The 288358-nt window shown below is 47.8% G+C and overlaps 1 pseudogene; it reads left to right on the top strand.

Annotated features, from left to right (window-relative positions):
* The first annotated feature begins 54172 nt into the window (after nucleotides 1-54172).
* On the top strand, nucleotides 54173-62711 carry LOC125756579 (uncharacterized; annotated as a pseudogene).
* The last annotated feature ends 225647 nt before the right edge of the window (nucleotides 62712-288358 follow it).

The raw sequence follows: 288358 nt of genomic DNA, 5'->3' as shown, positions 1-288358 counted from the left end.
TAGAGACCGCTGGAGGGTCGCGCCTTACATAGCGCTCGCTCTTGGCGCGCTTCCTTTCTCTTTCGCCGGATGTACTCAGTGCACTACGCTACCGCTGCTCAATCATGAACCCGAAGAAGCCAAGGCAGCAGCGCGGATGGCTCGCATGCAGCAGCAGCGTGGGCTCGCCGCCTAGACCTGCGGTGAGAGCTCGCGAATTTATGTAAGTTGTGTATATAGTGCATCGATATGTAACCAACATTGTGTCTATAATGTGTATACAATCACACCAATAACTCGTGTCACTTCTTGATATATATTTTTGAGCATGGTACTAGGGGTACGGTGGGGGGCTTGTTGTAAGACATCGAAAACATAGAACTGCGCCTACATACAGGACACAAGAAGAAAGAAAGAGTGACGGGACCAGCACAGTCCTGTCCCTTCCTTCTTCTTGTGTCCTGAATGTAGGCGCAGTTTATTTTTTCGTGTACAGATGATTCACGGTTTACCTAATTAACCTGTGGAGCAAGCTCCCAGGGTAAATTTTATTTCGCTTCGTGGATATCTGTGAGCTTTTGTACATGTAACCGCGCGCGTAAGGCAGATTATCCTCGTGAAACAAAAATTGCGCTATGCGAAGCTACCCGCAAAACCTACACTAATTATCACGCAATGCATGTGGAATGAGAACTTTTGACAAAATGTTGAGCGCAACTTGAAATATGCGCAACAAAACATCGTTCACTCTTTCACGAGCGGCACTGCAATTACGACTCACATGCACTATGGAGAGAAGGCTTTGTTTTTCAACAAATGTAACAGCCTACGTACTTGACGAGGTTGCTTCCGGAGCCTGCTCAGCACGTACTGTATAACAATGCTGCACGGCTTGCTTGATGAAGGTGCTCTTGATGTTTCCAATAAGACAGCAAAAAATGTCCAGGCTAGAAAAAAAAACGCGAAAAACGCTCTCCGGTGGACTGAATTTCAGAAGTTTCGAGTTTGCTCTGTTGGAGCGTCTGCTGGCATGGCAGTCCGGGACTTGCTCGTCGAGCTTGCGATAGATGGCGCGACGCGCGATGCACATATGAGCGCTACGCATGGAATTCGCTGTGGTCTATAGAGAGAGTGTTCGCGCGATACACTTACCTTTAAATTCCGTCAAGTGATATTCTTCCAGTGGTATCTTGCCGTGTTTTCCAGTATTTGTGCACTATGCTATATCTTTGCGGTTCGGTTATCTTTATCTGCACATATAATGTGTCAATGCATATTAACATATGGCCGCTCCGCTTCAAACTCCAGAACTTCGACGACTGATATTTCATGCACGGAAGATCTAAACTTATGAGATGATAATAGGGCCTCGACTCTCATGTAGTTCACATCATTGCGCAATGTGTAAATATAACTTTTATGCTCAACCATGACAAGAAATTAAAAGCGTAATATGACACTTGTCAGTGCTATGTAATACCGCATTCCTCACCTCACTTTACCTCCAATGTTGTTGCCGTGTCTTCCAGTATTTTGTGCACTATGAATACATCTTTGCATCGAACACTGTGCACGTATCCTTTACTGCACATATATTGTGCAAATGAATATTAACATATGGCGGCTTCAAACCCAAAGCTTCGCGACTCATACTTAGTGCAGGGAAAATCTAAAGCTTACGATATGAGAATGGGCCTGTACTCTCATGTATTGACATCTTGTTGCAAACGAATAAAAATATATTTTATGCCCAACCATGCAATAAATAAAGCGTGATTATGACCCTTGCCAGTGTTATGCAGTCTGCACGTCCACGTCCTCACTTTACCTTTAGTGTACTCTTGCCATGTTTTCCAGTATTTGTGAATATGAATATCTTTGCATCCAACACTGTGCGGTACGGTTTATCCTTTTTCGCCACATATTGTGCCAGTGCAGATTGACATATGGCCGGTTCAAACCAAGAGCTTGGACGACTCATATTTCCTGCACGGAAAATCCAAAGCTTATGATAGGAGAATAGGGCAGTGTTGTACACGTTCTTCTAAAACAGGAACGGCAGCTCATTCCTCGTTCCTTCCCAATTTTGAAACGCGTTCCCGTGACAAGTTCTCCTAACGCGAAGGAACGCGTTCCAGTTAAAATTAAAAAATTGGAAAGTGTCATTACATTAACGGCACATTTGACGTTTTAATCGAGATACAGTGTCGGATAATCCTGAGGTGAAATAAAGTTAGCAACATGTAGCTCACATCAAGGTACATATATAGTACGAATTTGACATCGCCGGAAGCAGCTTATAATATATATATATATATATATATATATATATATATTGTAGAGAAGCATTGGAACACTGTAATGGGGCCGTCCTCTCGAGCACCTTCTAGTGGTCGACCTCTTCGCCTCTTGTCGGGGAGCACGCCCCTCGTGCTCGAGCTCGTGAGAGTCTGCGAGGTTGCGCTCCGTTGTGACTGTCGTCGCTGTGCATCGTCACCGTCAATCGCGCCGTCAATAAACACCTTTACAAAGTGGTGGAGAGTGCTGTACCGTCACCACAACTTCGGTCTCCATTCGATGCCCCTGGAGCTACGATCCCGTACCGTACCATCTACCATGCCGCAAAGACGCCGCTCAGCAAACGTCGCCTCCTGCCCCGACCGCTTGTCCCCGGTGCCCTCGCATCCGTCGACCCTCCTATCTTCACCGGCGCGGATGGCACCGACGTGGAGGACTGGCTCGCGATTTACGAACGGGTGAGTGTTCCGAATAAATGGGACGAAGCAGGCAAGCTCAGCAACTTGGTTTTCTACCTCGCGGGTGTGGCAGGCATGTGGTACAACAACCATGCATCCGATTTCCCGACGTGGTCCGATTTCAAGACCGCCATCGTCGACGTGTTTGGCCGCCCTGCCGTTCGGAAGCTCCAAGCCGAACACCGTTTACGTGAACGAGCTCAGCAGGCAGGTGAGTCGTTCACGAGCTATATTGAAGACATCCTTGACCTGTGCAAGAAAGCCGACGCGAGCATGTCGGAGTCTGACCGAATCAGGAATATATGAAGGGTATCGACGACGATGCCTTCACGATGCTGCTGGCCAAAAACCCTCGCACAGTGGCAGAGGTCATTACGCTGTGCCAAAGCTACGAGGAGCTGCGCCGGCAGCGCTTGATGACCCGTCGACCGCCATCACGCGATGCTGATCTCGCGGGCTTGTCCGCCATTGCTGACCACTCCACCTTGCTCGCCGAAATCAAGTCGTTCGTGCGTGAGGAAATTGCCCGCCAGGTCTCTCTACTGGCTTTCGCTCCACCGCAGCATGTTGACCAGCCGCCAACTACACTTTTGCCTCCCCTCCGCCGGGCGATTCAGCAAGAATCGCGGAGGTCATTCCTGAATACCACCAGCCGCCTCCAGTGCCTGCGCCACTAAGCTACGCGTAAGCTGTAGCCAGGCCGCCCCCAGCGATTCCTGCGACTGACCCGCGAAGTTACGCCGAAGCCGTCGTCAGGACCCAGGCCTTCGACGCGGCTGTGCCTCCTACATACGTCGACGTAGTCCCCAGGCCCCGACTGCTGCCCACAATGCACCCATATCAGCAGCCGCCTCGTCCATCCCGTTCTGCGGACATGGATGGGACCCGCGAACCGCTGGCGCACTTTCCGACAACCGCCCCATCTGTTTTGCGTGCGGTTGCGCCGGTCACGTCGCACGCTACTGCAATCGCGTACAGCCGCCTCGGGTCGCGTCAACGCTCACCAGCCCATCAAGCCACCCTTATTATGACCAAGCGCCGCCTATGTCGCCGACGTCCCGCCCTGCACCATCTACCCGCCGTTCACCGTCTCCACGACGTCGCTCACTGTCGCCGATGCGGCCACGTCCGGTCTCACGCGACCAGGAAAACTAGTCGTCGCAGTCCACGAGGCAAGGGCTGCGACGCTATCGAACTGCGAAAGCCCTCAGCGAAGCCCCTCGAACGTGATAGACGTGGTTGTGGACGGTGTTCGCGCATCTGCCCTTATCGACACTGGAGCCGCCGTATCCGTTATGGACGCCAAATTTAGCCGATTACTGCGAAAAGTGACGACGCCGCTTTCTGGGCTCTCCCTCCGTACAGCAACGCCCAAAGTATTAACCCTACAGCGGTGTGCACAGCCCGCGTCATTATTCAAGATGCTCTGTACGCCGTCGAATTGATCATAATTCCTGCCTGCTCTCACGGACGTCATCCTAGGATGGGATTTTCTCTCCCGCCACGACGCCGTCATTCATTGCGCACCAGCCGAAATAGAGCTCTCACCATTCGCTGATTTGACGCCGGCAGACGGTCCGTCGGCTGCGCGCAAGGTCCTTGTCAAAGACGACACCAAGGTGCCTGCAGACTCGTCAACGGCGGTGTCAGTGTACTGCGCCAGTCTCTCCGACGCCGTTGCACTTCTCTCACCATCTGACCGTGTTTGCACGAGAAAAGGCTTGCTGGTGCCTTTCGCGACCGTGCAGGTCACTCAGGGCAGTACGTCAATTTTTGTTATCAACCCATCTCCGTACAGTGTTATGTTGCTGCGAGGGGAATGTCTCGGCAGCCTGGAACCCCTCGAAGACGCACAAGTCATGGACGAACCAGAAGAAATGCACTGCCACAGTTCCAGTACGCTCGGCGCTGTTCTCGACGTCTGGTTCATCACCCGCTGATGTATTTGGTTCCTCCATTGCTGACGACCTACGCCGGTCCAGCGTTCCCAGCTTCTGGGCCTGTTGAAGAATTTCGCTCTTCTTTCGATGTCGCTCAAAGTTCTCTCGGCCGCACGTCCGCCGTTACGCATCGCATCGACACTGGCGCCCAGCCGCCACTGCGGCAACGTCCATATCGCGTATCTCCCACAGAACGCCGTGTATTCAACGAGCAAGTTGACGACATGCTTCGACGCGACGTTATTCGACATTCTAACCGCCCCTGGCGTCTCCTGTCGTTCTTGTTGCGAAGAAGGACGGTTCCGTGCGGTTCTGTGTGGACTACCGACCGAGCTCAACAAGATCACTCGTAAGGACGTGTATCCACTACCGCGAATAGACGACGCAATTGACAGCCTGCAAGGAGCCGAATTCTTTTCATCTCTCGATTTGCGCTCAGGGTACTGGCAAGTACCTATGGCTGATGACGCTCGACCGAAGACCGCCTTTGTCACGCCCGACGGCTTGTACGAATTCAACGTCATGCCATTTGGGCTGTGTAATGCGCCCGCGACCTTTGAGCGCATGATGGATACCGTTCTGCGCAACCTGAAATGGCACACATGTTTGTGCTACCTCGACGACGTCGTTGTTTTCGCTCCGGACTTCTCCACGCATCTTCAACGCCTGCGGCATGTTTTGACGCATTTGAGCGACGCCGGTCTACAACTGAATCTAAAAAGTGCCGATTTGCAGCACGGCAGCTGACCATACTCGGTTACGTCGTGTCCAAGGACGGCATTCTCCCTGATCCAGCCAAGCTTCGGGCCGTGACCGAGTTCCCCAAACCTACGTCCGTCAAAGAACTGCGCAGTTTCGTAGGACTGTGTTCCTACTTTCGGCGCTTCATTCGAAATTTCGCGACTATCATATCGCCACTGACGAAGCTCCTCAGAAGTAACGGGCCCCTCAATTCGTGGTCGTCAGAGTGCGACGACGCTTTCGCGAAGCTCCGTCGTTTGTTGACGTCGCCTCCCATACTACGCCACTACGACCCTACGGCCCCTACAGAGGTACACACAGACGCCAGCGGTGTTGGCCTTGGCGCTGTCCTTGCGCAGCGCAAACCAGGGTTCCCTGAATATGTCGTGGCATATGCAAGTCGTACGCTCACCAAAGCCGAGACCAATTACACCGTCACCGAAAAGGAATGCCTGGCGATCATCTGGGCCCTTACGAAGTTCCGACCTTATTTGTATGGTCGCCCATTTGATGTCATCACCGACCACCATGCACTCTGCTGGTTGTCATCATTGAAGGATCCATCAGGGCCGCCTCGCCCGCTGGGCACTTCGCCTACAGGACTACGATATCCGCGTGCTGTACCGCAACGGACGCCAGCATGCTGACGCCGACGCACTCTCGCGCTCCCCCTTGCCTGACGATACCCACAGCTCAATGTCTCACAATGCCGTTTGTTCCATCGACGTTCACACTATTGCTACCGAACAGCGGAAGGATGAATGGATCGCTTCACTGATAGACTTGCTCACTGATCCATCGGCAACACCATCCACTCGCGCGTTGCGTCGTCAAGCCCACCATTTCGCCATTCGCGACGACCTCCTTCACCGACGCAATTACAACGCCGACGGCCGCCAGTGGCTACTAGTAATACCCCGCAGTCTGCGTTCTGACATATGCGAATCGTTCCACGCTGATCCGCAGTGTGCGCACTCTGGTGTATCGAAAACATACCACCGCATTCGCCAACGGTACTTCTGGCGAGGCATGTACCGCTACGTGCAGAAGTTCGTTCGCTCCTGCATCGATTGTCAGCGCCGCAAAACTTCAACGCACCTGTCGCCGGTGGGTCTGCAACCTCTACCTTGCCCTGACCGACCGTTTGGGCGCGTTGGCATCGATTTGTATGGGCCACTTCCTCTGACGTCGGCTCGTAACCGTTGGGCCATCGTCGCTGTAGACCACCTTACGCGATACGCCGAAAACTGCCGCCCTCCCAGCGGCTACAGCGCGCGATGTGGCCTCCTTCCTGCTCCACCGATTCATGCTGCGCCACGGTCCACCCCAGGAGCTGCTGAGCGATCGAGGCCGTGTCTTCCTGTCGGAAGTCGTCGAAGCCATCCTCAGAGTGCAACGTTGTTCACCGCAAAACTACTACTTACCACCCGCAGACGAATGGGCTCACGGAAACGCTTTAACCGCACGCTCGGCGACATGCTCTCGATGTACGTCGCCGCCGATCACACAAATTGGGATTCCATCTGCCTTTCGTCACCTACGCCTACAATACCGCACCTCAAAGCACCACTGGTTCTCACCATTTTTCTTATTGTATGGCAGGCACCCGTCGCACACCATCGACACAATCCTTCCATACAAGCCGGATCGATCTGAGTGTGCGCCTATTTCTGCCACAGCCAGACTTGCTGAGGAGTGTCGCGAGCTTGCCAGAACCTTTACTACGCATGACCAAGAGCGGCAGAAGAGCATCCGCGGTGAGACCAACACTTCTGCACCCACGTTCCTACCTGGAGCGCTCGTATGGCTCTCGGTCCCTACCATTGCAACTGGCCTCTCTTCCAAACTACAGCCCAAATACGAAGGCCCCCTACCGTGTCGTCGAACGCACATCCCCGGTCAACTACCTGATTGAACCCATGAACCATCTTCGGACATGCGCCGTCGAGGGCGCGACATTGTCAACGTGGAGCGCCTCAAGCCCTACCATTGACCCGCTCATAGTGACCAACTGTTAGGTCGCCAGAGGACTCCCTTTTTCGTACCCGGGGTAATTGTAGAGAAGCATTGGAACACTGTAATGGGCCGTCCTCTCGAGCACCTTCTAGTGGGTCGACCTCTTCGCCTCTTGTCGGGGAGCACGCCCCTCGTGCTCGAGCTCGTGAGAGTCTGCGAGGTTGCGCTCCGTTGTGACTGTCGTCGCTGTGCATCGTCACCGTCAATCGCGCCGTCAATAAACACCTTACAATATATATATATATATCTATATATATATATATATATATATATATATATGTATATATATATATATATATATATATATATATATATATATAAGGAATCTAAAGAAACGCTCCCAGATGAATACTTAGAGACCCACCAGCCATACTGCACACAGTGTAAGTGCAACTTTCGTGCTCGTCTATAAATGTGCAACACATGTGGCACATTCCACGTATAGGTCAACAAGTGCGCAGTTAGTATACTGCGCTTGAGATATTAAATAGAAATTTCCACACATACACTAACATAATTAATTTCTTGCGCGGGAAACCTCATCAACAGGGGCAATGTACAGGCGTTTATTGAGTTTGATTCAATATTGGCAGCGTGAGTAGAAAATAATGTCCACCATAAGTATTCACAACTTTGTAAGGTCTCTCGTTCGCACTCAGCAACAGTTGCATCTCGGTGTTGGTATCCGTCAGACGGATACCAACATCTCGTCAGCACTTCGTTGGTGATTTTGAACAGCTGTTCTATGAAAATTATTGAGGGTACTGCCGTGTTGTACACAAATCAAAAGAAAGTCAACCGAAATCGTAGGGGCGAAGGCAGGCTCAGCGGGCGCAACAACAATATAGCGCTGGATGTACGCGTATTGTTTATTGCATGATAGAGGACGTTGCCAGTGCGACGGCTATCGAACTAAACTTTAATAATATTGTACACCAATAGCGGCGGGGATAACTCGAATGTTGAAGGAATACCTTCAACAGGAATTTAAACTGCGCGAAGAAGACCGGACGAAAACAGGAACACATACGCACACACAAGCGCACAACTTCCCACTGAATATTTGCGGAAAGCATGTCATTTATGCGTTCTACAAAATAACAAAAGATAATAGCAAGGAGCAATCGCACAATGACAATGTAAAGAAAAATAACAAGAACGCGTGCGCATCACGTACGCGGGAGTGACCCGATGTGTCCATCGAAGGATTCTATATCATCTCTTAATGGTCATATGGAAGGAGAGCTGACCCAGCTATCGCGCCTTTTGGCGATGTAGAACGCATTGATGACTTCCCTTTCAGCTCTATACTCCAGATCAGGCAAACAGCTTTACTGTCGCATTTCTTGCAATGCACCTTGGCCAGATTGCTGTCCGTGCCAGCGCGCAAGGACCAGTTGTGCTCCTGTGCACCCTCATTGAAACATCGGCCTGTTGGGTCTATGTAAGACCGGACTGCCACGAAAAGGGCACCTCTATATAACGTTAAAAACGCAACTGGTGAACCTCGTATTGATTCTTGCATGACAAACCTTTTGTTTTTGTGTTGTCAGAGGTGGGCGCTCTTTTTTAGTTTTCAAGGCGCCAAGCGGACGATGCGAATCGTTTACAATTTGTGTCATTTTTAAACATTGTGGGACGCAGTTGCTCCCGTAGTACATGGTCGGCCTCGGCGTCGAGCGTTTCCCTGCGCTCGGCGAGGGCCTTTAAAGTGAACACCAGGACGCGTCATAGTCACGGGACAGGCGAGAGGTATATTTTCGCACCTCACAGTGTCGCCCATCTTCTGCACGATACGCAGCATACGTGTGCATGTTCAATGCAGTGGAACGGTTGCAGAAGAAACGCGTTCCCTCTGCCGTTTCCTCGCAAAGGCAACGATGTTACCGTTACAGTTCCACCCAATCGTAATGAAACGGTGGCGTTCCTCCGTTCCTCCTAAAAGGAACTAGTTCCTGGAACGTCGTTCCTTGGAACGCCGTTCCGTACAACACTGGATAGGGCCCTGGACTCTCATGTAGTTGATATCATTGTCACAACGTGTAAAAAGAGATTTATGCTCAACCCTAACAAGAAATAAAAAGCGTAATTATGACACTTGCCAGTGCTATGCAATACTGCAGTCCACATGTCACTTTACCTGACGATAGTCATAACTTGTAAATTGTTTACGAACGCACTAGCACCTTATCCTGCCCAACGGATTAACATCACAACTTTGTGGCTACGGTTGCTAGTGATGCAGAACTATCGATGGTACTATCGATACTATCGATAGCTGAGTCACTATCGAACTATCGATAGTGAACAATACTATCGATAGCGCTATCGATAGTAAGAAATTCGATGGTACTATCGATAGTATAAATCAACTGCGCCGACTCACTCGCAGAATAAACTTGGTTTTCTGCGCGCGTGGGTACATAGTGGAGCCGGAGGAGCAGGCTGAAGGGCAAGAAAGTTGACATCATTGCGTTCTTCACCAGAGTGCTTTGCTGACACATGATCATAAAGTCAAACGGTTTCAGCTGTAGCGGAAAAGGAAGCCTTTAAATGGGGTAGGACTGCACGGCTTCAAAGTGATATTGCATTTTATGATTTCAAAATAAAAAAAAATACCAGTAAGTTAATTGTAGGGTGTAACTGGTTGCTTTGGATACGAATTTATTGATGGACATATTCCGCCATTTTGACGGCTGAAATAATTATTTCTCTGCCAAAAATTCCTCATAATTAAGCCAAGCTGGTAGTAGGCTATCGCAAATATTTTGGCAATATGGCCGACCAGCAACCGCATCATTATTCACACCACTATCTGATAGTATTGTCACGTGCTTGTGACGGTGAAGAATGCTGCAGGAAGACTGGGAAATACGGAGCTCTTTATTTGGGCGAACTCAGGGTGTCCAGAAAATCAAAACTCCAAAATACAAACGATACATACTGCGCATTGATAGCGGCGGGAGCAGTCGTGAGATCATCGGTGGAACGTGTCGTCCTTTATACATCGTCATCAAACCTTCCAGCGTTATCGCTAGTGCTCTCGTATGTTCTCAAATAAACTTTGACTATTCGCGTCCGGCGCGTAATCTTAACAGAATGATCTCAAACAATTGTGAAGGTTCTCACACATTACGGCGCGGTCTGTGTCAAACGTTGCTAAACAGTCTTTGTGGGGAATTCCAATACGTGAAAACAAACCAATAAACACGCGTGGCAGTAATAAGTAATAGCGCTATAGTAAATATTAACGATGGTACTACCGATAGCACTATCGATAGTTTCAAAAAAACTGTCGATACTATCGATAGTCAATTTACCGATAGTTCTGCATCACTAGGCAATACTCGTTAAGGAAAGCTACATTTCATGGTCGCGGGTAACTTCAAGACAAGAGCGCGGACAAAATTCAGGAGGCATGCAGCTATGAACGTCTCATTGTCCTAGTTGGTACACATGAATGAACAGAACAGATAATCATGCGGTCCAAATGAAACAAACAACTCGATATTCGCCCATAATTGCAGCATTATTAGGAATTGAGTGACAGTGTTCTGTGAGGTAAGCGGGCTGTCATCAAGGAATTGACTGTATCTGTTGAGGACACTATGCTTTCGACGGAGAAGTCAGCCAGATGGCGTTTCGCTGGTTAGGGTTTAAAAGCGAGGCATTTCTTAGCGAAATAATAATATCTGGGGTTAACGTCCCGTTTCTTAGCGAAATCAATGCACCTGAAGTCTATCTATCTATCTATCTATCTATCTATCTATCTATCTATCTATCTATCTATCTATCTATCTATCTATCTATCTATCTATCTATCTATCTATCTATCTATTCTACATCCATCATCTATCTATCTATCTATCTATCTATCCTATCTATCTATCTATCTATCTATCTATCTATCTATCCGTGTTCACGTGCCCGTTTTCTTTAGTTTCATACTTGAAGGTAGCGCTAGTAGACACGGACTAGAGGAAGACACACGGACACACAGACGGAAAGCGCGCTAGCAACTGGTTTTTTCTTGAAAAAAATCCACCCTACAGATATACAATCGCTTTTATGGCCACGTAACATTTCAGCGCAGTGACGATTGAGGAACATAAATTCTTTTTTCTGACAACACTATCGACGGTGTGGCTGACACATTTCGCCCCTTCTTTGATTATGGTCTTTGCTTCGATGATTTCTCGAGTGCACTATCTTTTGTGGCGGCTGATTATGATACAATTTGAATAAACAGGGGAACAACCACAATCACTGCACTGCTGTTCACCTGTTTATTCAAATTGTATCATAATCAGCCGCCACAAAGATAAGTGCACTCGAGAAATCAGCGAAGCAAAGACCATAATCAAAGAAGGGGCGAGAAGTGCCAGGCACACCGTCGATAGTGTTGTCAGAAAAGAAATTATGTTCCTCAATTCGTCACTGCGCTGAAATTGTCACGTGGCCATAAAAGCGATGTATATATGTAGGGTGGATTTTTCAATAAAAAACAGTTGCTAGAGCGCTTCCGTCTGGTGTGTCCGTGGTGTTCCTCTAGTCGTGTCTACTAGCGCTACCCTTCCAAGTATGAATTTCGAACTCGCCAAGAAACAGCACTCCTTTAGTTTCACATACACCGAAATTTGTATGGGATGACACGTGTGTAATGTGACCATTAAAACAGGGTCGTAAAAATTGTGATATAGATATGATGGACGTCATGATTTACAATACGCCATGTAGGAGTTGTGCGAGCAGTTTCATAATTTCAACTATACCAAAACTTGTCCAGCGTGACGCGAGTCTGCCTTCTGGCAGACTGATGCCTTCAGGTAGTACGCCAGGAACTATGGGTCAGCTGCCAGCTCGCAAAAAATGATCGCGTGCTTCGTGACATCAGAGGCAGGAAAAAAGAGTATTCCCCCATTGATGTTTTCGCTACTAGTGGGGCTGTATAACGATGCCAGGTATAAATGAATTGTAAAGACGTGTGTTAACGGGCACTCGGTGACGATACACTACAGCGGCAGTCAAGGAGGGGCCGACTCTCAGGACGAGCTGCGCTCTGGCCGAAAGGAGCCGAAGAGGGCGCTGTAGCCGCTGGGAGGGCGGCAGTTGCAGCGTATCGCCTGAGGTGGTCTACAGCGACGATGGCCCAGCGGTTACCAGCGATGTCAGGAAAATGGCCCATACAAATCGACGCCACCGCGCCCAAACGGTCGGTCAGGGCAGGTAGAGTTTTGCGCGCTGACAATCGATGCAGGCGCAAACGAACCTCGACACGTAGCGGTACATCTCTCGCCAAAAGCACCGTTGGAGAATGCGGTGGTAGGTTTTGATACTCCAGAGTGCACACTGCAGATCAGAGTGGAACGACTCAAATATATGAGAACGCAGACTGCTGGCTATTACTAGTAGCCACTGGCAGCCGTCGCCTTCGTAATTGCGTCGGTGGAGGAGGTTGTCGCGACGGTCAGTGGTGAACTTGACGACCACAACGCGCGAGTGGATGGTGTAGCCGATGGACCAGTCAGCAAGTCTATCAGTGACACAAGCCATTGATCCTTGCGTTGTTCGGTGGCGATGGTGTGAATGCGATGGCAAAACGGCAAAGTTCGATACTGAGCTGTGGGCATTGTCATGACGAATATGCGCGAAAGGGCGTTGGCGTCAGCATGCTGGCGTCAGTGGCGGTGCAGCAGGGATGTCGTAGCCTTGCAGGCAATGTGCTACCGCGCGAGACGGTCTGAAGATTCTTCAATGAAGATAACCAGCACAGAGCAAGTGAGGTCGGTGACGACATCAAATGGGCTGCCACACAATTAAGGGCGGAATTTCGTAAGGGTCCCGTGATTGCCAGGCATTATTCTTCCGTAGCGGTGGAGCTGGTCTCCGCTTTAGTAAGGCATACGACTTGCCTATGCCACGATATATTCCTGGAAGGATGGCTTGCGCTGCGCAAGGACAGCGGCGAGGCGAACACCGCTGGCGTGCGTGTGTACCTCTGTTGGGGCCGTAGGTCATAGTGGCTTAGCATGGGAGGACGTCAACACACGGCGGAGCTTTGCGAAAGCATCGCCGCACTCTGATGACCACGATTGGGGGGCCCGTTGGTGCCAAGGAGCTTAGTCAGCGGCAGTATGATAGTCGCGAAGTTTCGGATGAAGGGCCTAAAGTAGGAGCATAGTCCTACGAAACTGCGCATTTCATGACGGACATAGGTTTCGGGAATTCTGTCATGGCCGAAAGCTTGGCTGAACCAGGGAGAATTCCGACGTAGCCTAGTATTTTCAGCTGCCGTGCTGCAAATCAGCACTTCTTTAGATAAGTTGTTGCCCGGCGTTGCTCAAACGCGTCCAAACATGCCGCAGGCGTTGAAGATGCGTGGAGAAGTCCGGTGCGAAAACGCCAACGTCGTCGAGGTAGCACAGGCACGTCGCTATTTTATGTTGATCGGAACGTATCCATCATGCCCCTTAAAGGTTGCGGGCGCATTACACAGCCCCAAAGGCATGACGTTCAATTCGTACAAGCCGTCCGGCTTGACAAAGGCCGTCTTCGGTCGAGTGTCATCAGCCATGGGGACTTGCCAAGACCGAGTGCAATCGAGCTACGAAAACAATTCTGCTCCTTGCAGACTGTGAACGGTTTCGTCTATTCGAGTTAGGGTACACGTCCTTACCGTTGATCTTATTCAGTCATCGATAGTCCACACAGACCCGCACAGAGCCGTCCTTCTTCGCAACGAGAACGACAGCAGACACCCACGGGCTGTTCGAAGGCCGAATAACGCGCCGCAGCATGTCTTCGACTTGCTCGTGAATTACGCGAAGCTCTGCTGGAGATACGCGATATGGACGATGCCGCAGTGGTGGTTGGGCGCCAGTGTCGGTGCATACCGTGATATCAGATGTTCGGCTGGGAAATTTGCGAGACATCGAAAAATGAACGAAATTCTTCCAACGTGCATAGCAGCTGGGAACGCTCGACCGGCCTAAGGTTGTCAGCAATCCAGGAACGAAATACATCAGCAATGACGAATCAGATGTGGAAACGCACAGCGTACAGGAGCTGCCGCAGTGCGTGTCACCTGGTGTGTCCATAACTTGTGGGTCTTCGAGGGTTCCACTCTGCCGAGACATTCCCCTCGCACCAACGTAACAATGAACGGGGATGGGTTGGTAACTAAAATATCGGTGTCGTCCTGAGTGACTTATGGTGTCGCAGAGAGCGGTGCAATAGACTGGCACAGCCGTTGACGAGTTTGCAGGAACTGTGGTGCCCTCTATGACGAGTACCTTGGTCGCAATCGATGGACTGTCTGCCGGCGTCAAATCTGACAATGGTGAGAGCTCTCTTTCGGCTGGTGCGCAATGAATACGGCGTCGTGGCGGGCGAGAAATTCCCATCCCAGGATGTTCGTCCTGAGAGCATAAAGAAATTAGAATGAATTGGACGGCGTACAGAGTATCCTGAATGACGACGCGGGCTGTGCATACAGCCATCGGGTCAATACTTTGGGCGCTGGCTGTACGGAGAGGGAGCCCGAAATGTGGCGTCGAAACGTTTCGTAGTAGTCAGCTAACTTTAGCGTCCACAACGGCTACGGCGGCTCCAGTGTCGATAAGGGCAGATGCGCGAACACCGTCCACAAAAACGTCTATCATGTTCGGTGGGCTTCCCTGAGGGCTTTCGCAGTTCGATAACGTCGCAGCCCTTGCCTCGTGGACTGCGGCGACTAGTGTTTGTGGTCGTGTGGTCGCGGCGACTAGTGTTTGTGGTCGTGTCGCATCGGCGACAGTGAGCGGCGTCGTGATGATGGTGAACGGTTTCATAATGGTAATTTTGCGCACACAGCACGAAAACACAGACTAAAATTCGCAAGGACCAGCGCAGACTGTCAGCTGACCTATACTCAAAAGAAACTACTATATACACTCGCTACAAGTACCTCATGATCACTGCGCATGAGTAGAATGGCATAGTGTATTCAATCACAAAAACAAAACAAAGCCTTTAATAGACCCGCTGCAGTATCACATCTTGTTTAGCAAGTCAATTTCGTTCTCATGCAGCGCTCGGGATGGCTGACTGGCACACATGTCTTGAAGTCTACAGATGTGCCAAGCTTCTAAAATCTCTTGTTTTCTGATTAGGAGACTATACAAAACATCAGTTTGGTTACACAAAAGACTACACGAACCCAAAGAACAACTCGCACAATGCATTGCTAAATGTGTTTCCGGCCTTCCCTTCAAATTGGTCAAGTGCTCTTTTAACCTAACATTCAAGCATCGGCCAGTTTGACCGACATAGCACCGGTCACATTTGAACGTTACCTTTAAACTACATCTCTTGCAATCAACCGCCCGGTGATCAGCACGCTTGGAGCATTTATTAGTGATATCTCTAGGCCTGTCTTCATACAGATTATTTACAGCAGGACAACACAGCCCCTACTTTCGTCTTTGCTGAGAAAACTACCTTGACACTATACTTAGCCGCCACCTTCTTAATTTTATGGGAAAAGCCATGCATGTAAGGGATGATGGGATGTTTTCTTAGCATCCTGGTCTCTTTGCACCTCTTTTTGTTTGCGCAAAATTACCCTAATGCAGCCAAACCAACTATCCCGTCTTTCCGTTTTATTGCAGTTCATTTCCAGTTTCTCGGGATTTTTTTCTATGTACCCACAATTGGACGTAAGAAATCCCTCATACTCGTGCCCATGATCGCTGTGGCGAATGTAAAGCGCGCATTTTAGGCTGGCACATGAGACATAGGACTTCGCCCAATGAACTAAGGTTTGCGACTGGGTGGCTCCCAATGTGAGTGGGCCATTGCCCGATGGTTTGCAAGATTCTCGGGTCTGAGTGCTGGAGACAAAGCCGTTTCCTCAAGGACTGTCTTCATGCGGCATGTTCCTCGTCTGTAGAGGACAGGATTGACTGGAGATCGTATCGTACGTGGGGCGATTGTGCTACGAACTTGACAGACGTTCTGTGGCGTCACGTTTGGGCGCTTTTGCCTAAGAAAGAGAACAAAACGACTGAACCAGGGAAGTTGCTCGTTCTCGAAGACACGCCCGTGGACGAAGAACAAAGAATTTGCTCAAGTCAGGACCCAAGTTCTGCGTGGAACCTTCACTACGGATACCCGACAGACTTGCTCTGGCGAGAGACATTTCAAGGAATGTGAATGATGAAGAAAAGAATTCTTGCGTTAGAGAATGTGTAGAAGTTGCTGCGAGTACAAGGCACAACTGTAGACAACGTCCTATTGTGGGGAAGCTTGCTCGCTATTTTTACGAAAAGGAATTGAGGGTAGTAGAATTGGACAAAGAAGGTTATCTTGTCGTATTGCCAGGTAACATGTATTCTAGTAAGGTTTGGGATGTTATGCACAAATGCTTCTAGGAAGTAAAATAAAGCCACAGGAACTAAAGAAACGGAACTGGGATTGTTGAGCTAGATAAGATGGCTTCGCTCGTGAAAAAGGAAAAGGTTACACACTGGAAGGGTTCTTTGCGGCAAAGACGCACAAGCTAGAAGTTTCGTTCAGAGAAATAGTGTCGGAACACAATTCGTGGCAGTTAATTGTGCCTGGGTTCCTCCAAAAGATACACGCGTCCTTGTCACCTAAAGACCCCTTTTTCATCAAGAATTCTGAGGAAGTGGTACGTTATGTATCTGGTGTTAAAAAGGCAGCTATAAAGGTTTCAGTGTTGACACTAAAGATTTACTATTCTTAGCCACAAGATGTTCTACTACAGTCTGTAAAAGAGTGCATTGAACGGCATAACGATGAAATGTCTTTCCGTTATAGCAGTGGAATATCGCTGGAGATGTTTCTAGAAATACTCTGTGTGCATCTGGAAAACACGGTTGTACATTTTAAAGATTGAGTGTTCCGTCAAAAAAATGGGATGTGCATAGGATCCAAAGTAGCCCCTGTACTAAGTACAATTTTTATGAGCTATGTAGCGGCATCGTCATCCCTCACGATCGTCGTCATCATTGTTGTACCACTTACGCGCCGCGCCTCTCGTGCAGCTGATGCTCAGAGCTTGAGGCGCGAGCAGTGGAACGTGCTCATGCTCCTGGGGGCTAGACACCATCAGCCGGTGCCGCTCTGCTTGTACTAGGGCCTTCAAATAAAGTGGCATGACTTCGGCACGACCACGTCGGCCGCCTTCACGTCTCTCTCTCTCGCTACAGCTACATTGACAGATTTGTGACTACCGATACGGAAATCAAAGTTTTAAAAATATAAATGTATGTTGATTATATGATTTTGGGCGTTAGCACGGAATGGGATGCGTTCACCTCAAGTGTGATGGAAACGTTCCGAAATAGAGGCAAAGGCCTAAATTTCACATACGAAGAGCGCGTTGGTAACTGCTTACAGTTTCTGGACGTTAAACTTATTTTTGAAAAAGACCATTTGTGCTGGAAGTATTCCCCGAGAACGGAGAAGCCTTTATTACAGTTTGCTTCTGGCCATTCAAGAATAGTAAAAAACACTTAGTAAACGTCCTTGCATAGTATGGCATCCCCGAAATAAAGCAAAAGTATTTCATTATCGTATTGCTGCCTGTATTCCGGAATACTTTTTCGCCTTTTACAAAAGTGCTTACGAAATATCACTTTACACCAAGGCAAATGTATCTCAGTATTTGTATTTAGGCTTCCAACTTGTGTATTTCGACTTTTGTATTCCGGAATACTTTTACCGAGTATATATGCCCAGCCTTGCGTCGAACCAACCTACCATCACATAGCTAAAGCATAGCGAAATCTTGATGAAGTATAGAATCCTGCATCACCTAGTTAAGGCCTAGGAACAACCTAGAAGCAACCATCCCAGGCAGCCCAGCATATTAGGCCAATATTCTTTATACGTTGTCAAACGATGGCCCAATGAAGGCCCGTTCCAGCCACCACAAAAGCAATGGTGGCAAAGCCAGCCTATAGGGATGCCAACAGTGGTCCATTGCAGCCAGCCAAAATATAACATTGTTACCGCCATCGTACAAAATTGGCAGCGCTATCATATAAAACCGGCAAAAGAAGCCCATCATTCCCAGCCAACATACAAAAATGGCAGCGCCACCGTATGACGACGGCAAAAACGGCCCGTCATTCCCAGCCAACATACCACATTGGCAGCACCTTCCTGTAAGGACGGCAATAAAGGCCCATCAATCCCAGCTAACATACAATATTGGCAGCGCCATCGTATAGGGACGGCAAAAAATGCCCATCATTCCCAGCCAACGTACAATATTGGTAGTGCTATCGTAAAAGGACGGCAAAAAAGGTCCGTCATTCCCAGCGAACACACAATATTGGCACAGCCAACCTGTAAGGACGGCAACAATGGACTACCGTTGTCATCCAACGTACAATATTGGCAGCGTCATTGTATGAAGATGGCAAAAACAGTCCATTGTTGCCAGTCAACAAAAAAAACTGGAACTTCTATTCTTTAAGTAAGGGAAGAATGGCACATACAGGGTCTTGATTTTAAGTTGGCATTTAGTGTGGCACAAAATATATGCTAAATAGTTGGACAAAATTTCTTTTACAGATGTTTAGCAATGTAAAATAAGTACCAAGTTGTCAACTGACTATTGTGCGCTGTTGGGAATATTACTATGTGAAACGAAAGAAAAAATCTAATTTTGCAATGATTATTAAAAGTTAACTTTAATCGTGTGATACAACCAGCATATCGTAACTCTATAAAAACAAAAAAACCATTCCTTTACACAGATTGTAGCAATGAGTTACTGGAGTAGAAAAAATTCTAGTCTGCTTCGCCATGAGCCTCTGCGCTGGTGCGGCTTTTGCGCAAGCGCACCGAAATTATTCTGACTGCTTTATTAGCGGCGACCAATCAAAATTTCATGTGACTTCAACCACACCACGTGTTTTTGTGTTTGCTACACGACCGGTTGGATTACAGGAATATAGTTTTTTTTCTGTGCGAGCAACAGCGATGTGCTGTCCAAGAGTGCTGTATCATCCGTGGAATCTCCAAATGACTGATCAGTTATGTTCGCACTCCGAACGCTTCAAGGAAGCAGACGTGTTGTCTTTGAATAAATGTTCTCGGTGCTCGGGAGACCGGAGAATCAGCGCAACCCCACGTTTTAAATGCGAAGCATTTCTTAGCGAACTTCTGCGACTTTAAGCGTATCTATCTATCTATCTATCTATCTATCTATCTATCTATCTATCTATCTATCTATCTATCTATCTATCTATCTATCTATCTATCTATCTATCTATCTATCATCTATCTATCCGCCTACGACTTTGTGGTCTCCTGGCCGTTTTCTTAATGGTATGTATACCAAAATTGGTATGGCATAACATGACAGTACGACGAACATAAATGACAGGTCATAACATGAGAATCATGGCATGCATGTCATGAGTGGCATGATTTTCATGCCACGGTGTTGGTGCTCTTGCGGCCGTTTCGTTAATTTGTTATATACCGAAATTGGTATGACGTGACAAGAGTGCATGATAAACATAGTGACAGGGACGTTTGGCGAACAGAAATGTATGGCGAACATAAATGCCATGTGGCATCATGAAAATCATGACGTATGTCATTCACTCCATGACATACATGTCCCGCTCATGGTGGCTTCCGGCGGTTTCGCTATCTTGACATGTACCAAATTTGGTATTCCACGACGTGACTGTATGAAGAACATAAATCACAGGTGGTAACAGGAAGACCATGACATGCATGTCATGTACAGCATGATTTACATACCATGCTCATGGTCCGCTCGCGGCCGTTTCGCTAGCTTGATCTACACAAAAATTGATAGTGCGTGGCGTGCCTGCAGGACGAACATAAATGACAGGTGGCAACATGACAGTCAATACATGAATGTCATGTAGAATTTACAAACCGCGCTCATGGTGCCCTAGCGGCCGGTTCGCTAGCTTGGTGTACCCCAAAATTGATATTTCGTGACGTGACTGCATGATGAACGTAAATTGCAGGTGGCAACATGACAATCATGACAATAATGTCATGTCGATCATGATTTACAAACCACACTCATGGTGCGCTAGCGGCCGGTTGGCTGCCTTGCTATGCACCAAAACTGGTATTGCGTGGCGTGACTGTACGAAGAACATAAATGACAGGTGGTAACATCACAATCATGGCATGCATGTCGTGTAGGACATGATTTACGCGCCACGCTCATCGTACGCTAACGGCAGGTTCGGTAGCTTGGTAAACCCTAAAAGTGGTATTTCGTGACGTGGCTATATCACGAACATAAATGGCAGTAAGTAACATGAAGATAGATATGCATGTCATGTAGACCCTGATTTACATGTCATGCTCATGGTGCGCTCGCTGTTTAGCTGGCTTGATATACACCAAATTGGTATTGCATGACGTGTCTGTACGACGAACATAAATGACTGGTGGTAACATGCAAAACGTGACATCATGTCATGTAGGGCATGATTTAAATGACATACTCATTGTGCGCTTGCGGCCGGTTCGCTAGCTTGGTATACCCTAAAATTGGTATTTCGTGACGTGACTGTGTGACGAACATAATTGATAGTCGATAACGTGAAAATTATGATATGCATGTCGCGGAGGCCTTGATTTACATACCACGCAACTACGTGACGTAAGTGTACGACGAGTATAAATGACAGGTCATGCATTGTATATACCGTATTTACCCGAATCTAGGCCCGCCCCGATTCTAAGCCGACCCCCGAAATTCACAAGGCCACAAAAAGAAGAAAACTTAATCATTGTACTCGAATCTAAGCCGACCCCCGCATTCGCACATCGTTTTTTCGAAAAAAAAACATCGTCTTACATTCGAATCAATACGGTACCAGAATAGACGTTTCATTATAAAAAATTGTACATACATGCATGCGTGACGAACATGGGATATATAGTGAACTAGATGGCGTGACGTGAATGACTAAATTTACTGAGAGAACAAGACGATGCATGAGGCCTCTGTTGGCTGCTACGCATTACATCAATTCCCACAGTGCGTGGGATCTGCCGGATTTTTCTCAGGAATATTACATCGGCTCCTCCCGGCATTGGGGTAGTGCGCTGGTTGCTGGCCAATAAACACTTGTCACTTGACAGCTGCTCCGCGCACGACGGATGAACGACTGCTCCATGTTTTGAATGCCTATGGCAACGTGGGTGCGGGGGCGGATGGCGGAAGACGATGAACCTCGCAAGATGCGTACGCGTTGCGGCTCCTTCTGGCCGGCGGCAAAGCTTTGTCAGTCAGTGGCGGTTACTTCCCCTACTGCGAAACCCAGCGCCGTTCCAGTACCCCCAGCGTGATACCAGTACTTTTTTGGCACTGGATCGCACTGGCAACACTGGTATACGCTCGCATTCACTGGGACTCCGGTGAACGCACTGGGAAATAGCTGGGTCGCACTGGTAGGCTGACTGGCTTTGCCGCTGTGATGCTGGCGCTTCCTGGGAAGCGCTCGATATGCTGGAATTTTTACTGGAATGCGCTGGCCAGTGGGCAGTATCGCGATACAAGAGTATCGCGATAGTATTTCAGAGATACTTTTGAGTATCTGTATTTCTGCATCGAGATACATTTGAAAAATGTATTTGTATCTCAGTAGTGAAATACATTTACGATGTATCGCCTGTATCGCGATACTATGCAGGACGCGGGTATCTTGCTACATTGCTTTTTGTGTCGGAAATGAGTTGAGGCGTGTTTCCAATGGGGGAATGGCGTTTTTTTTCGTTTTTGTGCCAAGACAAGCAAAGGCGCACCGCCGGTCGCCGACAGATAGGGCGGCGATCGTTTCCCCTCAAGCATAGAATGGTCCATGTGGTAAGCGCGCGACGCCGCAGACGGCAGAATCGCAGGGGCAGTGTTGTCGGCCTCTGCCGAGGAAAGTCGCTGTTTCTCAAAGTCAGTGCAGCACGCCTAATTTTTTTCGGGTGGCAGCAATTACTTCGCGACCCCCCACGCGGATACCGCCTTGGAACAGGCTTTGCAATGCTTCGCGTGCGTTCAGTTATCAAAGCGGCGGCCCTTCCAAAAGCAGTTCCCGTAGTCGCGGCGGAAGTGACTAGAAGATGGCTATCTTTGACGCGCTTTCAGCTACCTCTCCATGTCAGGGTGCGTTCCTAATTGATTACATGCGTGAAACGGTCTTTTGTGCTAGCAGGCTCCCCCAACGCCGGAGCCGACTTCGCCTATTGCGCTTTCTGAAATGGGTGCTGGTAGCGTCGGTGGTGGTGACAGCTTCATTGAAGCCGACAGGGTTGACGGCTGAGGATTCCGAAGGAGTCGCTCGGAGGATTTCAGACGGACGTGTCCCGCGATGCCCTGTTCGCCCGTTTAGGACGTACTCGTGCCACTCGCCGTCGACGGTCCGTGGCGGTTGCCTCGTCCGCTATGCCGTGCGCCTCTCACCGACCGGGGCTTCGCCGCTCCGTCACCGATGTGCACCGTGCCTCTAGCCGATCGTGGTCCCGTCCCTGAACTCTTGTGACCGGCTCCCACCCCATCTTTCCTATCTCTTTCTTCTCCGTCGCTGTGCCCTTACTACTATCCTTTTTCTTTCTACTTTTCTTTTATCCCCGTCCCCCCACCCCTATCAGGCACTGCGCCGTGTCGCTTCAAGGCAGACAGAAATTAGGTACTTTTTTCCTTTCCACTGAACCACTGAAGAAGAAGATTCCGAAGATGGGGACAGACTTCCGATTCTCAACGGTCAGAACAACCCAAGTGAGGGCGGAAGTGTTTCGGTATCTAGATGACCCGAGAAGAGATATCGCCACGCTGCAGAGCAATCCGGCTATGAAGGTGATATTTATTCACTATAACACGAATTTGTGCTCGCAGCGGTAGACAGACTTTATTTCCTTCGTGGGCTTTGTGCTGAGGCTGAACCGACGCTGTTAAAAGACAGCCCATTTGAGAAGCCTACACAGCAACCTTCTCAGTAAAGCAGATCTTCAAAATAAATGTGTGCTTTTTCTCAATTCACTGGTGTTCATTAGTGATTCGAATGATTTGCTTAAAGTCTGCTATTTCTAGCATAGCCTAGTTTGTTCGCCAAGTATGTCGATTTCGGTGTCCAATCCTTGTTACTGCTGCTGTGAAATAGTGTATTTTTATTGCAATTGATAGTTGTAATTATGTCATTATTACTAATTATCTACTTTGTCCACCCCCCGCCCATGCAATGTCTTAACGGCGTTGAGGGTACTGTAATAAATAAATAAATGAACTGAACTTTTCGATGCGCTGTAACTTTAATTACAACATTATGCTGCACTAACAAGTGTCTTTGCGTAGTAGAGCATCCTTGAAATAAAAAAAAGTATTCCAGTATCTGTATCGCTGTAACTGTATTCCAGAATACCTTTTTCGTCTTATTGCAGAAGTATCTCCGAAATATTCCGTTACGTTAAAGGCAAATGTATCTCAGTATCTGTATTTTAGGCTTCCAGTTCATGTATTTCGATATCTGTATTTCGGAATACTTTTCTCAGTATCTCTGCCCAGCCCTGGCGCTGGCACATACTGAAGCCTGTACTGTGTCTGCCAGCGCCACGCGCTTCTTTCAGTATTGCGCGCAGCAGAATGCTTCGGTATCGTTGAATATCGATATTTGATTCGATGGCATCGATAGGCTATCCTAACATGACCCAAACATGTGTCACAAATTCTAGCTTGGCAGAGAAAGACGACGAGATGCGCAATATTTTCGTGATGTACGTGATATGAAATCACGGTCACTTTTTATATTTCTCTGTCTAATGTGGAGAAAATGTTGATAACTCGAAGCAGGCAAAAACTGATCATTTTGCTTTCTATCACGCTTTTTTATTCATGCAGCGGAATAACGCCGGTAATTCTTGCGGAGCACGTAGCAGCATTGATTACACATTTTGGGCATGCCGCGCATATATACAAGTTTTGCATCCGTGAGGTATTGCGCTAATGACTCCCATTGTAATGTTTATAAGTCTGGAGACGTCGGTCTCAACATACAGAGCAAATCGTTACATCGCCATGCAGTTGGCAAGAGGTAAATGCGCTCTGGCTTCGCGACCTCTCCCTATGAAGGCCAAGAAAACAGCCGTCGTTCGATATCGTCACAACCCGAAACGTATCTCGTACAATTCTTGCACTTCGACTTACCTCGCTATACGTTTAGGTAACAGATCAAAAGGTTTCGATGCCAAAATGCAGAAAGTTCAACCATCGCAACTCATCTCCGCTAAGATCCGTCCTAACTCCCAGCGAGCGTTAGGCCTAAGTGCCGGCCGAGTCAGTCTACATACCACCGGCGTTCCGTTGTTTAATTACACGCAATTCTAACGTGTATGAATGACTGTAAAGTACAGTTTTGACATTCGTTAACCTAAATTAACCATTTTTTCTTGTGTACGGTGTCTGCAGAGGAGCGATGACCATCGATAGGACGCGCTTTCAGCAATGGACGCAGGCTCACCGAAAGCAGCCGTCCGCAATCGCTGGTACTTCTCTGACTCATACGCCAGAACATATACCTGTCAACTGGTACGCGTTAGTGAACTAACACACCGGCATATTTCCTCAGCGAATTGTATTCGTTCTTGCTGAGCGGTTTTATAGTTGTACGTATCGATAGAACTGCAAATCAGTACACAGGCACGCCCGCCCCACAGTCGCTCACGCGAGAAAACTTTGAGTATGCATTCATGTACGCACCTGTTTATCGAACGAGTGATCATCATGCTTCTGTACACGTTGATCATTAGCAAGGGCGAGAAAAGGCTAATAAAATCGGTAGTAACAGCCGTCAAACTGTACCATGCTACTCGATCCATTTGATAGCTTCCGGAGTTAAGATCGGAATTCTTAAAGAAAGTTGGCTCTCTTTTTATTTTAGGCATTTATTCCGTTGCCGGCAACCCTTTATTTCTCTCTAATAAAGAAGCAAGCTTGATTTGGAAGGAAGAGCGCGTCTTCCTTGAGTATGCGACATCAAAATATGAAACGAAACGATGTGTGACTACATTCACGAGGCGCTTTCACAGCGGCTTCAACATGCTTCAGCGTGGCGCAGTGTTTGAGTACTAGTGTTACTAACAGCGCAAAAAAGGACGAAGGACCAGGAAGAAACACAGACAAGCGCTGACTTACAACTGAAGTTTATTTCCGAAACGAGACAGAATAGGAAACGGCACGTGGACAAAAAAGATTGCAAAGCACTTATTATTTTTTTTTTTTTGCAAATAAGTGCTTTGCAATCTTTTTTGTCCACGTGCCGTTTCCTTATATTCTGTCTCGTTTCGGAAATAAACTTCAGTTGTAAGTCAGCGCTTGTCTGTGTTTCTTCCTGGTCCTTCGTCCTTTTTTGCGCTGTTAGTAACATTATGGATCACCAACTTGCCCAACGAATCGCTCTCTTGAGTACAGGTTGGGTCCGAGAGGTGGAGTTCGAATGAACTCCACCTCTCGGACCCAACCTAGTGACCCAACCGGTGGAGTTCGAGTGGTTGTGAATGTCAAGTGTATCGACTGTCTGTTCAAGGTAAATGTTCATTTATTTGATTTCTCTGTCTCTCAATATTTAAGTTAAGCGCTGACAGAGTGAGATTTTGGCTCTTGTGTGTTTGTGAGTGCTGTATTTTCCGCGATTCATAGTATAAGAGCGTTATTCAAAATAATTAGTGTAGGTTTTATGCAGTTGTTACCTGCAAGCAAGCGGTTAGCAGAACAAAGTGCGAAAAGCAAAATTCTTTTCAAAACCTGTAGTGCCTTTACCATATTCATACATGCGGAATAAACTTGTGCTTACTCTCAACTTTTGTACTCTGATTATCCCTGCTGCTTGCCTAAAAGCAAAGCGTGGGGCACATCCATTTATTTACATGCACAGAATTCTACCTCATGTTAAAATACACAATCAGTTGAAAACAGCGTAAAGATATTGGCATAGACAAAGAAAACGCTTGCAAGAACCGGCGTTAAATGCGTGAAAAGAAAGAACGATGGCACAGCCAGCAATAAAGGCTGGCAAAAATAATTAGGCTGCCATTATTTATACAATGTTGGCGACCCGTACGATGAGCAATGTTGGCCACAGCCATTTTTGCCACTATTGGCGAAATGTTGGACGGACAATATTGGCTAGAGCCATCTTTGCAAACATTGGACCATCACTGGCTTCCAATATTGGACCAATGCACATTTAGGCGTAGCAAAACCCCAAAAGCCAACGTATGACCAAAATTTCTGGCAATGTTTGCCAACCTTGGGCCGAGATCGGTCCGATTCCGGCATGCTGCCTGGCATTGTAGTCTTCAGAATCATCCAGTTTTGCTGTACCATGCCTTGCGCGGCTCACCATTTCTTTCGTGTCGTTATTTTCTATCTCTGTCTATGTTTTTCTCTGTCTCTCAATGTTTTTATGTCTTTATTCCGTTTAGGAGCTGGCTTGCCAGCTTCTTAAGCTGGGGAGAAGTCCCGCGCCATAACATGCATCCAATGCTCTCGCTAGCTTGGGTCAGCGCACGCTCGCGCGAAATAAAATTCTTCCGCTTGTTCTTCGAGCGTCTTGATGTGATATTAACGCAGGGAAGACCTTATATAGCATAGCCAACTGCAGCATGCGGTGCTCGCTCCTCTCCAGCGCTTGTTCCGGTTTGATAGGAGACCGCTAGAGAGCCAGAACTGCGCGCTTCCTCTTTCATTCGACAGTCGTCAGTCAGTGCGCTTCGATACTAATAACATCAACGAATAAGACAAGGCAGTTGCAGCGTGGGTTCGCATGACGACCGTCGCATGATGTTGCATGACGACCGTCGCGGACGAGACTGCGGCTGTCATTGTGCTCATTGTCTTCGCCGCCTTGGCTTACGTGTTAGCAAGCAGGAGTCTGTATGCCGGAGGCAATCTTTGCTGCCTGCAGCTCACCCAATGACTCGGCAGGGCTTTGTTATGTTCTTCTCGTTGTGTGCTTAGTTAACGCTTTTTGGTGGGCGTCCGCGGTATGAAGGAACCAGAACATCCGCGAAGACGACGTTCGGTCAGCGAAGATGGTGCGCGGGTTATGTAAATTTATGTAAATTTAGTAGTTGCCGGTATGTTGAAGGCTTGCCACGTGCGTCAACTATACTGGACTTAAATTGTTGCTCATTATCCATTTGGAGGTCGGAGGCTACTTTAGAGCACGGTCGTCAGTTTTATCAAAGAGAAGTGCACACTACGGTTAAACATACGCGTATCATAAGTAGTGGTAGCTGGTATTACTTTCTGGGCTTCAGAGATGCGTCACTACAGCTTTCCGAGTCATAAGTACATAAGTATTGTTTATTACATTGTTATAGCATAGTACAACAAAGCACTGTGCCACAATTGATATTGCCCCAACATACTGCCCCCAGATGCACGGATCTAGTCAAGCCTTTTCAGGCTTTTTGTCCGTGCACCAAACATCTGTCAGATGTTGAATAAAAATTGAATTGAATTGAATTGAATGAAGACTGTTTAGTGTCTTTCTCCCAAGCAGATATACATTGTTCTTTCTCTGTGGTAGAAGAAATGGCTGCACCTCATAACTAGAGGCCAGATTTTTAGGCACTAAAAAAAGCTCGTTTTAGGCGCCATAAATAGGCAGGCAAAACAGCGTTTTAGGCTTCCAAAATCGTAAATATAGGCACAATAAATTTCGACATAATTGCAAATTATTTCAAACGAAGACGTTCGCGACCTCTGTCTACGACAATAAACAAACATGTTATCGCTTAACATGGCACAAAGGCGCCAACAGTTGAACATAGCCGTGCAATTATGCTTTGTCTCGCACGGTTCCCAGAACACGGTCTTTCCTGTGTTCTGCATGGCGAGTCAAGAGTCCACTGTCGAATGAACACACTCCTGGGTGTCTTTTCGGCGTGACTGGGAAGGGCAGATGAGGATCAGATATCCAGATCGCTAAAAGACCACAAGGGAAGCATTCCTCCTAATGGCCGAGTCGGATCGCATATAGCCCCTGCCAGGGAACCACTGGCGTAGCCAGGGGATTGGGGGTGTCTTCAGGGGTTCAAGCCTCCCCCCTCCCCCCGAAACTTTTCAGTTTTGCATGTTATACATGCACGCACACATACAAACGCACGCACGAGCATACAATGTATGGATGAACCCCCCTCCCCCCTTCCGAGAAACATTTCTGCCTAAGCTACTGCAGTGAACACCTGACGTAGTAAATTACAAACAAATCAAAAGCCGCGTGCACATCCCATTTTTCTTTTTTTTGCTCTTCACACTCCTTTCTACTGACGGCCCTCCGCGGTCTCCCGTTCGCCACCACTCACGCCGTGTCAGTGCGGCGGCGAATGCTCGCCGGCTTGTCCCACTTCACTGCTGCTAGCGGTTGTTTCCTGGAGTTGGTTGAACTAGAGGACCTAGGTTCAACCCCATAGTTCCGAATAGTCATTGTTGCGCGGTAACATGAATAACGCACTCAAACTGCAGCCAGGAGCGAAACTTGAGGCTAAATAGTGCTCATATGAGCGCCAATTTTGAAAATAGGCATTTATAGCGATTTGTAAGCATTTAGGCAGAAACGCCAAAAATAGGCATTTATAGGCACTATAGAACACTATAAAAGTACTCCTTAGCCTCAAATTCATGCTCATATATCAGAATGGCGCGATGAGAGCGCAAGGAGCAAAATAGCCATTTGCCTAAAATCTCGTCTCTACTGAAAACGCTTCGCTTCCGATCCGGCCTGCAGCTTTTTGAGTTGTTTGCGTTTAACGGTATTTTTCGCTTACCGACAAAGACGCCGACGTCGCCACCGCAATTTTTCTCAGCCGGGCTCCTTGACACTATCGTGTTGAGATTTTCAAACACTACTGTCGCATTTGTCTGTTTGATGTAGACTGTGAAACACGTGTTGCACAAACCCGCATTCCATGGGCCGTAGCGCCTAGAGGCAGAGAATACTATCGCCCAGGCCAACTTCTTGGACTTTCTGTAAATAAATGTCTCTATCTCTCTCTTTCGTGGTCAGCTTGGTAGATAAATACACCAAAATGGCCATGATCCTTTAGTCTGCAGAGAAATGCTTTGCATTTAGTCAACATCCGCACAGTGTAGTGATATATGTAAAACGTAGCATTGCAGGCTTCATCGTATTTCTAATGTTTACGTCGGTGTTCTGTTCCAGAGTGCTGGGGATACTACACAATCTATGCGAACTATCCGCCTTCGGGTGATTGGCCCTACAATTTTCGCACCCTTATGTATTACGACAATCCTAACTGTTCTGAGAATGGGGGAAAAACAATGAAGCTTCTGTATAATATCACTGAGAGGCCACGTGGGCCTTTACAACTCCACCACCTTGAGGCTGACATACCTGATTTATTGAGAATGTATCCGCCTGAAAAGTGCTGCTTTGGTGTATTTGAATAATTACAACTGTTGTTTTTACGTAGCATTTGCTAATAAACATGATAAGTAACTCTACGGAAAAAGTCCGTGGTGAGTAACTTATTTCTGAGCGTAAACTTTGAAGCTAAAGGTAGCTGATAACACGTAAATAAGTTTTAGACTATCAGCATCTAAGCGTTCATTTATGGTATCCACTATTGGGGCACCGGGTCCTGCAGGTCTAATTATGGGTAACTGGTCCCAATCGTAAGATCCATCGTCCAACAATTCGGACAGTAGAGGAGCTCGTAGGAACGACATGGATTTATATACATGGTAAGTTGGCAAGAAATGATCAAGTGATGAAGAGACACAATATAGAAACGTCTGTGGCTTTTCATAGCACCGCGTTGCCAACCCTGGGCGCATTGTCCGCATCTTCAGCCAATACGGTGTCCGGTGGTATCGGCGTTCCGCCCACGAGGAAGGGGAAAGACACCACACAAAACACGTTAACAGGGCACAATCTAAAATGAGGCCCAAATATGGTCACGAAATCTAAAACGATGCCCAAATATAGTCACAAAAACACAGTACCAAGATTTTGTACACTGCAGGTTACAGAACTCTCCCGGCGAAGGGGAAGAGCCTGAAAGGGGAGATGGGGAGGGTCCTCAACCTCGAAGAGACCTGCTCCTTGGAACACGTGCCAAACTTGCATGTCGGCGTCCGAGCTATGGTTTTACCGGTTTCTCTTCAAAAGGGCCACCTCATGCAGCAAGTACTACGAAGAGGGGGGGGCGACTAATTCCTCGTCGTTACCAGTTTTTAAGAAGTGCAAATTTCCCTTCACGGTGGTTTTCGTCGCGGAGAACTGGTCCGTTGACATCTTTGTTCTCGCTTAGCTGCGAGGCCGTCTCAAGTGCATGCTGCTCTTCCTTGGAATGCGTCGGCGACCTAGTTGTTGGGTTCGTAACCGCCGGAAGAAATCCAATGCTGGTGACGGTCATACGTCTCTCGCGTGGGGGTAAAGATCTCGATGGGCTAAGGTTTGCAGCCACAGTCCGGAGAGATCAGCGCCGCCATTCAGTTTGGTGAAGACCTTTCTGATGAAGTAGAGTGCACAACCTGCCTCATTTTGGGCTACGTAGACATCACATCGGCACATGAAAACACAACCACTCAGCCGGTGAACGCCGAACAATTCCGCCAAACTCCCCAGGCAATTTCCTTTTTTACTCACATTTAAAGGAAGTACACAATTTATGCAAAAATTTACTCATACGTTAAGGCAAAAAGAACAACTGGAAGCACTCCATACATGAAACCCTGGATAGCAGTGTCTTCAGTGTTTTCAAACGAGTTCAGTCGGACCCCAAAAGTACAAAAAACAATCAATGGCCCTTGTATACGTCTAGAACAAATATCCGAGAAATCTCGAGACAGCCTCTCGCGTTAGGGGCCTCGACTCAGGCCTTCAGCCCTGCCAAGAACTATACCCTTTTGGTATCGTGCCTCAATGTACTTTTTGGCAAAACGAGGCTTCAACGCCGCAAGCGGCCGTTCTCAGCGGACATAATCGGTACCCCTGTGAGAGGGCGATGACCTAACTCCACAATGAACTTGCTTCTAGCTATTCAACAAGCCAGTTTCTGAACTGCGCTCACTAGGCTTTCCTTACTTCCGCCTTCAGAGAACACATGCGAAAAGAACAATAAACAAAGAAAACCAACTTTCGCGTGGCTCTGCCAAAACTCGCACAAAGTATAGCTCTGCCTATTTTCCCTCAAGCTCCCAGCTTAACATCAACGTTTCCGCGATCCAACACGTGACACACCATGACGTAATATATCCTTGTGCCTACACATGAGACGGCACGAAATGCCCCACTCTGTGAAGTGAGCTGTCTTAACCCTATTCAGGGCACTCATCCCTTAACTCGCTCTGATGCGAGTCACTAACCATCGATAGCTAACTGCACAATGCATATCGGCTAACATAGAAACCATAGAAAGCAAAAGGAAACAATATATAATACTAGTTACCTAAACCATCAACAGTCGCGGAAACCACAAGAAAAACTAATTCCTAACAAAATCAACTATCAAAATTCATTTCAACAAATCCTGAGTCGATATTCCATGAAAGGCTTACAGCTGTCCTCAACAACTTTTCACGCACTCGCGGTGGTCGCGTCCAGAAGGCTTTTCTCGTCAGGCGGGTTGTACGACACGCATGATGTTTAATCACCCCTTTCGAACCTCACTACGTTCCTCGAAGCGGACATGCCTTTGTCTCCTCCTGATACCTCACTAAACGCACGGACATTGGGATCTCGCAGCTGATCCAACACTCCGCGAAAAAAACAGCCTGGAAGTGCTTTGCCCTCCCACCTCTTCCCCGAACCATGGGGTTCTCTTTTCTTTTTCGTTCGGTGGCTCGGACGCATGCGGTAGAAACCTGTCAGTCATGACAATAGCACGTCTCTCGCAATTTCGCGCCCACGTGTGAAGCCCTTTCTGAAGCGTCGCGATTTTTGCCGCATTTTTGTCATCGGACGCTTTCTCCCTTTCAAACGCTTCTTGCTGCTGACTTTGGAGCCTTTCGTCCGCCTCAGAATCTCATCACAGCATGATCATGCTCGTGAGCTGTCTCGCGCCTACGGTCTTCATTGTTGCCTATCAATTCATCCTCCGACCGCTTCCGCGTACAATGCACTGCTCATTTATTTTAGACTCATTTATTTCTGACGCATGCGATACAGACCTGTCAAAGATGACAACGGCACTTTCTCGCTATTTTGCTCCGACGTTTGAACCTTTCCCCAAACGGGTCACGATCTGTGTTGTTTTTTTGTCTTTAGGGCGCTTCCTCTTTTTGGCACGCTTTTGGTGCCGACTTTGGAGCCTATCGTCCGCCTCTCACACTCATCGACATCGTCACAACCCTCGCCAGCTGTCTCGCGCTGACCGTGTTGATGATTGCCTAACAATTATCTCTCCTTCAGTCGCTAGACTGGCGGACAGCTCAATGCTCTGATGAACAATGCCGTTGCTTACTCCTGTACAAGGCAGCTCGCATACCAGTGAGATTTCCGTAATTGCATTGTCTTCTCCACACAGATCCGCCGTTAGCCCTTGAAGCTTTTGGTTTCTCAGAGGGCATCTCTTTCATTCTCGGCAATCAGAACGTAGGACTTACGTCTAAGAGCCCTCCTGCGCAATCCGCTTCGCGAGATACCCGAGCCCTCTGAACTCCCGACTCCTTCCTCAGCTGTCGCGCCTTCCCTGGTATGTCTATAGGCCGGTAGGTTCATTTTCGGTGGAACACTTGTTTAACCCTGATTCCACCACCACGGAACCCTCACACCCTGACTTGCCGCGAGCTCTCTTTCTGTGGAACGGGTTAGGTCCATACTATTCTCTCACCTGCCTAGCCTTTCTTCGGCTGTAAACAGCACCGCCGCTACATCGCGCCGTTCATGCGCTGCCTCTACAGATGCCTGACCGCTCGGTTGCACTGCATTACGTTTACGAATCCTTTCGATCTCTCTCGTCTATTGCTCGCATTTCAGCCTCGCGTCTACGCATCTTTTCTTGTTGTGCCTTTTTCTCGGCTTCTGCCGCTTCCTTTGGCCTCTGCCTTTCTCGCGCTTTTCGTCTCCGCCTCTTTCCTCACCGAATCTGCTCGACACATTCTGAAAGCCCGTCATCCTCCGCTCCCTATTCGAGAATCAACTCTATCAGCTTTGGCTTTCTGAGGGAGCCCGACACATCCAGAACAAACTCCCTTGCAAGCAGTAACAGCATGCACTTTCGCAGGGATTTCGAATACACGCCTACTTCCAGCGCCGCTTTCTCTGTTCCACAAAGATTCCCGCCTTGTAACTAGTCAATCCTGACAACAACGACAGCTAAGCTTTACAAATCTACCGCAAGCTTTCAAAAGACTTAAACCGCATTGATTCCACTCCTGCGCAAACTGCGCCAAAGTGCGCCAAATTGTATTTACTGCGCCAACCTGATAATATCGACGAAAATTGCGCCAAACTGCGCCAAAGTCTCGGGTTTGGGGGCGTCTATCACCGGCAGTCGCAAGGCCGGCGCACGGCCGGCGCGTCAGAACATGTGCAGCTTGATCTTGTGGCTGCCAAAGTCGCAACCATGGACCATGAATTTTAAATCCCAATAAGCCACGATGCCATGCACGGTGCCGACACAGCTTCTGTTCTGCAAGTCGGCTCGACAGCAAAACGCGCTCTCCGCAGAGGCTCGTGACGTCTAGGCCTCTCGGTAGCGAGAAAGTGCGACGGTGATTCATCGGCAGACGTCGTCTGTTCTAGAAACGCTGCTGATAGCTCGTTTCAAGCGTCTCACGGCACGTAAGGAAAGCAATGTTCAGTAATAACTACATGTGTGCTGCTAAAATGTCTGTCACTTCTGTTTCCGTACATCGCGGAATGAAATCTGGGATCGCTAGCAGCATGCAGTATATGGAACAATATGGAATTTTCCTTGCTTCGCGTTTATGGAAGAGCACGCGAACAGTGGAAACGCGTTCAAACTATTCCTCGGATACTTTATCCATGGATCTTCATTCGGAAGAACTTTTTCGTAATTACTTATACCAGCACGTCCGAGTTTAATCACTCAGCGGTAAATACCCTAAAAGGCCCTGCTCTTTGGAGCTCACGTGCTAGGGTTCCAATTCGAATTTTTTGCTTGCTTTTTAAAAATGTCATCTCATTAAAAAAGCATATATCCTGGTCGGAGCAGCCGCAAATAGGCAGCTGTCAGTTACGGGCCCGTCGCTGACGGCCCACAGTGAAGCGGCTACCCCATGTTACACGTCCGCCCCTCGCTTTCGGGGTCAATAGCTGACGGGTAAAAAACCTCAGTTTCGCTTAAGGGAGAAGCAATGAATGCGATACCAACAAATTGTATTGTTAAACGAAGTAAGGCTAGCAGCTAACTCTTTGGATTGGATCTCGCGTAACTCAACAAAACACTGATTTAACGGAATATGGCCGCTCAGGAACCGAAGCGTTTTCTTGCTCTGAGATCTCTATACACGAAGGAAGCGTTGAGAGCACAGCAAGTTCACGAGCCGTGTCCTGATGCCTCGAGATGGCTCGCGCGCAAGCGACTGCGCCCTTCGAACGATGCGGTTCCCTCCCCCCCCCCGCTCCTCTGGCGTCCTTTCATGCTTCTTACGAAAGACGGGCGGGGCGTTTCCTCTCTGTTTGATGAGCAATCGACGGCAGGCGCGCACGCGGGAAGATGTTATCTCATGCAGACGGCCGGCTATAGCTTAATCTCCGCTTCAGCCGCGTTCGTCGCCAGCGCTCGCGAGCTTTTACCCGCGGCTAGAATGCGCGTGGTGATGTTAATAATTTGGTCTTTATACAGAAAATTACGGCAATGGCGACGGCAGAAATCCGCGGAGAGCGTCCATATAATTGTTATCACAATAAACATTTTAAAAAAGTTGAGGAGCCATTTCACTCTGTGAAGTGGATGATAAGCGAAGCTGTTTCGCACATGGCGAGGAGGTGACCTGGTGAAGGACAGTTTGGTATGTAAGGCCAGGTTGTTAACGTTCAATAACGCAATATTAATGCGAAAGCATCAGATGCTTTATCAAACACGAAAATTGACCGTCGGCGGCGTCAATCGATTGATGCAAAAAATAATCATCTGATTTCATCATCATCAAGTCATAGATCGTCAAAACTTGTGACGTCATCATGGCATCAATATCGTGACGTCACGTGATGACGCCATCACGACATCGTCGCTTTACACTGCTTCCGTAATCGGTGCGCCGATCATGGAGCTAGCGCAGATAGCTTGCAGAGAAGGAGGGGGAGGATCAACCCGTCTATCGAGAAAAAAAAGAACCTGGCTTTCGCCTTGGAGTTTTCTTAGGGAAATGCATTAGGGACAGTGTGGCTCTTCGGCATTGAGGCACTGCTGTACATCACGGCGTTTGTCTACAATGTCTGCTGATAAGCACATAGATGTATTTAGAGTGTTATTTCATAGAGGCAATTTTATTGATCTGGTATTCTGTTATTTTCTAGTGTCGAAAATAATCGCCGAAGAGGTTAATTCAGAACACTCAACTGCATGAGCCCTTATTTTTCCAATAGCGAGTGAACTATGGAGTTCTCCTGAGATGATTTTTTCCATGAAATTTACAATGAATCGAAATATTTCTAGCCTTCAGAAGAGCCCCATAGTAATATTCCTGTGCTTGAATGTTATTGCAATATGCTTCTGTAGTGCACTCCAGGATGTAAAATTCGCTGCTCCTGAGTGCTCCCAGATGCAAAATTATCTGCTCCAAAGTGCTCCAAGATGAAAATTTTGCTGCTCCAAAGTGCTCCAAAACGGAAATTTTGCTGCTCCAAAAATTGGTCCAAATCAGAAGTCCTCGATAGCATCACTGTACACGGAATCCTGTCCCGTCACTGTTAACCTTGATGCCACCGACAGAAAGAGCTTAGCTTAACCAAGCTATCACACCATTTTCTGCCGGATGCAAGTTACCTGTTAACCCAGTGACCCAAGACAGCCACTCTCTACCAGCTTTTACTTAACACATAGAGTAGATGCCTGGCAAAATTTAGCAGAGAAAGTCGGCACTCACCCGGCTAACAGTCATGCCTCCAGCGCCGTCCATCTCAGAAGGACCGTGCAGTTGCCTCTCGAAGTTGATGAGCTCGTGTCATCCTTCCGCGGTCGTCCCGTTGTTGGAACTCGGAGTTAACTCGAGTCCAACCGTTTCCATCCAGTGGTTGGGATTTGGTGTCAACTCCATCGAACCGCTCCCGTCCAGTAGTTGGGACTCGGGGTCCACTCCGTTCAACCGCTTCCGTCCAGTGGTTGATCTCAGTGTTAACGGTATCCCGCCACTGCGACCAGTTATTGGGACTCCGGGTCCTGCCGGTGTCATTATTGGTAGCTGGCCCCAGTCGTAGGATCCATCGTCCAACAATTCAGAGTAGAGGCGCTCGTATGAACGACAGAGATTTTTTTAGATGGTAAGTTGGGAAGAAATGATCAAGTGATCAAGAGACAATATACAAAACGTATTTGGCTTTTTATAGCGCCTCGTTGGCAACCCTGGGCGCATTGTCCGCATCTTCCACCAATACAGTGTCCGGTGGTATCGGCGCTCCACTCACGTAGTAGGGGAGACAGACAGACATAGAACTTTATTGGGTCCTGAGAAACGCTACTCTTAGAGCAACGCCGCGGGCCGCTCCCACGTGGGGACGCGGAGGCCTAGCCTCGCCGCCGGATCATGGGCTCTCTCGACAGCCCGTAGTTGTGGTAAAAACTCTGAACTTCGTAAGGCAAAATCCCAATCCTGTTCTGTGAGCCGACTTAGGCCCCTTAACGAGGGGTACCGCCAGAGCATATGTTCAACATTGCTGATCTCCCCGCAGTCAGGGCAGCTAGACTCGAAAGCCTCTGAAGAGATGATGCTGAGGAAAGATAGACTAGGATAAGACCTATCTCTAGCATTCTAAACGTGATGGCCTGAGGTCTAGACAACTTGCGGTGCGGAGGAGGAAAAGACCGCCTACTGGTAGCGACGTTGACTTCGCCCAATATGTCGCCCCTATACACTCTCCATTGCCTCATGTGCTTTTCCGGGCAGCAGAAGACGAGGCCGTTTCATAGATTCCATAATTGCTTCAGCGAATGAGGACCCCCATGCAAGTTTTCTTGTAATTCCCACCTAGTCCTTTAGAGAAACATTATTTCCGGCCAAGGCCCTCGCCTGCGTCCGGCAGTTCCACGCACTCTGCGTGCTCACCTTTTTTAATTCTTCCATGATGACTCTCTACTTGCGGACCCATGGGCATCGCCAGAGCCATTCTGAAAGGGCATTCTACAAGGGCATTTTACAAGATGCCAGCGCCACGCCTACCGTCACTGCCAGTACCGCCGGTGAGCGGCCACGCGACATCGCGGACAACTTGGCCAACACTGAATGGGAACCTCGACGTACGTTGCGTTCGCCGTCACCAGGACGCTATTGGTCTCCCCATCGACGGCAGCAATACAACGGTCCTAACCGGGGCTGTTCTACGAGGCCATATCCGGAGAACTAAGCGCAGCAACCGATGTAAGTGGGGTTGCTGTAAGACGAACTACCAGAGATCCTGCGCTGCCGAAGACGACACCTTCAGAACACGACGCGAACCAGACATTGTCACGACGATGAAACCTCGCGAACCGAAGATGACCTGAAGGCGCAACATGGAAGCAGCGGAACGTACTGACGCAGCCGTGAGCCGACGCCACGACCTAACAGCAACGCAATATGATGAACTAGCGACCTAGACGTTCTCGTCGACGGCCACAGCGTCACAGCTCATCGATACTGGAGCCTACTATTCCGTTGTCAGTGGGCCGTTCGCCGCTAAGTTGGCGAACGTTAAGACAGCTTGGGAATCCCCTAAGTCCTTGCCGCTGGAGGCCATCAAATAATGCCGGCTAGACTCTGCACAGCAAGATTCTCCTTGAATAATCGCACTCACCCTGCGATCTTCGTAATCTTGCAATACTGCTGCAGGGATGTCGCACTTGACATGGAGTTTTAAATCATCATGGCACCGTCATCGACTTAAGAACAAAGTCGATAACTGTATCGTCGGATAAATATCGTCGAATTCGAACCCATGTCAACGTGTCCTGAACGTACTCGTGGATCAAGTCACCATTCCGTCACGCTCCAGCTTCATAATTCCATTCGGCATTGAAAAAGCGGAAGACATCGAAGGTGTCATCGAGAGCGATCAGCGTTTGCTGCTAGACCGTGACATTTGCGTCGCTAGCGGCATTCCTCGGTCGCATGAAGGAAAATGAAGCGTGATGCTAACGAACTTCAGCGAAGAATACAGAGATCTGAGCAGGGGAACGACGACGGCATACGTCGAAGAAATCTTGGCCGTCAGCGATGCGTTATCTTTTTTAGATACTAACGAAGCTACAAAGACGACCCCAATACCTGAGCCACCCTTCCACGTAAATCCAAGTCTTCTCACTTGCCCACAGCAACAGCTCCGATGCCTTCCGCAGGAATAGAATGACTGTTTCTTCTCGTCATTGAGGTTCAGACAAAGGACCGTTGCTAAGCACCGCATCAAAACAGAAGCAAATGTTCGACCACCCCGTCAGATTCCGTACCGGGTTTCGGCGCGGGAGCGGGAGGCGGTTATGAAACAAGTTGACGAAAAGCTATGCGATGACATCATACAGCCTTGCAAGAATCCGTGGTCATCTCCCGGGACGTTAGTGAAGGAGGGTGGGACCACGTTTCTGCGTTGATTATCGTCGCCTCAACAAACCACCAACAAGGATGTGTACCCTCGCACACGGATACCCAACGCCCTAGATCGACTCGACAACGCGAAGTGCTTTTCTTCGACGGACCACAAGACCGGCTACAGGATTCTCAAACTTGAACCGAAGAAAGTCTGCCTTAATAACACCAGACGGCGAGTTCAAGGTCACGCATATTGCTTTTTGCTCGACAGGGAGGACTTTCCAATGCCTTATGCATACAGTACTGGCTGGCTTGAAGCGGCAGACGTGTCTCGTGCACTTGCACGATGTCGTTGTGTTTGCCTCAAATTCGACGAACACGTCCTGCGTCTCGAAGCTGTACTTCAAAGTGTCAAGAGCTCCGAACTCACCCTGAAGCCAGAAAAGTGCCGTGTCGAGTACGAGGAGCTCTTGTTCTTGGGCCACGTCATTAGCAATTATGGAGTTGTCCCCGACCCACAGAAAAGAGCTGCCATCGCTGCCTTGCCGCCCCTCACCGACAAGAAGGCGGTACGCCGATTTCTCGGTTTTTGCGCCTACTACAGACGCTTCGTCAAGAAATTTTCACGGACCGCCGAACCAATCACTCTCCTCCCGAATAACGACGTGGAATTCAAGTGGGAAGCGGTGCAAGTCGAGGCATTCCAAGAATTGAAACAATGCCTGCAGACGCTTCCAATACTCGCGCATTTCGACGAATATGCCAATACGGAAATCTACACCGACGCAAGCAGCGTCCTTGTGCAGAGGGCCAACGGACTGGAAAGCGTTATCAGCTATGATGGCTGGTCGCTATCCAAGGCGGAAGCCAACTACTCTACGACAAAAAAAAATGGGTGTTCATGATGGTTAGCGCAAAAGAAACACGGACGGAGAGAAGAAAACGACGGGAAATCGCGGAGGCATTTGAAATGATCAAAAGAAAAGGCACGTGCTTGAGCTGCCCTTCTATAACTTTGATTGATGAGGAAGTGTCTTTCCTGGAAAGTGCATAGTTTGTCAGTATACACATAATTTTTTATCTGTCAGTTATCTCTGGCGCGTGTGCGGGTGTACTTTTTATCTCTTAAACATATATATTTGCGATTTTTCCAATAAACATTCAGTTGATAGATAGCGCTTGTGTCGTCGTTTCCTTCTCTCCGTCCGTGTTCCGTTTGCGCTAACCATCATGAGCAATTTCCAACTCGCCCAATTCGCTACCCTCTTATAAAAGGAGTGCCTTGTCATCATCTGGGCTACATCCCAGGGTGGCCCCTACCTCTACGGCAGGTCCTTCAAAGTTGTGAGCAACCACCACGCCTCGAGCTGACAAGCCATCTTGAAGGACCATTAAGGTCGCCCCGTACTACACGAATTCGACATTACCATCGTTTACAAGTCCGGTAGAAAACACTTCGACACTGACTGCCTGTCTCGTGCCCTCGTAGGCCATCCAGCGCAGGACGACCAGGATAATGACTGCCTCTTGGGAAACATAAGTGTCAACAGCTTGGGTGAACGAAGGCAAAACGACCTGGAACTCAGGGGCCATGTGGAATACCTCGAGGACAGGACCAGCGTTGTTCCGAACGTATTCAGGCGAGGCTTGGCGTCATTTTTCTTGAAAAACGACGTCCTCATAAACAAGAACTTCTCTCCAGCCCGGGCCAACTACCTTATCTTTGTACCTTCGACATTGCGACGAGACGTTCTACAGGCCCGCACGAAGAGCTGACGGCCGGCCACCTCGGCTGCCCACCTCGGCGTTTCCCGCACTCTGTCAAGGATAGAAGGAAAGCACTACTGGCCACGCCTTACCATCGTCGTCGCTCGTTACGTGATGACATGCCGGGGCTGTCAGCCACGCAAGACACCGCCGACAAGGCCAGTGGAACTTGTGCAGCTCATTGAACCATCGCTGACCATTCCAGCAAATTGGTAAGGACTTACTGGGGCCGTTCCCAAAATCGACCGTCGGAAACAAGTGGATCGTCGTAGCTACCGACTACCTCACCCGCTACGCCGAAACAAAGGCCCTGCCCAAAGGCAGCACTACCGAGATAGCGAAGTTATTCGTTAAGAACATCGTACGGCGTCATGGTGCCCCAGAATCATCATCACCGACTGAGGTACGGTTTCACTGGTGACCTTCCTCAGCCGATCTTGAAATACAGCCAAGCAAGCCACTGCCGGAGCACAGCCTATCACCCACGGACCAATGCCCTGCTCGAGCGTATAAGACCATCGTCGACACGCTGGCCATGCACTTCCACGTCGAACAGAAGACGTTGGATGCCGTCCTTCCGTACGCTGCAGAATAACGGAAAGGTGGGCGAGTTGGTTAGGGTTCATAGTGTAGTGTATGGGGCAGCGCTAGAACGAATACAAGGACGAGTCCAGTCCAAGGACGAGAATTCCAGCCCGGCGACTATGCCTGGGTATGAACGCTGAAAAGCACATCAACGTGGACTCAGACAAGGATGTCCTGTCTTTTCTCGTCCTTGTATTCGTTCTAGCGCTGCCCCATACATTACACTATGAACTTCCGTACGCTATTCGCATACAACACCGCCATGCGAGAATCAACGCAGATTACGCCATACAAGTTGGTCTACGGAATGAGCCCGGCGAAGACGCTCGACGCCATGTTACCCATCGTCACGGATGAAGACAACCTCGGTGTCACAGTCTACCTTGAGCGCCCCGAAGAATCCAGACAACACGCCCGTCTGCGCATCAAGAGCCAGTAAAAGACCGACAGCTGTGATTACAACCTTCGACGAAGCCTTGTAGAATTCCAGCCCGGCGACCATGTCTGGGTATGGACGCTGAAAAGCACATCGACGTGGACTCAGTGAAAAAGTCTTTTCGCGACACTTTGGTCCATACAAGGTTCGTCGACGTCTCGGCGCTCAAGACTGCGAGGTTATCCCGGATGACATTGCGAACTCTCAGCGCCGCAGCGAACGTCCTGATATCGTTAATGTCGTGCGCCCTAAGCCTTTCTATACGCGTTAAGGACACTCAGGAATTTTGCTTTCCTTGCTTTATTATTTGTGCTTTCGTAGCACATGCTTCTTTATTTATTTGAGAATACCTCACATGCCCGTAAGAGGCATACGGTGAGGGGGCATACAGTACAATTCAATACATTGTACATGAAGATTTCCACAGAGTACAAATAATTTGAATCGAATGTTTGTTTGAAGCATCTGGGCGATGCTTTTTTTCAGAGGGCGCATTGCCACGTGTGTTATTTCGATGTATTGCGATATCGCCCGCAAAGATTCTTTGGAGCGCTCGACACAGATCGCGCCACAATGTTTGAGAAGCTTCCTGATTGTTTATGATCATTCCGTTATGTTTGCGGACACTACGAGAATAGTCTAGTGTGTTAGAGAGCTTACGCGGCCACTAGCGATAACGCTGGAATCTTCGATAGCACGTATATAAACGCCGAGATGCTTTACCGCTTGTCAGATTATCGACGGCCGATGCTCTGTTCGCCGCAATCATACATCGTGCATTGCTTGATTGCAATTGGACTATCCGTTTGCCGGCCACAATTAGGCCAAATAAAGAGTTAAGTGCATCCGAGTTCGGCTGGAGTATTCGTCACTGTCACGACCACGCGACAATATTGACGTCTGCATACAGTCCCAGGTACATAGGTTCACACTAACATGTACTAACACTCATACGTGCTCGCTCACGTTCAACCACATTACACTCACTCACTCGCTGGCATTCTTACACCTACTCACGCTCACATGCACTCGTCTTTATACTGTCACGTGGTCGTGACGTCGACGAAGACAACAGTCAGCACGTCCGAGATGAAACTGTTTATTTGGCCGAACTTGTGGCCGAGAAACTGAGAACTAGAACTACAGCAATACACGCTGTACAATGATAGCGGCGAACAGGGCGTCATCCGTCGATCAACTGACAAGCGGTCAAGCGCGTCCGCTTTTATACAGGCGCTATGGAACTTTCCAGCAATATCGCTGGTGGTGGCGTTATCTCTCGACAAAGCTGGAACATTCGCGTGCGGCGCGCAATCTTAACAACACGATCTACTAAGATCGTGAAGCTTCTCGAACACTGCTTCGCGGCCAGCGTCGAGCGTTGATAACCGTCCTTGCTGGTCAAACTCGAGCACATCAAAATAAAAGAAGATGCGGGCGTGGCATTGCCCCCTCTGAAAAAATTGGCCGCGTATCTGCGTGCTTCGCTGCAAATGTCGTGTAAAGACGATAGAAGAGGCGCTGTGTGAGATATGGACGCCATCTGGCAATACGTCGGGAAACATGAGTGCTGTGTTGCGTGCTGGTAGTCCCGGCGCAGGAGCAGGCGAAGACCGGCGGTGACCAACGCGACCGCCGGGGACGCCAGCCAGCCCGAAAACGCGGTTTGGCGCGAAGCGCTGAAGCAGAGAAACGTCCGCACTCAACGAGTACTCTCCACACACTCCTTTATTTACACATCGGCTGGGTAAAACAGGAACGCCAGAGCGGCACCCACAACCGGCAGCCTGAAGGCCGCCCACAACGCTGCTTTTTCATTTTTAAATATTTTTTTCACCTTCTTGGCCTTCTCAAAACTAAAGTTTTTGAACACCAACCCATGGCATTCGTACAGTGCAACAGAACCCAAACCGAAACACAACAATGAGCTCGTGCGAAGGGCACGGAGGAAGGCAAATTTCAGCGCAGTCGCATTTTCAGCTTTGTTGAAACAGCGCTCACTAGACGACGACAAAGTAAAAGAAGGCACAGGACGGGCGCTGCCTGTCCTGTGCCTTCTTTTACTTCGTCGTCGTCTAGTGAGCGCTGTTTCAACAAAGATGAACGCATACCAACTCGCTCAAGCTTCCATTCTTATGCATTTTCAGCGCAGCTTAAGAAACTAGGGTCCTTAAAATTACGTATGTATGCATTTTCTATTAAAGGAACACGCCACCTAATACTTACCTAGTGATGTTGCACCTCAGATATGCATGATATTTACTTTTTGATCGATAACGTTCACAAGTATGAACAGCCGTACCAGTTCAAGACGGCTGGCCCTTGGGCAAGTGGTTCAACTTTGGCCGAGTGGCTGAATCGAGGGACGTGCCGAAAACAGAAAGACAGACAGAAAGACAGACAGACCAAAATTTCTGCGTCTAAGTTCCCCAAGAAAGACTATCGTCTTTAAAAGCATCGTCCCGATGCTTGCAACAGAACATGGAACGGAAAAAAAGCAAGTTCATACAAGAATAAATTACAATACCAAAGGAAAAAGTAGAGTCCACAGGTTCGCTAACGCGCAAAAAACGGCTTAAGGCGCACGACATGGACGACTTCAGGTCGTGCGTGGCGTCGCTGGGAGTTCGTAATGCCGTCCGGGACTACCTCGTAGTCAAGAGCGCCGTGACGTCGAAGCACCTTGTATGGGCCGAAGTATCGCCGAAGAAGTTTTTCACTGAGCCCACGTCGGCGTATCAGCGTCCAGACCCACACACGGTCACCGGGTTGGTACTCCATGTGTCGTCGTCGAAGATTATAGTGACGGCTGTCGACCCTCTGCTGGTTCTTGATGCGCAGGCGGGCGAGCTGTCGAGCTTCTTCGGCGCGTTGCAAATAGGCGGCAACGTCGAGATCGTCTTCGTCGGTGGCGGTTGGTAGTATTGCGTCGAGCGTCGTTGCCGGGCTCCTTCCGTAGACCAGCTTGTACGGCGTCACTTGCGTCGTTTCTTGCATGACCGTGTTGTATTCGAAGGTCACATACGGAAGGATGGCATCCCACGTCTTGTGTTCGACGTCGACATACATGGCCAGCATGTCGGCGATGGTCTTGTTTAGCCGCTCGGTGAGGCCATTGGTCTCTGGGTGGTACGCTGTGGTCCGGCGGTGGCTTGTTTGGCTGTATCTTAGTATTGCCTGAGTTAGGTCAGCAGTACACGCCGTACCTCTGTCGGTGATGAGGACCTCTGGGGCGCCATGACGCAGGAGGATGTTCTCAACGAAGAACTTCGCTACCTCGGCGGCACTGCCTCTGGGTAGGGCCCTTGTCTCGGCGTAGCGGGTGAGGTAGTCGGTAGCTACGACGATCCATTTGTTTCCGGTATTGGACGTCGGGAACGGCCCCAGTAAGTCCATCCCAATTTGCTGGAACGGCCGTCGAGGTGGCTCGATAGGCTGTAGAAGTCCGGCTGGCCTAGTCGGCGGTGTCGTGCGTCGCTGACAGTCCGGCAGGTCTTGACGTAGCGAGTTACGTCGGCGACAAGGTGCGGTCAGTAGTACTTTTCCTGTATTCTTGCGAGTGTGCGAGAAGCACTCAGGTGTCCAGCGTCGGGTCGTCATGCAGAGCCTGGATGACCTCTGGTCGCAATGTCGAGGGCACTACAAGAAGGGAATCGGCTCGAAGCGGCGAGAAGTTCTTCTTAAGGAGAACACCGTTGCGCAAGAAAAACGACGTCAGTCCTCGCGTGAATACCTTGGGAACAACGGTGGTCCTGCCCTCGAGGTATTCCACAAGGCCCCTGAGTTCTGGGTCCGCTCGCTGTCGTTCGGCGATGTCTTCGGCACTTATGGTTCCCAAGAACCAGTCATCCTCCATGTCGTCCTGCGGCGGTGGGTCGACGGGGGGCGGGACAGGCAGTCAGCGTCGGAGTGTTTTCTTCCGGACTTGTAAACGACGGTTATGTCAAATTCTTGAAGTCGTAGGCTCCACCGTGCGAGGCGACCTGAAGGGTCCTTCAAGTTAGCTAGCCAACACAAGGCGTGGTGGTCGCTCACAACATTGAAGGGCCGGCCGTAGAGGTAGGGGCGAAACTTCGATGTAGCCCAGATGATGGCCAGGCACTCCTTTTCTGTTGTGGAGTAGTTGATTTCTGCCTTTGATAGCGACCGGCTAGCATAACTGATGACCCTTTCGAATCCGTCGGTCTTTTGCACAAGGACGGCGCCGAGTCCGCTGCTTGCGTCGGTGTAGATTTCCGTATCGGCGTACTCGTCGAAATGCGCAAGTATGAGAGGCGTCTGCAGGCGTCGTTTCAATTCTTGAAATGCTTGAACTTGCGACGTTTCCCACCTGAATCGACGTCGGCCTTCGTGAGTTGCGTCAGTGGCTCGGGATCCGTGAAAATTCCTTGACGAAACGTCTGTTGGCGCACAAGCCGAGAAAACGGCGTACAGCCTTCTTGTCTGTGGGCGTCGGGAAGTCAGCGATGGCAGCAGTTTTCCGTGGGTCAGGGCGAACACCATCCTTGCTGATCACGTGACCCAAGAACAGCTCCTCGTACGCGAAGCGCACTTTTCAGGCTTCAATGTGAGTCCGGAGGTCTTGATTGCTTGAAGTACAACTTCAAGGCGCCGAAGGTGTTCGTCGAAGTTTGAGGAAACACAACGACGTCGTCCAAGTACACGAGGTACGTCTGCCACTTCAAGCCGGCCAGTACTGTGTCCATAACTCATTGAAAGGTCGCAGGTGCCGAGAAAGACCAAATGACATGACCTTGAACTCGAACAGGCCGTCTGGTGTTATAAAAGCAGTCTTTTCTCGGTCTCTCTCGTCGACTTCTATTTGCCAGTAACCGGTCTTGAGGTCCATCGACGAAAAGTACTTTGCGTTGTGTAATCGATCCAGGGTGTCGTCTATCCGGGGAAGGGGATACACGTCCTTTTTCGTGAATTTGTTCAGGCGACGATAATCGACGCAAAAACGCAGAGTCCCATCCTTCTTCTTCACTAGCACCACCGGGGATGCCCACGGACTCTTCGACGGCTGGATGATGTCGTCGCGTAGCATTTCGTCGACCTGTGTCTTCACGGCCTCGCGTTCTCGCGTCGAAACTCTGTACGGGCTCTGACGGAGTGGTCTGGCGCTTTCCTCTGTTATGATGCGATGTCTTGCCACGGGAGTCTGCCTAATTCGTGACGACGACGAAAAGCTGTCCTTGTATTGCAAGAGCAGGGTTTTGAGCTGTTCTTGCTTGTGCTTCTGAAGGCTGGGATTGATGTCGAAAGCTGGTTGCGGCGCTTTATTCGTCGGAGTAGGCTCGGGAGAATCGGTGAGGCCGAAAGCATTGCTGGCTTCTACGATTTCTTCTATGTAGGCGACCGTCGCCTTTGCTCACGTGCTTGTACTCGTTGCTGAAATTCGTGAGCGTAACTGTTGCTTTCCCTGCCCGCAGCTTTACTCCTCTTGCGACGCAAATCTTGCGGTTAATCAAGTCGTCCTGGTCGCCTTCAACAACGCCTTCCAGGTCTGCTGATTTCTGAGTGCCGACGGAAATGATGACGCTGGAGCGAGGGGGAATGGTGACGTGGTCTTCCAACGCATTCAAGGCGTGCTTTCTTGGCGGAGTGTGCGGCGGTAGTGCCTTTTCCGTGGACAGTGTTATTGACTTAGACCTCAGGTCGATGATTGCACCATGAAGGCTAAGAAGTCCATACCAAGGATGACATCTCTCGAGCAACGCGGCAGGATTACGAAGTTCGCGGGATAAATCCGGTTGTTAATGGTGAGTCTCGCTGTGCAGATTCCCTCCGGCGTTACGAGGTGACCTCCAGCTGTCCGGATTTCGGGGCCTTCCCAGGCTGTCCTAACTTTCCACTCATTACAGAATAGTCGGCTCCGGTGTCGACGAGGGCTGTGACGCTGTGGCCGTCGATAAGAACGTCGAGGTCGCTATTTCGTCGTCTTGCGTTGCAGATAGGTCGTGGCGTCGGGTCACGGCTACGTCGGTTTGTTCCGCTGCTTCCACGTTGTGTCGTCAGGTCTTCCGGTCCGCGAGGTTTCGTCGTCAGGGGTTCGCGTCGTGTCCTGAAGCCTTCGTCGTGGCGGCGGCGTCGGCGGCGGAGGGTCTTCGGTATTTCGTCGTACAGCAACCGCACCTCCATCGGTTGCTGCCCTTAGTTTTCCGGATGCGGGCTAGGTGACCGGCCCCGGGTTGGGCCAGTGTATGGTCGGCGTTAGGGAGAGGCGTAGCGGCCTGGCGACGGCGATCGGGAAGGTCCTCGGGGGTCCACTGCGCTCCTGCCAGATAGTCGGCGATGTCACGTGGTCGTTCACCCTGCTGTGGACGCGGCGCGTGTACGGCGAACCCACGCAGTACCATCTGTCGATAATGGCAGCGGCGGTAGGTGTGGCCGTCTTCTCCGCAGTGGTTACAGAGTGGACGATGATCGGGGCGCGCCAAACGTCGGTCTTCCTCGGCGTGTATCGCTGGCCGGCTGGCGGGCGGTATGACGTCGATGGTGGCGGCGGTGGTGCCTGGCGGCGGAACTGCTGGTGCGGCGCGGCGTCTTGACGTGGGCGAGGAGGGGGGCGATGCGTCGGGCTGCAGCAGCATAGCTCATTGCTTGCAGCTGCGGCGGTGCCGGCTGAGGAATACCCAGTGACTGTTGGATTTCCTCGCGTACAACGTCCGCAATCGACGTCACTTCGGGCTGTGCAAAAGGTGCGAGATTTCGCAGCTCCTCTCGCACGATGGCTCGGATCGTTTCGCGCAAGTCGTCGGAGCCGAAGTCATGAACTGCTGCGCTGTCTTGGAATGCGCGGCGATTGTACTGCCGGTTTCGCATTTCCAGCGTCTTCTCGATGGTTGTGGCTTCGGAAACAAATTCCTGGACTGTCTTGGGTGGGTTCCGCATGAGCCCAGCGAAGAGCTCCTGCTTAACTCCTCGCATGAGGGGCGAACTTTTTTTTCTTCGGGCATGGTAGGGTCTGCGTGGCGAAACAGCCTGGTCATCTCTTCCGTGAAAAGCGCCACGTTTTCGTTCGGCATCTGCACGCGGGTCTCGAGCAGAGCCTCAGCCCTCTCTTTGCGGACGACGCTCGTGAATGTGGCGAGAAACCTGCGCGAAAAATGTCCCACGTTGCCAGGCTTCGCTCTTGGTTCTCGAACGAGGTCCGAGCGGCGTCTTCCAAAGCGAAATACACATGCCGTAGCTTGTGTTCGCTGGTCCAGGCATTAAAAACGGCTACTCGGTCGTAGGCTTCGAGCCAGCTTTCCGGATCTTCGAACGACGATCCGCGGAAGGTTGGCGGCTTCTTGGGCGTCCGCAGAAGGATCGGTGCGGGCGGCACAGCGTCTGTCATCGTCGCTGAGGTCGAGGTCAGGATCTTTGTTTGCCGGGTCTTTTGAGGTAGAGGCCCGTGCACTGGCGATAGACCTTGTTGCCTGCGGCTTGCTCGACGATCCGGGTTTTCTTTGCCGTCGTCCTCCTCGCGGCTTGGGCTTGGGTCAGCGCTTCGCGGGGGCGTCCGGATCATGGAAGAAGCAGCACCTCCACCAGATGTCACGTGGTCGTGACGTCGACGAAGACAACAGTCAGCACGTCCGAGATGAAACTGTTTATTTGGCCGAACTTGTGGCCGAGAAACTGGGAACTAGAACTACAGCAATACACGCTGTACAGTGATAGCGGCGAACAGGGCGTCGTCCGTCGATCAACTGACAAGCGGTCAAGCGCGTCGGCTTTTATACAGGCGCTATGGAACTTTCCAGCAATATCGCTGGTGGCAGCGTTATCTCTCGACAAAGCTGGAACATTCGCGTGCGGCGCGCAATCCTAACAAAACGATCTACTAAAATCGTGAAGCTTCTCGAACACTGCTTCGCGGCCAGCGTCGAGCGTTGATAACCGTCCTTGCTGGTCAAACTCGAACACATCAAAATAAAAGAAGCGGGCGTGGCAATACTCACGCACTTTGATCGCGCTCATTGCCATACCTCCTCACGCTCATGGTACTCGCTTGCGTTGACCCTTGTTTTCTAGCACTTGTTCCTCACGTTCATTCATGTCACTCGCACTAACCGTCGATTACAACTCTCTCACGCTCATATTTTCATCTACTCCTCGCAGGTGCTCACACACTTAATACACGTCTTCATCATAGGAAACAGTGCAGGCACACGGGACTAGAAAGAGGCAGCACTTTGCGCCCGTGTGCCCGCGCTGTTTCCTATGATGAAGCCATGCCAGCGAGCTCAAGTTCATACCCTCTTAATACACGTGTTCACCTCACCCCTACTAACCATCCGGTACTCACTGACGCTCGTATTCACTGGCGTGTACAAACACTCACAGGCACTTGCGTTCATACCAAATGTGACTGCCATCCGCAAGTACACAAGTTCAAGTGTCCACTCAATCCCTTCAATTCAAAACTCACATCAACCTAGTTTGAATGGCTCACGGTCATAGGCGTGCATCGCAGCGCCCCCTCCCTCCTAATTCAATGTACGGGCAGACTTCGCCCCCCCCCTCTTAAATGACTAGGCGGAAGAGCCACCCACCCCCGTGCTCACTCCTATGCTCGCGATCACATCTGTGCTCACTCTTATTTGCATTCGCAGGCATTCACACAAGTTCACAGTCGCGTCGACTTACACCGGCCGGATTTCACTGCCGTCCTATTGGAACAAAAAATAATAAGATATGGTCGTTACATCTGAACGTGCCAATTCGCAATGAATCGTCCTGTGGAAAGCGCTGACTAACATCTGCTTCATTCTTTCATACGCCACTGCATGTAAGCCCAAGGCAACCTTACCGCACGTAAGGCCGTTCCCAACGTCGACTAATGGAAATAAATGGATCTTCGTGGCTACCGACTACCTCACCCGCTACGCCGAAACAAAAGCCCTACCCAAAGACAGTGCCGCTGAGGTAGCCAAGTTCTTCTTTGAGAGCATCGTCCTTCGACACGGCGCCCCAGAGGACACGGCGCCCCAGAGTGAATCTGAGGACTGTAATTTTGCTTTATTATTGTACCTTCTTGCTTGTGCTTATTGTTTATTGTACTTTCTTGCATTGTTGTTATTTATTGTGCATACATAGCCCCCCCCACCCCTGTTATCTTTTAAGCATCGGGACGATGCTTTTGCAGAGGGGGGCATTGCCACGTGCGTTTCTTTTTGTCACTTTTGCTGTATTCTGTTATCGCCCACAAAGACTGTCAGCAACGCTCAGCGCGAACCGCGCCTCATTGTTAGAGAGGCTTTGCGATTATTCGGGATCGTTTTGTTAGGATTGCGCGCAAGATACGCACAATCGAGCTTATTCTAGAACTTGCGCGACAACCAGCGATAACGCTGGAATATTCGACGGCACATGTATAAATGCCGACGTGCTTCACCGCTTGTCAGTTGATCGACGGTCGACACTCTGTTCGCCGCTATCAGTGTATGCTGTAGTTTGACTTTCAGTATCTTGGCCACAAGTTCGGCCAAATAAAGAGTTTTATTACGGACGTGCTGACTACTGCTTTCGTCGACGTCACGAACGTGACACTATAAAACCAACCGTGCGAACTCATCGAAGCATAAACTTGGTTCTCCGAGTAGGTGGTCTATGGCGGGATAGCCATGACATGATTGACAAGGCAGCGCTATCGCTCGAGATAATTTACTACAACTGAAGTGACCCGCGCCACCAGTATTTCTTTGTGTACTCCTTATGCAGTTTCGGGCCTACTGGACCTTTCCACGGATAGGCAAACCAAGCAAATCACGGTAGAAATTTTGGACGGAACTGCTATATCCGTCGCGAATTCGAAACAAAACGGAGTCCGCCCTCGCCAGCCTAGAAAAACGAGAGGCCAAAACAACGTCGGTAGCTCATATCACGTTGCAATTCTTCGTTCTTTCGAGCGAGGAACTGCGTTTTCGACGCAAAACGAAACTTTCAAGCAACCCCGCTCGCAAGCACGTGCTCGCATGTAATGTGAGATGTTCAATACGTTCCTCGGCCTACCTGTCCTCGATGTAGACTGCGCAAGGAATTCTGAACACATCGTTTGGGAACTGATTCGAAGCACGTTTGTGTCGTGAAGCGAACTGGCACTGTGGCACCCGACCACTCTGTGATGTATGACAGCAATTGTTTGCTTGCATGCACTTCTTTGTTCGAGTACTTTATTCACGTGCGTGACATCCTAGGGCGTCGTTTATTATATTTTGCTGAACATTGTTAACAATGCCGCTTTTTTATTTTGTGAAGCTTCGATCAGCTGTTCCGTATTCGGTGTAGTGTGACCTCGCGTTTTACATGTGCTTTCTTTTAGTATAATCCTCTTAAGTTAGCGAATCTCGACTTCCTTAGTGACTTTTAGGGACGGAACGTGTCAAGCGGGCCGTAGTTGCACATTCGTTTGCCCCTCCGAGCGGTGACGAGTCACCGCTTCGTTTGTAATACATATGCACAAAAACGTCAAGGCCCTCTCGTATATGTTGTGGCAAAGACCGTGAGTTGTCAATTGTGGACAGATTTCGTCCGTAAACGTGTTGAACGGTGCCGTGGATAGATCGTTTTTTAGGTACCGATTTTCTAGAGACCCATCCCTCATTGGGTGCGCAAGCAGTCAAGAAACGAATGCAGAAGATGGAACAAGCGCTGTGTCTTGCCTGCTTGTGTGCTACTCAACGAGGGATAGGATCCAACTCGCCCACCTTTAAGTTATAGTACAGTTCATAGAGACGTTCCATGCATTTCTGAGTAGATTCTGAGCCATCTACACGTGTTTCGATTACTGCATCTGTATGAACGGCGCCTACAGTAAAAAAAAACGTGGTATATTTCGTAAGTGCGAGGTGCCTGTTGCGTTATTCGAAGAAACTAATGCGCAACCGGAACGATGGACATAAGAATAAGAATATAATATTCTGCAAAACCCATTCGGTAGAATGACCTTTTTTCTCAGCGCATAAGCATACAATTCCCTTTGAACCGGTCATTCATTTCGCTTTCCAGCTCATAGGATTCTGAAGGCTAAAGCGGCGGTTTGGGATTACTTCGCCAAAGATGCAAAGTCTTGAAATGCCAAGTGCAGATTGTGCAGGAAGGAATGTAAAACCAGCGGGAATACCTCTAATTTAAGGTACCACATAAGCGGTGCCACGCAAATGTTCTCTTTCACGAGGATCGATTACAGTGCGAAGAAGTACAGGATGCCTGCACGGATGCGGCTGGCCGCTCAAAACCGAAGCGAAAAAAGTTGCATTTCTTTATTACTGAAAGGAGCTATGTATGGCAACCAGACCGAAAGCAAAAATAATCTGGACAAGGAATTAGCCCTGATGACAGCAAGGGACATGTAGCCATTTTCGGTGGTTACTGACAAAGTATTTTAAAATTTCTGCTACGCGTAAGATCCACGATAAAACTGAGCAGAACGCAACTTTCTTATGCTATTTTGTCGAAATTATAAGACAATGCAACGGCGAAATGGCGTGGTACACAGAGGCCAACCAGCTGTTGTGCCATTACAGCAGACATTTGGACTCATGCACGGCTGAGAACTACATGACAGTCACGTGCCATTTTCTGGAATACACAACTACAGTAAACTATCACTTGTACGAACGTCGGTTTAACGAATATTCAGAATAACGAACTTTAGAAAATCTCCGGCGATTTTCTTATGCATTCTATGCAAAAACATTTCAGTTAAACGAATTTCAGAATAGTGAATTTTTCAGTTGAACGAACTTGATCCTCGGACCCAGGCTCATTTTTAAAATCAATTCAACGAAGTTTTGTGCACTGCAGCACTGGCATAGCCGATGCGAGCCGTCACTAAATCACCCATCCATCGGCGGCGGCGCGACATCGCTTGTGCATGCAGCGCCGCCGAGGAAAAGCGGCCATGCGGGTGACGAAAACGAGCCACGTGCGCATCAGTTCGCCCCTTCTTTTTTTGTCCGTCTCATCGGCATCATCGGTATTGTGCGGCCATCTTCATGTGCCAGAGGCAGTGCACAGAAACGTACTCTCTGGAAAGCTTTGTCTCTTCTTGCGCTTTAAGGGCACCAGTTCAAATTAAAATTACAGATTCCTTTTCAAAATAAATTGCATTTCACACTTTTGACTCTAATGTCTGCAGTACACAAAGCTGTTCCATATTCTAGTGAATATTCAGTTTAGTGAACTTTCAGTTGAGTGAACTATTTCCTTGGGTCCCTTGAAGTTTACTCAATTGAGAGTTCACTGTATGTGGTCTGCGGTGCTCTCAACAGCAGTTTTCCAGGGAGCACACACGGCGCAAAGCGACACCGATGCCATTGGAGGTGTGCTTGAACACAGGGATATTCGTCAGGCAATTGTTGATTTTGTCACAGACAACGGTAACAGGATGGCCCTTGCAGCCGGACTGCTGGGTTTCGAGCACCTACCATGCTTCGCTCATACGCTCAACATCACTGTTAAGGGTGAAAAAAAGCAGTGAAGAACAAGCAGCCGTGCTGGTGCAAGAACATTGTGCGCTACGTGAGGTCGAGCCGCCAAGCTCCGAGAAGAGCAAGATCATGTCGGTATGGCACCACCGTTAAAACTGAAACAGGAGACACCGACACGGTGGAACAGCATCTTATATGCTAAAAAGGATCTTGGAGGTGGAGCAAGGTGTGTGACCGGGCTAGTTGGTATTCCATATTGACGTGAACAGCGCGACGAAGAAATGACGAGGACTAGCGCTGACTTCCAACTGAAATTTATTAACACAACCATAGAAAAACGAGAACAAGTAGGCACACGTGATCGCCGCTCATTTGAATTGCGCATGACGGCAGGCATGGAGAGGGAACCAAGAACCATGAAGAATTAATAAGCAAAAACCACAAAACCACGAAAAGACCGGAGTAAGTCTAGGTTATCTGGCCGGATGAACTTAGGTAATCTATTTCTTTTTCAGTGAGGGCGATTGAAGGTTTGCTGATACAATTGCCTTTAGCGATGGCAGCAGCTTCAATGATTATACGCGATTATGAGCTGAGTGTCAGGACCAACCCTGTTAAACGGGATGAAAGCGCATGCAAATTAACCACAAGAAAAAATTCGTCCACTGCTCTAGTAGCGTTGTTTATAGCATTCCACTCTCATGCGGACAGACTTATATCGGCCAGACGGGCAGGTGCCTTAACGTACGTTTGCAAGAGCATAACCAAAAGGTACGCAGAGGGACAGAAGGTTTTCTTGCAATGCACTGTTCACAATGCGGGTGCGCTCCAGCATTTGATAACACACAGATTTTAGCTAGGCATCGCCAGGATAGCACGCGTATAATCATTGAAGCTGCTGCCATCGCTAAAGGCAATTGTATCAGCAAACCTTCAATCGCCCTCACTGAAAAAGAATAGATTACCTAAGTTCATCCGGCCAGATAACCTAGACTTACTCCGGTCTTTTCGCGGTTTTGTGGTTTTTGCTTATTAATTCTTCATGGTTCTTGGTTCCCTCTCCATGCCTGCCGTCATGCGCAATTCAAATGAGCGTTGATCACGTGTGCCTACTTGTTCTCGTTGTTCTATGGTTGTGTTAATAAATTTCAGTTGGAAGTCAGCGCTAGTCCTCGTCATTTCTTCGTCCTTGTGTATCACACGCGCTGTTCACGTCAAACTTGGAGGTGGGACAGTTGCTGACCTTAAAGCTATCGAACTTGCCCCGGGCAACCAGGCCGCTACCAGCAGAGGACACAACGCACATTCAGGATGTTGCGGAAGTATTGGAACCATTCGAGGAAGCCACGAAATTAGTGTCTGAAGATGAGTACACTACCGTTTCGTTGGCAATTCCTGTGGCCTGCGGAACCGCACGAGAGCTGGATGAGCGTATCGAAACAAACCTGAAAACTGAAGTTGGTAAAGAAGTTTTTTTTTCTAGAGTGCATCTCCTCCTTGCAATATAGAATGGACAGTTGAAGAAATGCAGCTAACATCTCTGGCAACACTGTTGGACCCGCGACTAAAGGAGATAGCGTTTTCGATTCGAACAAACGCACATCGCGTCAAAGCTTTTTGATTGGTGAACTAAGTCAGCAAATGTCGGAAAAACTAGTTGGTGTTGCGGCTGAATCAACTAGACAGCAGGCGGTTCCTAACGAAGTTGCGGCAGGAAGCCGAATTCTGCGTTCCCTTGAGAGGCAGCAACACGAGTCCTCAACCGCCACCTCGAACGCAGAACTGATGGTTCGCCAGTGCCTAGTGTTTCCTCTAGAGGAATGGAAGAGCAACCCTTAAAAATTTTGGCAATCTTTGCAATGCTGCACAACACCGCTCTCTCAAATGGCTAGGAAGAACTTGGAAGATTGGTTAGGAATCCCAGTACCTGTAGAACGCGTGTTCTCCGGGCTGGACAGATCATTTCCGATAAAGTTGGCAGGCTGAAGGGCAAGAAAGTAGATATGTTTGTGTTCCTTCACCAGAGTGCTTGGCTGGCAAATGAATAAATTGAGTGGTTCAGCGTTAGCGGAAAGGAAGCCGTTACAAGTGACGGAACTTCAAGACTTCGAATTTATGTTGCATTTTGCTATTTAAAATTAAAAAAAATCATGCACTAACTTTTGTTTGTAAAATGTGACTGCTAGTTTTTAAGAATGAATGTCTCAATGGATATATTCCGGCATTTTAACTGCGGTGACTTCATTAGATGAAAAATTCCTCACAAACAAAACGAGCTGAGTATTGCGAATGTTCTGGCAATATCGCTGACCGACAGCAGCATTATTTGTAAAATTAATAAATAATTAATTAATACTAAACTACTAGAATAGTAATACTATCAATTGTACTATCGATAGTCTATCGATAGTAGCATTATCAATAGTTTCAAACAAACTATCCATGTTATCTAGTGTCAATTTACCGATAGTTCTGAATCACTACGAGGCGACGTAAAGGCTCGTTGAATAAACAACTGTGACAGTTAATGCTCGTGCTATGTATACCTGTGCGTTCTTTTCGTGCATCCTTCTTTTAAAGACGATAGTCTTTCTTGAAGAACTTAAACGCAGAAATTTTGGTCTGTCTGTCTTTCTGTCTGTCTTTCTGTTTGTCGGCACGTCCCTCCATTCAGCCACTCGGCCAAAGTTGAACCACTTGCCCAAGGGCCAGCCGTCTTGAACTGTGAACGTTGTCGATACTTGTGAACGTTGTCGATCAAAAAGTAAATATCATGCATATCTGAGGTGCAACATCACTAGGTAAGTATTAGGGGCGTGTTCCTTTAATAGAAAATACATACATACGTAATTTTAAGGACCCTAGTCCTGTGCCTTCTTTTACGTCGTCGTCTAGTGAGCGCTGTTTCAACAAAGCTGAAAATGCGACTGCGCTGAAATTTGCCTTCCTCCGTGCCCTTCGCACGAGCTCATTGTTGTGTTTCGGTTTCGGTTCTGTTGCACTGTACGAATGCCATGGGTTGGTGTTGAAAAACTTTAGTTTGAGAAGGCAAGAAGGTGAAAAAAAATATTTAAAAAATGAAAAAGCAGCGTTGTGGGCGGCCTTCAGGCTGCCGGTTGTGGGCGCCGCTCTGGCGTTCCTGTTTTACCCAGCCGATGTGTAAAAAAGAGTGTGTGGAGAGTACTCGTTGAGTGCGGACGTTTCTCTGCTTCAGCGCTTCGCGCCAAACCGCGTTTTCGGGCTGGCTGGCGTCCCCGCCGGTCGCGTTGGTCACCGCCGGTCTTCGCCTGCTGCTGCCGGGACTACCAGCACGCAACACAGCACTCATGTTTCCCGACGTATTGCCAAATGGCGTCCATATCTCACACAGCGCCTCTTCTATCGTCTTTACACGACATTTGCAGCGAAGCACGCAGATACGCGGCCAATTTTTTCTTTGAGCAGCGCGCTGCAAGTGTGTTTTGGTTTCCTGCGATCTTTGGGCTTGAGCGGCGCGCAGCATGTTTCTAGCTGCTTGCCATTCTTCCTGTGACATTCCAAATGCTTGCTATCACATCCATTGCACCGCCCTTGAGGCGAATCTGTGACTTCTTCTCTAATAATTAGGGGTGTGCGAATATTCGAAAGTTTCGAATATTTGTCGAATATTACATTCGAAATATTCGTATTCGATTCGAAAATCATGTATTCGAAAAGTTCCGAATATTCCATAACTTCGAATATTCGAAAAATTCGAATATGTGATTCGATTATAATGCATAAATAACTCTTCTTCCGCATTTCTGCTGCGTTCGTATAGCTAAAAACGTTGACGAGAGGAGCTATAAACATCGTAAGTACACAGAGGCACGATATCTGCCTGCGACGAGCGCCCCAATGCGTATGATTTATTGTTGGTGCATCTCCGACGTGCAGCGCTGTTATCGATCATGTAACCGTACATTTTCAATATTATGCGGCCGTAACGTGTCGCACCACTCGTTCACTATGCGGGACCACTTCTGAAGAAAGGCACCTTCAGATACCTCAGTCTGGCAAAGCTTTGCCCCATGTACCTCCCTATACCAGCCACTTCTGTTCCAAGCGAGCATGCCTTTCATTTTTCGTTGTTAGACACGATATAAAAAGAACTGACTGACAGTCATGCCAACGAATGTATAGGGCATCTTATTTGTAGTTGTATAAACGTGCAGAAAGTAAAGTGGCGAAAAGATAACTTGCCGCGTTCAGGTACCAATCCTGCGACCTTCGAATAACGCGTCCGATGCTCTACCACTGGGCTACGGCGACGGACATCCTCCCGTCTACTATATGGGGTATATATTGCAGGGTATTGAAGAGGAGAAACACAAACACTCGTTTATTGTAGGCGAACTTGTGCCCAGATAACTAGGTGCAAAATCAAGGACTCTGCTATGGCGTGCGACACATAAAAGTGTCCGTTCGACGAAAGCACTTCTTCTCAAAGTTCGCAGGTAAGCCCACTGTCTCGTGACCGTGCGCGACAGGCATGTGTGGTGCGGCCACAGGAAGCACGAGCAGGCGCGAGACATTGCGGACGCTAACCCAGCGGCCCGCTGGCTTCTCGGTAGAGAAAAAATTGCCGGCGGTCTCTGCGGCATTAGCCCCCTGCGAAATACGCATCGTCCCGATGCGCGATGGAGGGAAGTAGACAAGAAGGGAGCGTTTTCATTGTCTCTTGTAATAGGGTTTCATGCGCACTACGTGTACGACCTCCGCAGTGTTTTGCCGTTTTGAGCGCTCGTGTCCATCGGCGATGACTTAGTAGTTTAGGTCACTTAGTCGTCGGAGAACCTTATAGGGACCAAAGTACCGACGGAGGAGCTTTTATGAGAGCCCGCGGCGTCTTATTGGTGTCCATATCCACACTTTATCGCCTGGATGGTACTGAACATATCTGCGGCGCAATTTGCAGTAGCTTGCGTCCTTGCCTTGTTGTTGAACTATTCGGTGTCGTGCAAACTGGCGAGCTTCTTCAGCGCGTTGTAGAAAGTCGTCAACTTTGGATGGCTCGTAATTGTCGTTGTCTACTGGTAACATGGCGTCGAGTGTCGCAGTGACAGTTCGGCCGTAGACCAGCTAAAATGGTGGGATGCGGGTAGTCTCCTGTAGGGCCTTATTGTACGCGAAAGTTGCGTATGGCAGGATTTCGTTCCGCGTCTTATGCTCAATGTCAACGTACATCGATAGCATGTAAGCAGTGGTGCGGTTTAGGCGTTCTATCAACCCGTTCGTTTTTGGGAGGTATGCAGTGCTTTTTCTACGACCGGTGTTAGTCGTCATCATCAAAAAATTGGCAGCGTATCTGCGTGCTTCGCTGAAAATGTCGCCGAAAGACGATAGACTAGAGCTGCGTGAGATAAGGGCGCCATCTGGCAATACGTCGGGAAACATGTTTGTGCAAATGGCCTCCGACTGAGGGCGCGCGGCGGGTTTCGCGCCCGCCATCTCGGAGGCCATAGACGACTGGACGACTGTTTCCAGTCAGATTTTAAGGCTGCTTGCAGCCGGCTTCCTTCGGTGGTCTTCACCAGTGTGTTAGAATCTTTGCTCTGGAAGTTGAAAACATGAAGCAGGCAGCCTGAGGTTGTGCAAAAAATAGGGTTCTCCCTTACATGCACGATTTTGACCCACAATTCCGAAAAACATTGCAAACAGGCATGATGTTCCAGTGGTTCTCTCGGCACCCAACAAGCTGTCAAAGCTTTGTGTCCGTATTTCTTCACAAAAAGTGAAGCTTTGTGCCCGTGTTTCTTCACAAAAAGTCAACGCATACCTGTCCACCAGGCCAGGTCTCCGTTGCATGATGGGCGCCGTTTGCGAAATGCCATTGAGCTGTGCCAAGTGGAACGCAGGCTATAGCGGCCGCAGCATTATTACTCGCTTAAGTAACCATGTATTATCAATTAAGAATGGTGTGGGTTTACACCTACCTTGCATTGTGGTTTGTGTGGCTGCGCACCGCTGTTTGGAGAAATACATTTAATAGCAAGAAGCAGGGAAACGATAGCACGTGAAGGGCTTGACGGCATCTTCATTAAAAAAAAGATTACACCATCCCTATGGTAAATGGAACCATGTGTGTATGCGAATCAGCGCGACGATGGCTCGCTTGAGCGGGAGATGGTGTAATGTTTTTAGGAGCTGGCTCGCCAGGTTCTTAAGCTGTGGCAAAGTCCCGTGCCGTAAGCTGCATCCATCCATTCAAAGTGCCGTGGAACGCGAAGATGAACGATACGCTCGTCGTGTCTTTCCTCTAGCCTGGCCGTTAGTCCTCGCAGGGTGAGAGGGGAACGCGGTCGACAGGCGCGCGAGAGCGGGGAGCGTAGAGGAGGAGAGAGAGGGCAGGAGACGCGCATGCGCTGGCGCTCGTCGCGGCGCTGTGAAGTAGAGAGCGAGGGCGCGAGCGGGGGGAAGGTAGGAGGGCGCTCATCGCAGCGTTGCACAGGAGAGAATGATGCGCGTGCAAGGGGGAAGCGTAGGAGAGTAGAGGAGACAGAATAGGAGCATGCGTAGTGTAGCGCGGGCGCCACCGCCGGACGTAGCCCCGAGCAAAAGCTGCTTCGCATCTCAAAAATTAGACCATCTCCTGCTAAAAGGAACCATGTGTGAAGCGAAGCAGCGGGGACATGGTTCGCTTGAGCGGGAGATGGTGTAATTTTTTCGCTTGTGTTAACGAGCCTGTGCCATCCTCTGGCGTAGAATCAGCACTGTGTTCCAGTGTCGATCCAGCTCCCGCTGTGCATGGATAAACGCCCAGTTACCGTCCTGCGCGATACTGGCTGCGATACGGCCCTAGTGCGAGAGGCATTAGTGACAAAGGAAAAATGACCGGTACGTATCGCCCGCTACTGTTCCTTGACCGCGCAGTTTGTTGCCTGCGCGAAGCTGTGGTCTTCCTGGATACCCCAGTTTTTAAGGGAGGGGCTCGTGCTCACTGCCCGCGAGACTCACTATATCATGTTGCCCTTGGCAACATCAAAGGAGCCGTGTAAGTGGACACCACGGGAGTGATGGAAAGCCGGAGCGTCAATCACAATGGCAGCACGGACATTGAGGAAATGACGGTAAAAACATCTACAATTCTTCGGGGGAGGCGACAAAACCAGGTCGCGTCGCGTCGCGTCGCGTCGCGAACCGACTACGTACACTTAGGTCTGAACCCAGTGACAGCAGTCTGTCTGCAGCAAACCGAGATACCCAAACGGCATGCGCGAAGAGATGGCAAGCAACGGCCAGTCCATCTGGATCGTCGCAGCTATCGACCTCGCCATGGCCGAATTCGCGACAGCATGCGACGCCTTACCGCGGTAAACCTACCCCACGAGATGAGGCATGGTTGCCTCTGGAGAGGACGCCCAGGGTACCACCGCGCCGACGAGCCAGGCAACACTCCTACTTCGAGCAACGCAATACCGGCCGCCTAATTCAATCTCGTCCGGGGTTTTTGACGCTCCGCAGCGATGGCACGGAGAGCCTCAGTGCACAGATGCATCAGACGCCATCATCGCCGAAGCCGCCGCTTCAGCCACCGCGTTCTCAGTCACTGTCAACGCCACAGGACTAAGATATGCAAGTGACATGGCAACAACATTCATTGACTATGACTATCGGGAGCATGGTGTAATGTCGTCGCTGCACAAAAAGGACCAGGTGAAGACAACTAGACACCTACGGTGTGAATCGTGCGTTGTGTGTGCCGCGCGTCGGCGCGTGTTCAATCACCATAGTAGGCAGTTTGTGCGCGCCTAGTTGTACGTATACTATGTATACGGGTGTGTGAAACAGCATATGCCCCCGCCGACTATATAAAACGTGCGACGAACGCGTTTTACTTTCCGTGCCCGAGTGTGCCGAGCAAGTGTTCAATAGTTTTGGCGTAGTGACAGGAGGCTTGTAATCTTGACACTATTTGCATACGCTCGTTGATTGCATTTGCTGCGTTCCGTTGTTTCGCATCCATACTAACGCTATCCGCGGCACTACCTACTGAAAGTTGGGGCAAATGTTAAGGTATTTATCCACAACCTAAGCAGAAAACAGAACTGAAGAAGACGAAGGAGTGCGTGAGAGACGGGGATGAACGTGAAGCGCGTGAGCTTCGAAACGTCGACGGGCTGAGCAAGAACGCGGCCAGCTGGCTATAGAGCATTACGTTCGGCCTGAGGGACCTAAACGGACCGAGCTGGTGCCGTCAGATCAGCCGGGATGAGCTCGGCGCGTCCCTGAGACGAATTGGTGCTCCGGACCATTCCTGTGGTGGACTAGCATGCGGGCCAAGGCGAGCAGCTGAGTCTGTTCCAGATTCGGGCCTGGCACAACCAGTTGCTGTGATCGTGGTCATGTTGCGACGTCAGAGCGGGTCCGGCACAACCAGTTGATGAGGACGTGAACTTAGTGCTACGTCGGGCGCAACGTGGGCCTTCGCATTCCTGAGCGAGCTGTGCCTAGTCTACTCATGCACTCTCGCACAACATTCGTTTACCTTTCTTGACTGCGTCGTTGCCCCTTCGGCGTTAACCTGAGTGACGTCCGACTGTGAGGACGCACCGACAACTCGCGTGAGCATAGTTGAAGGACTGTAACGTTTAGGAATTGAGCAAGAGCTATTGTATTGTTTGGTCAGTGAAAGTGAATGTAATTGTTACTTTGTGACGTCCATAAATGTTTTTCTTGCCCTTGACATCGCTGTTTGTGTCTGAGGGCCCAAGAACCACTACAACAGGGCTATTTCAGGGGGAAAACAATATATGAAAACATAACAATCATTCTAGAATCACAACATAATTAACATGTACAATAATAAATTACAGCTAAAGGGTCAAAATGAATAAACCAAGAAACGCAACCAGATAGTAAATTTAAATGCAATACATCACGTACAGACAAAAAAGCTTTGTTAGCTACAAATGAGAATATGAGCTATGTGTTTTAAGCGAGTAAATCTGCGGATGAACATGAAGCGGCTTCTTAGGTCAAGGAATTCCATTCGCTGATAGCTCGTGGGAAGAAGCTGTACTTGTAACAATCAGTGTAAACCGCAGGATCACGAATAAAATTGAAGGGCGATGTCTGCAAGTTTCACTACGAAGAATATCAAAATAGTCAGCATACCTTATATGAACATGGTGACTAATAAGCGGGTAAATATATTAAGTCTTTCCAATTTACCTCGAGCCAAAATTGTGGGTAGCTCCGCTAGTGCACACAGTTGAGATGGTGAATCCGTCCACCGATATTAACTGATTTTAACTGAGTATGAACCGGACCGCTAGACGCTGAACTTTTCCAATTTTCGAGATGTTTGTAACAGATAATACATCCAAGACAATTTTAGCATATTATATCATTGGTCTAATAGGCGTTTTGTAGGCCACACATTTTGTTTCTTGTGTAGCAAACAGCAAATTGCGCTTAAGACACCAGAGAGATTTGTTGGCCTTTGCACACATATAATCCACGTGATGATTCCAGCAAAGATCTCTTGCAAAAATCACTCCGATGGACTTATGTTGCTCAACTCTTTAATGTTTATGATTATTTTAATACGTATAGTTAAAATAATTTAGAGGGTTGCTTTAGAGTTTTTAGAGGTTTAGCACCATTTGCCATTCATCACAACATTTTTAGATTTTCTGTAAGTTTTCTTGAAATTCTACCTGAACTTACTGTGTGTATTTTTGTATATGATGCAATCGTCTGCGAAGAACCTGACAGAAACGTCTATTTCATTCGAGAGATCATTTATAAATAAAAGGAACAGAAGTTGTCCCAGAACACTACATTGGAGTACTCCCGACTTTACAGCTCAAACTGAAGACACAGTGCCGCAGATTTCATATAGCTCACGAGAATGAAATAATATGAAAACCAGTTTGTAATGGTAGGACTTTGGAACGTAACATAAATTTTCTGAGTAATTTACCGCGAGGCACTTTGTGAAAGCCTTTCGCGAAGTTCATGAAAATCATATCCGTGCGTGCACAAGAGTTAATTGTTTTCGAAAGACCATGAAGAAATTCGATGAGCTGGGATATTCTAGATAAACCTTGTCAAAAACCATGTTGCCAGTTGGATAATAAATAGTGTTCATTTTAATAGCTTAATAGGTGTTTCGAAACTATTTTCAAGCAGCTTTGAACAAGTGCTAGTAATTGAAACAGGCCGATTTAATACATTGTCATTACTGCCGCTTTTAGTAATGGGCATCACTTTAACTTTCTTCCACTCCTTGGGTAAGGAACGACACGGAAGTGGAGACCAAAAGATTGATGCGAGATATTTCGAATACCATTCAGCGTGTCGGTATAGAAACTCATTAGGTATGTTATCGGGCCCAGGGCTTTTTTTACGTTGAAATTGAGCCAAAGGTTGAGGAATCCCGGCTGACAAATTTCGACGTCAGTCATAGGTGACCTGTCTAATGGTAATTCAATGATCGGAAAAATACCGTTATCGTCAGTGAACACTGATGCAAAATATTCAATAAAACTCTCAGCGGTAGGATCCCCCGTAGACTGAGTCAATGAGCGAGCTTTCATTGATGGATTAACATATCTGCAAAACTTATCCGAGGCCTACCTTAAAATTGTTGGTACTGTGAGGCCAAAGAACCTTGTTTGGATTCCTTCACAAGTCCTTTAATATCCTTACCAAGTTGTCGAATGGCCAATTGATTCTGAGCACTATGATCATTTTTATAAGTCTTACGTTTTCGTTTTAATTGTCTTTTTTAAGTGTATTATTTCTCTTGTTATCCAAGGGTTTCTATTACTTCTTTTCTTAAAACGCTTTGGTACAAAAAGTTCTATATAAGACATGACCAAGAAAAAACTAATATCCCCAGAGATAATCCGGTTGTGGTTATGCTTATAATACTCTCAAAACGCTCATAGGAGCCCTCTAACAATTCTTGAACTGGAACATCGTCAGCTCTTGCAAAGTTTAAAACATATTTTGTGAATGGTTGACAACAGGGGAGAAAGGCTTAAAGACAGCACTACGTTTATGATCATAGATACCATCGCTGGTCTCACAGGCCAGGAGGAAAGGCAGCAATTGATTAGATCTAAACAAGGTCGAGGATACATGAAGTACGCGTACATACTCTTGTATTGTCACTCACCACCTGGCTTAAACCAAAACCAAAAGAAGTTCAAGGAGCTCTCACAATTAGAAATATCTGCTGCTCCAGGCGAGTAGTCGTTCCAGTATATTACAGGTAGGTTGAAGTCACCCAAAAGGTAATATCACCACCATTTTGCATATTGCGACCAATGAAGCACCGGTGACTGGAAAGAACTTGGACTGGTGAAGTTGGTGGTCTATATATACCACCTATATGGACGGCGCAATTCTTAAAGAGTGCCCTAATCCACACTTGCACACTGTCATAAGTAATAGATAGCACATTAAACTCAATATTGTCAGTAATTAGCAATGCAACTCCCCACCTCAACCATTACGTCTTTCCTAATTATGAGATAAGATTTGTGAGTTATCTCGCTATCCAATAATCTTTATGAAGCCATGTCTCGTTATCATGTTATAAAGTTAGCGCTTGGACATCGTATAATTTATTTACATGCTTCTGGCATTTACGTTCATATCTTTAAAGGCCAACTCCGGCGATTTTTCGAGGTCGATGGATCTCAATAAATCTCAACGTTCCTTTCCACGTTTCCGTCAAAGTCAAAATTACAGGCTTGAGACATGCGCAGATTATTCGCAAATGAATTTTAAAGATTGTCTCCAAACCCCTCTGGCTTCCCACAATTATTGGCAACATTGCGTCTTTGACGTCAGTATTGGGAAGGCGGCGGAAGTGACGCAGCCGAGGGCACCGCTAACTTCGGCCGCTACAGCGAGCGTCTGCTGTGCTGGCCCAGATACTGTGAGTATCAGACGCGGCACTGTAAGTTGCAGGACATTACAGCTGATGCGCGGCGTGCTCACCTCTCCACTGCGCGCCTGCTCGTCCCGGCTGTCACAGTTTTTATACTTCGCACCGGCGTGACCGGCATGCCTTGCACGACTTTCGGTTCGTTCGTAACAACGCCTACGTCGTACGTAGACAGTGTACTCTGTTGGATTTCGGTTTCGGTGTAGCGCTTTTTGCTTATTAGATGTGAAGCATTTTAGAGCGGAGTTCAATCCTGTGGTGGTTGGGTGCGGCGTGGCCACCCGTACTGCGCATGCGCAAACCCTCTCCGCTCCCCCTCTCATTTCCCCTCTACACTTTCCATCGCCACTCCTCATCTCCCCTCCCCTCTCTCCTTCCCTCCCCTTCTACCCTCCCCCTCTCCACATCACCTCTCCCCTTCCCTTCCCTCTTCCCTTTCCCCTCCCCCTCTCCTTTCCCCCTCTCCACTTCGAATCTCCACTCTCGTCTCCTCTCCCCTTCCCCTCTCTACCCTCTCCAAATCACCTCTCCCCTTCCCTTTCCCCCTCACCACTCCACCTCTCAGACACGGGCTCTACATGCCGAAACACTGCTCAGCGTCGCCGCATGGTCCCTTTAGCGGGAGATGGTGTGATTTTTTTGTAGTAAACGTGACTCGGAGCCAGACGCTCAGCAACAGAACAAAATGTTTATTGCGCGTTCCGATAAATAGCGGCTAACAGATGACGTCATTTGCACGTGGCTCACGTGCGTCTAAACACAGAGAGCGGCGTTTGGTGCCTCGTCCTAAATTCCTCCCTTTTAAGTTTAAATATATCACAATGTCTCTAACAGTGGAGCCAAACGAACGACTGGTCTACGAGTTCGTGTAGATCTCAGCTCGGGTCCCTCGGGCGTGTAGAGAGGACTTGGGCTGGTGAGTGCCAGCTCCACGTCGACAGGCGATTGTACCGGAGGAAGCCGGAAGTGGTAGTCAGGTAGTGGCTCTGAAGGCTTTTTCGTCGGCCATGCGCGCCTCACTTGTTTGCGATGCCTATGGTGCGTGTCTCCATTTGTCATTCGAACTAGATAGGAGGACAGGACCCTTCACTTTGATTACTTCAGCCAACTTCCATCGCGGTCCCGCAGCGAAGCATGGGCGTAGACCGAATCTCCTACACCAAATCCTTTCACAGTGATGTCAGAGGTGGAGTGCTGATGGACTGGGTGCAGCTTGTCTAATGCTGAACGTAATTTTCTGCCTATCACCATCTCCGCCGGGCTCTTTCCAGTCTCTGAATGTGGGTTGGTATGTTGTTTATATAGGAAGCGAGATATCTTGTACTGGGTGTCGTTTTCCGACTGTTTCTTCACGCTTCTTTTACTTCCCTCACCATTCTTTCGGCCCTTCCATTACTAGAAGGGTGATAAGGTGCTGTTAACACTGAGCGGATGCCGTTAAGCTTGAGAAACGCTTGCATCCTCGCTCGTGAATGCGGTTCCGTTGTCGGAAACGATAACATCTGGAACTCCGTGAGTGGCAAAGAGTGCACGTAGAGCTGAGATTACTGCCGAAGATTTCATGGAAGGCATGATCTTCACTTCAGCCCAGTTGGAGAATGCGTCCACCACGACGAGAAAAACATCGCCTTGTACTGGTCCGGCAAAGTCAGTGTGCAAACGGATCCAAGGTTGATCTGGCTTAACCCAGAAGTGAACTGGTTCTTTTGGATCGCTTTGACGGTTCATTTGGCAACTTTCACAGTGACGCACAAACTACTCAATTTCTTTGTCCATTTTCGGCCACCATATTAGCGATCTTGCTTGACTCTTCATAGCTGTCATGCCAGGATGATTTGCGTGCAACAAACGAAGAACATTATCTCTTGCTGCTGAGGTATGACCTCGATTTCCCCAGGATGCAATCCCGATGCAGAGATAACTCATTCTTTCTGTTGCAAAAGCCGCAAGATCGTTGACAAACTTTTTCGGCCAACCAGAGAGAATGTAATTCTTCATCGTGGGCAATATGTGGTCCCCTTAGTGAGTTCGGCGATGTCAGATGCTTGTAAGGGTGGATACTCCACAGCGTCCAACAGCAACACGTCACAAGGTGGTTGCGTCTCGTCTTCGCGTCCCGGTACTGGAAGACGGCTTAATGCGTCAGCGTTGCTGTTGCGGGGACCTGGTCGCTATTCCAACGTGTAGTCATATGCAGCCAAAAGAAGACTCCAGCGAAGCATTCTTGGGGAAACAACTTCCGGAATGCGTTTCTCTCTGTTAAACAATCCCAGCAGAGGCTGGTGATCGGTCGTAACAATGAAGTTACGTCCGCCAAATATTGATGGAACTTCTTTACGCCATACACAATGGCTAAGCCTCCTTCTCAATCTGCGCATAATTTCGCTCGCTCGATCCAAGCGTTTTAGAAGGGTATGCTATTGGGCTTTCTGTGCCATCTTGTTCCCGATGAGCCAACACGGCTCCAATTCCAACAGGTGATGCATCGCACCAGAGCACAATTGTTTGCTTCGGGTCATACGAAATAAGAACGCTTCTGACGATAACAAGTTCTTCAGCGCAACAAAGGCTCGGTCGTTCTGGCTATTCCAGCTCCAAGCACTGGCTTTGTCCAACAAGCGGTGAAGTGGTTCCGCGACTTCTGCTTTTCCTTTTAGGAATCGCTATAAAATTAATTAGCCCAAGGAATGATTGCAGTTCTTGCTTTGATGACGGCGTCGGTGCGTTCAGATCGCGTCCACTTTGCTTGTAGAAGGATGAGTGCCCGTAGCATCAATCACATGACCCAGAAACTCAATGCTCGACTTGCGGAATTCGTATTTATCTTTGTTCACCCGCAGACTCGCGTTCTGTAGCCGGGTGAGCACTGCCTCTAGGCGTTTCTGTGTGCTGTTCTGGCGTCTCTCCTGAATTAAGATGTCATCGAGATAGCATTTGACTCCGATACTCCTGCCAACAGCGTGTCCATGGTGCGCTGGAACAACCACGGCGCTACGGTAATGCCAAAAGGCAGTCTGCGCAATTTAAATGAGTCCTTCATAGTGTTTACAGTAGGACCATCAGCTGATGAGTCGTCCACAACAAGCTGTTGATAGGCCTGAGCCAAATCCGGCTTCATGAAAATTTGGTTGTCCCTAGCGTTGCTAGCATTTCATCATTGTGGGCAGGCTGGGCAAAAATACTTTGAAATGTATCGCGATACGATAAAAGATACGCAGGCAAGAAGTATTTGCGATGCAGATACAAGATACTACAACATTGATGTATCCGATACGATACATTACAATTGTATCTTAGATACTTCGATACATTCGCAAATTTGTTACTATATATTCATAGAATGTAGCACTAAAGGCCTATACCCAACAATTCTCGCTCGAAAATTTATTAACCGCGAGCAATTTGTTTCATTTGAATGAAATGTCTGTTGGTATCTCTTTAAGTTTTGTACTTATAGCTCAAGCTATGTCCGCTTCACTCCGAACAAGTTATGGCGTTTCTATAGCGACCTAACACAATAGCTTTTATACACTTCGCTTATAGCGGTTTTCGCTGGTCGCTTTTGTAATTGATGGAAGTCGCTGCCCTGCTTGCCGTCCAGCAAGCAGGCTGCCATCTACATACAAGAACGTTAATAATAAACCCTTCACGATTGTGCAAATACCCGCTGTGGAGTTCTACATTGCCCGTAACGTATTGCGGTGTTCACCATAGCGATAGCCGAACAGGTGTACGTGCCTAGAACATGTGCAGCCCAGAAACCTTTCAGACGTATTGTACAGTTGTACAAGCGCCGCAAGACGCCGCCGCTATTCCACTATTGGCACTTATAGCTCCGATTACCTCGTGTTTGGTAACAGTATACAAAAGAATTTAGGGAAGATTAAACAAAAAAACAAATATATCTAGGTAAAATAGGAAAGCGGTTCCGTATCAAACACGTCAAACACGCAAGTGGTATAGAAACACAATACAGACGGCTACCCCAAGAAATAGTGATATATTTAAGAGCTAATAATATGATTAGGAATAATTGTTGCGTTTTGCGTCGCAAAACCACGATATGATCGTGAGAGACTCTGTAATGATGCGCTCCGGGAACTTCAACTTCCTGGGGTTCTAAAACTCAATATAAGCGCAAGGGCCTCGAGCATTTCCCTGCATCGAAATGGGACCGTGGCACCATAACAAGCCCATAAGCACAGACCATCGCGGCGAGTGACCGTAATAGCTATGACATTTAGGCATTTAAGGTAAGACCATAGAATTCAGTGCCCATAGGAAAATGCGTAAAACGGCTCGTCGGGACGCTCATGAGAAAAACGGAGCATTTCGTTTCTCGAATCCCCTTGCTAACAACTTAAGGATGCTTATTATAATGAAAACTCAATTTCGCTCATTTTCTTAGCAGTAAGCAGATCTTGTTACTGTATACTCTAGGCACGCACGGATAATTATTATTCGTTCTCAACATCGCCTTTACGTGACAGTACATTCAAGTGGAATATAAGTATGTAAACAGTAGCACAAATGACGCAGACAGTTGAAAGGTAAGAATAAAGCAAACAGCTTACCTTGGCAGCACGTTAAAGACATATTGCAGTAATCAGACCGAAGAAAAAACGACATAGAGGCGTAGGTAATGTATATGGAATGGAAAGAACGAAAAGAAGGACAGCTAAGAAAGAACTTGAGCTCATGATTTGAAACAGATTATTATGCTTTTTGTGCTTATGATTTCGTGCTAATGTTTTTTTTTATTTTGTGCTTATGATTTTAGTTATGCTTTTAAAAACTCTTTGAATAAAAGAAGAGACGTACTCCACGATAGCTTCAGTTAGGCGGATGCCTGTTCTGTTAGATCGAGCACCGGTACCGCTGTTAGAATGGTATTTGCATATAGTCAATCGCATTGCATGTAAGCCAAATTACACCCGCCAAATCTTTCAAATCGCCAATCTATGAAAGCCACGATATACAAAGCAACCCCCAGTCTAGCATCATTCACAACGCGTAACAGTGGCGTAGCCAGGGGGTGCACACCGATCCCATGCCCCCCCCCCCCCTCGAAAATTTTTTGCCATGGCATACACAGCACAGAATGACACTCGTCCACATATTGCTGCTTTGGCCCCACTTCAGATCATGGAGGTGCCCCCCCCCGAAAAAAATCACAGCATATCCCCGGAGTGAATGATGATGATGGGCGAAGCTGCGGAGGTTCATCGGTAAACCATGAATCTTCCGTTAATTCTGCCCAGTACATCATCACCGACGTGAGATCGGCCGCATTTATAATAAAGGTTCGATGAGAGTTATGACGACTTGCAGCTCACTTTAATTTTACATGTACGCTGTGAATTTTCATTGTTTAATCACGCACAGGAGAAATCACACACACGCACTACCTTGGAGGTCAAAATCCAGCGCCTATATATACGGGGTGGTCAGTGAACGGTTGTGCAGCGCGAGCGGTCGGTTTTTTTCAATCAAGACGCTGCCGCGACGCTGCCTCGCGACGCTGCCTGCGTCGGCGCCGCTGCGCCGCGAGGCAAGATGGGGGGGGACCGTAGGAGAGGAGAGAGAGGGGGAAGTGTAGGAGAGGAGAGGCGATACATATCACGCACTGTCGCAGCGCATTGTCTTTAGGGAGCCTTCGTGTGCACGCCCCCTCCGTTTTTAAGACTGGTTACACACTACTACGACGGGGACGAACGGGTGCCGCTATAAGGAGCTTCGCCCCTAAAAAGTTTCGGCCTACGCCCCTGCTTCGTGACGAAGCACGACGCAAGAGAACTTTGACAACGACACTACAGCGGCATCAGGAGGTGCGCGAAAGACGCCGCAAGCATTGGAGTACACGTAACAGAAGGGCGAAGTGCCAAGCGTCATGGCACTGACAGAACTAAAGAGAAAACTTAAAGTGATGAAAAAAAATATCGGCTAGTCATAGACGTTCGCGTGCTTGTCTGCCGAGACGATGCGAGCTCCACCACCACGTGACTCTGCTCCACCAAAAGGGACGCTCAGAGCTCTTCGCCTGTCCTCGCTGGAAAATTCTGGCGTAAAGGTAAAACAATATGTCACTGCCTCTAGTTTTACTGTGGTGACAGTGGCAGCAGTACCAGCTTGGAAAGTGGCATCGAGAGACACCACCCACAACTCTGTGAGTCGATTCGTCACGGTTCTACTATTCTTGAAGTAGCAAACGGCGCTTGCCGAGCTAGGCCTACCGAGGTTCACGAAACTTCTTCTTTTCCCGAGGCCACACGCCTCGCGCCTTGCGCCTCTTGCTCGCGCCCGCGCTACGAGACGGACTTTTGTAATTCGTGATCCGCACTCGCCGCGCGCTGGTATGGCTGAGCATATGCATGCAACAACCGAAGAGACTGATAATACAGAGAACGAGCAGGAGAAGACGAAATGACTGTGGAAGCACCTTTCGACACAAACAGTGGAAGAACGATCGAGACTCAGAGTGTCTGGCGGCAGGTAGGAAGAGGAAAAAAACCGCAACAGCAGGAATGCACCGGGGCACGTACAAGCCAGACAGACATTGAACGACCTGGAAGTGAGACAGAAAAAAGTGACGTGCAAGACTCACGGAAACACGCTACTGACGTACCAAGAAACACTACACACCACCACCACCGGAAGATGACCGAAAAGTCATCTATCGACCACAGCCGGCCTGCAACTCTCAAAGTGGTCAACAGTAGCAATCACCTATGCGTCAGCAAGGGCTAGCAAGATGGACCCTGAAGCATTCGGGACAAAAGTCACAACTCAAGTGCAATGGAGCCAAAATCTTATCATAGCAAAACTCCGGACAACGATGTTGCCTTCGAAATCCTACCAAACATTAAAACCATACAGTTGGACGGAACCGACTACAGCTTGATACCATACATCAAAACCCTGGCGGAAGTGTCAATGGGCGTCATACACGGTCTAATACCAGGAATGACAGCGGAACAACTAATGGAAATGGTGAGGGCAGATGGCTACGAAATCGTCAGCGCTAGATGCTTGGAAGATCAACCTCGGCCATCATCTATTTTCACGGACCGCATGTTCCATTCTATGTAAAAGTGGAGAGAGCTCAATCAGATGCCGACCATACTGGAAGACAGTACAGTATTGTAAAACCTGTGGAGCCCTAGGACACCGGCAGGACATCTGTCCGCAACCAAAACCAAACTTTTGCTTTAAGTGCTGCCAGTCCAACCAACCACCTGAACATCAATGCATATGATGTGCAAGATCTGCAACCTCCCTCACGAAACTGCGGGAAAAGACTGCAAGCGAAAGCTGAAAGCAGCTCCACCTCCTTTCCATGTGCGGAATCAACGCTTGAAACTACAGCAGCAGCAAAGGTCGAAGCTGTCTTGGTCAGTCGACTCAGACTCGGGCTTCCCACACATTCTTTCGGGCACTACAAGTGACAGCGTCTCTTGCACACAAAGAAGGAGATCGACATCGAGGGATAGGTCCCGCTCCCGATCTAGGTCAAGGTCAAGGTCAAAAAAGGCAGTGAGTTATGCAGAAGCTGCCAAAAACAGCTCCACCTCCTTCTCCGAAGCACCCATAACACAAGTGCCCGAGGAACACGAAATTGCAAGGCTCCGTAAGGAAATTGAAAACTTAAAGCAAGTGAACCATGAATTGCTTAGAAGATGCAACGACCAGCAGACTTTCACCAAGCAGCTTGAAAACATGGAAAAGAGACTAGAAGAAAACAGGATGCCAAGCTCCAAGCAGCCCTAACACCTATCCTGCAGCAACAGCAACAGCAACAACAAGCCATTCAGACACTCACGACTACAGTAAACCCTTAAAACAACACTTCACGGGTTTATCGCCCATGTTGACAAAACCTTTGCCGAAATTGGAGCACGAATTGCAACTCTGAAGAAGACATCCGAACAAAACAGAAAGAAGCCAAAGTAGCCAGTCAGAGAAGCACGTATGACTGACACCATGGAAGGTCAAGATGGATAGCACATCCAAGGATAACACACGAGACAAGCACACAAGACTCAAGATATGGCAGAGGAATTGTAGATCCATCAAATCCAATAGGCAGAGTTTATCACAACTAACAACTCGAGAGAATCCAGACGTTATAGCCCTGCAAGAAACCCAATCAGGCACAATCAAGATCAGAGGATACGAAACTTATATAGCGGTGGGAAGGACACGCACGGCAATTCTAATACAGAAACTGCTTGTTGCACAACAGCATCCTATTGACATCTGCATCGAACACACCTTTGTGGAGATTCTTCCTAGCAAGAAAACGAATCAGAGCCTTTTCATTCTCAACATTTATAGTCCCCCGAGGGAATCTCGCAAGCTTCGATGCACTTCTGAGAGAATTGAAGTAGTATGCAAAAGGACACAAGCTCGTGGTGGTGGGTGATTTCAATGCGTACCACACGGCTTGGGGTTATCACAAAACGGACAAGAAAGGAACCAATGTCCGCGACACAGCACAACACCACCAGTTAACATTGTGGATGGACCCGCACACCCGTACAAGAATCGGAAACAGTGTATCAAGAGACACCAACCCGGATCTCACCTTCAAAGCGGGGATATCCCAAGTGGAATGGAGGAGACTCGAAGAAACTCTGGGAAGTAACCACACTTGGTGCAAACGGAAATAATCTACAAAAGGGCACCCCTCAAGATTGGTAAAGCAAAATCACGAACTGGACTGCTTTCCGAAAAGAAGAGCTCACACAAAGTATTGAAGACCTTGAGGAGTGGACCAAACTAACGACAGAAAAAGCACAGAAGTACACGAAAGAAATTCAACTGACTGTTGAAAAACCAGCTGCGGATCCTCACCTGCTCCACCTGTGGGAAGCTCGTAGAAGCCTTATCCGTCGATGGAAGAAACAGAAACGGAACAGGGTCCTAAAAACGCATAGCGGAGCTAACCAGGCAAGCCGACAAATACGCCGATGAATTAGCAAGGCAAAACTGGAACCAGATGTGTGACAGACTCCAAGGAACATTAAGTACCCGTAAACCTGGAACATCCTCAAGTCAATGTTGAGCACTAAGGAATCAAAAACAAATTTCAGAAAGAATCTCGCAAAACTCATTCACAATTACGGGGGCTCGGAAAGTGAAATCATGCAAGAATTAAGGAAGAAGCTGACGGGAGGTGCCCAAGCTGCAGCGATTCCTGCTTTGCACCTAGATTACACAGGAAAACCAAATGATGAACTCGATCGCCCGTTCACTCTGGAGAAATGGCAGCGGCACTGGCAAAACTTACTCGAACACAACCCCAGGTAAAGACCGCGTAAATAACAATACTCCGCAACCTAGGCAAGAAAGAGGAAGACTATCTCCTAAAAACTATCAACGACAGCTGAGAAAGTGGGACCGTTCCAGCAATCTGGAAACATGCTGACATCTTCATGATTCTGAAGCCGAACAAACCACTGACAATAGGAAATATGCGACCTATATCCCTGACATCCTGCGCCGGTAAGCTGTACATATGGTCCTTAACAGACTAAGTCCATACTTGGAAGAAAACCGCTACTTGCCTGACACCATGTATGGATTCCGCCACTATTTATCAGCGCAAGACATTTTATTACAGCTGAAGGAGGATGTCATCGATCGTCTAGGCAAGCACAGCAAGAGCGCAGTCTTGGCATTGGATGTGAAAGGAGCCTTTGACAATGTCTCTCATGGGGCGGTACTGAGGAACCTTCAGGACACGCACTGTGGCGAAAGAACGTACCGCTACGTACGAAACTTTCACCGGCAGAACAGCAACAGTGCGCCTTGGCAGTCTGAAATCGGACCGGCTTGAAATGGCCAACAAAGGAAGGATTCAAGGCTCCGTTATCTCGCCACTCCTTTTTAACATTGCCATGATGAAACTGCCGAACATATTGAAAGAAAGAGGGGATAATACACGCCCTATATGCAGATGACCTAACCATCTGGACAACCGGTGGCTCTCCAGGAATGCAACAGGACGCACATCAAGAGGCATGGATCGAACAGAAAACTACCTCAATACTTGTGGGCTCACATGCGCTCCAGAAAATCCGAGCTTCTTATACTAAAAGCAAGAACAAGAGGACGACCACCAATAGGTGAAGTCCCAAGAAACAGAGTTTGGATGAATGGAGTACAAATACCTAAAGTAGACTAGCTTAGAGTCCTTGGTCTGCACATCCACAAAGACGGATCGGGCGTAGCCACCTTACCAAAACTGCAAGCAACCGTCACGCAAGTCGCCCACTTGGTACGACGGGTATCCAACAAAAGGCATGGCTTGAAAGAAGACACAATCAAAATCATCCAAGCGCTCATCATTAGTAGAATTGCTTATGGGACCCCTTATTTAGACCTCAAGAATGCAGAAATTGAAAAACTGAATACCCTCATACGAAAGGCCATCAAGACTGCCCTAGGGCTGAACGTGCTTCCACACAGCGACTCTACGCTTAGGTCTCCAAAACCCTGGAGGAGCTCGTGGAATACACAAAGTGAACCAACTCGAGCCACTTAGACTTACTGAAACAGGACGGGCTACACTTCGAAGATTAGGCTATCCTGAAGCCATACAACAATGCGATGAGAAAAGACCTATCCCAGCAACAATTCGACAGTACATCTCAGTAATCCGCATCCCACGAAATATGCATCCTACCTACCATCTAGGAAGAAGAAATCCAGAATAGAGAAACTGCGACAAGACTACGGCCGAAATCCGGACACAAGATACACTGATGCAGCAAAATATTCAGGAATCCCAGCCCATGCCGTGAGCGTAGTCGACAGTAAAGGAAAAGAAAGAACGGCAGCTAGCATCTTACTACGGAATCGATACGGCTGAAGAAACAGCCATAGCCCTGGCCATCTCAACCTGTGCTGAGGAAGCAATCATACTAACCGATGCACAAGCAGCTTGTCGAAATTTTCAGAAAGGAAGAATTTCCAGGCAAGCCTTACAATACTCACAGCTACAGCAAAGAAGAACCTACCAGAAACGTACATCGTTTGGACTCCGGGTCACGAGTCCCTGATGGGAAATGAGGCAGCCGATGCTTCCGCCCGAGCTCATGTTCACCAGGCCTTCCCACAGGACTCGATGTGAGAATGGCAACTGGGCTTGTTGGTTACACATATTTGAAGTTTTAAGGCGCGAATAAGACACGGACGAAGAATTCCTATTCTTCGTCCGTGTCTTATTCGCGCCTTAAAACTTCAAACACAGGACTCACTTAGGAGAAAGATGTACCCAAAAAGTACAGCGACATCTTACAGCACTACAGGCTAGGCCGAAGAACTTATCCGCCAGCTCACCCCAGTCTAACTAGGGAAGAGGCAGTAACCCTCAGGAAGCTGCAACAAACACTTACGTTCACGGTAAATTACTTCACCGTATCTCACCGACTCAGCACTCGTACATCTGCAAGTACGGTGATGTCCCCGACACTCTATGCCATATGCTATGGGGATGCAAACAAAACCCTAGCACCGCTACACTGACCGAAGAGCAGTGGGACGCCAAGTTAGCGGACCCAGACCTGAAGAATCAGCGAGGCCTGGTTCAACGGGCACGAGAGATGGCGAAGGCCCGCGGCTACCTGGAATAAGGAGGCCGCCCACCTTGGGCGCAGAGCGCGCTTGCTCAAAATAAACGTTTATTCTCTCTCTCCCAGCTTGAGAAGCGGAGTTCAGCCAACGTTTTTGTTTCGCCTGGTGGTGGTGCGATCGCAGTATCTTGTATCTTAAGGTACACGATACATTCTTCAATGTATCGGAAATACAGATACTGATACACGCCTTGCAAGACGCACGCGATACAGATAAAAGATACCCAAAGGGTATTTGATAGTATCTGAGATACATGTATCTTCGATACTGCCCAGCACTGGTTGTGGGCAAGGGATAGACTCTACATTGAAGGGCCTTGTTCACCGTGCTGCGATAATCACCACACAAGCGTACGGAACCATTTCGCTTTCTGAGGACTACGATGGGGGTTGCCCATGTAGAGGACTGTACTGGCTCCCACACGCCTTGCTTAACAAGCCTGTCTATCTCTGCTGCCACGTCATCTCGAAGGGCAAACGGTAGTGCTCTGCTCTTGAAAAACACCAGCTGTGCTTCATTGTTTAGATCAATGTGCACTGGTTGTTGATGCATCCTGGAAGATCATTCGCAAAGACCTCTTGAAACCGCTGAAGCTTTCTGACTCATCAGATATTTTCTTTATTCCTTGAATTTTAATTCCTAAAGCCTTAAACCAACTTCTTCCAAGAAGACTACTGCCTTCCTTGTTCACCACTAGTAAAGGCAACTTTGCACATTTTTCTTTGAAACACGCTTCGACTATTGCTTTTCCCAGCATCTCAAGTGGCTCTTTCGTCCAAGTCACAAACTGCGTTCCGGTACGGACTAGCGGCATTTTGCCTGCGCGTCCTTCAATTGCTCGCCACGTTTCTTGACTAACCAGCGAGTGAGACGCTCCTGAGTCTACTTCCATCTGCACCTCTTTTCCTTGGATCAGCACAGTGGTAATAAATTTTTCTGACTCGCGAACTTCGTAAACAGAGTAAAGCTCTTCCACTTCATGCAACGGTCTACTTGCCTGACTTCGCTACCGTGCCGGATTTTAGGGGCGAAGCTCCTTAAGGCGCACCCGTTCGTCCCCTCGTAGTCGTAGTAGTCGTAGTGCGTAACCAGTCGTAACGCTAGTACCAGATCTTGACCTCCAAGGTGGTGCCGGTGGGAGATTTTTCCTGTGCGTTGTTGAACAATAAAAAATTCGCAGCGTGCGCGTTAACTAAAAGCCGAATTCTTCTGTCTCCCATTCCCCATTAGCAGCCATTGGCATGTTCCAGAAGGAAACGTTAGTAGAAGTAGAAGTGTAAGTGTTAGCTAAAAGCCGACTTCTTCTGTCTCTCATCCCATTAGCAGCCATTGTTTACCTCCAAGGTAGTGTCTGGTGAGATTTCTCCTGTGCGTGATTAAACAATAAATTTTGTTCAAAACGCCGTTGAATGATGAAATAACCAACGAAAGACGCCAGATGTTTCCTAAAAGCAAAACGAAAGAACGCCAGATGTTTCTAAAGCAAACGAAAAGACGCCAGCTGCCTAACGAAAGACGCCAGAACTTTTAAAGCAATGGTTTTCTAAACAATGAAAATTCACAGCCTACATGTAAAATTAAAGTGAGCTGCAAGTAGGCATAACCCTCATCGAACCTTTAGTATAAACGCGCCCGATCTCACGTCGGTGATGACGTACTGGGCAGAATTCACGGAAGATTCACGGTTTACCGATGACCTCCGCAGCTTCGCCCACTCATCATCATTCACTCCGTGTATATGCTGTGATTTTTTTCCCTGGCTTCTGTGCCGCATTTGATTATGGCTTGACGGCGATTCTTTTTTGAAGCGACAAGCTCTAGCGATATGGCCTCTTTATTGCAATAGTGACAAGCTTCATAACAAAATTTACAAGTTTTAGAACTGTGCTTACCGTTGCAGCGGTAACAGACGCCATCTCTGGACGCAGCTGGCTCCTTTGGGCGCGTTTCGTGGACGGCCGCCTCGCCTGTGCAGTTCGCGTCGCTGAGGCTCTGTGTCCTGATTTCTCGTCGCTGTCGTTGGGTTGCTTCCGCTGTCACGGCCATGTCGTACGCAACAGTGCCGCAAAGGATTTCAACGGTCCTCGATCCTAACGCTGCCACCAACAAGGCCCTTTTCTTCGCGTCGTCCGTCACTTCGTTTGCTTCGAAGTAGACGTCAATCTTAACGAGATACGCTTGCCACTTATCTGTCTCCTCTGCAAAATCCGCAAGCTTGAGGGCCATGGCTGCGGCGGGCTGATGGGTGTCTTCGTCTCGGTCTCGCAGCTGGCGCCCGCCTTGCGCGTATCGGTGGTATTCTCGTGGCCTGTGTTAGTTCAGAGGCGGGCACGCCACTTCACCAGTAAACGAGACAGTCGGACCATGCCAACAGAAAAAAAGCGCAGGTTTTATTCCCACTCGTGAATATATTAGGAAAGTAAAGACTAGAGGGAAGGGGATAAAGATTGCGCACATGCGCACTTAGGAGCTTGGGCCGCGTCGTTGAATGGGTTACCGCACACGTAATTACACATTTTAGAGGTGCGAATATTCGAAGTTTCCAATAGTGCTTGCTATTCGATTCGCACTTGATGTTCGATTCGATTCACACCGGAATTTTACTGTTTAAAATATTCGAACTTCCGTGTGATTAATGCAGTTAACGTTCGCTTTTCCGACTCCCTAGGGACCGCTACATGGTCCGAAAATCTTGCTTTTTTATTCCGCTCAACGGACACATCGCCCGAGTCACTTCAAAAAATATCCTAAATGCCTCCACGTACACTTTTTTCGGTAGGTACCCAGGCTCTCGTCAATGCTCGAACCACGCTCACCTGTGTGCCAACCGCCAGTTGCAAGTTTTCGTCTCGTGATGAGCGCCGCTGATACCAGCAAAGCGCGGAACTGATTACTGCTCTCTAGCATGCAGCCGTTTGGAAAGGACTGCGTGGAACACAAAGGCTGTGTACGAAAAGCGGACGTCTCCTGTGGCTTTCCCCGATGCGTGGGCGCATGTTAACGATGCGCACACGCATCGCCAATACCCGCTGATACGCAATATTTGCGGCCGCGTGAAGGCGATTGTTCCTAGTTTTGTTCAGCACATCGCCAACAAATCTGACGCCCTCACTGCCAGAGCGCTTGCTGTACTGTGCGCAGACATCTGTCATGAAAGTGTTCGTGATGCCCACACCGTCCCTTACCGCCCACGGTGGGGGGGGGGGGGCGATGGCGAGCAGCTTACGTTCATGAAGGCAACGTGTCTGTGCGGTGCACTTAGCGGCCTCGCGCAAAAGATGCAGCTTGAACGACGACTTCTTCTACATGCACTATAGTTGGATACAACTTTAGAAGCCAGCGGCATTTACTTCTCAAAGGCAGATGAACACAAGCCTGCACCAATGGCGCGCATTCAGGACTGATGTCATGAGCGCAACGGCTGGTGGCTCCGCCTTCGGAGAAGATCGGCGCGTGCATGAGGGGACTATTTCTTTAGTCTAGGAGGGGATTGGCTGCGGCTCTTCGGTCGTCTGGGCGGGGCCTCTCCTGACCTGTTGTGTCCGACCATAGGTAGAGAGAGAGAGAGTGAACTTTATTAAAGCACCGGCGGAGGTAGCAGGGTGCCACGCAGGGCCCTCTTGCTACCCGACTATATGCAGTCAAAAGTTGCGTCTCGACGCTTACGCCGGGGAACCCAACGCTCTCCACGAAGCTGTCGCCCCTGGGTCCCGTCAGGTGCGCCCCGGCGCGTTTGACGAGCGAGAGCTGTCTCGATCCACTGGACCGCCTGTAAATGTTGCCCTAAGTCCTGAGCCGTTACGGCACTGGCAATGTCCGTTGGCAGTCTGCCTGGGTAGGCCGCTGCCTCTTCTGGATTCAAAAGAACTTGTTGTTGGGCTAGTTGGTAGATCATTTTCAAAACTTAATTAGAGCGCAACCACACGACACATTCACACACCCACGCACCCAGACATCAACCACGCACAGCGCTCACTTCCAACTGATTTATTGATCGCACGGGCTTGAATATATACATGTGGCACATGCGCGCATTAACATCAGATAAGGCCAACACACACACCATCAAGACACATACATTTCCTTCCTGCTCCTTCCATCTCACAGTCTAGATCTGATGAAGTGAAATTCACTGGGAAACAGCGATAGCGACGGGGTGCTTACACCGCGGTCCTTGTCTTTTTCTATGGAAAATGCCTCTGGAAAATGATGTCTGGGTGTGTGGGTGTGAATGTGTCGTGTGGTTGCGCTCTAATTCAGTTTTGAAAATCTTCTGGATTCAGTTTACAATCCCCAACACGTGAGTTAGCGTGGCGGTCGCACTGTTACACCACTACACTTTGCACTCTCGTAGACGTCGGGGCACATGAAGCGCGTGAGCGCAGGCGTGAGCACCGAGTTCGTTTGCAGCTGTCTGTAGAGTACCGCCTGTTCTCTGGTGTGCTGCGGGTGTGGGTCCGGCATGGAGCGACGTGCGCTCCGGTACCATTCCAGCACATCCGCGTAGCTCGTTACCAGTTCGGCTTCTTCTTCGTCGTCTTCATCGTCGGTGGCTGCTCCCTCCGCTAAGACGAGGGACGCTGGTGCCACCACGTGGCGAGTAAGACCTCGCGCAGCGGCGTTCGCCGTCTCATTGCGGTTTGGGGAGTTGCTCCCGAAGGAGTAGCCTTGATGCGCCGGGAACCATCGGATACGAGTCCGCAGTCCGTCGGTGCACTGTCTGTCACTGCACTTCACCACGCGCACCACACTGGCACACACATTATTTCTGCCGTAGTTCCGGACCGCTGTGCGCGAGTCGCTCAGGATCGTTGTACACTTGTTGTCGGCGAGGGCCAGCGCGATGGCAGCTTCGTCCGCCTGATGCGCTTGCTTCGCACGGACGCTGCAAGCACTGTACATTTCGCCCGTTGTGGCGCGTAATGCTACGGCCGCGTGTCTTCTTTGTCTTTGTATTTTGCGGCATCCACGTATAAGGCGCCGTTATCGTTGGCATGTGCTTCAGTGAGGGCCTTGGCTCGCGCGCCTCGTCGGCCTTGGCTGTGCTCCGGGTGCATGTTCTTTAGTAGGGGCGCCACCACCGGACGGCGGAGGGCCCTTTCCGGGAGGGTGTGATGTCTCTTCGCTTCGTTGTCAGTAGTGTTCGTGCCTTGGCCTAGTCTGGCCAGGATGCTTCGCCCCGTTCGTGTGGTTTGGAGTCTCTCGCGCTGAGATTTCTTTGCGATTCTGCGATTTCTTCGAGGGTGTTGTGCACCCCAGCTCGAGCAGCTTGGCTGTGCTCGTGCAGTTGAAAAGCCGATAGCAGCCTTGTATGTCCTTCTGATGGCCGCATTTATCCGGTCGCGCTCCTGTACTTTCCAGTAGTGGAACGCACCTACGTAGGCAGCGTGGCTGATGGCGAAGGATTGCACCAGGCGTAGTAGGCTGGCCTCCTTCATCTCTCTGTGCCAAGTCGCAACTCGCTTGATGAGTCGCGTGGCGATACCCATCTTAGTGATGATCTTGTCGACGGTGACGTCGTTGCTCCTACTGGATTTGAGCACCATGCCTAGGACACGGAGCTTAGAGACTTTCGGAATGACGATGCCGTCTCTGGTTCGGAGCACGATCTTCTCCGAGTCTTCAGTGGCTTCCTATATCGCCCGGGTGGTGGGACGATCAGGAGTTCGGACTTTTGTGGTGAGCATACCATAGGTACTGAGCAGTTAGCTGAAATGCTAATCAGAAGGGTAGGCAGTGATTGCGCCGTACTGGTGCGTTTGCCGCCTACCGCCATCCCACCTCCGTGCACTTCCGGTGCTGATACGAAAGACATCGTCGCACCGGCGGCGCTGCGCCGTGACAGTGGGTCATTCTGATTTTTTATGCGCTTCACCCCACGACAAACTGGCTTTGCCCAAAAATGCCTTCAAGAATACGCTATTACCGTAAACAGATCGACTCGCGAATACGCTGGTTCCAACCTACGACATGATAGACGTGGTAGATTTGGGGGATTTAATTAACGCAGTTTCTTACCTGAAGTTTGGGCAGAAAGCCCGAAAATATGACACCTATTTTTCCGCGTGCGAAATTTCAGGTGTTCTTGTGCATTGACGTCTATGCGACAGATTGGGAACTGCGGACTCGAAGACAGCGCCCCTGTCATACACGTCATTTGGGTCTCCATGTTAGTTGCAGGATGAGGAGAGGCGAACAAACCGTCTTTTCCTTTCCATCGTAAACTGTTGTCGATATAACGTCGCACCAAATCATGTAAAAAAATACAATTTGGCCTCTGCATCGCCGCATCCCTGATACGTCAACTAGGGAACACCACCCATCCAGCGCTTCACCGACCTAGCCAAAAAAACGCTTTGATGTTGCAATCTCATACGTATCTGCATAGGGATCCTCTGTAACATTTATTTATTTATGTATTTTCACTTCGAGGTTTCGATAAATATTTGAGAACCATTGGAAAAATATTTCATTCGATTCGCACTCAAACATTAATATTCTCATTCGCTTCGCACCCAAAATTTTGCTATTCGCAGTTCCAGACATTTCTCAAAAACAGTTTACTTCTGTCCACAACCTTCAAACAACAGTTCTTCAGTCTTCATTAGGCATACATTAAAAAATAGGTTTTCTTTGCAACATTAATTATGTTGTTTTATTTCGCCGCGAACTTTTCTGAACCTTCTAGCATAATTGTGGTTTGAGCAAGTTGTTACTGCGTCATAACTGAGGATACTTTTGGCGCAAATCGAACGAGGACACACCACAAAAGAACAGGATGGGCGCCGAACTTCCAACTAATTTTATTTCACAGCGGAAATACGATTTTATAGCACAAGCCGAACCACCTGATAAGTGCGCGCGCATCACTTTTCTTTCTTTTTCTTTCTTTTGAGTCGTGTGTCCTTGTTCGATTTGCGCCAAAAGTATCCTAAGTTTTCTGAATGACATGTGATGAAATTGGCACCTCTCTACTGCATCAGATCGATATAATAATTCTTTTAAATTATGCAGTTGCTAAGACAAACTAAGTTCAATTGGGGGCTACTGGGTGGTATGTGAACAAAGTACAAAATATTCAATACACTTTAAACGATCAATTTTGGGGCCCGTGTCGATCTCTCGTACAATACCCTAAAGGCAATGAATCTATAGGGGACGTTCATTGTACCGATTTATCTACAATCCATTAATTTTCATATAGATGTCAAGAAGTATATGTGACGAAAAGACAACTTGTCGCCAGCACAGACCGAATCCAGAACCTTCGTATGACGCACACGATGATCTTAGCAATTCAGCTAAGGCGGCGGTCGCCCTCCCGTCCACTTATGGGTATTTACATAAGTGCACGCACCCTGGGAGTGTTGGTCAGCGCCGCTCGTTCTTGTTGTCAGATGGCATCACATAGCACCGATAAGTGGACGAGGGGACGACCGCCGCCGTAGTAAATCGATAAGAGCGTCGGACGCGTAATTCGGGGTTGCAGGTTCGATCCCTGCCAGCAAGTTGCGTTTTCTTCTTTTTTACTTTTGTCACATTTGCATCACAATTACAATACAGCTAAAATATACAATCCACGTCCCCTATGCCTTCCTCGGGTGCATTACCTGCCGGTTTTCATTAAGATTGTGTCAAACAGAGAGAAGTGTCCTCAAAATTATTTTCCATCATACAATATAGAAGTGTGTAAAGCAGTCACATACGATCTCTTCATTGCTATTCACCGCGCCCTTACAGGAGGTTTTCAGGGACTGAGATGCGGAAGAGATAGGGATACGAGTTAATTGCGAGTCTCTAATACCCCTGTCACACGACCACCATCGAAGTCCGTTAAACGCCGGCTATATAAACCACCATTAGGGTTCGACGGAGATGGAGCTGCGCCTATGTCACACGCAATTTACGAGCTTTCTAAAGAAGCCGCAAGGGCCAATTAGGCGCTGCTACACTTAGGTCTACTTGCAATATTTGAGCCTAATGACGCTGTCACATTCTCAATCGTACATGTTATTAAAACAATACTTTACTCACATTGACACGGAAAACATGTTTCGGCATTTCTCACAGAAGCGTGCACCTGCAAGCATCTGGCAGTGATGTTCACAGGAGTGCTGGCAACAGTGCACGTTTGTTTTGGTACGCGTTTTCTCTACGTGCGCTGATTGTCAAACACACTGGAAATTGTTGTACCTCTTTGAAGTTGTACTACACCTAGATCACATTGCCCTTTCCAATATCGGATGAGCAGAATCTCGCGTTCATTCCACGAAACCTTTGAAGGGATGGGATACAGAGCAGTTCGCAAGTACTTCAGCAGTACTGCCGGTGCGAAGAAAAGCCGTGTCTCTCACTCCTATGATTATTGGTACTGTTGAAGTATAATAAAAAGCACCACTAGAAGAACGGAGAGATGCACAGACGTAAATGCAATAGTTGGCGCGGACTCGGAAGCACTGTTCAAAACGGCGACCTGAAGGCTTTTCGCGACGCATAGTGTACAGATTGCGCCATTGTAAGCGTATTTTCTTTTTTTTTCCTCAAACCACTTTATGAAGGGATTAGCAGTAAAGAACTTGTAATTTGTTAAAATTCATTGTTATGTCACTGCGGCTGATTTCTGTTTGCAGTTTTCCCGTAACTACAGATTCGTGGGGACGAGAGTAGTCCATTGTGTCGGTAAGGGATATCCACGAACCACTTGCGAAACACTCCGTTTAGCATCCTTGGCTTAAGGGAGAATGTGCGACATCGACCGCATCTCCGATGGCGTAATGACGAGACAGTTAAACGGATTCGCGGGTGCCCGTGTGACAGGCGCATTATTACCCTGCGATTCACAAATAAGATTGCATTGATGAGTTACAAAGGGGATGATTTGAACTCATAATTACTGAATTGGACAAGGAAGCAGGACGGTAGGTCCGAAATATTGTGCAGAAAACGAATGCAACGAGCAACAATCTCGGAAAGAACAGCGCTCTGCGACAGATAGCGAGGGACTGGAAGTTGCAAAGGGATACGTATACTTAGGACATGTAGTAACAATACAGTCGAACGATGAGAATGAAGTAACTAGAACATGAATTGAGTGGAGCACATTTGGCAAGCACTCTCAAATCAGAATGGTAGTTTCCATCTATCCATCAAGAGAAATGTATAGTACATATGCATCTTCCGGTACACACCTACCAGCAGAAATGTGGATGCTTACAAGAGGGCTCAACATGGATTGAGGATGCCGCAGTGAGCAATGGAAGGAAAAAGATGGGTGTGACTTTACGGGAGAAGAAGAGATAGTGGGTCAGGGAAGAAACGGATGTCAAGAATATCTTAGTCGAAATCAAGAAGTGGCATGTGCAGGGGATAGTGCGCTAGCAAGATAAGCCCTCGTCAGTAAGTGTTACAGGCTGACCAACAGGTGACAATGCTCAGCTTTAGAATCGGGTACTCAAAGATGACCTTCGTTGCGTACGTACGCTATTGCCTTCCTTATTGTGGGTAACCAAGTGCATAGCGTACACGCATGGAATGTGGCGAGAAACGCCAACGCAACACTTTTCCTATCCTTTTTTGAGAACTCTATAATCTCGTGAAGGTGTCGACAAAAGCGATCACTTGCCAAGTGTCCTTGCTGGCACTACATTTATTTACCGGCTGTGACACTGCAAGGGTTGGATAAGCATTCCGTGCTGCTCGGGGAAAACCGAACCAGCAACGTTGCACAGTCTTTCAAACCTAATGATTGACAAATCATTGTGTCCACTATAGTTTCAACGTTTTTCCTGTTTCTCGGGGCTGCGTTTCCCGAATCTCACGTTTATTTCTAACGGTTCCTTCAAAAATGTATCTGCAGGGTTCTACTATATTACTTACCCTCGAACACATTGCCCAAACGCCTTTGCGTAATGTGCAAAGTTAACTCAATAATAAAATGAGCATTGACGCCCTCAGAATAAATATTTGGCAAACATCACCCTGACGACATTGTGCCAAGTTTGGAAGGCTAATACTTCAGCAAACCTTTTCTCTCCCAAATTTTCTGACATTAACTTTTTCAATGCAACAAATGAGCACAGTTTTTTGTCACATTTTCAATTGCCACCAAACGGGCTCGAACGTTTGGCTTCGAATGACCAATAACATTTCCGTGTTCAGTTAAACAAAAGATTAAAATCACCCTTTCCAAACTTATGCATAGTATACCAACAAAAGTTGGAACAGAAATATTACGACATATTTTACTTCTAACGCCACATTGCAAAATTAGCCCAATGCGGATCGAAGTGCATTTTCTCTCAATTTGGCCTTAATTTTGTCATGTTTGGGCTTATTCGTCCCCGCAGTATTTTTAACCATCTCTTATGTGAAACTAACGACCACACATTGTGAAAATATTTCTCGCGGAAAAAATCTGCACTTTTCCTAATAACCAAAGGTCAACATGCAGAATTTGTGACCTCTCCTATAGCCGAACATAATTTAAGCAAAAATAACATCCCTTATACTCGCGGAGGGCCGGCGTCTTTGCGTTAATACAAAATTATCCTAGTCATGACACCAGCAGTAGCATAGCGCGACACACATTCACTCGCGGGCTTCGCTGCAAATGTCGACGAAAGACGGTAGTCTTCTGCCATTTATGTTTTGCCTTTTCTGAGACAGCGCCTCCTCTATGTTGAATCTGCCGCGTTGGCTGGCATGATAAAATAAAGAAGGCGCTGCATTATATGGACGCTATCTGGCAGTGGCATCGGGAACAAGAGCTTGTAGGACCCGGGCCACTGCCAGGCGACAGCACCATATCGTCGGGAGAGGGACTTTTCGTGCATCGTCGCATTTTCAGTGCATCCTAAGAACACTGGCTGAGGGCTTTTTTGTGCATAGCGTCGCGTTTTCAGCACAGGCTTAGAACACTAGGGTCTTTAAATTACGTATCTATTTTTCTAGTAAGGAATACACCATCTAATATTTACGTAATGATGTCGCGCCTGTGATATGCGTAATATTTACTTTTTGATCGACAATGTTCCAAGTATGAATGTAGTTACCAGTTCAAGATGGCTGGGCGTTGAGCAAGTGCCTAAACTCTGAAGCAAGGTCTGGCCGGTTGGCTGAATCGTGTGACAGACAGAATACAGAAAGACAGACAGACAAAAATTTATGCGCTCAAATATCTAAGAAGACTATCGTATTTAAAAAGCTATTACTGACTAAGAACTTGACATGTGGATTAGATCACATGTTCCATTAGTTTTACAACAAACATTAGTAGTGAAATGGGGCTATAATGCTAACAGAGATGAACTGCCGTTTTTTAGGGACTGGAACAATCTTGCCACTCTTCAGTTCCTGTCGGCGCCACTCCCAGATGATAGTGACTTTGAACAAATGGCAAAGTGTTGTACTACAATTGATTTCCGTTTATGACATTTTCGCGTTGATGCCGCCGTGCCACATAAAGATGCGAGTTTAATGATCGGTTAGCTTGCAATGACGTTTGCTCAAAATTGACGCAGGCATCACTGTATGGTCGATATTTGGAATGGAGGTAAGTTGGCGACAGTTTCCACTAAACGGGGAAGCGAAAAAGCCGTTAAGCTGTTCGGCGGCCTCTTATCAGGAATTGCATGGTTTTTATTGTCGTACAGTGTTAATAGTTGGGAGTTATTGGGGTTTTGGATTGTTTTGGATTGTTTTGGATTGGGGTTGGGACTGTTTTGGATTATTTCTTAATAGCGGCTAATGCCTGAAAAGGTTTTCTTTGTTAGCAAGTGTTTTGAATTCTTTTTCTGTGGCGTTGTGGCTGTTCCAGTCGGATACTTTATTAACCACTTTTGATAAAAAGAGTATTTTCTTTTCAATAAGTCGTTTCAATGTGACGTTTAACCACGCGGATGATTTTTTTCTCGGTTACGGTAAATTTGGGCACATGTTTAGCGAATAGATCTAGTATTTAGTTTTTGAAGAGCAGCCAGTTTGCTTCGACTAAATGCTTTGAAAGGTCAGTTAGAAGGAAAGCAGCAAAGTGCTCGAGCTCTAAGTTTATAACGGTGTAATTGCTTTTATCGCAGAGTGTTATTGTTTTAGTTATTTTTCTTAGATGGGACGGTTGACTGGAGTAGAGTGCATGAATTACGGAGTGGTCACTAGGCCTGGCAAAAACGTTATCTGAGATACTGTTTTTGGAAGCTACAAATGCTAGGTTTGTCCAAGATATCGCCGGAAAATTAAAGTCCCCGAAATACAGTATAGGAAAAGGTCGAAAAGACTCAGTTAAGGAGCGAAAAGCCTCGTGGAATTCGGGTGCAAAAAGGCGGTCACTACCAGGAAGACGATAACAAGCACCGATTATTGTGGGAAGATAGAAAGCCTTGTAAAGAACGAAGGTGATGTCTTATTTTGTCTCATTGAAGATCTTTATGATAACCTATTTGGACGCCACCACCACGTTTGTTAGTACGATTGCGTCGAAGATATCGAAATCTGAGAAGAGTTGTAGATACTCGGTGTCGGTGATAGAAGGGTTGAACCATGTTTCTGTTCTCGCAGGCAAATCTGATTCCGTTGTATTAATTAGGTTCTGCAGAGCGTCTGCTTCAGGCAGGAATGTGTAAGGAAAGAAAACGACTTTATTCTCTTATTAGTGTTGCTGTGGCCTACGCGTTTAAAGGGTGATCTACAACTTTATAAGTTGTGTTCGTAAGTATAGGTACTACTGCCAATTATTAGTTTGTCATGTAAAAGTTTAAATGATTGGTGTTCGGCCCTACCGAATTCAGTAAGATGCTTTCTTGCTTTAGGTGTTCGGGGAGTAATCTTCGGAAATTCAGTATTTGGAATGCTTCAGTTTACAGGCGCATGACAGACCTTTCTCTTCAGTCTTAAAATGAGTGAATCTAACGAAGATTGGGGGATTTTGTTTGATCTGTATTTTGGATGCCTATGGGCTCTGTCTATGTCCATTGGTTCAATGGTGGCATTTAGCTCTTTGCTGCAAAACTGCAGCACTTAAGCCTCCGATTCTACTCATGCTTCACGCTCGTGATCCAGAAAACAAAAACAGCCCGCGAAGCAGGTGCCTGTACATGCGAGTCCCGCGCGTCTGGCGAAATGCAGCAGGATCTATTCGGAGACGAGCGACGCCCGAGTGCGCAGGCAGCCGTCGGCTGCGTCGACGGTCAGACGGCGCCGGACTATAGACGGTTGCTTTTTGCTGACGTAACGTCGCCGTGACGCGCGCACGCGCGCGTCGACGTTACGCTGGAGTATATTTTTTAACCTATAACAATGGATTTGTTCAGAGTAGTCAATGTCTAGAAAGCACGGAATGCTGCAATATCCGTGTTGCACCACCTATGGCCTCTTTTTGCGTTCGAAATAAGAAGGAAAAATTAGGTAGCTAGCAGCCGCTTTTGCGACGTACAAAATATTTCTCATCATATAGTGGATGGCCGACATATATACAACGATCAGAAAGGGTCATTGTTTTGGAGTACTGCGTACAAATAACGATACAAGGACATTCAAAGGCTTATTAGAATAATGAATCGAGTTTGTAATGATAAAAAATACAATATCCATTTGTGCATACATGTGAGGAGTACAATACAGAACCCGTTCCGTCACGCGGCTGCCTCATGGACATGAAGGCCGAAAGTAGGAATATAGGAGAGCACCAGTGCAAATATGCAGTCGCCATCACTGTGTTAAATATTTCGCGGTGTCGCAGTACCACAATGAGTTTTCATATCAGCTGGTGCTCCAGCGTGTTCTTTACTGAAGGTACTGCATGGCGGTGACGATATGATTGAACTTTATTGCTGTATGCGTAAGGACCACTCCAACTGCGTGCGACCATGATCAAAATAAGGCGCGGAAAATAATGACGATTTGAATCTGCGTAAATCGTGGCGCTTGTTTTATCTGCGCAATTCGTTTGAATATGCACTTCAACACTTCAGTTTGGTGCTTATAATCATCTCAAGGCTGATGCGGTACTGCGCGGCATAAGAATGTCGCGGTCAACTTGTGGAATCACGTGGATTTCTTTGCAACTTGGAAAGCAATCACCGGCACCTTTTGCGGCCCAGCCGACGACCTTCGACGTTTTCAGCTGCCCACCAGGGAAGCATCCGGCGCTGGCGTCGCGAGCGCAAAATTTAGGTTGCCTCGTCTATACAAGGTACTTCGACTAGTCGGTGCACTGGACTATGAGGTTACGCTCGACGGCAATACGAACTCTCAGCGGCGCCGTGCGCAAGAAGTCGTCCACGTATTCCGTCGTATTCCACGTAGTCGTCCACCTTACTATTCGCAGCGAGATCGATTTATACGTGGCAGCACCGTCACCCCGCTAGTGTGGATACTGGTTTCGTGTGGTGTGTGTAGAAGTGCACGGGGCTTGTGTTTTCACATCGTGATTTTGTGTTCCGTACCCACAGAAAACTCTTCGTTATCGATGGTGAGGTTTTGTTCGGTGCCACAATGCCGCATATACTGCACAGAGCCAGGGATAAGCTTCCATTTTTATCCCACCGACACGGAGCGTCGCCGACTGTGGCTCGTTAGGCTTCGTAACGGCAGGACGCCTTCCAAGTACGCAATGGTGTGCAGCAAGCACTTCGACGACGGTGCATTCGCATTCGCAGACGAGAAAGAATGGTGAGTAGTCAGCGATAACTTCGCTAATGTGTGCATTTAATGTGTGCACTACGAGCGTGAAGACGGTCGCAGTAAGTGAACGCTCGGGGAAGCTTCCCTGTGCTTTGATCGAGCAAGAAGAAAATTAATTGATGGAATTTATTTTTTGTCATTCATGTATCGTCTGCGCTATGAATGGAAAGTTTGTTCGCGCTTGGCTATGAGTCTATTTAAACGAGGATCCCCGAGCCCTTTTGTAGTTCGCGCATGTTTCATTGGTTTACACGGCCGCGAGAACAGTTCTCAGTATTCCGCAGGGCAAGTACGTGCACCGAAACGCGGCAAGTGTGTATGCATGATCTGGTGCATAGTAAAGGGTATCGTTTTTGAGTCCTCACACGCCACGTAAGCGATGAAAATGCGCGAGCGAGTTTATCGCCACTGCTTGTCTGGATGAAAAAACTTTTCTCGATCGCTCTCTTTTTTAAGGGTTTACACGGAAAAGATTGAGGCCTGACGCACTTCCGACGTTGAACTTGCCACAGCACAAATTTGACAGGCATTAGCTACCTCGCAAGTACACGGGTGTCTTTGTGTACATTTCGCCACAAGTTATAATTGCGCAAGGCAACTCAGTTTTGCGATTTCCGTGTCATTCCATTTTCTGTTCTGTTTAGTGGACAATTTAGGTACCGAAGTGTCAGACGTGGCTTGACAGAAAAATTTCTCTGCAGTGGGACCAGGACCGTACACAGCTAAAGCTCGTCGCGTAACCTATAAACGACAGTCCCGAAGTTATACACCTAACCAAAACGCGCAAGTGCATGAGAGCCTTTCTTTTTAACCACCTGGCCGCCAAAAGGCTATATTCACATGAGATTTAATACTTCTCATCTTTAGGACAACACCAAGTGCACTTTGCAATGCGCTTGAAGCACAGAGCGGCACCTACACTGATATGAGTCTCTTGAACGGACGGTACGACGACCACACATAGCACTCTCGACAAGTGCACTAACTGATCCTATTAGAGTATATGCAGCCGATCAATGCCAAATGCTTCTTTACATGTTTTAGGCATACGTACGAGCGGGTCAAGTGCACCAGCGCAACGGAACAACCGCCTTTAGAGGCCCTGCGACGTACGCGCACATGCAAACACAACGCGGCTAGCAGACGACGCATGGAGCAATCCACACTAGGCGCGCTTCAGCCAGTAGCCGCCAGGCGGCGACTCCGCTCGATCGCGCGGCCAATAGGCGCTGACTCTGTGCAAAAATTTATTTCGAACTTAATTGTAATTTCTTTTGCAAGTGTATTACCACTTACATGTTCATTTTTAGCATCAGGGCGATGCTCTTTCATAGGGCGGCACACCACGCGCCCTTCATTCCTTATTTTGATGGGATCGGGATCCCCTCAGAAGCGCTATTAGCACCACTGGGCGCAGGCTGTGCTGCTATGTTTAGCAATCTGCGCGATGGTCTAGGCTGTTCTGTTAAGATTACGCGCAGGACGCCAAGAGCCAAGCTTACCCGGAAGCTTTCTTGAGCACCCGCGATAACTCTCGCTGATGCCTAAACATTAAGGCAGCTTAGCACTAGCGGCGCCAAGCCTGAAGAAAGTGCGCAGCTGGGCAGCCTTCTTTGTTTTGCTTCATTTCTCTTTCTCTCTCTCTCTTTCTTTTCACTTGTCTTTTTGTTTTTCTTTTTATCTCTTTCTTCTGTTTGTTTATTTCTGTTTTTTTATTACTCTATGAATTTCTGTGCCTTTCTCGCTGTTTCTTTCTATTTTATCTCCATCAGAAATTTCTATGTCTATCTTTCTATGGTCTCCCCAGTTCCTTTTTTACTGTTCCCGTCTTGCTCTCTATGCTTTCGAGCTCTTCTTAAAGCGAAAGTCGTTATGAGATCATTTCACCGACCGTTTTGGCACCGTAGTTGTCCGCCGCCGCCACCGCCGCCGGTGTCCGTAACCACTATCAAACGAATAAGAAACATGAATGAGAAAAATATTCAGGATAGAAAGCGTTGTTTGTAGCTTGTAGACGGAAAGAAAAATGTCTAAACTTGCGATATTTTATAAAAATTCCTTTATTTGGCTTTTCTTTCCCTCACGCCAATTGAGCTAGCGTTTCGAAACTTTACGGTCTCTGAGGGCATATTGTGTTCAGTATTTCGATTTATATGGTTGCTGTATCAAAAACACATACTTTCATAACTGACCCGTTAACTTCGAAATTTGACGGAAGGTACCGTATCGCTTCAAAACACGTTGTGGGCTAGATGGTGATACTACGTAACTTAAACTATTGTCGCGCTATATTTGACGAGGACAGGAGAAGTGAAGTCATGACAGGGGCAGCGCCCGTCCTGTGCTGCACTTCTCTATCAGGTCCTCATCAAATCTAGCGTTACAATATTTTAAACCGATCGAGAAATGTATCAAAAACATACCACTTAGATTCTTCTTGCACTAACGGACCCTCGAAGACCATGAAACATGTTGCCATATTTTGTGTGCAGCGAAAATATTGTGGGTACAATTCACACAGCTTTTCGAGGGATCACTGTTCCAAAAGAACATGAGAAGTTCGGATACAAGATTGGGGACAAGCTGCTGACTCCTTTGAACGTCAAATTTTTTGCAGAACAGAGGCAGTCTTGCTAAATTACAATGACCGTTTCAGCACGAAGTTAAACTGGCTTAATTTTGCGCTTTTAAATCCACACTAATCACTGCAATTCATTGTCGCCTCAATCACTAACGCTCTCGATGAGTGCAGGTGTGACAGTCTTCTGTTGTCTACGTTTTGGATCAGTACACCTAAATGGGAATATGTACGCGAAGGGAATAACCGAAGCATAACTAACATTGAAAATTATATACGCTCATGCGGCCAACTTAAACAGAACAACACGGTTTCGCGTTTGCTCCCGCCGGTGGTGTGCTCAACAAATTAGTCCACGTCCTATCTCGGAGGGCATACTTCAGATCATTGGGTTTCAAATAGAAAGAATGGTAAGCCGTCTGTAATGTTAACGACAAATACTTTAATGAAGCCTGGTAAAGCACAAAACCTCGATGTAAAAACTAAGAGCGGCAAGATTTGCAGTGATTAAACCAGCATGTAAACTGGTGGCGCGGCTGGCCGTTAAGCTGCACAAGGTCACACTGCTTATACAATACAGACGATCTAGAGACATTTCACGGTTTTTAAGAAGAACTGGTGGAAACTGTTGTCACGTGCTGGAGGCACGTGTTCTTTGCACATTTTGCTAGGGCACTGACTACGGTGACGGGCCCGTCAGCGCAGTACCGTCGTAAAAGTGACGAGGCCCGTCACCGTAGTGTAAATTGTATAGTGACGGACTCGTCATAATAGCGACGTACTTATAGTGACGGCCCCCGTCATCGAAAGCCGTGACTACGGTGACGGGGCCCGTGAGCGCAGTACCGTCGTAAAAGTGACGGGGCCCTTGAACGTAGATTTTTGGTCGTTTTAGACGCCCTTGTCGTGGTGTTCGGGCATAGTTGTAGATGTTGGAGGAAGGTCGGCAAGTGAATACTTAAGGATAGCCTTAACAGATTTGTGGAAGAGCAGAAGTCTCAACCCAACGTAGCGGAATGGTTGCCGCAATTAGAATTGTTGTTGATTCAGCGCTATTTTTAGTACCACGTTCTCTAATACCAGGAACGTTTTTAACTATTCACCCTTTGTTTATTATTGTATCGTCAACCAATCTGTATGTACTGAAACTGGAAATAAAAGAAGTGCTAACCTCTGTGTAGGCAAGGTAGCGGAGCATGCGATCCTCAATAGTATCTCGAACTACATAGAACGCAAGAAACTATTCTCGCGCAACATGATCGGCTTCAGGCCCGGCCTTCCACACAAATGTAATGCTACTTCTTAAGAGCACATTTTCGATAACAGCCCTCGGTATGTTAGGAGGATATTAGCCCTTGGCCTCACCAAGGCATTTGACACCGTATCTCATCGCTTTGTCTTGCAGGCCACGGCCAACATAGGTCTGGAAGCAATGTTTCAGGCCTCTGTTAGATCATTTCTGATGAACACAACGGCTACCATAAGGATTGCTCAACACAAGTAAGATGAATTCGCCTTAGGAGCCACAGGCACTCCCAAGGAGCGGTCATCTCCCCCTTGTTATTCAATATAGTCATGAAGGGCTTATCGGAGAGGCTCAGATCCCTGCCCAATACAGGCCACTCGCTTTACGCGGACTATATCACGATCTGGTGCCCGGGAGGATCACTCACAGAAGTAGAAAACGCGCTGCAATCAGCCCTAGACGAAACGGAGTCCTACCTAGAGGGCACAGGCCTCCAACTCTCTCCAAAAAAATTAGAACTGTTACTGTACAGGACAGACAGGCAAGGCGTTAGGAGACTTCCACACCTGGATCGAATTCCCATCGCCCTTTTGCAAGAAATGGACAGCGTATTCCACGAGTAGATTCAATTAGAGTCCTAGGACTACTGATTTACGCGAGAGCATGTAACGCCAAAACCCTGACGTCCATCACGGCCAAAACCGAAAGCATGCTGAGACTGGTTGCTAGTGTATCAGTACGCAGAAAGTGACTGGGTGAAGCCAACCTACTTGGGATCCATCATGCCTTCCTAATGAGCCACATTAACTATGTAGCATCAGCCCTTAACTGGACAAGAACGGAAAAAATAAGCTAAACACTCTCATCCATAAGAGCATTAAAAAGGTACTGGGGTTACCAGTAACCACATGCTCTGACAAATTAAGACAACTCGGCATGCACAACGACATTGATGAAGTGATCGAAGCGCAGGTCACCGCCCAGGTGGTCAGGCTGTCGTCAACCAGGGCAGGGAAACCCATCCTAGACGAGGCTGGCATGGCTCCCAGAATGCTTGCTGAACGGGAAATTACCTTATCCTGGGAGGTCTGGGAAACCTTTGGGTCAGCCCGTTCCCTCGGAATATGCACCGCAATGCAATGTAGGGAGGCGAAAAGCCCGAGCACGGGTGATATTACAGAACGCCGCCGCGAAATCGACTGTCTTTGTCGATGCGGCTCGGTACGGCAAGTCTAGCACCTTCGCGCTGGCAGTCATTGACGGCAACGGGGAATTACGCTCCTCAGCCTCGGTCAGGTTCGCTACGAGCGCACTTGCAGAACAGGTCGCCATAGCCCTGGCCATGACCAACCGCTCGCGCACCAATGTGTTCACAGACTCACGAGCGGCCATCAAAGATTTTGAATCGGATAACCTAGCGCGAGAGGGCTGCCCATTCTAGAAAAAGAACAGACCCTGGCACTCACTTCATCTCTTGGTTTCCCGCCTAATACAGGTGGGCGTCATCAGCACGTACAAACGAGCTTGCCCATGACCGTGCGCGAGATCTAACGCGCCGCGGCGGCATGGATGCTTTATGGGGTCAGAATGAAATCCAGCATAACGATCCGCTCCTTACGTTTCTTGAAATCACCTGTCACTATCGGCTTAGTAGAAGGGCCCATCCTCTCTTACCGAAGTTAGATAGGTCTCAGTCAATTAAACTTAGCATGCTCCAGACGGGCTCGTTCCCCTCGCGCGGCTTTCTCAGTCGTATCTCCACAGACGTTGACTCAAGCTGTCCGCACTGCAATGAGCGTTATTGTTCCTTAGCGCACATGCTTTGGTGATGCCCCGCGTTACCTAACGGCCCTCTATCCAGCGAAGCCGACTGGGAAGACGCACTTCGGAGCCCATCGCTCCAGGCACAAATCAAGGCAATCCAAAGGGCCCAAGAAAGGGAGGAACATCACGGTGTCCCAGCCCCGACTGGACGCGGCCAGAGGCTTTCGCGGGTCCCCGATAGGGGTTCCCGCTAAAGCTCCTCAGAATCAAATAAAGTTCATTGTCTCTGTTTCGTGGCGTAGTTGGTTGGCACGCTCTCCATGGAGTGTTAGGGCTGCAGGTCGTCAGTTCGATTCCTCCCGGGTTTTTTTTATCAGGTTATGCATCAACGTCAACGTGCTGCTTTGACGGAGTCGTAAATTTTTCGTTCATCTCTGCGGAGTCTGCGGTGGTTAGACAGCCCTAGCGTTGGGATGATGCGTTGTTCCTATACGACCTCGGTTCTAATCGCGCTGAATAAAAAACTTTTTCCGTTCTTTTTCTTTTTCAGTATTGTTTCACAATACCGTCCCGAGCTTCCGGTTAGACAACAATAGTTATCATTGGTGGTAGCACGGCTCAGCGTGGGAGAGCGGAGCCCCTTAATGAGCATGTCGCTGCGCCGCTGACGCTGTATATCAGCATGTCGCCAATGTCGCTACGTCGCTGCTCACCTCCCCTGCGAAATGTTTTCGCACTGTCGTGCACCGCCGACCAAAACAGCCACCTGCGCCTGAAGTCTTCCTGGATTTTTTCTAGAATTGCTTTCCATGGTCGAAAGACATCTCGGAGGGAACATTGCTTATGTGACTGGCTGTCCTTGCTGCGCCCATGGTGTCCCTGTAACTGGCTGCGCAGCGCATGACCGTCAGCGGCGCAGCGACATGCTGATTAACGGGCTCCGCTCTCCCACGCTGAGCCGTGGTACCACGAATGAGTAATTGTTGACTACCCGGAAGCTCGGGACGGTATTGTGAAACAATACTGAAAAAAGAAAAAAAATTAAATATTTTCTTATTCAGCGCGATTAGAACCGAGGTCGCATAAGAACAACGCATCATCCAAACGCTAGGGCTGTCTAGGCGCCGTAGACATACGACAAAGTTACGACCATGTCAGAGCAGTAACGTTGACGTTGATGCATTACCCGAAAAAAGGAAAAAAAAAACAGGAGGAATCGAACTGACGACCTGCAGCCCTAACACTCCATGGAGAGCGCGCCAACCAACTACGCCATGAACGCTTTTTTTCTTTATTGCCTCACAGAAGTAACTACTACGCCACGATCGCCAGACGACGAGGGCGTCTAAAAAGACCAAAAATCTACGGTAAAGGGGCCCCGTCACTGGATAGGTCTCTTCGTATACCTCCCTTGTGACGCGTAATTCAAACGTTCTGCGACGCTTGCGCAGAGAGCGCCAAGAAAGCTGTTGAGTTACGGCCCTGGCGAGTGGCGGCGCTGTAATGGCGGCGATGACGCAGCGGTTACGTAACGATTGCGTTTTTACGTCGTCAGGGCAGCAGTAACAACAGCCGCTCGCTTTTCTCGCGCCCCCTTCTCCCCTCTCCCTTCCTCCAACCTCATGCCCTTCTTTTTTTCTTTTTGTCGAGCGCGCTTGCTCGTTTTCCTCTCTCATGTCAGGCGCCGTCTTTTTTTGCCTTTTTTTCTTGGCACCTCCTTTTTCTCCTTTCATGCCGCGCGCCGTTTTTTTTTTCGTGTGCGCGCGTGCTGTGCTTGGTAGCGCATTCGTTTTTCTGTGCGCTCGTGGGCGCAGTGCGCTTGAATGCACGCAGCCTGCATGATCCAGAGCGTAATGGATGACTTCCACCACAACCTATCTGTGACTTCGTTTATTGCTCCGTTTCCAAAACTCAAGATTCGCACATAATGGGGCATGATGCAAGTTCCGGAGAAGAAGAGAAGGAAAGAATGCACAGTGTGTCCATGAATAAACTGCACAACAGTTCATTGTAAAGTTCAGAAATTGGAAATTAAAAAATCGAACACACTGAAAATGTAGGCCCTTTGACGTATACACATATAAGTAACACGATTTTTTTAGTACAAAACTGACCAAAGTGCACAAGAGCTTCTGATGTGACAGAGTCATGAAATTTAAGAAATGTAGGCGAAATGTCAGTGCATGGCAAAAAACAATAAAGATGCGCAAAATACCTAAATATGGAATAATATTACAATGAACTACCTATTAACCGCTGTACTAATACGAAACTCAAAACAACTAATATATATATATATATATATATACATACATAATATATAATATATATATATATATATATATATATAGATATATATATATATATATATATATGCATGCTCAGATGTTGCACAAATATACTATATTGCTGGATACCTTGACTACTGATAAACAAGATGAAAAAGCAGATTTGCCAGAGTAAGAGTACTCAACACTAAAAAGGGAAATACACATTATTTGGCACTTGACCACTTTTGAAAGTTAGGAGGCGGCAACGGCATGAAGGCGACGGTCTGTTTATGCAGCAGCACATACATCATTCGAAGAAACGGGTATTACCGAATACAATGCATATCTTAAGATAACGTCACTGAAGTAAGAATGTGATGCCATGTACGTACACTGAGCACTCATTGAGATAAACGCAAACAATAAAATTCTGCACATAGGACACTTGCAGTACTCAAGGCTCACCAGAAAAAACAACTCTCATGTCTACACATGAAGGTTCTTCGAACGCTTTTCTATAGGTAATTACAGAGGTAATCCATAAACACAAGTGTACTTTTTCAGCTGTAAGTACATATAATGAACATTCACGCACCGAAAGAAAGCACTGGGGGCAGAGTAGAAAGCTGGTGCACTTGAAGTTGCGGATCGAGACTGCGCAGGAGAGCAGATTCTATAGTTATCAACCCTTCCTTGGGCCATATGAGAAACGTTTACGTCCTGCAGAAAAGCAGTTGCAAACTGAACTCAAACGAGAAAAATTACGCAGTCATATCACGCAAACGTAGTTTCGTCGTCGCCTCGGTATAATGCAAGTTGAGATCACAGAGACTCAGAAACGCGTATTTAAACGAAGGCATTTGATAAACAGGCCAAAAAATGCAAAAAAGCACTTCCAAGGACGCAGTCATGTCAGAAAAGCAAAAGTTACACTATGAGTCTAGGCAGTGTCGATCTCCCGGCAGCCGGAAGAATTTCTGAAAGAAATTTCCCCCGCAGTCGCCTCCCATTGGCTCTGCGAATTCACGCGACAAAGCTACCGGGAAAACTGCCGGTGAGAAGCGCGAAGCGGCTCGTGGTTTTCCACAAGCCTGAGTAGATTAGTTTCCTGTTGCTCATTGAAGGCCCTCTGCGCCCTTCGGGCGCGGAAAACTAATCGTGGCTTCGCCCTCGCTTCGCGAGTGCGGCCATTTCGCTAACTCTCAATGGCCGCTTGGCAGGGTCTCCGTCACGCGCTACTGGCCGCTGTCGCGGCCACGCGCTGTTTAGCCCATGCGCCTGCCCCATCGGGGCAGGCGTGCGTCTGGGTCAGCGTCAGGGTGTCGGAACGAAATGTTTTCGTTTCGGTTTTACTTTCGTTCCACCGCAAAAAGTTCCGTTCCGTTTCTGTTCCGGAACGAAAAAAAAAAATGTTCCGTAACGGTTCGTAACGTTTTTTTATGGAAAAGTTGAAGCTAAAATCATAAAAAACATTTGCTTTGTGATGTAGTTACTTGCCTTCCTCCTATGAAAGCGGGACAAGGGTAAAACACGTTCTTCAGAGGAGCGGAAGTAACTGTACGATGAATTCCTACCAACTAGCACAAACCAGTATACCCTTCAAAGTCATAGTATTGTAGCGAAGCGTTGGAAGTTTGTAATGGGTCGCCCTCTCGAGCGCTTTCTAGTGGGTCGTCCCTTCGGCTCTTGTCTGACAGCACGCTCCTCGCGCTCGGAGTCCGCGCTCTGTCTTGACTGTCGCCGTTGTGCTTCGTCGACTAGTGCCGTCAATAAACGCCTTTATTTGGTGGAGGTGCTGGGTATCGATCCCAGTACCTCTCGCCCTGGAGCACTCGTATGGCTCTCAGTCCCTACCACTGCACCTGGCCTCTCTTCCAAACTACTGCCCAAGTACGACGGCCCCTACCGTGTCGTCGAACGCACATCCCCGGTCAACTACGTGATCGAGCCCATTGAACCATCTTCGGACATGCGCCGTCGAGGGCGCGTCATTGTCAACGTGGAGCGCCTGAAGCCCTATCATGACCCGCTCATAGTGACAAGCAGTTAGGTCGCCAGGCGGCTCCCTTTTTCGTACCCGGGGTGATTGTAGCGAAGCGTTGGAAGTTTGTAATGGGTCGCCCTCTCGAGCGCTTTCTAGTGGGTCGTCCCCTTCGGCTCTTGTCTGACAGCACGCTCCTCGCGCTCGGAGTCCGCGCTCTGTCTTGACTGTCGCCGTTGTGCTTCGTCGACTAGTGCCGTCAATAAACGCCTTTATAGTATTTATTTCTTCCAAATTCAATCACGATTTTTAGTGGGCTCAGTGCTTTGTGTCAAGGGAGTGAGCACGATCTCAGAAGCAGCACGTCACTGAGCGCACTGTGTGATGTGCGAGACCGCTGTTTTGATAAAAAGATTGCCAGGCCTGCGCGGAATGTGCAGCACAGTCACAGCGAAAGTTGGAAGCGCGGACTTTGTAGAGCCCGTTGTAGAGTCTCTTGGGGCAGCTGATACAAGTACACATGCAGGGTACCCACTACGCCATAACTCATCGTAATTTTTCTCAAGTACCGAAGTTCCCACTATGTCAATTTTCGTGATTCTTCGGAGAATCGTGGTAGCCGCTACACATCTGTAAGGCATTATGTGCGCTTTGTGCTGTGGGTGATGACGATGAATTATGGCTGAGCATTTTGCAGTGGGTGGGAAGCATTCAACCGCACACTCTTTACGGAATTAGCATTGTGTGTTGGCTGGTTGTCGTTTTACTCTTCTGCCACGCTGTATTATGTTTAACACGATTCCTTGCCCGACACGACGCCTTTATAGAGCATTTTTGCGAAGGAGTTATAAGCACCAGCGTGGCACTGTGGTGGAAGACTCGACTGCCACGCAGGGGGCGGGGGTTAAAATCACATACGATCCTATATATTTGTTTCTCATTTTATTTTTCTTACTTACGGACATGGGCGGCGGCGGACAACTATGGCGCCAAAATCAGCTGTTCTGATCTCATAAGAGCCTTCGCTGTAACAAACTTCAGCGCCGACAATGCCCTCTCCACTTTGGTCTGCGTGACAGGCCCGCAAAAGTCCACTTGCTCTAATATCAACATCTCTGGTTGCCACTGTTTTCGTTTTTCGCACAATTTCAACATATCTTTGCTTTGGAATTGCTGCCTGAGTACGCGTTAATACTCTACCCTGAGATATGCTCGCATTGCATGAGCTCAGTTGTTCCGGACTGCGAAGGTTTCTCGTGAACCGAAAAACGATTGAAAAAAATTTTGGTTTCACTCCGGAACGAAATTATAGATAAAGTTTCGGTTACGTTTTCGTTCCGGTCAAAAATATCGTTTTTTTCGTTTTTCGTTTTCGGTTTTCGTTCTGTTCCGACACCCTGGTCAGCGTCCGTGGTGTGCCCGTGTCACTGCTGTGCACGTAACCCACGAGCTGCCCCGCGCTTCTCACCGGCAGTTTTCCCGGTAGTTTTGTCACGTCAGTTCGCAGAGCCAATGGGAGGCGACTGCCGGTAGAAATTTTTTCACCAATTCTCCCTGCTGCCAGGAAAATATACACTGCCATGAGTCTAAAGTGCTTTATTTTCGTTGCTTCTTGGTAGAACGATGCAAAATCGTGATCTTCACGATACAGCCATGTTTAAAAACAACTGTTGTCAAACTGCAATGAAACTATATATGTGTGGCTGCGAATGCAAACCGCATACTAACCTATAGTTTTTGCATCACGGAAGAATCTTGCGGAACTCGGTCTTGAATTATCCGTGCACCGCTGCATGATGTAAGAATGGTGTGTGCCGTTAACACTCACGGCGGCAAGAGAGCACAACACGCAAACACCACAAAACCAGCACACGCCGGCCAAAGGTCGCTTCATGTAACGGAACATCACGAAACTTCACATCAAGGCCGGCGGTTACGACGGCCTCTGATGTGGCGGCGGCGGAGCACGGCTGATCATAACGACCGCTCCAATAAGTCTCAAAAGCGAAGCATGATCCGCCAACCTCAACAGGAGACTTGCAGGTGTGCCCCAAGAAATAGCCTGCCTGCACAAACAGCCTGGTGCCCGCGCTCAACGCTCGGTTCATGCTACAACGGAACATTCGAGGAATTCAAAACTAGCGTTGCGGCGCGCGCGCGGCTTCCGCGGCCGGCGCGGGGCGCACGGCTTTGCCGGCACCGCGGCAGGCTGCCATTGGCTGCTTTCACTTTGACTCGCCATCGACTCTAGCGCCAATTTCGCCTTCAGTTATCGCACTTCTGGCTGGCGGCTCATTTTCAAGATGGTACCGTTGACGTCACGATGACGTAATTCCTTGGGACGCTTGAGCGGCAGTATTTCCGACCGTTGGTCCCGTCACCTTTACGATGGTACTACACTGACGGGCCCCGTCACCGTAGTCACTGCTTTACGATGACGGGGCCCGTCACTATAAGTACGTCGCTGCATTCTAAAGTAATTCACAGTGTGTGAAGGAAAAATCAGTGTCGGTTGTGTGCTACCTGTATTTATAGTAGATAATGACCTTCCACACTTTGCCCAGTTCGCGTTGATTGTGGCTTGTGACCAAAATATTTTGTTTTCACTTCATACTGTGAGACAAAATATTGTGATGACCACATGCATGCATTTGTAGTGGAAAGGATAGCTTACAATATCATAGTTCAACACTTTGGACATCTGTTTTTCGGCCCGTTAAGCCTGTACAAAGTAAGGGGCAACAACTATGTCACCCCTCACTATGCTTTTTTCACCAGTGCAGGCTGTGACTTCTAACGAGACCAACAGAGTAATTAAATAGGCATGTACTTTGAAAATAAACGGTCTCAAGGGTAACACAACCAGGTGGCAAACAGTGTTTGCCACCTGTTACCCTTTAGACCAAAGAGCAAACAGATGGCAAACAGGTGGGAGGCCGGCTCCCCCTGTATTTTGACGGCGGTCTCACCCTGCCCTCGGCAGGTCAACTGTAGCACTAGAGCACTCATTTGAAAAGTGGTGGAGTTGATTGTTTGGCAGTAGAGCCTCATGCAGGGAAATTCTGAACCATGAATTTTCCGAATAATGATTGAATTATGATTACTAGGTTGATATGGTGTGAGCAAAACAGGAAAACGTGTATTGTTGTACTCCTGCATGCATTTTACTTGAGATGCTACACACAATGGGTCACCACATTGTTAGACTAAGCTTCATGGCACAACTGCTGAAACAGTATGCCATAGCATACAGTTTTATGAGGCACCTGAGCGTGAGGCTACCTGCTTGTGAATTAATGAAAGCTCACCTTGGTCTCTTTACGTTACCAGTAAATTTTCTTTATTTAGTAGTGCAAGGCGAGTCTGATGTCATACTGAAGAAGCACCATTTTCACGTCTTTTATAGGAGAGCGTAAGCAAAAATAATATATAGCATTGTCGCCAGGAGCGTAACCAGAAATTTTTTTCGGCGGTGACACCGCCTTGATCTGAAGTGGAGGTCAGGCAGGCAAATGTGATCGAGCGTCATTGTGAGCTCTGTATGCCATGGCAAAACAAAATTTCGGGGGGGGGGGTGCTGGGCACGGGCTCGGTGTGCCCGGGTATGCCACCGATTGTCGTTCCTGAGGTTGCCGGTGCAGTGAGTAAATCAATGTTCTGCGTTGCAGCTGTAGTTATTTCTTTCGAGCTTGCATATCTATAGCCCTTTACATCCCAAGTTATTTTTAAAAAAATGGCTTCCAAAGTCTTAATTTTTTAGTGCTCGATTCGAAATGCCCAGAGCACACTCTGAATATTATATTTCTTTGTACAAAATTCATAAGCATTTCTTCACTTCTACAGACAAGTGGCTTTACTCGACCGCGATTGTCCCTGGAACTGTGTGCGCATCTCCGCCCCACCCCCTCCGATCAAGGATATTTTAAGCCCTGTGTGACGGGGGAAATGATATTTTACTTCTGCAACAAGCAGTCGCCTACAATCTGTTAATAACACTGAGCCACTGAGTGCGTGGGAGTCATCTTTAGGAATAGCCAGCCAACAGCACATAAATGGAGCCGCCACAACCGCAGTGCATTTTTGCTTCTTGAGCTCTCCAGTACTGCTGAAGGGTGCAAAGCTTACTTATTGCTGTCTTTTTTGCATTACACGATACATATGAATAGAATTCTTTTATGGAGTCACAATGCAAACCATTCATGCATTTTAATTTAAGGGCACGCTATGCAACACCAAACTAAAATTCAACAGTAAAGATCTGCAGCATCCCTCCAAGTCCACGGTTGCTTTGGAGAGTTAAATCTAATCAATCAATAGACATGCAAATAAACATGACAACATATTGGTAGTCATATTCATGGAGTAAACAAAAACTCAGTAACAAAGCGTTTATTGTACGCTAAAGTGGATGCAAACCCTTACAGGCTCGCACGTGTTGGTGGTTCTCGGACACAGATTTAGGTGTCTTAAATGATGACGCACTTCTCTATTAAAATGCACCGATATATAAAAGGCTTCCCACTTTGCATGCAGGGCGAAGTTTGAGCTCTTAAAGTGGTTTTCAAAGACAATGATGGGAATTGCGTATCTGTATTTAAATATTACTGTTTGACAGCTGTTGCACAAACATATTGAACAAACACTAGCAAACGAAAGGAAACTACATATTGCTTTATCTCTAAAGACATATATTGCATATGGGCATGACAATGTCAACTAATTATTTACATCTTTAGGATACCTTTAAATATTGCTGCATTGATCACTTGTGTGACAAAGTGCACAGAACTTCACAAAAATTGCACATCATTTCAGTTGCAATGCTTCAGGGCATGCATTTCCAATATGTAAATGAGATCATCATTAGTTAAAGGTTTTCATAACTAGTAGATGTGTTTTTCGCCAGCAAGGCACTCAAGAATAAATCGCAGTGTTTATACAGACGAACATTTACTTTCTATAAAACTTGGGTGTGGGCTGGATGGTGTTGATTATTCCTTCAAGTTCGGGAGGATAGCATTAAAAAACGCCGACAAAGAGTGGACATGTAATAAGACGGCTGTGTGATAACGTCTACTGCGTGACGTTCCACTTCGTCATGAGCTGCGCTTTATAGCCAGTTATCAACCCAATTTGCGGCGAAAAACAGCCTCGAAATTCTTCAATATTCATCACATCTAATCTTGCTCTACGGCTCGATCTTCTAGCCAGTTCAATTTAAATTTCCTCACCAGTTGCGGCCAAGCAGACATGGCAACTCTCGTCCAGCACCGTCCACTATCAACACAGGTATTGTTATCATTTGAGCACCGTGCTCTACGCGCACGTTCACTGATCCTATAAACCGCACTAGTTCCCGTGTATGTCCTTAAAGAACAGTTGCTTTCTTGATAGACAGTTCAGGAACTCGCGCCGAAAAAACGGATTTCGGCATGACGGGACGGAAGCCCCTGTATTGATCTGCATTTGAAGGTTCGTCCTTCAATCTTGACAGTGGCATAGTAGGCAGACTTATTGATTTTTAAAGTGTATATTTTCCTGCTCTTCGTCCGTATCCTCTGCCTGACATCGACTGCATTCAGTGCCGTTGTTCTGCCAGGGCGCTGCCGGCACATTGTTCGCAAGTGACCTTGCTCCCGCAAATATGGCACTTATACTTGCGGTACCGGCAACTTCCGAAGTATGGCGTTTAACGCAACGGAACACTCTGGGCTCTCAGTTCTGCCCCGAAAGCTGTCCCTGCTACCACTGCTTTGCCTGAGAACATCCACATCTAGTCAGGAGCGCTTATGTGAACTACCTTGGTGCTCTTCTAAGACATTTGCCCGATCTGTGTGGAGGCTCGCTCACGGTTTAAAGCAATTTTGCACGCCTCTTCGAATGTCTATTTTTCAGCTACGAAAAGATCGCGTTGTGTATCGGTGCAGCGTAGCCCGGCGACAGTCTATTTCTAAGCACTTCGTCGAGAAAATTCCAAACTCGCAACTTCCGACTGCTTTAGCTGTAGTCATGCCGTATGTGCACCGCATGTCCCATGGTCTGAAAAGCGTGCGAAAAGGTACGGCATCGACGTGTTGTTTTCGGGCGCCTAACAAAATGGGTGATATCTGCGCTTCTCTACAGAGTAAATTGGGGAACAAAAAGGGGGCTTCCAGCGTGTGCGGCGTCAAGCATAGGGCTGCGTTTGTTCCATGCAAAATGGGGGTCGTATTGATTTGCGATCATCATGTGCGAAGAGGTATATAGGGCAGACGGGGCGCTGCGTTAATGTGCGCCTAAAAAACATGAAAGAGCAAGCCGGTCCGATAGATTGTCGCACATCGGGGCGCATTGCAATGCATGTGGTTGAGAGCCATGCTTTAAAGATGTACAATCATTCACCGTCATAAGAATCAACTCATCAGGGAAATCATCGAAGCGTATCACATTTGTAAACAGGAAGCTTCGCGCATTAGCCATCCTTCAGTGTAATTATCACAAAGAGAACAGAGCTATCTGCGGTCATCATTTGGGGACTAGACGTTTCTCTGGCGCATGTTGGCGGCGTCCAGTGGCATATACATTCTTTTGTTTGGCTTTACTCCAGTTCTCAGTTGTGTCACGTGTCTTTCTGTTCTTAAGTATCTGTTTTTTCGAATAAACTTCTCAGTTGCGAGTCAGCGCCCCTCCTGTTGTATTTCTGTCCTCGTGTTGCTGCGCTGTTTTAATAATGAATGCAAACCAACTTGCCCTAATTTCCGTTCTATTATGCTTTAGCTGCACTACGAATTCGACCACAGTCTCTTGTTCCAACCGCACCATTCAGTTAAATCGGCACCTTTCGGCTATCACGGCCTTTCGGGACTGTAGTGACCTTTCAACAGAGTCGTTACCTCGCCAACGTTTTGCTGGCTGGCGAGTGTGGTATTAAGGTTCTTCAGTAGCTCATACACTCGAGGGCCTAAACTGTCAACAATACAGCTAGCTTCTTGCCTTCAGTCACATCATTTGCCGAGACGTAAAGCTAAAATATTTCCAGGTAGGACTCGAATCTCACTCCCTTCATAAAAAATGTCACTTTTTCCCACCTTCGTCATAGCAGTGACGCCCACGCAGCCGTCTCTCACTTCACTTCAGCAGCAACAGAAGAAGCACGTGGAAAGCCGACCGGGCCCTATCTTCGTCGTCCAGTTGTAGAGTTAGGCAGCCAAGCTGCCATACTCAAGGAAACAACAGTGTAAGTTGCGGAGCAAGGAATAATCAGTGTTTATTCTTGGGCCACGCTTTTATAGGCATGCGGTTGCTTATCCGCTGCCACATCAGCGCAGCTGATAACAAAGTGGAACGTCACGCAGGAGACGTTATCACAGGCTGCATAACTTTTACTATACGCAGTCGCATTTACAAAAAAAAAATGAAAATAGGTTTACCTGCAGTCTGTGACTGCTCCCTGCAGGTTGCATTGCAACAATGCAAAGTCATTTTTATGCAAATCCTTAATCTGTGACGGACCTAGCCACTCGTTTTAGAGAGGGCGGTCACTTGAAGTAAAACCGGTGGTGGGGAGGGGGCGAGGTCCTGACTTTTTTGTTTTAGTAGTTATTGTCATCACAAGAACCCCATCACGGCATAAATACTGTTTTTCTGCTCACAGTGGTCCCACTCATTTGTCGTAATCAGTGATGAGGTCGGCAACAGGCAGTGAAGGAGGGGGCGAAGTAGCTACACAGGCCTTGGGGGGGCGATCGCCCCTACCGCCCTCCCTCTGGATCTGCCACTGGCCTTAATTGTACTCTTTGTCTCATATTCTAATGAAATCAATAGACAGTGACTCTGAGGAAGGTATAGATGACATTAATTGTATATTTTAACCATATATATATATATTTCATAGTATTTATGACATACATGGAAAGAAATTAGTCTATGAAAAATCGACCTTCCGCACGTAAGGCCTGAACCTACAACCTTTGAATAACGCGTTCGAGGTTCTATCAATTGAGCTACAGCTGTGGTCGCTTTCCTAACACTGTACTTCAGTGGCGTAGTCATGAGGGGGTGCACACCGGTCCCGTGACCGCCTCCCCCCCCCCCGAAATTGTTTTTCCCATGGGACACAGATCACAAAAGGCCACTCAACCTCATATCTGCGCAGACCTAATTGTCGAACAGGAGGTGCCACCCCCTCCCCCCCCACTGATGTATTTGGTATTTGTGTTCGTGTAATCCTGGAGGCGCTGCCAGCTGGCGTGACATCGCATTTCAACTTATCACCAGCTAGAAGCTGACCAACAACCCTAGCACACTACCTAAGGCACCAAGTCTTCCGGAATGAGACCCTCCTTACCAGCTAGTTGATGTTTTATCCATAATTCCTTTCAATTTATGTAATAATTACACCACTACAGTTAAACATACAATTACTGTCCCTTAGCCCTTCCTTAGCTTATTTGAACACGTCCTTGCCTCCCTTGTACTGTGACCTCTGGTCATGTGTAATTACAGCAGGAAATGTATTTCTTGAATAGCGATCCTCAGTACTTGCATTTTGCACTCGAAGTACCATCTATTTGTTGCTTAGTTTCATCATGTGGGGCCTTTACCACTTTCAGCGAAGAAAACTTTTATTTGCTGTTTATATGCATGTATCATAACATCAGTTGCTTTTAAGGTTGATCTGCATGTACTTGAGGACGTGTATACCCATTTCTCGTCATTTAGCGGGAATATTGCATGAGGAGGGGGGTGTACGCGTTTCGTCTGCACCTACTTGGGCCGGTATTTCGTGGCGATGCTTCGGGGCTATGCTCGAGGAGTATTGGAGGAGTGCACCGCTGATGGCCGCTTGATCACGTGGCGGATCACCGATTTAACCACTGGCTAAGCGCGAAAAAACAAGCGCCGCTGCAAGATATCGTCTCGAAGGATAACCGCGTAAAACCAACATTTCTCGGGGGTCTGCTACATGCATGTAGTACTTCGAATGCAACTGCTGAAGCAAACAAGCAATAACCTAGATACCTGCATCGAATTTTCGCAACGCGCCGCTCTAGTTTATTTCTTAAACAATGTTACGCACGTGTCTCGGGTCTGAGTGTATGCCACACAGTCTTTTTTACCGATCGCCACAGACATATAGGTTAAACGCGCCCACATTAGCTAATGCCAGTATCGACACGATAGCGCACTCAGACTGTTCGTCAGTCCAACGACTCTCGCAGGAATAGTTCGAACACTGGTCGCGGAAGTGCGCCTAACTCACACAAAGTATCCTTTGATGCGGCTTGACAGGGCCACTGCTGGGCCACGGTAGATGAAATGCACTTCACTCGGCAGCCTGCTGCACTGCGCGATCCGTCGCCGTCATTCGTCATCGCCACTTTTCATCGTCACATTTCGTCACTCTGGGTCTGCATGTATGCCACAGTCTTTTTTTAACGATCGCCACAGACATATGGGTTAAACGCGCCCACATTAGCTAATGCCAGCATCGACACGATAGCGCACTCAGACTGTTCGTCGTCGCACGACTCTCGCAGGAATAGTTCGATCACTGGTCACGGAAGTGCGCTTAACTCACACAAAGTATACTTTGATGCGGCTTGACAGGGCTACTGCTGGGCCGCGGTAGATGAAATGCACTTCCTCGGTAGCCTGCAGCACGATCCGCGTCGTCATTCGTCACTCGTAACCAGCACTTTTCTGTTGATCCACTGCACCGATATTTGTACTTCATCAAAAATTCGTAGTGGCATCCTGATCAGTTCAACACATCAACGATGCCTAAAAAAATAAGTTCTTCAACTTCCGCAGGCGAACCGCCATGTTGATTTGTTGAAGGCGGAGTTCTCACCGATCGCCGGCCGCGCGTACACGGGCCTTGATCGCATCTCTGGCGCGTTATTGCATCGTCCGTAAATTCGAAACCAAACCGACAGCGTCCGGCAACGAGCGTCCAATACTGAGCCGTTATGTCGGTTTTTCGCCGAGTAGGTCCCCTAATACGCAAAAGACATTTGTACAGACAACAACAACATAAGGGGTTTTTGTGAGACAGGCGAGCAAGGGTGTATTTTGACCCCCTTTGTGGCTTGCGTGCCGTCTCTTCTTTTGGTACGCCCATTTCACTATGGAATGAAATCAGGTGATGCCACGTTAGTACTCCCTTATTTTGAACGCAGCCGTGACCCCACGCCACGACCTAACTGCAACGCGAGACGACGAACTAGCGACCTAGACGTTCTTATCGACGGCCACAGCGTCACAGCTCTCGTCGACACCGAAGCCGACTATTCGTCTTCAGTGGACCGTTCGCCACCAAGCTGAAGAAAGTGAAGACCGCTTGGAGTGGACCCGAAATCCGGACAGCTGGAGGCCACCTGATAACGCCGATTGGTGTCTGCACGGCGAGAGTCACCATCAATAACCGGACTTATCCTGCGAGCTTTGTAATCCTACAAAATTGCTCTAGGGATGTGATACTTGGAATGGACTTCCTAAGTGATCACGGCACCGTCATCGACCTGAGGTCTGAGTCGATAACGCTAACCTCAGACAAAGCGCTCCCGCCCCACGCGACGCCAGGGAAGCATGCATTGAACGTGATAGAAGAGCAGGTGACCGTCCCGCCGCGCTCCAGCGTCATTATTTCCGTTGGCACCGAAAAACCTGCGAACATTGAAGGCGTCATCGAGGCCGATCAGCAACTACTCTTGAATCGTCAAATTTGCGTCGCAAGAGGTATAGCCGAACTGCGTGACGGTAAAGCAAAGGTAGTGCTGACAAATTTCAGCCACGAATATAGGCACCTCAACATTGGTACGACGGTCGCCTACATCGACGAATGTGTGGCCGCCAGCAATGCTTTCGCCCTCTTCGATGCTGCCGAACCTGCTTCAACGAATCGAGGTCCCGAACCAGATTTCAACGTCAACCGGAGCCTCCCGAAGGTCAAGCAGACCAGCTGAAAACCCTGCTTCTGCAATACAAGGACTGCTTCTCGTCGTCATCACGAATTCGACAAAGTCCGGTGGCGAAACACCGAATTATAACGGAGGAAAGTGCGAGGCCCCTCCGTCAGAGCCCCGACAGAGTTTCGACTCGAGAGCGCGACGCGATAAAGAAACAAGTCGACGAGATGCTACGCGACAACATCATCCAGCCGTCCAAGAGTCCGTGGGCGTCACCCGTGGTGTTAGTGAAGAAGAAGGACGGGACACTGCGCTTCTGCGTTGATTATCGGCGTCTGAACAAAATCACGAAGGACGTGTACCCCCTCCCACGAATAGACGACACCCTGGATCGACTTCACAACGCGACGTACTTTTCGTCGATGGACCTCAAGACCGGCTACTGGCAAATCGAAGTCGTCGAGAGAGACCGAGAAAAGACTGCCTTTATAACACCCGACGGCCTCTTTGAGTTCAAGGTCATGCCTTTCGGTCTTTGCTCGGCACCTGCGACGTTCCAGCGTGTCATGGACACCGTACTGGCCAGATTGAAGTGGCAGACGTGCCTTGTGTATTTGGACGACGTCGTCGTGTTTTCCTCGACCTTCGACGAGCATCTCCGGCGGCTTGAGGCAGTACTTCAAGCAATCAAGGCCTCTGGACTGACCCTGAAGCCAGAAAAGTGCCGATTCGCGTACGAAGAGCTCTTGTTCCTGGGTCATGTGATCAGCAAGTCTGGAGTGCGCCCAGACCCGCGGAAAACAGCTGCCATCGCCGACTTCGCGCCACCCACCGACAAGAAGGCCGTGCGCCGATTTCTCGGCTTATGCGCCTATTACAGACGCTTCGTCAAAAACTTTTCACATATCGCCGAACCACTGACGCTTCTCACGAAGAATAACGTGGAATTCAGGTGGGAAACTGCGCAAGTGCAAGCCTTTCAAGAACTTAAACGACGCCTGCAGACGCCACCCATACTTGCGCATTTCGACGATTGCGCCGATACGGAAATACACACCGACGCAAGCAGCGTAGGACTCGGTGCCGTCCTTGTACAAAAGACTGACGGGCTTGAAAGGGTTATCAGTTATGCTAGCCGGTCACTATCCAAGGCAGAAGCAAACTATTCCACAACAGAAAAGGAATGCCTTGCCATCCTCTGGGCTACATCAAAGTTTCGCCCCTACCTCTATGGCAGGCTCTTCAAAGTTGTCAGTGACCATCACGCCTTATGTTGGCTAGCTAACTTGAAGGACCCTTCAGGTCGTCTGGCACGATGGAGTCTGAGGCTTCAAGAATTCGACATTACCGTCGTGTACAAGTCCGGACGAAAACACTCTGACGCCGACTGCCTGTCTCGTGCCCCCGTCGACGCGCCGCCGCAAGACGACGACGATGACTGCTTCCTCGGAAGTATAAGTGCTGACTACTTCGCCGAAAGGCAACGGGCCGACGCGGAACTGGGGGGCCTTATTGAGTACCTCGAGTGCAAGACCGCCGTTGTTCCGAGGATATTCAAGCGAGGACTGCCGTCGTTTTTCTTACGGAACGGCGTTCTCCTGAAAAAGAACTTCTCGCCACTGCGAACGGACTACCTTCTTGTCGTGCCCTCATCACTGCGACCAGAAGTCCTCCAGGCCCTACACGACGACCCGACGGCTGGACACCTCGGTGTTTCCCGCACGCTCGCCAGAATACAGGAAAAATACTACTGGCCACGCCTTTCTGCCGACGTCGCCCACTACGTCAAGACTTGCCGAGATTGCCAGCGACGGAAGACACCGCCGACTAAGCCAGCGGGACGTCTGCAGCCATTGAACCACCGCACCGGCCGTTCCAGCAAATCGGGATGGACCTACTGGGGCCGTTCCCGACGTCGACTTCCGGCAACAAGTGGATTGTCGTAGCGACTGACTACCTCACCCGCTACGCCGAGACAAAGGCCTTGCCCAAAGAAAGTGCCTCCGAGGTAGCCAAGTTCTTCGTGGAGAACATCGTCTTGCGTCATGGCGCCCCAGAGGTCCTTATCACAGACAGAGGTACCGCCTTTACTGCGGACCTAACTCAGGCGATCTTGAAGTACAGCGAGACGAGCCACCGCACCACCGCCTACCACCCGCAGACCAATGGCCTCACCGAGCGTCTAAATAAGACCATCGCCGACATGCTCGCCATGTACGTCGACGTTGAGCACAAGACGTGGGACGCCGTCCTTCCGTACGTGACCTTTGCTTACAACACGGCCGTCCAAGAAACGACGCAGATGACGCCGTACAAGTTGGTCTACGGAAGGAGCCCGGCGACGACGCTCGACGCCATGTTACCCAACGTCACCGACGAAGAAAATGTCGACGCCGCCGCTTACTTACAACGTGCCGAAGAAGCTCGACAGCTGGCTCGCCTGCGCATCAAGACCCAGCAGCACACCGACAGCCGTCGCTACAATCTTCGACGACGCTTCGTCGAGTACCAGCCCGGCGAACGTGTCTGGGTCTGGACGCCAATACGACGACGCGGACTGAGCGAGAAGCTTCTTCGACGATACTTCGGACCGTACAGGGTACTTCGACGTCTCGGCGCACTCGACTACGAGGTTGTCCCCGACGGCATCACGAACTCCCAGAGGCGCCGAGCTCGACCCGAGGTCGTGCATGTGGTGCGCCTTAAACCGTACTATGCTCGTTAGCGCACCTGAAGACTCTAATGTTTGCTTTCCTTATTAGTTTTCTTTAGTATTGCATGTATTCATGTTCTGTTTTTAAGCATCGGGACGATGCTTTTTCAGAGGGGGGCATTGCCGCGAGTTGTATTTCATGAGTGTAAGCTCCACCCACAAAGACTGTGGGCAACGCGCTGCGCAGGCCTCGCCGTGATGTGTAGGAAGCTTCGCGATTGTTTTGGAACAATCTGTTAAGATTGCGCGCCGCACGAGAATGTTCCAGCTTTGTCGAGAGATAACGCCGCCACCAGCGATATCGCTGGAAAGTTCGATAGCACCTGTATAAAAGCCGACGCGCTTGACTGCTTGTCAGTTGATCGACGGACGACGCCCTGTTCGCCGCTATCATTGTACAGCGTGTATTGCTGTAGTTCTAGTTCTCATTTTCCGGCCACAAGTTCGGCCAAATAAACAGTTTCATTCTGCAAGCGCCGACTGCTGTCTTCGTCGACGTCACGACCACGTGACAATATTTGCCTTCCGAAGTGCCAACCACGACGCAGCCTCGCTAACCTTAACGGGCTAACCCTAACTCCGGCGAGCCAAGGTGAGTAGGCCTAGGCCTAACCTGCAAGCTTCCCCCGTTCACCATGGAAATCGTTCACGGCGAAGCAATTTCGCCTGAAGAAGCGAATAGCCCGGACTGGATTACGGCCTGCAACCGTAAACCAAGCAAGAGCAAAGCTAAGCAACCCCATGACGCAAGACCGACAAGTACACTTGGTAGACGAAGAGACGGCGGCTCCGTCACGCCGGCCGCTCCGGCCTCTCCGTCACGCCGGCAGCGAGACGTCGCAGCGCCCTCCACTGACGCTCCCGCTACAGACGACGCTCCCACTCCCACCAGGCCGGGTTGACATGGGCGGATCGAGCCGAAGGGAAGCAACAATCGCTACGGAGCCAACCACCAACTAACCAGGTAACGCGGCCCTCATTGGCAGAGCATGAAAGCGAGATAGTCACAACACTACGCCAAGAACTAGCTGGCCTTCGGGCAACCATACAACAGCGGGCTACGCAACCAAATGAGGCGAGACAACAGATACAAACTCTCACAGATCCTAAACGTCTACCCTCACCCTAGGGAGACGTTAGCAAACCTAAGCGCAGAGCCCCTCACTCTCACAAACGGACTGTGGTGACAGCGACACACCACAAGACACTCGAACGAAATCCTACCTCTCACACGAGAAAACCACAACAGTATCCACACCCTGCGACGCCGGGTGGAAGCTCTAGAGCAAAAAGCCACTATAAAAGCTAAACACAAAGCCAAACAACGCACTTCCCACGGATCCGACGGCACACCTGCCTGGGCCAGCTAATCCAGCCTAATCACCATGGGTTCCACAACCCAAGACACCCTAGAAATTGGCAGTGGAATTGCGCTAGCTACTCGAAACGCAATACTCCACTGCAGCAGTACATTGAAGCGCAACCAAAAAGCCTCCCGTAATGCTAGTGCAGTAAACCCTATGTGACAAACTCACACGATCGGGTTCCCACCCTATCTCACAACGACGGGAGGCCAAGACAGGTATAGCCACATCATCAGTAAGAAATTCGCTCACATAGAACACGACGTGTTACAAACCTCAGCGCCTAGAGGCGATAACTCATGGAACTCATACCAAACTGATTAATAAAGCAGCGCGTTTTCGTCCTCATGTTTGCAGCTCCCCGTCGGATCATCGGCAGTCCTTCCACGCGTTCTTAACAAAAGCCACAACCCTCACGCGAAACTCTCCGCTCATCATAGCAGGAGACTTCATTGCCCCCCACCCGTCATGGGGTTACCCCAGGCAACGGCCAAGGGCACTAACCTCACGCGAGCAATAGACAACATGTCCGTCACACTCATAACAGATAACCTATTCCCTACGAGACTAGGCACATCGGTACGCCGCGACACTACACCTGACTTAGTACTGACGACCGCCAAACAAAAGAAACCACAGTCATGCAAAGCACCGCCTTCATCACTCGCAAAAAAGACCGAGAAATGGAGACATCAGTCCTTGAGGAAATCGCCAAGCGACACCTTCCCCTGCACACCGCACATCCCACCGACTACACCCAAATAGAATGTGAAACAATACGGACTCAATGGCCCCTTCACGGAGTCTGAAATTTGGGAAGCCTTGCACAACCTCAACAGTAGATCGGCCCCTGGTCCCGACAGGGTAACCAACCGCCTGCTATGAAACTTAGATCACCAAGTCATCACACTGCTCACGAAAGATGTAAATCACATGTGGGAAAGCGGCCACGTGCCTGAACAATGGAGCACAGCCACGATGGTCTCCCTCCCAATGCCAGGCAAACCACTCAACTTTCACAATATACCCCCCCCCCTATCTCCAAAACCTCACCTATAGGAAAAGCAGCTGAGCATGCAATCCTGAATCGCGTATCACGTTACATAGAGAACTGCGAACTATTTCCATTAAACATGGTAGGGTTCCAATCACACCTCTAAACACAAGACGGCATGTTATTACTAAAGAAGCAGATCTTCGACTCAAACACGAGCGATGTCCGCGGCATCCTCGCCTAGACCTCATCAAAGCTCGAAGTATACTGCGTGGTAGACAACACGGACAACAACGCGGTAGACAACAGGGACGGTCCCCGTCCTCTTGTTGCCCGTGTGCATGTCCTACCGCGCAGTATACTTCGATCATGAATCACCAACTGGCCAATCTTCCACTTTGCTCACCAAAGCATTCGACACCGTTTCCCACCGCTTCATACTAGAATCCAGTACCAGCCGCGGCCTTGGCACAAGATTCCAGGTATACGTACATTCTTTCCTGCAAGACAGAAAAGCCCAAGTACGAGATAGCAACTCAAATCCGACCATACACATTAGGTCCTAACGGGACCCCACAAGGGAAGTTATTTCTCCAGTCCTTTTCAACATAGAAATGAAGGGACTGTCCGACATACTCCGCGACATCCGTAACATAAATTATGCTCTTTACGCGGAGGACATCACCATCTGGTGCCCGGGAGGCTCCCTGGCGGAAGTAGAGCAAGCCCTTCAAGCCGCTCTCGATATCACAGAAGCCTACCTACAAAACACCGGTGACTGCTACTGTCACCCACGAAATCAGAATTGCTACTGTAGCGGCAAACTCGCCAAGGCGTTCGTAATATAACCCCTCTACACGAGCTTCCCATAGCACTACAAGCCAACTACGGGCAACGAATACCCCGCGTTGACTCCATACGCATTCTCGGCCTTACAGTCGAGGCCACCGGGTGCCACGCACGTACTATTACACACATCAGAACTATATCATCGATAGCGCACTGCCACGTTTCTGCTCTTTCCGGACTTTGCGAAATGCGCAAAGTATGGGAAGCGTATGCTGGCGGATCGTCGAAATGCGCAAGTATGGGTGGCGAATGCTCGCGTCGTTTAAGTTCTTGAAATACTTGCACTTGCGCCGCTTCTCACCTGAATGCCACGTTAGTCTTCGTGGAAGTGTCATTGGTTCGGCGATCCGTGAAAAGTTTTTGACTGAGCGTCTGTAATAGGCGCATAAGCCGAGAAATCGGCGCACGGCCTTCTTGTCGGTGGGCGGCGCAAAGTCGGCGATGGCAGCTGTTTTCCACGGATCTGCGCGCACTCCAGACTTGCTGATCATATAACCCAGAAGCAAGATCTCGTCGTACGCCAATCGGCACTTTTCTGGCTTCAGGGTCAGTCCAGAGGTCTTGATTGCTTGAAGTACTGCCTCAAGCCATCGGAGATGCTCGTCGAAAGTTGACGAAGACACGATGACGTCGTTCGAATACACACGGGACTGTCTGCACTTCAATCCGGCCAGCACGGTGTCCATGAGGCGCAGGAACGTCGCAGCTGCTGAGCAAAGACCGAAGACACGACCTTGAACTGAAATAAGCCGTCGGGTGTTATAAAAGCGGTCTTTTCTCGGTCTCTTTCGTCTACCTCGATCTACCAATAGCCTGTCTTGAGGTCCATCGACGAAAGGTACGTCGCGTTGTGAAGTCGATCCAGGGTGTCGTCTATCCGTGGGAGGGGGCAGACGTCCTTCTTCGTGATTTTGTTCACGTGCCGATGATCAACGCAGAAGCGCAGTGTCCCGTACTTTTCACTAACACCACGGGTGACGCCCACGGACTCTTGGACGACTGGATGATGTTGTCGCGTAGCATCTCGTCGACTTGTTTCTTTATCGCGTTGCGTTTTCGAAACAAAACTGTCTAGGGGCTCTGACAGAAGGGCCTCGCACTTTCCTGCGTTATAATTCGGTGTTTCGCCACCGGACTTTTTCGAATTCGTGATGACGACGAGAAGCAGTCCTTGTATCGGAGCAGGGATTTCATCTGTTCCTTCTTGCGCTGGGGAATACTTGGGTTGATGTCAAAAGCACGTTCCGGCCCTGGCGTTTTGCGGAAGCTTCGGTTAAATCTGTGAGGGTGAAGGTATGCGGCTTCCACAATTTCTTCAATGAATGCGACTGTCACCCTGTTCACGTATTTGTATTCATAGCCGAAATTCGTGAACATCACCCTTGTTTTTCCTTTACGAAGCTCGGCTATTCCTCTTGCGACGCAAATGACTTGATTGACCAACAGGTCCTGGATACCCTCGATGAGGCCTCCCAAGTGTGGCTCTTTTGTGCAGACGGGAATAATGACGCTAATAAAGACGGAAATAAGAGGTGGTATGGTGACCTCTCGTCCACACACCTAAGCGTTTCTGGCGTTGTGGGGGGTGGCAGAGCTTCTTCTGAGGATAGCGTTATGAACTCAGATCTCACGTCTATTCCATGTTCACTAAGGAAATTCATCGCAAGTATCACGTCCCTGGAACAGTGCTGCAGGATACGAAAGCTCGCAGAATAAGTTCGGTCACAAATGGTGACTCTTGCTGTGCAGCCTCCAGCGGGTGTTATCAAATGCGGATTTCAGGTCCTTCCTAAGCAGTATTAACTTTCTTGAACTTCGCGGCGGATCACCCACTGACGACAAAATAGTCGGCCCCAGTGTCGACGAGACCGGTAACGTTGTGTCCGTCGAATAGTAAGTCGATGTCGCTAGTCCGCCGTCTTGCATTGCGGTTATGTCGCGGCGTCGGGTCACGCCTACGTCGGTTTGCACCGCTGTTTCCGCGTTGCGTGGTTAGGTCTTCTTCCGGTCGCAATGTTTCATCTTCAGGACGTCGTTCTGCTGCGGCGGGGGCTCGGAACATCATCGCGGCGTCGTCGTTGACGGCGGAGAATCTTCACCACTTCGTCGTTCAGCAACCGCACCTATATCGGTTGCTGCTCTTAATTTTCCGGGTGGGGCTAGGCGACTGGCCCCGGGAGGGGCTGATGTGCTGCTGGCGATGCGGCGAGCTGTAGCGACCGGGCGACGGTGATCGGGAAGGCCGCGGCGTCCACTGAGCTCTGTGAGGTAGTCGGCGATGTCGCGTGGTCTCACTCTGCTGGACATGGTGCGTCGACGGCGAAATCACGTAGCCCCACCTGTCGGTAGTGGCAGCGGCAGTACATGTGGCCTCCTTCCCCGCAGTGGCAGCAGAGACATGTCTGGGGCGCGCCAAACGTCGGTTTTTCTCGACGCATAGTACTGGCCAGCAGGCTGATGGTAGGGCGGCGGCATTTGGCGGCGCATTTGGCGGGTTCACGGCCTGGCGGGAGCGACCGGAACATAAGCGAAGCGGCACACCTCCATCAGATGTCACGTGGTCGTGACGTGGACGAAGGCAGATGTCAGCACGATAAGAACGAGTCTTTTATTTTGCGAACTTTGCCAGGAAACGAAATAGTCACTTAACAAGCGATGCACAATGAGCACGGATTGCGGCGAACAAAGCGGCGTCCGTCGATGAACTCACAAGCGGTCAAGCACGTCGGCTTTTATACATGCGCTATCGAACTATCCAGCGATATCGCTGGTGGCGGCGTTACCTCTCGACAAAGCTGAGACTTTTCGCGTGAGGCGCGCAATCTTAACGGAACGACCTAAACAATCCCGAAGCTTCTTACACATCGCGGCGCGGCCTGCGCCGCGTTGCCCACAGTCTTTGTGGTGAAGCATCAACTCAGGAAAAATAAGACGCTCAGCAATGCACACAGTAAACAGTCTGCCCCTGCATGCGCGGTGACACACATCAAATCTACTCAAAGACGATGGAAGCATGTTTTAAGTCGTGATTACAACCTCCCTAATCGCAAGCCTAATGAGCGCCTTTCTAGGTACAAAATTTCTCTTTTTCTTAGATATATAGACGCCATGCTGACTTTTTTGCGGTTGGCGAATGTTTCGTCAATCACAGGCAGGCTTTCTTGATGATGCCTGCTCAAAACACTACATGCGCGAAACGTCTGGTGAGCATGCATAAGCTACACGGTGAAGAGCGAAATTCCTCCCCAGCTGGCGAAGATTGTTTTCGTGTTTACAGAGATTCGTGTTGGGGCATCGACCGGTCTGGCCGATGTATGTCTTCTTCTAGGACAACGTAGCCTCGTACACGACACCCACTTACAGTTCACAAACTGGGGAAGCCAGCGTCGATTAGTGGTCCTATTTGAGTGTTGAAAATCGAGTCACCCATGTGATAGCATGGTATCAATGGGGTGTTCTTGAGGGCAGCGGACCCTATTGCTGGCTTGATGAGTTTGGAGTTGGCGGAACTAGTCGAAGCCTAACCGACGCTGGCTTCGCATCACGCTTTTAAAAAGACAGCGGAGGCGCTGACGAACTCCTTCCGGAAGTGAACGCAACCTACGCAGGATCCATGTGACTGGATCAAAACAAGTGTTATCCCATACGTAGACGGCGTATCACACGGGGTCAACAACGTTTCAGTGCGCGTTGGAGTACCTGTAGCGTTCTCAGCACCTAACAGGTTAGGCCGAACCTGCAGACTTGTAAATAACGAAGGACCCAAAAACGCCCTGTGCAGCACAAAACATGAACGTCAGTTTATGAAGTGTACTGAGGGTGTCGTGTATGAGGTTTCGTTGTCCTGCAAAAAAACGTACATTGGCCAGACTGGTCCGTGCCTTAACACTAGGCTTGTGCGAATAGTAAATTTTAGGTCCGAAGCGAATTCGAAGCGAATAGTCACTTTGTCGAAGGAATTTCGAAGCGAATTCGAATAGTTTATATCAGTATTTGTCATGACTCAACTAACCAGCGCAATATTTTAAAAGTTGAAACAACGCATCTGCGTATGTCATTCTTTTGGTTCAAAGGGAAGTGGAAGCAACTTTGAGTAATAGCAGGATTTGACTTTCGGTAGAATGCAAGTGATAACCTGTAAAATATGTTACGTTTTAAAATTTACTATACTTATAGCATATAGGCCGGTAAAGCAAGCTTTTAAACTTAAAAAATGATAAATCGATGTGAAGGTAATACAGTAAAACCTCATTATTTCGAACTCTGTTATTTTAAAATCCTGCATAATTAGAAGGACTTCCTTGGCCCCGTATTTTGAAATGTAAATTTGAGTGGATAACTTGAAGCGGCGGTCAGTACAAGCCCGGTTAGTTCGAAAACTTTGGGAGCCATGTGCCAATTCCCCGATCCCGATTTAGCCGCAAATCCGCAGAAACGATGGCCCTTAGGAGCCACAAGGCAATGCAGTATAAGGATACTAATGAGTGACAAGTGAAGCATCCCAGCCTCGCTGCTGCCAGTGCAAGAAAAAATTACACCATCTCCCGCTAAAGGAGACCATGAGGCGATGCGAAGCCGGAGCACTTGCACAATAGCGTTCCGTTGACTTTCGTTGGGCATGCTAGCGACCTCGCGTCGTGGAACGCGAAGAGGAACGCTACGCGCGTCGTGTCTTCCCTCTAGCAAAGCCGTTAATTCTCACAGGGCGAGTGGGGAACGCGGCCGTCAGGCGCGCGAGGGGGGAGGTAGGAGTGGAGAGAGAGGGGAGGGGACGCGCATTGACCAAGAGACCGTTTTTTTTTCTCTTGTTTTTTTTTGTTGCGCTGGCAACAGCGAGGCCCGCCGTTTCCTCGGTTTAGCGGCAAAATTGGGACCAGGTATTGCTGAAAGACAACCCTTGTAGCCGCGAACTAGCAGAAACAGCAAACGACCACTTTGATTTTTTCCAGTAATTCAAAGTTCATTGCATCCCGCTTTTTGTATGTTTCGTTAATTCGAAAACCCGCTTAATTTGATTTTGCAGAGACCCAGTGACTGAATTAACGAGGTTTTACTGTATGTTCATTTAAACTTGTAGTGCGGCTTCGCGGCAGTGCCGATTTCTCTTGGAAAGGTGTATTCACGGTATAGCACACCTCCACAGCTGTGAAACCACCTTTACAGGGTGTTACATGCGGTTTATATGTCTACTCGTTCATATCGAATACTTCGAAATTTCTAGAATTTAAATTCGTTTCGAAGCGAATTCGAATACTGTAATATTCGTTCGAATATTCGAAGCAACGTTTATAGAACTAGGTAAGTTGCAAAACTCCCCGCGCCAGCCAACCTGTCGCGCGGCGCCGGGACAGTTTCCGGTTTGGTGGCGCTGGCGGCGCAACAAGCTTCCGCTAGCAGACGAAAGCGCGCGTAGTCTGCGTGGCAAACGCCGGGGCAGCCGTTCAGAAAGGGCTCGGTTGTTTACTCGCCGACTGTATATTATCGTGATTTTCGCTGCGCTGCCGCTGCAATGTAAAACTGAGTAATACTTAGCAGCGGTAAGGCAAAGTCAGTAAAGCTATGGCTTTCAAGAGTGTCCAAGATAACTGACGCTTGATAGCATAGCATACGAGTCTGTCCATTACCCTATAAGAAATTAAATATATGGCGCATTCTCGTAGTAGCGTAATTATTTAGCTAAAGCGGATGCTTGGGCGTGTTGGTACTTATATCTTTTCGTTTTGGACTGTGCAAGTATTGCGTGGTGTTAACGAATAAATCTTTGTTGTAAGTCAGCGCTGTTGTTTGTGTAATCATTTTTCTGGTGCTCCGTAGTTTTTCGCGCTATTTTTTTCGATAATTCTTCACTTTCACTTTTTTGAAGTGAGGAGTTTTCACTCTGTACCGCGGCTGTCGGTACTTGTAATTATTGAGTGGTAAATCGCCGTGTGTGTACTGCACGCCGCAATTTCAGTCCTGCTACAGAAAGAAAAATTGCATTTATTTTTCGCACGCAATGTCGAGAAACAATTTTTCAGATATTGCATGTATGGTGTGATGCACACAAACGGCACAACTTATTTACAGTCTCGGGCATTAAACCTTATCAAGACAGCTCTAATTAACTGTAAAAATTATTTACAGCACAATTTTTAGAATCACTCAAATCAAGGCAAGTTCGGGAATATCTTTGTGACGTAATCTTCGACGAGGCTCCTTTCCGCTGGCAATTTCAACCTTAATTCTTATCGTTGACCGTGTGAGTGAATGTCTTCAGGATGTCTTCCTCATAAATGTGCATATCACATACAAGTGATATGTCGGACAGTTTCTTGTCCATACGAGGAATGGCGCGATCCCACGTCGCTCGCTGGTCATGGTCACGCGGGGCACAAATAGGTTACCAACCGTCTCGTATTTCGCGGGTCTGTCCCGACTTTTTATACAGCGTTGCCGGATTTATTCCGTACCGTCCAGTTATAACTTGTTATGTGATCCGACGCACGCCCGACAATGCGCGTCACTCTCCAGAACACAAAGTTCTCACGAATAGCACACACGAAGCAATGTTGCGGTGGCTAGCGGTGGCTGCGAAGGGCTTCAGTTACTTGTCTGAACTTCTGTGCGAAACGCGACAAACTTTTACGGATACGTTCTCCAGCAAGAGGAAGTGTTGCGAGCTGCACGTAGCCAGCTGAAGAGGGCGAAACAATGGACACCCCCCCCCCTCCCCCACCCGTCCCGACTCCCTTCATGAAGAGTTGGTAACCCTAGGCACAAAGAAATGTCGGGGTGTCTCGGAACAGAACATGTCGGCATGGTGAAGACACACAGTATATCCGAAGCACAACAGAAAACGCCTAGCTGTTCGCGCAGAAAGCAGCCTCCACGGATACTGACGCGACGCGCCGCAACGCCGGCTGAAGAGAGCGGAGTGAGTGAATCCTGTTGCGACAGCAGCGCCACATCTGTCGCTGATGGCGGCGGCGCCGCGCAACACCGCTCAGTTTTGCAACTGACCTGGTTCTATAAACGTTGATTCGAAGTGCTCGAATATTCGCACAAGCCTACAACTCGCCTCCGTGAACACGAGAGCAATCTTTGCCATAAGCAGGGGAGTAATTTCGCTCTTCGCAGTGCAGCTTGTGGGTGCTCACCAGGCTTACGTGGATGCAGTGTATTGAGCAGGCATCGTCAGGAAAGTGTGCGTCTGATGAGGAAGCATTGCCATTCAAAAAAACTTCTTGTGCCAGCATGGCGTCTATAACGCTAAGGAATAGAGAAATTACGTACCTAAAAGGCTCTCTTCAGGATTCCGATTAGAAAGGTTGTAATCACGACTGAAAAGTTGCTTGCATTGTTTTTATGTAGATTTGATTGTGTGGTTCCGCGCATGCGGGGCAGGTGCTTTTGTGTGTTGTAACGACGTGGCTCAACGAGGACACGAGAATGACAAACAAACACGCTTTATCAATCAGACAAAACACTGCAACGTTTTCTTCGTTCCGCGCTGGGCCAAGAACACTCGCGCTGCTTCGTTGCCGTCTGCCCTGGCACATACGCGCGGCATTATTCCCCCTTTAAAATGAAAGATCGCTCCGATGTTAAACGTTAAACAAAAAACAGCAAGGTAAAAAAACTGCGCAGTTAGACACTGCAAGTATGGCTTCATCTGAAGATTGTGAACAATTTCTGGCAAATGTTTTTGGCGCTTTGAACACTAATAACCGTCCGGAACAACCTCGCAGTTAACCTCGCTGATGCGTCGCAGAATGCTCACGGTCCGAAGCATCTTCGCAATAGCTTTTCGGAGAGCCCACGCCGACGAATAGGTGTCCAGACCCACGCTTTGTCGCCCACGTTGCATGTGAGGGTTCTGTGTCGGAGATTGTACTGTCTGAAGCCATAGCCTTGTTGTTCGTTGATTCGCAACCGGGCAAGTTGTCTAGCTTCTTCTGCTCGCTGTGTAAAATCTTCAACGTCCGCCTCATTGCCATAATTTTCATGAGGGAGCATTGCGTCTAATGTCGTAACTTCACGGCCGTAAAGGAGACTGAAGGGTGTCTTCGAGTGGTCTCCTGACGAGCCGTGCTGTACGCGAATGTGACGTAGGGTAGAATGCCGTCCCAGTTTTTGTGCTCTACGTCTACGTGCATGCTTATCATGTCAGCCAGGGTCGTTTTAAAACGTTCACTTAACCTGTTAGTCTGGGGATGATAGGCCGTTGTTTTACTCTGAGCGGTACCACTTAGTCGAAAAACGGTGTCCAAAAGCTCGGCCATGAACGTAGTACCTCAGTCGGTGATAACTACTGCAGGAGCACCGTGCCTTAAAACGATGGCTTCGATAAAAAATCGCGCCGCTTCATGTGCTCTTGCCCGTCGCAAAGCGCCCGTCTCGGAGTATCGGGTGAGGTAATCTTTGGCGACGATTATCCACCTAATTCGGTAGCAGACGTTGGGAAGGGGCCCAGAAAATCCATGCCGATTTGTGCAAATGGTGTTGTCGGCACTTTGACAGGCTGCAACAGACCGGCTGACTTGATGGGGGGTTTGCGACGCTGGCAATCGAGACATGTCTCCACGTAAATTTTTGCGATCGCAGCAAGTCTCGGCCAGTTGTAGTTCTGCCTAATCCTCGCCAATGACCGGGAGTAGCCCAATTGACCAGCGGTCCGTTCGTTGTGACAGGCGTGTAGGTCGTCACGTCGAAGCGACGAGGGAACGACGAGTGAGTAGCTGCTGCCGGTAGGATAGAAGTTCTTGTAAAGGACGTCATTGCACAAGCGGTACGACGCCACTCCCTTGCGAATAATTTCGGCATGCTGTTGGTTCGTTCTTCTAGGTAATGAATTAAGGGTAGCTGTTCAGCATCGTCCCGCTGCAGTCGTGAAAAAAGCGGCAGCGTCAGCGACTCCCCAAAAGGCCGTGTCGTCGTCGTCTTGGGCTGCTGTCTCAACAGGAGACCGAAAAAGACAACGGCATCGACGTGTCTTTTCCCGAAATTTAGGCAACAGTGAAGTCGAACTCTTGGAGCTGAAGACTCCATTGTGCGAGACGGCTGGTGAATCTTTGAAATTAATTAGCCAACAGAGTGAATGGTGATGGCTGAGAACGGTGAACGAGCGACCAAACAAATACGGACGAACTTTCAGAACTGTTCATAACATGGCGAGGTATTCTTTCTCGGTCGTAGCGTAGTTGGCTTCTGCTCGGGACAGCGTCTTACGGGCGTAAGTGATCACCTTTTCGCTGTTGATTGCCATTGCACGAGCACTGTTCCAAGACCCACATTACTAGCGTCTGTGTGCGATATCGTCGGCGCGTCTTCATCGAAGTGGGCGGGCACGGGAGGCGTTTGCATGCATTGACAAAGCACGTGAAATGCCCGCTGCTGGTCATTTCCCCATGCGAAGGGGACATCTTCGCTGGTGAGCTGTGTCAATTACCATGCGATGCGCGAAACATTGGCAATAAACCGCCGACAGTAGGCACATAGTCTCAAAAAACGTCGCACTGAATTTTGTCTGATGGGGTAAGGAAATTCGCCACGTCAGCAATTTATCCGGATCGGGTCGGATCCCGTAGTTGCTGACGACATGACCAAGCAATTGAAGTTCGTGAGAGCAAAAGTGGCACTTTTCAGCTTTCAATGTAAGACTGGGTACACGTATCGCTTCAAAACCTGCTTCCAGTCTCCTAAAATGTTCCTCGAACGTAGCAGAAAAGACAATCACGTCATCGAGCTACACCAGGCAGGTTTGCGACTTGAGTCTTCATACTACAGTGTCATTAGACTCTGAAACGTGCTGGCGCCGAGCACAAACCGAAAGGAAGGACCTGAAATTCATAAAGTCCGCCGGGCGTGTGAAAGGCGGTCTTTTCACGGTTCGTCTCATCCACTTCAATTTTCCAGTAGCCGCTTTTCAAGTCCATTGACGAAAAGTAGCGTGGATTTCGCAGCCTATCTAGGGAATCATCAACATGCGGCAGCGGATAAACATCATTCTTTGTGATCTGGCTGAGATTTCGATAGTCGACGCAGAAACGCATGCGGGCCGTCTTTTGACGAGTACTACAGGCGTTGCCCAAGGACTGTTAGATGGCCGAATAATGCGATCTTCCAGCAACATTTTCAGTTGTTTTTTTAATGCCTCACGCTCCTTCGGGGCAGCAGGAGAAGGGCTTTGCCTGATGGGTCTGACGCCAGGATCTGTGATGATGCGGTGCTTTGTGACCAACTTTTGAAGTGGATGAAAAGCAGCCGTGGAACTTGTTGATCAGCACAAGGAGCTGTCTCGCTCGACCGTCGACAACGTCGGACTAACGCCAACACGTCGGTGTAGTGATAGGAGATGCTGCACCTCTCCACTAGATGGCAATCTTAAATTTGCGCGAGTTCGTCGAACTAGGCAATGACAGTGCCTCTAACAATGTGTTGGCGTTCTTTGCTGAAATTCTTCAACAGGAGTTCAGCGCGTCCATCGATCACATGATGACAGCCTTGGCAAAAGAAACTCCGCTAGTGAATGCTCGTTCATTGATGCGTTCAGTGAACTCAGTGCCGCACTTCAAGCTGTCGCAGTGCACGGGTACGAGAGAGCAACGCCGCGGCAGCAGTATGACGTCGTAGCCGGCGATACGTGATTGAGGTCGCTGGTTTTCCCATTATTAGCAGTGCCCAAATTTGTAGTAAACGTTACGCTCCTGTCGCGCAGTTAATCACAGCCCCGTATTCGCGCAAGAAATTCATTACCAATAACAGCTTTTTACAGCACTCATGAAGATTGACGAGGGTGGCGACGAAGGTGGAACCAGCGATTGAGAATCGGGACGTGCATTTTAAAACAGGTGTCATCAACTGACCTCCGCCCATTTTTATATGTTCCGCACGATGGCATCTTTACCTCCTTAGGTCTGTCGGCTAGCTGTAGGCTTGTTTTGAAAAGTGGGAGCCAGTGTCAATAAGAGCCGTCACTTGATGGTCGTCAATGTGAACGGACGAGCACAGCGCGACGAACGTCGGTTACATCGGCAGTTGCAGTCGTCGTATTCATCGGTGTGCTAATCGTCTTCGGCTCCGGTGACTTCGAGTTGTTCGTCTGTATGGGGCTGTTCGAATTTTCGATGATTGGCAACCCACCCGCGGTGTTTGCTGCGTCTAGTATCCTCGTCGCGGGCTAGAGGACCTGCCTCTAATGACGTCGGCCAAAGCTCCGACGATTCGGTGGACGGTAAACGCGCAGTGATCGGGGCGTCTTTGGATTTTGTGGCGGTATGTCCAGAGGAGCGTCGTTGTACGTGCGTCGACTGTCATGCGTAGCGTAATTATGGTGGAGAGGAATCTCGAGTATAAAGCGTCGCGATAAAGGCAAAACTCGATAGACGTGCTGCAATAGAAAGCACACCGCTCGTCGGTCAGCGGTACGCCACAAATCGTTTTTTTTTTGCGATGGTGGTAGTTCAGTTTCGATTCTTCATTGAACCACGTTGCAGTGTTTGGATGTCGACCATACAGCATTCTTCGTGTCGGCGAGATCGGCGAGGTTGGGAGAGTCGCCGGCGGTGAGATCGGCTGTGGGTGGGTGGCGGTCTAGGGTTGGAGCCGGCGGCGTCCAAGGTACGATGACTGGGCGTCGGGTAGCATCAACGTATGTAAGATGCCGTGGCAGATCACAATATCCCGCGAAGACATAGCCTGGCGGACTCATCGCGGACAACATCAGCCACAAAGAGAATGCCGGCGTGGTTCTGTTGGTGGAACGAAACCGAGCTTCCGAAGCTCCTCTCGCAGATATCCTGGATGACTTAACGCAGAGGCTTCTAGTGCTCATAGTCATAACAAAAGTACTCGCTACAGAGTTGATCATGTGTCATGATGGCGGTACCGTTGCTGTTGCATCGACCTCCGGCGGCGAAAGTGCCGACTAGGCGCTTGTTGCAGGTGGTGGCAAAAGGTACGGCTTCAGGCGAGCGACGTGGACGACGTTTGAAGACATAGAGGCCGCCATAGTATTTCGGCCACGCCAACATGCCGAGACGGGGACACACAGGAGAATAGGTTACCCGGATTGAAGCGAAAACGTTTTGGTGGCAACTGTCGTATGTATGTTTTGCGGACGGAGTTGCTAGGCCGAAATCTGTTGATGGGCAATCTGACGGGCCTCTTCGGCTGTAATGATAGCGCGGCGAGCATATCGGTGGAAGATGTGCAGGGGTGGGTACGAGCGTGTCGAACGGCAAGGTCGGTTCTCCTCAATACAAAAGGAAAAAGGAAGGAATATCCAGCAGTGTCGTGGCGCGAGCTGTTGTAAGAAAGAGTGACAAAAGGTAGCGCAATGTCCGTCGCGATGATCAGTCGAGGCATACATTTCGAGCATGTCAATGATCGTGCGATTCAAACGTTCTGTGAGTCCGTTCGTTGGGGATGATAAGCTGTCGCGTAAGCTTGTGGTGGGTTGCACAAGAGCAAGTAGGTCCTCGATTACTTGGATAAAAGGTATCGACATCGGTCCGTGATAAGGTTGACGAGGAGCGCCGTGATGAAAGATTAGACGTCTTGTATCAAAAAGTCGGCGACATTGTAGCGCAGTGCTCGGGAGAGGTCTCGTAATGGCAAAACGGGTTCGATAATCCGTAGCGACGGCGACCGATCTGTGCCGTTATTAGAAAAAAGGAAAGGTCCCAGATGGCCGAGGCCGACACAAAAAATAGCTCAGCGGGTATGTCGATAGGTTGAAGGAGCCCGGCGGAGTGCACAGCTGGCCTTTTTCGGCGTGTCACGAATCGCAAGAAGCGACCATACGATGTATGGAGCGGTAGAGGGCCGGGCCAGAAAAAGCGTCGTCGGAAAACGGTCGTACGTTCTAGCAACACCAAGGTGGCAGCCTTGGTACATAATGTAGTTGCTGTAGTACGGTCGACCGGGATCAGTGGGTACAACAACTCGTAGTTCCTGTCCCACTGGGCGCATGTTCCGGCAGTATAAGATGCCGTCTATGATGACGAACACTGCGAACCTAAATGTCCGTCGAGTCAGTATCAGGCGGGCGATTAGATCGCGTAGGGACGCATCACGCTGTGGCTCGTCACCAATGTTGCCGAAAGCGGAGAGCGAGGAAATACTGATGGACGTGTCATCCGTTACGAGTGTCGGATGGTCGACTGGGTATCGAGAAGGCAGTCGGCGTCTTGTGTTTTTCTTGATTGCGACTGGACTTGTAGACCTCTGTGTACGTGAATGTCCTAGAGGCACAGTGCCCAACGAGTAGGCGCCTTGTGTTAATCTTTGAGAGCGAAAGCAGCAGAACGTGGTGGTCTGTGGTAACGGTGAATGTAAAGGTCGACATATAAATAGGGGCGGAATTGACCAACTGCCCATACAGCACAGGAACTCGCGCTCAGTAATAGAGTAATTGATTCGGCAGGGGAAAGGAGCCGGTGCAATACGCAAAGAAACTCTGTGATGACCGGATTGACGTGGGCTAAGAAAGCGTCATTGCCGTAACCACTAACGTCGGTGCGGACCTCGGTTGGAGCGGACGCGTCGAAGGGGGCGATGATCGGCGATGTGGGGAGCAGCGTAATGAGGCGATTTAAAAAAGCACTGGCTTGGTCAGGACCACCACCAAAAATGGCACATCTTTCTTGAGAAGATCAGTGTAGGGGGCAGGCAATATCTGCGAAGTTTAGGACAGAATCGTCCGGAAAATATGGAGCTAGGCCCACAAAACTTTGAAACGCCTTTGGCGCTGTCCTCGATTTTCCCGTACCAACTTGGTACGGGAAAATCGAGGACAGCGCGAACTTTGTCGGTTCGGGTCGGATGCAGGTGAGTCAACGACATGCCCTAGAATAGCATCTTGCGATAGCCAAAGGGGCATTTCGATTTAATGGGGGTTGTAGCCAGCCGGACGAAACACTGAAAAGAATGGACGAAAGTCGGTCGGAGGTGTAACTCAAAGGTTGGGTAAATACATTGACGTCGTCCAGGTCACAGAGGCGGATAGACCATGTAAAGCTGCACAAAAAGCGTATCCATAATCCGCTCGACCGTGGCCGCCGCTTGCCCAAGCTGAACGGCATGACTGAATTGGTAGAGACTGTCAGGCGTTACAAAGGCGGTCTTTCGCGCGTCGAGCGAGGCAGTCCCACGGCGTTTGCAGTACCCGAGCGTAGGTCTCTCGAAGAAAATAGGTAGCACCATGAAGGCAGTCCGGGCATCGATACCAGGAAGGGGGTAGACATCATTTTTGGTGTGTTGTTAAATGATGATAATCCACGCATGAACGCCAGGTGTTGTCGTTTTTTTTAACTAAGACACAGGGGAGGAAGACCAATGGACTGAAAAAGGCTCAGTATTTCTTTGTGAGCATCTTGTAGACTCTCTGTTGATTAACTGGCGTTTAGATGGTGAAACTCGGTAAGGACGCCTGTGAACTGGAGCTGCACCACCGAAATCTATGGGTACTGACTTTCAAGATTTGACCTGAGGGCCCTACTATCGAAGTCAAATATGTCAGAGTAGGTCCTAAGGAGATCACTGCGGTCTTTACTGAGAGGGCAAAATGTCTACGGCAATCATCTTGGTTATGTTGTTGTGCAGTGTAGGAGGGGTGACTGCTTCGACTACTAGGCGGGTTCGAGAGAGGACAGGGGCAGTTCAGGAGACACCGGGGGAATCCGGCACTCTGCGACGCTGAACGGAGTCGTAGCGACAGCACTGCCTTGTGGTAGAACTTGAGGGCTCTGAATCCGAAGTCAGAAGAGGAAGGCCACGTCTTGTTCGCTGTAACAGTTACAACTGTGTACGGACAGGAGACGTTGGGGCCAGTAGAAACACTGGGAGATGGAGTGATAACGTAATCCCCTCCGGTGCTTTAGAATAGGGTTCAATAGCGACGCACGTTAGGGCTTCTGCTGGCGACGAACAGCCCAGCACACGAAAGTTTGGTCTTAACCACCTCCGAACGTCGGCCAGACGCAGGCAAGTAAATTTTGCACACCACGGCCGAGCAGTCAATGACAGGAGAGTGCTCAGACAAGGAACGAGTCCGATGTGTTCTGTTCTCGCTCATGAGGGCAATGAGCTCAGAACATGAAACAGAACGGACGTCTGGCGGTCGGAGACCTCACAGGTGCCGTGCACATTCCGAGTACAGCCGGAGTTCCTCCACTAGCGATATGTACAAATTGATTGATTGATTTGATTTTATTGATTCATCACAATACATGTGATCGGAGGCGAAGGGAAAAGCCATTTGAATGGCTTGAGGGAGTCCTTCGCCCCCGTACAAAGACAACAGCTCAGTTACAAGCATGTTCTTGACACTGTTAACACAAAAATTGTATTGAATCATGTTCAGCAAAAATGAATGGAAACGAACCACCAAAAATACATCCATTGTTTGTTACCCTTTACAGAACGTCCTGCATTTTTATACATCCTGTTTATATCTGCGTGACGGAACAACACAACACTTGATCACTACTATACTATTGCATTAGTGACAGTTTAAGTGCTTATTTATATAAAGTCAAACAATTTTAGACGAAGGGCGTTAAGTTAAGAAAAAATCATACAATTCAGAGAATTTTACATCGCGAATATGAATTTGTTTATTCTTGCAATCATTTAATAAACGCGGATGCTTATTACGAGCCATTTGCCGACCGTAACCAGTTCGACAATGCGGAACATTCCATGTCCCGGTTGTTAGTATATTATATGATGGTTCTTTCGAACGCAACTTTACTAATCCCATGAAAAGAGAATCCTGGTGCTCGCAATGTATTCTATATTCAAGGAGCATCTGTACACGTATATGTCTAGTGTTTTATTATTTTGAATCTTCTAAATAGCTCTTCAGAAGGATGCACAGTTGGTACATTTGCAATATTGTCAAAAATTTTTTGCATAAGTAATAGCTGCATGAGGTTCGATTCAGTAGTAGTCCCCCAAACTAAATGAGTAGTTTAAATACGACGCGAAAAGGGCATTATAAATCAACAATTTCGCTGGTTTGAGATTAGATAGCTTATTCGACTCACATACCAGTTATCGCACCTAACATTTGTAATACTGCATTTACGTGCTCATCCCACTGCAGTGATTTTGAGAAATGCACACCAAGTGCCCTAATGGATAATAATAGATAGCGTTAGGGGAAGCCCACGAATGCCATAGTGATCGAGTTTACGAAACAAAATTTCATGATTTAGGTAGTCAAAGGCTTGCGTGAAATCGACGAAAATACCGAGGACAAATTGTTTTTTGTCAAATTTCTCTAGTATGTACTCCTTCTGGTCGAGAAGAGCAAGTTCTGTTGAGCGGTGTTTTAAAAATCCATACTGACATTTCGTTATGACGTACTTGTTACAAAAGGGATAGTCGATTATAAATATTTTTCGATACCTTTAGAAAATATCGGCAATATTGATACTGGCCTATATTAGAAACGTCTGTTTTATGTCCTTTCTTATATAACGCCACTACACGAGCAACTTGCATTTTGGATGAGAAAACGACCGTTGAAATACATAAGGTAAATATAAATGTCAGCATGAAGGAATTTTCTCTATTACGTATTTGACAGTTCTTACTTGCAGGCCATGCGCATCACAACTGCGACTGTTTTAAGGCCCAGGAAAACTGCACGAACTCATGTTCTACCTCTGCTTCTAAAAAGAGTGTCCTTACATTATCAAGATCTAGACTTGTGTAAGGTGCACGTGGTCAGGTGTCAAAGTCCCGGTAGACAAAATAGTCGTTAAAGACATTTACCATGCGATCGCCACTAATAATTTCCCCAACATGTGAAATTTCCGTCACCAACTCTTTCCCTTGTTCCGCTGAATAAGTGAGTTCAGTTTCTTCCATAATACATTGGTTTGTTTAAAGGAGAAAGAAAACAGATTAAACTAATACATGTCTCTCGTCTTTTGAACTTCTTTATCCAGGGTATTTCTAAACCGTTTAAATGTAACCAGGTCTGTTTCATTACACACGCATAAATTTCCTAAGTAAACTCTTTCTTGTCGATTTTCCGCAAAAGCTCGCGTCATCCATGGCTTTCGACAACCTGTCCTCCTTTCCGAATGCTTGTGAATGAAGTGCTTTTTGTACTGCCGTGAAACAACTCAGAAAAGCATCATAGGCAGCGTTTGCATCAGTCGAATGATAAACATGGTCCCAACGTACATTGTTGATATCCGAATAAAAGGCATGCAGAGCTTTTTGTGAGACACACTGAAAACCAGGAGCAACATCAGTGGGTACACTAGGACTATTAGGCCTAGTACCCTAGGCCTATGGTCACTGATAGGGTACGAAAGAACTCTTGTTGTAACCAAAGACGCACTAAATGCGTAATAAACAAATATATGATAGTCTGCGAAATAAGGACTCAGGCGGCGTAAGGACCTTATTTAGAATGTGCACGGAGATCAGAGCTCATAATAGAAATATGTGCGCCGGTATCAATGAGGGACGTAGCAGGGCTATCCACTTCCACAGCAAGCAGAATATGGTGCGTAGTGAGGGTCAGCAGAGGGTTTTCAGGTCGGGGGTCGAATGTAAAGTCCCTCCGGGAGCTGCATTGCTCAGTTTTCCGTGTATGGGCCTCCAGTAGGGCGGGGCGTCTATACTAAGCATATCTCTGGAATCGTTATGCTTCCAATTCCACTGCAGCATCGTCAGCTTGGATGCGCAGTCACTGAGCCAATGCAAAACTGTCAGCTGCCTCCGATATACCGCTAGTGCAAATGCAGGTTAGGTGCAAAGGGATTTCAATGGGTGGCTGAGAGGAAACGGAAGATGGCAAACGCCTTCGATTCGACTTAAGTGAATGCATAAGGGAGCCTGTGAATTATGTGCAGTAAGCTTCTGCTAATGTGAGCTTCTGCCTAATGAACAATTCGCATCCGGCAGCGTTCCGCACCAATAACAAGTGGGACGAAAATTTTTGTATCAGTACCTCTTAAAGCAAAAATAATCACTAGCCACAGCCTTCAACTGTCTTAATGTCAAGGCCCTCATCGGTCGTCCCTGTTTGGCCTCCTGGGGCACAAAACATGGAGAAGGCGCTAATGTGGGGCTCTTGCTCTGAAGCTCAGGGATACTCCACTATTGCTTGTGGCCTCCGACAAAATAAGGAGTCCTAGGGCCTCAACAACAGCCAAGCGCACTCCTTCTTCATGAATATCGCGCCACTCAGGAGGTCCAGCATTGCAAGAATGTCTTTGCGATCGTTTGTGTTTTTTGTGTGAGTTAACTATGTTGCACTCATTCTGACAGTGTTGCAAATATAGCTACAATTCATTTGCGTAACTGCCTTGTAGCATCATCATCAATAATGAAATTATCCTTCCAAGAGGTCTCACAAATTTGATTTCAAACAGATGAATATAGGAGCTCAGAGAAAATATGTGTGCAGCTCTAGGTAGTGCAGGACTTACATAGAACAATCTAAGTAATGGACGTGTGTAGAGACACATTCCACTGACTACTAAAATATAGGGCAAGGACATGAAGGTAAACAATAAGCTTCAAGAGAACATGACTACCCAACTACACGAGGGACAAAATGACAGTCGTAACATCAAGCATATGACCATACATTATATAATCTATACTATTAGATCGAGGAAGATCAGAAATCCATTTTTTCCATCACATCAATGTAAAGCAAATCTGATTGGCCATCATGGTGGCAATGGCCTTGAGTCAATTTTGTGCCACTTCAGCAGCTTATTGAAAGCAATTGTGAAATATGCAGGAAAGTGGTATAAACTATAATTTTCAGTTTACTAGTTTTCTTCTGAATGTTAAATTACCTAAAGCTTCAGCTTTGTTGCAACTGACAAGAAATAAATTTCTCTCGTGGCAAACATTTTTTTTCGTACAAGTGGTTATTGGTAACGCCTTGCAATCGCCACAGAGTGTCAATAGCCCTTCAGCTAATACATATCGCGTTACATTAGCGTCCAACATGACCACCTCCTTCTTTGGTCCCCAACTCTGCCACTGTTTTATTATCAAGCAGTGCATACATTATGTAGCTTATAATTGCTACAAAGAATTCTGCCCTATAGTGATTTGGCGCTCGAAAGCTACACAGTTCGCAGCACCACGCAGGCAGCCAAGCAGATGCAGGTTAATCATTTCTGCGGCCGAAACTACAAGTGACATTTGAGTGCGACTTGTTAAGGTACAACCCATGCCCCCTACTTTTGTACAGCTTGTCACCTATTCCGCCTTCGTGAAACTCCATACCAGCTGTGATGGGATGTAAGTTTCAAACACGTTTTGCCAGGAGCCTGTTTCGACGGCCCCACTGTGCAAACACTCGGCCGTGTGAAGAATTTGCATGCCTGGAAGCAAGTGCACAGGATCCTATCTCTCCATATGCCGTAAAGACAACAGAAATGTATTTCCTGTCTGCTGGCTCCTTTGTGTGAGCATCACTTGGACTGATTCCTGTTCCGAATGTTCAGCGAAAGAGCGGAATCGAAAGTGAAACTTTCAGCCTTTATTGAGTACCAAGGTGTTGGCACTCGGCAGCAGAAAAGAAAGGTACCTCTTAAGTTCGTTGTTCTTTCCCAATTTCAATTTCCTGTCTCATCGCTCATGCTAAGTTATTCTCTCGGGCACCTTACATTTTCAGATAAACCGTTTATATAAAGCGTACGTGATGGCAAATAAAGCGGAATTGCACATTCTCAATTCCGTTGCTTCTTTTGCTTTTTCTTTCCAATTTTACCGAAGTACACAATGTGCTTTTCTTGAATCTTACAAGCGGCCCTTCACTTTTTGAGCATGGTCAGAATATGCTGCCCCTCGTAGTCGAGGCTCGATGTAGCTTTTGCTAGAAATTGCTTCCTCTTTCCTCGAAAAATGATGCCATATACCCAAATGACCGCGCCATAGGTGATACGAAATGACTGGTTCCCCAGACGGCAAGAGAGACGTCCGTTTACAATACTCAAGGCGACTGCACCAGCCACGTGTGCGTGCCCCGATGCCTCTTCGGTTTTCTTTTCGTCGATAGAGTCTGGCACGCTCCAATTGATCCGTTCTGTACTATTTTGCAACATCCTCCCAGGAGGCCACGATGAAACGCACCCATCGAGGTTGCAGCTTGAGTGGTGATATCGTGGCCGCAACAGAAATAGTTAGGCTCACTGGCGTCATTTCCGCAGTTCAGTTCATAGGCGCTGGCGATGGCGCGCCTTGTGTTGCAATGGAAGTGCATTCGTGAGCCCCGAGGTGGAACGTTGGAGCAGCGTGATGTGTCGACTTGCTAGTAGAAAATGGGACGGGATCAATGGCTGGACCTCGTCGAGCTTGCTCTCGAGACGTCTTTGTAGACTAATGCTCCTCCAACTGAGCCGGCGGTAGCGGATGATTTAAGCGGTCTGTCGGTGATCATGAGACCTATGTTGTTGAGGTCGTTGATTAACTGCGGCAGGCTGATGTATGAGGAGTTCATGGCGTTCTCAGCAACCACATTCTCATTGTTCCTGTAAACGTGTACGATGTTCGTGTCCATGCCTATCTCGCAGTTCATGTTGGGAAGTACTTGGCAGTTCCCCGGTTCTGTCAGCTTAGGTAAGATATGGAACGGTTGGCTCACTGAGTCGAACATATTTTCAGAGATCCCAACTTCCTCTAAGGGCATTCGCTTTCGTTCGCTGATACTTTCCGTGGTTTTCACGAATGATTGTTGCAAAGGTTCCATGCACGTCTCTTCCAGTCCGAGCGTTGAAACGATAAGCTGATAAGCCTCAAGTGACTCCTCAGCGAAACCACTGATGTGCCCTCTCCGCTGATTGACAGAAACTCGGAGACGCAGGTAGTCCAGATCATTGATTTGCGCCAAGTTATCCTCCATCGCGTTGACGGTGCCATCGAAAGAACTGTTACGCTCCTTGCGTTCCATCTGTGCTGGGAGGTCGAAACGCTCTTGAGCGGGCTTTCGCAATCGGCAGACAGCACGCGAATTTCTGTGCACCGCTCGCTTTGCTTCCGGCAGTGCCTGTTCACTGCGGTCATTGATTAGCGGCTGTCGCACCCCTTTCCGTCCGTGCGACCGACTCTTATGGCGTGCAGGGCGTCCTTGACGTGCTTGATGACGCTGCACTCGGCGTGTGAAATATCGAAGACGCGATCCTCGTCGTGGTGCTCGCACAAAAAGTAGCTGATCCGAGAAAAGTTGCGCAAGTGCGGCGTCACCCCCATTCTGCCACCACCCATTCCGACAAGAAAGCGTCGACATGCTCGCCTGGCGTCTCACCATCTACCATCTTCCTGCCGCTGTTGACGGCGTTGTCAACTGGATGATTCTTGTTTCACTTGCAAATGCCTAGCTCCAATTCAAACGGATGGTGGTTGCCCTCTAAGGTTCGTCGAGGTCAACGGTACGTCGAGGTCCGCTGCAGAAGAATTACTGCTCGAGACGAACAGTGCACTTAATGGGAAGTGGATGTTGGACTGGATAGGGCCTTGCACCATCACTCCAAAGGATGTGTCGATCGCTGTTAGCCTCTCGTTGATGCGATCAGTTTTTTTTTCCGGTTGTCATTCTCCAATAGGCGTCAGTTCCTATGAGCACGGTTATGTCGCCTTCTTTCCAAGTATCCGCTTGACATGCATCAGCCAACTTTTTTCCTTGGCGATGAGCGCCTGAAATATATTGTTCTCCAGCGGTGGACTCATTACGGAGCATATCTCTGGGATTGGTATTGCTTCCATTTACACTGCATCATCGTCAAATTGGCTGCGCAGTCGCACAGAGACACGCTCGGCGCATAGTCGCCTCTGAGATTTGGAGCTTCAAAAAGTGATGAGGGAATGCTCTTCCCTTCCAACGACGCAACACTGAAGTTTTCTGGCCGCGTCTGCGCGAATGTAGCTACGCTAGCTACCGCTGCCTAAAAGCACTCGAACGAAAAGTCGTCGGTTACCGCACTCTGCCCATATGCGGCCTGTCTGCAACAATACAGCCGTGGATCCGATGTGAGTGCTTTGGGCGGTGCCACGGTTCAAAGGCTTGGCGAAGAGGGTCTTCTCAATGCAACGGATTCAGCAGTAGGCGATAGACCCTCGACTGGTCTCGATAGCTTCCACAGAATAGTCAGGTGGCGGCAACGGCAGGTACCACAGATAAGACTGTAGGACTTTTTGGAGAGCCGTGCGATGTGGTTGCGTGTACCACAGCGAAAACAGCAGTTAACGTCCCGTAGTCACTTGCTTGTCCGCTGACAGAGTGGCATTGCAGGAAATTGTGCTATGCCCGCTGCTGTTGCAAAGTGGGCACACTTGAAGTCGAGAGTTTGGCGGAAACCCGCCTGGCCGGGGAAAGACATAGACGAAGGAAACACAGCGCCGACCAAGGTAAAATATATTCTTAAAAAGACGTTTCGGCTCCCACACGGGAGCCTTGTTCATTTTAATTTTTGTCGGCGCTGTGTTTCCTTCGTCTATGGGCATAGGCGTGCGCAGGGGGGGGCAAGGGGGCGAGAAGGGGGGGGGCGAAGTCAGCCCTATACATTGTTGGGGGGCGAGAAGAGGGGCGCAAAGGCAGCCGCATACATTGACATAATAGGGAGGGGGGCGCTGCGACGAACCTTCTCCCCCCCCCCTGAACGGGAACCTTGCGCACGCTTATGTCTATGGGCACCCTTGGTTGACCACCACGGTTGATCTTGTAAGAGCTGCTGCCGATGGAATGTGTTCAGCGCCGCCGGTGCTCTGTGTCGCCGTGCTCATATCTTCACTTTCATATGGACGGCGACGAAGCTGTAAGCGACCTTCCTTCCGCACTTCTACTTGGATGCGATGGAAGGCTAGAAGGTCCTTCGCTCGACGCATTCGGTCTTCGGGAGTCTCAGTACCACTTGTTGCGTGGTTATCTTCTTTTATCTTGTCGATACATAATAGCCAGGCGCCTGGCAAACAGCGCATCATGACGCGATTCAACACCACGATGTACTGATCCGGTGATAATCCGATGCCTTCTAATGCGCTCACTCGGAACTGCACATTGTCGTGGAGTGTACGAAGTTTGGCGACATCTGACGAGCTCTTCGCGGGAATCAACGCCAAAAGATGATCCACGTGTACATTATTTCGAAGATCTCGCGTCCGAACCGATCCGTAAGCTTTTTATTTACGAAGTCGTAGTTCTGTTCGGCTAACCGGATGCCTTCAATGGACCGCTTCACGCTGCCGGTCAGGTACGTGAGTAAATACTTGAACTTTTCGATGTGAGGTTTTTCGTTATTTTGGTGGATCATGGCATCGTAATGATCCCAAAAGAGCTGCCATTCACACAGGTTGCTGTCGAATGTAGGTATTCTATGCAGCACAACCGATCACTGACGCTGCTTCCTCACCTGGTCCGGAGATTCGACGCAATTAGGAAGCTCTAAGTTGCTCTATCCGGATCCAGAAACTTGAGCATGGTCCTATTAGCCTGATCACGTTCTTGCAGTCAGTGCTTGGCGCGCGCTATAGCGTAGCTGACCTTGTCGCTATATTCCTGTGCCGTTTCAACTTTGCGGCGGAGGTTCTCTTCATCTGTAAATGCAAGAATTGCGTCGTCCACCGTCGATAATGCTGATTCCCTGTCCTTGAGGTAGTCGAGTTGCACGCTAACTTCCGAAAGGTCGGGATCCGTTTGCTGTAGCAGGTGCGTTAACTGTGTAAGAGCTCGTGTGACGCCAGCCCTGAGTGCACCACGCTTCCTGCGCAGCTGTTCCGAGTTCGCCATGGCAGTGACGTGAAGGCGTCTCTCGAGGGACAGTCCCGGGTTTCGCAGCACCAAATGATACGAAATGACTGGTTCCCCAGAAGTGAAGGAGAGACGTCCGTTTAATGGCAATACTAAAGGCGAACTGCTGCACTGGCCACGTGCGCGTGCCCTCGATGCCACCTCGGTTTTATCTTGTTCGATAAAGTCTGACACGCTCCAAGTTGCTCCGTTCTCACTATTTTGCAACAATAGGCACAAAGTCGACGCTCGCCGCGGGAGGCTGCCACGTGCCCGAGCGTGCGCTCGCAATAACAGTGAAAGTAAGGCCCGCGTTCGGAGAGAAAAAAAGGAAAGAAAGCGCTCAAGGTCATGACGCGCGCTGACCAATTTGCCTCCCTTCCGAACCATTCGTCCCAAAACTTCACGAGCTGTAAGAATCACACCTCTAACTCAGAGTCAAGTATGAAAAATATTACTAGAGCAGCTTCGCACAAGTGATGCCAAGCCCGAAGGAAGTGCCGAGCTGGGCAGCCATACTTGTTTCTCTTCGGTTTTCTCTACCTTTCTCTTCTCTTTCTTTTTCGATTTTCTTGTTCTTTTCTCTTTTTCTCTCTGTATTTTTATTTATATTTTTAGTCCTTCTTTCCCCTTTTTTTCTCGATCTTTCTATTTCTCGCTTGCTTCCTTTGTTCCAGTGCTTTCGCGGTTTTCCCTGCGTTACGCCAAGCGACGACAGCGTACGACAGCACGGACCGCTAAAGTGCTTCGCACTTGATATCATCACCAAGGCGCTGAAAGAACAAGAGGATGAAAACTTCTCCTTTGCGTTAGCGCACCCTCAATGCGCCAAGAATCACAAATGACAATGTTATATGGGGTTTTGCGAGCGTCACGCCAAGCAAATACAAAGACTACAGCATACAAAGCGTACGACAGCCCGGGCCCCTAAAGTGCTTCGTAATAAAAAAAGGTGTATTCATTATGCGAGCAAGTACAGTAGACAACATTCACACAACACAGTTAACTGCAAGCACAGAGCAAGCAGCAACAGCAGCAGTGTATATGTATTCAGCCGATATGTTAAAAGTAGTAGAACTGATAATGATGAGTACTAATGTGTCAACAGTGAACATATATCACCAAAAACAACACAGCTGCCTACTTCCTTATATCAGGGTCAACACTCAAGCGGCAGTTCACCACGGGTGCCTGCATCCTTAAAAGTGAAAAATGGGATGGTTTAATTAGCCACAAAACAAGGTGATTCAGTAATGCATGCCAGCATAGCTGACAGAGACAAGCGCTTAATCCACATTCGAAAGCAGCGCATCAAATCTAAGCAGAATCCCCCTTAGTCAAATCACAGCATCCACCAAGCCAGCGAGTACACGATGCCAACAACGGCCACTTCAAACCACATTCCTTCACCCCCTCCAGAGAAGTCACCCTGCCGCCCACAATCATGGTTTGCATCAAACGCTGGTGCAAAAGGTAAAAAATTGAGATCTCCAGACACATTGCCAAATAGAGCGAGGCCACTACCGTTGCCGTAACTACCGTCACCCCCTCCGGAGAAGTCACCCTGCCGCCCACAATCATGGTTCGCATCAAACGCTAGTGCAAAAGGTAGAAAATTTAGATCTCCACACAAATTGCCAATGAGAGCGAGGCCACTACCGTCGGGGTGACGAACGTGTAAGAAGGAACCCGCTCTTTCCAAGGCCTTCGCTGTGCTATGCATGGACGAGTCATAAATGTTTTCCGAATTTGGGTGAAACTGAATATAAGCGCGCCAAGACAGGGGAAATGCAGGAGTGGTTCAGTCGGTGAGAAAGTGTGTTATGATATAGTAGAGTGGTTGGGTCGGCAAGAGAAGATGTGAGCAGACAAGACCTCCACGTGGAGGAAGTGGGCGAGCGGTGAATATAAATTACTTTAAGTATTTCTTTAAGTGCCCAAGCTTCTATTTGAGAGCAATTCGATTAATTTTCCCCACTATTGTTAAACCCATCTGAGTTGTATTGCGATTTAACCAGCCAAGTCTACATGTATGTGAGGTGTTTGTTCATCCCTAATTTAGAATATATTAAGCTAATAGCAATTATATAAACATTACCGGCAACAGCGAACTTTGAACATAAGGCCACCGTTGCGAGCACTGGCACGCGCTATCTCGATAAACATCGCTAGACGGCTCGACTACATGGTGTGCTCACACGGCACACAATGTAGTCAGCACGAAAACCGCATCTCTCACTGGAGCACCCGTATTCGCTTTCCCAACTTCAAAATTGGATAGCCCGAAATCGAACATGACTAAGAAGCAACAGAGACGCACAGGACATATTGTCACGTGGTCGTGACGTCGAAGAAGGCAGCAGTCAGCACGTCTGAGATGAAACTCTTGATTTGGTCGAACTTGTGGCCGAGAAACTGAAAGTCAAACTACAGCAATACACTGATAGCGGCGAACAGAGCGTCGACCGTCGATCAACTGACAAGCGGTCAAGTGCGTCGGCTTTCATGCAGGTGCTATCGAAATTTCCAGCGATATCGCTGCTGGGGGCGTTATCTCTCGATAAAGCTGGAACATTCGCGTGCGGCGCGAAATCTTAAAAAACGATCTACTACAATCGAGAAGCATCTCGAACAATGCTTCGCGGACAGCCTCGAGCGTTGATAACCGTCCTTGCTGGTCAACCCAAAAAAACATCAAAATAAAACAAGAAGTGGGCGTGGCATTGCCCCCCTCTGAAAAAGCATCGTCCCGATGCTTGTGAAAGAACAAGAGAAAAAAAAACAAGTGCATACTTAAATAAATTACAATAACAAACGTAAAAGTAGAGTCCCCAGGTTCGCTAACGAGCAAAAAACGGCTTAAGGCGCACGACATGGACGACTTCAGGTCGTGCGCGGCGTCGCTGGGAGTTCGTAATGCCGTCCGGGATGACCTCGTAGTCAAGAGAGCCGAGACCTCCAAGAACCTTGTATGGTCCGAATTATCGCCGAAGGAGTTTTTTCGCTAAGCCCACGTCGGCGTCCAGACCCAGACATGGTCGCCGGGCTGGTATTCCACGAAGCGTCGTCGAAGATTGTAGCGACGGCTGTCGGTGCTGCTGGGTCTTGATGCGCAGGCGGGCGAGCTGTCGAGCTTCCTCGGCACCTTGGAAGTAAGCGGCGGCGTCGAGGTTTTCTTCGTCGGTGACGTTCGGTAGCAAGGCGTCGAGCGTCGTCGCCGGGCTCCTTCCGTAGACCAACTTGTACAACGTCATCTGCGTTGTTTCTTGGACGGCCGCGTTGTAAGCGAAGGTCACGTACGGAAGGACGGCGTCCCACGTCTTGTCGGCGATGGTCTTATTTAGACGCTCGGTGAGGCCATTGCTCTGCGGGTGGTAGGCGGTGGTGCGGCGGTGGCTCGTCTCGCTCTATTTTGCGATCGCCTTAGTTAGGTCTGCAGTCAAGGCGGTACCTCTCTTGTGATGAGGACCTCTGGGGTCCCATGACGCAAGACGATGTTCTCCACGAAGAACTTGGCTACCTCGGCGGGACTTCCTTTGGGCAGCCTTTGTCTCGGCGTAGCGGGCGAGGTAGTCAGTTGCTACGACGATCCACTTGTTGCCGGAAGTCGACGTCGGGAACGGCCCCCGTAGATCCATCCCGATTTGCTGGGACGGCCGGTGAGGTGGTTCGATTGGCTGCAGAAGTCCCGCGGGCCTAGTCGGTGGTGTCTTCCGTCGCTGGCAATCTCGGCAAGTCTTAACGTAGTGGGCGACGTCGGCAGGAAGGCGTGGCCAATAATATTTTTCCTGTATCCTCGCGAGCGTGCGGGAAACACGGAGGTGTCCAGCCGTCGGGTCGTCGTGCAGGGCGTGGAGGACCTATGGTCGCAATGATGAGGGCACGACAAGAAGATAGTCGGTTCGAAGTGGCGAAAAGTTATTCATGAGAACGCCGTTCCGTAAGAAAAACGGCGGAACAACGGCCTTCGGAACAACGGCGGTCTTGCACTCAAGGTACTTCATAAGGCCCCCCAGTTCCGCGTCGTCTCGTTGCCTTTCGGCGAATTCGTCGGCACTAATAGTTTAGTGTAAGCAGTCGTCGTCGTCCTCTCACGGCGGTGCGTCGACGGGGGCTCGGGACAGGTCGGCGTCAGAGTGTTTTCTTCCGGACTTGTACACGACGGTAATGTCGAATTCTTGAAGCCTCAGACTCCATCGTGTGAGACGACCTGAAGGGTCCATCAAGTTAGCTGGCCAACATAAGGCGTGATGTCACTGACAACTTTGAAGGGCCTGCCATAGAGGTAGGGCGAAACTTTGACGTAGCCCAGATGATGGCAAGGCATTCCCTTACTGTTTTGGAATAGTTGGCTTCGACCTTGGATAGTGACCGGCTAGCATAGCTGATAACCCTTTCAAGCCCGCCAGTCTTTTGCACAAGGACGGCAGCGAGTCCTACGCTGCTTGCTTCGGTGTGTATTTCCGTATCGGCGCAATCGTCGAAATGCGCAAGTATGGGTAGCATCTGCAGGCGTCGTTTAAGTTCTTGCAATGCTTGCATTTGCGCCGTTTCCCACCTGAATTCCACGTTAGTCTTCGTGAGAAGCGTCAGTCGTTCGGTCATCCGTGAATAGTTCTTGACGAAGCGTCTGTAATAGGCGCAAAAGCCGAGAAATCGGCGCACGGCCTTCTTGTCTGTGGGTGGCGCGAAGTCGGCGATTGCACCTGTTTTCCGCGGGTCTGGGCGCACTCCAGACTTGCTGATCACATGACCCAGAAACAGGAGCTGGTCGTATGCGAATCGCACTTTTCTGGCTTCAGGGTCAGTCCAGAGGTTTTGATTGCTTGAAGTACTGCCTCAAGCCGCCGGAGATGCTCGTCGAAGGTCGGCAAAAACACGACGGCGTCGTCCAAATACACAGGCACGTCTGTCACTTCAATCCGGCCAGTACGGTGTCCATGACTCGCTGGAACGTCGCAGGTGCCGAGCAAAGACCAAAAGCCATGACCTTGAACTCAAAGAGGTCGTCGGGTGTTATAAAAGCGGTCTTTTCTCGGTCTCTTTCGTCTACTCCGATCTGCCAATAGCCGGCCTTGAGGTCCATCGACGAAAAGTACGTCGCGTTCTGAAGTCGATCCAGCGTGTCGTCTATCCGTGGGAGGGGGTGCACGTCCTTCTTCGTGGTTTTTTCAGGCGCCGATAATCAACGCAGAAGCGCAGTGTTCCGTCCGTCTGCTTCAGTGACACCACGGGTGATGCCCACGGACTCTTTGAAGGCTGGATGATGTCGTCGCGTAGCATTTTGTCGACTTGTTTCTTCATGGCCTCGCGTTCTCGCGTCCAAACTCTGTAGGGGCTTATAGGAGTGGTCGAGAATTTTCTTCTGCTATAATGCGGTGCTTAGCAAGGGGCGTTTGTCGGAGCCGCGATGACGACGAGAAACAGTCCTTTTAATGCAGGCAGGATTTGAGCTGGTCTTGCTTTACCTTCGGAAGGCTCGGGTTGACATCGAAATCCGGTTCGGGACCTCTATTCGTCGAAGCAGGTTTGGCAGCATCGAGAGGGCGAAAGCATCGCTGGCGGCTACACATTCGTCGATGTAGGCAACCGTCGTGCCCATGTTGAGGTATTTATATTCGTGGCTGAAGTTTGTCAGCAGTACCTTTGCTTTACCGCCATGCAGCTCGGCGATACCTCTTGCGACGCAAATTCCGTCGCCTGCGCTTCTATCGCATTCAGTGGATGGTTCCCTGGCGTCGCGTGGGGCGGGCGCTTTGTCTGAGCTTAGTGTGATCGACTCAAACCTCAGGTCGATAACGGCGCCGTGGTCACTTAGGAAGTCCATTCCGAGTATCACATCCCTTGAGCAGTTTTTTAGGATTACAAAGCTCGCAGGATAAGTCCGGTTATTGATGGTGACTCTCGCCGTGCACACACCATCGGCGTTATCAGGTGGCCTGCAGCTGTCCGCATTTCGGGTCCACTCCAAGCGGTCTTTGCTTTCTTCAGCTTGATGGCGAATGGCCCACTGACGACGGAATAGTTGGCTCCGTGTCGACGAGAGCTGACGCTGTGGCCGTCGATAAGCACATCGAGGGCGCTAGTTCGTCGTCTTGCGTTGCGGTTAGGTCGTGGGGTCGGATCACGGCTTCGTCGATTTGTCCCGCTATTTCGACGTGGCGTCGTCAGGTTTTTTTCGGGCCGCGAAATTTCGTCGTGAGGGCTCCGTCCGGTTTGCGTCGTGTTCTCAAGGTCTCGTCGCGTTGTCGTCGTCGGCGGCCGCGGAGGATCTTCGGCATTTCGTCGTACAGCAACCGCACCTCCATCGGTTGCAGGCCTTAGTTTCCCGGATACGCGCTAGGCGACCGGCCCCGGTTTCGGCTTGTGTACTGCCGCCGGTGCGATGACATGTAGCGGCCGGTGACGGCGAGTGGTAAGGTCGTAATTCTTGCCACTGTGTTCCGGTGAGGTAGTCGTCAATGTCGCTAGGCCATTCGCCTGGCTGCGGGCGCGGCACCTCTTGGCGAATCCGCGTAGCCCCATCTGTCGGTATTGGCAGCAGCGGTACGTGTGGCCGGCCTCCCTGCAGTGGTAGCAGAGCGGGCGGTTGTCGCGGGCACGCCAAACGTCGGTCTTTCGGGGGGCGCATCCTTGACCTGTAGGCGGCCGGTATGGCGTCGGTGGTGGTGGCGGCGGTGCCTGACGGCGGAACTGCTGCGGCGATGAGGGGGTGGGGGGTTGCCTCGGGCTGCAGCCAAGGTATATGTAAACTGGTAGCGTAACTTCCGTAGAAGCCCCGCGTGTCAGCTGGTGGCTAGTTGTTTGAACAGTCGCCAACAGGCGCGAAATTATGAAATTTTCTGACAGGGCGCTGCTTCTTACTTTTTTTTATAGCTGCACGTTCTTTTTTCTTATCACCATGATGGCTCCATAATGCAAGCCTGCAAGATAACGGGAAGACGAAAAAGACAGATTTGATAAATAAGGTGTATTTTATTGGCGAAATGTTGCAGTTGAACGGGGTATTACCCCAAAAATATAACACAGAAACCAGAAGTAGCATAACAATTCAACGTGCACACAAACCTTGCACACGTGTTGCTCTTGCATCCGTAGACAGCGCAGCGTTTCTTCGCGTAGCGTGGCGGACTCATCGTCCCGAAGGGCGACAGCACGCCGGCCGTGCGCTGGCAAAACACAGTCACTGAAACGGTTCCCGATGGCTGCGATGGGCTATAGTACCTTCTGCCAAGTACCATGACTAGAAAACAACGCTTATGCGAGGAAATCACCTACGGACGACAGGCACAAACCTACTGCGCAAAAACGAGCGACGCCATTTGCATCTGAAAATGCGCAACATCGTTGACCCATCTCACCAGACTGCCTGCATGTGCCTGCTGTTTCTGAAAAAACGAAAAAAAATTGACCACTCAACCACATAGCGAACACTAAAGTTTGATTAAAGTAATCTACTAATTTAATTCGTGACAAATAAAATTAAAACTAATGAAAATAAACGTTTAATTATCTTTTTTGTTTTCATTATTTGTCCCCCCCCCTCACCTAGTAGCGCTTTAATCGTCACGCGGGTGTTGATGTTTGTCGCAATAGGTTTCCGACCACTTTTCGTTCCGACTTTCGCGACCTATTTAGATTGACCTTGCTGCAGCAGCATAGCTCATGGCTTCCGGCTGAGCCTGCGGTGCTTCGGGAATTCCATGCGGAACAGCTGGAACATTCGCGTGCGGCGCGAAATCTTAACAAAGCGATGTGCTACAATCGAGAAGCTTCTCGAACACTGCTTCGCGGACAGCCTCGAGCGTTGACAACCGTCCTTGCTTGTGAACTCCAAAAAACATCAAATAAAACACGAAGTGGGTGTGGCAATATACATATGCAGAGACACATGCACATACACAGATACGCAGATGCACAAGACATGCCCTGGGCATCTGTGTTCCTTCTTAGTCCTGTTCTATTTCGCGCTATACAGTTTTGAAGATTATCAACCAGCTATGATTAACTTATTTTCTTAAGCTTTAATCAGCCTTTCGTATGAGTTACGCGAGATCGGATCCAAGAGCGTTAGCTGCTAACATTACTTGGTCTAAATTCCAATTTTTTGCTATCATATTCATTACTTTGCCCTTGCGGCGAAACTTTGGTTTATGTGTCAGTGTTATCAAATCTTGACTCGAATCTTGACTCGAACTCGACCTTCGCACCACAACCGGCGTTGCTTGCCGTCATCTGGGCTACATCAAAGTTTCGCCCCTATCTCTGCGGCAGCCTTTCAAAGTTGCTAGCGACCGCCACGCCTTCTGTTGGCTAGCTAACTTGAAGGACCCTTCAGGTCGCCTCGCGCGGTGGAGTCCTTGACTTCAGAAATTCGACATTACTCTCGTTTACAAGTCCGGATGAATGCACTCTTGCGCCGACTGCCTGTCCCGTTCCCCTGTTGACCCCCACCGCAGGACGACCAGGATGGCGGCTACTTCTTGGGAACGTTAAGTGCCGATGACTTCGCCGAATGACAGCGAGCAGACCCAGAATTCATGGGCCTTGTAGATTACTTCGGGGGCGAGGGCAGCATTGTTACAAGAGAGCATGTCAGTCATCAATAATTGTTTTGATGACCTTACATCAGCTCATACCACACTTGTCCCCGAAGATAAAGAACTGCGGAAACAGAATGAGGTACTTTCTCAGCAAATACAAAAATTGGATCAGTATTCCTGCCTAAATACCCATGTGATGCGAAGCGTCCCTAAAACTCAAGGCGAAGACTGCCTCCAAATAATTCAGAAAATGGGCGACAGGATTCGAAGCTCTGTAAACGTGGAGGACATTGATGTTCTCCGAGTTTTTACGCGAGATGATGGAAAGAAGAACGTTATTGTTCCCTTCTGCTCCCGTGCTAAGTGAATAGACTTTCTTTGAAAAGCCTGTAGGTGCGTTTGACAACAGGGGGGGCTTCGCTTCTCTGGCAGCAATGACAATACAATATATGGTAATAAACATCGGACACCGTTAAAGAAAAAATTGTTTATTTTATCACTGGAGCAGAAAAAGCAAACTAGATGGCTTTACCTATGGAAAGAAAACTACGTGATGAAAGCGAGAAAGAACGCGGATGGCAGGGTATTCGGAATTCGTAGCGAAAGTGACTTGTGTGTATTTCATGACAATTGAATGATTGCATCATATATTAGTTCTCTTCACAAGGGTTATCCGGAAAACTCGGTTTTCGCGAACTTCCTTCAGCTATTCATGTTAATGCCCGTAGCTTAAAAAACATTTTGATGACATTAATTCATTGTTGCATTACACTGATCATCACTTCAAACTCATTTGTGTAACAGAAACAACATGGCCTTCATCTGGGGACGAAACCTTGTACTGTCATGGTGTGGCTATCTTCGCATCCAAAACTATATGTTATAAAAGGTGTGCCGATCTGTCTATCAATGCTCCGAAATGCGAATCCGTATGGCTCGAAATAGGAAGCTTGTTACCTCCCTTTTAGGGAAAAAACAATCTATGGCATGGTTTACCACTCACCGGCTTCATCGTTAAAATAACTTGTGCGGGATTACTGGAAAGGCGACAAAAAATTTTACCAGAATATAAGAGTGCGCTCATTTTAGGTACGTGAACGTCGATAATTAGACAATAAAAACCTTGCTTTTGTAGACTTTAGTTGCTGTTTTTCGGGCTTCGGCTTTGAGTCATTGATTAAATCCCGAACCCTATGTTAAAAGCAACGTGCTCATTCATCAATTGATAATGTAATTTCCAATCTCGACATGTACCCTCAAAAAGGAATTCTACAGGAAGATATTACAGATAACTAACCAAATTTTATTTATTTTGATTTACCTAGAAGTCTTCCGAAAAGGCCACTACATGGGACGAAATTCAATCTGTCCGACTATGTTAAGCTATTAGACCGTACTGATTTCTCTAGCACCCTGTGCTTTTCTGATGCTGAACTAGCGTTGCGTGAGTTCGCCCTCATAACTTTGAATGCGGTAAAAGTTTACACTACTGATGTACTTTTTACCAAGCCATATGACGTACAACGTTATCCGTGAGTGTCTACGGGTCTCTTCCTTCCGCAAGAAACATAATCTATATCGAGAAACAAAAATGCAACCGTTCAATATCCATTTAAAGAGCCTTGCGATACTGTTTCTGCACAGTTAGACGGTGCCCTAAAGCAATCGAAAAAAGAAGATATTTTTAAGGAAAAATTGGCGCGTGCACAAACGCTAAACAGAAATGGAATATCATTAATTCCTTCGTAAATCATGATAACAAGGCAGCTACCATCAAGATTATTGCTATCAAAGAGAGAATAGTACAAAATCGCGAACAGGTAAGCAACAGGCCGGCAGCGTTTCACGTGATGGTAGCCCTTGAAATAAACGCCAGGCCTGCGCTGAAACCGCAGCACAGTCACAGCGAAAGCTGGAAGAGCAGCGTTTCTAGAGCCCGTTAAGCTCTCTTGGGGCTACAAAACAAGTACACTAGAAAGGTACCCTACGCCATAAATCAGCATTTTTTGTGAAGTTGGGAAGCACCTACTAAGCCATTATTCGTCATTCTGCGGAGAAGCGAGGCACCAGCTACGCGTCAGTAAGGCATCATGTCACTTTGTTGACGCGACGACTGATGACGATGAGAATTATGGCTCAGCCCTTTGTAATGGGTTGGAATCTTTAAACGGCTCACCAGTTATGTAATTTGCATTGGGTGACGCCCGGTCACTATTTACCTCTCCCGTCATGCTGTATAACATACGTTGACGTGGGAGAGAGACGGGGGGGGGCGAAGAACATTACTGAGACCCCGAGGTTATGGATCATGCGCTTATGGGCTTTCTTGGCAACCAATACAAGTGCACTTGCGAGGAACCCACTACGCTATAAATCAGTGTAATTTTACTGAGACCCCGAGGAAGTGGATCATGCGCTTATGGGCTTCCTTGGCAACCAATACAAGTGCACTTGTGAGGAACCCACTACGCTATAAATCATTGTAATTTTTGAGAAGGCACTGTGCCATTTTTCGTCATTCTACGGAGAGCGTTGGTACCTGCTATACGCATGTAAGGCATTATGCGCACTTTGTTGATGCTGTGCCTGATGACGATGAAGAATTATGGCGGAGTCCTTTGTAATGGGTTGGAAGCATTCAACAACCTACTCGTTGCGCAATTCGCATTGTGTGACGCCTGGTTACAGAATTCGCGTTGTGGGACGCTTGGTGCTTATTTTACTCTTCTACCACGCTATATGCATATGCTAATGTGGTTCCTTTCCGACATGAAGCCTGTATAGGACCTTTTTGCAAAGCAGTTTCAAGCACCGGCATGGCTCAGAGGTTGAATACTGGGCTCCCACGCAGAGGGCCCAGGTTCGAACCTCGTTCCATCCTGGAGTTTTTTTCTTATTTCGTTTTTTTCTTATTTCGATCGATACTGGTTACGGACACCGGCGGCGGCGGCGGCGGCGGCGGCGGCGGACAACTACGGCGCCAAAAACGGCCGGTGAAATGATCTCATAACAGCTTTCGCTGTAATAACTGAAGCTCTAGAGTGCCACAGGTGGAAAGGCAACCTAAATCTTGCTTTTTACGCTCTTGTACATCTGACGATGTGCTAACGGTCATTAAACAACTAAAGAATACAGGAGCTGGCCTAGACAAAATACACTCAATACTATTAAATCGGTGAAACACGTTACGGCTAAAGCTATCTGCCGTATAGTCAACTTGATTTTTACCACAGGAATGTTTTCTTAGCAAGTGTAGATTCCTAAAGTAGTTCGTATATAAAAGAAGGGCGATTCGACATTGGTAACTATTACATGCCAATTTCTATACTCCCATTTTTGAGCAAAATATAAGAAAAGTTGAAATTCTTATCGCTAGCTACTTCACAAAATTTAACATACTGTCCTTGTCGCTATTTGGGTTCCGCGTGGGTGTTCCAACAGAACACGCTTTATTGACTGTATTCGAGCGCATTTGGACAGGGGAATAATTGATTTTAACAAAGCCTTTGACAATATTAACCATGAAGATTTGTTTTCTAAGTTCGAAACTTATGGCATTACTGGTTCGTTTTGGTATTTTTAAAGATTACTTTTGAAGCAGATATCAGTGTCTACATCAATGACGTTTTTCGCTATCACAGGCTCATCACCGAAGGTGTACGCAATCGACCAATTCTCGGTCCACTCTTATTTTAACACGAAAGTGTTTTATGCCGGGGTCCGCCAAGTACATCCGTCACGGATATGACGTTGATAAAATGGACGCCAACGGGTGAGAAAGAAAAAAACCAAGAAAAGATAACACGCTGGGAATCGAACCCACGACGTTGCGGCCGCGACGGCAAGCGCCCGGCGCCCTATCGACTAAGCTAACTCGGGAGATGCGAGATGCGGTGCGAACGGTGCCGCCCGTCTGTGAGATGTGAAAAGAAGTAATGCTTCACGATCGACACTTACTAGCGTACTCCGAGATTGCACGTAATATCGGAGGTCATGGTTACAGCGTCTCGATATCAGAGAGGTAGACTGGCCGCGCTGGCGTCGCCGAGTCACCCTTGACGCAGTTACGTTGGTTAAGGTGTTTCTTTGCCTTTCACTTCGTGTTAGCGTGCGTCGGATCATCGGAGTAGTGCAGCTTCCACGTGCACGAACGCGATTTCTCCGCCGCCGACTGCTTCAATTGCGAGAGCACCGGCTAACAAAACTGCTGCAATCCGCGTTGCAGAAAGGACGCGATTTCGACGGGCGAATGTCGTGCCTTGGTGGAGCGAGAGCAGCGCCTGCGAGACAGAAACCAGCGGGACGCACGCGTTTGCGGCTCAGGCTACGAACCTCTACCTCCGTGTTGCTGAAGCGCAGTGTGTGTAATGTATGCATGAACACAGGCGTCGGCTACCCAATACTAGAAAGCGCACACCGTGCCGTTCTCCTTAATTGACGCTTTGAAGTGCATACCGGGTACCAGTGTTGATTATGAGCTTGTTGATATCATCCTTACGCGGGATTCACGATTCGCTGTGTCCAAATATATGTTCACACCGTCAGCTACCACAACGGTTTATCTTAATCATGGATGTTAGTCGTCGAGTAGAGACATGCTGTCAACATGGGTGCACCCACGTCAAAAGGTGATATAGCTGCCAAACACGAATAGACATTGTACAAGGTCTCCTATATCACTACACAATAAGCACTACTTCTGCGAAGACACGTTTCACTTTCGTGTTATACCGATTCCTATGACGGAGGGATCAGCCATGTTTTGTTGTTTATTGACGATCTGGCGATACTTATATAATTGCAAGTGTTTCTTGTACGCCGAAGATATGCGATCGCATCTTCTGCCTCTTACCCCACTGAGCTTTCAGCTTGAAGACTGCTCTCTTAAGAAAAACATAAGTATAAACGCTGTAAAGGCTCAGTTTGTAGTTTTTCATTCTCCTTATAAACTAATGACACCTGTCTTACACAAACGAATTAGCAATGGAGAAAGTAAACAAATAAGCTATGCAAAGTGCATAGGAGTAATTGTTGATTTCAATCTAAAATGTGACACGATCGTTGATTCGGTGTTCAAAAGGCATTCGAGATAAATGCATTATTAAAACCCGTTCAAGCTTCAGCATTAATACAATTGTCTCACTTTGTCACGGCTTCACCATATACATCAAATATTGTAATACCACATGGAGAAATACTTATTATACTCATCGTTGGTTAATATCTAGAAAGGCGCGCTAAATTTATTACATTTACATCCCCCCGTTCAACATCGAAACCCTATTCTTAATATGAGTGTACCACCTGTTGTTTGCACATACAATGCTAGTATGTGGACATTGCTGCATAAATTCATCAAACGCCAAGTTTCTGTTGAGGCCTTTCGAATTATTAAATAATTAATAAGAATACGACCAGGGCTGCTGTGTAAATAATTTGCTGCTACCGAAACTCGCCTGGAATTGTGGCAAACAAATTGCTTGTTTCAGCCCAATTATGTTCGGAAACTTTAAAACCTGATTTAAAAACGTATCACTAAAACATTTTCGATCATCTTTCCAAACATACTTGCTCTCGTCACTTTAATTAGTATACCATTCCGTTTTAGCGCTGCCTTTATTCATGTTTTTCCTTTCTTTTTACGCTGTTTCTGACATACGTGCTCTCATCACTTTAACTAGATGTAAGATTCCGTTCGCTTTTGCATTGTCTTTATTGATTAATTAGTCTCTCAAATAGTTTTTTGTTGCCCATATTCAGCTTTTTTAATATTTTTATTATATTTGTGAACGTATATTCAATTATTTCCTGTGCATAGAGTTCTAATATGACGCTCCCCAGTTCTTACTTTTGGACCTCTTCAGAAAAATGTTGCACCCATCATATATGCATTGCATTCTGCCTTTCATTTAATAAACTTGAAAATATTCAAGCGAGAATTGGCGTCGTTTTTCTTGCGTAACGTCGCTCTCCTAAAGAAGGACTTCTCACTACTTCGGGCTACCTACCTTCTCGTAGTACCTTCAGCATTACGTCCAGATGGTCTGGACGCTTTGCATGAAGACCCAATCGCATGAAGACCCAAGAAAAGTACTACTGACTTCGCCTCCCTGCCAACATCACCCACTACGTAAAGACTTGCCAAGACTGTCATAGACACCGCCGAATACTCCAGCCAGACTTATGCAGCCCATCGGGCCACCTCGCTGGCCGTTCGACCAATCGGGATGGACTTACTGGGGCCGTTCTCTACGTCGAACTCTGGAAACAAATGGATCGTCATAGCTTCCAACTCCCTCACCCGCTACGCCGAGTCAAGGGCCCTGCCCAAAGCCAGTGCCGTCGAAATAGTAGATTTCTTCGTTGAGGTCATCGTCCTGCCTCATGGCGCCCCAGAGGTCCTCTGTAATTACTGACAGAGGTACGGTCCTTACCGCGACCTAACTCAGCCCATCTTTCTACAGCCAGACATGCCACCGCGGGACCAATGCCTACCATCCACAGACTAATGGCCTCACCGAGCGTCTAAATAGGACTATCGCTGATCTGCTGGCCATGTATGTCCACGTCGAACACAAGATGTGGGATGCCGTTTTTACCGTACGTGACCTTTGAATACACACGCTGCGCAAGAAACGGCGGAAATGACGCCATACAAGATTGTATGCAAAAGGAACCCGGAAACGACGCCCCACGCCATAGTAGACAAAAAAGTCTGCGCCCGAGCAAATGACAAACCAACTGGTCTGATATGAGCAGGAAATTTATGTCGCCGTAAACTATTTCGTACCCTTCTTGGCAGAGGCGGAGCAACTTTCTAACATCCTGTTCTCCGGGCTGACCCCCGTGAGTGTCATTGACCGCAGAACTTTTCTGAGTCAACGAATACAACAAACCGTCTACGGCAGTGTAATTGGCTTGCGTCTTGATGCGTAGTCAAGAAGGAGGAGCCAGCCTGAAGTGATAGTGACGGTGCTAGCGAGACAAGACGTGCTGGGCCTTCGGTTAATAAGCTCATTAATTCGCCGTCGCTGAACTCTTACTTTTCACTATATAAATACGTGTACAAATAGTGCCACTACACTTGTTTGTTTTCGTTTTCCAACTTTCGAACACCACTTCTCAACCCACAGACTCAGTCAGGCTAAAACGTAGTCCGGGTCTGGTGAAACCGTAACGTCGCAGAACCTATGATCAGCGCTGGACCTGAAGCTGCAGGCGGCAACGGTCGGCCTACAGGAGAGCAGCTGTGTCGAGACATCGATCACGAGTGAGTGAGTGTTTTCCTTTTCTTCTGACGTGAACCAGGTTCTAAAACAGAGTTAGATTTCTGAAATGGTAGATAACTTTGCCGAAAAACTCGAGGTTATCTACTTTCGGGTAGTTTGTTTCGGAAGCAGCAAGCACTCAGAACGATGATGGACTTACAGAAGCTGCAGGAGCCGGACTGTTTGTGCGGTAATTGGGGATCGACGCAAAGGTGTGGCACGAAAACTCATAATCACAGACATCAATGATTAGGAGGCGTGATGAGGTCTCAGAGAACCATGGGACCTCATCATTCAAATTAAGAAAGAGAAGGAAAAGGGGCGTGATCGTGAAAGAGAGAGTGCTGCCTGAAATGCGAGAACGAAGCGAAAAGACAGGAGCGACTGAAAGAAAGCAACGCCGCCTAGAAGCGAGGAGGCGTATGCGTCAAGTGAGTTTGAAAAGAAAACACGGATGGGGGGTTCGAGATGGAGCTCGGTAAACTAGAACTCGAGTTGGCACAACAGGAGTTGAGTAAGAGTACGGGCAATTGCCCCAGCAAGTAGTATCTCTCCCTATCAAGGAGGCAGAGTTCAAGACGTCAAGCTACATGTAGCCATATGTGGTATCGGGGGATATAGGCCTGTATCTCAGAACTTTGAACACAAATGCGAAGAACTGTCATTTGAGCGAGAATCTTGGTCTCAGAGGCTATTGATGGTTATATACCCTGTGATGCAGCGGAGGTTGTTGTGCGACTCAGTGAGCCCGACGTGGGTAACTACGAGGTATTAAGGCAGCTGTATTCCGGAGCTCAGTGTTTCAGTTAGGTGAAAGGAAAGCAAGAGTACCATGCTGACGGATCCTTTTCTTCATAATGAACGCCAGGCCTGCGCGAATCGCGCAGCGCAGTCAGCGAAAGCTGGAAGAGATGCAGATGTCCACTTACTCCACAAATCATAAATTTTGTGAACTAGGGCACACTATGCCATTTTCTTCTTTCTGCGGATAAGCGAGGTATACGCTACACTCTCTGACGCATAATGCGCACTTTGTTGATGCTTCATGTGCCTGATGACGATGAAGAATTATCGTTGAACAATTTTTATGGGTGCGAAGCTTTATTACACACTCGTTGCGCAATTAGCATGTGTGACGCCTGGTTGTTATTTGACTCTTCTGTCACGCTATACAACATGTTGACGCACTCATTGCCCGACATGACGCCTGTATAAGGTGCTTTTGCAAAGGAGTTTCAAACACCAGCGTGACTCTGTCGTGGGATATTTGACTGCCACGCAGAGGGCCCGACTTCAATTCTCGTCCGATCCTGCATATTTCTTTCATTTTTTGTTATTTCGTGCGATAGTGATTACGGACAGCGGCGGCGGCGGCGGCGGCGGACAACTGCCCCACTGCCGTTGTGATCTTATAACAGCTTTCGGTGTAAAACGAGCAAAGGGTCGCCGTTTGTGAGATCGCGACAGTGAATGGCACGCGTTGTGAAGAGTGCATAAAGGTAGAGCATGTCGAGAATGAGGCCTTGGCCGATCAGGATTCGGCAATTTCAAAAGACTTCCTTGCACGGACGAGCTTGGGCAGCAGCTCTAATGGTGTCAGTGAAAGCTGGAAATCTTCCTCGTGCTTCCAAAGGACCTTTATGGATCGTCAAACATAGACACAATTAGCCGGGCCGCTGACCATAGCAAGGACGCGATGTTTCATGGGTTCAACGATACTGTCGGGGAGCTTCATATACCAGTAGTAACACAGATAAATTGGCTCGACAGTCCGAAGAATGTCCGATAGTCCGGAGAACGACAAAAGTGGCCCAATATGGCCGCTAAAAGCCAACGGATCAGCCCACATAAGCTGACGACTGGCAGAACCAACCCAATATTTGATGATGAAAGTCATTGGCTCAGTCGATATTGGCGGGATGGCGGCAAACGGGACTAATATTGCCGATGAAAGCCCAATATCGGGTGAACGAGGGCAAAACCGGCAAAATATTGAATGCCAATTCAACGCTTCAGCCAATACACGTTCACTGCCGGCAGAATTGGGCCGAGATGGGGCCTCGTAAAGCCGCCGTGATAACAATATCGGCCGGATTCCGTCTGGTACCTGTGTAAGTGGCGCAGTGGGCCTGCAGGTCGAACGGACAAGCGGAGATGCCTACTGGGCATGAGCGGCACGCTGGAACACCAGCAACAAGATGGCGGCCACCAACGCAAGCGGCAGCTGCATGCCGTCGGCGATGCCTGACAATGCCGCGCTCACTTGGCTCCAGGCGAAAAAATTACAGCATATCCACGGGGTGAATGACGATGAGCGGGGCGAAGCTCCGGAGTGAATCATCGGTAAACCGTCAATACGAGTAACTCGCCCCACTAAAGAAAACACGTGAGAAATGTTAAACATCAAACTTTTATTGTTTGTTTCCGTTGTCCCTTCATTATCACCGCTTTGTGATCGTGAAATGCAGGGAAACGGTTCCTGTATGGGTGTTACCTTGACGTTGGCAAACTACATCAATGCATCGGTTCGGGTGGTCAAACGATATGTATCTGAGTCCATCTGATTGCCATGTGTGCATCACCAGTGCTTATTTGCGTCTGCAACGTCAACGTTGAAATCGCCGACGAGTAGAAACGGTCTGTTCCTGTCTTATTTACACATTGCCTCGCGATGAACGCTTGACGTCTCCAGTGGAGAGACTGTTTTCAAGGTATACTGTCATAATGACGACTCTGAGTGCGCACCCAGAGCGAGTGCCTTTTATGCTCGCAGGCGTCGAATGAGGTGCCATATATGACATCATTCATATTTTTATAACATCAAATATTTCATCATTTCATCAACTACAATTATAGTTTTATAACATCTCGCATCTCGCATCGGCTGCTCAACAGCCACCTGTGAAGCGCCGGCGGTGGCCATTTCTCCTTATGTAGGGTTGACTGGAGAAATTCCAGAGGGATGGCCTCGGGACTAAGGCCTCGCAGTCGGCGACTGTAGCGGTGGACAGGAGTATCCACTGCAGGAACGGTTTGCGGGATCGGACTGGCAGAACCGCTTCGTGAAGCGGTGGTGAGCATCAGCGTTGAATCCGAAGAACCGAAAACCCGAACATCGTATTCCTCCAAGAAATCGTGGTTGCTGCTCGAGCTTCCCACTTCGTCGTCCTCAGTTATCTAGGCGCTTGGCGTGTTTTCATCACATACAACTACCGCCATCTAGCGGACACTCCACGAACTAAACGAGAGTGGCTACTACATACAGCCGGGACGCACGACCACGGCTTAAGGAGCTTCGCCCCTAAAAGTCCCCGCGGTGCTTTTTAACAAATGAAGACCACTGAAGAACACCCTGAAGATGAGTCCATTTCGGGGTGACCTAAAATGGGCTCGAATCATCAAAATCTTAAGACGGGCTCCAGGCCCCGAGCCGACACTCCTAAATGATCGTGTTGATATTTTAATTGGATTTTGAGGGAAGACGTCACCAGAAACTTTAGAAAGTACGTGCTACTTTGACTTCTTGTGCTTACGGATTAAATTTGATGGCGTGTTCACAGACGTGGCGAGAAATGCATATATTTCGCGTTTTTGGCCAGCACGCGTTATCGGGACACAATCATCATGGCTGCAAAACGAAGGCGAAACCAAGTGGACGCATCGTCGCACACAGCGGAGCGCGAGGGGCTTTCTTCGTTGCGCTGGAACGTAGAATGCCTCTTCCCTTCCTATTGCGCTCTGCGCTAGTCCGCTGGGCCAGCTGGCCCGCTGAGGCGCTAGCTATTATTCAGTACTGATGGAACGTAAAAAAAACGTAGAAAAAAAATGGCACATCTAGTACCATGGGAGTCGATGTAATGCGAAACATGCAGCGGAAATGAGGCTGTGGTGTAATTTTTTGCTTTGGGCGAGAAGATATGCAATAACGCTAAACATAGATGCAAGTCACGCACACACATATGTTGAAGAGTCGCACGTTTTTTATATACCTGTTGTTTACTGTTGCGTAAAGATGCGAACATATGCATTATCAACACCTGACGTGGTAAGCCGATATGTAGTGCTTTTGCATGTATGTTATGAGAGAACGCACGCACGTTTCAAGAACTCGTGTGTGGTGGGAGGGAAGGGGTTCTTCACAATTCTCTAGTGAACGGCGGCGAGCGCAATGCGTTCGTTATTGTGATTGATGTGCGCAACGCAGATATCGTCGATTCCGCTGCTTGTCAGTATACTTATGTTCGGCATCTGGCGGTCAACAAAGTGGGTTGCGGCCTACGTTGAAGAGGCGCATCACCGTGGTCTAATATCTGCCCATGCCGCCACATCTGCAATTGAGCTGCTTGCCGTGGACGACCCATTGGAATGCCATCATTGCAGTGGGCTCATACCTGTAGGTTTCGAAAAGTGCTAACGTGCCAAGTAAGTGCTGACGTGTCGGAAAGTGTTAACGTGGCAACGCGCCGAATGCGACGGTCGCAGCAACAGCGCGTTTTTTTTTCGAGCCTGATGGCACACATGTCACCACCCCGTCATAAAGGGGACGCTCATAGCATCCATCCATCCATCCATCCATCCATGCAAGATCACTATGAGAGTAAAGGGTGAATTGTAAGAGGCGAGTTCTTCTAGTCCCCGTTACGTGTTTGGCGGTAGCTCAGTGGGCTAAACGCTCGGAAATACGTTATGGAAATCTTGGTGGACCCCGGCATAAAATACTTTCGTGTTAATAAATAACCAGTGTGCGAGCAAACATACGTAATCGAACCTAATATTGTTTTTTTTATTTTATGCAGGTAACACATAAAAATAAATAACAGTACATATATATAGGAAAAACAAAGGAAAATGCCTCAGTTTAGGCCGGGAATTGCTGAAGGTTCGCGCTGTGAACCTTCAGCGTCAGCGTGTTACGCTAACCTGCTACACCACCCGCACACTGCTCTAATTTAATAGATAAAAGTGTTGGGACGCTACCTGCGAGATTTTTCACAGAAGGTGCGGTATGCGATCGTATTTTTTGCGACCGTATCTACGCCGCTCACTTTTCGCGTACCTTTGCAGAATTAGTTTCGTTCGCTCACGTATAAAAGACGGACTTTTATGCGAATGTATTTGACTCCAGTGTCGCCTTGACACACGCTTGAGCAATTGAAATTTGTTCCCCAAGGCTCTCTTTCAATTTTCAGCGATCGCGCGACATCGGAGTGATGGGTCGTTAACCCCTGCGTCTAGCAATGTTCCTCTCAGTCGCTATCTTGCTAGATCACAAATTAAACTCGTGATTTCTGTCCCTCTTATGCAGCGGTCACATCAGCTGTCACGCCGGCTTGCTTCCCTTTGCTGCAACGCAACTAAATTCCGCGCCTTGAAAGATTACATACTGCATTACGTAAAAGCGTTACTGTTTTGCAGTGATCATGGGATTCATTGGGAACGTACATACAATTATTGTAGAGTTTTGCTTCGGCTACAAGAATCGGACGTAAAGCTGCTCTGCTACGTCCGCGGTAGAAGCACAAGAAACATGACGTCTCCGAGAACAAAAAAACATAGAAGTAAATGTCCTGAAAGAGTATTTGGCTTGTATCGTATAACTTCCTGTTCAAGATGAGCCATATATTTAGGTTTTAAACTATTTTGCCAAATACCATGCATTGTCTCTCAATTTCACTGCACGACGTCTATTTTTTTATTTTTTACAAAGAACAATTCAAGACCAATCCACCCAATGCTAAAGTCAGATGGTGTTTCACTTTATTATGAGCGTCTCTCGTGTGTTCTCCTTGCATCCACACGAAGATTCAAGGAAAAATCATTAAATTTACATGAGGAAGCGCGGTTCCTCGTTTGTGAATTGTGTACAGATTGTGCGTAATCCCCGCGCTTCTTGGAGTGCCGATTAAGTGGGAGTCGTTCAAGGATTCGACGAAATGTGGGTGTTCGTAGGACTCCGAGGTGATGGGTGACGCCCATGGCCACCAACTACACGACTTGTGTAAGAAACGAAAGGTATGTGGGACACGTTGCGTTACCGCACTCCGATGAGGCGCCGTAAAGAGGCAGCCTTACACACTTTAGCGAGCGACGGACATTGTGCGCGTTACCTAATTGCTTTGACTACGCTGATATAGGCGCGTCAATGGGGCATCGCCACGGCCTTACGGGAAGAAATTTGCCACGACTGCCAGAACATACGTGTGCATGATGATCGATTTCTTTTTCCTATGCATATTTAGTGAGCAGACGGAAGCGGCTCTTGCTTTGTTGTTATTAAAGCAAACTTGCAAAGTCATTACCGGCTGGGCAGCGTTGTGCTGTCCTTCGTTGGTGATATAATCTGTAGCTTGGCTCAGTTCACCTAACCAACCACCTAACTGGTGATGACAATCGTACATTCATAGTTAAATGTTTATTACGTACTTGAACGCCGGCTCGAATTAGTCAAGCTTAATTGTGAGTTTTCCTAGTGTAGGTAGTGGTGTTCATGCAATATGTGTGTGTGTGCAGGCACGTCGCCTTTGCTTGTCAGTAATATTTGCCAGTCAGAATTCAGGTTGGACATCTGAGGGATATGACACTTGCACGCACAATTTGTGACTTCATATTCTGCCTGACGTTCGCTTTCTATACATTAATCTCCTGCTAGCATGTAGCAAAATACGTTACGCTGCTACGTGGTAGAGGTGTCATTATCCCAGTGCCGTGTGGTTGCTGGTGCAAGCATCCATAGTAATGATGCAGGAGAATTTGTCATCGCGCATGTAAATGTTTTAGCGCAAACAGGACAAGGCCAGGAGAGATACATGTAATGACGCGACCAGCGTGCAATTACGCGAACCCTTTCTGTGCGCACCTTGTTTGCACTACAACACCTATGCTTGTACAATTATAGCAACAGGCGTTTCTGTGAATCTTTCCTTGCCCAATTTACTCTACTGTACAGTCGTCAGCAATAGGAGAGAGAACACCTAAATTGGTATTAAAAGTCATAGCGACTAATTGTACACTGATCAACCGCACGAAGCCAGAACGACAGACAAAGGAACAACAACACGGGACGAGCGCTGAATATCAACTGTAAAATTTATTGTGGAAAACCGTGCGTAATATTCACCGCACACGATTGCGTACACATGAGGGTCCGGTTAGAAAAAAACAAATTACACAATGAGCAATACACTAGCCACCCACCGTGTTAACATGGGGGTCCGGTTAAAAAAAACAAATGTCAAATTACGAACTTAGCAAATTACGATTGCTTAGAAATTTTAATTTAATATACTAAGCAGTAAAACTGAGAGCTGGGCGAGTTGGTATGAATTCATGTTGAAACTTTTTTTAGCGCGCACGAAAGACGGAGGACACAGAAAGAAGGTACAAACGAGCGCTTACTCACAACTGATTTGTTTTTTGAAAGGGACTAAGCATATAAGCACAAATAATCATCACAAAGCATGCGCGGAGCAAGCCATGAGGCATATTAGCAGATTACAACAACCTAACCACAGTTCAAAAAAGACATTTCTTTATCAGTAAGCGCGACCGATGGTTCACTGAATTTGTGCGTGCTAAAACAGTTTCAGCATGAATTATTATAATGATTTTTTTTCTAACCGGACGTTCATGTGCACGTGGTGTGCGGCTAATGTTATTTAGACAAGGTTTGGCACAATAAATAGTACAGTTGACAGTCAGCGCTCATCCCGCGTTCTTCTTACTTTTGTCTCTCGTTTTTACTTCGTGCTGTTCCTTACTATGTATCCATACCACCTAGCCCAGCTTACCAATATTTCGGACTAAATGCAGTCGGCATGCGCAATGGTGTTGATAACACTAAATCTTTACACGAAAACGTATGCCTTGCTACGCAGTAATTCAAATTCATATCTGTACATTACAAGTAATTCTTGATTTAACTTAAATTTGGTGTTCTTTCTCATTCTGCTCACGACTAGACATATCAAAATAGATGGTGGAGATATAAACACGTTTTTTTAGCAAAGGAAACTCCATGCTGTTAGATTGAACAACTGACAAAATTGGAGCGGTCGAGGGATTCTCGCCCTTCCTCTGGCGCAGTATGCGCCAGCTGACAAGGATCTTCGAAATTCCCTTCTCTAATTCATTCATAGTGAAGGTCTCGTTCCGGCAGACTCGCTGCATTTAGGTAGTATGCGAGAGCTTATTGACGAGCTGTGGACTCTTCAGAAACGTCATAAGCTAAGTGATCCTGTGAGCAAGGTTAAAGCACATGAAATCGCCACAGTAGACCACTGTACGATATCCCAGAGAGAATAAACTCCGAAAAGCTTCCAACTCCGTCGGCCAAGACACATACTCTAGATGAATAGCACCTACTTGCGCCCGAGTGAATAGTACGGTTTTGTATTTTTCTGTAGGCTAATTTTTCAGGTACATGCTTCCATCAGCATAGTAATGATATCTGGTGTTCAACGTCCCAAAACCACGATATGATTATAAGGGACGCCCAAGTGGAGGGATCCGGAAACATCGACCACCTGGGGTTCTTTAACGTGCACCTAAGTCTAAGTACACCGGCCTCAAACGTTTTCACCTCCATCAAAAATGCAGCCGCTGCGGCCGAGATTCGATCCCGCGACCTTCGTGTTGATGATGTTTGCGGACGGGCTGCAAGGAGAGAAAAGGCAGAGAATGGAAGAAAGAGGAAATTGGCAAGAGCAGTGGAATAAAAAGATGGAGTTCTTGGTCTAGGGATCGGGTCTTCGTTACGCGACATTCTTTCTGCTGCCCAAACCCCCCGGTCATCGCCCTTCCAAGACTTCTCGCTCCGATGGCATCAGTGGAGCGGCTGCGCAAGAACGACGGCGTCGTCAGAGCCAGCTTCACGCGAACACTTACGCTCCTGACCGACGAACTGCAGGCCTCCTTTAGCGACGCCGCTCAAGTGAAATCTCACGTTGCCTACCTGATTCAAAAGAATGTCGAGCTCGTCAACCCCAACAAGGACACGTTCGACGCCACTGACGACGACGCCTACGAGGAAGAACTCGCTGCCGCGGAAGCTTACGACCGAAAGGTGTCTTACGCCGTGTCCCGACTGCGGTTCTTTCTTCGAGATGCTGCAAACAAAGCGACGGCAACGAGTACTTCAAGGCCGGAGGCTACGTTACCGAACGCCGACGCCGGTGGTCAAGAGACACACTTCAGCGCACAACGAGGTCAGTGACTCTTCACCTCGAGTAACAGAGATAACTCTCAGCCAAGGAACTGTGCCACGCCATCGCAGTGGTCCTGCTGAAACTACAGATCCGTGCGTTTTCCGTCGTGCTTCGCGATGTGTAGTCCTTCTGGGGCCAAAGTTTCCCATCCACCACTATTCCAAAAGTTTACCGATACACGTTGTGATTTCCCAGGGAAGCGTAATAGGACTAATATTGTTTGCAATTTATAACAATTTAGAGAATATAAATATCAAGGCGTTTTTGTCACAAGACTAGCAAGTCGAGCTCTCGTGTAGGTTAGTGTAATAGCGGATGACGTCCTCGTAATCAAGGAAGGAGACGAGACCGCTTGTACACATACACAAAACTAGTCAATATATTTACAAGACTAAGAATATGACATATAAAAACAGCACTGTACCTGCAAAGCAAAGCTACATAAAAACCTCGTGGGTATTTAGCGAAGTGGGGCGAACGGGATTGTAAACATTTCACCATTCATGATTAATGGCATGGCCACCATCGGCAATACACGCCAGCGTCGGAGACAGATTAGGTGGTGGCGACACTCAACCATCAGTGAAGGTGCTGATGTACTCGCCCGGCGAGTCGGGCGCAACGGCTGGTCACCCTTTCGGCATTCGCCAGCCGTAGACTGCGGTAGACACGAGAGACCCCGGTTTTTTCTAGCCAACGCCAGGCGGCGGGAAGCTTGGTTCTGACCAAGGCCAGACGCTTGGGAGAAGGTTGGGTACCCACCAAGGTGGGAGCCCGCACCAGCCTTCGCACGGATATTCCGCCGGCCCCACTTCTTCTTCACTCTGACGTGGCATCTTCTTCACTCTGCCACGTCACGTTGCCATCGCCCTCCTCATATTTGAAGGTGCGGCTTCGCCTTCATCAGATTCGCGCACTTTTTTAGAACGCGCACCCATCATTTATGACACCGATGATAGCAGTTTATTTATGCAGTCAAGAAACGCTGCAGAGCTACTCAGTACTGTCAATAATATACTACAGTAATAAATAAGTGGAGCTGAATTAACTCACTAGCTATGGATGCTACCAAAACAAAAGACGTGCTTTCCCAGCCGAGAACAAATTACAGGTCTACTGATATCATCAAAGAGCAACTTCCGTGATAGAGAAAGTACCTTCGGTTGCATGTTGAGGTGTCATTTTCCAGGAAAACATGTTGTGGAATCAACATATTAGCATTATACCAATAACTTTGCTCCAGTTACAGCAATACGCTTACGCCTCCTGCTACCATTGATGATGAAGATCTTGCTTAATATTACCTTTTTCTATTCCATATTTACTACAGTCATCTCGCACGGCGCAACAGAACCAGCTCAAACGTCATCACTCATTCATGTTGTAAAATAAAGCCGTTCTTGCAATTCTAAATGCTCCATTCAACGCACATGCTTATCGCACTTTGTCCAGTTAGATATTATGCCAATAAGTTCATTGAACAAAGCATTTTTCCTAAAGCGCTTTTTCACACCAAGAAAAAATAGCATGAGCTCTCTGAAACACATATCGAGAAGTTTGCCCTAGCTGCGGCACTCGTCAGCTTTCGCTGGTACCAATAGCCAGGCAACCACCACCGCTAGCGAATATTCTTTGCTAGCGAACATTCGTCAGGTGATACAAGAACGAGTCTGCGTGACACCCCTGTTTTCTGTGCTGATGTTAATGCGCCTATAACCCTTTAATGCCTGAATTAGGAAAGCGCCGAAGAAAAAAATTTGTTTTTCATTTTCAGCTTTAAATAGCTACCTTAACTTAAATCAGCAGTTGTATTACCCAAAATGCAAAGTTAATGCATACTTTGAGGTATGTCGCGAATTCGCGACAACCGGCACTTAAGCCAATAGTAGCTCAATATGTTCAATGCAACGCAAGTATGGCATCACCGCATCAATGAAGCGGATCTCTTCAGGGCGACGTAACTTGGCATCGTCATTGTTGTTAAATGCAAGTTTGACTTTATTGCCTCCTACCAATCACGTGACATCGTGTCGGCCACCCTGTGTGCCCTAGACTCCGTCGCCCAGTATAGCCGACTTCTTGGGAGCCGACAGAATGACATAAAGGTGACGGCACCGAGAAATAGATCTAGCTCAGCACTAAAGGGAGCCAGTCCTTTGTTCGGATTTTTCTGCGTCGCAAACAGATTGCTCTGCTGAACGATGTGTTCCATGAAGGTGTCACGAAAATTCCTTGAAATATTGAATAGGAGCTCGGACAGCGTCACAGTGACGATGAGAGGTTTTCCTGTGTGGCACTTCCCGCTGTTCTTGACAGTCTTTTTTTTCACCGCACTGCATGTTTAAGAGAGGCACTAGCTTGGCTGGTCTACCACATCTTCGTCTTCATCCTCACTGCTCGATGAAGACACTCGAGCTTGTGCATGAGGATCGACATCGTCGTCTTCACTGTCATTGAGACAGCTGTCGTCACTTTTATCTTCAAGTGGAAAACGCATGCGAAGCCGTATTTTCTCATATAATGAGTGGAAGTCCATCATGAACTTGTCGTACCGACAGTCATCACTGACTGACTCAAATGCCGGATATCGCGAATTCGCGACATACCACAGAAGCGAGGATCGCGCAGGAAATAACGTACTTGAAAAAACGTGACATGTCATGTGCAACCTCTTGTATGCGCGCACATCGAAAAAATTTTACAGGAGATGGAACTTACGTCCCTCGCGCAGAAAACAACGAAGTAGTGAGAGCTGTTGCACGTGCTTCGCGCCCTCCGGCAACTGATACATAACATGGGTTCCAGCTAGCAATACCTTACATGCAATGGCGCTAGATGTCTCGTGCTGAACGCTACGTTCGCCGCAAATACGTGACAGCCGCGGTGAAGGCATCAACGCTTTCGTGTGTTATTAATCAGCGTCTTTCGGTATGTCGCGAATTCGCGACAACCGGCAGTAAAGGGATAAGCATATGCCGAAGTTACTGCACGACCACCTCCTCAGAGCTTTGCGCCATTACCATTAACCACGCCAGTGCGACCAACTCTCCGCTTCGATCAGGCAAGGTAACAACAAATAGTGGACATGGCGCACTGTCTACGACCGGCCGCTATGTTTTGCGTGCGGCCTGCCTGGCCACGTCGCGCGATATTTCCTCGTGCCATGCTGTTCTTCGCAGCTGCCAGCGTCGAGCTTCAACTGTCGCGTCATTTAGATATGCTAGAGCGGATTGCGATTAAATTACCATGGACCCATAGTATCAGAGAGTGTGGGATGTTGTTTGGTGGAACGCCAGCCGTACATAGGCACGCTGCTCTGCTTTTTAATAGTGTTCTCTTTGTGTTTCTATGCGGGAGCCACAAGTCCGCCTCCATAATAATAAAACTTGTCTGCCGCACCCTCGTATTCTGTGGTTTCCTCTGACAACGACGCCCGTCACATCTGGTGAGGTGCTCGATATGTCCAGTCCCCCTCGTGCAGCCGTGACACCAGTCATCACCAAGCATAGGAAGACGACCAGGGAAGAAGCCGCCGACAGCTAGGACCTCCCCCCGGGAACGACCTCCTTGAAAAAGCACCCGCTACAAAAGAAGCCGGCCTGTCAAGATGACTGAAGCCCAGTTTGCCAACAGCCTTCGTACTACAGCGACCCCGTGAACCCCGTAAATTTCGCGGAACGCAGTGCGCGACGTGGCGGCCAGCAACATGTTGAATGACGAAGCGAAGTTGCAGTGGCCTACTTTACACTGGATTCCTTATCAGGAGTGCAGCAAGAAATTTTCGCTGGCTTAATGGGCAATCCACCGCAAACTGTCTCCCATTGTAACGGAAGCTGCCACCATGAAAATTTCTCAATGTACGGCGGAGACAGTAAGACGCCCTCTGGTAAGTTACGGCCGGCCGAGTTAATGCCGTAACCCTCAGCAACCTTCGTGACACCATAAATGCTGTTGTGCAAGAGGAACTGCGGAAGGTGTTCCCGAATTCTGGTCCTCAAGTCGCGACGTTAGGCGATGTCGTCAGAGAAGAAGTTCAGCAGGCGCTGGGCACGAGACCAATAGTCCCACCAAGCCAGGAACTTGAGTGGGCTCCACGAGGACCGCAATGATGCCGTACCCAACCGGCGCGCCCCGCCCAACCGATTTACGTGCCACCGCCACGCCCACGACCAAACAAGCCGACCACCTGCCAATCACCCGCTCTGTTTCCACTACGACGAACCTGCCCAGTTTACCGTAACTGTTTTATAGGAACTTCTGTAGACGTGGATTTCCCGTCGGCGCTTCACGTCCGCAACCTGGTCGAAGGCCAATTTAAGACTATTTGCAATGACAAAATTTGCCAGCCGGCCGCTACAGGTCATCATCGCCTTCGCCTCGCCGTTACCCTTTACCACGCCCTGCCAACATAGCGCACCACGGGAAGGCTCCTGACTTGGCAACTGAAGACGGGAACCACATGGACGTGTGGTTGTTGCCCGGCACACCCTGAAGACTCTCCCGGCCCGAAAATCTTAGTGAGCAACACTTCCTGCAGCGTGGTTAGAGAAATCAGCGACATATTGCACCAAGTTCCCCCGAAGCCGCAACAGCACACCACGACAAACCTGCAACACCATGGTAAAATCGACGGATTTCGCAGGGAAAATCGACAACCGGTGCCTAATTGCGTTGGTTCATACCGATGCTTACATCTCCGTCATGAGGCGTGTTCGCCGATCAGCTGAAAAGGTGCTGACTTCGTGCCCGTAGATACGAACAGCAGGCGGTCACGTCTAACACCAAAGGGAAGATGCACAGCTCGTGTAGATGTGGAATGGCATCCGTACCCTAACTGTGTTTCGTCGTCCTGGCGACGTCCTCTCCGAACGTCATTCTCTGTGCGGACTTCCTTTCGGCGAAACAAAACTGTCATAAATCTTCGAGCGCAAACCGTCACCCTGCCACCAGATACGGGCGTCACGTGAAATCCAAGTCCTGCATTATATGCTGCACTAATGGTTCTCGATGAGCACGTCACATTGTTACCATGCTAGGCTGTTTCCCCTTGGGCGGTAGCTACATCTCCGCGGAAGGGCTGGTCGAGGTAAACCTGCTGTTTGAAAAAGCTTTGGCTATCGCCCGAGGATTCGTTCACATCGTTGAAAGAACCATCAGTGTACTGATCACTAATTTCTGCTCGGAATATCGCCACCTCGCAAAATGCACCACTGTGGCACTCTTCAAGACCATCCCGGACATAAGCAATGTACTCACGATCAACAAGTACCCCATCCTCGAACACTGACGTGTTCTTTGACGTGAATCCTGCGTTGCTCCTGGAAAGACAAAAGGCTGCGGAAACTGCTATATCGCTACAAGGATTGTTTCGCCACGTAATCAAAGATCCGCCAGACAAAGCTTGTGAAACATCGCAACGTAACTGATGAAAACGTGCAACAATGTCACCATTCGCCATACCGGTGTCCGTGAAGAGATTGAAGTTTGAAGTTTGAAGTTTATTTTTCTCTTTCTTTCTGGTACAGAAAGAGGATAAGAGCTAAAGGCCATATTGCCTGACAGAGGCTCTTACTCCTATGCGCACTGGGCATGCATGTACACGTTTTCGAAGCGAGTACAACAATGGAGCAAAAATGCATGTGCATCATTATCACATCAAATAAAGCATACACGTAGACATCATACATGAAAACACTTCATGATACTTCATGAAAACAAACATATCATACAAACACTTCACGAACATATACATATACGCATTAAATTGTGAACTTTCAAATTTCAACTCAGACCGAAAAAAACATGTTTATTGATAAGTTATCGTGGAATGTAACAGGAAGTTTTTTACAAATTGTTTAAAACGGGGGGCATGAAAATCTATGTGATTCTCAACAATGTTTAATAGACGGGTATTGATACTCAAGGTCCTGACGCCCGTAGTTAGTTCGCATGAGTGGTGGCATTCTCATTTGGTGGCGTAATTTATATCGAGGGGAAGAAATGGGTAGTTACTACATGGAGCCTGTGCTTTTTTATATGCAAAAGTAATCTATAATAGTAAATTTGATTTGCTCTGATTAATGAGTGTTTATCAAAAAGATTGTGTGTGGGTAAGTCTCGCGCTCTACCATGATAGTTTGATAGCTCTACCATGATGAGCGCGAGGAAATCCGGCAACAGGTACAACAAATGCGTCATGACAACATCATTGAGCCTTCCCAAAGCCCGTGGAGTCCCCCGGTCGTGATCGTCAAAAACGGACGGCACTCGAAGATTCTGCGTCGACTATCGCCGACTCAACATAAGAAACCGAAAGGACGTTTATCTGGTCCCTCGAATTGATGGCGGCCTCGATCGGTTCTGCCATGCTAGATATTTTTCATCTATGGATCTAAGACTGGCTACCTGCAGGTGGGTATTGACGAAAGGAATCGCGAAAAGACGGCGTTCATTACACCGAACGACTATACCAGTTGAAAATCATGCCAGTTGGACTTTGCACTGCCCATGCGAATTTCGAAAGGGTAATGAACACCGTATTGGCTGGCGTGAAGTGGAAAACTTGTTTGGTGTATCTGGACGACGTCATAGTCTTCCCTACAGTTTCGAGGAGCACATCAATACGTTAAAAGTGGTTCTTGGTGAACATAGGGCTCCAGGACTTACCTTAAAGCCTGAAAAATGCCGTTTTGCCTACGAGCCGCTGAATTTCCTTGGTCACGTCGTCAGGTCTGCCGACGTTCTACGCGACTCAAAAAAGACAGCTGCAGTTCGAGATTTCCCCCAGCCCCGCAAAAAGAAAACCCTCCGAAGCTTCCACGGATTTGGCGCGTACTATAGGCGCTTCGTCAAGAACTTCTCGCAGGTCCCTGAGCCGCTGACACGCCTGACGAAAGCAAGCAAGTGAAGCAAGCGACGGATGCCCGGCACTACAAACTGGAACACCGGTGTTAGGAATACACACCCGGCGAACAATTTTAGCTGTGGGCTGCACTTCGCCGACGAGGCATCAGCATAGATTCTGCGTCGTTATTTTGGCCGCTACAAAACTGTTCGACGCGTAGCACCACTGAACTCCCAGCGTCGACGTGTGCGGTCTGAAATTGTTCACGTCGTGCGTTTGAAATGTTAATATGCGCTAGTAGACATTATGTGCCCTTGTTCCTCTATATTTGTTGAAAGTTAGTGCCTTATGACTTCAGTGCTTATGTTCAACTTCGAGGCGATGTTTTTGAAGCGGGAGCAATGGCACGTGCCATGCCATTCTTCGCACCTGCCACCGTCAGCGACAGCTGTCGCGTCATTTGAATAGGCTAGAACGAAGTGCAAATAACTTCCGATGGGCCCGTCGTATCAGACAGTGCATATCTGATGATAGGTGTGCGCATTTTCTGTGTCGTTTTCTCAGCGCTTATAACTGGCAGCACGTAATCTGTGGCTTGTACTTTAGTGGAACGGCAGCCGTGCATGGGCACGCCGCTCTGATTCTGTACTGTTCTCTTTGTGTTTCCTATGCGGGAGGCACAAGTCCCCTCTTAATAATAAAGCTTGATCCGCACAATTGTCGTTTTGTATTCCAGTGACGACGACACCCGTGACAATATTGCTGCCGCCCATATCTCCCTACCCCAGAACCTGACCCGTATTTCTTCCGGCGCCCATCGTTGCACCTTGAAATCACGGCCAGATATCTTCATACACCGACCAACACCCTCCCGTTAACCTGCGTTTGCCATCGCCTCGTGCCGGTCTCTTTCATCGATGCGAAGTCGTTCTTCTAGGCTGGATTTAGAAAACTAATTCTCGCAGTTCCAGAGGTAGGAACTGGGCCCCCGCGACGTGACCAAGCCTCCTTCTTCACCGACTAATTTTATTGACGTATACGTGGGCAGCGTCGCTGCATTCGCGCTTGTTGACATTGGTGCCACGTTTTAGTTATAGTGCCAAACTATGCTGCTTGTTCAAAAAGTTATCATGCCTCCATGTAACATATCGCTTCGTACCTCCAGCGGAGACCGCAGCACGCCGACGGCTGCGTGTGCTGCTCGCGTTGCGATTTAAGCCATTTTCTACGTCATCAAATGTTTCACTAGAGCTGTTCAGGTTGAGGTTGGCCATGTGCACTAGATAGAAAAGTATCATCATCATGAGCAAGCGCACACCATCTTCATTCTCTTGTTCATCGCCTTTCTCTTCTGCTTGATGGGCGAGAAAACGAGCACAGAGAAAAGAAAGAAAAACTTTCTCGCCGAAGATATTTTTTTGCTGAGGTGAGATTCGTACTCGCGTACCCAGGATCCGAAGGCGAGCGTCCTAACCACTCGGCTCTACAGACATGCTGGTAGGGCAGAGCGAAGCAGAGCCCTGCATAGTATACTACAGCGAGGTGGTGCCAAAGGAAAGTTAGGGTGAGGAGATGAAAGGATGATGGATAAAGTAGCGCACAGTATATATATAATATATTATAATTATATATATATAGAATGAAATCGAATCAGAAAATAGCTAGAAGAAAGGGGAGAAGCAGAAAAAGCATAGAAGACGAGACTGACTACATGGGGATTGAAGTGCGGAGAGAAACTTCAAATGAAAGCAACATACAACACATACAAAAACGGCAGAAAGAGAAAGCATACCATTTTGTATTGTACAGCACAGAAAGTTGTTTCCCCTTCGTGTACTGGCAAACGCTCACTTCGTCATTTCCTTCATCTACGGCCTTTTCTTCCTCTTCTGTTTCACTCCCAGCACACGTGCGCCGATTTGCCCACCACCTGTTTACGCGCTTTGCTGTGACCCAGCCTTTGGAACTTTTGCAAACTGCGCTAATTTTAAAGACGACAGCCTTTCTTGCGATATGCCTTTGTACTCTGCCACGTCAATACGTAGCAGCTATGCACCGCTGGAAGCGGGCAGAGAGACAAACTGAACGCACGGCTTAGGAAAGTCACCATCGAGTTCTTGGAATACCGAGTTTTGCTCACACAGAGCGTTTACTTCACTGCGACATTCACAACACCCTAGACGAGATCGCGGAAACTCAGGAACGCGCACGACTAGCTCGTTCACCACCACCAAAGCTGGTAGATGCATCCTACAGGATCTCGGTCATTGCCCAGATGCGATCGTTGGCAACTTTTCCAACATTCCTCATTCTGTTCGCGAAAACATTACTGTGACGTCTATCCCTTGAAACATGGACCCCGATCATAACCATGTAGAAGAAAAGCAAGAGCTGCTACCATACTTAAGCAAATATACGGTGATTAGTGACAGCTCAGCTATGTGAACGCTGCCTTCTATAGAGGACGACAAACCTTCTAAGTTGTAACCATCAATTCTAAACAACAAATTGCCAATGCTGAGAGCAGCATTTCGGACTATTTAGTGATCCATGGCGTCAAAGAAATGCACGATGAAAACGCGGACAGAAGACAAGTACAAACACAGCGCTGTGTTTCTACTTGTCTTCTGTCCATGTTTTCGTCGCGCAATTTCTTTGACGCCATGCCAATGCTGCCTCGGTTCGGGCCAGGAACTCAGAAATTGCGGAACAAATGGCAATTGCACTAGCCTTGCTTGATGAAACGCGAGACACTATTTATAGCGACTCGAGGTCAGCAGTTAAGTATTTGAAAAAGGAGTTATTTCTAAGCAGGCTCGCCGGCTCCTCGAGGGTAGGGAAATTGCACACCACTTCATTAGTTGGCTTCCCGCACATCTGGTCATAGAGGGTGTTTCCCCCCCACAGTGAGTTGGATCATGGGGGGGGCTGCGCGCGACCTAACCTACCGCGCAACCCCCGGACAGCTTGGAGACGACTCCACCGAGAATATGGACACTCAATCTACCTACAACGAGATTACAAAATATTTCTACCTCGCTGGCAGAACTTGCTCTCTTCAACATCCGCGGTTAAAGAGAGCTCAGGCCCTTGCACTTCGGCTTTTGCAAACGAATACATATCCTAAACCGTGTCTTTTACACGATCTATCCCGATATTTATACCGACAGTTCTTGTGCCTCATGCGGAGAGATATCCACGTCAGACCCACACACTCGACAGTCGATACAACTCGGGCAGGTGGGATGCGGCCCTCCGTAGCTACCTTCTGGCCGACCACTCTGGGCTGTCCAGCAGCCCTCGATACGGCCGAGAGGCTTGTCCTTCCAGTCCCTACGTGGGAGCGGCCCGCTGCGTGTTGAGAGACACCCTGCAGGACCTCAATAAAGTTTACCATACCATACCATACATGAACGCATAAATTTTGTTCTGTGGCCCTGTCTTTCTCTCTGTCTGTCTGTCTGTCTGTCTGTCACACAATTCAGCCCCCGGCCAAAATTGAAGCACTTGCTGAACGCCCAGCCATCTTGAACAGGTATCTGCGTCTATATTTGTGAACACTGTCGATCAAAAAGCAGATGTTACGCATATTGAGGCGCAGAATCAATACGTATGATTAGGTGGTGTTTCCTTTACTAGAAAATACATAGATACGTAATTTTAAAGAGCGTCAAACAGCCCTCTGCCGACGATATGGTGCTCCACCTGCCAGTGGCCCTGGGTGCTGCACAAGGTCATGTTCCCGACGCCATCGCCAGGTGGCTTCCTATGTCACGCCGCGTAAAGTCACTGGAACGGGAAAAGTACCGAGACCGTCCTGCCCGCCACCATATTTGGTCCAGCGCGGCCGAAGCTGCGGCGGCGCAGTGTTGATTTCACGCGGAATAACGCATGTTTTGCGCATTGCGTGCGCTTTTGCCGCCCCGAATGAAGCATACCGTTGTTCTGAAACCGATTAGGAATGAAGTAGCGGCAATGTTGAATTGCCTACCCGCGCGCGCCCACGTACTAACGCGACGGAGTAACACGAACTGCGCGGCATTTACGCGCTGGGGTGTCGGCATTTATTAAAGGCGACGTATTTGTTGCCGAACTTCTCAGGCTTTGAACGTATCTATCTATCTATCTATCTATCTATCTATCTATCATCTATCTATCTATCTATCTATCTATCTATCTATCTATTATCTATCTATCTACTCTATCTATCTATCTAGGTGTCTGTCTGCCTGCCTGTCTAGCCAACCACGACAGGTGAGAACATGAAAATAATGAACGCATGCCATACACGGCATGATTGACATGCCACGCTCATAGTGCGCTCGCGGCAGCTACGCTAGCTTGATACACACCAAAATTGATATGGCGTGACAAGCGTGTATGACGAATATAAGTTGCTGGTTAAAAAGTGCAAATCATGAGACATGCCATGTAAAATATATTATTCATGACATGGTCTCGAGGCGCTCGCGGTCGTTTATTGAAATTCATACATAAGAAAATTGATATGACCAGATTAGATGCGAAGCATCTTTTCCTCGGGGCTCTGTCCGTCGTTGGTGGTGGCGTCCGCGCTCCACTGCGCGTACGCGTACTCTCTCGCCCACTCTCCTCCTTTACGCATGTGCTCGGTCGCCTTCTCGCCTCTTCTCCCCCGCGCTGCAGCCGCGGCGCAGCCTCTCCTCCTACGTGATGCAGCCGCGCCGCAGCCAAATACAGCCTGTAACCCACTCTCTGCTCTCCCCATTTCATGTGTATATAAGCGCGTGTGCTCGGTCGGCTTTCGTCATTCTCGCTTCGCTCCTGTTCAGGTGAGTTGTAACGTCAACGTCGGCACCACTGGTTCACTCGGCGCTAACGGAAAGCAACGCACAAACACAACGTAATGATAACAGAAACACTGAATACAAATTTCACACACTAACAGAAACGCCGCTTTGGCTGCCACCCCACCACTCGCACTATCTTGACAGATTCGCGCTCAGCCTGTTTTCGTTATATCCAGGGTTCCATCACTCCATTAGCTGCTAGTCTCCTTCAAGCCGCCTGCTGGCGCTTAAGCCCTCACTCAGTAAGAATTAACTGGACTCCAGGCCATACCGGACTTCCGGGCAACGAGGCAGCGAATGCCACTTGCCTTCCATGTCCTGTGTCGGATCTGGAAACTGGAGTCTCACTCGCTACCGTGATATTCTGGATTAATCTCGCACTTCGCGCCGATTTTACCCTGGCCCTTCTCGGAGTCTGGCGAAAGCGGGCGAACAAATACTACACCGCCTTCAGACGAATACTTTCCTTAGTCCTGCGGTCGCCCGGCTCTTCATCTCAGAAATCTCTGGCACGTGCCCGATTTGTCAGGTCCTCGCCGACCCTTTCACGACATCGCTTCGTGTTCTGCAACTCCTCTCTCTTTCTCATCCCCCTTCCCCATCCCAACTAGAGAGGCTTGGGTGGAGTACCTGCTCGGCTGCTCTACCTTGGATGCGCAACGCTCCTTGGTGGCGCGCCCCTCGGCAGCGGCCATCTCCAATGGCGTCCCGGCCATGATGCTGCCACTAAGGAACACAGTAGCTGTCGTGCGAGTTCTTGAATACAATGTTTACCACCACACAACTGCGTGAACGTAAAGGAAAGTTGGTGTGCCCCCAATGCTGCTTCACATCCCCTCATGGTTCCCGTGAATGGGAGATGGCGTAATTTCTTCCGTATGACGAACGTTAGTGACAAGTGGTAGCATGTAAATCATGCCTTACATGACATGTGTGCCATTATTTTCATGTTACCACCTGTTGTTCATATTCGTCATACAGTCACGTCACGCACAACCGATTTTGGGGCATAGCAAACCGGCCTTAAAGGCCAACTCCGGCGATTTTTTGGCCATGTCAAAGTAATGGTGCTTTTATGTTCCTGAGACGCTCCTGTTACGGGCCCGATAGCAGAAATACTCGGCAAATTGGAGAATAATTTTAAATAAGCAAAAAAGCGCAACACCGAAACCGAAACCCAACCGATGTACTGTCTACGTATGACGTAGACGTTGTTTACGAACGAACCGGAAGTCGTGCAAGGCATGCCGTTGACGCCGGCGCGGAGTATGAAAACTGTGACAGCCGGGACGACCAGCGAAGCGCTGGCCAAACCAACGCTGTCTGTCGCCTTGTGCACAGCAGACGCTCGCTGTAGCGGCCGAAGCGCCGAAGTTAGCGGGGCCCTCGGCTGCGTCACTTCCGCCGCCTTACCAATACTGACGCCACAGACGCAATGTTGTCAATAATTGTGGGAAGCCAGGAGGGCGTTTGCAGACTTCTTTAAAATTCATTTGCAAACGATCTGCGCATGTCTCAAGCCTGTAATTTGGCATAAATGACGGAAACGTGCAAAGGAACGTACCCAGCGAATTTCATTGAGATCCATCGACCTCGAAAAATCGCCGGAGTTGGCCTTTAAGTGCACCATGAGCGTGGCATGTAAATCATGCCTTAAATGTCATGCGTGTCATTACTTTCATGTTACCACATGTTATTTATGTTCGTCATACAGGCACGTCACGCAATACTGATTCTGGTGCATATCAAGCCAGCGAAGTGGCCGCGACAGCATCATGAGCATGGTATGTAAATCATGCCTTACGTGACATGCGTGCCATTATTTTCATGATACCACCCGTTTATATGTTCGTCATACAGTCACGTGACACTATATCAGTCTGTAGCAGTATCTGTAGCAGTCAGTTTTCATGGCGCTGATCGTTATATGTGAGCCCAAACATACATTTTACGCCAAACGTAATTAAGAGTGGCCGGCAATGCTATTGTGCATGAACCTTCTGCGGCAACCACGTGAAGCAAGCTGCACTAAAGCGGAGAGGCAAACATTCCCCGAAACAACATTCGCGAATTCTCAATTAAAGGTTTACCTCACAAAGGCAGGTGTCAGTCGTGGGAACAAATTTTTCCCGCCGCATTCTGTGCAGTCACACAGCCTGTCACTTGGGATATTTTTCCCGCTGGGAATAGTAAAGAAAGCTTTGCCCGCTTTTCGCCGGTTGCTGCGCCCAAAACCGCAGCACCCAGGCATTCTTCGATGCCTCGACAGGCTTACTTGTGCAAATTGTGCCACTAGTGGACACTCAAGGGATGACTGCAAGACTGAGGCTGAGGCCAATTGCGCGAATTTGCCATGTTGCCCACCCCGCATATTCCAGATCATGCCATGTACGACCATGTCCAACATTCACAGTGAGAACATAAGGTTCCGCGATGCACAATAACGCGTCTCATGAGCTTTCCGAAGCAAACCTTCATTCGCCGATGTACTGCAACAGGAGGCAGCACTACAACAGTCGCAGGCCATCGCCCATGACACGGGAAGTGTGCTTTGGCGACGACCGCCCACCCCTAAGGTAGGAGCAGCCAGGATTGCCCTGCCTCCTGCCAACACGGCTACAACAGCCTCCGCTGCAAGCTCTGGCAACTGCCAGGTCAGCCCACCAGCTAAAGAAGTCCCCTCGACCTCTGGCGTGGTGGGGTCGAAGGCTTCGTCCGCCGTGACGAAGCCTACTTTCTGGCGCCTCTCCAGAGGAGGTGGACACTACTGGCCCGGCGGCACAGAGTGCGCCAAAGGAGCGGCGAGAATACCTCGACCGCTTAAGAAAGACAAAACCCCACTCACAGGGCCTACCAAAGGCTTTGTAAAATACGTTACTTACCTCCTTCCAACATGGACACAATATCACAACGCAACGTTAGAGGACTTTTACAGAACCTAGGCGACATACAAGAACTCCTTAGTAAATGTGCCCAAAGAGACACATATCAATCCGAAACACAGATTTGCTCCGTCAGTATGTTGTTTTTTCGGAAAAACCGCCAGGATCCTCTAGCATCATCGCCCATTCTTTCCGTCTCGTCTGACTTAAACACGGTGTAAGAAGTGGCGCTCGCCCATCATAGGCCCTACGGCTATCGGACTAGCCCGGAAACGAGGACGCCGGCGACCCTCTAATCAGTGTCACGAGACGAACAAGCCACCAGGTACCTTAAAAGCAAGACTAAGTGAGATGGCATTGTATCACATTGCTCCACCCGAGCCCTTCAGCTTCGCAACACCCGACTCGCCTCCCTGGAAACAGCGATTTCTTTGCTTCTGAACGGCATCTGCACTGGACACGAAACCAGAAAAAGTCAAGTAGATGCATAGATCTATTTATTGGGGCCTCAGGCCGAGGGCATATTCAAAATGTTCAAACTTGAGCCTAACAATAAGGAGAAATTTGAAGCCGTTCTGAAGGACGACAAGGCCTACTCTGTAGCTCGACGGGACATCATTTATGAAAGATGAAGTTTAAAACCTGGAACAACAAGACGGGGAATCCACGGGGAATTTGTCACCGCACAGCGCGCGCTTGCATCTGCGTGCGACAAAGGGCAGCTGCGTGAAGACTTATTTGAGATCATCTCGTGGAGGGTACACATGACCACAGATGTCGAGAGCATTGGAACTCGAACCGGACCTAAAACTACCGAAAGCATTGTTGGTGGCACGCCAGTACGAGACCATGAACCATCAACAAGAAGGGCTTCACCGCGAGCGATAACAGGACGTCCACTACATACAGTCCTAGAAAAGTGCGCGACAAGTGGGCGCTTCTTTTTCACAGGCAACAAGAAAAAGGACCCTTTATTATCAGAAAGCAGGGGCTTTTCGACCGCACCAATCACTCCACTGCGTCGCTATAACTGCTGACGCTGACCTTGATGGCTACCTATTATCACACACGGTGTAACAATCCGACTCGAAATAACCTAGCATGCCAGCACCATCTACTCCGAGCGGCCAGCCATTCGAGCCATACTTGCAAATAAACTCATTACTCTGCTCACTTTATATGCCCCCACATTACAAGCTCCACAAACACGAAATCTAATCATTTACGAGTTCCCAGAGGCCTACTTTTCTCTCAGTGATTTCAACGCGAACAGCATCCTGTGGGGCGACTCTAGGACTGTTGCGCAGGGCCAGCTGATTGGGAATTTTATTTTTTCCACTGGCGAGTGTCTGCTAAACAACAAAGAAACCAGTTTTTCAGCCAAGCAAAACAACACAATCATTATACATGGATCTTGGCATCATCTCTCCATTCATTTTACTATTGTACCTGGGAAGTGGTTGAATACCTCTATGGAGTGATCACTTCCAAATACTTCTTGAAACACTCAATAAAATGTATCTACCCCAGGCTACTCGGTGATGCTCGACTCTAAACCGATTGAAGGAAGTTCCTTGACTGGCTAGTATATCGGGGTGGACAAGTCTTCTTTTGTATTGACGCTGCAGTCTAGTATTTTACTGCTTTTATAATGAAGCTGCTTCTAAATGCATACGGTGACGAGCAAAGGTGGCGTCCCGTGGTCGAACGACAATGCCGGAACGCTCGAAAAAAAACAAAATAAAGCGTGCGGCCTACTTCGCGATCTTCCCACAGAGATTCTTGTAAGTTTCAAACAAGCAAAATCCGAAGGTAGGAGAATGCACCGGCAGGCTAGGAGAGGAAGGTGGCAGAAGTTTCTGTCAGGAGTAAACTCCTACACCGAAGAAGGTAGATCTTTGGACCGCATTAATAGAATAAGGCAATAAACTTTTCACTTCCTTTCGTAAGGTATAGGGCGACACCTTGGAACACCACGCAATTATCCTCGGTGCGCACTTCTAACATGTTTCCAGGTTGATCCCACTAGGGCTGGGTAGATACTTTGAAATTGTATCGCGATACAATACAACATACTCAGGCAAGAAGTATTTGAGATAAAGATACAAGATACAACACTGATTGTATTCGATACGATACATTCCAATTGTATCTTAAGATACTTCGGCATATTCGCAAAATTTTATATATCTGTATATGTAGCAATAAACTCCTATGCCAAAAATATTCGCCAGAAAATTTATATAAATGCTACCAACTTGGTTTTCTTTGAATGACCTGCCTGTTAGTATCTCAAATTTATTGTACTTCTTGCTCAAGGTATGTTAGTTTCATGCCGAGACAACTTATTGGCGTTGTTTAGCTGCTTCACATGACAGTTCTTCATAGACTTAGGGTACAGTGGTTTTGCTTGTCGCTGTTGTAATTGATGGAGTCCCCTGACCAGCTAGCAGGTTGTCATCTAATCAAAAGAAATCACATGAGGCATGCGCATGATGGTGCCAGATACCGCTGTGGAGTTCTACCTTGCGCGTAAACGTACGTGTATACGGTTTTCGCAATAACGGATCACCGGACAGGTGTACGCCACCAAGAACATGCGCAGCCCAGAACCGTTTCAGACGTATTGTGCAGTTCCACAAAGCACAGCAGGACACAGCCGCTATTCACACTATTACCACTTATAGTTCGATACTTGGTGATTAGTATAACAGCAAAAGAATTTAGGGAAGCTAAAAAGGAAAACAAATATATCTGAGTAAAAGAGAGAAGCGATTCCGTATGAAACACAGCGAATAAGTATAGAACACCATACATGCGGTACCCCCAGGCTAATAAAATATTGGTGTGTGTTACGTCCAAAACAAGGAATATAAGTATGAGATGCTATAATTGAGGGCTCCAGAAATTTGGACCACCTGGTCCTAAAACCTAAATATCAACCCACGAGACCTCTTGCATTTTCTCTCCATCGAACTGTGGCCGCTAAACCTTCGGGTCGCTAGCAGTCAAGCACCATAACCACTGATCGCCGCGGCGGGTAGCCCCTAATAGCTATGACAATTCAATCAGTTGCCTAAGGAAAGTAGCCTAAACGGCTTGTTGTGGCGCAAGAGAGAACGGAGCGTTTGGTATAACAATGTCTCAAGAGTACATTTGCTAACAAATTATTTTATAGGGCTCCTAGTAATTATGTTATTAATGAGCATTCAATTTACCTATTTTACTTAGCAGTAAGCACAATTTTGTAACTTTAGACACCAGGCGCTCCCGGTTTATTATTTAATTGTTCTTATATAATTGTTCTTAACATCGCCTTTTCATGACTGAAACTCAACTGAATATAGGTATGTAAACAGTAGCCAGGAATGACACAGACAGTTAAAAGTAAGAAAAAAGCAAGAGATCTAACTTGGCAGCACGTTAGAGACATATTGCAGTAAGCAGTACTGCAAGTTGGTGCATTATGAGTAAGCAGACCGGAAAAAAACTACATAGAGGCATAGGTAATGTATGGGATGGCAAAAAAAAGGACAGCTTAGAAAGAACTTGTACTAACATCAAGTTAGGATGTTAAAAACTGTTTGAATAAAGAAAAGATGCGTACGCGAAGATAGCGCCTGTTAGGTGAATGCTTGTTCTGTTAGATCAAGCATCCGTACTGGTAGTGCTATAGCTGTTCGAATCTGATTTGCAATAGTCAATCTCATTGCATTTAAGTCAAACTTAAATCCACGAGACTAAATCACCGATGTGTGTGAAAGCCACGAGTCGCAAAGCAATCCCTCTCCCCTTCTGCATTCTTCAGACTTCGAACGAAGCACCATGCCAGAGAAACTCGATAATGACACTACAGCGGCATCAGAATGTGTGCGATAGACGCCGCAAATTGGAGTACGCGTCACAGGACAGTGGCTAAGTGCCAAGGTCATGGCAATCACACAAATAAAAAGGAAGAAAAAACCAAACCGAGAAAAAATATCGGCTGGGTGTAGACGAGGGTAGCGAGTGGATTACGGCGCGAGCGCCACCATGCGACTGTGTCACCAACGGGACGATCAGAGCTCAACGGTGATCCTGGCCGGAAAAACTCTGGCGGAAAGATAAAATAATGTCACTGCCTTAGTTTACTCTGGTGACTTAGAGGACGCAGTATACCAGCTTGAGAAGCGGAGTTCAGCAAAGTGTTATTTCGCACGGTGGTGCTGCGATCTGAGTACTGTATCTTAAGATACACGATACATTTTGTCCATAATCAGAAATACAGATAGTGATACACGTTTTGCGAGACGTATCGTGATACGGATACAAGATACTCAAGGAGTATCTAAGATAGTATTTAAGATACATGTATCTTCGATACTGCCCAGCACTGATCCCACTATTCCTAAGCTTTCCAACCGTACAAAACACCAGCCTAGAATCAGAAACTAATGCGCAGATGCTCAAAACACGAGGCATACAACGAACGTTTTTCCTTAGCTAAGCTACAGGCACGACTAAACAGCTGCAATAAATCCACACAAGGCTTCGACCGGTCAGTATATCAAACACCTCCCCTCTGAAATATAAAAAAAGCCCTCCTTTCCCTCCAACGCTGTCTGGGTGTCCGGCGAGACTCCATCTGCCTGAAAGGAAGCCATTATCATTTCAATTCTAAAACAGGGCAAAGACCCACCGTCAGTTGCCAATTACAGCCCCATAGCTTAAGAAGCTTTCTCTGCAAGGTTATCGAAAAGATGATAAACAGGCGACTGGTACACTTCCTTCACACAATCTACTTTACCCATACCCGTGCGGCCTTCGAGATGGAAGATCCACCACCACCACCTGTTACGTATCGAGGCACATATTTGTGAATATTTTGCCCACAAGCAATTCTTTGTTTTTGTGTTCCTCTATATTCAAAATGCCTATGACCCCACACGGCGCTTTTAGTATACATCGAGACCTTTCACATTCAGGTGTAAGGCTGCCAGGTATGGCTACTTTGCGTCAATTTGGCTACTTTTGAGCCGTTTGCAGCAGAAAAAAACGCGTTGGATATTGGGCTAGTTTCTCCTTCGCTAGATTTTCATCGAAATTTTAATCTCTTGCGACGTCTTAGGCGTTGCCGTTCGAATATGCGGTGTTACTTGCATTACACATGCGAAGATTTTGGACGCGTGGCAGGCTGGAGGGAAAAATTTTGCATGGGACCTGAATTTGCAGAAAAGCTATATACGGAAGTTTAAGATGGGATTGATGTAAATAGGAAAATCTAAAGCGCTCTGAATCCAGTCTGCTCTGCACTCATTTACATTAGAAATCAAAGATTTCAAGAACTCCTTGTGCCAATTTATCATGTTAGGACAGACTGCAGCTCACGAATATAAAATGCTCGAACTTCGGCGTCACTAAAAAAAATGATTGCCAAAGTTACAAACATTATGCATTAAACACCGCATCTGTCACTTTGAGCCCATTTATGCCCTACGCATTCTTATTCTCGCCACATCGCTGTTACTTCCAGTCCGTTTAGGAAAAGTCACGCAGGACACGCTAAGGGTCATTTTTGCAACAGCGCGAGAAACATCGTCATGTTGTACAAAATGACCGCTGGAGTGAAGAATTTAGCTTGAATTATTGCTTCAATTTATGCTCCGCGCCATGGAAATTGTACCGTGTCCGCGCCCTTACGGGGGTTGGGAAACATGACAACTGCGGCAGGAACCACAAACTAAAGTTTGTAGGATACAAAACGCCGGTGGTCTATGAGGCCCCGTTGAGCTGTGGCAGCCTCTCAGTGGGCCAAACGGGAAGATGCTTGAGTTATTGCCTGTTGGAGCATTTGTATGCTGCAAGTTCAGGTGGTGGTTTACACTTGGCGGTACATTGTAGGTTGTTCCAAGCGGTAGTTGCAAGCCTTTGAGGAAACAAAACTGTTGTGGCGTGTCAGAGGGAAAGGACACGTGAAGACATAGTTGATGCGGCCGTATCCACGCAAAAGCAGGTTGGACCCTTTCATTTCTTTTCCCTACTAGACTTCATTGCCTAATGCTATTATTACCGGACTCTTAGTAACGTGATTCACTGGAGTCTGAACTGCCCTATGTATATTGGCACTCTTAAACATGTTAATATGTTCATTGAGAGAGCTCCTTGGATGTTCATGTTTGACAAGAGAAATTAAGCAATATAGTTGCACGCGCTCTGAAGACTCGTTTACTAAACACATTTTATCTTAAAATTCTATTACCATGTCATCAGACGTAGCTTACACAAGCCGTAACCAGATTACCATATATAGGCATAGTGCACTTTAAAGAGCATTTTCATAGCAGTTTTAGCAGATGAACTGAAAAGAAGCGGTGCATACTTTAGGCACATGATTGTCACACTATGAGCACTTCTTTTTCACCTTGCATCACTCGCTGCCATCCTGGGGACCTTGCGTTGTCTGTCTGCTTCATCACAAAATAGAGGATGTGTAACTGATGCATATAACAAAAACTGTCAATATGATCCAGTTAGGACAGCTTCCCTTTCAGCCCGATTTTTTGCATTCTGATCGCCCTCTGCACTCGCTGACCTACACAATAAACTGGCCTTTACTACACATATATTGTACTACAGCTAACTTCTGAAGTGAAACGTAGCTTTCCACATTTGCAGTTTTCATGTTTAATAGATTGTTGTTGCCGTTCTGCTTCGCTGTTTGCAGGTGTTGCACAGGGCGGCAACTCAACTATATCTGACGGCTCGTCCAAGACAGCGGCAACATAGCTGTCGTCCTCCAGCTGGCCCTCCTCTGCGATACCTCTGCTGCAGTTCGTTGTTGGCCCAGGATTATCCACATTTGATGTTCTGTGTGAAACGTCATGAGAAAAGATTACCTTGTGTGAAAGAATTCTTATGTGCAAATTATTTTCATAATGTTATGATGTAATATTCGTCTTAAACAAGCACTGAACGTTACCTTTGAGCAGCCGCTTATATATAAATAGCATTTGTTGTGGTACAATTGTATGTTTTGAGACGTGCTGAAAACAAGATATGGCGAATCTGAGTAGACCCACTTCCGAAGAGAAAGACCTTGAGGTGCCTGTGAACCAAAATTGCAAGCTAACATGTGTCCTGTGAAGCTGACAGGTATTACAAATTGGAGGAATGTTTTTGTACACTACACTTTCTGACCATGTATTTATGCCAAAAAGTGAATATGGTGGTTGTAGAGCTCACTTTATAAAATGTGCGGGTAATTTTGGACTTGATACAGGTGACGCGGTATTACGTTAAACCCCCTGTTTTGCTTCAGTAAAAAAAGCGTTTTCCTAAGCAACTTCACCCTCCTCAACATATTCTTTCACATACTCATGTGATCACTAGCGTGCACGCAAAAACTGACTTTCTGTGTAATATTTCAAATCCTTTTGCACCTTCATGCAAGGGTTACCTCGTATTTTTAGGGCTAAAATTGCTGTGAAATATTTGTTGCTACTCACCGTTCGGCACATGTGAACCCTATATATGTGGTAATGCTGGAAAGCATCATTGAAATTTGTGAGTACCAGAGCTGGGTGTCAAGATCGAACACGAGGTCCCGGTCACTATTCCCGATTTGATGAAATTTACTCTAGGTCTAGGCATTACACACAGAACAATGGTTATGCAGTTAGTTCTGCGAAACAAAAATTGTTCGCCCGAAAATAATTATACAAATTCTGGCTGCAAAAAAAAACGCTTTTCCGTCAATTTCGCGGTTTGTGAAGTTTGAGCGCACCTACGGAAAAAGCGGCGCACTTCTTCGTCACAATATTTATTCCCCTTAAAGAACAAGTAAAATACAGTCTTATGGGTCTGTTTGTCGAAGAACTTGCTTGTCGAAGAACTTTTGAAGAAAAAAATCACAAACTTGACAAATTCCACGAAATACCTGTATTTCTGGAATTTATTGCTGCAAGCAAGTTAAAGTGAGAATAATAAAAATCGGTACATAATAACTTTGATACCTTCGCTCTCTTTTTATTAATTTGCGCGGTTTTATCGCGTTCTGTTTTACTCGATAAGTGGGCTGAAACGTAAGTGATTTACCAGAAACGCCGAACTTTGAATATGATTTTCTCAGAAAGGCCATTCTTAATTTTTTTTTTAAATCCCTCTGATTGAATTCAAAGACGTCGCCTACCATTCTGCTGAAAAAAACCTTGCATTATTTTGGTTGCTAACAAGTTAGAGTGCGTCAAGTGACCATGCCAGCCTAGCGGCCCCGTCGTTCCTTATGTGCTGACACTCGGATATAACTCGCTAAATATACTTGTACGTGACATAAACAAAATCCGCAGCTCCATACCAACAAATGCGGAGCCAGATGTCATGGTTCAGCAAGCTTTGTCTTGCGATCAGAAGCTTGACAAACCCACAGCAGCGGCCGCTCGATGCTGCGGGCCCTCACATTATATGAGTGCCGCTTCGACTGCGGATGAGCTCCGCTTGCGCGCCAAACTACACTCAGAGGACAAACGAGAGAAGCAATGCATCACTGTGAAAGTTGAACGCCTTTAAGTGTCAACAACAAATGTCATAATATGCAACGAAAACTCTGCCGGCAATATCCTGATGAGCACCTTCAATACAACACGCATGTATTTTTTTCTCTGCTGTTTTGCCCGAAGCCGCAAAATGTCGTGTAAACTTAAGTAAGACTTATTGCTGGACGAGTTGGTTGAAATCTATGGGGTACATTTTAGCGCAAACTGTGAAAGAAAGCACGGGAAAGAGTAGAGTAAGGCAGAAAGGTCGAGCGCTAAGGTTTAGCGCTCGACCTTTCTGCTTTCCTCTACTCTTTTTCCGTGCTTTCTTTCACAGTTTGCGCTAAAATGTACCCCAAATATCGTGTAAACGTTCGACTTGCGTTGAATATTCTATCTGCGGACGCACAACAATACAGTATTCTAAAAGCGGTTCTGTAATGAAGCAAATGACTTGGACACGCTTCTTTTCACAGCCGACTGAGACAAGTGTTCTGGCACTAGAAGAACAACTGCAGTTTCAGTTGTTCCACCATCGGAAACACGTATGACAGCTTTCTTTAGATGTCAATGGCTTTCTTTGTGTCTATGTTGCTCATAGAATGAAGCTAATTATCTTTAGGCCATCAGAAGAGAGAAAGCAACACATGAGCGCACTACTGGAGGTTTTCACTGGAAAATTGCCCGCAGAGTTTTCGTTGCATAGTGTGACATTTGTTAGCATTTAACAGCCTTTAATTTTCACAGTGATGTATTCCTCCTCTCGTTTGTCCTCTGAGCGTAGTTTGGCGCGCAAGCGGAGCTCATCCGCAGTCGAAGCGGCACTCATGTAATGTGAGTGCCCGCAGCATCGAGCGGCCGATGCTGCGAGTTTGTCAAGCGGCTGATCGCAAGACAAAGCTTGCTGAACCATGACACCCCGCTGCGTATTTGTTGGTGTGGAGCTGCTGATTTGTGATTATGTCATGTACAAGTTTTTAACAACGTATATCCGAGTTTCAGCCTATAACGAAGGACGCGGCCGCTAGGCTGGTATGGTCACATTTGTCGCAATATAACTTGTCAGCAACCAAAATAATGCAACGTTTTTTTTTCTGAGTAATGGTAGATGACGTCCTTGACTTCAATCAGAGGGATTTAACAAAATTAAAAATGACCTTTTTGAGAAAATCATTTTCAAAATTCGGCGTTTTTGGTAAATTACTTAGGTTTCAGCCCACTTATCTAGTAAAACGGAGCGCGATAAAACCACGCAAATCATTTTAAAAGACAGCAGAAGTATCCAAGTTAATATGTACCGATTTTATTGTTCAGAGTTTAACTTGCTTGCAGCAATAAATTCCTGAAATACAGGTATTTTGTGGAATTTGTCAAGTTTGTAATTTTTTTCTTCAAAAGTGCTCGGACAAGCAAGGAAAATAACACTCATAAGATTGTATTTCACTTGTTCTTTAAGGGGAATAATATTGTGTTGAAGAAGTGCGCCGTTTTTTCTTAGGTGCGCTCAGAATTCAGAAATCGCGAAATTGACGGAAAAGCGTTTTTTTGCAGCCACAATTTTGTATTTTTTTTCTGTCGAACAAATTTTTTTTTCGCAAAACTAACTGCGAAACCATTGTTCTGCGTGTAATGCCTACACTTACAGTAAATTTTATCAAAATCGGGAATGGTGACCAGGACCTCGTGTTCTATCTTATCTGGACACACCCAGCTATAGTGTATCCGACCTTTCCATGCACAAGTGATAAAGTACAGTAAACTTGTTTCATGCACAAGATTTTCTAATGAAATATGTAAATATATCTGGTTCCTTTTTGTTATGATTTAGTGATTGTTCATGCTTGGGCGATGTGCATGTCATCTGGTGGAATTTTCGCCTGCGTCCATTGTTCCTCTTGGTGTGATGATTTCAGTGTGATGCCTAGGTGATATGTGAACAAGTAATGTGGTCAGCATATCAATATTTATGAAAAATTTAGTTTGGGCACTGCATTGCGCGTGTGTTTGCCGATTTGTAGCTCTGAACCTCACCGAACGACAATAGGATGTGGTAACTGAGAAGTTTTATAATCATCTCCTGCGTTTTCTCCATCGTCGTTGCGGAAGTCCGCAGAATTTGTGCACCCTTCCGCCGTCTCATCATGGTCACAATTTATTCCATGCCAAAGTAACTCAGCACCATTTATGGGCTGCTGTTGTGTTTTGAAGTAGAGGCATTAATTTTTTCTTGAATTGCAGCATGTAAGTAAGCTAAGTTGTGTACTTTGCTAGCAATGTATGGAAATGTAGTAGTAGAGGCGTAATTATTTTCTTGACTTGCTGCGTGTAAGTAAATGTAGTTGTGTTCTTTGCTAGCAGTGGGTATTCAAGTGATTTTTTTATTTACAGATAGTGCACACCTCCTCAGACCTATGCAGGAGTGAAATACAAACAATACAACCAGACAATAAAAAGAAATACAATGGATAGCTTGGTATAATTGAAAGAATACATAATATAACGAGTACTCACCTGGAAAGTCATATCAATTTCAGTGCATATATATTTTGTTACACAACAGAACTGCACTTAACTAAAAGTATTTTCAATATAAGTAAGCCAGTTGAATTTTCAATATACATCATTTACATCAGGAAAACTGATACTTTCAATGCGTTTCGTAAATGAAGCCATCGAGGCAGCATTCACTGCTTCCGCAGATCACACATTCCAATGAAAAATTGCGCGAGGAAAGAGAGCGAACTTTTGGACATTATTGCGACTAGGTGGCTGCCTAAAAGTTTTATTGGGATTCATCCTGGCTGAAAATTTTGAAGGCTGCTGAAGATAACGTTCCCGTGATAATTGGAAGTCCCCATGATAAAGTTAGTAGAAGAATTTTAATCTCGATACTATCCTGCGCTGCTCATGTATTTGTAGGCTTGCCCTATTACGTAGATTTGTTACACTATAACGTCGGGAGTAAGCGGAATATATAAAGCGCAAAGCTAAATTTTGGACTCTTTCGTATTTTATTCAAATATTTTTGCCAACGGCTATAAATGTTGTCGGCATACTCCAATTTTGGTAGCACTAGTTCTTCATATGCTTTCAGTTTTACCGCTGGAAGAGTATTACGCAGTTCTCTCTTCTAAAAGGTCAATTTCTTCCGTGCACCCGTACACTCGTTTTCAAGATGAATTTCCCAGCTAAGGTTACTGGTAAGTGCGACTCCTAGATATTTAACACGATCAGCTCTCGTGATGGTGTCATTTCCTAAAGACAATGTAAAGTGAAGGGGCATCGTTTTGTTAGGAAAATTTTAGAATTTGCATTTTTTTAAGGATTTATTTTTAGTCCCCACCTTGCACACCATTCATTAATTGCATGAATGTAGTATGAATGTAGTAGTACAAGTATTTTAATAGTAGTTGTATGAAGTAGTAGTTGTAGTTGTTTTTGTAGTAGTTGTAGTTTTTTTTTAGTAGTAGCTGTATGAATGTAATACAGGCAATATATTTTTCTTGAATTGCTGCGTGTAAGTAAATGTAGTTGTGAACTTTTCTAGCATTGTGAATGCAAATGTAGTGAGTACATTTGTATACTGGAGACCATTATATGTGTTTGTTTTTCTTTGTAATTATTTCCACTCTCACGTAGTTGATAGAAATTGAAAAATAATAAAAATTCATGACAGTCTGCCTATATTGGTTATTTCAATACCGGAACCACCAGAGACATCATGGCTTAAAAATGTACCCCTTTCACAGTTAGAATATCCACAGCCCCTGCACTAATCCTCATGGAGTCGTTGATCTTGTTTCTGTGCTTAGTAAATGTGTCCTTCAAGTTCTTAAACTTTGAGCTTGCATCCCAGCAAAACATTAGAGTATTTGAAAAAAAAACATCCATGTAAAGGTTCAGCTGCATGCACATGTCAGCAAAGTAAATGAAGCTCATCCGAATGTCAACAATAAAGTTTTTTGCTTAGGGCTCACTCGTACTCAGGCTCGCCAAAAATTTCCTTCAACGGACACTTCCAGACTCACACTCACCAAAAGTTTCTTCAACCAGACGTACTCGGCCTCTGTTTCACGAATATTTTAGTGAAGTGCACTCACTCGAACTGAGGCTCGTGAATACTTTCGTCAGCCTCACTCATTTGCACTCAGACTCGCCACAATTTTCCTAAAGCGCACTCACTCCCCGAAATATAACTCAGCCGGGCTCACTCGGACTCGTGGCAAACTCAGAATGTGAGTGAGTTTGTCGCCATTTCCTTGTGTGCAAGATTATAAATACTGATTTACAGCTGATATCATAAAGGTTAATTGCACTGACGCAATAAGGACCTTATCCACTTTTTCACATCCTAAATCATTCAATGTCAACATAATGTGAATGTGGCTATGGAACAATGCTTCTTAATGATGTACGCGTTCACCAAAGAGTACATTGCTTGCATATTATTTGAAAACAAAAAGCATCAAACAATAATGCATTACACCAAAGAGTACATTGCTTGCATATTATTTGAAAACAAAAAGCATCAAACAATAATGCATTACACGTTCACGCGTTCACCAAAGAGTACATTGCTTGCATATTATTTAAAAACAAAAAGCATCAAACAATAATGCATTACACGCTGCGTGTGAGTGCAAAACTTGAGTGCGATATATTTATATAGCAGTATGACTCATTTGTCGAATGCACGCACTTGTAACGCGCCGCTACGCGTCAAAGTACAAACGGGAGATGCGTAATTGTGAACAGACATACACAGGGCCCGCGCACGGTGCCAGCTCCGCCGTTTATGTCGCAGAAAGCACTTCATGCATCGCAAAACTTCTCGTGAACAGAACACGATGTTTCGCCTTTGAGGTGTTTACGACACAGAACGCAGCACTCTTGGCGCATGACGCAAAAAAAGAACGCGCTCGTCTCAACGCTCTTTGCACCTAGGGCGTTCAAGGCAGCTACATCGCAATGATCAAACCGGTGCTCGCTATATCAGAAACATAGCAACATAGACGGCAGAACTAGTACTTACAAGTCAATCCAAGCTCTTTGCCAATTTTATTTCACAAATAGTCCTTCAGCAAACTGTCATTGTGCTTCGGGTGCCATCTGTCTTAAAGGACGGCGTAGTTCCGCACCATTTCTATTAGCCTTCCCGCTATGTGGATGTTTTTCGACTGCGACGTGACGAGCGACACGGACTTGGCCCATTTTTTTTTTTCAAATTCATTTACTAGCGTTCCTTTTGGTCCGCGGCGAGCGGATCCGGCGGCAGTTGCCACAAAAATCAATCCGGGAGCGATCGGCGCCGAGAGGGACGATTCGGCGATTCTCGCCACCGTCGAACCGTATTCTGCGGCTATCCGGTCACCGGAATGCTCCGTGTCAACAAGCCGTTAGGACTGTGAGGTCAATAGAGACGCGTGCCCATGGCTTGCGTGTGCTGCAGGAGCTCATGCCTGACGCTACGGCCACGTTGAAGATGTGCGGTTCAACAAAACTTGCAGCGAGACTGTCCTTCGAGGGAGAGTGCCACAGTTCAGCGGCAGCAACGGGTTCAAGTATCTGCGGAAGCCTGTACCCCTCCGTCGCTTAAACGAGGTAGAGGAGCGTGTGGTTTCTACACGGCAGGCTGCAGGTTTCATGTCGTGCGCCGAGCCGGCACCCGAACTACACGATGTAAAGCGACATGTGCTCAGGCACTGACCGGTATGTGCGACATGTGCTCAGGCACTGACAGGTATATGCGGTGGACCGCCAAGCTCTAGCCAAGTTCAACCTCATTACAGCCATGTTCTGCCTAGATACAGCAATAAATAAGCGTGGGACCGATCAGCTTCGCTGGTTATGCAGTTTTGCGCAGCTTGGTGCAAGGTTTTTTAGGGGCGAAGCTCCCTATGCCGTGGGTCTGTCCATCCTCCGTTTGTTTGTAGCGTTGTAGTAGCCACCTCTACCTCGTGAGAAGCGCGCGTTCTGGTATGCAGTAGAAGAAGAAGACGACGTTGACGAGTGAGACTCTCGTGCGTGTTCCCCCTGTGTGGCATTCTTTCTTATTTACTGCGCGCGTTCTGGTATGGTGTGCAGTAGAAGAAGAAGATGACGTTGTCGAGTAACGGGTGGCACGGAAGGCGGCGGCTGCGCGCGCTCGCAGACAGATTGCTGAGGTGAAAGCCCGCGAGGCCGAAGCTGCACGTCAACGCCGCGAAGCAGATTCCGTCGTTGGAGCCCGCGAAGCCGAAGCTGCTCGACAAGCTGCGCGGCTGCGGCGAGAAGAACCCGCCGTTCGAGCCCGCTAGGCCTGCTGCTCGACAAGCTGCACGGCTGCGGCGAGTAGAACCCGCCGTTCGAGCCCGCGATGCCGAAGGTGCTCGACAAGCTGCACGGCTGCGGCGCGAAGACCCCGCCGTTCGAGCCCGCGAGGCCGAAGTTGCACGGCTGCGGCGCGAATCGGATCTTCAAAATGTGAAGGACCGTGAAGCGGCGAGAAAGCGCGCGTACCGACAGGCAGAGCCCGAGGCTGTGCGAGCACGTGAAGTGGCTGCAAAACGCATCAGGCGGGCTCCAGCGGGACGCCGACGCGCGCTTCCAGCGGGACTTCCTTGATAACAGTTTCGGTCATAGTTGCGGTGTGTGCAACAGATTGTGGTCCTCAAACAATCTAGTGACAATATCTTCCATTAAGAAGGAACACGCTCGCGCCAATGCCATCGCCGTGCTGCAGCGCGAGTTCGCTTCGCCCCACTCATTATCATTCACCACGTGGATACGCTGTGATTTTTTTTCAAAGCAGCTGCTTTCGTTGCCGTGCCATTCGTCTGCCGGGCCACCTCCGCCAACCCATTCACCATTCTTCTCACCGCCCATCACGTTCTCTGCCTGCCCCTCTTATTCCTAAGCATTATTCTTTTGGACGTCTACTTCGAGCCACTTTCAGTGTCTACCGCTGGCTCGCCGCTGACGACTTCATCATTCGCAGTATCGTCGTCTTTGCCCGCGGCGTCGCCTTCCGTACTACTTCCCCGTTACCAGGATCTTCACCTGCTGAGTTCTTGTTTCTATCCCCCATGACCTCCTCTTCGCCATACCAGGGCTCCCCGGTTTCTTCTTCGCCATGCTACAACTCCGCGACCCCCGCTTCGCAGTGTCGAGCTTACCGGCGTCTTCTGCGCCGTCGTGCAAGTCTCCGGCCTCACCATAGACCATATGCTCATCTACTTCAGCCACATCCGCGCATCCCTCGTCGCCCACGTTCTCCGTCCCCGGGTCGTCACCGCACTCCTCGTCGTCCGCTGGTGCTGTCTCGTCTCACACGTCCTTCGCACCATCCACATTGTCAAAATGCTCCACGGAAATCTCGGCAGGCATGGAATCTCCCTTAGCAGTGATTTCCTGGTTCTCGCGCTCCGTCCCCTGTTCGCCACTAGGTGCTGGCTTGGGGTGCTGCCTACTGACCGGGACCCTCTGGCCTCGAAGGAACCGACGCTCGTGGCGTCAAGCCTTTTGAGTAGATCGAGCACCCCGAGAATACCACGTTGGCCGCCAGTATTGGAGGGCACCAAAACTCAGGCGCAGCGAGAGTAGGAAACACCATCAATGAACAATCTACGGGCCCCAATCGACGACTGTTCCGCCGAGCGCGAGGGCAAGAATCTCGAGTGCCACCACCTTGTCTTCTCCACCCACGCCGGCGCCAGCTCCCGGCCAATGTAGATAATTTATCATATACCATAATTGTTGCTAACAAGCCGAAAGAAGAAGGAATAAATAGAAGAAAGTCGTGCATAATGATAAATCGGCAGACGAAGCACTACAGCCAAAGCATTCATTTAGACATAAGTATGTGTGGCAGTTTAAAGGCTGAGGTTGAAACAAACTGGTATTGCCCTACTTAAAAGGCATTCAGAAGTCAAATAGTAATTGTTGTGTATCAGTGGAATAAATCTAGAAATGAAAAAGTCACAGTCTGGCCTCAAGTGCGAAGCAATGAACGCGATAGTAAGAAATTGCAATGTCACAGCAAGAATGGCAAGCAGCTAGAAACTTGCTGCGCGCTGCTCTCAAGCACAAAGGACGCAGGAAAAGAAAACACATAACGCAAGTGCAATCTAACAACTGTCACAGCTCGACACTTGTAGCGCGCTGCTCAAACACAAAGAAGGAGGCATGAAAAGAACGCACGGGTATACGAGGACGAGCGCGAACTGCCACAGTTGTTACTTCAACTAATCCCTACTTTGGCTCTTCTAAGCTAGCAGATCACTCCGTTCTCAAGCGCGGTCGCTGCAGCGAGCAATGGACCTTCATGTGGTCTATAGCTCCAACGCAAACTGCGGTGAAAGCACAAGACGTACAAAACTCCCCCTCAAGAGATAATCACTGGATCACAGTGGACCACGCCTGTATGTGAAAGTACAAGTCGAAGGCGCACATCCCAACTCTGGCGAAACACTCGACGGATTTTAATTGGGAACCCATGAATTTTGCGAGCCGCCTGGATGCATGCGCAGAACGCAAGCCATTCTCGGACTCTTGCGCCCGCGTTGTCCCAAGACCATGCAGCGCCATTGTTTGGGTGACAAACAAATCCGCAGAACGCACGACCTCAAGAAAAGAAAATAAAGACGGCGCTCGGTAGTGGTACTTGAAGCCACGGCTCGCTTTCCGTGTGGGCGTCAATTCTGGTCGCTAAGATAAATCTTCATTTGGCTCTAGTTCGTACATATTCCTGGGGCTAAATTACAGCTCAAACTCACTTCTTTGTCTTTCTTACTTTTCTTTACCCTTTTGTACCTGCACCACTGGGAGTATAATTTCATGTCTTCGCGTATCTAACACGCTATCATCCTTGTTACACGTTTTGGTTGACAGCTCATGCTCCTCATGCTCGTACTGTCACCTGCGCAGGAAATCACTGACTCAAGCCCATCTGCCTTCATGGAGGCTATCACATCCCTATATATCATGTAACAAAGTGTTCACCATACTGTATATCTTGCAAGCCAACCCTTATGTAATACGCCGTAGTGGAGTCTTTAGGGAAATAATCAATGCATGAATGAAGAACTATTGTTGTGTGCGCATGTGCGGTAAGTTTGGGTTGGCCCGAGTCTGCCTGGGGCCTATATATGCATTGGCGCATGAAGGAAGAAAGCAATTGTTAGTCACCGCTTGTGTCGCACGTTTCTTGTTTCTTCGTGGCTGGCTTGTGCGTTTGCGCTATAATTTTAGCTTCGGGATTCCGCTCGCGGTGTAACATATACACTGTGATTCTCGTTCAGGCGTCTTCTTTCTTCCCTCTTAACGCATGAGCCTACAAGGGCCAAACCGTTCGCACTAGCTCGCGCCGCCACGAGTGGCGTGGCGCTACAACCCCAGTATGGAAACTAGCGTGGGTCGCCAGCGATACAACGCAAACGCAGCACGGGCAGCGATGTAGCATGGCCCGCGTCTCACATAATATTTATTTATCCACGTGTGGCGTTCCGTGCATACCCCCCAACACCGCGTGCGTTTGTATTCTGCCGTTAGTATCCCGGAGAACTAATGGGGCGTGGCGTGATTGTCTAAGGCAGCCAGCTGCGGAGCGAGGGGTCGCAGGTTCGACACCCCGGTCGAGCGCTTCCGAATTTTTTCCTCTGCATTATTGTCATTTGTGGTTTTTATTATATGAAAATACATATACATATCCGCGACATGACATGGAAGGCGAAAATCCGCCGAAAGTTTCCATATAATAGCTACCACAATAATAACATCATGCAGTAAAGTTAAATATGGCAATAAATCTGCTCCGGTCTAACTATTTCTTTCCATAAGCAAAAAACGCTGGCTGTACGTTTCGCTCGTGACACTGGTGGAAGGTATGGACTCAAGGGCTCCCTCTGAAGCATTCCTGCATTTAACGAAACTTTTCAGCAAGTCGTTTCTTGTCCGGCGCACCAAAAACATTCGGTTGGCTATGCGCCTCGGGAATTAGGAAGGCCCACTATTGAGTAACAACGATAGTCAATTTATTGCGAAGAGACTTTGTCTATGCATCAAATCGTGCAGCCTGCCATCTCGCTATATCTACTGGCTAACTGAACGCAGCTTGTCGGTTGGGCTGAAGCGCACGCACTGACCGCCCAGCGGATGCGCCATTCATAGCGAGAGTGAGCGGTTAAGCGCCGGTGAAATAGATCTTATAGGACCTATACACCACCTACAAATGCTCGCGTGATCCTACCTCTGCTTGCCCCCCATTGACCATAGAGACAGAATATTTCCTAATAATCGATGTGATACGCAATAAGAACCTGTTTTTCTAATAGTAGCCGCGAGTGCTACCTTCACGCTCCACTCAAACAGTGTGACGCAGCGCTTCGAAAGGCAGGGAGCCAAGCCGACTAACGCAGCGCAGTAAATAAAGAGAGAAAGTAGTAAGGGCCGTGTATGGAGTGATCAAACCAACATAATTTCGCTAACGTACGCTGTAGATTCTTCCACAACTAGAACTCCGCGACTACATTTTGACCTTTGAGTCGTTTACGGTCGCCATTTAAACTTCAGCCTGGCCACGTGGTACCGCAGTGGCGCGCCTCTGAGCGAGCACAGCTGCGAGACCTCTCCGCTATAGATCACGTGGCGTGACATCATGTAAGCCATACTTGCGCTTTTCTCATTCGCACTCTGACGGGTAGCGGTCGTCCAGACGCGATCAATGACTTTGCGAGGCACGGGGCTAATAGAGCTTTCGCTTTAGAGCCTTCGCAGGAGAGGTTCTGCAGCAGCAACTGAATTCATCGCAAAAGGCAGCTACGAGTAACACTAAACTCTGCATCCCTAATAGAACCATGTCGTATGTTGCAAGGTTTCACAGAGATAGGCTCAAGAGACTGGGTTCTTCGTGCCGATGTCATCGGCTTATATTCTGACTTCACGCTGCCGGCACAGTCCCTACTGATATTCTTGTATTTGCAGTTGTAGGGACACTGAAAAGAGAAATTTAGTGTCGTTGCTGCCATAACTATTGAGATTGGGGCCTGAATGAGCTATGAGCTATACGAAGGTATTATGCTCTGCCCACTGCAGTCTGTGAACGTTAGAAAAATCTTGCGAGAAAAGGGCCCGTGGTCGGCTCCCGGGAAAGGTAAGAGTGCCGGTCTGTGCTCAGCGAAAAGGTGGGAATCTGTGTGCCCTTCTACTAATCTCAATCTAAGATGGTGGTCAAATCATTTTGGGTGTTGGAAGTGTCGAAATGTTGCAGAGCCTAGTGTTATAGCTAGTATAATCTCACAAAATATTCCATGGCTGGGTGGTCGAACACGTGGAAAAGGTGGGCTTGAAATCGGATCACGTTAGGAAACCTAATTATTGTTGTTGTACAACAGGCTTGCCGCACCCGGGAGTTATAATGGCACAAGGGAGTTAGAAGACCAAGTTGCTCAGTTTTTCTGCCTAGTCCCATTTATTGGGTACGCTCACGCGCTCGCAAATTGTGAGTCAGTCGTCCCGTCGGTGCAATATGTGCCATTGAAGGCAGGGGGGTCGTGGACACAAGGGACAGCGGGCACGAAATCGGTGCCGGAGGAGGGGCTTTCTGGGTGGCGTTTTGCGGCATGGTAGAAGGCAGTGCAAGGTATCGAAGGTCTAGTTTTAGGGCACAGCACCTCCACCTTCTGTAAAGGCGCTTTTTGAGCGCTGTTAGACGAGTGCACTGGCAGCTTGATCAACTTCTGAATTCACGGAGCGCAGGAGCGAGCGGCGCCCACGAGCCATGCGCGGTAGGACAGACCCATATCACTCGATAAACGTTTGTTCCTCTTCGCTACAGTGGACTCATTTTCTTGGCTGCGGTGAATGACGATGTTGCACACTAGAAAACAATTTGCTGTTTTCTGCTTTCGTCACCTTGAAATGTTGAACTTTTCTCCATTTGCAATGTCCAACAAAGAAGCGAAATTCCACTACACTTACCACTCAGAAACAACCAACTGCTATATTTGTGATGTCTGTGCATGTGGATGAACAGAACGTCTATTAAGAACATCAACTCAATTCCCCTGTTATAGGGCAGGCTTAGCGCAGCTCTAAGTTCGTATCTGTGTTTGTTCTTTAAATCCCACTGGTAATTGTTCCGGATATTTCCAGAAAGCTCCTAAAACAGGCAAGGCGAAGAGTTGAGAGCGCTGACCGTGTGAAATAATCAACTAACGCGCGACGAGCTCCGCGGCAATGATATATCTATCTATCTTAATATATATATATATATATATATATATATATAGGAACAAGGTATACGCTTCTAAAGAACTGTTCATTTGTCGACGTTTCGATCTGAGACAGATCTTCATCAAGAATTTCGGTTCTTGAGCGGAGTCAATTTCGTGCCATGTATGTGTGTATATATATAATATATTATATATATATATATATTATATATATATATATATATATTGTTATGGTGTTTTGGCGACAATGCGACAGCCAAGGCGAAGGCACGGACTCAGAGAACGAGCGGCGTTCAGCAGAGGACGACCCACTAGATGCTGCTGGAGAGCGCAACCCATTAAACAGTACCAATGCTTCGCCACAATTACCCTGGGTACGAAAAGGGAGCCGTCCGGCGACCTAACAGCTCGTCACTATGAGTGGGTCATAGTAGGCCTTGAGGCGCTCCACGTTGACTATGTGGCACCGTCGACGGCGCATGTCCGAAGATGGTTCGATGGGTTCGGTCAGGTAGTTGACCGGGGATGTGCCCTCGACGACCCGGTAGGGGCCGTCGTATTATGGCAGTAGTTTTGAAGAGAGGCCAGTTGCAGTGTTAGGGACCGAGAGCCATACAAGCGCTCCAGGGAGGAACGTAGATATATATGTCCGGGTATTTTTTATATTTTTATATTGAATGAAACTGCAGATATCACATTTTGAAAACGAAAAATGCGTTTACTAAAGTTTCGGCCGTGGCACGGCCTTCGTCAGAGTAAGTAGGTCTGTTACAATGCAGCCGCTTTTATGGGTTCACGTCTTGAACTATCGGTACAGCATCAAGGACAATCGAAAGAAATATTAATATTAAAAAATGGTAATCTGTGAAAAAGATTGTGTTAACATGACTGACATTTCAAATTTTCCTTGCGCATCAACACGTGGGACACAGTTGGGTCGGCAGGGTAAACAAACCACGAATGACTATATATATATATATATAAATATATATATATATATATGACGCTAGATGTGGTAGACGTGCCGTGGCTGAGACGCCATACTTTTATTCCACTACACGCGCCACTTCTTCATCCTCGGCTTCTCCTACCATGGCTTCATACGTCACATGGTTCCCCCTCCCCCCGAAAGAAGGCATGAGTTACAAAGAACGAAAAGTAAACAAGGAGAGACTTAGAAATGACAAATGTCAAAATAGACAAAGCGTTCCATGTCCCAATGGAGTTCCGTAAACTCTCAAAAAACTTCAGGGGAGAGCGCAGCAGTCCGCTGATGTCGAGAAGAGCTCTGGTGGGCGAGGCTGGCTGTTGCGTTCTGGAGGACACAAGCATGTCGCGCACATGGACACTAATGACAACACAGTTGTTAGACATGTCCCGGATGAATCGTAGAGGAACACTTTCGAGCGCCGGCGGCACGGATGTCGTGGGCGTTGGCTTGTCGTGACCGTTACACATGCGGTGCTTCTACTTATTCTGTCCGTTGAATGAGGCTGATGGGGCGATGGCTGTGTTCTTTCAGAAGAAAAGTGTTTGGTTTTGTGCCGGTTTTGTCGTTTGCTGTAGTGTTGTTTCAGATGGTTGATTCGTAGGCACAGTCTTGATACCTGACAATGAAAGCGTCTCTTACGACGTTCCTTTCGGCGAAGTTGTCTTGAATTTGATGGCTTCTTTGTCTTGAGCGAGGCATCTTGAATTTGTCTTCACTTCAGTTGTCTCTCGTTCAAACGTCTTTCTGATTGTGCTTCTGATATTTGTAGTTGTCCTTGCCGGAGTGCCTGTTCCTGTCTCTGAATTGGGTCGATTTGCTTGGGCAGGCCTTGCTTATAATGCTGCACAAATTGCTGAGGCGGCAGCCCTTTTGGAGCATGACGCTGATTTTCTTGGCAACTTGATGTGGTGTGGACGTGGTAGTTGGTGCAATGCTTTTCGGGCAGTGAAGTTGGTGTGAGCTCTGAGACTCCTGCAACACCGTTAATTAGAGATGCCTGTGGCAGACGTTGTTGCGGGAGTTGATGAGGTGTGCTTCTCTTGGCAACTTGAGCCTGAGTTTCTTTGCAATTGGATGCCGTGTCCAGTAGGTAGCTGGTGCATTATGTGCTGTTGTCTTGCTTGTCGGGCAGCGGAGGCTTGGCCAATTGCGGATTTTTGTCGCTTTGCAGAACCGTTGAGGTAAATCCTCCTGAATCTTGGTCTCTTACGGAATGGCAGTGGCTTGGCAGGGTATTTTCCTTATATTCTACCTGGTCTGTAGCGTACGTATGATCCCATGAGGCGTGCGGTGAGAGTTACGAGCACCAGAAGAGCCACTTGACGCAAAACCAGGAGGTGGGCCGCGAATGCAAGGCGAGAAATCAAAGGCAACAGATGCTTGAATATTGACTTGATTTTTGTAGTGCAATGAAGAGATAGGCGACGGCGACTTTTGTGCAGATGGGAAACCGGGTGGAAGGTCGGGTCTTCTGCGGCCGGGATGCAATTTTGTGAGCATACGGCTTACTTTGTCTGTGGGGAATTGCAAATTCATGCTTTGTGTTCGGGTGCGTGAAGATTGTTTGTTACTGTGACGGCTGAGTGCGATTGTCTCCGGATGGTGGCTTATAAGAGATTCTTCATAGTAGTCTTTAAAACGGGTGGTCATTTCTTGTTTGATTTTTACCCATGATTCGTTGTTTTCAAATATATGTGTGAGGTAAAATCGGAATGCCTCACCCGTGACGTAGTCGTTGAAGTTGGTGACCATCTCCCGTTCCGACCATGATGCAGCGGTAGCGTGGAAATCGAATAGGTCGAACCACTCCTGCACGGGTCCATCGTCTGCTGATCCGGTGTACTTGGGGATGTCAAGGTCAGCCAATGATGCTGCCATGAAGCTGGTCACTGTATGCAGCGATGATCTGCTCAGATGGTCTGTATGTGGTTAGGGCGTCTTGTTGGGAACGTTGATGATGCGCGGTTGATGAACTGGCTGCCAGGTCTTCATCCTGCCGACTTGTGTGACGCTAGATGTGGTAGACCTGCTGTGGCTCAGACGCCATACTTTTATTCCACTGCACGCGCCACTTCTTCATCCTCAGCTTCTCCTACCATGGCTTCATACGTCACATATATGCATTAAATCATTTTCCTAATCTAAGGTGCCGTTTTGTTATAGTGCAAGACAGGTGAGCTTTCCTACGTTTTCATTGATGCCTGAACGAAAGGTGTTAAATTTGTGGATCAAGGATTCCCTCACTTCCCTATCGTGATTTGTCTTGAAACCGGACTGAATAATGGTAGCCTTAATTTTGTCGAAACCGTGGCCAGGCATACTGACGTGCTTTGACAGTGGTAGATTGGGGAGGCTTACGGCATGTGCACGATGATTATTAAAACTCATTCTGAAACTTGTCTGTTTGACCTTTGTATTGAGCTTTACATGTTGAACACTCGAGAAGATAGACGACGTTGGTACTGTCACATGTGTAGCCACCATTTACTTTTAATGAAAAGCTGGATGATCTACTTGAAACTGTTTTAGATGTCGTCATGAGGGCGCACACTTTGCAATGTGGTTTGTTGCAGGGATGACACCCTTCATGACGTAAACACGTGGTTTTAGATGAGGTTAGTAAATCACGAAGGTTCCGCGATGGTCGGTAAACCACGCGTGGTTGTTCCGTAAAGATTTCTTTGAGCCGCTCGCTGTGTTTAAAATGTTGAATTGTTTCTTTAAAGTATGGTTGACATTTCGAGCTGAGGCCGCATGTGTCAAAATTAGGTTAGTCCGCGAACTATCTTTGGATCTTTTGTTAGTACTCCCAGCAGACCTGAACGATCGGCTCTTCTGCGCGCTTGATGGCGTCTGTGATTATGCTGGGCGGATAGCTTTGTTTTCGAGCGCGCTCCGAAGTTTTCCGCAGTTGCGGGAAAATTCGCTACTATCAGAGCATATTCTTTTAAATCGGACTGCTTGGCTGTAGGAATACTAGTTTTAGTGTGCTTCCCGTGACTACCGCTAAAGTGAAGATATTGCTGCCTATAAACTGGTTTTCCCTGTAACGATTAGTTATCAGCTTACCATTACGTAGAGTGACTATGACATCAAGGTAGTTTTTGTTCACAGGTGAATACGAGTACGAAAAATAAATCGTTGGATGAGCGTTGTAAAAATCTGATATGAAAGAAACAAGTCGTGATTCACTGTGTGCCAGATAGAAAAATGTCGTCGATGTAACTCTTACAGTAAAAGGGCTTATATTCATGGTTTGCAAGAAATTGGTTTTCAAGGAGCCCCATAAATATATTTGCATAGTTTGGTCCAATTCTTGTGTCCATAGCTGTACCGCTAAATTGCACATAATGTGTCCCATCAAATTCGAAATTTATATGTTCTAGAATGAGCTTCAGCAACGTAGATAACGTAGATGCGGAAACTGGTTTGCCGGCGTCGCAATCGTTGTACGCGCAAATAACTGCCTCGATGCCGTCTGAGTGAGGGATGTTAGTATATAGTGACGTGACACCTAACGTAAACGAGAAACGAATTTTGAGGCACCTGTAGGTCAAGAATATCGGTTAGAAAGTGATTCGTATCTTTACTGAAAGAAGAAAATCTGGACGGAATGGTGTTGATGAGAATATCTACATAACGGGAAAGGCTCTAAGTCACTGTTCCAATTCCACAAGTTATTGGGGCTACCGGGAGTATGTTTCTTATGAATTTTGGGAAGAAGGTAAAACATGCCAGCTACTGGGCTTAACGGTACCAAAATATTTTAGAGTGCTGTAGCTAATTTCTTTATCATGAAAGAGGGCAGTCAGAGTATCACGGAAAACAGCTTCGAACTTGTTTGTCTGGTCATGTTCTTGTGCGCTTGTAATATGATGCATCACTGAGCTGCCTCTGGCCTTCGCTGATTTAAGTGCTTCTGTCCATCACAACAATGGCGCGTCCTTTGTGTCACACTGTCAGGGTCACCTCGTGCTTGTAATCGTTTTTCTTATTACAAATTGTATTAGCGTATAGTGTCGTTGTGTTTAGCGCTGTGTACATAATGATCTTTTAATTTATCACACTGTCAGTGTCACACTGTGCTTGTAATCGTTTTTGTTATTACAAATCGTACTAGCGTATCTAGTCTGCTATTCTTTTTTCATTTACATGTAACAATTTCTGATTGTTACTCTTTTGCAGAAACATTATGTCTGCCCTTTTGTTCTATGCTGCCTCACTGTTGGATCAATGTATGGGTGACAAGGCCTCAGTCAGGCAATGTCCGGCCTTTAGCCTTGCATCCAAGACTCACTCTGTGTCTGAAATAAACAATCAATTCAAATTCTAAAAAACCACTAACCTGGGTTTGTTTCCCATTACCTGCGCATGAAGAACACTGCTGCTTCCATAGTCTCTGTAGTCACGGACTTCATTACTCTGTTTGTTGCAGGAAACCGTATGAATGTCGAACCGCCGACGATTAGCCAATCGGCTACTGCTGTGGTCGCGTTGGACCGCATCGCTCGTTATTGTCGCAGCCAATGGCCTGCTACGCCTTCTAGCCCGTTTGTCTCCTACAGCATCCCCTACCATATAATGAATCGCCGTTACGTCACCCGCACTGATTTTTCAGCATTTACCGCCGCTGAGGACCACGGCGCGCCTTCCAATCGTCGCTGCCTTAAAGCCGTCCTTCTCGTTCACCCACCCGTCTCGCTCTCCATCGCAGAAATTTAACCGCGGCATGTGCCAGGACAACTAGGCTGCGCAGCTTCTGGGGGTGAAGCGGCACAGTCGACCTTACCCCCAAAAATACTCTCTTGCCCTTACGTAGACACCGGAACACAATTGAAGTACATGTTGATGTTACTCCTGTGCAAGTGCTGATCGACACAGCACAAACGTCTCTGTTATGAGTGCGTATTTTCACGTCGCATGAAGAAGATTCTCACGGCCGCCTTGACCAGCGTTGTGCGATTCGCTGATGGCTGCACAGTCTTTGTTGTTGGGATGTGTACAGCTCAACTGACCGTTGCTAGTCATCTGGTGGACGTCTTTTTTACTATCCTTGGAACATGCAGCCAGCACCTCATACTTGGAATATGTTTTCTTGTTGCCAATTCTGCTTTTATGATAGCTCCGCAAGTACGCTCCCCATTGAACTCTGCCCCACGTACCTACCTGCGTGTAGACTACAATGCAGCGACTTCGTTCACCTGACCGTCGTTCTCCTAACGCCATCTCGCTGGTAATGAAGAAAACGCTTATAATCGCAGCCGTTTCTGAGTCCTCCAGCGGTAAATGGTGTGTATATAACGCTCGCCGTTACCTACGTGGGAGGATCTGCGTTTCGTGGCGTAGTGGCTAGCGCCACTCGCTGCGGAGCAAGAGGTCCCTGGTTCGATTCCGCGCTTCGGGAGCATTTTTCTTAATTATTTTCTTTGGGGCTTATATAGTATATACATACTTATACATATACGGTGCATGACGGCGACGGCGACGGGCAAAATTCAGCCGAGACTGTCCATATAACTGCTATCGCAATAAAAGTGACTTTCACCCTAATGATAGTGTATTTTTGGCAATGTATACTAACCAGCAAATCATTCAATGAGAAGAGCCATATTACACAGCAGCACCAGTGAGCAGCCTGCAGAAACGCAATGCTATAGAGTCTGAAGAATACTTCTAAACTGCAGTCTACACAACCCAGTGAAGATTTGCAATTTTCTTTCTTGCGCCACAACGCTTTTCATATGAACAAAAGCAGCTGCCATGCATGCATGCAAGTACTTTCCGTCGTCTCGCGCACTGCCGATCACAGTCCTGCAGGCCTTCGAGCATTTCTCCATTGTTTTCCAGTGGAGTCAGAACGTCTCCTAGCACACAAACCATTTATAATGAATAAGAATGAAGCTTACATCTTTAATGTAGTGCAATTACACACAAACATATGACACAAGCACATTCGCTGCAATTTTATACAACTTACAAGGCCACACAACAAAGTGGTAATACAGAAAAATGTGCACTACTATACATTTTGCATTTCATTAAACTGTCCTCTGCCCATTGACAAAGCAATGCAGAAGCCTATTCAAGGCATGTAAAGATCGAGCACGTTTCGCCCACTTGGAATTACAAAACGTAAGATGCCTGCTCCTGACCAGTAGTGGGCCAGACAGCCCTGACCTTCGATGCCTTTGCATCTGCTGACAAAAGAAATTGGGCGTCTCCGGAAAGTTATTGAATGTTCAAAGGTATGAAAACGTTGATGCCAACCCTGTATGCACCAAAATTTAGGAAATCGTTTGTTCTCTTAGCGTAAAAATTGCGTAGTTTCTGCTTGGCCGTGCCTTTCTTCTCTCAAAAATGAAACCGATCGCTTCATAAAGCTGCTTCCTACATTCCTCCACCATACAGAATATTCTACAGATTTCCAAATAAATGCAATTATTACTATATGGCGCTCACTTTGCATGCAGCCTTGATCTGCAGGCAGATTAGCATTATATATATAATGTGTATTGCAGAAGAGTTAAGCATGATTCCAGGTATTTGTTCCTTCAGCTCTGTGTCAAATAACTATATCAAGGCTTGTCAAAGCTTTTAATTAAGCACATAACGTAACTTTCATAATGCTACTTCAAAAATAATGTTACGGCGATTTTCTATTGGCCAGGGCATGCATTCAGGCAGGCGTACGGTTCAAGCGCCGTCGCAGCAAAGACAGGAGCGTCCTGAACAGGCGTGAGGTGCCAGGAAGAATGAATGTTTATTCGCATTGAACGCGCGCCTCTAAGCTCGTGCTAGCGACGCCGAGGCGACGCGCCCGGCGTTTTATTTGGACAGAACACGCGAAGTGACGCAGACGAGAGGCCACAGAAAAGTGTATTTTCAGGAGATTGTTCGGGCGCTTTACCTAAGGCAGTGGCACAAAAACAGTCTCCTAAATCATCGTCATCTTCTTCGCATATTTGCTTTGATATCTTCATAGCAACAACATTGTAAGCCGTGCATGCTTGCACGAAAGTGCACATCTTAGATGCGCATGCGCGACCAAAACTGAAATCACCCGCAAACAGACTACTTGGGGTAGTAAGGCATGTGCAGAAGCTCTGCCCACGTAGCTTTGGCTGCGCTGTCACAGACAGTTGTCGCAAGGCATAGGCCAAAATTAATTATAACACTAACCACTGTACAAGTGACATTTACACTAACACTCATTTACTCAAGTTCCATAAAAGTGCATAAAAACAGCATGCTATGACTTTTCATACCAAACTCATCTGGCTCCAGTGGTGTGGGGCTGCTGCACAGAAGTAGATCTTGAGATGCTGCAATGAAGAGTGTGTGTAAAATTTCTACCCACCCAACTAATTGATCAGTTCTATTAAGAAGCAGAACTGAGGTATACATTGTAATTAAATTGGCCCAACTTTATCTCACAAAGATGACTTTGTGACCATCACCTTTCATTTCAATTTGCCCAAAACCTATAGTGGACGAGTGCCCGAAATAGTTTGGAAAAGCCACAGTTTAAGAAGCAATGGTTACACTTGCACTTCATTTTATTAAACTTCCACGACCACTACACAGAAAAACAGCCTGTTTGAGGAATACATTTCATACCAAATTCATCTGGCTCCATTGATACAGTACTGCTCAGCATCAGATCTTGAGATGCTGCAATGAAGAAATTTTAGTACACTTTCTGCCAATTGAACTGATTAGTTCTATTTAACAGGGTGGTATATATCGCAACATCTATTCTAAAAGTGCTCCAATAAAACTATGAAATGTTCATGTATGACTATACAAGGTTCTGGGAATGACAGAGACAACGTTGCTACAGTTGCCGGCCTAATTGCACCATCAAGGTTCGCATAGAACTAACACATTTTTGGAAATCATTTTCTCACAAAACTTACCGTCTAATGTTGGATTTTGTCAGACTGTATCACTCATTTTGAGTCAGGCCACTCATTCTGTTTTCTGACTGCTTGGCTTCCAGTGATCAGATGGAACCATTTCTCATACATGCGATGTATTTATTTCTTTTTATCTCTTCGGGTAAAGTTTTAGATATCTCGAAATCTTGACTGAGAGTGGAACAAAAACTGCCACCGGAACCATTCACAATGTTCAAGCAAGGCGGCCATAACTCGACAAAGTAGACACTGTCTCCGAATGCAAAGTCGAAACCTATTGGCAGAGCTTTGTCAAGGAACGTGTGCCTTATCATAGTGATGCAATAAAGATGCAGAGGCAGACCTTGGAAAATAGCACACCTGATGCAATTCACTCTGTTTACTTTTATTTATGCAACACACATGGCAGAGATATTTTTCGTTGGCTGTGTGTGTGGTGAGAATAACGCTGCCAAAGGAAAAGAAGTCATGAACACTGCAAAGAAAGGTATCCCTAATCAAAGAGGTGCATTCAAGGCTTAAATTTTTCACGCGTCAAAGCAGCGCTCCTCAAGTGACTGCATCGTTTGTAGAGCAGCCTTTCGGTCACCACACATTGATAGAGGAGGCTGGACGACTTTGGACTGTGAGGTGTGGCAACGCCGATTTCACTAGTAACATTGCTAAGTATGAAAATTTCATCAGTGAAAAATCATCGGGACAAAGTCAGCTCTCGGTTAAAGTGGAAGTGTCGATGCAGCTACGGAAGGGATGTTGACATCAGCCGAAAACCAGAAACATGTTTTGTTTACTGCAGCAGCGGGAAGGCTCGGTGCATGCATTGTATGAAACAACTCTAGGGCCAAGCTGCTTGGTCCAAGTGTTGTCCACAAAGCAGGCCAGCTTAAGGCCGAACCATATAGAGCGTTTTGGCCGGCGTTTTCTTACTTTGCGTCCCTCGGCGTCGTCGCATCAACGCCGTCAGAGAGGGCGGCAAACCATATGAGGAGCGTTAACTCAGCGTCGCACAGTGTGACCAGAGGGAATGAACCTGACACCTCGTCAATTGACAGTTTCCGTCAACCGACCAGCAAGATATATTCTGATTATAGCTTTTATGTCTCATTTGCAGTTCTGTGGTGCAAAAAAAGGAGTCACAGTGCCACCGAAAAGTCTATTTATTTTTATGTGACTTGTAGCGCCAGCTATTGGCATTGAGAAGAACCACAAACTCGTAATATTGGCCTCTGAGCTTGAAGCTGCTGCAACATCTTTGAGCCAGATATTCGGGCCAATACACTCATTCCTGCTAAGCCTACCGATGAACTTGAGTATGGCTCTCGGAAAGAGTTCAAAAATATCACGAGCGCTTTGTTGTCGAAGCTTCTAGGGAACAAGCTAAGTCAAATACAAGCATCAGTTGAGAACTTAAGGGCCACACAGCGCACCACCGACGACTTATTAGATTCGAGGCGGGCGGCAGCCATTTTGGCAGAAGCAACGACGCCGTTACGTAGCGGAAGTCGCTGCCAGCCGCACGCTGATTGGTTCTGCGTCCATCTAACTGCTTCCAGCGTCGACGGCTGCCGCCCGTGATGTCTGGACCGTCCAGAGGTTGGACGTTTCAGCCACCGTCACCAGTAGCGTCGACGTCGAGGGACACCGGCGTACAAAACGCCGGGGAAAACGACGGCAAAAACGCTCTGATATGGTTCGGCTTTAGTCAGTGTTTCAGCACTAAATAAAAAAGCTGAGTCAGAAAATGCAGCTGGTTGAAACTCTGTATGTTCCATTTCTTCTTTAAACATTTATGAAGAGCCAGCGTAGACGCTCTGCTACGCTTATCTCGAAATGCCACTTGCCTCTAATTTGTCCTCGGTTTTGCTACTTCAAGTAGCGAGATATTTCTGTACTTCTACAAAGACTGCAGCATGCCGAACAAAAAGCTGTGAGCACTAAAATTATGTAAGCAAGTGCTCCGCAGAGTGTTAAAAGGGTAATGCCAGGCGACTATATTGGTGAGGCTAAGTGAGCACAAACTAAATTTCGGACAGCAAGAGTGATAATCTTCACATGTGTCCATAAGAAATGGGCAAAATATGTGACAGAAAACTGACCGTTTTGCTCTGCAGAGGCAGTTCTGTGGGGCTACGTGAAGCCACAGACGTTCGAGAACTGAAAACAATGCATGAAAAATTGTGGGTCCTTGCGTCAACATGCAACAAGCTAAATAATATTCCACAAAAAAGTCACATACGTGCACCTAGAAGTAGCATCATGCCTGCATAACAACAAAAAAAATCTTTGAGGCAATGCAGCATGAACATAACATTTTCCCTTTTAAATTAGTTGTTTTAACGAAGCTGACAAAACATGACTAAAATAGTACGGCCTCATCAAGAAGTATTCTCTTACAGATGGCAATGAAGTGGCCGGACTGACATCACGAAGGCTGTTGCCAAATCTGAAATGGGACAGTGGCTAAATAGTAGACACAGAACGCACACTGCCATGTTGTAATTGTTATGGCCTGCTATCAATGTACTCTTTTATGCAAAAAATATTCGTGGCTAAGTTTCTTTTCCAGGACACTATCTAGCTCAGCAAATACTGCGTAGTGAGCACACCGGAAGGTAACTGACTTTTGCAGCACCTTCTCCAATGACTGTCACCAGCTCACAACAGTCAACTCATGCATATTCTCAAGTAACTGAATGCAAGCAGCTTTTTGTTACATTAAAGTGCATTTTTCGGGACACATAGTGTATCTGATGGAGCATGTAACTTAGAATACATTGCATTCAGAACCTATACTCATCTCTGCATGCAACACTAATAAAGTAAAAATTGATAGAGTGTCTATTCACAAATAAAATGAAGTAATCAACTTAGTAACACTCGCATAGGTTAATATACAGATAATGCTATATGCTCTGAAATAAATGTAACTAAAAAGCCTTACTGTGCTGCCGGGGCACAAGCGACCCAGATGCAGTAAGGGCTGCAGTGGTTGCACTGGATCCTGAATACGAAATTATACAAGGATAGTGATCAGTCTTTCATGTAAACAGCATTTTCACTGCACATCACACGAACATCTTGAGTCAATAAAAACTCAGTCAAAGCAGTCTTTCTGAGCAGTGAGTTAAGGGGAGACGTGGGTCTTGAAAAAAAAATTTTTTTTAGTTGGGTTAACTGAACAAAGTTTAATACACTTATTCAGTTTTTTCTTTCAGATTCTAAATCTTCAAGATTTTATTATCTGCATTAGAACAAACGTTACACAATTTCTGAGAGCATATTTCTCACGGTACTTTTTGGCAACTTTGCTTTGTCAAACACAAAAACAAATATGTGGCAGGACTGCCAGAGAGGCTCGTCTAGCCGATGATGCTGATTTGATTGTTTTCATCGAACTTCAAATGCAAATAAACGGACGCAAATATGAGTGAAAAATTTTGCTACCTACACTTTATGATTATCGAGAATTATCATTTGGTGAACAACATTATAAGAAATAAATAGCACCATCGGCTTAGACCAGTTTTCTGGCAATCTTGCCGCATACTTTGCTTTTCTGTTTGATGAAAAGAAGGTTGCCAAAAATCCCGTAAGAATTGTGCTAGAAAACGTTGTAGAACTAGCATATCTTTTGTTCTAATGCAGCTATTAAAATTTACTCAGAGATTTGGAATCTGCAGAAAAAACTGAACAAGTGCATTAAATTTCGTACCGTTCACCCAACTATTAAAAACACACTTTTCAAGACCCATGTCTCCCCTTAACTTACAGCAGCAGCTGCCTAGGATTTTCTCAGACTGATATGACGTTCTAAAGGTAATGGTCATTAAGGATAAAGAGCAGATTTCCAAGAGAAGCGTGGGGGGAGGTTATCTGGGCAGAGAGGATCATGAAGGTTGTGGGGGAAAGTGGCTGCAACTTGCACAACATTGGCTTAATTAGTGAAATATGGTAGAGGCCTTTGCCTTGGGGGGCACAGTCAAGGTGACTATGTGTATCCCAGGCATTAACAGTTATGCAAAGGTATAATTGGTGTGCAGCGATTTGTTGCAAGAAGCCACAAGAAAATAATGGTGGACTTCTTGAAACTCTGCGCTATATATGGGTGAACGAATGATGATTTCACATTTTTCTCCATATAGTGTACACAGAAACGATTTGCCTAGGAACCCTCAACTCTTCATTTCTTAGAAACGTTTCCATGATTAGCATCATGACATCAAATAATGCGGGCCAATGCAAGTCTTTGCTGAACTGTAATAAACAAGCCCAATAACACTTTTCCACGCAATCATTGAATGACCTTACAAGTGGAGTTCGTTGCATCAGCTACAGATTGCCGCAAAAATTTTTCAAATTCGTCAAGCACGAGCAATGAAAATTGGTTGCATGCTGACTATACAAGAATTCATAAGACACGGACGAGCACAAATTTTCAACTGTCATTTTTCTTCGCTGTCAATGTACCTGCAATTCACTCACATGTTAACACTTTCGTCACCGCGCCTATTCCCATCGATAGTATGTTATCGATGACTTCAAGATCAAGTTTTGGCCCTCTCTGAGCGGTTCTGGACAGCTAACGCAATACAAAGCATAAAATAACATGTTTTTATCACTTGTGTTTGCGAGTTTGTTTTTTCCACCACGGGAAGATTTTTAAAGCTCGTTCGCAGTGAGCGCTCGTTGTTTCGGACTTCGCGTCGACGCCGCTCGCGAGCGCTCCACAGAAACGGCGAATTTTGCCGGATTCCGATTAATATGAGCAGGAATCTCTGGATGATGGTAGCACCACAGACACAGAAGACGACTTCCATTCGGCAGGCTTCAGTACGGACGGCGAAAGTGCGTCAAACCTTCCCGGAACATCAGCAGCTATCCGCCGGTAAGTTTCGTCTTCTCCTCGGATCGTTTTATCGCTGCCGCGCGTCGATGTAAACGTATCCGGTGTGTTCTAAAAAAATTACACCATTTCCCGCTAAAGGGGACCATGATTCGATGCGAAGCCGGAGCACTTGCACGATCGCATTCCGTTGGCGTTCTTTGGGCATGCTACCGACCTCACGTCGTGCAATGCGAAGAGGAACGCTACGCGCGTCCCTCTAGCCTGGCCGTAAATTCTCACAGGGCGAGCGGGGAACGCAGTCGGCAGGCGTGCGAGAGGGGGGCAGCGTAGGAGAGGAGAGAGAGGGGCAGGTGACGCACATGCGCTGGTGCTCATCGCGGCGTTACGCAGGAGAGAATTACGGCATGTCTAGCCCGCGTTTCAGAGGAAGAGTGGAAAGGGGGAGTGGCAAAGGTGAAATGGAGAGGGGGAGAGAAGAGGGAAGTGGAGAGGGGAAAAGGGAGAGGGGAGGGAATAGGGAAGTGGAGAGTGAGAAAGGGATAGGGGGAGCGGAGAGGGGGAAGGGAGAGGGTATGCGCATGCGCAGGTAAGGGTGGTCACGCCGCACACCACCACCACCACCACCACCACCACCGAATTGAACTCCGCATAAGATACTTCGCATCTAAATAACAGCTCTTATCTTCGTTCGGGCGGGAGCATTTGGCGCCGCTGCGAAAGAGCGCAGTTCTCTTCGCGAAGACGGCGCGGAGCGCACTTTGACCCAACGCTCCGGTGTGCTGCGCGGCGGCGTCTTCGTGTTGTTTTTTACCGCAGAAGTCGTCAGAGATATGCAACCACACAGATAAGTATGCGTGGATGCATACTTTCGAAAAGCCAACATACTGTGAGAGGGACGGATCCATGGAGGGAGGTTACTGAAGAGAAGATGAGCAAGTTCGTCTCACTCCATGTGTACATGGTAATCGTTGAAGTTCCGCGCTTGCATTGGTGTTGGTGTCGACCACACATATTTCCAGGCCTTCGTCCACCGTCAGTGATGCCACGGAAAAGGTTCAGGGCTTCTTGAGTGTCTCTGATCTGAAGACGACCGTTGCATCCCACGAGAATCTTCACCCCGTGTCTTCTCTATAGCAACACATGAACGATTTTTCTACGCTATCTTGTAACCCCGTCGGAACCTTTCAGTGGATGAGAAAATTGTGAAATGTGAAGGTCGGTATGGTATTCGGCAGTATATGAGCGAGACAGAGGTAAAATGAGGGTACAGTTATGGATTTTTGCAGATTTGGAACAGGCTACACTGTTCATTTCAACAAATACACAGGAAAGTTGAAAAATACCAGAACTGCAAACTATGCTAGGAAAGTTGAACAGAAATAATTTTTTTCCCCGGAACATGCGCAGCCAGCCTTTGTTTCACCGCGTCGAGAACCTGCATCGCGCGGTGGCATGATGGGCACTAGTGCCTATATTCTTGTATTTATATAAATAATCTTTGCACTTACGGAGCTTATATTCCCACTATTATTGTACGAGGGCTTTGCGTTCAAAACGTATATTTCGATTTTTTTTAAATGTTTAATTATTGCGGAGTAGCATTGATGTTTTTATGAATCTTTCTTTTTGATGCATTTTTCTTTGTTTGATAATTTTTTTCTTAAATTCGAAATAAATCCGTTGTTTGGAATTAATACTGTTGGAAAGACCAAGTCTTCCTCTATCATTTGGTACCCTACATGTTAGCATCAATTATATTCTGTGGCAGGAAAAAAATATTTCCTGGACTAGCCAAAAACAACCGATTTTTCCGCGGTCACGAAAGTGTTAATAGCACTATGTTAACAGTATTTTAGCTCACATGTCAACAGTATTGACCAAAGTAGAGGCCATTACGATAGCTGTCAACCTAGACGCTTTTCTCGCGTGGTGGCAGCCTGCTCAGGCTTGTGTATGCATTCATTGTGACACTGTACATCACGATTGTCGGTTGTTTTGGCGATAGTGCACGTGGTGTCCATGGGCTCCGATTGTTCAGCTTTTGATGTAATGTCAGCGTTGCACATGGCGGCGATCGCGAGGCAGCGTTGCTACTGGTACGTGCATTCCTTGACAGTCCGGACACAGCACGGTCACTTTTAGTGAGACTTGTCATGCTTGGTTCAGTTGTTACCTTGGGCTGCAAGCGTGAAGGGTAGTCTGCTAAAACTGAGGCTACTGAATCTTTCCTGAGCCGCCGCTTCTTATATTCTATAAAATCTTCTAGTCATAAATGAAGGCTACATATTCTAGTGTACTTTGAAGGTGTAATGCGAGACGTACTAACCCGCCCAATTACTGCAAGCCACATCTTCCAAACACCAGCGGCAGCTGGAATTTCATGGATGGACAGCCGAACATAGATGCCTCACCAAATGCGAAAATTGAGCGTCACCAGCATCCAGTGACGTCCCGCGTTGGTGGCATCAACCCGAGTGATGCCATAAACCATCATTATGTGATTATGTCACCAATCACAAAATTGTGACATCATCGTGATGTCACGTAGCATGACATCATCATAATACATTTTCGCTTGTTCAAAATGGGCCAATCACGGAGGTAGTGCATAACCAGCTGAGATGCAGAAAGCTTGCAGTGCCTTCGATCCTTGAGGCAGTAAGAAAACCACGTTAGGGGCATAAATATCTCGGAGGGAGGCAGGAGATGTTCAATACATTGACTGGGAAGAAAAAGAAGATAATGGCTTTCGCTTTTCAGTCGTCTTAGGTGAATGCATTAGGGGCCGTGTGAGTTTTTTTTCTTTATCAATAAAGGGAAATAAAAAAAAAGATAATCGTGATTTCTTTCCTATTTGCAGAGTGCACCAACAGTGCATACTGAGGCATGAGAATGACGTGGTTGCAATAGCCTAAAATAGACAATAAATCGTGAATACTGTACTATCAAACTCCAATGCAAGTATCGAATCGGCCGCCTGGCCTAGACTGCCTGCGGAATACGTACAGTGGGGATGGAAAGAAACGCGAACATGCGGCATCTACATTCTTTGCCGTTCTGCATGTATTTTCATGTGATTGTAGCATGGGTGTGATAAAAACAGCGCACCGATAGGTTTGCGTTTTTTCTTAACGGAGTGTCTAGCGTTACATCTAGACATAATGATAGGAGCCATTACAGTTACGTCTAGATGTAAGAATAACAGAGTTACGTCCAGTGTGGCAACAATACAGCTGTAGCATGTTATATTACCTGATCCGATCTGTTCTAGTGGTGCAACAGGCTAACGTGTCATGCTCGAAAAGAACGAGGTCGTTGGTTCCGACTTCACTGCTATTCCGCTTTTTTTTTCAAAGTAATATTGTAACGATACAGTAATGCTCCAAGGGCACCGTTACATTCTTTTTTGTATGGAAATTTCCTTGGTGGCAGCGGCGGACGCCCCAGTGCATGTCGCTCACGCTTCGTACACAAGCCACTCGAGCAAAATTATGGGAGCAACGAAGGCGCACGCGAAGAGAGAGCGTCTCAGAGACACGAACCAACCACTAACACTGAGAACACGAAATCGAACAACATATTTAGCTTACCTTTTGCTCCTACACTTGATAACAAGTGGGAAGATACAGGAGCCTCAGCCCCCACCACCACGTCCAAGTTTCTGGCATAAATAATCCTGCTCTCTGAAACAATAATTACAGTAATGTCAAGTATGACACTGTGTAGAGGTAACTTGTACATTTGTCAACAAGAATGCCCAAGACAACGTACCAGCATTCATTATATTTTTTATTCACCACTTTGAAGAATCAATCACTTTTCTCAACTAAGCTTTGGGCCACATTTCTGTTACTTTATGAATTCCACAGCAGAACAGTCCTTTCAGATTAATTTTTTGCTTATCTTCCTGTTTATTAAAACTTCTTGCTAGGTCAGCTGATTGATAAGACTGCAGACTTATAAAATGGGCTACACTACTATAAGCAGTTGCAGTAGTTGTGAAATAGCAGTCTGCGCCTTTAATCCGATGCTGCTGGGCTCTATTAGTGCTGCCACAAACAGGTCAGTTTTTAATGATGCAGAGGGCCTCCCAACCGGGCAATCAGTAGTTTAAGGGCTCTCATCTTGAAATAATGCAACATAAGGCCTCTGAAAGTCCATGGGCATGCACTGTTCACCACAGCATTAGTGAAATAGTTAAGTATCCGATTATCTCAAGAGAGGGGGGAGAATGCTGCTGCTGTATGCCGGCTAGTACTCATCAGCATCAGTTCATATTTTTTCCTGGCAGCTTACAACGCCTCATAATGCACATGCAGGGACATGTCACATTCATAGTCATGATGACATGTCAAGCGACCTTGAGACAAATGTGCAAACTGGCTGTGTCTACCGTGCACAACATACTGATTACACCTTAGACATGTGGAGGACACTCACCAGTAGCAAAAACTTTTGAGGCAAGAGCCTCTTGAAGTTTCACATTCAGCTGAATTGCTTGATGGAGATCTTCTTCGGCCTTTTTTAGCTTTGCCTCTTGCAGCTGCAGCTGCCCCTTTAAATTCTCATTCTCTAGCTGAAGTGTTTCAATTGCAGTTGACATGTCGTTGCAGCTCTCGACAAAACTCGCTGAATCCTTGCTTCCTTCAATAACACCCACAAGTTCCAGTTCCCGTTTACTCTGCGCCTCCAGGCGCAGAACTTTGATGGTGCGGCCTGCACATGTGATCACACAAAAAAAACACTTATTGCTGGTGTGGTGCATAAACACCATAAATGTTACATCTTAGTAATATATAACATTAAGAAGGCAAGCCTTTGGATTCAAACATGCTTCCCAATAGCAGGTAAGCTTCTGTCATCATTTTAAAAATCCATGTGGCTTCCTTAATCGACAGCAAAAGCGTGTTTCAGCTGCATACACAATTTGTCACTGTGCCTCCTGGCCAGCCCTAGCCCTGGTTCTCTTAGATGTCCACGATGAAAATAGAATGAGTTTGGCAATTATACCTTTGACTTTGTCCTCTTTTTTCCTTTTCCTTCGGACAAGTTCACAGCTTTCCGAGGCCTCTTGCTAAGATACAAGACCATTTCCTCCTGGGTTTCTGCACAGACCATAAGACTTGACACAGAAAGCACAAGAAGGCAACAATATTCTTCCACAGACATAACAGTGGGATTGTCAAGCGCATGAGTAACCATATGAGTGCGTATGGGCGTTATAAGTATTTAATATAGTATTTGTGTCATTCGGAGTGCTTATGCTCTCGACAACACTGATGTGTTGGCTCGCCGTGCTCGTTATTGCGTGTGTCTCAACCGCCATATTGGTCGCTGCTTTTTTTTGCTCTGTACGCTTGTGTGTTCTGCTTTTTTTTTATTTTTCATTTCCTCGTGATTTTGGTTTTAAGTTTTTCACTTATCATTCCGTAACAAGTCCTGTAGCACTTCTTCTGTGTGTGTGTGTGTGTGTGTGTGTGTGTGTGTGTGTGTGCGTGCGTGCGTGTGCGTGCGTGCGTGTGTGTGTGTGTGTGTGTGCGCGCGCGCACGCGCGCATGTGTGTAGAATGACGAGGGATGGGGGGGGTTTGCCGAGCTAGTGTTTTTGTGCTTTTCATCGTGAAATTCTGTTTCGTTGTTACTTATCACGGCGGGACAAGCACGTGGTCACCGCACACTCCGAAACGTGTAAACACAACTGCCACAACCGCAAAATGGCAGCCAAATAAAGCAGTTTTCACGTTGGCACAGTTTCGCTGCTCAACAACTTCAAAACTAATCATGCATTTATCACTACGTATAAACGATTCATTGAAATGTTTAAACGAAACAACACACAAACGTGTGCTTTTAAGTGGATTTATATTATTTCACTTACAATGCCATGAAACGAAAATAAAGATTTGCAGCGCCACACAACTTTTGTGAGAAACACCTGAATCACTCAACGGCCGTTGAAAACTGCCGTGTGGCAGCGCGCCAACTCTACTGAGTTCGACAGAGTTGTAGCGTTTCGATGGCCATTGCCTCAATGTCCTTTCAAACCTGCCTGTGTGACACAGGTATTAGAGATCTAAGGGGGGATATGAGAAGCACAGTTACACCAAATGATCCGCTTTTCTCATGAGCGTCTCACTGAACCATTTCAGGTAGTCTTCCATAGGCACTGAATTTTTTACTGTCTTACCTTAACAGGTATAAGTTGACGATACTTCATGTTTAGTTGTGATATTAAAGATGCTGCCTGTATCATATTTCTACAGTTAAGCACTATGAATGTTTAATATGAAATGGCTTTTCTATTTCAGTTATATTTGCTTTTCTTTTTTAGGCCTCCCTATTTTTATTGTTTCTACTATTATTAATTGGCAGGTAATGAGACCTATGAGTGGCAATATCGTGAATAAACAGCAGTGTCCTGCGACGATTTGTGTAACTGTACATCCATGAGCTCGTGTTTCTTATTTTGGTGTGTTTTGGTTTAAACCAGAAAAGAATGTTTGCACCGCTGAGCGCAAGCTGAGATCGTCTCAGATTGTGTGCGCTCCTCGCACTTTCACCTCAGACGCTGAGGAAGGGTATTCAGAGAGCTATACTGATGAACCTACGAACATGTTCACTGTAGGCTCGTGCACAACTTCAACGCCACAACTAAATTTTGGGCAGCTTGTCACGGTGTACACATTTTTTGCTTCAAGGCCACGTGGAGATACATGGCGGAAGTTGCTCGACTACGCTAGTAAAGCTTTCACTTTAAAATGACAAGCAAGGAGCACTGTTAGCGAAGTGTATAAAGAGCTGCCCTGTTAAGCAGCTAAAATAAACATTAATAAGGTTTTAGGAAGTAAATTATTGTACTTTGAGCAAGAAGGACAACACTTTTTGATATATTAACAGACATTTCATGAAAATGAAATGAAACTGGTCACATTTAAGAAATTTTCAACTGGCCTCTCTTTGTGCATCGGCTCTCACTACTACATTATGGGGGTCTATAACAACAAATTTGCGAATATATCGAAGAATCTTAAGATAAATTGGCAAGTATTGTATCAAAAATTGTTGCGGTAGTATTTTGTATCCGTACGCCCCATACTTCTTGCCTGAGTATCTTGTATAGTATCACGAAACAGATTCAATGTATGCTTGCTCAGCCCTACATGGTATGAAGGGGGAGGAAGCGCAAAACGGACGCCGTGCAGACAAATGACAGGCGTGATAACGCTTGCGTCTGTCTGCCACATTGAACTGACTCCTGGACTATTTTCAACTATGCCGTTACATTTTGATCTGTTTGCAGTTCTCCAAAACGACAAGCTAAGGGGGTATGCACTTGATGTCATCCGCGAGGAGCGCTAGCGACGGGGTCGCCATGTTGAAGGTCCGCGCACTTGCTACACGCTCGAAAAACTCACTGCTCGCGCTGTGCTCGAGATCCGAACGCTGACTTGGATGACTAGAGACCTCCTGAATACCTTCTGCACGTCGACGGGGCACGACCGGACCTTCAAAATGGTGCGGTGACGGTGTTCCTGTCTTGTGGATGAAGGTGTCACACGGATCTTTATCGCAGTCAGGCTCCATCGGGATCTAGACGAGGCTGACGTTTTGCGCCAAATTCTATACGGATTACTTTCAACAGTGTGAGATCAACCATTGTTGATTGCAATTCAACAAAATTCAATCCGCGTCGGCCCTGATCGTGATCGAACGTTGTCATAATATATGGTGCGCGTGGGTTTAAGATGGGCAAAAACAAACCAGTGCGCCGTGCGGTGGCGACTTGTGTGGCGACTTGTGTGGACTTTTGGATGTGTGCGCCGTGCGGGGGCGAATTGCGTATGTGCCGTGCGGTGGGGAAGAGGATGGCGATCGTGTGCGCGGCGTGCCTCGAGACAGCGTGACCAGTGCGTGGGCCGTGCGTGAGAGTCGAATTCCAAGGCTGGGATCTCCTTCGCTGGGCGTCCGGTCCATGGGAGAAACCACAGCCCTACCTCCTGGTGCCTCGACGTAACGGAGCGTTCCCGCTCAGGAAGATCGAGCCAGGAACCGTGTACGAGGCCGGGCCAAGCCTCGACGCCGTGTGCAGGTGGGCACCGTCAGGGTTCGGGCCCACGAGCCGAAGGCGTCAACAGTGGAGCGGGTCCCTTGGGCGCAGAGTCCAATGTTTGGCAAATTCTGTGCTTCAAGGAAGCGATCAGTTAGCTTAACAAGCTCACTCCTTCAAGAAGATAACTAGTTTCGGTTGGCAACAGCGTAGGAATTGCTCGGAGACTATATGATCACGTAGCCCTTCGTACGTTTTCGACACGTTGGCCATGTCGATCCAGTGATCAAAATAACTCGCAAATCTTACGGCTAACTGCGTTCCAGTTTCGCCGTCCACAGCTCTTGCCTTGCGAAAGTTGTCTTGGTAACCCTGCGCCGTAAATTGGAACCTCTGCAGCAATGCTTTCTTTACCTTCTGGCTGTCCAATGAATCGGCGGCAGTCATCCTACCGATCACTGTTAAGGCTTCGCCCGTGAGGCACATGCTCACAGCAAGGGCCCATTTCTCTTGTGGCCAGTCCTGACCGGTTGCTACTCGCTCAAATCTCTGCAAGTACGCGTGCAAGTCGTCGCGTTTTTCATCGAAGAGAGGAAGTAGTTTCTGTGGGTTAAGCGGTGATGAAGTGCTGGGTTCAGGCAGAACGTCATTAGCTGCGGCAGGTACATTCCGAGCTCCTTCCTGAAGCTGGAGCTTTAGCTGGAGGATCTCACGCTGCCTCTCATCAGCTAAGCGCGCTATCTCCGCAGCTTCTTTAAGTGCCTCTCGTTCCGCAGCTCTCTCATCCCTTTGCTTTGCCTGCTGAGCCTCGATCCACCTGCTCAGTTCTGCGCCTGTCAGCCCGAGTTGAATACCTACAGCGGTAAGCTTCTCTAAGTCCATGTTCGAGTCCGAACGTGTGCTGGTACACGAGCGAAAGTGTATTCTTTCACTGTTACTGAGCGAATCCTGGCAGGCTCGCCAGTTTGTGATGTTGTGTTTGGGTTCAGGATTCGCTCCAGAAAGAATGACGCAGCACCCAGGTGGACAAGCACACGTAAGACATCTTTACACACACGAAAGTACTCAACGAATATAGAAAACAGTTACATATGCGACGTGATGGCTGCTACGCAAAATAGTCAAGCAGTGGCGTAGAGTTTGCCGTCGGAGCCGATGAGGTTGCCAAGTTGATGGCGTCGTGCGTAGACCTCTGTCGATGCCGTAGCTCGGTGCTTGGTCTGCGCGCGTGAAGTCACGGAGGTCTACTCCGCGGCCGTTGATGCCAGGACTCTGCGCCCAAGGGACCCGCTCCACTGTTGACGCCTTCGGCTCGTGGGCCCGAACCGTGACGGTGCCCACCTGCACACGGCGTCGAGGCTTGGCCCGGCCTCGTACACGGTTCCTGGCTCGATCTTCCCGTAGCGGGAACGCTCTGTTACGTCGAGGCACCAGGAGGTAGGGCTGTGGTTTCTCCCATGGACCGGACGCCCAGCGAAGGAGATCCCAGCCTTGGAATTTGACTGCACTGGTCACGCTGTCTCGAAGCACGCCGCGCACACGATCGCCATCCTCTTCCCCACTGCACGGCACATACGCAATTCGCCCACGCACGGCGCACACATCCAAAAGTCCACACAAGTCGCCACACAAGTCGCCACCGCATGGTGCACTGGTTCGTTTTTGCCCATCTTAAACCCACGCGCACCATATATTATGACAAACGTGTTGTTGCCCCTGTGTCTGCCTATATATCCATCACATTTTTTGCCACTCAGTATACCGCAGGAATAAGGCACGCAGTGATGGAAGCGGCATTTCGCTTTTTGGAGCAGACTCTGGAGCACAAAAATGATGCTTTGGAGCAGCCTTAAGTGTTTTCAGAGCAGATGGCAAAATATTTTTAACGACTTCTGGAGTCTGAAGCATTATTAAGCACCTCATAAATGTTAATATTTATATTAAATGTATTGCACATGCAATAATTGCTGCAAATTACAAAAAGCAACTAAAACAGATGGATAGTCACCGAACACTTAGTAAATTGAGCGACAAATATGTAAGGTACTTGTACTTGTAACACCAGATTATAAAAGTAGCCACAACAACATGTAACCATCGCCAAAGCAGCAGTTTATGATCAGTACCAGATCATAGCAATATGTCATTTTCATACTTCACCAAAATAGTCAGCATGGAAAATTTCAAAAAAACAAACAAGCAAAAAAGCAGCTAAATGGGCCCTTAAAATGCCAGTTCTTATGGCATGACAAATGAGGCCAAAGCTGATTAAGTGATAAATGTAATCATCAGGGTCATCACAACAGAAGTTAGCAATCAGTATGATATCACACTAACCTCATACACAATTCAACAAAATAGCCTGATTGTCAGGTACAAACATACAGCTAAATCAGACATATATAGTGTCAGTACTTGAGCTATCGTCCATATTCTAGTATGCAGCTAGTAAGCAAGCTGCATACTAGCATACTTGGATAATAATATATAAAGCTTGTTTTTGGTTGATGGTTTTCAGTTTGTCAATGCCATTTCAAAGCAGGTTCGGAGCAATCACTAGCAAATATACACATTGGAGCAGCATTTCTTTTTCGGAGCGGTTTGAAGCAGCACTTCCATCATTGCGCACGTAGCCAGGAGGGGGGGGCGAAAAAAATTTCTGGCTACGTGCCTGACAAGAATTTAGGAACCACTGACCTGTCATGTGGAGCACTTTGGCCTTGTAGTAGCCGCCGTCAACAGTGCCATTGCCGTTCCACCATACATCGTACGAATGCGTGGCATCGAAGTCGGCAACGGTTTTTGGTTGAAACCCTTCCACAGTAGCGTGTTCGACTACCTCTGTGGTCGAGTCAACCTCGTATTAGACGAACACAAGCATTTTGTCACAGAAAGCGTGTGAACAAATGTCGGAGTACGGCCGGAACACGTGAAAGTAGTGAAAGACAACAGGCGCATACGATTGCGGATACGACTTGTGGTGGTCGCTGATGGCTAGTCTGAAAAACGAAACCGAAAACTTGATTCCACATGTGCACACTGGGTGTGATGGCCTGGCGGCATTCGCCACTTTCCTGCTTTCTATCCATTCGCCTGGCTACAAGAGATTTACTTTTTCTCTAGAACATATATAATGACACTGAACGGTAGGAATGGACACTGTGTAGACACAAAGGAGGAAAATGGCATGACTAAGGAGTTGACGGCTTTCGCCACGTTCATGGATTGCGTAGCTGCCTGTCGTTCACTTTCATTATCATGGAAAATTTAGAGGATTGCGATAAGCAATACAATAATGAAGGTAATGTTGAGGGCTCGTTTGTTTTTTTGGAAAACCAGCAGATGATGAAGCCAAGGACGTTAACTAAACTACAATGCACTTCAAAAAGTGCATTGTAGTGATTACGACATAGAATTAAATGAAGAAAGTAAAGTGGGCTATAAGAGAACTTGCCGCCGGTGGCGACCGAACTTGCATGTTGGTTTTTCATCCTGTTTACTTTCTACAAATCTTTCTCAATCAATACATTAATGCACTGCACTTGAAACAGTGCCATTAACGTTCCCGTATATACCTTCCGTGGTATCATTATCTACTGGTTTTCAATAAAAATACATCGAGAAGTAATTAACGGATCAGAAAAACAAGGAAAGTATAGGGGATGGAATTTGTAGTATATAGTGTGTAAAATCTGAAGAAAGTAAAGTGGACGAAAAGATAGCTTGCTGCTGGCAGGGACCGAGCTACCTTTTCGTCGACTTTCTTCAGATCTTACGCTATATATCAGGGGCGTAGCCGGGGGGGAGGGGGATCAACCCCCCCCCCGAAATTTTTCAATTTTGCTTGCGCATATATACACGCACACATACAAACGCACACACGAACATAAAGTATGGTTGAACCCCCTACCCGAAAAAAAATTCCTGGATGCCCTATACTTTCCTTGGGTTTCTGGTCCGTTAGTTCTAATTAGATTGTGTCTAATAATTAAGGAAAAACCGCGAGCCCTTGAAATTCTCCTTCTTTCGTTCAGAAATACTACAAGGCAACTTCCCGCGCGCTACAATTGGACCTCAAGATATCCACAGAAGGTGGTTCATTATTGCAACGACGATAGCAAAAACAAAAAAAAAATGCAAAGAAAAACAGCATCAGCACGTGCGTTCTTTTTGCTTTATGCACCTAGCTGAACTAAGCTCTGCAGTGCTACTGAAATTCGGCAGTTGTTGCAGTTGTTCACGACGTTAATGTAATGCAATATGACAGATGAGTGGGCGAGTTGGTTTGGGTTCATACTGATGCAAAAAGGCAGCGCGTCAGAAATGAATACAAACGAGGAGACGATGACAGCTAGATATAGAGCATGTTCTATAGGCCTCGTGAGCTGGTATGGTGGCGCTACTGCTCTCGCCCTCTATCGGGTCAGCGGCGCACAGTTAGGATTGTCGACTACGAGCGCGCCTGCATGTTTCAGGCAGGCGACGACGTTTGCGGCGGCCGCTCTTCGCCAAGAACGGCATTTTTTTCTTTTTGCGAGTATAAGTGCCCCGTGTTGACTCATGTGTACTTGTGTTTCACTTTTTTGTCGAAAAGTCGGTCTGTCGGCGACTCTCGTCGGCATTCAACCGCCCTATCGTCCCCTTTCCGCCTCGAGGCACCCGAGGGAGGCAGAGAGCCGCTTGTCGCTCAGAACCAAGCTACGAGCTCGTCTTCCCATAATGAGGAGGGGGAAAATAGCTTTGTGCACCGGAAACGACAAACAATGAGAGCATTTGCGCCTTTGTTTTTGTTTTTTTCCTGCCTGAAAAACCTTTCAAACTACAGCCGTTTAAAGCTGTAACCGAAAAACCAGCATGCAGCGACTCTTGTTAACGTAAGCATTCAACAAAACTTCGTCCCCTTTTTTCCTCAAGCCATTCGAGAGAGAGAGGCCCCACTCAGTCCGTCTTTTCGCTGAAAACCGAACTGCAAGCCCTAACAACAACAAAAAAAAAAGAAAAGAAAAAGCCGACAAAACACAGCTGCTTGCGCCGGAAACAAGTTCTTTTCCGTCCCGTTGTGCCAGCCATCCACGCGGGGAACAGTAGATGACCCCCCCCCCCCCCACACACACACACGAACAGGCTAACAACGCACACAAACGCGCAGGCGAGCGCACAGACAGTGAAACTGCAAGCGCCCATCAGTTCGTCACAGGTAACTGGTTGTCGTCTGCTAGGAAAGCGCATCGCCAGCCAAGGCCGCCAGCCCGCGCGTGAACGTGAGGAGCAGAAGCGACGATCGTGTGTTGTTCTGCGGTTTCCGTAGGATTGAAATGGCAATAACGTGTGTTTCAAAATGAGTTCTTGGTCACTTGGTACGAAGTTGCACGCGAGTGGTCAGTGTGTGGTCTGAAAAGAAGAATTGATGTGCGCGATGGAATTTTCCGACATTATTGGGAAATGCAGAGTGCAATCGAACACCGTGGATTACTACGTACGAGTGGAGGTGAGCTTTTGATTTTTCAGTGCTCTACGTGTGCTGAGCCATACCGAACTGTTTTCGTTCCTAACGAAGAGGACGCGGCAAATTTGTGTCTGATTCCGCACCGGCTGCCCCTGCTCGCCACTCTGGCTGGGGGGAAATCACGCGTGAGAGCAGAAGACGCAGACAGGCACATTGCCCTTCTAGGTGGCCGTTGTCAGCCTGCTATCTTCCTATTTCTTTGTGACCTTGTAAGCTTGTGTATACAATTAAAATAAATAATAAAAGGCGAAAAAGAAAAACGCACGAGAGTGGGGACACTTATGGACGGAATTCGAGGCGTTGCTTACGCAGCCCCACACAGCTGCGGTAGAGTTGTCTTTCATTTTCGTCCGACTTCTGAGGTAACCCGCAGAATTTTAAATCTAGTTGCTTCCGAACGGTGTTCCTACAGCTGTTGTGCCAGCCATGCACGCAAAAGTATGGAAAATGACCGGAATTCTGTGACGTTTTTACGTCCTTTCGGCGAGGAGCCATGCGTTTCTACCGTGACTGCGGGCATGGGAGCAACAAATGACAATCCTAAGTTTTCCGCCGTGGCCGTCCGATGGCGCTGCCTGTTCGGTTCAAAGCTGCAGCGCACTAGGCCTATAGTCATACCCGCGTCCATCGATTATTACTTTTTGGCGCTGCCCTTCTACATCAGTGTGAATACTGTCTGGTGTCATTTCGACACATGTATTGGTGGAAATGGCTGGGTACGACGTACCCACTCTTCATGCGCATTTTTTGGACGGGAATGCATGCACAAGGTGTGAAAGCAAGCTCGTGTACAAACAACAGCGGCGAACAAAATCGAACTACCGCTCAATAACTCAATTTGTGCGACAGCGTTTTAACGCGTCTTTCCTGTCTCTGTATTACACGGGACACGCCAAATGCAATGAACACAGAATGAAATAAAGGGTAGCAATGTGAAAATGGGCAAAAGCCTAATGTTTCTTCGCATCAAAACGGCGAAAAAATTGACAGAGAGTCATAAAGTGTTGAGTCTTTCGCCGTTGTTGAGACTGCACAAAAACCCCAACAAATTTCACGTTTTGTCAGCATTCACTCATGCAGAGGATCTCTGTGTCGCTTTAGAAGTTCTACATGATGAAACAGTGAAAGGGAAAGCACTCAACAAATTTTGTACACATCAGCACGCCACCAGGCTGTGACCAACCAATCAACATTCCAACTCATTTATTCATCCATTCCACTAAGCCCACTTCGCGCCCATTCATCCAGAGTCGTGTAGTGTTTTCCCGCTTTCCCTCCACGTGTAGTAGTGAGGACGTGCCTGTTTCTACTATTTCTGTTTTCTCCCGTCTGATAGAGCTAATGGAGTGTCGTACTACAGTGAACTATTCTAGAACACTGTAGTCGTACTGCAGTATTATAGCCGTACTGTAAACTGACAATGCCGGCTGCGCCAAGCGGTTTTGTGGTGAAGTGGTGATCGCAAGGATGTCGCAAACGCCGTCGAAACGTTACCGGTAGTACCTGCAGCCTGGATCGAGCGCCCAGGTTCCGAGGCAAACTCGGAAATATGTGTCCAAAAGAACCACACTCGCTGCCACTGCGACCAAGGTATGTACCCTACGCATATTGTTGGCGGCTTATTATGTGAGTGGGTGGAGTCGAAGGCACACAAGCGGTTTGCAAACAGCTTGCGGCGCATCTGCATGTTACAAAGGGGAAGTTTACCCGTGATCAAACATTTATGCGCCGTCCGAGGCGGTGTGTGTGTATCCTCGCCGCGCCCGGCAAGCCAGTTGACAGCTGTGGCCCGGCGAGGTGGCGTACATCGGCAGTGTCTATTCTCACGGCAGCCGTGAGCTTTCTCGTACCGAATTTGACCCAGTTGTCGTCTGCCAACGGCTGGTTTATATAGATGTAGGTCCTGAGATCGTTATCGTTGGCTGGCTCACACACGAACAAGGGGACGAAGCTTAGAGGCATGTGTCCCAAAGTATAAAACCAGACCCGTTGCCAAAAGAGGGGGGGGGAAGGGGGCGGCATTGCTCTGAATGTTTTACTTGTCACATGATCCAAACTTTATGTCCTGCAAAGAAGCGGGCATAAACAGCCCCTTGTGAAATGGCTGCCAGACAGGATGGCCAACAGACCGTTGTCAGTGGACGGGGATGCCAGTGCAGCTTTTGAAAACTATTTCGGGCTGGCATCAGAGGGGGCTCTGGCCCCCTATAAAGACGTCCGTGGGGGGGGGGGGGTCAGATTCCGCCTACCCACCGTGGTCTCCTCCTATGGTATAAAATGCAGCCAAATTATAGTGCAGGCGGTACATACATGTACATTGATAACAGTGTAGCTCAGCATATCCCTAATTTGTTTCTTATTCTCTGTAATATACCGACTGGCAGAATGCCTTTTGCTGCAGTATGGGAATTTTCCATTAGAGAGAGCTGTCAGGTATCTGTCAGGCAGCTGTCAGTATTCAACATTTTGTACGCTGAGAATGTCAGGCTTTTACGAAGGAGATAAATGTACCGGGTCGTTCAGAGGGATACTAGCAATGTGCTCTTCACGTCTATGGCGAGATCAATGATGGCACCTACTGAGAGCAGTAGAACCCCACTGTCAATTTTTATTTCGAAATGTCAGCAAATGTCATGGACGTACTATTAAAGCTGAACGAGCCCAATTATTTCTCTTGCGCTATTCTTCAGCATGTACGTTCTAAAGTTCGCGTATTTGAGACAGCTTACATAAGAAGCCTCCTGTGAGCACCCTGACAGAACGTTATAGGGCATCCACTAGAACAATTCTGATTGCAACTGGGAAAGTTTATTTCCGCAGCAGACCGCCGAAAATTTGTCAGAGACAGTAGTTATCCACATTAGCAACTGTTGTGAGAAATTTGTGCCACACTTGACACTTTGATTGGCAGGCTCTTTATTCAGTTTGCATTGGTACCCATTCACTATGTATTGGTACTTCCGGCTTTGCGTCGAGGTATCCTTTGGGGATTTAAAGCACTTTGGAAAGGTTTACAGCAATGAGGGTTGTGAAATGACTGGAACTGAAAACTATTATAGCTACTTTGGGATTAAAAAGCAAGAGAGAGAAAAGCTTTCCATCCTACGTTGTTGACATAACTTCAGGCGACTAGCAGTCAGTAACTGCAATGGGAAATTCCATACAGAAACTGTTATGGCTGCCTTAAGAGTAGGTGTTGCCTTTTTTTCTCTTAACTACTCAGGTAGTGTCACACTGGCTTTCTGATTATATATGGGAGGTAGTTGTATTCAGTGTGCTAACAAAGACTTGCTTCTTGACTGTATTCACTGGTGCACTGCAGGCGCTCGTTTAAAGGCAACCTGCCTGTGCAGCATACAATCTGAAGACTTTATCTGGCTCACGTGGTGTTTTTCAGAGTTGTGATACTGCAGCTTTTGATTTGTCAAAGCTCGTTGCCTTGCTTGCCATGCCGGCATCAGCGGTGCACCAGCATTCACAGCATCTGCTCTACTAATGTGGCACATTTCTTAGCATAGTGTTACTTTCTAATGCGGCTCAATTTGTGGCCATGATGTAAAGCTTACCTCAAGGTTGCAGGTTTGATCCTGGCTAAAGAGGCCTGAATTCCTATTGGGAGGACATACATTCACTCACTTGTATTTATTTGCATGTGAAAGAACACTGTATTTAAAATTAAAAGTAAAGGTTTGGAACTAAAAAATTACTTTGAATTTACACAGCAGCTAATTCTTATTTCTATAATGACGTGCTGTATATAACGATGACATATCTAAAACATTGGAGGCAGGCAAGTCATGTTAGTTGTGGTGGAATACAGCAACCTGCATTTCACCAGCATTCTTTGATATTCATTTGTAAACAGTCCATGAAGATAATTTGCCTTTATTATCTCCATATTTTTACAGAGCTCACCAACCAACCCGCTCAGCCTTCCCACTGGTGGCACTTCTGTAGTGAATGCTCGCGACCACAATGCTGATGGCTCAAGCCAAGCTAGCTGTAGCACTTCAGAAGTGCATACTGCAGATTTATCTGCAGTTGGCATGTGTGTGGAAGACGAATATACAGAGGGTATGAGCCAAGCTGCTAGTGAAGAAGATGTATTATGTGGTGACGACACACAAAGCTCCTATGCTAATGAGGGTAGTTTTGCTCCTGAGTTGAGTGATCCTGTCCAAGAACCAGATGAAGTCGACAGTGGGGATGAAGGCGATGCACAGCTGCATGATGATGATGGAAGTGCCAATGAAGATATTGAAGACGATTTCACAAAGTTCTTTGCAAAACTAGGCCAGGAAACCCTCCCTCATTAGGCAACTGCCAAAGCTCAAGCCTTTGCGCTTGTACTTACATATATAGTCAGTGCAGGCCTCACATGGACCCAAGTGCAAGGACTTCTGACTGATTAATGCACTCTTTGGTGTGAAAGTTGTGCCCTGTACTACCTACTCCTTGAGAAGACTATGGGGAAGCCGAAAAGAGGCCTTAAAGGTGCACTTGTTTTGCCAAAACTGCCACGACTACCTCGGCTTATCCTGTGATGCCAAAACCAAGTCCAGTATGACTTGTACCACATGTCGTGCAGAAAAAAGGTTTCAAGACTTCATGAGCTCGGGAAGTTTTTTTTTTAATGTTGAACCTGAAGCAGCAGTTTCTTGACCTTCTTAAACAAGTCGGTGGAGTTCTTCATGCTAATTTGCTGAAATCGTCATCCAGGTGCCAGGTGTGTTTACTGACATAACAGATGGAAGTCTCTATCGAAGCATCAGAAAACAATGAACATGATGTGGAGCGATGTCACGTTGCCGTTCAATTGTGATGGGGCACCTGTGTTTGACTCCAGCAAGAGCACAATCTGGCCCATTGAAGTGGTGGTCAATGAACTGCCTGTTTTGATTCGGTGGCAAAATGTGTTGATCACAGGGCTATGGTTTGCCAGAGCACACCCACCCATGGATGTCTTCATGGCACAGTTTGTCTCAGAAATCAACAGTATTGGAACACTTGTATGGTCGCATGCCGGGAAAACCGTAAGATCAGCGGTACATGCAGTTGCCTGTTGTGTTGACTCCCAAGCAAGGGCAGCTATCCTGAACAGCAAACAGTTCAATGGATACTTTGGACGTAGCTGGTGCTTGCAGCGAGGCCAAGTGATTGATGGTAAGCCTTTGACTGTATGACTTTTATAAGCTTCTGAAATGTATCAGCTTTATTTACATTGCATTAATCTTATGTTCAAGATATTATATTTATGATGTGCTTACATTTTTTTAAAGATATTCTAAATTATGGCTATCAAATTTAATAAAATTTTGTGATACAGCTACCTGCAAAACCAACGGCATAAATTAATGGAACTTGCATTTGTTGGGCATTTGATTAGCTTCATAATTACCATTAAAGGTGAAACTAGTTTTAACAGTCGTGTTAGTCTACAGAGTTTCCGAATAGTAAAAGCACATATGTATGGCCAAGCAAAATACATGTTGTCTTTTTTATGGTGCAATCCTAAACATGCACTAAAAAGAAGCAGCAATTTCGGTTTAAATTGACTATAATTGTTCTTTGAGAACTTTGTTTCTCCATTATTGAGGGTACATGCAATTTTTCAAAAAAGGAAATAAGAGTCAGAGTTTTATTTTCGGCATTTTAGTGAAACGAAAAAGTACATACATCAGTTTTATATCATTAGTATTACAATACTGTTTTTATATTGCAGCTGCATTGTCTCAGAGCTTGCTGCATTAAGTCTGGTTTTTGAGAACACAATATAGCCCAAAATTACTGGTAAAGAAGTCTAATTGCTGTTACCAGATGTCAGAATTTGTGATACTATGGTGGGCGAGTGAAGGAACTTTATTGGGGCATCATCAACACTTGTTCTTTATTTTATCTCTGCCTCAATAACAGTTAAGGTTTTGAAACGTAGTAGGGCAGAGAGTAAAAAAATCATTCTTGCACTAAAGTAAATTATCTGGTGGCACATAATATAGTTCGTCTTGTACTGACTAATGGATTTACGAATATATGAACTTTTAATTAACCTGGAAAGAACAGTATTCGAAAATTGAAGTGAACTAGCACAATAAAGGTGTGTTAAGTGATTGTGCAGCTACTTTTATTTGTTGAGAGTTGAGGGCCAATACAAGTATACATAAAAAAAATCCTGGGATCTCCCTGTACATTTGAAAGTAAATATTTCAAGTTGGCCAGACAGTGCAGTTAGATCCCGGTGATAATGCCTAGACTAAATATTATATCTGCGAATGGAATATATTTTGTATCTTTGAATTACATTTGAAAGTCACCAAATCCAGTACATTGAGCTGCCCTGTGGAAAGATCTGTTCTTCTATGAAGGAAAACACTCGAATTGGATGTTGTATTGGCCATTACAGTAAAGGAGCTGACTTTGTGGCATTTATGACTGAAAAACCATGTCGAGCTGTGGCACATGCGCACTGAACCACGACACATGAACGCAAACTGCAGCCACACACAGGCTTGATAAACACAACGTAATGGCCTTACTTATAAGCTTTCTTCAATGCTGCTGTTTAGTTGCTATTGTGCTCACCTACCACTGTTCGCAGCACGTGCTGTATGTACGACTCTAGCGGCGCTGCAGATAGAAAAATCCTGATAAATGTATAGCTGCACTTTTCTTGTTACCGTTACATGATTGACACTGTGGCTCGTAAGCTTTCTGTTGCACTCGAGAAAACAGGTACACAGACTTACTGAAAAACCAAAAAGACGCGTACCATCAAGAAAAAGTAAGGACAGGACAGAAAGGGCGTCTCTCGCAACTAACTTTATTCCAGAACATCAGCGTCATATATAACCACAGCGACCCTGCGCGCGCACATCGCCTCACACGCTCGTCAAAAACCCGCGATAACAAGATTAACTAATCGAAATGAATCGATGAAACTAAATTGTCCTGTCCTTACTTTTTCCTTGATGGTACGCGTCTTTTGGTTTTTCAGTAAGCATGTACCAACTATCCCAACAAAAAGTTTTATTAAGGTACCACAGAAATTGGTCAAGATCCTTTGAAAGCTATTACCTCTAAGCCACTTTGTATGGGCAGAAATACAGGGCTACTACTGCGTTATGTAGTCCGAAATAGTTCAAAACCAGATAACGTAAATCTTCATGCTCTTATCTCTCTGCGATGCAACTTACAGAGCATGATACAAAAATGTACTTGAAGTTCATTTACTTGCATGATAAACATTAGTAAGTACAGAAAGCCTGCAGAAAAAAAAGAACTTGCTAACGGCGTATTGTCTTGGAAATAAACATGCGGCTATCATGACGTTTTCAGCAGCTGAAGTCAGTAAATACTGCATGTACAAAGCATTACGTTTGATATCAGCTTTCGATGCTCTCAGGGATCTCATTGAGGAGGAAGCAAATTTTCATGTGCCAGCGAGAGTTTATTAGTACAAGAATCTTCTTAAGAGGGAAACATTTTGCTCGCAGGTGCTCTGAAGTATCCATTCTCCATCCAAGTGGCTGACAGGACACACAGTGGCGTGCTAAAAGCCATGGTGGAAGCAGTTCGTCGGAAGGAACCAGTTTTGGCATCAAGGGCCATCAACTCTTGTCAAGCTGCAAGGCTTTGATCTTGTGTAGGGCCTACCTCCTGACTACATGCATTGCGTGTTGGAAGGCGTCACAAAGCAGGTCACCGAAATGTGGCTATCAGCTGCCAATTCTTCTTGTTACATCGGGAGACATTTGAAGCTGATAGATTCAAGGTTGCGCTTGATAAAGCCACCCATCTCTTTTCAACGTCAGGGTGACCCTTGTCTGATCGCGCATTTTGGAAAGCGGCGGAGTGGCGTTGTTGGCTTTTATTTTACAGTCTGCCTTGTCTTGCTGACATACTGCCACGAGCTTTTCATGCACATTTTACGCTTCTTGTGAAGGCTGTGTTTGTTTTGCTAAAGGACGTCGTTTTGGAAGCTGAAATTTGTTCGGCTGAAACGTTTATTGCATCATTTGTTCAGCAAATGACCAAGCTCTATGGACAAAATGCCATAACTTTCAACATACACCAGTTATTGCATCTTGCAAAAGCGACCCGAATGTTTGGCCCCTTGTGGTGTACGTCGACATTTCCTTTCGAGGACCGAATCGGCAGGGCACTGCAGCTTGTATCCGCAGCTAAGCAGGTGCCAGTTCAAATCGCTGAACGGTGCATTATGCACCAAGCCTGCCGAACTGTTTCTATGCAGATAGAGCCTTCGCCTAATCTGCTGTCTGCGAAGAAAGACTTGGAAAGTAGTTATAAGAAATGCTTTCAAGCATGTGCTCTTGGACTGGCACAGGCATTTGTTGATATGCCAGATATTGTGAAAGGGCTTTTTCTTTCCCGGCTTGGCTGCATCCCTCAAGTGTCAAACTATTTGCGAGCCCAACTTGGCACCATCACCATTCACAGCTCGGAATACAGTGCACCAAGCAAGACTTGCTCTTGCTATGTGAAATATCTGATGGAAGCTACTGTTTGGTTTTAGGGATATGTCACAGCAGGTTCTATTTACTTCCATTGCCAGCAGCTTCTCACCAAACAAAGTTCATTCGATGTTCCGCATATACTGGAGTGCCAGCTTCCACCTCCTTCTGTCAAGAATTTTCTGTATTGTTCTGAAGAAGTAGATTTGCATGTGTTTTTGTTACAGTGTGTAAGCAGTCGTACCTGTGTAATTGCCTAACAGGCTCGAAAAAAACTAGTGGACATTGTGATGTCTGCTAGTTGATTGTGAAACTAGTGTGATTGTCATGTAATTATCATATTTTACAACTGTGAGTCACAGCTTAATTCTGTTAGCTACTACCGTAAAACGCTGAGCAAGCGTTTTACGGTAGTATCCTACGGTGAAGGATAATATGACAAATTTGGAAGGGGGCGCTTGCTTGGTCATGAATCAAGATGGGGGCAGAAGAGCTGCTAAGTAGTAAGAATGCACACCCATGCTTATAATGAAAAGCTTTATTGAATACGCATCCATTCACTGTTTCATTCGCCCTCATCAGGTGAATGAAACAGCGAATGAAACGGGAAATGGTGGGAGGTGAGAAGGGGCCGCATATTTGAAATCACTCGAAGCAGGGATGGGAGTGCTTGCTCGGGATTGTACGGTATCTTTGTAATAGCTTGTAAACGTTGAAGAGTAAGCTGATCGGCCTGTAATTCTTCAAGAAGAAATGGACAGGGAACGTAACGCATAGGCGAGATAACCATTGGTAATCAAGGGTAACTGGTCGGATTCCAAGAGAAAGAGAATGCTATGCTTGAGGGGGATACAGAAAGTAAGGTGGGCAGATGATTATGAAGTTAGCGGGTATAATTGGCAGCACCAGCACACGACCGGGTTGATTGGCAGAAAATGGGAGATGCCTTTGTCTTGCAGTGGGCATTGTCAGACTGATGGTGATGAAGTCACCCACACACACACACACACACACACAAAAGAGAGAGAGAGAAAAAAGCGCAACTTGCACTGAGGGTCCTAGGAGGCTGAATCTTGTGCAGGATCTTCTCTGGCCATTATTTTATGCTAAGTGCTGCCTGTAGTAACATGAAGTGTTGTTCTGTAGGTGACCATTAATTTGACAGTGCTGTTGATTGTAGTTGCTATCAGGCTTGAATTGATGGATGTCTTTAAGGACCCCTGAGAAATTTTAGTTTGCCACTTCTTTGCTGTAATTTGTAGCCTTGCATCTGGTAATGTCACAATGAATCGCAAATGCTCGAACATATTGTACAATTAATGCTAGCACCATTACTTGTAACCAATTTTAACGCCACTTCAAAACGCCCACCTAAAATCGTAAGAAAGTAGCCCGTACAACGGGAGCGCGCTTGAGACTACATGCGCTCAAGCTTCAGTGTTTCAGAACCCACAGTTTTCAAATCGGGGGACTTTTTCGCGGTGAAGAATGAAACGATCGAAAAGCACTCCTCAGGAAAAAAAGGTATTCCTGGCATAAGCAGCCAAAGTCACATCGACAGCAGCCCAACAACAGACTGGGAGGAGCAAGGAACTAGAGACCTCGTTGGGTGCCAGTCGTGGTTTTGTGTGCGCCCCGTGAATGTTTTGTGACTTCGACAAAGCTTGCTTTTCTTGTGGAACGTCAATAGGAAAGTCTTTCTATATCATACTAATGGCGATCACACGAGGTGCCGAATACTCAGATGAGCACTCTGACTTACTTTAAAACCAAAGCAAAATATCTTAAGGGCAACATTCATTACTCATAATCAGTCAGAAGTGCCCTCGCATGCAGGACTATCTTGAGTTTCCAAATTTGGCGTCAGGGGTCCTTTAATGTGGCTGCTAATTTTCAGCTGCCTCGTTTGCAGTTTCATGGGTGGTGAAGAAGATTAATCAGCTCCGTTTCTGTGCTTGTAATCGTAAAATTCCCCAGAAGTGAAGTCGCTGCCGTTATTGGTTACAGCTCTTACCAGAAATCTGTATCTTGCAAACAATGTTCAAAGCACATTGAGTGTTGCTGCTGATGTCAGTGACGTTTAAATGACTTCCAACCATTTTGAGTATCCATTGGTCAAAAGCAAGAATGTTGCACCATGAACTGTTCCTGCCAAATCAGCATGAATGCATTGTCGTCTTTTTGGGTATTCTTGTGTCAACCTAAGTACAGTACATGTTATGTAGTGTATTGCTTTGTATACTAAGAGGTGAAGAATGCTGGCCCTAATGTATTGGTGAGAATAATAATTCTCCACTGAAGTTACCCATTTGGGTCCGTGCCACCATACTTTGAGTTTATCAATGCCTTTCTTTGCACTTATTCCACATGTAAGTAGATCAGCACGGTTGTCTTCACTTTTAACTGATGACCAGCTTGCTTGAATTCTTTCTCTCTTATTTCTGTGATTCTGTTGGTAACAAACGGCTCTCTTTTCCTTGTTCCCTTGATCCAGTGAAGCACAATAATTGAATCCGTCTAGCAGTGTGTTTCCTGAATTCTTTCGTTGTTTGACTTTTGATGTAGTCGCACAATCTCGATGCTACCACCACTGCCATCAGTTCAAGTCGCGCTGAAGATAGCTCTTTAATTGGAGCTACGTGGCTTTTCGCTGCCACTAGCCTTGATTCCTTGCTTCCATCGTCGTAGGTACTATGAAGTATGCTGCCGCCGTATGCTGATGGGCTGCTTCGGCGAAGACATGCAGCTTGTATGCTTGTACTATTTGGTCCTTGCTGGCGCAGCGTCAGATAACTTCTAGAACTTGAAGGGCCTCCGCTTCAGACATCAGGTTCCTCCACTTGTCGCATTCTCCTTTAGGGAGGTGGTTGTCCCACGTGACGTCCATTTTCCACAGTCTCTGCAAGCCTATCTTCGCGCCTACTGTAACCTATGATAACAAGCCGAGCGGATCAGATATCTTGCTGTTGCTTGCAACACTGTCCTTTTGGCTATGTATGTTGCAGATGTTAATGACTCCCACTTTTCAACAAGGAAAGAAATCGTGTCCTTTGAGTGTTTCGACATCAAGCCCAAAAGCAGTGTGTACCCTTTTGATCGTATCTTATGTGGGCGTCGTCCCTTAGTTGGATGCCCATTTAATTGGATGTCCATTTGGATGTCCATTTAATTAACTCTTAATTGGATGTCCATTTTTTAATTCATTGCTGCCTCTCTGAACACTTGCTTTGCCTCTTTGTACAACTTGACTGCATCATCAAGCGTTGCTGCCCCCAAAATGACATCATCCACGCAGATTGCTTTCTGCAGTGTCTTGTCGTATCCGGAAACTGGTCAGCCACTTGTCTCAAATGGTGCTTTATGGTAGCTGCCAGAAGAAATGTGCTCAATGTTGTGCCGAACGTTACCCTTGTCATGCGCCAGGTTTGTACTCGATTCAGTATTTTTCCCTCTGTGTCATGCTTCCACCCACAGAAATCTGTCGCATCTCTATCTCTTCGCATATAGAATTGTAGAACCTGTTTTTTACATCTCGTACTACTGCCACTTTTTCTTTTTCAAATTATCAACAGTGACAGCATGTCCCCATTCAAATTGGGTCCTGCCTCCAGATTGTCGTTTAAGGACATGCCTTTTTGAGAGTGTGACGAGGCGTCAAACATACTCGAACCTTTGTCGGGTTTAGTCCTCTCGAATGACCGCATGATGTGGCATGTAATAACAAAGTGCATTTTGCGGTTCTGATGATCCTTGAACCTCATGTGTGTCTCAATTTCATATACTCTGTTATAGCTTTGTCGTAGCGAGAGCACGTCTTCGTTTTTCTGCAGCCTTTTATCAATTGCTGTAGTCTTTTCATGGCATTTTCCTTATTGCTTTCCAAGTTGACGTTTGGTTCCATGGGAGCTAGCGACCATTCTGTTGCGTCATATTTGAAAGGGTTTACGCTTGGGCGAGTTGGTGGGGATTCATTCAAAATGTTAACAGCGCATAGAACAATTAGGAAAGGACGAAACAACAGAGGCAAAGAATGCTAGAAGTCAGCGCTCTTTCCTCTGTTGTTCGTCCTTTTCTAATCGTTTACGTGCTGTTAACATTTTGTCATAATTTTCTAATTCCTTGACAATTATATCGTCTGGCATCCAAACTGTTTCTTGTGATCCCCATTGACTCAGGCTCCAAAAATTTTGTAGTTCTGTTTGCAGCTTCAACCTTCGAACCATGACTTCTTGATTTTGGGTCAGTCTTGTCTTGCTTTGCCCTGACGGACCTTGCAGAACCCATCCCAGTGTTGTCTCGACAGCCATCAGTTGGCCCTCGATCCTTTGGGTTCTACCAGTGAAGAACTCCCAATATATTCTAAGCCGATGAGTAGTCCTACGGAGTCGGTTGCATTCGTATCGGTCCTGTCATCAGCTACTTGCATCTTCAGCTGCTTCATTTTCTCGCTAGTTTCTGACTTGGAGCGGGTATACAGCTATGCGAGATCACATCACTTGTGATGCTTCGATCACCGTAGTTGTTTTTGTTCTCATTGCGCTATAGTCACTTGCACACGTTCATAGCTTGACCTTTTCGTCTCTCCGAATGAACCAATCGTCAGCCTTTCTGTGCAACACCTTCACACCTATTTCTTTTACTAATCTGGCTTTCCGGTTAGCGATGCTAAAAGTAATTGAATTTCTGTCCCTTGCTCATGTCAGTCTCACGTGAACTGCCGACTCGTGCTGAGCCAAATTGGTTCCACTTCAAAGCTTTCCCACCGAACTTTATCATTTCAAGCTTTGGTAGCTTAACTAGCTTCGTCGCGCCTTGTCCTGTACTTGACGGCATCGCCTGTCTTACCTATCGTTGAATCCGATTGTGCTGGCTCTCGAAGTCTGAATTCTATTGTACACAAGATCGTCGTATTTTTCATGTCATACTCTATTACTTTTTCTAATCAGCTTCGGCACCCTTTTCGGTCAGGAACTTTTCCGTTTGCTCGTTTGCGTTGAGGCTCTCGCTTATTCCTTAATATGCAACATGCATGTGAGCAGCTGCTCCCGGTTAGCTCAATAATTTTGCTGCGCGTTGATCGCTGCGTGATCTGAGAGCAAAGCGCCTTCTGTTTCTTCGTTATGACTTCCTTTGCTCATTTCTGGGCAGGTAACAATGACGCCTCATTGTCAGTAATCTGTTCCAATGCTTGGGCTCGTCCCCGTGGTCTCGTCGCTCCCAGTCAATCCTCTGCTCCTCGTCGTTTTCTCCTCTGCTGCTTCATGGCACGGGCCTTTCTTGTGCGGGGAGGTAGTATCTTGGTCACGGCACGTTTGATAAGACTATCCGACCAGTGACTGCTTTCGAACCAAACGGTTATTTAGAAGGGACGTAGCACGCGCTCGCGCCAAGGAGAAGTTTCTCTTCTTCTGACGTTTTTATGATGATATTTTATAGCTATGTCAATATGCTTGTAAATATCCATTACATTGACCTCTCGCCTCCACATTCGGTGGAGCTGCAAGGTATGAAGGGAACAAAATGCTCGCATCTCGGATGAAGACACCTACATGCTATACATAGAATATGTACTAGTACTGTGTCGCAACCTGCGAGGCCAATGACAATATGCCAGAGGGCCATGAGGTTGAGCGTGTCTTTGAAGGATTGCTGCACCATTATGAAGGAGTGTCAGTATTTTGAGCAGGCTAAGAGTTGGTGCATTGATAGCATGTTTTCCTGGCTTCCCAACACGGCTTCAGCAGCCTCCTTTGTAGGCCACGCAAGGATACAACCGCCAGCTCCACTTTGTCGGACAAGGTGACTTGAATCGTACACCATGAACTTGAAGCCATAGTTCTTGCCACAGCTTACACCGGTGCAAGTGATTCGACTGCAGTCAATGCTCCAATGGTTTAAGCCATTGACCTTCAGGATTTTGCCAACATAGGCATTCACTCTGTGTGCACTGTGGTGAGCCCGCAGGAAACTTCATCAACAATTGCCCAATTAGTTCTCACTGTTGTTTTGGCCAAGAAGGCTGTTGCTGTGATACGCACTGGTTTTTGCCACACTGAACATCGTCTGCCCTATACCATTGACAGGGAAGCAACCGCTTTGTGTCTCCAAACGAGCCCTCTTTCCCAAACGTCTAGCAAGGTTCAACAGCCACTTTCTTTTGCTACGTGGACAGCAGTCGCTCTTGCTTTAAGGCTGCCATGTGAAGGCTGTTGACAATAGTCTCGTTAGCCCCCGATGTGCTAACTGTCGCTCCCATTCAACCCTGTGCGCGCCTATCCGGAAAACTAAAAGGTGCAGTTTGCCGAGGTGACGCTGCAATACTGACTTCCTCCTCAAGATGTTTTTTTATGTTGACAGTGTGATGAAGCCAGTTAGACGATGTTAATGGTTGATGGTGACACTAATTGTGCCCTTTAATTTCTTTATTTAATGAGTGCAAATATGACACCGTCTGTATAAAATGCTGGCACCTCCTGTCGCAAACTCTCATTCTAGAGAGGTGCACTGCCTGAGTTTGTATTGCTGGTTGTATTATTTTGGTCCACTTTGCCATCATTGAGAAGTGTTACGACTCTAATGAATTTCAAAAACCTGTTTGCATGTGTCTCATTTTATCACTGCTAATAAACTGTGAATTGTTATTTTAAACACTTCTTCAGCTTATGTGACATCTAGCAATTTATCTTGTTTGCTGAAATGCTTTACTAATGTGTATGTGGGGTATGGTTCCTTTCTTGTTGTTTTGTCTATGTTACTTGAATATGTTGCGTGTTTATCAGTGTAATACCCTGTAGCAGAGTGCGTTGGACATCATGAAATAAAAGAAAGCTTGAGAACAGATTATTTCACGGAATATGTCGGCATACAAAAACACATAATTTTAGAAGGCAAGATACAACCAGGAAAACTTGAAAGAAAGCACCTGGCTGAAACAGAAGCACTGGTGGGGCAGTTGACCTAGCTGCTAATTCCTGCCAATGTCCGTTTAAAAGTAGCACCAGTTAAAGAGACAGTTGCTTTCTCTCTCTTTGTTAATTATCTTTCTTTTTCACTATTTCTGGTTGCATGTACCTGGTTTAGGCAAGTCATGTAGCTTATTACAAATGCATTGTAAGTCACCTGATAAACATTTCATGAAGCCTTGTGTGCACAGCACACATTATTAAGCATAGCATGCAGTTGGTCTGTGAAACAATGCTCTACTTTAGTGTTGAAAAGTTCATGTGAGTGTGGATAAAAGATCAGCAGAGCCAGCTAGCGTTCTAAGTTTACAGGCTCGTGTGAATGTGGGTATAAGATCAACAGAGCCACCCAGCATTCTAGTACTGTGTTAATGCTGTTGGCATTTTCTTTAGCGGATGAATGGTGAAACAACGCTGTGGTACTTAAGTGTTAAAGTTATGGTAAAATGCGTGCAAACAGTCTGCACTGCACACTGTGGTCCATTTCACAGGCTAGCCACGCTTGCATTGCAAGCATTTCCTTTAGCCGGTGGCCAGCAAAACAATACTGTTGCTCTTTATTGTGAAAATTATTGTAATCTATGTGCACCTTGTGCGCAATTAATGTTGAAATTAGTGAACAGCTCGATGATAGGCATGGTAGCTGTTTGCCTGCATTTGTGAGATAATTACGCATTTCACTGCTGGAAATGTTCATTTACACAGTTTGCACAGCACCATACAGCGGTTATTTGGCGTGTATTTTCCTTAAATAGCTACAGATAAACAAGCTGAAACAGAAGCACGTAGTGGTGCAGTTGACCGAGCTGCTATCCTGCCCATGTCTGTGTTCAGAGCTGTGTAAAAGTAGCACCAGTCAAGAAGGCAGTTGCTTTTCTCTCTCTTTGTAAACTACCTTCTTTCACTCTTTCTAAGCTGTGTTGATTCCCGAGACCACATTTAGCATATTTTCTGGACATTACCAATTTCGTCCAAGCAAATGATATGCAAGAGCAATATAAAACATTTGTGAAAATTTAGATGTGCCTGTTCCAGCACCCGCCGTGGTTACGTCCGCTGGAAAAACTAAATTCGAAGAAGTGTTCTGATTTATTGGGGCATCTTTAGATAATGAAGTACGCACGCACAGCAGTTCTTAAAAGCTGGAGTAAAAATACTTGGGAGTTACTTTTCTGCCAAAACAACATCTATTTTCCTTTAATCGTAAGTTATTCACCGTACAGAATATGAAACAACATTGGCGGAAGACACTATACCCACAGCAATGGTCTAAGTTCGTTCGGTAAAATTGTAACAGACACACCATAAGATTCTTATGTAGGTAACTGACTCGCACATGTATGCAAGTCTTTGTGGGTTAAACTTCTCACGTAATGTGATATGTCTTTATTGTCTCTAAATAGTCCAGTTTTTATCAAACACAGTCTCAAGGGCAGATGCTGCAATGGGATGAAAATTGAGCTCTATATTCTCTAGATAGTTTCTTCAAACTGTCATTAAGAAAATTACCGTTCAGTCAAATCATATTTGTTGCATGCAACAGATTTGCAGCATAAATTATGGAAGAGCTGAATTATATTACTAAACTGACTTGTTCACTACAATAATATTCTAGAAGGTTTTGTCTTGCAGTGCTGAACATATACATTGGGTGGTTGGTAGTATAACTCGCAAAATAACACTTGAAGACATGAATTAATTGGGGGACCAGACTAAGTGCTAAACAATATCTTAGTGAAGCACTAATTAGTGGGAATATAAGCGCGCGTTTCATGCACTCATCAAGCATTTCGCGGTTGCGTTTATTTTAACTGAACAATGACCACGCGCAGGTAGCTGTGAATTAAGCCAGCCGCACCATGTGAATTGTAGCCGCCGCTTGCACGTCGATTGGTACATGAGCTCAGTGTACTACCAGCATAGCGTTTTTAGTACAAATCTACACATTTGGTGTCACGAAGCTTTGGCAATTGGTGCCGAGCTCGTCCGGCAGCCTTTGCTTGCCGGGTGCGACGTCATGCACCCATACCGCGCCGCTTCGCCGAACGTATGGATCGGCGTCGTCAACGTTTTTGAGCACACGGAAAAGATTTGATGGTCAGTTTTATCACATGATCGAGTGAATATTAGAACTCATTATGAGCACGAGGATTAAAAACACAATCGAGGTACGTACGCGTTGAGCTGCAGTTGATTTCGATGTTAACCCTTGTAAGCGTACTAGTACTACACCGCGTAGCGCCTTGCACCTCGTTGCTGCGCTTTTTATTCTCTTTCGAAAAGTGCACGGATGCCATTTATATAGCCCATTTTGCATATTGCAATCGATGCAACATGCGCGCGACGAATTCCAGCGGGTTTTGCTTTCGTAGTGGCATACGGTTTGCGGCCGTAAATGTTCTTTAACAAATGAAAAATTACTCAGCTATACAGGTGACTAACGCGGACAAGTGTGCACCAATCGCATCGCAGTCGTGGTACGTAGCCGTGGCGTATTTCATAATCATTTTCTAGTTGAAATCTTAGTTAGAACAAATTCAGGCAGTTCCCACAAAAACTCCCGCCGGTCATTGACATTTCTTGGTGTGGGCGGACCCACAAGTCTTGTGAGGCAGTGAAGACACTTGTTGGCGTTGGAGGCGGCCCCACAAAAAGTTTTGTGGGGCACTGAGAACATTTGATGGTGTTGGAAGAGACCCCACAAAAAGTCTTGTGGGTCCTGAAAACATTTGTTGAGGTTGAAGGTGGTCCCACAAAAAGTCTTGTGGGGGACTGAAGTGATTTGTTGGTGTTGAAGGTGGCCCCACAAAAGTCTTGTGTGGCATACAAAAACATTTTCGTTGTTGGAAGCCGCCAACAAGATATCTTGAGGGACGCACAAGAATTCCTGTGGGACCTTCAAACTCCAACAAGAACGCCTTGAGGGAATTTTTGACTGGGAGTGATGACACATACCGGTGCTTCTTCGGTAATGCTGGCAACAGTAGTCCCCTCTGGCAGCAGTAGGGCTTCTGGCGTCGTGTTGTAGGCGGTGATGCTTGCATAACCACGTGTGAACCGCACTAGACAAGATGCGATGGCGATGCCTCGAGAAATACAGCGCTGGCAAGGTATAACCACTGCGTCGCCATCTATAACGCCTCGTGACCTGATCGTAAGTACACGTTGTCGCCCTGAAGGCAGGAGACAATCCACAGCTGTGACAAGGTTGGGCGGTGAAAAATCGGCAGCAGAAGAAAGCTCAGTGTCCGCAGAAGAAAGCTCAGCTCAGAGTGAAAGCCGACGCCACCATGTCGGAATCTGACAAGATGAGGCACATTATGAAAGGTATCGACGACGATGCCTTCACGATGCTGCTCGCCAAAATCCCCAGCACAGTGGCCGATGTCATCACGCTCTGCCAGAGCTACGAGGAGCTGCGCCTGCAGCGGTCGATGACCCGTCGCTCTCCATCCTGCGACGCCGAGGTCGCTGCCTTGTCGACCACATCCGACCACTCCGCCTTGCTCGCAGAGGTGAAGTCGTTCATGCGCGAGGAAATCGCGCGCCAGTTCTCTCTGCTGGACTTTACTCAACCTCAGTACGTTCACCAGCCGTCAACCATTCTTCTCCCTCGCCTCCGTCGAGCGATTGAGCAGGAAATCGCGGAGGTCATGCCTGAGTACCCCACCATCCGGCTCCTGCACCACTGAGTTACGCCCAAGTTGTCGCAAGGACGTCCCCAGTAATACCTACGGCAGCCCCACACAGTTACGCCGAAGCCGCCGCTAGACACCGGTGCTTCGAAGCGGCTGTGCCGGCTACCTACGCCGACGTAATGCCGAGGCCACGACCGCAGCCCACGATGCAGTCATATCAGTCGCTACCCCGTCAATCACGTCCTGCGCCATGGGCGGGCCTTGCTCCAGCAAACCGATGGCGCACACATGACAACCGCCCCATATGCTTCGCATGCGGTTACGCCGGCCACGTGGCGCGTTATTGCAATACGCGTCCAGCCGCCTCAACTCGTGTCGCCCGCCACCAGCCAGTCAAACCGCACATTTTACGCCGCACCTACGCCTCTGTCACCGACGTCACGCCAAGCTCCATCTACTCGGCGCTCTTCGTCTCCCCGACGTCGCTCACTGTCGCCGATGCGCCCAAGTCCGGTCGCACTCGATCAGGAAAACTAGTCGTCGCAGTCCACGAGGCAAGGGCTGCGACGCTATCGAACTGGACGGTGGACGGTGTTAGCGCATCTGCCCTTGTCGGTACTGGAGCCGCCGTATCCGTTATGGACGCTAAACTAAGCCGCCTGCTACGAAAAGTGACGACGCCACTTTCCGGTCTTTCCCTCCGTACAGCCAGCGCCCAATGTACTCACCCGACGGCGGTATGCGCAGCCCGTGTCATCATTCAGGACGCTCTGTACGCCGTCGAGTTCATCATAATTTCCTCATGCTCTCACGACGTTATCCTGGGATGGGATTTTCTCTCCCGCCACGACGCCGTCATTCATTGCGCGCCAGCCGAAATAGAGCTTTCACCATTCTCAGATTTTACGCCGGCAGACAGTTCATCGGCTGCGACCAAGGTATTCGTCAAAGACGACATCACAATTCCTGCAAACTCGTCAACGGCTGTGTCAGTCTATTGCACCGGTTTCTGCGACGCCGTTGCACTCCTTTCTCCATGTGACCGCGTTTTTACTAGGAAAGGCTTGCTGGTGCCATTTGCGACCAACCCATCCCCGTTCATTGTCACGTTGGTGCGAGGGGAATGTCTCGGCAGAGCGGAACCCCTCGAAGACGCACAAGTTATAGACGCACCGGGTGACACGCACTGCTCGACCGAAGACAGCCTATGTCACGCCCAACGGCTTGTACGAGTTTAACGTCATGCCGTTTGGTCTGTGTAATGCGCCCGCGACCTTCGAGCGTATGATGGACACCGTTCTGCTCAACTTGAAATGGCACACGTGCTTGTGTTACCTGGACGACGTCGTAGTTTTCGCTCCGGACTTCTCCACGCATCTACAACGTCTGCGGCATGTTTTGACACGTTTGCGCTACGCCGGCCTCCAACTGAATCTGAAGAAGTGCCGATTTGCAGCACGGTAGCTGACAATCCTCGGCTACGTCGTGTCCAAGGACGGAATCCTTCCCGATCCGGCCAAGCTTCGGGCCGTGGCCGAACTTCCCAAACCTACGGCCGTCAAAGATCTGCGCAGTTTCGTAGGACTGTGTTCGTATTTTCGACGCTTCATACGAAACTTCGCCACCATCATATCGCCGCTGACGAAGCTCCTTGGAACTAACGGACCCTTAAATTCATGGTCGTCCGAGTGTGACGATGCGTTCGCAAAGCTCCGTCGTTTGTTGACGCCTCCTCCCATACTACGCCACTACCATCTTACGGCTCCAGCGGAGGTACACACGGACGCCAGCGGTGTAGGCCTCGGCGCTGTCCTTGCGCGGCGCAAACCAGGGTTCCCTGAATATGTCGTGGCATATGTAAGTCGTACGCTCACCAAAGCCGAGACCAATTACACCGTCATCGAAAAAGAATGCCTGGCGATCATCTGGGCCCTTACAAAGTTGCGACCTTATTTGTATCCCATTTGATGTCAGCAACGACCACCATGCGCTATGCTGGTTGTTATTATTGAAGGATCCATCAGGCCGCCTCGCCCATGGGCACTTCGCCTACAGGACTACGATATCCACGTGCTGTACCGCAACGGACGCCATCATGCTGACGCTGACGCACTCTCGCGCTCTCCCTTGCCTGACGACAATAACCACAGCTTAATGTCTCACAATGTCGTTTCTTCTTCATCGACATTCACACCATCGCTATCGCACAGCGCAAGGATCAATGGATCGCCTCACTGATGGACTTGCTCAATGATACATCGGCAACCCCATCCACTTGCGCGTTGAGTCGTCAAGCCCAACATTTCGCCATTCGCGACGACCTCTTTCACCGACGCAATTACAACGCCGACGGCCGCCTGTGGCTACTAGTAATACCCCGCAGTCTGCGTTCTGACATGTGCGAATCGTTACACGCTGATCCGCAGTGTGCGCATTCGGGTATCGAAAACATACCACCGTATTCAACAACGGTACTTTTGGCGAGGGGCGTACCGCTACGTGCAGAAATTCATTTGCTCCTGCATCGATTGTCAGCGCCGCGAAACATCAACGCACCAGTCACCAGCAGGTCTGCAACCTTTACCTTGCCCTGCCCGGCCGTTTGGGCGCGTTGGCATCGATTTGTATTGGCCACTTCCTCTGACGTCGGCTGGTAACCGCTGGGCCATCTTCGCTGTAGACCACCTTACGCGATACGCCGAAAGGGCCACCCTCCCAGGGTCTACCGGGCGCAATGTAGCTTCCTTCTTGCTGCACCGGTTCATGCTGTGCCACGGTCCACCCCAGGAGCTGCTCAGCGATCGAGGCCGTGTCTTCCTGTCGGAAGTCGTCGAAGCCATCCTCAAAGAGTGCAACGCCTACAATACCGCCCCTCAAAGCAGCACTGGTTTCTCACCCCTTTTCTCATTTTACGGCAGGCTCCCATCGCACACAATCGACACAATCCTTCCGTACAAGCCGGATCGATCTGAGTGTGCGCCTATTTCTGCCACAGCCAGACTTGCTTAGGAGTGTAGCGAGCTTGCCAAGACCTTTACTACACAGTACGAAGAGCGACAGAAGAGCATTCACGGTGACACCAACATTTCTGCACCCACGTTCCTCCCTGGAGTGCTCGTATGGCTCTCGGTCCCTACCACTGCACCTGGCCTCAACTTCCAAACTACTGCCCAAATACGAAAGCCCCTACAGTGTCGTCGAAAGTTCATCCCCGGTGATTTACCTTATGAAACGCATTGAACCATCTTCGGACATGCGCCGTCGAGGGCGCGATATTGTCAACATGGAGCGCCTCAAACCCTACCGTGGCCCGCTTATAGTGACCAGCTTTTAGGTCGTCAAGCGGCTCCCTTTTCGTACTCAGGGTAATTGTAGAGAAGCAGTGGAACGCTGTAACGGGTCGTTCTCCCGACTACCTTCTAGTGGGTCGCCCTCTTCGCTTCTTCTCTAAGAGCACTCCCCGTGCTCGGGCTGGTGAGAGCCTGCGAGTCTGCTCTCTGTCGTGAATGTCGTCGTTGTGCATCGTTGCCGTCAATCCCGCCATCAATAAACGCCTTTACAATATTTGTTACCAACAAATACAGCGCCTGTTGGTAAAAAGGCCTGTTTATTCATGGCGAACTTGTGCCGTGAACTTAAGGAAAACACACTTAAGCAAAAATGTTCCACGCTTGCTAACCAGACTTCGTCGACCTCTTCTTTTCGCCTCCAGTCGAAAGCCGCTCATACCATCAGCCGCCAGTCTTCGTCTTTTTCTCACATGGTATGTTGACACGCGCAGTCCACCGTTGCATTGGGCGCTTTGCTTGCCATTTGTCTTCCAACAGGGTCGTGCCTGTTCGGAAGATTTTGAACAGCTTGTGGCATTTTTTCCCCCTCCTAAAACGCATCGTCCCGATGCGTCCAGAAGGGCAACAGTTTGAAATGGTAGGGCTTGTCTTGTCGTGTGTCGATGATGTTGTTCAGTGCCTTTCGTAGTAGGGTTTCATTTGTACTACATGTACGACTTATGGGTGATTTCTTCGTCGTGTCGAGCACACTTGGCCTTCAGGGATGACCTCATAGTTTAAGGTACTTATCCGGCGAAGTACCTTGTAAGGGCCGAAATATCGCCGCTTCAGCTTTTCAGAAAGGCCACGTGCACGTACAGGCGTCCACACCCACACTTTTTCTCCGGGTTGTACAGGACATCCCTTCGCCTTAGATTATACAGATTTGCGTCGACGCCCTGCTGTTGAATTATGCGGTGCCTTGCCAACTGTCGGACCTCTTCTGCCCTTTCTATGTATTCGCTGTAGTCAGCGTCATCCTCGTTCGTATTGCTTACAGGTAACATCGCGTCTAAGGTCGTTGTCACCGTCCTACCGTAAAAAGTTGGGATGGTGTGAAGTGCGTCGTCTCTTGTACTGCGGTATTGTACGCAAATGTAGCATACGGTAAAATGCTGTCCCATGTCCGGTGTTCGACGTCCACATACGTGGCGATCATGTCAGCGAGCGTTCTATTTAGCCTTTCAGTTAAGCCGTTTGTTTGTGGATGGTAAGCTGTAGTTCTTCTGTGGTCGGTATGCGTTAGTTTCATTATAGACTGCATCAAACGGGCAGTAAACACCGTTCCTTTGTCGGTTATGACAGCCTTAGGTGCGCCATGTCGTAGTACTATCTGGATGACGAAAAACTGAGCCACTTCATTCGCGGTTCCTTTTGCGACAGACGACGTCTCAGCATATCGGGTCATCTGGTCTGTCGCTACAATGATCCACCGCTTTCGCGATGATGAGACAGGAAAGGGTCCAAGTAAATCCATTCCCAACTGCTCAAATGGTACTTGCGGGGCTCTGTTGGTTTCAACAAGCCTGCTGGCTTTAATGGCGGTATTTTTCGCCTTTGGCATTATCGGCATGGCTTCACATAGTGCTGGACAGAATCCGTTAACTTTGGCCAATAATATCTCTGGCGGATTCTCGCTAAAGTCCGAGTAATACCCAAATGTCAAGCCAATGGGTCATCATTACACCTTCTAATATTTCCGCTCGCCGTGATGATGGTACAAGAAGCAGAAACGTCTCACCAGTGTGTTCGAAGTTTCTCTTGTAGAGCACGTCATTGCGGAGTACATAGGAACGCAATCCGCGGACGAAAACTCGCGGTACCTTTACTTGCTGACCCTCCAAGTACTGAATACGCAGGAGGAGGTCCGGGTCCATTCGCTGATGACGAGTCATCTCAGACACATTGAGAGCTCCGAGAAAAGGGTATCTTCTCCATGATCAGCAGATGAAGACTCCACTGGTCCACTTGACAGGCAATCCGCGTCATTGTGCTTGTGGCCGGACTTGTAGACGACGGTGATGTCATATTCCCGCAGACGCAGGCTCCATCTATCAAATCTTCCTGACGGGTCCTTGAGATTTGCCAGGCAGCACAATGAATGATGGCCGCTGATCGCTCGAAATGGCCTGCCGTATAGATATGCACGGAACTTACTGGTGGCCCATATATCTGCGAGGCACTCTTTCTCTGTACCTGAGTAATTGGACTCAGCATTAGATAGAGTGCACCTTGCGTATGCAATAACTTTTTCTTCTCCATTCTGCCATTGAATAAGGATGGCGCCGATACCCACGTTACTCACGTCGTTATGGATGTCCGTTTCCGCGTCTTCATCAAAGTGAGCCAAAATACGAGGAGGCTGCAAACGGCGTCGCAACTCAGAGAAAGCGTCTCCTTGTTCTGCGTGCCAGATGAATGGTACACCTTCTTTTGTAAGCCGTGTCAATGGTTCAGCGATCTTGGAAAAGTTTTCAACGAAGCGTCTAGTAGACACAGAGACCCAGGAATCGCCTCATGGCCTTTTTTGTCTCGTGGCTTTGGAAAGGTTTCCACTGCTGTGATCTATTCAGGATCTGGGCGGACACCTTCAGCACTAACAATGTGCCCGAGGAACGGAAGTTCGCGAAATCCGAAGTGACATTTCTCCGGTTTTATAGTCAGAGCTGCTGCGCGAATGGCATCCAGTACTGTTCTGAATCGCTGCACGTGCTGCTTGAAGGTAGAGGAAAAAACCACTACATCATCAAGATAGACGAGGCGCGATTGCCATTTAGGTCCAGAAGGACAGTGTCCATCGTCCTCTGGAAGGTAGCGGGAGCAGAGCATAAACCAAAAGGGAGCACTTTGAATTCATATAGTCCGTCGGGTGTCACAAATGCCGTCTTCTCACGATCTCGTTCGTCCACTTCGATTTGCCAGTATCTGCTCTTTAAATCCAATGATGAAAAGAAGTGAGCGTTGCGTAACTTATCCAAGGTATCGTCAATTCGTGGAAGTGGATAAAGATCACGCTTCCTGACGAGGTTCAGTTTCCTGTAGTCAACACAAAACCACAGGGTGTTGTCCTTCTTTTTGACCAGCACTACCGGCGATGCCTACGGACTATTGGATGGTTGTATCACTTCATCCTTGAGCATTTCTTGTACTTGTTTCTTGATGGCTTTCCTGTCTTTTGGCGCTACTCGGTATGGACGTTGCTTTACAGGTCTAAAAAGTTCTTCGACCACGATGCGGTTTTGCGACGGGAGTACGTCCGACTTTCGACGAAGTGGAAAAGCACTCTGCGAATTCTTTGACCAGGTTCACAATCTGCTCTTTCTGTGGTGATGACAGCTGTCTGTCAATATCTATTGATTTGCGGACACTGCCTACTGTCGCAGAGGCTGGTGGTGCTTCATGCAGGAATGCTATGGCTGTTCCCTTCGCCACATGCTGCACCTCATTTCCAAAGTTGGTTAATAGGACATCCGTACATCCGTCACGAAGGTTAACGAGACCTCTTGCCACGCATAGTCCCTTTTCTAGTAGCAGTCCGATGTTCCCATCTGCTAGTCCATCACAATCACGGAAAACTTCACTTGTGACGAGAACCGTCACACTGAAACGGGGCGGCACGGTGACATCTTCGTCCACAATACGGAGGGGTGAAACAATGGACTGCTCCGTATGACACATGGCGACGGCATTCTCTGTAGAAAACGAAACTTGTGATTCTTGCAAGTCGATGATTGCGTTGTTTGCTTTCAAGAAGTCAATGCCTAGGATCAGCTCACGCGAACATTCGGGAAGAACAATAAAGCTGCCGACGTACATGAATCCTCTCATCCCTATCCTTGCGGTGCACAGTCTCACGGGGCTCACTAAGTGCCCTCCGGCAGTACGTATCTGAGGTCCAGTCCATTCAGTCAGCGCCCTTTTTAACTTCTTTGCAAGCACGCTACTGACCACTGAGTAGTCTGCACCAGTGTCTAGCAGCGCAATAGCCTCGAGGTCGTCTATGGTGAGTAGCAGTTCGGAGGTAACATCGCCATTACTGCACTTGTCGGTAATTGCGTCACTGCCGTTCTCCGGTCGGGTTAGCGGTGGAAGGTCTTCAGTTCCCCGAGTATCAGCGGCCTTGCCTCCACAGGTCGCTGGCTCTAGTTTTCCCGTCGTGGGCTAGGGGAACGACGCCTCGGGACAGTGGATGACCGACGAGGGCTGGGCGACCGATAGCGCATCGATGCTGCCGACCTTGGTTCACGTTGGTGGGTGTCCTGAATAGTATGGCGCGAAGATAAAAATTCTTCGATTTTGTATGGCCGCTCACCGTTCCGTGGACGTGGTGCATTAACTGGGAAGCCACGCAGTCCCACTCAACGATACTGACAAGCCCCATAAAGGTGACCTGCCTCCCCACAGTGGTAGCATAGGGGCCGCCCGTCTGCAGTACGCTATATATCTCTTGCTTCCGGCATGGGTGGTGGCGTATTCCGAGAAAACGTCGAGGGTGTAAACGGCAGCTTGGGCAAAGTTCGTGCGTCCGAGGTCCTGTCGTACAACTTGTGCATACGACAACTGAGGTTGAGGCTCGGGTTGTGCGCAGTGCAGTACCTGAGGCTGGGGTTGAAGAATTGCTTGCCTTACTTCTTCACGCACAACGTCCGCAAGTGAGGGCATCGCTGGAGCACCTTGGGTCAGTTGCATTTTCTGCAGCTCCTCCCTTACGACAGCCTCACCACTTGCCGCAGGACGTCGATATTGTGATGAGGGTTGCCGACACCGCGCTAACCGAAAAGACGCTCACGTCCCTGTTGTACTGTCGTGCACGCTGTTGTAGTGCCTTCTCCATCGTCGCTGCCTCGGATCTAAACTCTGCCACGGTGCGCGGCGGATTACTCACCAAGCCTGCCAAAATCTCCTTCTTTACTCCGCGCATCAGGTGCCGCAACTTCTTCTCCTCGGCCATGTTTGGATCGGCTCGGCGAAAGAGCCGCGACATGTCTTCAATGTACATGGTCACGCTCTCATTGTTCCGTTGGTTCCTCCCCTGAAGAGCAGCATCTGCCTTCTCTCTGCGGTCCGTGTTCGGGTAGGTGACCAGCAGCTCCCTTCGGAAGTCATCCCATGTTAGCAAGGACGCATCGTTGTTTTCAAACCACGTACGCGCCGAATCCTGCAGTGCCACATAGACGTAACGAAGTTTCTTGACTTCGTCCCAACCGTTCAAACTGGCGACGCGCTCGAAGCCCTCGAGACAGTCCTCGGCATCTTCGAAAGTGTCGCCGTGGAAGACCTCCGGTGTTCGGGGCAAATCCACGATGATATGGGATGGAGATGGTGTCGCTTGAGCAGCCATCGTAGTGTCGTCTCCGCTGGTCTCAACGAATCGAAGAGAGGGCCCAACTCGGGCTGCTCACCATGTAGGCGGCGACTCGTGCGTTGATGTACAGGCGTTAATTCGGTTGGTTCCAGTCGTCGGGAATCTGGACTACGCTCCCTAACCTGTTGTGGGCTTGGAATCATACCCCGCACCTCCACCAGAATGTTACCAACAAATACAGCGCCTGTTTTTAAATAGACCTGTTTATTCAAGGCGAACTTGTGCGGTGAACTTAAGGAAAACACTCTTAAGCAAAAATGTTCCACGCTAGCTAGCCCGACTTCGTCGACCTATTCTTTTCGCCTCCAGTCGCAAGGCGCTCATACCATGAGCCGCCAGTCTTCTTTTTTCCACGTGGTGTGCTGACACGCGCTGTCCACCGTTGCATTGGGCGCTTTGCTTGCCATTTGCCGTTTGGCGGCATTTACAAACGCGGGAAGCGGCGTGCCTTTACGGAAGATGTTGAACAGCTTGTGGCAATATATATATGAAGATACTTGTGTCCTGCATAGTATCGTAATACGGTCGATACATCTGAGATACTACTGAGAAACAACTAAATTTTTGAAATGTGTCGCGATACAGAAATACTGATACTCAAAACTATCTCTAATATACTATCGCGATACTCTTGTATCGCGATACTGCCCAGCACTGCTTAGCGGTGCGGTGTGCAAAAATAAACGAATCGGGTCCAACAGATGTTTATCAAGTGCAATAGCATGTTGTATAAGAGAGACCAAGGCCCGGTGAGCAATCGATTTCTACTCTTGCTAGCTTCCCAGCGGCAAGCTGAGGCACTTAGGAAGATGCATTAAGGCAGGTACGGTGGCAACATGAGCATCAGACCAACATTCGATGCCCTAAAGTGTATTGGCCAAAGCTCTATGCGGATGTCAGACGGTACGTGCGTCACTGTAACCTTTGTCAGAGGATTAAGATGTCGACATTGGGGGGTTATGGTCTACTACAACCAATACAAGTGCACAGCCCCCTTACAAATAGTTCGGATGAGCATATTAGGACATTTCAAGGCTTCAAGAGGTTACAAGTACACCATCGTAGCCATTTATGACCACACAAAATTCCCTCAGGATTGCAAAAGCTACAACCGTCCAGAGGTTTGTTGAACGACGAATCATCTTGAAGCACGGATGCCCCGCCACTATTACCACAGACCACGGTACTGAAATGATGGCCCGCTCTACTGGAGCCCACGTCAAGTATCGGGGCATCACTCATGCTGCCACCACCGCATATCACCCCGCAGCAAAGGCTTGTGCGAAAGGGCTAATGAGGTTAGTGCCATGATTGCCACCGGGGGATAAATGTGCGCCGATGTCCTCCCTTATGTTATGTTCTGCTACAACACGCGTACCAAGGCACAGTTCGCCAAACTCCATTCTACTTAGTGTACGGTGCGTACTTGAAGAGCACAAAGAAGAATCAAGCAATTCCCTTGCGTCGGTGGAGGAGGTCGTCGCGAGCGGCGAAATTGTGGGCATTATGACGCAACACGCGAGAGGTTGGTGTTGCTCATGGATCAGTCAGCAAGTCTATCAGTGAGGCAATCCATTGATCCTTGCGCTGTTCGGTAGCGATGGTGTGCATGTCGAGAGAAGAAACGACAAAGTGAGACACTGAGCTGTGGGCATTGTCGTCAGGCAAGGGAAGCGGGACAGGGTGTCGGCGTCAGCATGCTGGCGTCCGTTGCGATACAGCACGCGGATGTCGTAGTCTTGCAGGCGAAGTGCCCACCGGGCGAGACAGCCTGAGCGATCCTTCACTGGCGACCACCAGCACAGTGCATGATGGTCGGTGACGACATCAAATGGGCGACTATACAAATAAGGTCGGAACATCGTAAGGGCCCGGATGATTGCCAGCATTTTTCTTTGTAACAGTGTAGTTCGTCTCGGCTTTAGTAAGCGTACGACTTGCATATGCCACGACGTATTCCGGGAACCCAGGTTTGCGCTGCGTAAGGACAGCGCCGAGGCCAACACCGCTGGCGTCCGTGTGTACCTCTTTAGGGGCCGTAGGGTCGTAGTGGCGTAGTGTGGGAGGAGACGTCAACAAACGACAGAGATTTGCGAAAGAATCAAGCGATTTCATGGTAGTCCGAGAACGGCTGCGAATAGTCAAAGAGCTCACTGCCATGTACATGAGAATGGCTCAACAAAAACAAAAGTGTAGCTTAGAATAACAGAGAGCTGAGCTAGTTGGTAAGTATTCATTCTAAAAAGAAAGGGCGTGCAAACACGGACACAAGAAAGAAGTCAGGACACCACAAGCGCCGACTAACAACTGAAGAGACGCACAACGGCTGAAAAGAAAGAAGGCACGAAAACTTATCTGCGCATGCCCATGCAACAGGCGAACCTACTAATCCGGCACGCGTGGCGGTCTACGCGGAAGATAACTGTTAAGGCATTTGATTTCATCTTTATGGAAGTTAATCGACGGTTGGCGCACGCATGCGCTACCACTATTCTCGATATGCCATGCTTCAATCATCAGGCGCGTTTCTTCATTTCTATGACGGTACAACACTGCGCATTCATCGAATTTAGGCGTGCACTTACAATCTCGACAATGTAAAGATAGATTAGAAGGTGAGCCTCCTGTTAGCGATCTCTTATGTTCCAACAATCTCGGGTTAATGCATCGGCCCGTTTGTCCTACGTAGAAGCGACCGCAGCTGAAAGGGACCTTATACCCACACTCGTACGGCAATCAGTGAATTTGTTGGTGTGTTTTACGAAACAAATATCGGTCCGCTTCTTGTCTTTTACTCGCTCATTCTTCCTCTGCACAGCGGCACAAATCTTACCTAGCTTATTGGCCGCCGTGAAAACAACATTAACGCCGTATCTACTTCCTAATTTAGCCTTTGTGAGATACGCAATGAATGTACGGTATACCTACGACATGTTTCTTCCTATCGCTTTCTGCAACCATGCTTGGACAACACAATAGACTTCTGTAAACGTTCAGCAACCGTGGCTACTGCATCACGAGGATACCCTACATCTAAAAGACGCGTAACCTGCGCGTTAAAGCTATCACTCAATTTGTGCTCACACGACTTGCTGAGGCTGATTTAAGGCAAGACATGGCGATGCCGTTTTTTACAACCTTCGAGTGCTTCGACGAAAAATTTAACAGCGGTTTCGAAGATCTAGGAGAATACTGCCAGCACGTGGTTCTTCTGGAACGTTAAGGAAATGTCTAGAAATTGTATTCTATTATCTGAGGCACCTCTTCAGTAAAGCTCAGCCCACCTCCATTTAATTCAAATTTTTCGCTCACGGAAGTTACCACCTTTTCAAAGTCCTCACCACTACAAAAGATCAAGTAATCGTCCACGTAACGAAAACCTTAATAACCGAATTACCTAAGGCGCCTTCCAAAAGATTGTCAATTGCTAAGGTAAATCACTAAGAACTGGAGCAACCTTACAACCAATACATATCCTGATTTCTGCACATAAACGCCTTCCTTCCAACCTACAAGCGTCGACTTTAAATACATGGAAAGGATTTCTAGAAATGCCCCGGTAGAAACACCACATTTATCGGTGAAAACGTCTGGTGCGCTTGTTCGTAATACATTCATTAACACAATTTAACAAGTCCTCATGCAGCAAAGAATAATACAGGTCTTCAATATCCATACTAAAGCTTTACAACAGCCGGGGTTCTCCTCTGAGAGGAACTGAACTAAAGAACTAAAGCTTTACAACAGCCGGGTTCTCCTCTGAGAGGAACTGAACTAGCGCCTGAGAATTACGCATGCGAAAAGGTCGGAAAAGCTCAAAGAGGTTAAGCACTTCTGCAAAAACTAGATACAGCGACTTGCCAGGTGCCTTGCTCTGAAACGATTGCTCGAAATGGGATCTCGTTCTTAAGTGTTTGGCTGAAAAAAACAATTCTAAAGTAAGTGATTTAGCCTTCTTGACATTACAAGCTATTCTCTCAAGATTATGTCTTAACAAAAGGTCGACAGCACGTTGCCTAACTACCGATGGCTTAAGTTTTACCGTCCTAAATTCTTTTCTATGGCTGTTAATGCTTTTCTGAGAACAAACTGTCTGGCATAATACAAAATACCCTTCCTTATCGAAATTACTGGCTGAGTTTTTCTCGACACAGTAATTAACCAAAGGCCGGATAGGATCAGAACACTTGAGATGCATATTGGAAACTTGATGCTAGCAACGCAGTCTGAAATGCAGTGGAACGCTCTTCTTCAGGAACAAGTCTAGTGATTGTACGCGGCAACTTAAAACGTCTATTGGTTTCAGGTTACGTGTGTGCCGTGCTGTTTAATCATTGCTAGTGTTAGTAGGAACTTTTGCGTGCTTGAAAATGGAAAGACCAAGCTTCCCTTAAGTCTTTACAAGGCGGACTGTTTAGGTTAGTTTACTTATGTTTCACTTGCGTTCTGTTTTAGTTACGTTTTGTATTTCTTGTTATAGTAGGCACGACTAGTTTTAATACACGGGCATGTCGCGAGCGATAGCAGACAGCGCTCGGTGCGTCTATTGTGCCTTCGCGTGAAGAAACGAAGATTGGCGCCAAGCTCGCGTGCGCTCGGGCAGCTTCAAAACTAAAAAAAATTCATCGACGATTACGATACCGCTTAACGCGAATTCTGAGCGCAGCTGTTTAGGTGTCTTGACTTTGCAATAGGTTCAGCAAATGTGCATGCCTGAAGGCGCTGTGGCACGGCGCTAATGACAGTATAGCATGCTCGGTTTTCATTTCAACGTAGCGTGGCGAACCTAGCGTCGCCAAGCTCCGCCAACGCTGCGCCGGACTATAAAGGGCCCTTAAAAGCACGTTCACGCCGGACGCGGAGAACGCAGCAGGAAAGGGGATTTTGAAGTGGACAGACAGCGAGGGCTCGCGGCTGTCAGACTGCCCGCGTTGCCTTTAGCGCGCTCCGTAGCACCGGCGGAGCAATTCACCATCGGCGTGGACGTGTCGCCATTTGCCGCACTACGCGAACTTGGGCGCGCGCGTCTCGGCCCTGATTGCCTGCGGCCAAAGCGGCCACCCTTTCCGCGCGGAGAAAATCAGTCCGGCCGCGATCTGGGAAGCGGTCGAACAGCTTTCGCTTTTGCGGATAATCGGTGTCTACTTTCCGGACCCCGCGCGGTGTGAACGTGCCTTAAGTGTCCTCTGAGCGTTCCACACACAAAGTGTTCGTTCGACCAACGCACGTCTTCTGCTGCCAAGCCTCGCAGGTCACCCACTTTCTCGTACCCGGCGCGAAAGGCGTGCGTTGTACTGGCACAATAAGCGCGAGCGGGCACGAGGCATTTCAGACGCTAAAATGTTTTGCGTTAAGCATTGCGTTTTGTAGAGAAAGGAAGGGAACGAACGTATGCGCAATCAATAGGGAACAGTCGATTAGGGTGGGCTTTGTGCAAAACTATCAACTTTTTCTCAGTATTCTTTATTTCTTTCGTGACTCGCCTATAGAACTTGGATGACTAATACCTGAATACGCCGAACGAGAATTAAAAAGCACGGGTGCTCCTATCAACCAGCTGCACCATCTAGCCCATCCTGTAAGCACTTATGCTTCGTTCCTGCATAGTTAATGTTCCCGAGCGGCAGCGATTTTAACAGCGACTCAACAGCGATTCGAGAACAAACCAAGCTCGCATGGTTTGTTCTTGAAAATGGCAGAATAAACGGTAGCGAGACCCTCTCAGAAATGCACTTCCTTGGACGAATTTGTTGCACCCGCAGGCGATTTTTTCAGCTGTTTTCTAGCAGAAGTGACTCCGATGATGATGTCGAGTCATTGAAACATAATTGGGATGTTAAAACCCGTAGAACGACCCCGAATATTGTCAGTGTTGATCAGTACGTTACGCTTTCTGGTGCATTGATTTTGTATCCGAATGAAATTTGTGCCATGTAACGCCCATATGTCACATGTAACGCCCATTTTAATAGTGGCACATCCACCTTAGAACATGAATTTAAGGGGCGAAGCACCTTAGGACCTAGCTTTGTTGTCGACTCTCATTGACCGCTTTCACTGTATAGAGAACCATTGCTAAAGTATAAACATATGTGTGTATATTGCGATTGCGATTACAAAACCAAGTACAAGCGCAGACCCTTTATACCAGTCAGCCTTGAACGTAGACAATATGGACAGCGTCTGCTGTACGCAGTATATGATGTCTCGCTATGCTCTACGATGCATTTCATGACTGGAAACAACCAAGAACTACCCGAGGAACATGCATAGACCTTGTGTTTACCAACTTTAGATTAGGTGCATCGAAGAAGCATTGGCTCTCCATGTTACAGACCACAAAGCAGTAATAATGGGTAAAACTGAATCCAGAAGTCAGGACGATACAGGAATTATAGAAGAGGATTAAAATAGAAATCATTAAAGAGCAACCAAATAAACACGTCTGTAATATATATATATTTGTCACTCAGTTGACATTCGAATTGGACGCGCGGGCAGTGTACCCGCAGGTACCCGCAGTGTACCGGTACAATCACCCGCAGTGTACCGGTACAATACCCAGTGCTTCTCCACTCGTCATGATTCACATTAGGGAGATGCGGTGAATTTTTTTTTATGTGCTAGAGCTTTCAGACATGGTTTCACCAATTTCGATAATGTCAGACATTGAAATGTGAAGACTTTTAGCAGTTAACTAGATTACAATATTTTTATTGTGTGCGTTGAAGCTACGTTTTAGGATCTTTTATGGCGTGTTCAGTGCTACCTTTTGGTGTCTGATTTTTTATGTGCTGCTCTTTAGGATAATTTGTGATAATATATTTGGCTCAATGGCAATTTATTCCTTTCTCAATTATGTTTATTGTAATGCAGTGTTTGAAAAATTTGTAGTGGGGAGAAGGTAACCGTGTAACCTTATCGAATAATGCAGTTTTCGCAGGGCAGGCAAAAATTGTAATTCATAAGCTGCTTGAGCTAAATCTATCAACTTTTCTGCAATGCATAACTCTGTTGATCAGATATATTGTATTTCTCACATAATTTTTGCTTTTTTTTCTTTCGTGTTGGGGGCGTATCATTAAAAATGTTTTAAGCAATAGTGAATAAATGTAGTGCTTCATAATTATTCTTCAATATTATCCTTAATATGAATTATCCTATACTATTAAATTTGAGTTATCTAACTTCATATTGATATATAATATCACACTGTATCTGTCATATTTCATAACAAATAATTAATAAACACGAAATGTGGCCCATTATCCGGCGGCCACGAAATGTGGTGCTGACGCACGTGTCGCCTTTCTATACGATGGAGAACACTCCGTTAGTTCGCGAGCTAATATGTCCATACTTCTGCGTAGGATTTTGATTTCTTCAAGACGTGGCTCACCGTTTGCGAAGTGCTTCCAATGCGGGTAGCTTCTCGAACGATGCCGACTGAACTCCAAACATTCATGTTTCTTGGCGCACAGCCTGGTGCAGCACCCAGCCTGACCAACGTAAACTTTGCCACATGAAAGCGGGATCTCGTAAACCACACCCGTGGCACACCGCACATAAGGCTTCGCGTTTTTCGTTTCCACAGCCGGGAATATGGTGGTCGCTTCTGTAGACGTTGGGGTAGATCTTGCCTAATTAGTGTGGTGCAGAGAAAAGGATAGGATCACTGTACTTATTGTCAACCTTTTTTTAGTTTTTTGGTAACCCTATACATGTAAGGTTTAACCACTGCCTTTGTGTGGATACCTTCTCGTATCCGATTATTTGGTATCCCCTTCTAAGAGTGACTACTTCAGAGCTGCCGCATTGTGTCAAGGAACCCTGGTGTCCGAAGTCTGGCTACATCTCCTTTAAAGCTCGCCGGCATCCAGAAAGGAGAAGACATGTATGATGACTGAGGCGAGAGTTCGCGATCGCCCTCTAGACAGTTTTTGGTTGGGGCCCAATTAAAAGGCAAGAAAATCATTTTTAGCTCGGGTGGTAGCACCAGCAAGCCCAACCCAGGCGGCTCGCCGACATTGGAGCGATCTCGGCCGAGTTTTGGCGCCTGTCACGCAGGCAAGCGTGGGGAGGCATTGTCGGCGCTGAAGTTTGTTACAGCGACAGATGATGAGATCACATAGCTAATTTAGGCGCATAGTTGTCCGTCGCCGCCGGTTGTTCGTAACCGCTATCGCGGGAAATAAGAAAAAATGTTACAGTGGCTTAGCTCGGCTAGCCAGGATAACGTAGCGTTAGCAAGGTTCAGCTAATTATTCTTAGCTTTCCTTGTCTAGGATTAGCTTCATTATCATGCTTCTGCTGCTCCAATGACACACACGGTATACGTATTATGTGGCACATGTATTTATTTGCCAGGCAACTACTTCGGGATCCAAGAGTTAAGCTTCTCTGCTCTCGGCGCCGTTGAGCAGCATTTGCGCTCTGCTTCTCCATGGCTATACCACACTGGCAAACGCCAGTCAGAGGCGCTCCAGCGCAGAGTCAGACGGCGACTGCACAGCGAACGCGAATAGCTGCGCGCTCCGGCGCGAAACGTCTGCCAAGGCTACGACGCCCTCCTCTGGAAGGCGACCGGGCGGCGGCGGAGTGCGCGCGCGGGAGTAGCCGCTCCGGTGCGTGACATCACTGATTCTCCGCTGCGCAGCACGCCTCTTGAGGATCCACGCGAAACTGGCTCGGCTAGGCCAGTGCAGCTAACGCTACAAAAATGAAATGAGAAACGAAATTCTGGGATTGGATGGGGTTTTATCCCGCGCCCTCTGCGCGGCAGTCGTGTATTCCACCAGAGTGCCACGCTGGTCCTTGTAACTCCTCCGGCAAAATAACTATACAGGCGTCATGTCGGGCAAGGAATCGTGTTATCATATATATATAGCCTGGCAGAAGAGTAAAATAACAACCTGACGTCAGACAATGCGAATTGCGCAACGAGTCTGTCATTGAATCCTTCCAACCCGTTACAAAGGGCTCAGCCATAATTCTTCAATGTCATCAGCCACAGTACAAAGTGCACATAATGTTTTAGAGATGTGCAGCGAGTAGCACGAAGAACGACGAAAAATGGCATAGTGGGTGCGTCGTTACTTCAGAAAAATTACGATGATTCATGGCGTGGTGGGTACCTTGTATATGTACTTGTGTTACTTATCCCAAGAGAGTCTACAACGGGATCGGGAAAGGCCGCTCTTCCAGCTTTCGCTGTGAGTGTGCTGCGTGTTTCGTGTAGGCCTGGCGATTTTTCGATCAGAACAGCGGTCTGGCACGTCAGAGAGTACACTCAATAACGTACTGCTTCTCAAGAGCGCTCACTCCCTTGACACTAAAATCCCTTGATCTTGGGAAAGTACCACTATTCATTGTACTCGCCGCCGTGCGCGAAACGTCCTCTCTCGCTCTCGCCCCTTTCGCGTCCTCCCGTTCTCCACCGCTTTTTCTGCGCGATGATTGGTCTTCTTTGCGCTTGCCCTTAGAGACACGCGGCTCGTGCGTTTTGCTGATAGTTTCCATTTTCGCTCGCGCCATTTTCACCGTGGCCTCGCTTAGCGAACGTTGCACGTGCTTTGTTTTCGGCGCTGTGTGCTGGCGCCATGCCGTGCTCTTGCGCCTATAACTGCAACAACCAGAGTGCCAATGGTTATGAATTTTTTAAATGCGAAGCAGCTTTTGCGCTGGGCTTTGGCAGTAGTTCCATTGCCGAACGTCCGCTTTCTAAAACCTACAGTACCCATCTGTAACATATTGAGCGCCCGATCGAGCCAAGGAGAAGTCTTCATCGCCTTGTTCTTCGACCGCCTTGATGATGATACGTGCAGAGCGCGCGCTCGCGCCAGGGAGAAGTCTTCTTCGTCTTGTTCTTCGACCGCCTTGATGATGATACGTGCAGATCACTTCAGGGGCCCGGGCTGCCGTATGCTGTCCTAGCTTGGCGTAATGCAGACAAAACCACGTGTGCTGGCACGCGCTAACGCGTTCGGGCCTGTGTAAAGGGATGGGTACGACGCTGTGGCCTCTCCCCCTTACACTATCTCAGCAATGACGTGATGGCGTCGGGGAACGAGATTCTGCAGACGCGCGATCAACCCGCGTGGTGAGCTCCAACAAGAGTTCGGGACGACTAACAGCAACAGCAACTACCGTGAATTCGTGGTGTGCTCCACATGCGAGGACGCGTTAACATCGTGCAAGGTGTCCGTGGTGAACGGAACTTTAAGTCGACCCATGCTCTCCTTCGCATCCCCAAATGGTTCCCTTTAGTGGGAGATGGTGAACTTTTTTTTTTTTTTCTTCGGAACTTTTATGTGTAATATTAGCGTCTCCTAATCGTTTCGTATTTCAGTTAACTTTTTCTTTATTTTGCATCATATGTTCCTTTTTCTATCACTTATACCTTTATTCTGGTTATTGAAATATATGGGCGTTGGGTTTTTGTTTTTCTTCTCGGAATATGGTCACGTCTCTCCTTTCTCGATGATGATGGTGTCATCAGGTCTTGATTACACGAACCTACGCCAGAGCTTAATAATTTAACAGCCTCGTGACAACCGGCAGGTTCCGATGGAGCCAGCTGACGCATGCCGTTAGCCGCATGCCGTTTGGCTGTTGTGGAGCTGCAGCTACGCTTCATAGACTGAATAACCACCTTGTCGGGGACGCTAAATGGCAATGCACCATGGTGTACCTCGAGGACATCGTCATCTTTAGAACGCTCGAGGAGCCCCTCCACCACTTCGGGGAAGTCTTCGAGAGGTTGCCTGCCGTCTAGTTGACAATGAACCCAAGGAAAGTTCAAAATTCTGAGACTGGCATTTCGCCAATCGGCTTTACTATTGAGAGCCGTCGCCCTCTGCGTGCGAAGAGAAGGCACGAGCCATTGTGGACTACCCGACGCCGGCGAACATTCAGCGGCTGAGGTGGTTTTAAAGATGATAGTCTTTCTTGGGGAGGTTAAACGCAGAAATTTCGGTCTGTGTGTCTTTCTGTTTGTCTGTCTGTCACCTGATTAAGCCACCCCAGCCGTAGTTTATGCACTTGCTGATCGCCCAGCCATCTTGAACTGTAGCGCCGTTAATACTTGTGAACATTGTCGACCAAAAAGCAAATGTTCCGCATATCTGAGGCGCAACATCAATACGTAAATAATATTATTTTATTTTATTTACAAGATACTGCAGGCCCGTCTTGGGCCCTAGCAGGAGGGGCAAAAGTGTACTCGTAAAGGCAATACATAGACACATTTACACACAGTGCATTGAAAGGAAAAACAAAAACAAAAGACAGTGTCTAATTTGTACAGCAAAGCACGCAAGTAATAACACCTTGAACATCTCAAAAGTATGAGGAAAAGAAAGAAAAAAAAGCAATATTCACACAAAAAACATAATTAAAATAACCTATCATCAATCCTGAAGACTTTCAATTGTTTTTATACTTTGCACTGATGATATTGGCAGCGAGTTCCAGTCGTTAATTGTGCGCGGGAAAAATGAGAACTTGAATAGGTTAGGTTTGGTGCTGTATAGTGTTAGTGATTCTTCATGTCGATGCCTTGTAGTTCGCGATGCCAATGATGTCACGTAGGGCTCAGGGGGAAGTAGCAATTGACGATTCTTCAAGTGAAACAGAAATTTCATTCTGTCAATTTTTCTTCGTAATTGCAATGATTTTATGCCATAAAGATTCATTAGTTGAGTCGGAGAGCCTGATTGGCGGTATTTAGAATAAATAAATCTAACTGATTTTCGTTGTATCATCTCCAATGCATCGATATTATTTTTCGTATGAGGGTCCCAGACAATGGATGCGTATTCCAGCTTGGGCCTTATAATGGATGAATATGCGAGTAGTTTGACATCAGGTGGTGTGTGTTTTAACTTATGTCGCAAAAAGCATAGCTTACGGAAGGCGGATGTGCAAATGTTCGAAATATGGGTGTTCCAACTGAGTGTACTAGTTATTGTGACGCCGAGGTATTTGTAGAGAGGGACCTTCGTTAGCCGTTCTGAAGGGAGACTATACGGAAAAGGTAAAATGTTTTTCTTTCTACTCATATTCATGAAAACCGTTTTGTCAGCGTTAAGTTGCATTTCCCACTCTTGACACCACATATGTATGTTTTGCAGGTTAGTATTCAGCAAGGCTTGATCACCCGGACATTTAATTTCATTAAAAAGCAAGCAAGCATCTGCGAAAAGTCTAATTTGAACTGGTTCAATAATGACCTGGACGATATCGTTGATGTATATGAGAAATAAAAGCGGGCCTAGTACGCTTCCTTGTGGGACTCCTGAGTTAACAGGCAAATGTCGTGAAAAATGATTGTCAATACTTACAAACTGTGTGCGGTTTGTAAGGTATGCGGAAACCCAAGCAACGATGAACTCCGGTAGCCCTATGGTTTTTAACTTTAAAATTAGTTTTGTATGGCAAACAAGATCGAAAGCCTTTCTAAAATCTAAAATATTACGTCTACCTGGCCTGATTTATCTAGAATAGAGGCAATCTTATGGATGACTGTGGTTAGTTGAGTTACTGTGGAAAGGCCTTTCCTAAAACCATGCTGAAATGGAGACAGTACACTGTTATCATTAAGAAATTTCGTAATATAAGTAGCGATAATATGTTCAATGAGCTTACAGCAAGATGCGGTTAAAGATATCGGTCTATAATTTGTTAGCAATGCGGAGTCGCCCTTCTTTAGCACTGGCACAATTCTTGCCGTCCTCCAGTCCTCAGGAATGATAGCTGTCGTCAATGATTTGTTAAAAATGACTACTAGATATGGTGCGAGCATCTCAGCATATCGGCGAAGGAAAAGATTGGGTATATCGTCAGGGCCAGGCGATGCTTTTGCCTTAAGGTTTAGTAACATTGATATAACACCGGATAATGATACAAGATTTGTTTCGGCACAAGTGACATGATTCTGGTGTAAGGGTTCAGTAGGGTTGGAAAAGACACCGTAAAAATAGGCATTGAACATTTCAGCAATGTCTTGCTTATCAACGATGACAACATCATCCTGTACAATGCGGTCGATCGACTTCTTACTTTTCGAAAGAAATTGCCAGTACTTTTGTGGTGAACCAGAAATAAAACTAGGCAGCGTGTGATTAAAGTAGTGCTGCTTTGCGCTACTGACAGCTTGGTTTAGGATTTTCTGATTATTCTGTACTTCTGTGTTGGCGCATTGTCGTTTAAGTCTTTTAATTTTTCTTTTTAGCTGCAATATACGTCTTGTAATCCAAGGGTTTTTACGGTGTGTTTTCTTAGTTTTGTTTGGAACAAAGTTTTCAAGGCAGTATCTGCACAAATGTTTGAACCGTTCCCAAAGATCAGTAGTATCTGTGCCTTGAAAGCTACCGATGTGCAAATGAAGAAAGTCAAGGACACTTTCATCGTTTGCCCGCGAAAAGTCTTTGATCATTATTGAAACAAGAGGCTGGGTTTTGCACGCTCCAAGAGAACACGAAAGAAGCACCATTTCATGGTCAGATAGACCAGGCTGCACAGACACAGCGTAATCTTTAATACAACGGCCGATAAAAATAAGGTCAAGCGTGCAAGCGCAGTTGCCTTGAATGCGGGTAGGCTGATTAACTACTTGTTGGACGCCAGCCGTGAGCATTATATCAGTCAGGTATGCGACATGTGAGCTCATTTCATGGTTAGAAAACGGCTGATTCCAGTCAACACCTGGTAGATTGAAGTCCCCAGCCAAATATATTTTCCATTAGTAAATGAAGCCACGTGTTCGCATAGCTGACGCAAAAAAACAGGAGGCGAGTCAGGTGCACGATACACAGCAAAAAGCATAAAAGATCGCTCCCAACATGACACTTTTAATGTGACGCTTTCATGATTATCGATTTGGCGGGTTAAAAATGCAGATATAGTATTTTTCACCAGAACAGCTACTCCCCTTCCGCCTATCACGACGGAATACATTATACGATGGTGGAAAAATGTCTGCGTCATCAATGGCATCGTGCAACCAAGTTTCTGTAATCACGACAATGTGGGGGGAGTGACTTAAAAGTACAGCTTCAAGTTCTGCGGTTTTATTTAGGATGCTACGCACATTTATGTTAATGATTCGTAGATCCTTATTACAAAGCGGGTGGCTTCATTCTTTATTAGCTCTCCTTTGATGACTGTGCGTTTTGATTCTCGAGTTGCTAATTTCATCCCAGATAAAGAGCTCACCGTCAACGCTCAGCTTGTCATGCAGAAGAATAACTTTCTTGCCCTGTTGCTTTTCATTTTTTGCGCTATTCCAGAGAAGTTTTCTTTTTTTAGTGTATCTGGGGAGTAATCATTCTGAATTGATAACTTCGTTCCCTTAAGCTTGTATGCATTTTTAGAATGTTCTGTTTTTCGTTGTAATCCTGGAAATATATTATCACAGGCCTAGATTTACCAGGTTTGCCGAGACGGTGAATTCTACCCACTGAACTACAAGGAGTCTCAAGCTTCTCGCAAAAGAGCTCAGTTATAATTTTTTGTTTCAGATCTTGTGCAGTTTCATTAGCATTTTCTGGTACGCCAAAGACAATTAAGTTGGATCGCCGACTCCTGTCCTCTAAGTCTCTAACCTTTTCTCGAAGAAACTTCACATTTTGTTGAAGCTCATCGACACAAAGAGTTCTCCTTTCCAGTTCTGTGAAGCGTTGATTGAATTCTTCGAGCATGCTTTGCAAACCATTTTGCTGATTTCTGAGGGCGGAAATGTCAGCGGCTAGTTTGTTTTGTCCCTCTAGCAATTGCTTCAGCATCCTTTCAGTACTGGGGCCCGGGTTTTGTTCAATATCCCCACACAAAAGAAGTTTACACATCCAAAAAACATCACATGCAATAGCAAGACACTGTTTGGGGCACGGAAGGACCAGCAGATATCGGCAGTCACTACGAATGGTATAGCAAGTATCACCAACCTGCAGGAACCAGAAGATGCGCTTGTTAGGAAACATGCCCATGCTAGGTCCTTCGTACCCACTGAAGACAAAAAGCTGCGGCGTATCCTTTATAGCAGAGTGGTGCGACGTGGATAGTCCTGAAGATGGCGCTGTGGGTATGACGTCACAGGATCCCTCGAAGAAGCGATTCGCCGGCACTGTCATTCCAGTCCAGCATTTGCACGTGTCGCTACCATCAGCGTCAAGAAGAACCGGCTGCGCAGGCTTGTCGATGTGAATCAAGAGAAAGGCCTGCAGGAACCAGAAGATGCGCTTGTTAGGAAACATGCCCATGCTAGGTCCTTCGTACCCACTGAAGACAAAAAGCTGCGGCGTATCCTTTATAGCAGAGTGGTGCGACGTGGATAGTCCTGAAGATGGCGCTGTGGGTATGACGTCACAGGATCCCTCGAAGAAGCGATTCGCCGGCACTGTCATTCCAGTCCAGCATTTGCACGTGTCGCTGCCATCAGCGTCAAGAAGAACCGGCTGCGCAGGCTTGTCGATGTGAATCAAGAGAAAGGCCTGCAGGAACCAGAAGATGCGCTTGTTAGGAAACATGCCCATGCTAGGTCCTTCGTGCCCACGAAGGACCCACGAAGGATGTGGTGTGTTCCTTTACTAGAATATATATAGAAACGTAATTCTAAAAACCGTAGTGTTTCTTAGGCTGCGCGGGAAATGCTAGTGTCTTTCGGACTGCTCTGCAAATGCAACGCTATGAGCAAGATGCGGCGATTCAACATAGAATAGGAGGACTCATGTAGCACGGCCGGCAGAAAACTATAGTGTTTCGACGACATTTGCATCGAAGCGTGCAGATATGCGGCCAATTTTTTGGGTATGGTGAACTACTACCGACAGTTTATTGTAAACTATGTGGACCTCCAAGCACTCTCGACCGCACTTTTGAAAAGTTGGCACGGTGTGGCTGGGGGCGTGAGTAAGAGATAGCCTGGAAGGCGCTACCCGAAGCTCTGGTAGCCACAGCCGATCTGAAGCTGCCCGACCGCAACAGTGAGTTCGTTGTCCAAAAGAACGGGAGTGACCTAGGTCTCGGGGCGGTACTGCTTCACGAGCATGACGGCGTCCTCCAATCGACTTTGCGAGCGGTCACTTAGCGTCGCCGAGCGCAACTACAGCGTGACTGAAAGGGAGCGTCTTGCTATAGTTTTTGCTCTCCGGAAGTTCGAGTGCTACGTTCACGGTGTGCCATTCGTGGTGGAGATAGACCGCAAGAACCTTGGCAAGTCGCGCCCTTTGTCATTATGGGACCCTTCCCAAGAAGCCGGAGAGACCATGTTTTCTTCTGGCTGTCACCGATCACTTCACGAAGGGGGTCGAGCTGTTTCCTCTTTGGAAGCTAACGGCACGCGCAATCTGGGACAATTTGACCGAGGTGTTTGCCCGCTTTGGCTTTCCGAATGAGTTGATCGCGGACAATGCGTCCTATTTCATGGCCAAGGTGTTCGTGGATGCGTGTACTGCTTTTGCCAATAAGCACTGCAAAACAACCACGTATCATCCACAGGCCAACCCAACAGAGTGCATAAACCGAAACCTCAAGCCCTTCCTCAGAGCCTTTGCGCCACAACACAGGGATTGGGATGCCTATGTTAACGAGATAGGCTTCTCCTTTTGGTCCACGGTGAACCATTCAACCGGGCACACGCCAGCTTAGTCAACTTCGGGAGACAGCTGCCCAACCCCATGGACCGTGTTTTGCGGGACAGCAGCGGGGCGTGCGCCACGAGAGCCGGCCCATCTGGCTACGCGGCGGAACTGCGCTCACGGAGGGACGCAGCCCTTGACCTGGCGAAAGCGCGATCTGTACAGAAGGCACAATAAGACCGGTGGCATCGGGACGTGCACTACGATGTCGGCGATCTCGTCCTCAGGCGCAATCACTTCTTGAGTGACGCCCACAAAGGCATATCTGCCTCCCTGTCGGCCAAGTGGTTGGGCCCATAAAGAGTGCAGACCAAAGCGTCCCCTCTGGCTTACAAGCTGGCTGACTCCCAAGGATGGCAAGTCGACGGTCCAGGTAACGTCTCCGACCTACAGCCTATCGTTGCCCGCAGCAAGGACTTGGGACGGGGGACACGGTCATCCAAGTGCAGGAAAACCTTGAGATGGCTGGTTCCAAGTCATGTCACAGGTAAAACGTGCGGAAATGCACTTAAGCAACCTTTCTCTCACTAACAGGTAGCTGCACATTATCCCATACCATGATACTGAATGGAGAATAACTGCTAAGGTGCCTGCAGACACACGTCCGGAAGTGGTAGAAATCGCTCTTGGCCGAACCTATCCTGTGATGTTTCGTCCAAGCGATACCCTGGTAAGCGCCCACTTTGTTTGGCAGCACTGTCACGCAGCTAGGTACCCTTTTTGGCAAGCCGGCTATGTCGAGGGCACTCCTGTCCACTCCTCCATCACCCTGTAATCTCCTTGGGCTTGGGTCTACCCTGCTGCCAACCTGTTTTTGAACATGTGGCCTGCCGCTCCCTGGACCTCCCAACCATGGTCTGCTTCCTGCATTCTGCCCTGCAGCCATCTCCACCTTGCCTAACCCACCTGGTGGTCTGGGCGGCTTGTGCGCTGACTCAAGCCGTGGGCCCAGGCCCGAGCGTGGTCGCTCCGGCTACCGTTTTCATCTGCCTGCCATTCCTGTCAAGCCCCCATCCCAGCGACTTTCGGCGGTTCACTGTCACATGCAACTTGCCGCCATGCCTCGTACGTATCCGCCTGCTAACCTCTCCAGACCGGCGAACTTACAATGGGCTAGCAGCCCGCCGTTGCGGAGTCCTCCCCGTTCCTCATGGGCGGTGGACCTTCTCCCGGCAGTGAGCTCTCCCTGGATGTGGAATTTTGGTGGAACGTTTGGGGTGACCCAGGGCCGACCGGGGACTCGTATCATCGGGAGCGTCACCTTCGCCTTGGTGCCGTGTGCCACCGTTCTGCTCTTCTGGCCTTACGGAAGACGACAGCACCTTTTTCGACGTTGCCCGTTGGCCAGCCCCCTTGAGGCTGCGCTGACCTTGTCACTTGGCCTCGGACAGCCTCTTTCAAAGGCTGGCTTCGTTCTTTAAGAGGAACTGGGTTGTGGGAAATGAGCGCGTCCTCCCCTTTGGCACCTCGTTCCCTAGCTGGTGCGCGTGCTGGCCCCGCGCGGCTCGAGCGCCAGGAACCGCCTTTAATCGGCGACATGGTTTCCATGGCTACGCCATCAGGCCTTTTTGTCTAGCGCTAGCCATGCATCGGTCTTCCCCTCACTGCGTCACGTGTCCGGGATATGTCGGAACAATGCTCGCCACACAACACGCTACGTCACTGCGCTTCGCCGGTACCTAATTGGCCGCCAGTGATAACCCCCTCTCCAAGGAACTCGTTTCTCTCGGGCGCTGTGTGCTTGCGTGCCGCGTTAGATGCACGAGAGGTTGACGTGCTACTCTGACAAGCGGCTTCTCGTCCGTGCGATTGACTGCTGTCCTTTGTGTAATAGTCATAGAGCCTCTGGCAAGCGTATTCGAATGGTCTTACGGAGTTTGTCGTGATTGCCAGGATCCGTTTAACGTGAATGTTTGACGGAAAAACAAAAAAAAAACACAAATGAATGAGGGGCGACATTTAGTAGCGCTGGTTTCCAATAAAGTTTTTTTTTCTGAGGTGCGGGGGGGGGGGGGGTATCCACAGAAAAAGGAAGACGGCTCAAGAAATACGCAAGCCTACGTTAAAAAACCAGAAAAAAACTATAATATCCTGATACCGAAAAAGTGCCGTTATGTGGCAGCCGCGGACTATATGGCTTGTCTTAGTCACGCCTGCATTAGCACGCCTTCCATTCACCTAAAATGAACTAGGTTATCTCTTATACCGGTGTTACACGGGCACTTTTGATCGTGGTCAGAGTCAATCTGGATTCGATTTCTTGATCGCGATCAAGAATCATCGCTGCTATGCGCTCCAATCTAATCCGGATCGAGCTTAATGTAAACATCAGTCAATTCGCGATGTGGAAGCATGCTGTCGATGAGCAGATCGCGAAGGTCTCGAACCCGATCGGCTCTCATCGCAATTAAAATTGACCGTGTAGCAGCACCAGATACCGATCGAGCCTAGCATGGATCGGCCCTGATCGCGATCAAAAGTGCCGTGTGATACCGGTATTGATTGCGGCGCCGACTGCTATATGACGACTCACCGTCGTTATCAATTTTTTTTGCCATGAAGTGCTTGTGTTTTTCTTATTTTCCTTGTGCAGATTCGCATTCGTGGTTCCACTAATATGCGTGCTTTCCCAAATAAACCTCAGGGGGAATTCAGCGCATATCCGTGTGTCCTCTATTTGTCCGTTCGTTTCTTTTTCTGCGCTGTACAACCCTTGCAGGATCCGTGGGCTGTTTTACTGGAAATTGGAAGAGCGCCTTGTATGGGCTGTTCTTGCAGCTTACTTTGATGCGAGCTTCAGTCACTTAAATGAAACATATGCAGGCCGTGAAAGAAAAACTCGCTGTGTTCTTTGTGCATTCACTTAAGACGACTCGAAGGCGAAAACCATCTTTTTCCTGTCAGCCAATGGATTGATGCTGCCCCGCCACCGTTCAAAAAATTTCTGCACCTCACGAGGTTTCACATTGCCTCGAAGATCGGAGGCACCTCACCTGGTTTTGCATTGCCTCCCTGATCAGACCAGCTTTGACCAAGCTACGATGCGATGATGTCCTCGTGTGATTCTACGTCACGTGACGTCACTGTGGCGCCATAGTACGTCAGAAGTTTTGGCGATCTGTGATGGCACCGTGACGTCACAGATATGGTGACGTCATCTCAAGATGATGCTTTTTTGCATTACTCGTCCCCGACGACGCGGTACGCCGACGGTCAAATTTCGCGTTTGATGAGACGTCTATGGCATTAGCCCTAATAATGGCACGGACACCCGTGGTATTGCACATGAGCAGCGCAGCTAGCAAAGATTGCGTTTGTTTTTCAGTTCGTTAATTTGCTTTTCAAGTTGTATGCCACGCACGCATGGCTGGGTGAGTATTATTATTTGGTTTCTCGCGGCTACAGGCGACGTGCAGGGGTGTTCCCGTGATTTCGCTCGCTTGATAGTGATATCGACTTCGAGGCAGAGGTCGGAAATCTTCACTTATAGTGAATGCTTTAAATTCACATTTCTGTGTTTTTCTGGGGAGCTATTTCTGTTGCTGTAACACGAGCCAAAATCATAACATCTATACGTTTTGACCACGAAGGTTTAGCAGTTAATTACGATTATGATTCTGACGTAGTAGTTCAGGGAAATTATGTACCAATCATTTTAGCACTGCAACGTATTCGTCCCTTGCAATTGTATAACCTAAATTATTCATCGTGCCTGAATGATTAGCTGTTTCAGCCGCATATTTTACTACAATTTGGGGGACAACAAGCCCAACGCAGTTCGAACAATATTTTTCCACCGACCTGTAGCGAAGCACAGGAAGCCACCTCGACAGAGCCAGCAACTTCGAGCTGACAGTAATGAGTGGTTGCTGCTGCCTACTCCTTGTCCAGTCTGTAGTAGTTGCCACAAGCAAAGCTATATCTTGTGCAAAAGTAAAGCATGCTATCGTGTAGCAGAAGAAACGTCTGCTTCATAGAACTCTCCATAAAGCTGCTTTTAAATTAGCAAGCCCCATTTACGCGGCCTTTGGAAGAAAGTAATCTTCTAATAAACATTCAATTCAGTGCTCTCGATCTCCTTAACACCATTTTCAAAGTTTTCCACAGCACTAAGGCGCGCAAGTGGCTTAAAATCAGGCGCCTCCATTGAATTCTGCGGAGCTTCCGCGGGAGCCGCGGCGAAAAATAGTGCCGTGCGCAGCGCGCGCCGGTAGCCGTGAGGAGAATCGAGGAGAAAACGCGCGCGCGGAGGAGCATGTCGTTACTTTCAAAGCTCAAGGGGCATTATTGAACACAAATCATTGAACCCGCTAAAAAATCAGTTTTCCTCCAAGGGCGAAGCACTAAATGCGATAGCAAGAAAGTGGAATGTCACACGAGGAAAGACAAGCAGAGCGATACTCTCAGCGCGCCGCTGAAGCACAAAGAAGGATGCCCAAAATAACGCACAGGAAAAGAACTAACTGTCACAGTAGTTATGTCTTTGTTCTTGAACACGCTCTGCAAGTGTCGACAATAGAGAATCAGACGCTTTTACATATTCTTTTTTTTTTAAACTGCGGTGCATGGGGTGACTCTCTGCGTCTCCTGCCACACAGGGCCGTCTGACGGAGAGCGTGCCCGGCGTTCTTTTTTTTTTTCGTTCCACATCACGAGCGGGTACAGAAAGGGGCTACTTTGTCGTGCGCGTATCAAGGGCCGTTTTCAAATTGAAAGAACAATGTAGGAGCGTTGCGTGTTAGAAAACACGGCGAAGCTCTCAGAGATCTGGGTACCACAAGCGGTAAATGGTGCATATAAATAGCTGGCCATTATTTCGCCGGCGCATGCATGGCGTGTGCTTGTGTTTTGCACCGCAACGCGCTGGCGAGCGAGGGGTCGCTGGTTGGAATCTCCGGTCGGTTGCATCACAATTATTTACTTCTGCTTTTTTGTGCCTTATATATATATATATATATATATTATAATAGACATATATATAAATATACATACATATACATATCCGGGATATGACGCCGACGGAAACGGCGACGGCAGAAATCCGCCGAGTGTCAATATAATTGCTATCACTATAAACAATTCGAATTGACTTTTGAGAAAATAAATACTATGATTTGGAAGGGCATACTGGTTTGTGCTAGTTGGTAGGAATTCGTGGTACATTTATTTCCGCTTCTCTAAAGAACGTGTTTTACCCCTGCCCCACTTTTTTTAAGAGGAGGGCAAGTGACTACATGACAAATTCTATGTCTTTATGATTAACTTCACATAAAATTTGTGCATACAAAAAAAAAACGTTACGAACCGTTACGGAATATTTTTTGGTTGCGGAATAGAAACGGAACGGAAATTTTTGTGGTGGATCGAAACTAAAACAGAAACGAAAAACATTCCCGTTCCGACACCCTGCACACTGGTCCTCAGAGTCGTTTAGTTTCACTATTTTAGCCTTGGGTGGCTTAGTGCAAGCTTCGCCAGCTTTATTTCTTCCTGGCTAAATTCATCTTAAGTGAATTCCAAAGCCAAAAGTGTATTTTGAAATGCGCTGCGCTGGTCGACTGTTAATGTCTTAAGGGAATGCCTGCAGGAGCACTCGAAAAACATAGTTATCGGCGTGACTTTTTCCGATGCCATGACATGGGCGTGTCGTTATGAATTACTGACTAAATCTTATTTCACGTGCTGCTGTTGTTCTGTCACACTGTAGGCACTCTCACGGCCGCTCGATGAAAAACACGTGGTGCGGCCTGCCGCGTCGCGGCGCAGGCAATGGGCGAGAGTGGGAAAGCGGAGTTGACAGTTGTCGCCGCATTTCGCTAGGAGGGCGCCAGTAGTAGGGGAGGCTCCACGCGACGCGCAGGCAGGAAGGAGCGCGCGTTCAGCGGGTAGGTCGAGGTAATGGTCGTTTTTCTCCACATGAATCGCTCGCATGAGTGTCACTCAAGACAGTTTGCGCATGTGTGATATTTTATACGTTAGGCAAAGTGCCGCGTATCTGTTGTGTGCCGCTGGGTTCCTCGAATGCATCCAACGACCCACAAATACGCTACCACGAGTTTCCCAGTAACGTATAACGCAGGGCAGCATGGCTGCGAAACATTTCCCTTGAAGGACTCGGCGGGAAGGGAACAGTATGGCAGCCTAATGACAGGTGCCTGGTGTGTCCCTTGCATTTTACGGAGCAGGACTACAAGAAGACCGAGAAGTTGAGGACGAGAAGTTGAGGACAGTGTTCCCCAGTTATCCAAGCTACATGAGCACGAGGAACACGCCTGCTCCGAGGAAGAAGCGGCCACGCTCCGAAATAGAGGCCGACAATGCGCAGTCGCGTGCCGAGTGCTCGGGCAAAGCTGCTTCAAAATAGCCGTTTTGTCATTAGCCAAAACGGCTCGTCAAGTGACAGCACTGAAGCCACGACCCCCAACAACTTTGAACTAGGGAATGAAACGTATGTGGAAATGGCATCATTTTCAGGTGCATCATGTGAAACTACATTCGACCTTGTTAAAGTGACAGAAGAAGCTAAAAAAACGCGCTGTTTCCAAGGGAAGATCGCTCGTATGAAAGGATCACTGGAGGCCCTTCAAGAAAAGTGCATAAGGCTGAGGAGTGCGCGCAGTTTTATGAAAATAACACGGACATTGCCTGTTTTATGAAGGTTCTCAATGGTGCTGCGCAAGGTGACAAGACTGCCGAGTTCGTTAGAAAGCAAGTCCGAAGTTTCTCGACGAAGAAGCCCCACTACAGTGACGTCATTCTAAGGGAATGTGTAATTTGGGAGGCATGCTCCAACAAAGGTTATGAGCATGCAAGGTCCGGAAATCTCTTTATGCTCCCTTGTCGCTCAACGCTCCAGAAATATGTAGGCCATTTAACAGGGGAATCGCCGTCACTTCGTTGATAAAGGAGCGGCTGTGCATCGAATTCGAAGGTCTCACTGTAGACCAAGAAGCGTTCTGCTCTCTGATCGTTTACGAGATGGCCATACAGCAGAGGGTCACATACGACCGACAAGTCGACGAACTTTTTGGTTTCGTTGACCGTGGTGAAGAAGAGCACTCAACAGCGGTACCCCAAGTGGCAAACCGATTACTATGTTTTGTAATAAGAGGCTTGTCAACGTCATATATTATTCATGTCGGATATTTTTTCACGAGATGTCTGAAAGGTGACCTGCTGTTCTCTATGACTATGGAAGTGCTGAAAGTGGACTTGCGGGGCGGACGACCACGCCACGGAAGTCTGCCAAGTTTTCATCAGAAAGCTCTTACGAACGCTTCTTGCCAACTGTGCGGGAAATGTTAATATGTCTCTTGAGCGTCTCGTACGCTTGGCGCAAAAACCTCTGGCCAGGAAAGTGCTGCGCCTGTGATTCCGATAACACAGTGATCCTTTTTCACGAACGTGCAATAAAGCAATTACGACTCCCTGATGTTCACAATCCCTTTGTTTCTGAGGTGTGAGCAACAGTCATTCCGCAAAATACAACCGCGCCTTTCAGTGAGCGACTCTCCTGTTGATAAGATAACTGTAGCACAAACATACATTATCGAGGGTGAACAGCGCAACGGCAACAAAGAGAGAAAACATGACGCGAAAAATCGCAATTCGCACGAGCAACCACTTCAGATAAAACTAACACTTGCTATATTTAGGTTGAAGCATCGCCGGCACACATTCGGTAGGACGATTACCAATATAGTTAACGCTATAGCAAGTTTATTGTAACCCTTTAAAAACTAACAAGCTCATAGCAGCTACGCTGTGAAGCCGCGATCCGTCGCAATAATTCCGGCGCTCTCGCTTTCGGTCTCCCCAGAGGCTCCCCCAATGGTGGTGCCGCGGCGGCCGCCAGGAGTACTGGGCGCGCAACGCAATATCCGCTCCACGCGGCAGGCCGTGGCACTCTTTGAGCGAAAAAGAAATCACAGCATATCCACGTGGTGAATGATCCACGTGGTATTGGCGTGAGCGTGGCCTATGGCCGAAACTGTGATCAAGGAAGTCCCGCTGGAAGCGCGCGTCGGCGCCTTCGGGCAGAGCCCGCCTGGTGCGTTTTGCAGCCACTTCACATGCTCGCACAGCCTCGGGCTCTGCCTGCCGGTACGCGCGCTTTCTCGCCGCTTCACGGTCCTTCACATTTTGAAGATCCGATTCGCGCCGCAGCCGTGCAGCTTCGGCCTCGCGGGCTCGAACGGCGGGGCCTTCGCGCCGCAGCCGTGCAGCTTGTCGAGCAGCTTCGGCCTTGCGGGCTCGAACGGCGGGGTCTTCTCGCCGCAGCCGTGCAGCTTGTCGAGCAGCTTCGGCTCGCGGGCTCGAACGGCGGAATCTGCTTCGCGGCGTCGACGTGCAGCTTCGGCCTCGTGAGCTCTCACCTCAGGATTCTGTCTGAGAGCGCGCGCTACCGCCGCCGCCTTCCATGCCCTCGTTCCGCAGCCTTGTCTTCCATCTGGCGACTCCGAGCTAAAGAGAAAGCGTGCCAAGAGGGAGCCTCATGGCGCGTTACTTCTGAAATGTTGTCTTCGGGTATCGTTGAAAACACGAGCCGTAGTAAAGAAGAAAGAACGCCACACAGGCGAACACGCACGAAAGTGTCACTCGTCAACGTCGTGTACTTCTTCTACTGCATACCAGAACGCGCGATTCTCACGAGCTAGAGGTGGCTACTACAACGCTACAAACAAACGGAGGATGGACAGACCCACGGCATAAGGAGTTTCGCCCCTAAAATCACCACCGAATCGCTCCGTACATATGGTGAGCTAGCGCAGCTGAAGAGTGTGGCGCCGCTGTTAAGCAGTGGGTTCATGCCGACGTTGTACTGATTCCTTTCTCATTTACTGGCATGGATTGAACGGCGAAATCCGCCGGTATTTGAGGATGCTGCGGATGAAGTCGAAGAGCTTGTTGACGTAAATCGCACATGCCTCAATTCATTGTTTTAAAGTTCAACGCGTTCTAAAAGCGACATCTCTTGCACAAGGCAGCGTTGCGTGTCATCGCCGTGTAACCTGACGCGTTCGAGCAGCTGATTTAAGCGGTCCCAATGGACATTAGTGTCAGACAAAGTAGAAAATGCCGTTGGCTTGTCCAGTTGCGTTGTCATTGCGAACACGTCCTTTTGCGTTCCTGCTAGCAATGAACCGTGTTTGGGCAGACGCAAGGTCAATAGTGGTTACTCGACGATGTTGAGCCTGGGTAAATGTGAAGGCGTCGGTGGCTAAACACCCGTTATTGGGCGTTAAATTTGGCATACTGCTTTGATTAGCGATTCCTTGCACGTCCCAAAGACCGGAAACTGACCGATGTTGAGAGGACCTGGGGAACCGCCTTGTCAGTACATCCATGGCATTGTTCCCTTGTTGTTGACATCGGATCCCGTTAATCGTAGCCAGGTTATTGTTGAACTACAGGTGGTCGCAGACGTTGCACCCGCAGCCGTAGTGCCGCTCGAGAAACATCCGCGGAAAGCGGGCGTTGGCCCCGGCGAACGCACTGCACCATTGCCATATTGATGCTACTCCGCCGGCACTGCCCCCCCTGCGACGCCTCCGCCCACAAAGGCGCGCATGATTGGGTCCGACGGAGGTGCCGTCACTGACGGCGCAGGCAATGGCGCACGCGCTTGGGTGTGACGTAGAGAACGACGTAACTAACGGCGCAGCCAATAGAGACCATTATCCAAACATGTGCCGAGCACTTTACAGTTTTCGCTGTAAAAGCTAAAGTTCAGACTTGTCATGCTTAGTTTTCGACCTATATAAGTTACTGCTTACTGGCCTGGGGGCCATAGCATTAAGTAACATAAAAACAATTCGCTCATTTCAAAAAAGGGAACTGCGGTATATTGCAAATGTGCCGCGCAATAGTTTAGATGTACCCTCTTCTCACGTTATAAAATATTCAATAAGAAACACCTGTGCCATTTTCGTCTAATGTGTACTTATTCCTTTGGAAAGAAACCGTTTAGATTGTGTTTCATAGATTTATCGGACATAAGCATGGAATCCAGTGAATCGCGCACCCGAAGCGCCGATATGGGGCTGGTTAATTGTTCGCGCAGGGCATAATTCCAGTAGCCTCTTAGGAACACACTACCGTTAGTACACAGTACTTATTTAGAGAATGACCCTAACCATATTACGTTTACAGAAAGAGAAATGTGCGACCATTTCTCAGTTTTTGTAATATCTTGATATAACATGGCGTATGAACACCACCTCAAAGAAACATTAATCTCTGTGCCGCGTTCTATCTTTTCATCACCTTTAGTTATTTTTGTTGATGGCATTTAGGACTGCACATATATGGTGACTTCATTGGGTCTATGTGTCCATTTATTCTATTGCTCTATTCATTTTGGAGAGACGTTTGTACGATGCTTACCCTACGAGACAACTGTGAATCAACGCGACGTTTTGCGCTGCCGCAGTGAACAAAGACGCTAAGACCGCGTTCATCAACTCTTCGACACGGCTCATGAAAGGCACTCCAGGCAGGTTGTCAACAAACACGGGTTTATTAACCCAAGATGCAGCACAGTGCGATAGTCACGGGCTTGCAGGCCGTATAAGAAACTCCGTAAGACTGTTCGAATACGCTTGCCAGCGGCGCTATGACTATCACACAAAGTACAGCAGTCGAGCGCACGGGCGAGAAGCCGCTTGTCAGAGCAGCACGTTAACCTTTCGTGCCGGCGTGAGAGCATCTGACGTGGCAGCCAGCACACAGCGCCCGAGAGAAACGAGTTCCTGGAAGAGAGGGTTATCACTGGCGGCTAATGAGGTACCGGCGAAGCGCAGTGACGTAGGCTAGCGTGTTGTGCGGCGAGAATTGTTCGGACATGCTCCGGACACGTGACGCCGTGAGGGGAAGACCGACGCATGGCTAGCGCTAGGCAAAACAAATTCACAGAATATCCACGGTGAATGATGAAGAGCTTGGGCGAAGCTTCTGAAGCAATCATGGTTACACCGTGAAATATTCAGTGGTTTCGCCCAGCAGTAACAAAAGCGATAGCCCAGTACATCATCAAAGACGTGACAAACACAGTATGTATTTATGCAAGAAATTTTAATAACCGTAAGTGGTAGCTAGACGTGGCTTCCGTTCCCCCTTCATTATAAGGGCTTCATTGTCGGTGAAGTGATCGTCGGTGAAGCGCCGATTAACGACGGTTCCTGGCGCTTGAGCCGCTCGGGGCCAGCACGCGCGGCAGCTAGGGAACGAGGTGCCAAAGGGGATGACACCCTCAATCCCCACATCCCCCTTCCCCCTAAAGAACGAAGTCAGCCTGTGACAGAGGCTGTCTGAAGCCAAGTGGCAAGGCCCGCGCAGCCGCAAGGGGGCTGGCCAACGGGACAACGTCCAAAGAGTGGTGTCGTCTTCTATAGGGTCAGAAGAGCAGAACGGTGGCGCACTGCACCAAGGCGAAGGTGACGTTCCCGATGATACGAGTCCCCGGTCGGCCTGGGTCACACCAAACGTTCCACCAAAATTCCACAACCAGGGAGAGTCCACTGCCGGGAGAAGGTCCACCGCCCAGGAGGAACGGGGAGGACTCCACAACGGCGGGCAGCTAGGCCGTTTTAAGTTCAACGGTCTAGAGAGGTTGGCAGGCGGGTACGTACGAGGCATGAATGCAAGTTGCGGGCGACAGTGAACCGCCGAAAGTCGATGGCACGGGGGCTTGACAGGAACGGCAGGCAGATGAAAACGGTAGCCGGAGCGACCATGCTCGGGCCTGGGCGCACGGCTTGAGTGAGCGGACTAGCCGCCTAGACCACCAGGTAGGTTAGGCAGGGTGGAGATGGCTGCAGGACAGAACGCAGGAAGCATACCATGTTTGGGAGGTCCAGGGAGTGGCAGGCCACAGGTTCTACAATAGGTTGGCGGCAGGGTAAACTCCTCTTAGTCTAACATTGTCCGGCGTAAGGCGTAACCGGCAGTATACTACGACCCATTACCGTTCCTTTGCAAACTGCCCACTACTTCGTCTTTGCAAACATCCCTCTACGACCCATCACCGATCCGTCACTTTACCAACCATAAAGCCGTTATAATGAAGAGGGAACGGATGCCACGTCTAGCTACCACTTACGATTAATAAAATTTCTTGTATATATATGTATATATATATACAGTCTTTGTCACGTCTTTGGTGATGTACTGGGCTATCGCTTTGATTACTGCTGGGCGAAACCACTGAAGATTTCACGGTGCAAACATGATTGCTTCAGGAGCTTCGCCCAAGCTCTTCATCATTCACCCGTGGATATGCTGTGAATTTTTTTCTCCGTTCACTATCATGGTATTGGATAACGTGCAGCTACCTGTTAGTCAGAGAAAGGTTGTTTAAGTGCGTTTCCACAGATTTTACCGGTGGTATGACTTGGAGCCAGCCAACTCACGGTTTTCCTATGCTTGTATGACCGTGTCCCCTCACCCAAGTTGTTGCTGTGGGCAAGGATAGGTTGTAGGTCGGAGACGTTACCTGGGCCGTCGACTTGCCATCTTTGGGAGTCAGCCAGCTTGTAAGCCAGAGGCGATACTTTGGTCTGCACACGGTATGGGCCCAACAACTTGGCCGACAGGGAGGCAGAGATGCCTTTGTGGGCGTCACTCAAAAAGTGATTGCACCTGAGGACGAGATCGCCGACATCGTAGTGCACGTCCCGATGCGACCGGTCGTATTGTGCCTTCTGGACAGATCGCGCTTTTGCCAGGTCAAGGGCTGCGTCCCTCCGTGAGCGCACTTCCGCCGCGTAGCCAGATGGGCCGGCTTTCGTGGCGCACGCCCCGCTGCTGTCCCGCAGAACACGGTCCATAGGGTTGGGCAGCTTTCTCCCGAATTTGAGGAAAGCTGGCCTGTGCCCGGTTGAATGGTTCACTGTGGACCAAAAGGAGAAGCCTATCTCGTTAAGATAGGCATCCCAATCCCTGTGTTGTGGCGCAAAGGCTCTGAGGAAGGGCTTGAGGTTTCGGTTTATGCACTCTGTAGGGTTGGCCTGTGGATGATACGTGGTTGTTTTGCAGTGCTTAATGGCAAAAGCAGTACACGCATCCACGAACACCTTGGCCATGAAATAGGACGCATTGTCCGCGATCAACTCATTCGGAAAGCCAAAGCGGGCAAACACCTCGGTCAAATTGTCCCAGATTGCGCGTGCCGTTAGCTTCCAAAGAGGAAACAGCTCGACCCCCTTCGTGATGTGATCGGTGACAGCCAGAAGAAAACATGGTCTCTCCGGCTTCTTGGGAAGGGTCCCATAATGACAAAGGGTGCGACTTGCCAAGGTTCTTGCGGTCTATCTCCACCACGAATGGCACACCGTCGACGTAGCACTCGAACTTCCGGAGAGCAAAAACTATAGCAAGGCG

Source organism: Rhipicephalus sanguineus, unplaced genomic scaffold, assembly GCF_013339695.2.
Source record: "Rhipicephalus sanguineus isolate Rsan-2018 unplaced genomic scaffold, BIME_Rsan_1.4 Seq206, whole genome shotgun sequence".
Lineage (NCBI taxonomy): Eukaryota > Metazoa > Arthropoda > Arachnida > Ixodida > Ixodidae > Rhipicephalus > Rhipicephalus sanguineus.
Note: the sequence above shows the minus strand (reverse complement) of the source record. Positions and strands in the feature narration are given on the sequence as shown.